The sequence below is a fragment of the Rhinichthys klamathensis genome, unplaced genomic scaffold (assembly GCF_029890125.1).
Source record: "Rhinichthys klamathensis goyatoka isolate OS25496 unplaced genomic scaffold, OSU_Roscu_1.1 h1tg000411l_1, whole genome shotgun sequence".
Lineage (NCBI taxonomy): Eukaryota > Metazoa > Chordata > Actinopteri > Cypriniformes > Leuciscidae > Rhinichthys > Rhinichthys klamathensis.
The window spans coordinates 132,501-364,423 of NW_026606911.1; the positions used below are offsets into that span (position 1 = coordinate 132,501).

The 231,923-nt window shown below is 40.2% G+C and overlaps 3 protein-coding genes and 1 long non-coding RNA gene across 4 annotated transcripts in view; 1 reads left to right on the plus strand and 3 right to left on the minus strand.

Moving 5' to 3' along the window:
- sspo (SCO-spondin) overlaps nt 1-32,906 on the minus strand; it is a 163,365-nt gene extending 130,459 nt beyond the window's left edge. Inside the window, exons 1-19 of the mRNA XM_056234974.1 lie at nt 32,868-32,906; nt 32,243-32,452; nt 31,184-31,266; nt 30,608-30,778; nt 26,834-27,042; nt 25,248-25,350; nt 24,976-25,134; nt 24,618-24,703; nt 15,807-15,932; nt 13,749-13,905; nt 12,580-12,820; nt 11,276-11,417; nt 10,983-11,106; nt 9,549-9,721; nt 8,520-8,738; nt 8,073-8,238; nt 7,357-7,609; nt 1,494-1,677; nt 347-441 (exon numbers count right to left, since the gene is read on the minus strand). Of these exons, the coding sequence (XP_056090949.1) occupies nt 347-441; nt 1,494-1,677; nt 7,357-7,609; nt 8,073-8,238; nt 8,520-8,738; nt 9,549-9,721; nt 10,983-11,106; nt 11,276-11,417; nt 12,580-12,820; nt 13,749-13,905; nt 15,807-15,932; nt 24,618-24,703; nt 24,976-25,134; nt 25,248-25,350; nt 26,834-27,042; nt 30,608-30,778; nt 31,184-31,266; nt 32,243-32,452; nt 32,868-32,872 (2,906 nt within the window). The 5' untranslated portion in view covers nt 32,873-32,906. The remainder of the gene's footprint in view (nt 1-346; nt 442-1,493; nt 1,678-7,356; nt 7,610-8,072; nt 8,239-8,519; nt 8,739-9,548; nt 9,722-10,982; nt 11,107-11,275; nt 11,418-12,579; nt 12,821-13,748; nt 13,906-15,806; nt 15,933-24,617; nt 24,704-24,975; nt 25,135-25,247; nt 25,351-26,833; nt 27,043-30,607; nt 30,779-31,183; nt 31,267-32,242; nt 32,453-32,867) is intronic.
- Nucleotides 32,907-55,212: 22,306 nt separating this feature from the next.
- Nucleotides 55,213-59,239, plus strand: aoc1 (amine oxidase copper containing 1). The gene is made up of 4 exons (XM_056234973.1): nt 55,213-56,786; nt 56,939-57,227; nt 57,326-57,458; nt 58,768-59,239. Exons 1-4 carry the CDS (start codon nt 55,250-55,252, stop codon nt 59,035-59,037), a joined length of 2,229 nt encoding a protein of 742 aa, XP_056090948.1. The 5' UTR covers nt 55,213-55,249; the 3' UTR covers nt 59,038-59,239.
- Nucleotides 59,240-63,416: 4,177 nt separating this feature from the next.
- Nucleotides 63,417-216,902, minus strand: LOC130070550 (uncharacterized; the record flags this gene model as incomplete). Its single annotated transcript, XM_056234972.1, has 5 exons — nt 63,417-63,883; nt 64,056-64,264; nt 119,085-119,548; nt 119,731-119,885; nt 216,687-216,902. Coding segments are annotated over 5 exons (1,251 nt in total), but the record flags the coding sequence as incomplete, so codon positions are not given.
- LOC130070552 (uncharacterized) lies at nt 198,984-199,760 on the minus strand. The gene is made up of 3 exons (XR_008803892.1): nt 199,554-199,760; nt 199,204-199,370; nt 198,984-199,044 (listed from the first exon to the last, which is right to left on the minus strand). It is a non-coding gene; the product is annotated as an uncharacterized LOC130070552 (long non-coding RNA).
- Nucleotides 216,903-231,923: the final 15,021 nt, after the last annotated feature.

A 231,923-nucleotide genomic window follows, 5' to 3' on the forward strand; every position in this document is an offset into this window, starting at 1 on the left:
GTTATGCATTTCAGAAATGTACATGCACAAAATAACAGTTAGTGAAAAAGGTATTAATTTAAACAATGTAATAATTGAATGCAGAGCTCATTGAAGTAATGAATACTTGTTTGTTGAGCATGAAACAGAAGATGCAATAGTCTTTTCTTCCCTGTTGTGACGTGCGTATATCCGAGAGAAAAGGCTTCTCGAACAAGAACAAAAGTACGCCGGCGCTATCGTCATCCAGATTTGATTGGGTCGATGTGTTGTGGATTGGGCTTTACATCATAAGAACTTTTTTATATGTAATGTTTTCAGTCACTAAAGCTTTCATTACAGACTCAAATGAGTTGTTTCTGCTCACCATGTGTTGCAGTCTTTAGAAATGGTGTCATTGGTGAAATAAAGTCTGCCGTTGTGATGACATGGACACTCGTCTGGCTTTACACACTGATCACCCTGAAGACACACAAAATAAAAAGATGAATCCACTGATAAAGGTTATAATGATGCAAACCTGGTTTAGAATGAGAAATGGGCAGAACTAATGTGACTATCTCAATCTCCTGACTGCTTGAATTGTGATTCAGCCAATTGAATTATGTTTATATTTAAGTTTTGTGGCTTTATATTAATGTCAGCAAATATATTTAATGTACACACAAAACAAATTAAATGCATTCGAGGAGTTTTGTGGTTGAAAAAAAAAAAATCCTTCCCTCGCTGGTCAATTTGAGCCCCATCAGTACACATAGAAAAACCTAATAATGCTCAAAATTCAATCTAAAAATGCTAAAACTTCACCAAAACATTATTTTATAACGTCTACATGTGTATCTGAATGCATACAGAAGCAACTGACTTTAGGACCCAGAGGAACAGCTCATTTACTCCATATAGAGTTATGAGGCCTTCTAGAGGCATAAAATATCATGTTATATTATTTATTTTCCACAAGAGGTCGGCAAAGACACACAATGTAAGATGTTTAGAGCTGAATTAAAAGGTTTAGGCATGAAATTGTGAGTAATTTTGTATTTAATATGAAATAATGTGAGGAATGTGCTTCTAAATTACTATTTATTTATTATTTATTGATTAAATCTAGTAATTAAAAAGGTAAATAAAATCAAAAATAACAAAAAAAATATCCAAATAAATTGCATTAAACAATAGAACAAATATTATCAATATGAAATAAAATAAGCTTTCTGGACAAAAAAAAAAAAGAAAGTATAATTTTAGGGCTTCGGGTCAGTTGGATGTCATTCTAACATAGGCCTATTTAAAATGTTGCAGAATGTTCAGAGAACATTCCAATTTCCACAACGTTTGCAAAATGGAATGTTCGTGTAACCAAGGAAAAACATTTGATCAAACTGGACGTTTTGAACATTCCGAGAACATTAAGAACCAAAGTTTACATAGCATAACGTTCTTAGAAGATATTTCTGTTGGCTAATGTGAAGCCGTGTGATGGTGTGTTTAGAAGGCGTTGTAGACACACACACCAGCAGCACAGTCCCGTCCGGACACACACAGCCGTGGACGGGCTCAGCACAGGCGTCCAGAGGAGAGATGGGACTGGAGCACGTCCTCAGACACGACCGAGGAGAGAAGACCAGAGATCCTGGACACTGATGGACCTCCGGACACGAGAGATCTGTGCAGTTCCACACGCCACGCGCACACACACTGCAAACACAGGCGGAGACGGCTCAAAATACAGATATTTACCTGAAAATAATGAGTTTTTCTACTAAATTTACTAAACTACTGGCATGCATGCGTCTGTTTAACGAGACACGTGATTTGAGGAATCATTCATGAGTGGAGCACAAAAGCTGCAGAACGTTTAATTGCGTAATGTTAAAGGCTTGATGACATCACTAACAGTCTGAGCACTAAACGTGATGCTTAGGAAAGGCCCAAAGAAATACAAATCTGCTTTCAATCTGTTTTACAACACAGCATCATAAATCTCTTTCTGCGGCCGGTTCTTTTATTATGTGCACTTGTGCTGTCAGGAGGTCAGACAGAGGACGCTCTCTCAGGGAAGAAGAGGAGGTGAGAAAGGTCAACATGTAACGAGTGTTTGACAGTTAAATACACACTCTGAGAACTGATAAACACTCAACCTTCGGCCCCACAAACATCTCTGTTCACTTATACACGTCTGAACGCCATGCATTAGATCAGGAGTCTTTCTCCAAAATGCAGGATCTTTTCTCGTCACTAAAGTCACTCTTCTTCATCAAGTCTTCATGTGTTTGAGTCAACTAGTGTTTTGCTGATTTTTAATGGCACGCATAAATAAATAAAAAATAAATACATCTAGATAGAATAAAATTAAATAAAAACAATAAATAAATCTAGATTGAACAAAATAAAATTGAATATAAAAAATAAATATAAAATATAATTTTAACAATAAACGAATAAATCTAAATCAAATTAAATATCAAATAAATAAAGATAAAATGCATAAATCTATAAATAAATAAAGATAAAATAAATACATCTAGAATAGATAGAAAAAAAATACGTACATTTTTAAATACATTTAAAAAATAAAATAAAATAAAAGGTGAAATAAATCTAGATAGAAAATAAAAAAAAATTAAATATAATAAAAAAACGAATAAATCTAGATAAAAATACATTATATAAATAAATAAATATAAAATAAATACATCTAATATATTTAAATAGAAACAAAGAAACAAATAAATCATCAAGATGAAACCCCTCTATTGTAACACCATAAGGAATTGCTGGGAAAGAATCCCGAAAACAAGTCCTAACGGGAAACAGGTGTAGAGAATCACGAAAATAAATAAATAAATACAGGTGTGTGACACAATAAAGATTTGCTCGTAAATGATCCCGCAAACACAATACTGAGTAGGCTACTTCATGTTTCCCCCAGATCTATTGATTTGAATAGTGAGCAGTGTTTCACATGCAGAAATTGAGCGTCAGCGTCAGTTCTGGCAGGCCAGGTAGTCAAGCCGCTGCTTATGCTATTTGCTATCAACACTGTCCCGTCAGCTGATCTGCTCCAGCTGAGCTGCATTAGCTGGTTAACTCCCCTCGCTGCTCAATGGCCAAAGCTCAAACAAGGCGCCCTATTTAAAGCTCATTCACCTTGCTCATACATGCTTGCTGCTCGCTCTGCTGGCTCGCTTCTGCTGGCTCGCTGCCCGCCACCTCCCCAGCTCCTCCTTATGCATAACGTGGCATTTGCTATGTCATGTTGCCTGCTCTGTTCACAGGGGGATATTCTAGCTCTCACAGTCTAAAACTGTGTGAGTGTTCCCTAATGCTGCTGCTGCTGTCCTCTGACTCTCTGCTATGTCATGGTGCTCATGAAAGGTCAGAGGACTCCCTGAACAGAGCCATACCGCCAAATTTCAATTCAGGAACATCAACCTGTTTGCAATCTATTCAATTAAATTCTAAATTATTTTGTTTGTGTGTTCTTGACTTAATGGACCTGACAGAAATGCGTTACTCATAAACACACACATGTGGATGTTTAAGTAAACGCATCATAATTGTGCAATCTCAATCTGCGTTTCATTATCGTTCCAACCCGAACTCCACATTACCACACAGAACATGAAGACCAGATGAGAAGCACGTTAGATATCGCCTTCATAAACCGTGTTCGACTGGGCTTTCCTGCTAAGACAAACGCTGAGAACAAAACACTGCAATAAAACACAGAACAGGACATGTTTATCTGCACCCCCCCTTCCTTTCCCCTCATTCAAGTCACTGAAAGTTCACTAACAATGCTTATACATCACATGATGTATCTCGTGAATCTAGTGTTTTTTGCCTTTCGTGTTTGGTATCATTTTAAATGTCTTAGTGCGATTGGTAAAATGCAGTCGCTTGTATTATGAGAAAGATTGAAAGATTTGTGGGTGGTGTGTCTTCAAGACATCTGCTATATCCTTAAAATAGTTTGAATGTAACTCGACACCCTCGCCTCATTTAGTATGCGCGGTTCTATGAATATGCAGATGAGCCCCGCCTCCACTCACTCCCTCAGCTCAGAGATCCACTGGTTGACGATCACACGTTGATCTGATTGGTTACAAGGTCGTTTGTGACGTCAGAAACACCAGCGATTTCAAACCGTGTTTTTGAGACTGTCTTTGGTTCACTGCAGTTTTAAGCAGAAAATACTCAGCAATGCTGTCGACTTATGAACTTACACATGGTGTGTCTTAAAGCGTATTAAAAACACCACATACACACATAAACAACATTAAAAGCTGGATTCTCACCACAGGGGGACTTTAGGACTTCAAGGCACTCAGGAATGATATTAGCCCATGTGGATTCTCTGCGATATCGGGTCCCTAATGAACGAATAATTGAAAGTACGGGATACCCAGAATAATCAAAGATCTAAATTAACACATAACCAATATTTATGATTAGATTCCAAAATAGAAACACAATCTAAATTTAATAATCAGTTGAAATTGGAGCCAGATTAAGTAAAATCGAAACAAAATTCTAAAAAAAGCTTCACAAGATTCGGTCGATTCTGTCGTTGGGCCGATGGCTGATCTGAGGCACAAGAGATGCAATGAAATCAACCTATCCCGAGACACAGAGCCCGTGGGTCATAGAGTGACTTCATCAGATACCTCACACCTCTCAAACACTCGCTGACCAACAAGAGGACCCTAGCAACCTCACAGAACAGCCTAACAACCTCAGAGAACACCCTAGCAACCTCACAGAACAGCCTAACAACCTCAGAGAACACCCTAGCAACCTCACAGAACAGCCTGACAACCTATCCCGAGACACAGAGCCCGTGGGTCATAGAGTGACTTCATCAGATACCTCACACCTCTCAAACACTCGCTGACCAACAAGAGGACCCTAGCAACCTCACAGAACAGCCTAACAACCTCAGAGAACACCCTAGCAACCTCACAGAACAGCCTAACAACCTCAGAGAACACCCTAGCAACCTCACAGAACAGCCTGACAACCTATCCCGAGACACAGAGCCCGTGGGTCATAGAGTGACTTCATCAGATACCTTACCCCTCTCAAACACTCGCTGACCACCAAGAGGACCCTAGCAACCTCACAGAACACCCTAGCAACCTCACAGAACAGCCTAGAAACCTCAGAGAACACACTAGCAACATCACAGAACACCCTAGCAACCTCAGAGAACACCCTAGCAACCTCAGAGAACACCCTAGAACAGTGGTTCCCAAACCTGTCCTCACGGCACCCCAACACTGCACGTTTTCTTTATCTCCCTAATCAAACACACCTGATTCAACTCATCAGCTCATTTTAATGAGCTGATGAGTTGAATCAGGTGTGTTTGATTAGGGAGATAAAGAAAACGTGCAGTGTTGGGGTGCCGTGAGGACAGGTTTGGGAACCACTGCCATAGAAACCTCAGAGAACACCTTAGCAAACTCACAGAACATCCTAGCAACCTCACAGAACAGCCTAGCAACCTCACAGAACAGCCTAGCAACCTCACAGAACAGCCTAGCAACATCCCAGAACAGCCTAGCAACCTCACAGAACAGCCTAGCAACATCACAGAACAGCCAATCAACATCACAGAACAGCCTAGCAACCTCACAAAACAGCCTAGCAACCTCACAGAACAGCCTAGCAACCTCACAGAACAGCCTAGCAATCTTACAGGACAGCCTAGCAACCTCACAGAACAGCCTAGCAACCTCACAGAACAGCCTATCAACATCACAGAACAGCCTAGCAACCTCACAGAACAGCCTATCAACATCACAGAACATCCTAGGCTACATTAAAGTGGAGAGTTTTGCACATTGCTCATATTGTCTTCAAAAAAAGTAAAAATCTAGGTAATTAACGCAATTACATTATTTCCAATATCAGATCATAGAAACATGTAAATGTTTCATTTAAGACAACTGATATATTTCATAAATAAACATGTAAGCAGGAATATAAACTAGATGTTTATCGCCCTTCACATTCGTTTCTGTTAGTCAGTGATTTTGCATTTTTTGAGCTTTCCTCTTTGGTCCACATACTGTACATGCATTAGTTTGAGTACAAAGGTGATTTTCTAATGAATATTTGCTGTGTTATCAGAGTGCATGTGATAAAAATTAGCCCCCAAAACCATAAAGAACCATAAAACAGACATGAAGCTTTTCACAACACCACCATAAAAACCCTTGATGGGGACGACAGGCAGACAGACCGATTCTGTTGCATACAGAAAAACCCCCCAGCATAAATGAAGCTAATATTACTACCATGAGGAATAAATACTGACCTTTAACCCATTCACCACCCTGACCTTTAACCCCTTCACCACCCTGACCTTTATCCCCTTCACCACCCTGACCTTTATCCCCTTCACTACCATGACCTTTAACCCCTTCACCACCCTGACCTTTAACCCCTTCACTACCCTGACCTTTAACCCCTTCACTACCCTGACTTTTAACCCCTTCACTACCCTGACCTTTAACCCCTTCACTACCCTGACTTTTAACCCCTTCACCACACTGAGCTTTAACACCTTCACCACCCTGACCTTTAACCCCTTCACCACCCTGACCTTCATCCCCTTCACTACCCTGACCTTTAACCCCTTCACCACCCTGACCTTTATCCCATTCACTACCCTGACCTTTAACCCCTTCACCACCCTGAGCTTTCTCCCCTTCACTACCCTGACCTTTAACCCCTTCACCACCCTGAGCTTTCTCCCCTTCACTACCCTGACCTTTAACCCCCTTCACCAGCCTGACCTTTAACCCCTTCACTACCCAGACTTTTAACCCCTTCACCACCCTGACCTTTATCCCCTTCACTGCCCAGACTTTTAACCCCTTCACCACCCTGACCTTCATCCCCTTCACTACCCTGACCTTTAACCCCTTCACCACCCTGACCTTTAACCCCTTCACCAGCCTGACCTTTAACCCCTTCACCACCCTGACCTTTATCCCCTTCACTACCCTGACCTTTAACCCCTTCACCACCCTGACCTTTATCCCCTTCACTACCCTGACCTTTAACCCCTTCACCACCCTGACCTTTAACCCCTTAACCACACTGACCTTTAACCCCTTCACCACCCTGACCTTTAACCCCTTAACCACCCTGAGCTTTAACCCCTTCACCACCCTGACCTTTAACCCCTTAACCACACTGACCTTTAACCCCTTCACCACCCTGACCTTTAACCCCTTCACCACACTGACCTTTAACCCCTTCACCACCCTGACCTTTAACCCCTTAACCACCCTGAGCTTTGACCCCTTCACAAGCTTCACATCGCCCCTCATGAGTGAGAATCGGCAGCTGTGTTTTTCCTACCAGGTGTTGCAGTTCTTCTGTCTGGTGCTTCCCGCGGGATAGATCTGGCCTCCGTGTGTGCAGGGACACATGTGGACGGGCACACACTGACCCTGACTGTCCTGTGCCAGTCCGGCGGGACACTGACACCCCGGCACACAGTTCCCTTCGCCCTCGTCCCCCTCGCAGCTCCAGCCGCTCCACAGATCGGCACAGGAAGACCCACACGGACGCCCGCACTCCTGATACACCTGTCCTCCAGAGCACCGCACCGCTGCAGGAGAGGAAAGCATACTTCAACTTTAATATTAATAATATTAACAATTATAACAAATAATCAGAATAATATTAAATAATATTGCAAATATCATATATAATATTTAGTGCTGGGCAGCGATTAATCGCATCCAAAATAAAAAGTTAGTTTTTACATAATACATGTGTGTGTACTGTGTATAATTATTTTGTATATATAAATACACACATGCATGTATATATTAAAGTGTTATTTATGTATAAAATATTTATATATAACATAAATTATGTATAAATATATATACAGAAAATATTCTTAAATATATACATGCATATTTGTGTGTATTTATATATACAAAATAATTATACACAGTACACACACATGTATTATGTAAACACAAACTTTTATTTTGGATGCAAATAATCACGATTAATTAATCGTTGCCCAGCACTTATAATCTTAACATTAAAGCATTTCTTACAGCAGAATGTGTGATTCCTCCAGCTGACCGGCGCCCCCTCCTGGGCACACTGGCGGGCGTAAGCGGCGAGGACGGTGCATTGGCACGACTTCTGCGGGTCGCAGCCACACACTTCACTGAGACACACACGCATGTACGGCTCTCGGTCCACCACGTCATGACACGCCTGCAAGACACACACCTTTTCCATCAGCACCTGACCAATTAATACAAGCACTTACCTTTTCTATTCTATTTGTTGTGTTTTTTCTGATAAAACAAAAAACCTTGATTTGTGTACTGTGCCCGACTAACTGAGACTTCTTACAGCACTTGTATACTGTGGCCCTCTTGCTGGTCTGATTGTTTATATTGTTCTCCTCATTTGTAAGTCGCTCTGGATAAAAGCGTAAAAGCGTCTGCTAAATTATTAAATGTAAATGTAAATGAAGCCCAAAGCACACTGACCTGAAACACTGAGCTGTGAATCACAGAGCACACTCTCTCTGCGTACTGTCTCCGCTGGGTGTACGTCCCGCAGGGGTCAGAGGTCATCGCTGAGGGCAAAGGGCAGGAGCCCGTTCTGAATTTGCCGGCAAACGAGGACACGCTGTTCTCGACGTCCCCCTCAGGTGTGGTGAAATCATCATGCTGACTCCAGGTCAGAGTGCCACACAATCCTCGAACCTGACATCACAACAAACGGTCACATGACCAACCTGTTAGTTGAGTTCGCTTCAGCTAACAAATTCTATTGTTAAGGGCCGTTCACACCAAGAACGATAACTATAACGATAACTATATTTGCGTCCACATCAAGAACGATAACTATAACGATAACTATATTTGTCAAACACTAGTGGATTTTTCTGGACCTCGGCGATTAACTTCTCCGCAATGTCGTCTGCCATTTTAAATGCGTGAGCCCTTAAATTACAATGGATTCTGATTGGCTTTCAGTGTTTTATCATTCAACAGCTGGAAAAATATCATTCCAAAAGTGATCCCAACGATATCGTTTCTCAATATCGTTATCGTTATAGCTGTGGTGTGAACTCTATTATTCTTTAAAGGGGTGGTATAATGCCCCTTTTTACAAGATGTAAAATAAGTCTCTGATGTCCCCAGAGTGTATATGTCAAGTTTTAGCTCAAAATACCACACAGATAATTTTTTATAGCATGTTAAAATTTAAATTTTTTGAGGGTGAGCAAAAATGCATTGTTTTGTGTGTGGGCCCTTTAAATGCAAATGAGCTGCTGCTCCCGGCACAGGGGGCGGAGCTACAACAGCTCGTTCTTAGCAGAGACATATAGAGCCCTTTGGCGGGGTTTATGTAAATTTTGGGGTTTGTGATGTCACTAACCCGGGAGGAAGCTCGTGTAGTCCCTATCAGTCGTTTGTTGTAGTCCTTAAAAAGTGGTTTCTGTCAAATAAAATATCTCCCTTTGCTTTGAACTTTGAGCGTCGTGCGTGTTGTGTGTGTTATTGTGGTACCTTATGAGCAAAGCCTGGCTGTAGGGTGATGAGGAGAAGAGGCCCGTCCAGATGCCACATCAGTCGAGCCCCGAACGCCTGGATCAGCAGAACACTAGAGGAAGCCTTTCGGACCATCAGATCTCCTGTGATCACCGGCAGAAGCTCTCGCTGACCGTTCACCAGCACTGAACCTGAGATTACAGATTTACAGTCTTCTTATCGAGTTTTGTTATATTGTTTTATGTTCTTGTGGCAATATCTGACTGTTTTATATTGTATGGTAAAGCTTTGTGGAAGATAAAAGGAAAAAGAGTGAAGTGAAATGCATCATTTCTAGATAAGATAAAATTAGATAAGATCTAGATAAGATCTAGATAAGATAGAATGAATGAATGAATGAATGAATGAATGAATGAATGAATGAATGAATGAATGAATGAATGAATGGACTAGATAAAATAAATAGACAAAATCATCTAGACAAAATAATAAATCAAAATAATTTAAATTAAACTAACTATGGATGGATCAAGAATGGATGGGTAGACGGATGGACAGACGGATGGACGGACGGATGGATGGATGGAGGGATGGATGGCTGGACGGGCGGATGGATGGATGGATGGATGGATGGAGGGATGGCTGGTCGGAGAGACGGATGGATGGATGGATGGTCGGACAGACGGATGGATGGCTGGACGGATGGACGGATGGATGGAGGGATGGATGGATGGACGGACGGATGGCTGATCGGACAGACGGATGGCTGGACGGATGGACGGACGGATGGCTGGACGGATGGACAGACGGATGGCTGATCAGACAGACGGATGGATGGATGGATGGATGGATGGATGGATGGACGAACAGATGGATGGACAGATGAATGGATGGATGGATAGATGGATGGACGAACGGACGGACGAACGGACGGATGGATGGCTGGATGGATGGAGGGATGGCTGGATGGATGGATGGAGGGATGGCTGGTCAGACAGACGGATGGATGGATGGATGGATGGATGGATGGATGGACGAACAGATGGATGGACAGATGAATGGATGGATGGATAGATGGATGGACGAACGGACGGACGAACGGACGGATGGATGGCTGGATGGATGGATGGATGGATGGATGGAGGGATGGCTGGATGGATGGATGGAGGGATGGCTGGTCAGACAGACGGATGGATGGACGAACGGATGGATGGAGGGATGGATGGATGGATGGAGGGATGGCTGGTCGGACAGACGGATGGATGGACGAACGGATGGATGGATGGATGGATGGTCAGACAGACGGATGGATGATTGGATGGATGAACAGATGGATGATTGGATGGATGAACAGATGGATGATTGGATGGATGGATTGGATGGATGATTGGATGGAGGGTTGGATGGATGGATGGACGTACGGATGGACAGATGAAGAGAGAGATGTATGACCTGAGTCAGTGACAGTGAGTGTAGTGGTCAGCGCAGTGACTCTCAGCTCTCTCAGACACCCAGCAGCTCCTCCTGAACACTGTCCTGCACTGATGCCCACGCTCAGCTTCTGGTCCACGAAATCCTGCAAACACACACACACAGATAATCTCAAATCACTCCAAACACACACACACACACACACACACACACAGATGATCTCAAATCACTCCAAACACACACACACACACACACACACACAGATGTCGTGCGCTCCACACACACACAGATCCCGTGAGTCCTCAGTGACTGACCTCGACGGCTGTGAACTGGCAGTCTCCGCTCTGAAGGCTGAATCTCTTCTGGTCGAATGTTGTGACGTGCATCGCTCCGATCACAGCGCACTGAGCTTCACATCTCTCTCCAGAACACTCCCACTGACCGGCTCCACACACACTACAACACACACACACACACACCAGTGAGAACTAAGCGGAGACCTTCCAGTGCCTCTCTTTAATCCAACACTGAAGAGACTTAACCTGCAGTTCATCGACTGGCCACTAGAGGCCGGCTGCAGAAGAGACTCAATCCCAGTAAAAATCATTGGTTATTAACTTATCCTGTTGTATTGACAACGACTTGTTCTGGCCGTTCATTCGCACAACAACAGTGTTTGGAGGGTCGAGAACGGAAACCTTGAAACAGGTTCCAACAAGGTGCAAGTTTTGAAAAATATTTGAAAACGTTATCATTTCCGTGTAAACTTCAAAAACGTGAATCTGTGAAACCGGTGACGGTGTGCACATTAATATCACGTGTTTAGTCTATAGATATGCGCGTTTGAATATGTACAGTCAAACCAAACTTTATTCAGACTCCTTCAACGTTTCTCACATCATCACAGTTTATTCGCTATAATTTAGAAAATGGTGATAAATATGAGCAGAACTCAGTGGATATTTGACTGGTTTTGTCCGTCCTTCTGTTAGACTCTCACACATGAATTATGTTGAATATCTGTCAGCTGTTAAATTTAACTACACAATTAGATAATACCAGTTTAGCTCAACCAGTGACCAAGCAATGCTTCATGTTGTTCAGTGTGTGTGTAAAAAGAGCATTAGCAATTACAGAAAACACACTTCAGCAAAACATCATCAGCTCAAAGTGGAGGAATCATATTTGGTCCCAAATTTGTATAAATGTTACTGGGATGAAGAATATTTGGGTATAATATGTCATAGTTTACTTTATTTTGCTCTCCTCACTCACATAAATGAATATAAATGCAGTCCATAGTGTCCTGCACACACTAGTAAAAAAATATCAAAAATCATATCTGGTGTCTGAATAATTTTTGGTTTGGCTGTGTATGTGCGCAGGAGGGTAGTCTTTCTTTACAAAGTGACATCGCCAAATAATATATAATAATACAGATTTTTGCGAACTGGAATCAGTCGTTTCTGTCTCCAGCAAACTCTGAAACAGGCTCCGAGGTGCAAGTTAAGAAATCTCCATGTAAACTTCAAAAACGTGAATCTGTGCAAACGGTGACGCGTGCACATGTGTATCCCGTGATTATAATATCAGGCGGTGTGTGTGCCGCGGGACCCACCATGTGTTGCACCTCTGTCTGATGGCGTCTCCTGCGCTGTATGTGCGGCGCCGGTGGAAACAGGGGCAGTCGGCCCGCCGCACACACTCACCCGCGTGCAGGACCAGCCCCGGGGGACACTCACACCCCCCCACACACTCGTCCCGACACTGACCCGACGCCGGGGGACCGGGAGACGAGCAGCTCGCAGGACAGGACGACACGCAGTCCGAGAACACCTGACCGCGCGGACACACACGCTCTGCACAACAACAACAGCGGGTTTATTGTGTTTTTACCTTTGCAGATAACAGGCATTATCATTGATAAACAAACACAATACATGTAGCATAGAAAGAGAGAAATATACATATATAAATATAAATGTAAAACAATTATACTAATAATAATAATAATTATATGTATATATATATATATATATATATATATATATATAAATAAAAAATAATAAACAAACCTGTCTCTAAATAAATTATATATATATATATATATAATTTATTTAGAGACAGGTTTGTTTATTAATTTTTATTCATATTTATTTTAACGTCATCTGTATTTATTTATTTTAATCATTTATTTATTTTATTCTAATTTATTTTAATGTAATTTGTATTTATTTATTTATTTGTTTCAATCTATGTATTTATTTTAAATAAATAAATAAATAAATAAATAAATAAATATGTTAAATTATTTTTCATTAATTTATTTTAAACTTTAATTATTTTTTTATTTAATCTAATTTTATTTTATTTAATATTATTTATTTATTTTAATGTAATTTTGATGTATTAATTTTTAATCATTTATTTATTTTAATCTAATTTCATTTTTATTTATTTGAGAGAGATATCGGATTTTTATCTACTTATTTTTTTATTCTTAACTATGTTTTATCCATGTATCAAAATTTAAAAAATAATAACATTAAACTGTAAACAATTTTCAAAGAATTTTTTTTAATGCAACAAAACTTGGTTCAACTTTAAGAAATTTAATTTTTTTACATTTAGGAAAATCTATATATATATAAAATAAGTATTTTTTATTAATATTTTAATGATTAGCTTTTGTTTTTATATTTTAAACTATATTCTAATGTTATCCATGAGATTTTTTTCTGGCCACCAGAAGTGAGTTTAGGAGGAAGTAGATCTTGTAACTGTTACCACAGAAGCCGGCGGCCCTCCAGCGGACGATGACGTGTTGCGTCGCACACTCGCGCACGTAGCCGGCTAGCGTATCGCACACCGCCGTCTCTCTGTCGCTCGCCCCCAGACTGCAGAACAGATACAGACACGTGTCGATGTACGGCCCGGGGTCCACCTGAGCGAAGGCCAGATGTTAGTCAGGAGCAGTGTTGTGTGGAACTCATTACAAGTAATCAGATTACTTTTTCAAGTAACTAGTAAAGTGACGCATTACTTTTAAAACTTACAACAAAATATCTGAGTTACTTTTTCAAACAAGTAACGCAAGTTTTCCCATTTATTGACTGACTGACAGCTCTCCTGTCCTCATGTTGAGACACATCGAAGTGCAGAGGCGTGTGTGTGTGTGTGTGTTTGTGTGAACATGATGGTTATTGTAGTTCTAGACTAAATGTGAGCATTTACTCATCTCACTTGCACAAAAAAAATATTCAATATTCCTCAAAATGAATAAAAATCAGTGAAATTCAGAATCAGAATACTATGCAAAACTCCAATACCAATAAATATGTTAAATAAAAAATACATTTTTATATATTTAATCTCACTTTATTGACCAATGTTCTTGCTTCTGCCCTTCGATGATTCAGTTAAACCATAAGCAAAAATGAATATAGATTTTTTGTGTTTGTCCTAAAAAAAAAGTAAGCCTACCCCGGGTGAAAAAAAGGAAACACAAAAGTAACGTAACGCATTACTTTTCAAAGTAGCTTTCCCCAACACTGGGCCGGAAGCGTTAATCGATCTAGCGTAAGTTTTCTGTAATCTTTAGGAGATTTCCCCATTCTATGTAAAGCGCTTTGAGTACCCAGAAAAGTATTATATAAATGTAACAAATTATTATTATATTATTATCAGGGATGGCCCGATACCGATACTGGCATCGGGGATCGGGTCGATACTGTCCTAATATACTCGTACTCGTACTCATAAAAATTCGCCGATACCACGCACCGATACCACGTACATTTTGCAAAACGAAACTGGCCGCCGCGAGTGCTTTGTTGAGGTGAACTGAGGCATAGGAAAGTATAATGTCGGCGGTTTGGGCTCATTTCAAGATAAGGGGTGATGACAACAGCAATGCAGACTGTGAGTTATGTTCAGCTAAGGTGTCGAGAGGAGGGAAAGAAAGTACATCGTTTAACACCAGCAATCTAATTAAACATCTGAAGACGCATCATAGATCTGATGGCCGAGCGCGCGCGCGGGCGGTAATGCACTCACTCTGTGTGTGCGGGTTACGGGAGAATAAAACGATTCGCGGGACTCCCGCAAACTAGAAATATCTATGAATAAAACATAAAAACTAAAAGATTTTTATTCATCTCTTGCAGAAAAGCAACAAGAACAACTACAACAAAATAGAAACGATTTACAGGCCAGAGTTTCTATTCATAACATGGTTACAGCGTTGAGCGATGTAGCCAATCACAGACATATGTGTTGATTTCTGGAACGCAATGGCCAATCAGAAGCATTTAAGATAGACTCCCCTCACCGCTCAAATCGGACTTTTTTGTTCAGTGCTGAATTCTGTATGCTGGCAAATCCTCGAATTATAACAAACAAAGCGTGGATATTATGAAAGATTGATTGTGCAGTCAGCTTCATTGATAATAACAGAGATGTGTGAGATCGCGATGAACTGTCAGCTTTTAGGATTTATTAAGGGAGCGCACTTTGCGCGCATTCAGTCATGCCAGACCATGCACGCAGTAGCCTGCTTGCTTTTATGTTAAATTAACAGTGGTTTGTGTGTTAATACATTTATTATTTTACTAATTTTTATTTATTTTTTAGACTTGTTAAAACAAGCAGAGAAGAAAATAAAAACAGTCTTCTAACCTGTGTTCTAAAATAGTCGTCTTCTTTTCTGGGAGCCTATTACTTTTGCGGTAGAAATATCGGTATCGGTACTCGGTATCGGCAAGTACACAAATGTAAATACTCGTACTCGTATCGGTTTGAAAAAAAATGGTATCGGGCCATCCCTAATTATTATTATAATCTGACCTGGTGATGGCAGTGTGAGAAGGGGTTTTCCTTCAGACGATGACAAGCTGTTTCTGCGTCGCGGCGTAGAGTAACATCACTCGAGAGATCACAGCTGTGGCCCAACTCTGCAGCATCACTACACACCTGTGTTACACAACACAACAACACAACTCAGCAGCATCACTACACACCTGTGTTACACAACACAACAACACAACTCAGCAGCATCACTACACACCTGTGTTACACAACACACCAACACAACTCAGCAGCATCACTACACACCTGTGTTACACAACACAACAACACAACTCAGCAGCATCACTACACACCTGTGTTACACAACACAACAACACAACTCAGCAGCATCACTACACACCTGTGTTACACAACACAACAACACAACTCAGCAGCATCACTACACACCTGTGTTACACAACACAACAACACAACTCAGCAGCATCACTACACACCTGTGTTACACAACACAACAACACAACTCAGCAGCATCACTACACACCTGTGTTACACAACACAACAACACAACTCAGCAGCATCACTACACACCTGTGTTACACAACACAACAACACAACTCAGCAGCATCACTACACACCTGTGTTACACAACACAACAACACAACTCAGCAGCATCACTACACACCTGTGTTACACAACACAACAACACAACTCAGCAGCATCACTACACACCTGTGTTACACAACACAACAACACAACTCAGCAGCAGCACTACACACCTGTGTTACACCACACAACAACACAACTCAGCAGCATCACTACACACCTGTGTTACACAACACAACAACACAACTCAGCAGCAGCACTACACACCTGTGTTACACCACACAACAACACAACTCAGCAGCATCACTACACACCTGTGTTACACACCACAACAACACAACTCAGCAGCATCACTACACACCTGTGTTACACAACACAACAACACAACTCAGCAGCATCACTACACACCTGTGTTACACAACACAACAACACAACTCAGCAGCATCACTGCACACCTGTGTTACACAACACAACAACACAACTCAGCAGCATCACTACACACCTGTGTTACACAACACAACAACACAACTCAGCAGCATCACTACACACCTGTGTTACACAACACAACAACACAACTCAGCAGCAGCACTACACACCTGTGTTACACCACACAACAACACAACTCAGCAGCATCACTACACACCTGTGTTACACAACACAACAACACAACTCAGCAGCAGCACTACACACCTGTGTTACACCACACAACAACACAACTCAGCAGCATCACTACACACCTGTGTTACACACCACAACAACACAACTCAGCAGCATCACTACACACCTGTGTTACACAACACAACAACACAACTCAGCAGCATCACTACACACCTGTGTTACACAACACAACAACACAACTCAGCAGCATCACTACACACCTGTGTTACACAACACAACAACACAACTCAGCAGCATCACTACACACCTGTGTTACACAACACAACAACACAACTCAACAACTCAACAACACAACAACACAACTCAGCAGCATCACTACACACCTGTGTTACACAACACAACAACACAACTCAGCAGCATCACTACACACCTGTGTTACACAACACAACAACACAACTCAGCAGCATCACTACACACCTGTGTTACACAACACAACAACACAACTCAGCAGCATCACTACACACCTGTGTTACACAACACAACAACACAACTCAGCAGCATCACTACACACCTGTGTTACACAACACAACAACACAACTCAGCAGCATCACTACACACCTGTGTTACACAACACAACAACACAACTCAGCAGCATCACTACACACCTGTGTTACACAACACAACAACACAACACAACTCAGCAGCATCACTACACACCTGTGTTACACAACACAACAACACAACTCAGCAGCATCACTACACACCTGTGTTACACAACACAACAACACAACTCAGCAGCATCACTACACACCTGTGTTACACAACACAACAACACAACTCAGCAGCATCACTACACACCTGTGTTACACAACACAACAACACAACTCAGCAGCATCACTACACACCTGTGTTACACAACACAACTCAGCAGCATCACTACACACCTGTGTTACACAACACAACAACACAACTCAGCAGCATCACTACACACCTGTGTTACACAACACAACAACACAACTCAGCAGCATCACTACACACCTGTGTTACACAACACAACAACACAACTCAGCAGCATCACTACACACCTGTGTTACACAACACAACAACACAACTCAGCAGCATCACTACACACCTGTGTTACACAACACAACAACACAACTCAGCAGCATCACTACACACCTGTGTTACACAACACAACAACACAACTCAGCAGCAGCACTACACACCTGTGTTACACCACACAACAACACAACTCAGCAGCATCACTACACACCTGTGTTACACAACACAACAACACAACTCAGCAGCAGCACTACACACCTGTGTTACACCACACAACAACACAACTCAGCAGCATCACTACACACCTGTGTTACACAACACAACAACACAACTCAGCAGCATCACTACACACCTGTGTTACACAACACAACAACACAACTCAGCAGCATCACTACACACCTGTGTTACACAACACAACAACACAACTCAGCAGCATCACTACACACCTGTGTTACACAACACAACAACACAACTCAGCAGCATCACTACACACCTGTGTTACACAACACAACAACACAACTCAGCAGCATCACTACACACCTGTGTTACACAACACAACAACACAACTCAGCAGCATCACTACACACCTGTGTTACACAACACAACAACACAACTCAGCAGCAGCACTACACACCTGTGTTACACAACACAACAACACAACTCAGCAGCATCACTACACACCTGTGTTACACAACACAACAACACAACTCAGCAGCAGCACTACACACCTGTGTTACACCACACAACAACACAACTCAGCAGCATCACTACACACCTGTGTTACACAACACAACAACACAACTCAGCAGCATCACTACACACCTGTGTTACACAACACAACAACACAACTCAGCAGCATCACTACACACCTGTTACACAACACAACAACACAACTCAGCAGCAGCACTACACACCTGTGTTACACCACACAACAACACAACTCAGCAGCATCACTACACACCTGTGTTACACACCACAACAACACAACTCAGCAGCATCACTACACACCTGTGTTACACAACACAACAACACAACTCAGCAGCATCACTACACACCTGTGTTACACAACACAACAACACAACTCAGCAGCAGCACTACACACCTGTGTTACACAACACAACAACACAACTCAGCAGCATCACTACACACCTGTGTTACACAACACAACAACACAACTCTGCAGCATCACTACACACCTGTGTTACACAACACAACAACACAACTCAGCAGCATCACTACACACCTGTGTTACACAACACACCAACACAACTCAGCAGCATCACTACACACCTGTGTTACACAACACAACAACACAACTCAGCAGCATCACTACACACCTGTGTTACACAACACAACAACACAACTCAGCAGCATCACTACACACCTGTGTTACACAACACAACAACACAACTCAGCAGCATCACTACACACCTGTGTTACACAACACAACAACACAACTCAGCAGCATCACTACACACCTGTGTTACACAACACAACAACACAACTCAGCAGCATCACTACACACCTGTGTTACACAACACAACAACACAACTCAGCAGCATCACTACACACCTGTGTTACACAACACAACAACACAACTCAGCAGCATCACTACACACCTGTGTTACACAACACAACAACACAACTCAGCAGCATCACTACACACCTGTGTTACACAACACAACAACACAACTCAGCAGCATCACTACACACCTGTGTTACACAACACAACAACACAACTCAGCAGCAGCACTACACACCTGTGTTACACCACACAACAACACAACTCAGCAGCATCACTACACACCTGTGTTACACAACACAACAACACAACTCAGCAGCAGCACTACACACCTGTGTTACACACCACAACAACACAACTCAGCAGCATCACTACACACCTGTGTTACACAACACAACAACACAACTCAGCAGCATCACTACACACCTGTGTTACACAACACAACAACACAACTCAGCAGCATCACTGCACACCTGTGTTACACAACACAACAACACAACTCAGCAGCATCACTACACACCTGTGTTACACAACACAACAACACAACTCAGCAGCATCACTACACACCTGTGTTACACAACACAACAACACAACTCAGCAGCAGCACTACACACCTGTGTTACACCACACAACAACACAACTCAGCAGCATCACTACACACCTGTGTTACACAACACAACAACACAACTCAGCAGCATCACTACACACCTGTGTTACACCACACAACAACACAACTCAGCAGCATCACTACACACCTGTGTTACACACCACAACAACACAACTCAGCAGCATCACTACACACCTGTGTTACACAACACAACAACACAACTCAGCAGCATCACTACACACCTGTGTTACACAACACAACAACACAACTCAGCAGCATCACTACACACCTGTGTTACACAACACAACAACACAACTCAGCAGCATCACTACACACCTGTGTTACACAACACAACAACACAACTCAACAACTCAACAACACAACAACACAACTCAGCAGCATCACTACACACCTGTGTTACACAACACAACAACACAACTCAGCAGCATCACTACACACCTGTGTTACACAACACAACAACACAACTCAGCAGCATCACTACACACCTGTGTTACACAACACAACAACACAACTCAGCAGCATCACTACACACCTGTGTTACACAACACAACAACACAACTCAGCAGCATCACTACACACCTGTGTTACACAACACAACAACACAACTCAGCAGCATCACTACACACCTGTGTTACACAACACAACAACACAACTCAGCAGCATCACTACACACCTGTGTTACACAACACAACAACACAACACAACTCAGCAGCATCACTACACACCTGTGTTACACAACACAACAACACAACTCAGCAGCATCACTACACACCTGTGTTACACAACACAACAACACAACTCAGCAGCATCACTACACACCTGTGTTACACAACACAACAACACAACTCAGCAGCATCACTACACACCTGTGTTACACAACACAACAACACAACTCAGCAGCATCACTACACACCTGTGTTACACAACACAACTCAGCAGCATCACTACACACCTGTGTTACACAACACAACAACACAACTCAGCAGCATCACTACACACCTGTGTTACACAACACAACAACACAACTCAGCAGCATCACTACACACCTGTGTTACACAACACAACAACACAACTCAGCAGCATCACTACACACCTGTGTTACACAACACAACAACACAACTCAGCAGCATCACTACACACCTGTGTTACACAACACAACAACACAACTCAGCAGCATCACTACACACCTGTGTTACACAACACAACAACACAACTCAGCAGCAGCACTACACACCTGTGTTACACCACACAACAACACAACTCAGCAGCATCACTACACACCTGTGTTACACAACACAACAACACAACTCAGCAGCAGCACTACACACCTGTGTTACACCACACAACAACACAACTCAGCAGCATCACTACACACCTGTGTTACACAACACAACAACACAACTCAGCAGCATCACTACACACCTGTGTTACACAACACAACAACACAACTCAGCAGCATCACTACACACCTGTGTTACACAACACAACAACACAACTCAGCAGCATCACTACACACCTGTGTTACACAACACAACAACACAACTCAGCAGCATCACTACACACCTGTGTTACACAACACAACAACACAACTCAGCAGCATCACTACACACCTGTGTTACACAACACAACAACACAACTCAGCAGCATCACTACACACCTGTGTTACACAACACAACAACACAACTCAGCAGCAGCACTACACACCTGTGTTACACAACACAACAACACAACTCAGCAGCATCACTACACACCTGTGTTACACAACACAACAACACAACTCAGCAGCAGCACTACACACCTGTGTTACACCACACAACAACACAACTCAGCAGCATCACTACACACCTGTGTTACACAACACAACAACACAACTCAGCAGCATCACTACACACCTGTGTTACACAACACAACAACACAACTCAGCAGCATCACTACACACCTGTTACACAACACAACAACACAACTCAGCAGCAGCACTACACACCTGTGTTACACCACACAACAACACAACTCAGCAGCATCACTACACACCTGTGTTACACACCACAACAACACAACTCAGCAGCATCACTACACACCTGTGTTACACAACACAACAACACAACTCAGCAGCATCACTACACACCTGTGTTACACAACACAACAACACAACTCAGCAGCAGCACTACACACCTGTGTTACACAACACAACAACACAACTCAGCAGCATCACTACACACCTGTGTTACACAACACAACAACACAACTCTGCAGCATCACTACACACCTGTGTTACACAACACAACAACACAACTCAGCAGCATCACTACACACCTGTGTTACACAACACAACAACACAACTCAGCAGCAGCACTACACACCTGTGTTACACAACACAACAACACAACTCAGCAGCATCACTACACACCTGTGTTACACAACACAACAACACAACTCTGCAGCATCACTACACACCTGTGTTACACAACACAACAACACAACTCAGCAGCATCACTACACACCTGTGTTACACAACACAACAACACAATTCAGCAGCATCACTACACACCTGTGTTACACAACACAACAACACAACTCAGCAGCATCACTACACACCTGTGTTACACAACACAACAACACAACTCTGCAGCATCACTACACACCTGTGTTACACAACACAACAACACAACTCAGCAGCATCACTACACACCTGTGTTACACAACACAACAACACAACTCAGCAGCATCACTACACACCTGTGTTACACAACACAACAACACAACTCAGCAGAATCACTACACACCTGTGTTACACAACACAACAACACAACTCAGCAGAATCACTACACACCTGTGTTACACAACACAACAACACAACTCACCAGCATCACCACACACCTGTGTTACACAACACAACAACACAACTCAGCAGCATCACTACACACCTGTGTTACACAACACAACAACACAACTCAGCAGCATCACTACACACCTGTGTTACACCACACAACAACACAACTCAGCAGCATCACTACACACCTGTGTTACACAACACAACAACACAACTCAGCAGCATCACTACACACCTGTGTTACACAACACAACTCAGCAGCATCACTACACACCTGTGTTACACAACACAACAACACAACTCAGCAGCAGCACTACACACCTGTGTTACACAACACAACAACACAACTCAGCAGCATCACTACACACCTGTGTTACACAACACAACAACACAACTCTGCAGCATCACTACACACCTGTGTTACACAACACAACAACACAACTCAGCAGCATCACTACACACCTGTGTTACACAACACAACAACACAACTCAGCAGCATCACTACACACCTGTGTTACACAACACAACAACACAACTCTGCAGCATCACTACACACCTGTGTTACACAACACAACAACACAACTCAGCAGCATCACTACACACCTGTGTTACACAACACAACAACACAACTCAGCAGCATCACTACACACCTGTGTTACACAACACAACAACACAACTCAGCAGAATCACTACACACCTGTGTTACACAACACAACAACACAACTCAGCAGAATCACTACACACCTGTGTTACACAACACAACAACACAACTCAGCAGCATCACCACACACCTGTGTTACACAACACAACAACACAACTCAGCAGCATCACTACACACCTGTGTTACACAACACAACAACACAACTCAGCAGCATCACTACACACCCGTGTTACACAACACAACAACACAACTCAGCAGCATCACTACACACCTGTGTTACACACCACAACAACACAACTCAGCAGCAGCACTACACACCTGTGTTACACACCACAACAACACAACTCAGCAGCATCACTACACACCTGTGTTACACAACACAACAACACAACTCAGCAGCATCACTACACACCTGTGTTACACAACACAACAACACAACTCAGCAGCATCACTACACACCTGTGTTACACAACACAACAACACAACTCAGCAGCATCACTACACACCTGTGTTACACAACACAACAACACAACTCAGCAGCATCGCTACACACCTGTGTTACACAACACAACAACACAACTCAGCACCATCACTACACACCTGTGTTACACAACACAACTCAGCAGCATCACTACACACCTGTGTTACACAACACAACTCAGCAGCATCACTACACACCTATGTTACACAATACAACAACACAACTCAGCAGCATCACTACACACCTGTGTTACACACCACAACAACACAACTCAGCAGCATCACTACACACCTATGTTACACAATACAACAACACAACTCAGCAGCATCACTACACACCTGTGTTACACACCACAACAACACAACTCAGCAGCATCACTACACACCTTTGTTACATGTTATGATCAATCAATTGTTTCTAAATACTTAAAGACGTCGTATCCCACCTGGCCTTGCTGATCTGGTACACGCCAGGAGTTTCCAAAACTGGCGGCGTACTGAGACACACTTCCACCGCTGGTAGTGAAGTCATCTGTACAAAATTAAAATGTTGCATTGCACAATGCATGAAAAACAAGCAATTTTTTTCAAAATTGTAAATATAAGATAATTTAAGTAATTTTTACATTGAAACACTATTGAATCCTTTTTACTCCAAAATATTATGTTTAACTCAATGTTACACAATTTCTGTGTAGAAATGCATGAACACACACACTAAAAATGCAGTAGAAAGGATATAATATGTCAGAATTTGGTAACTTTATATATGCAATCTTTCCAAACCAAGCCAAACGTTCTCACCATCTGGGTTGTTGTTGTAAACTCCGCAAAGCCCCCTAGTGGCAGCAAGGTGTTCTGCGGTAACGGTCAGGTAGACGGTGTTCTCCATGTCGAACTTCAGTCTGACGCCCAAACCGCTCTCCACAAACACAAAGTCACCCAGCCAGTGAACACTGACTCCTGACAACACACACACATCACCAGAAACAGTGACATACATAATACATAATACATACATAAACTGTGATACATAATGTAACATAATATAGTATCAGGAATTAAGCGACTCTTACCATTTTGGAAGAGCGGTTCACCCTGCGGAAGAGATACACCGTTCACTGTCATGTTTCCTTTGTGAATAGAGACCAAGCCAAGACCCAACATCATCCGCAGACCCTAAAGCACAGAACAAACCACATCAACAACAGCCAAGACGACCACCTGTCAATCAACAATCATAATCAATATAATAACATCCCAAACTCCCAATTACACTTTCTGTATCATTGAGGTTCAAGATTTCTCATGCAATGACCAACAGAAACCAGCTGTAGAAACAAATGTCACATCTGTTTGAGACAAATTATATCGGTCTGTTCATAATGACCTTGAACAACTTGAAACCAGATGCAAAAGATGAGTGTTGAGTTCTGAGATGAGATTATAAGATCATTTTTTTTAATTGGCCGATCTTTGAGTCACAAAGACGCAAAACAAAATTCCTGGTGCTAATCGTACAGCCTAAAACGTTAAACTAAAACTCTGCTACAGTTTCAACATGTTGAAGGTCTCAAGTAAACATGAAATGGCTTTTGCAACCAATTTTACCTTTGAATAAGATGTATTTTAGAGTAAAACAATATATATTCAACAATAAATAAAATGCAGGACTTGATTTTATCCACGAGGAATGAATTTACTAGGGACACTTTACTTAAAACCTATTTTATAAAAGTATTTTAATGCATTAATTATGCCTTGTGATGCACCTTATAATGCATTGTAATACTTATCTATTCATTGTTGCACTTTTAGAAAGTATAGTGCATAAAACACACGGGAAACAACCAATTTTTAGATGTAACAAGGAATCTGCTAATATTATGATGCATTTTAACTTTGGTTACAATTATTTATTTGCATTAAAATGATTATATGATATAATGCAGAAAAGATATAATGCATTATTCATTATAATAAATACATTTATAATGCATTATGCATTAAGGCTTTAAGTAAGGCTACCGAGAAGCCTTTGGGAAAATTTTGCATTTATACCATAAAATGATTTTTTGCAACAATATCAACATATGAACATGAAATTGCAAACAATTTTACCTTCAAATATGATTTATTTTAGAGTAAAACTGGATATATTAAACAAGAAACATAATGAAGGACTTGATTTTATCCATGAGGAATTCATTTGAATTAGGTATTTAGAAAAAGTAGCACATTTTGAGCACAATATTTTTTAAGGTAAAATATGTTTATAACATCAACCGATAAATGATGCACTAAAAGACCAGGAACAAGTGTTATATTAAGTTAAGAACACATTAAAAGTTTTCTGTTTTCTGTTTTAGTGTCAGCGGCCCCTAAGTTAATAACTAATGATCTTTGCAATGGAAGTGAATCAATCAAAACTAACTTTATCTGGACAATAACTTTATTCTAGAGCTGCTGTAAAGCCTAAACAATCTCTGTTACTGTAATCTCCTGTTATCACTGTAAAGCTGCTTTGATACAATCTGTATTGTTAAAAGCGCTGTATAAATGAAGATGACTTGACTTAAGCATATGGTCCATTTTGAGATCATGTTGACTTCTAAAGAGGCGTTTGTGGGAATCTAAACTCTCAGCGAGTGTGTGTTTGTACCTTGCGACAGTGTCCCACAGTGTCACACACTGAGCTGGTGTAAACGGCCCAGGTCCCGTCGGTGGATGAGGCCAACAGGTACGTGCAACTGCCCTGGAAGTGGAAGTGTCTCCGGTCAAAGGTACGGTAGTGTGTCCCGCCCCAACTCACACAGGTGCCGGACGCCTGCGGGTTACGGACGCCACGGAGGACCGGAGAAGACCTGACGTCTGAGGGGAGAGACACAGACACACACTCAATTAAATTAAATTCAAGTCACGTTTATTTGTATAGCGCTTTTCACAATACACATCATTTCAAAGCAGCTTTATTACAGTCCACATTACAGTTTACAGTGATCTGTTATTATCAGAGGAAACTGTCTAAGTTATGCATTTCAGAAATGTACATATACAAAGTCACAGTTAGCGAAAAATTTATTAATTTAAACAGTAATAATTTAATGCAGAAACAATGAGCTCATTGAAGTAATGAATAATTGTTTGTTAACAAAGGATTATGACATTTAGAAATGTAGCATCAGTGCATTGAGTCAGAGTTTGCGTCATCTGAAATAAACGAGTGCAAAACAATGATGTGTTTGAATTGCATATAAAATTTCAGTTACACTTTATTTTAAGGTGTCATTGTTACTGTGTAAATATATATTTAAGTATTGAGTAATAATACTTAACATGTACTATAGGGTTTGGGTAGGATTAGGGTTTGGTTGAGGGTTAGTTGCATGTAATTATGCATAATTTACTGTTATTACTATGGTAAGTACATATAACATATGACAAGGACACTGTAAAATAAAGTGTTACCAAAATATCAATACATTTGGATTACACAGTTTTAACAAACTAATAAACAAAATGTGATGCATATTTGTCAGTCATACAGAAACTAAAAAGGTAATAATTATGCATGAATATGGAAACCTGGTTATTGTTTATTTTTAAACACATTCCATTTATTAGAACTGTTACAGAAATCGGACCTGTTTCATTTATGTATGACTTGCATCACATTATGTCAATGTTAAAACTTTGTGATTGAAATGAATGGAAATTTTACATTCATAAATGTGCATATAAAATGCCCTATTAAGCTATTTTAACGGTTGCTAATGTTGTTTCTGAGTCTCCTACAAAAGATTCACATTCACCCAAGCTCAGAAACACTGTAATGTCCTCATAATCTCCACCGCAGCTTCAGCTCTTTCCTCTCAGTGTCTGAAACGCTTCTGTGCAGATTCAGTCTCTCTAAGCCCCGCCTCTCTGAGAGCTGCTCTGCTGTGATTGGTCAGAAACACTGTAATGTCCTCATAATCTCCACTGCAGCTTCAGCTCTTTCCTCTCAGTGTCTGAAACGCTTCTGTGCAGATTCAGTCTCTCTAAGCCCCGCCTCTCTGAGAGCTGCTCTGCTGTGATTGGTCAGAAACACTGTAATGTCCTCATAATCTCCACTGCAGCTTCAGCTCTTTCCTCTCAGTGTCTGAAACGCTTCTGTGCAGATTCAGTCTCTCTAAGCCCCGCCTCTCTGAGAGCTGCTCTGCTGTGATTGGTCAGAAACACTGTAATGTCCTCATGATCTCCACTGCAGCTTCAGCTCTTTCCTCTCAGTGTCTGAAACGCTTCTGTGAAGATTCAGTCTCTAAGCCCCGCCTCTCTGAGAGCTGCTCTGCTGTGATTGGCCAGAAACACTGTAATGTCCTCATAATCTCCACTGCAGCTTCAGCTCTTTCCTCTCAGTGTCTGAAACGCTTCTGTGCAGATTCAGTCTCTAAGCTCCGCCTCTCTGAGAGCTGCTCTGCTGTGATTGGTCAGAAACACTGTAATGTCCTCATAATCTCCACCGCAGCTTCAGCTCTTTCCTCTCAGTGTCTGAAACGCTTCTGTGCAGATTCAGTCTCTAAGCCCCGCCTCTCTGAGAGCTGCTCTGCTGTGATTGGTCAGAAACACTGTAATGTCCTCATAATCTCCACTGCAGCTTCAGCTCTTTCCTCTCAGTGTCTGAAACGCTTCTGTGCAGATTCAGTCTCTCTAAGCCCCGCCTCTCTGAGAGCTGCTCTGCTGTGATTGGTCAGAAACACTGTAATGTCCTCATAATCTCCACTGCAGCTTCAGCTCTTTCCTCTCAGTGTCTGAAACGCTTCTGTGCAGATTCAGTCTCTAAGCCCCGCCTCTCTGAGAGCTGCTCTGCTGTGATTGGTCAGAAACACTGTAATGTCCTCATAATCTCCACTGCAGCTTCAGCTCTTTCCTCTCAGTGTCTGAAACGCTTCTGTGCAGATTCAGTCTCTAAGCCCCGCCTCTCTGAGAGCTGCTCTGCTGTGATTGGTCAGAAACACTGTAATGTCCTCATAATCTCCACTGCAGCTTCAGCTCTTTCCTCTCAGTGTCTGAAACGCTTCTGTGCAGATTCAGTCTCTCTAAGCCCCGCCTCTCTGAGAGCTGCTCTGCTGTGATTGGTCAGAAACACTGTAATGTCCTCATAATCTCCACTGCAGCTTCAGCTCTTTCCTCTCAGTGTCTGAAACGCTTCTGTGCAGATTCAGTCTCTCTAAGCCCCGCCTCTCTGAGAGCTGCTCTGCTGTGATTGGTCAGAAACACTGTAATGTCCTCATGATCTCCACTGCAGCTTCAGCTCTTTCCTCTCAGTGTCTGAAACGCTTCTGTGCAGATTCAGTCTCTAAGCTCCGCCTCTCTGAGAGCTGCTCTGCTGTGATTGGTCAGAAACACTGTAATGTCCTCATAATCTCCACTGCAGCTTCAGCTCTTTCCTCTCAGTGTCTGAAACGCTTCTGTGCAGATTCAGTCTCTCTAAGCCCCGCCTCTCTGAGAGCTGCTCTGCTGTGATTGGTCAGAAACACTGTAATGTCCTCATAATCTCCACTGCAGCTTCAGCTCTTTCCTCTCAGTGTCTGAAACGCTTCTGTGCAGATTCAGTCTCTCTAAGCCCCGCCTCTCTGAGAGCTGCTCTGCTGTGATTGGCCAGAAACACTGTAATGTCCTCATAATCTCCACTGCAGCTTCAGCTCTTTCCTCTCAGTGTCTGAAACGCTTCTGTGAAGATTCAGTCTCTAAGCTCCGCCTCTCTGAGAGCTGCTCTGCTGTGATTGGTCAGAGAGCAAACGCTCATTATCATATCTGACTCTCAGCTCTTGATCTCAGTAATACGAACAGTAACGATGGCGTGGGTTTACCGTCTCGATCTCAGAAAACAGCGTCTTCTTGACACGAACAACACGAGCCGAACTCTTCCAGTCTCAGATACACTACAGTGTTTGAGGGCGGGGCTAAGAGACGCTGCTCAGCCAATCAACACCAGAGTCTGGCATTATGCAAATTAGTTACAAAGCTACAGATTCAGCAGGAAGTGAGACTGGAATTACTGACGACTCGCCAACTTTCTTTCGGTCACACTTTAGTTTAAGGTCCAGTTCTCACTATTAACTAGTTGCTTATTATCATGCACATTACTAAGATATTGGCTGTTTATTAGTACTTATTTTGCATGACTATATTCTACATCCCTTAATACCTAAACGTAACAACTAACTAATAATGAGTAATTAGGAGATTATTGAGGCAAAAGTCATAGTTAATAGTTATATATTTTGGGAGACAATAATTTTATTTATCTGCACTTTGAAACTTTGCAGACCTTTTACATTCACAAACTATATTAACAGCTATTATGAAGCGTACTATCCGCAAAAAGCATAACAGGTGCACTTTTAAATGAGGGTGTAAGCATCTACTGAGTGATGTGAAGAACACTACTAACCTGGCAGGAGTGTGTATGTGCACGACAGACACGTCTGATCGGATGCGTTTCTCCAGCTCAATCCCCACAGGTTACTGCAACACTGCTCGAGTGTCATGAGGGACGAGTTATGAACCCCGGGAAACTCCTCGCACGTCCAGGTGGAGAAGCACTGACCCCGGGCACCCACTCCTGCACACAGAGACACACAACATGCATATCACCATGAACAAGACGTTCTCTGCACGTACAGATATAATAACATATTCAACAACATTTAAAAAAAAAAAATCTTTATTTATTTTGATTTTCAAATAATACAGACACGTACAATAACGTCAATGAACAGACAAACCCCAAAGCGCTGAGAGGTGAACAACTACATATAAAAAAGTATATCTCCTTCTGCATATATTATTCAGAAACATGACAAAAAAGGAAAATAAATAAAGCAGAGTAAAAACCCATAGTAGGTGGTCAAAGTATCTGTAGAAACGAATGCACAGGTTTCCAAAATTCGTCCGACTTGTGATTCAGCAACATTTTTAATATGTGATAATCCAGAAAGACTAGAGGTCTGTGATCTCCTGATCTCACCGTGTGAGCAGTGCGGGCCGGCCCAGCCTTCACAACACTGTCTGAGCGTGCGGTTCAGCGTCTCCGTCTCAATGTCTGGAGGTCTGAGACACACACACACACACACACACACACACATGATGGAACATTGCAACATGCTTTAGTAACAACATGTGGATCATTTTTCTCAGTTTAATTACACATTGAAATGTAAATAACACTGTAAGTAATTAAAAACATTAATTAAACGTTCTTAACATTCTTTAACAATAATTAGAATTTTTTGGCAAAAAAAAAATCTATGAAAAAAATCTATTAAAATATTCTACGAAAAAAATTATTATTTTGATTTTGAAATGGGCATGTTTTTGAAAGACTGTGTGAATTTATTTAAACAAAATATTTAATAAATTGAAGGGGTCATGAACTGAGAGATCAAATTTTCCTTGATCTTTTGACATATAACAGCTCATTGTACTATAAAAAAGAATCCAACTGTTTGTGACTATTCGAGAAGGCTTTTACAATTATTTTAACACAGAAATATGGCAATTTCCATTCAAAAATGTTTTGGGGAGATGGACAATATATATATACACAGTATATATGTATATTTGTGCTGTCAAATCAATTAATTGCTATTAATCGCATCTGACATAAAAGTTTTTGTTTAAATAATGTGTGTATATATATGTTATATTTATATACATATATATTATATCTATATGTGTGTGGCTGTGTATGCACTGTATGTATATATATATATATATATATATATATATACAGGTTTTTTGAAGAATTAAATACGATTTGAGACTAAATTAAAAGAGAAAAATTATTTCATATAGATTTTTTTGTTGTTTTAGTTAGTTTTAAAGCTCTGTTTGTCTTATTTTAAATAATTTTGAGTCACCCTCCTGGTTGGGAACCACTGGGTTACACCAATAAAAGTAATTTTAAAATCAAATAAAAAAAACAAATGACAAACCTGATATTAATACCTATGTTTGAAATATACTGTAAATGAGGAAATGTCTCTGGCCTGACAGAACAGCTGGGATACTGGTGTTATTTCCTCACTTGAATATGTAACAGGACGCTTTGGGTCCCTGTCCCTTGTAATAAAGCGCGATGCCGTCGTCTCCTCCGTGTTCGTGCCGCATCCGGTCCACGTCGAGCCTCCAGCCCTGTGTGTTAAACTGATAGACCGAGGAACAGTCCACCTCTCGCTGCTCACGGGGGGACAGCATCCTCTCCACCGTCTCCTGCACCGTGTGTTCACACCAGTGCCTGGGGTCAGGGGTCAGGGGTCAGGGGTCAAAGAAAGCGGATCAGACTTTTACAGCTTCTGCACTACTCAGGGTTACGGCTTTTTTAAAAACATTGCAATAAAACTTGTGCTGGGCAACAATTAATCGCATCCAATAAAAATAAAAGTTTGTGTTTGCATAATATGTGTGTGTGTACTGTGTATAATTATTTTGTATATATAAATACACACACATGCATGTATTAAGAAATATTTGCATGTATATATATTGTATATATACATGCATATGTGTGTATTTATATATACAAAATAATTATACACAGCACATACATATATATTATGTAAACACAACTTTTATTTTTATTGGATGTGCTTAATCGCGATTAATCGTTGCCCATCACTGGTGTAATGTTGGGTTGCAGTAGAACATCTCACCCCATGACCACGGCCAGATGAAGCCCCAGTACACACACCAGTACACACACCAGCAGAACCTTCATTGTGTCTCTGAAGAGCTGAAGTTCTGCACCATCCAGCCTAGAAAAGAGGAATCATGTCATCCTAAACAATACAGTTCACTTCAGTACCAATCGGTTTGTTTCCCTTTGTCTTGAAATGCTTGAAAGCTTGATAATAGTTTTAAAAAAGTGTGTCTGTGTCCGTATCGTATGAGGTTATTTACATACATCTTTACATACAGCACACATTTCATTTGATCATTCCCATAATTATATTGGAGGTTTCATGACTTATTTGTCCAAATTATTGTCTGGTACTTTATATCCCAGTGAACAAAAATACATTCTAATTTTTTTTCCGCTAACGTTCCCATTAAGTTACGAAACCATTATTTTTTAATGTTCTTTAGTAGTTCAAATCATCCAGTTTTTTTAAAAACTATTTTTCTTGGTTATGCAAGCATTAAGAGAATATTCCATTTTGCAACGTTTCCTGAAACAATTTTTTGTTTAATTACAATAATTCTAAACAAGTTCTATGAAAAAAAAAACTCCTTTTGATTTTTAAAATGGGCATGTTTTTAAAAGACTGTGTGATTCATTAAACAAAATATTTAATAAATTAAATGGGCTATGAACTGAGAAATCAAATTTTCCTTGATCTTTTGACGTATAAGAGGTCACTGCACTATAAAAAATAATCCAACTGTTTCTGATTATTCGATAATCTAGATGCACGTCCAACTAAAATGTTTCAGGAAAAAACGCTCCATGAATGTTGTATAAAAAATGTTTTTGTGCAGAGAACATTATTAAAAATGTACTTTAAATGAATGTTATATAAACGTTACTGGAAGAGTGTTTGAGAACCAACAGCCTTTTAGCTACATTTAACATAAAATCTCAAAAAAAGTGAGACATGCTTTTAAAAAGACAATGATGCAGGACAACAGTTATGATATATAGTAATTAATTACATAACTGTGAGTTTTTACCTCAGTCAGAGCACAAGAGAGTCCGATGTCTTCACAAATTGATTCGTTGGTCTTTATTTACTTCCAATTTATTCCAGATCCAGAGAAGTCTCAGTGTCGGCTCTCTTCCACAGGAGTCTTTGGTCGGGTTATGTGTAAGTTGGCAGGTTTTAAATGGCGAGGAGTGGACATGGTAACATGTGGAAAGCGTGTCATTGGTGGAAAGTCTGAAGGGTCACAGCTGTAGATGCATCCATTAGTTCCTCATTTGGTGACGCCAATGCTCCTCCATCCCAGCCGGAGAAGGGGTCGAGACGGAGAGTGTGGATCCCTCTGATGGAGGGCTGTTTGTGCAGGTCTAATCCTATAAAGACTCACTTTGGTGGAAGGATTTCAGGGGCGTTTATTTAATAAAGTAAGTCAATAGGTGAGGAGCAGGGGGCATGTAAACGCCACAACATCTCTGGCCTGAGCTTAGAGAAAGAGATCTGGGGGTTTCCAGACACAAACACAGCTGCTACCATACAACTTTTCCCTGCAATCGGAGAAGATTTCCTCTTCGTTTTACCACACGTGTCTCTTTAGGAGAGTCTTAAACTATAGAAATGTGTGTGTTCAATCACACTATTGAGGAAGAACAGCAAAAAAGAGCAGAATATGTCCTCCCATCCATCAGTACACTGTGAACAAGTTATAAATAAAGTAGTGCTAGGCAACGATTAATCGATTAATTAAGAAATATTTGCATGTATACCGTAAAACTTCAAATAATAGCCGAGTCCCAAATAGACGCCTGTCTCTTTTACACCCCTGGTGTGGCTGCAGGTTTGGGTAAATAAAGGCCGGTGTTCTGACGATTTGTGCTGCCTTGTCGAAAAATGCTACCGTAACGCGAATCGATCACAGAATGTCGATTAATATTGTATGAAATACAATTATAATACAATTCTAAGTACTGAGTAGCTACTGTATACTGTAGACTACTGTTTTTATTTTTAAAACGGTGTGAAAATTAAAAATTATCATCAAATATTCATCTTTGACTTGTCAAAGCACACTTTTCCTTAGTAACTGAAAATTTCAGTTATTATTGTTCATCTGGCTGACCGTAGGCCTACACATATTCATATGCTAGTTAGCATTTTTAAAGGGAAATTACAATATAACACATGAAAATGTACCTTTTGTTAAAAAAAACTGTGCGTCTGCACATGCGCATAACCATTAAGTAGCAAATCTCGATGGGTAGCATGAATCGTCAGAACACCTGTCTCAAATAGAGGCCGGGTCTGTTTTTTAGTTTCGGGTTGTATTTAATCCTCTAAAACCGCCAGATCGCCCGCTTTTTGGCGGCCGCCAAAGCACATTTTTGTCCCTCCAAAGCCTTTTTTTGATCGGTGAGTGATGTAGAATAGAATGACTGCTGCGCTTGACAGGGCGCGTTACGAGCAGAGAGAGAGAGAGAGAGAGAGAGCGCCCCGACCGCGCGCGCGCACTCTCCCGTCTTCAAACAACGAGCGCTGTCTTGCTCTCTCTCCCTCGCGCATATTAATCAAAATCAATTGACGCGATAGTAAAAGGTCGGAAGACCGCAGTTTCACGTGGAGCATTTGGAGATTTTTAGAGATTAGAGACAGGCCTATACACTCAATGAACGACATCTCAACACTAAATTATAAAGGCCTGTCTCATATAGACGCCTGTCTCAAATACAAGCCGGTGCAGTTCGACGATTTAGGTAAATAAAAGCCCGGGCTACTATTTGAAGTTTTACGGTATGCTATATATATATATTTATACATCATTTATATTATATATAAAATAACACATTTTTCTTAAGTACATGCATGCATGTGTGTGTATTTATATATACAAAATAATTATAAACAGTACACACACTTATATTATGAAAACAAACTTTTATTTGGGATGCGATTAATCGTTGCACAGCACTAACATAAAGCAAATGTTACTTTTTAACCGGTTCGTTTTACAAGAAAATACCATTTCAGTTTAATTCAATTAGTTTTTTATATACAGGCAATTTTTCTGATTGAAGTAAATCCTACACCAATGTTTTTTCGAGTTTTGAACGAGTGACCTCTGACCTCAGAAGGGAAGATGTTAAAACACTTCCTCCGATCTCAGATTAACACGCAGAGTCAGTATAAGTCAGTTTGGCTTCTTGAAGAGTGCAAACAATGTGGTTCAGTGATGCTTTTGAAACGCTGATCTCCTTGTTTGAGCAGCTCCATATAGAGACCAGGCTCAATTATAGTTAACTAAAACTAAAGTGATAAGAAATCAAAACAACATAAAATGCTGTCTTTTTGGTAGGCGGCTCAGTATATTTGAGACCAAACAAGAACATCACAAATGAAATTGTAGAAAGTATGAGTGTCTAAGGTCGATCAAAGCGGGCATTACGGCAAATGATGTACGGGAATTTACAACAAATGAGACATTTGTAACATTATACAACCTTGGTGAATAAATGTATCAAGTTTTTAAAACTAAAATTAATTTGACTTGTGTTACATTTAAAAGCATCTGCATTAAGGTGTCCTTGGGTTAAAATAATAATATATTTAAAAAAAATATATATATAGGCTATATATATTGCAGAATATTGTGTTCCCTTTCGAGGGAACTCGCGATGCGTCATCGACGCTTTGGGAACGCCCCCAGCGTGAATGCGTCTGAGCATCAATGTCAACTAGTCCAATGGAAAGAATGAGCGTCACGGGCGGGTGACGTCATGACCAGGAAGGGATAAAAGCACATCCGGTGAAAACCGGCATTAGCTTCTGTGTCTCAGCAAGCGATCTGTGTTACTCTGTCTCTGTCTATTTATTGTTGTCTGTTCGATATTATTGTGAAGAGTTATGGCGAAACAACTTTACAAACTCTGTGCTTCTCCCTGCCCGCGTTATTTAACGGGTGGGGACACACACGAGCTTTGTGTAGTTTGTTTGGGAGTGGAGCATGCGGTGTCAGCCTTCGAGGGGGCTGATTGCAACATTGTGAGAAGCTTTCGCTCCGCATGCTCCGCTCTCGCCTGGCGCTTTTCGAGGAAAGTGGCCGGGCTCGCGATTCTCAGGGTGCAGGACCTGAGAATGCATTCCTGTGGATCGCGAATAGGATCTCTTTACGGGTTTGGAGACGGGTCCGCGGATCTTATCTCCTCCCTTTCCACGAGGGATCCAGTGCTCTCTCTCCGGTCTCGGAAGCCCGCGCTGCGGTCTCTTCCGCCCGGGGAGAGAAATCAATGCTTCAGTGCTCTACCTCCGAGGAGGTAGATGTGCTGGGCATTGAAAGTGTACACAATCATGGGGGAAGTGGATTTGCCATCTCTTTCCCCAGCGTATGAGAAATATATAAGCCTATATATATATATATGATAGTTTATATATTATATATAAAAAAAATATATATAAAAATAAGCTGGTGGAGGTGTTTAGTAAGGCTGTAGATAAATTAAATATTTAATGGCCAGCAGAAATAAGGGGGCACTCGTTCTAAAAAATAAAAAGAGTTTCCTTCCCTCTATTTGTTCACCTCCATCACGGGGCCTTCCATTTTTCCCGATCTGCACAGCGAGCTGTCTAGATCATGGAAAAAGCCTTACTCTTCTTGTTTTTTAGCCCCCACATTCATGTATATTCAGATATTAAGGGGTTAAGAGAGTATGGCTATGGGGCAATACCCCGGTTAGAACAGGTTGCGAGCTATCTGTCTCCCGGTTCCCAGTTGCGAGCTATCTGTCTCCCGGTTCAGTATCGACCCTGAAGGCGTCGGCTTCTCTCACTAAACCATTAAAGAAAACTATTTTTAATCTAGTGGGAAAAGCATGGCAGTGGGTCTAGCATGAGCCTGCTTGCACACTATAGCAGTGCTGCAAAAATATCAGGCTGACCTGCTGTGGTATTTGGACAGAAGTGAGGGAGTTTGGCCCGATGGGGTTTGAGAACTTCGTCGGGCCACAGATTTATCTCTCAGGGATGGCAGCCCTTGTGGTCACTGAGAGACACCTCTGGCTCAATTTGATGGGAATCATGGAGAAAGATACAATATAATCTCTCCCTCGCTATGTCCAACCCCCTGGGGCTGCTGGGCGTGAGCAGCTCCAGCCGTCTAGTTTCTCATACACAACACAGCAGCCAAAGCCTTCAAAGCAGAAGCCGGATCCGAGGACCGTTCTTCATGCTGAGAAAGCTTCGGCTAGAAGGAAAAGGTCTGGCGCCACCGGCGTCAGACCGGTGAGGGCAGCCCCAATCGGGGTGGAATGGTGTACACCTCATTATACGGTGCCCTTTCCATCTCGGTGCCCTCAGGGGACCGTTCTGCCAACCCGCCACCCTTGGTGCTCGGGGCGCAGCGGTCTCCAAGCGAGCTTCTGGCGCAGCGTCAACTCGACGTTGCGTCGGACTCGCGCCCTCTGAGGGGGGTTCGAAAACAGTCAGTTCGGGTGGTTCCTGCCAGTATGCTTCAGGTCCCCGAGCTGGCTGTCTTTATTACACCAGAGGCCAGCCTCGAGGGGCTGGTTCCCTTGGTAGATTTTCTGGCAGCGCATTAGCTACTGCCAAATATATCTCTATGGGTCCTGCAGTTAGTAGTAAGAGGCAGATTTGGTTCTCGTCCTCCAGGCTACAACGGGGTGTTGCTCACGTTAGTACATTCCGAGCAGACTCTGGTAATGGAGCAAGAGGTAAAGGCCCTGTTACCAAAAAAAGCTATAGAGCAGGTGTACTCACCCGACATTGCGTCGGGTCTTTACAGTCGTTATCTCATTTCTCCAAAAAAGGATGGAGAGCTGCGTCACTTACTAGATCTTCGTCTGTTGGAGTGTTTGGTGCTGGAACTCAATACCAAGATGCTGACACTCAAACAGATCGTGACTCAAATCAGATCCGAGGACTGGTTTGTCACGATAGATCTAAAAGACACATACTTCCATATCTCCATCCTCCCTCAGCATAGGAGGTTCCTGAGGTTTTCTTTGGGGCAAAGAACACCATTATCAGGCACTTCCTTTCGGTCTAGCTCTATCACCCCGCACATTCACAAAGCGCGTAGATGCAGCTCTGGCCCCGCCAGGCTGCAGTGCATACGCATTCTGAATTGCATAGATGACTGGCTGATTCTGCGGAATCAGAGCAGTTGGCGGTTCGGCACCGAGGTGTCGTTCTCGCTTATATGCAGATGTTGGGATTGAGGCTCAATGCCAAGAAGAGTGTGCTTTCTCCAGTACAGAGAACCACTTTCCTTGGTGTGGTATGGGATTCAGTGACGATGCGGGCCACTCTGTCGCCCGTTCGTGTAGCTGCTATCCTGACAGCCACAAAAGAGCTGAGGCTAGGCCAGTCACGCACTGTAAAACAGTTAGAGAGACTGTTGGGTCTTTTGGCAGCGGCGTCCAACGGGATTCCTTTTGGCCTGCTGTACATGAGACCTTTGCAGTGGTGGCTCAGGACCAGAGGGTTCTCCCCGAGGGGAAACCCACTTCGTATAATCAAGATCACGCGGCGGTGTCTCCGCGCCTTGGTTATATGGAGGAAACACTGGTTCTTAACCCAGGGTCCGGTGTTGGGAGCTCTTTGCCATCGAGTTGCTATCTCGACAGATGCTTCCCTCACCGGCTGGGGAGCGGTAATGTAAGGCCGCTCGGTTCAGGGTCTGTGGAGGAGTCATCATCTGTCTTGGCACGTGAATTGCCTAGAGATAGTGGTCGTCTTCAATGCGTTGAGACATCTCCTCCCAGACCCGAGAGGCCATCATGTGTTGCTCTGGTACAGTGGTGGCTCAGGACCAGAGGGTTCTCCCTGAGGGGAAACCCACTCCGTACGATCAAGATCACGCGGCAGTATCCCCGCGCCTTGGTTATATGGAGGAAAATCTGGTTCTTGTCCCACAGACAACACGTTGGTGGCCTCTTATTTTGGTCCCTCAGGAAATTACGTTGTCTGAGGGCAGTGTATATTCCAGGGGGCCAGAATATTGGAGCAGACACCCTGTCGAGGCAGGGGCTGAGGCCAGGGGACTCCACCCCGAGGCGGTGGAGCAAATATGGGAGTTTTACGGCCAGCCAAAGTGGATCTGTTCTCGTCTCAGCATACGACACACTGTCCACTCTGGTTATCCCTCACTCAACCAGCCCCCTCGGGGCTGGATGCTATGGTGCAGACGTATCCGAGGCGACGTCTGTACGCATTTCCCCTGTTGCTCTGCTCCCAGGAGTTCTGGAGTGAATCCGCCAGGATGGAATAAGCCTATTGCTAGTAGCACCACCCTGGCCGAGCCGATTTTGGTTTGCGGACCTAATTCTTCTCCTCGACGGCAGTCCCTTGGAGGTCCCGATCAGGAGAGACCTTCTGTCTCAGGCCAGGGGCACAATATTTCACCCCCGACCAGAGATTTGGAACCTGTGGGTTTGGCCTCTGAGGGGGCCCAACTCATAGAGAGTGGTCTCTCAACTGAGGTTGTTGAGACCATTCTAAGCTCCAGAGGTCCAGCTACTAGGAAACTATATGCGCTGAAATGGAAAGTTTTTTCTGTATGGTGTCACTTACATGAGTGGGATCCGGTTAACTGTTCTGTGAACACAGTACTCGAGTTCTTGCAGGAGCGCTTTACGTCAGGTCTATGTCCTTCCACGCTTAAGGTCTACGTGGCGGCTATTGCGGCTTACCACGCCCTGGTGGGGGGTACATCGTTGGGTCAAGACCCCCTGATTACACGTTTCCTTCGTGGCACATTGAGGCTGAGGCCTGCAACTCGCACTAGGGTGCCAGCTTGGGATTTGGTTAAGACTATCTTTCTGCTAGCTATTTCATCCCTTAAGAGTGTTGGAGACCTTCAGGCCCTTTCGGTTTCCCCCACTTGCTTTGAGTTTGCACCGGGGATGGTCAAGGCATTCTTATATCCGAAACAGGGACACGTCCCTAAGGTGCCGACCTTGATTCCGAGGCCTATTGTGCTGCAGGCTTTCTGTCCTCCTCCTTTTACATCTGCGGACCAGGAAAGGCTGAACCTCTTGTGTCCAGTGCGAGCACAGGATACTTTTGTTCATCGGACATCTTCAATGAGGAAATCCGACCAGTTATTTATTTGCTTTGGATCACCTAAGAAGGGTCTTCCTGCTTCTAAACAGACGGTTAGTAAGTGGATAGTTGAGGCTATTTCACTTGCATACGAGTACTCTGACCAGCCGTGTCCTTTGGTGGTCAGAGCTCACTCTACGAGGGGTATGGCGGCCTCTAAAGCCTTATTATTTGGAGTTTCTCTTCAAGACGTATGTGATGCGGCAGGCTGGTCCTCACCGCTCACATTCGTCAGGTTTTACATTTTGGACCTGGATGCTGCCCCAGGTTCTCAGGTGCTTAGTGCTTAGTTCCAACAGACTGACACTCAGGTACTTGGAATTCTGGCGTTTTGGGTATTCTCGTTCCCAAAGCGTCGATGATGCATCGCGAGTTCCCTCGAAAGGGAACGTCTCAGGTTACGACTGTAACCATAGTTCCCTGAGAAGGGGAACGAGACGATGCGTCACCCTGCCATACTTCCTGCATCCCTGTGATCGGCTTGCTTCGACATTTTTGAAGCTAATGCCGGCTTTCACCGGATGTGCTTTTATCCCTTCCTTGTCATGACGTCACCCGCCCGTGACGCTCATTCTTTCCATTGGACTAGTTGACATTGATGCTCAGACGCATTCACGCTGGGGGCGTTCCCAAAGCGTCGATGACGCATCGTCTCGTTCCCCTTCTCAGGGAACTATGGTTACAGTCGTAACCTGAGACATTTCTTAATGTTATGATGTAGCCATGACGCTTGGGGAAAAAACAATAAAACATTTTCAAATAATGAGCAATATCTCAGAGTTAAATAAAACTTGTTTATAAAGACTTGGATAGCATTAGGTTATTTGTCTTGCTGGCCTTTCAACCAATAGGCTTGACTTGTAACAAAGTTTAAAGTGCAGGGAAGAAGGATGTGGGAACCGGCGAACGTTAAACAAACTTTAATCCAAAAATAAACTAAACAGAAACAGTCACAAGCAAGTGAAGAAGTTAGCAAGCAGAAAAATACTTATAATCTTAACACACAAATATAAAATTGTTTTATTATTGCATTATCTTAATATTGCACACATAACAGTAAAATCACCTGCTGATTTTCCTCACCAGGCACCGTTGTCGTGAATCTATCAGCTGGACAATAACTTTATTCTAGAGCTGCTGTAAAGCCAAACCAATCTGTTACTTTAATTTCTTGTTATCACTGTAAAGCTGCTTTGACACTCTATATTGTTTAAAGCGCTGTATAAATGAAGGTGACTTGACTTGACTTGATAACAGATTACAGCAGTGTTTGCCATTAAACTCTCTGCAGGCCAGAATTATGAAAGACACAAGCTAATAATTAACCATAACAGCCTCATATTACATGATGGCCTACTTCATGTCAGATGGTTTTGACTGGTGTGAAACTAACAGTAACAGCATCAGCTGTCTTTCCAATCAGTCTCGCAATGTAATTCACTCCAGCTGTCAGAAAATGTTTGTTCCTTGTTGAAAATGTGTAAATGAGCTGTATTGATTTAACACATGTGAACTGCATTTTAAAGTTTCTACATCTGGGCTTTTGTTTAAATTCCTTTTAATGTTATTATTCTCTTCAAACTGCCACAGCTATAAAGATACAATTCACCATAAATATTGGGGTTTGATTTAAAGTCCCCCTGTAGTCAATAGTTTTATCCCTTACAACTCATCTTTGATCACCAAAATGACATATTTAAATGTTTTTTCCTTGCCTTAAAAATACCTTAATTCAAGCCTTAAAACAGCTTGAATGTAACTCGACACCCTTGCCTCATTGCGGTTTTATGAATATGCAAATGAGCCCCGCCTCCACTCACTCACTCAGCTCAGAGATCCACTGGTTGACGATCACACGTTGATCTGATTGGTTACAAGGTACACAGCAAATGTCAGAGTGTTACAATCCCAAGTTTTGGGACATGTTTTATATTCAACAATATTTTACACAAAAGACTATTGTGAAAAACAATACCACACCTTATACAAACACATGTACAGGAACCACATATTGGTAATCTCTGTCAAAACCATCCTGAGTAATTTTAATCATCTTTAACATTTGAATGCAATTCCTCTACAAGTTCCTCCATATGTTCAACAACAGTCGTTATGACATTAGTAGCCATAGCCTTGGAGTTTCGCAATAAGGGATGCACACATTTCTTGGGTATGTCGCCTGGTCTCATTACAGCTTTGAGAATTAAATTAACTATACGGGTTCATCAGATACGTCAACTATGACGGGTTCGTTCTCAAATTGATCTAACGCTATTTTTCTTATGGAGATGTTTGAAAAAGTCCAAAATCTCTGGTGGCCTCCAGTCTGGTCACACATCAATTGAAACTTCTTGCCAGGATAAAAGACAAGTAAAACTTTGAGATGACGAATCAACATTTGAATGGTAACAAAACAAGACTAGCAAACAAAGCATCTAAACATCATAACTCTTTAGTTGAGGAGCTTGGTCCTTGACTCTGGGAGCTTCGTGAGAATGACCTACAGCAATGTTAGATGGTGGTCTGCACAAATGTGTACATGCCATTTAAGGCCTGGTCATAGGAGATGCCGAACATAATGTGCTTTGAAAAGTTCATCAAAGGCTGACAGGGAAGACTTGCCCTTGGACCAGAGTGCTCCTGAAGGCTGCGACATGACTGTAGGATAACAATAAACTGAAATTTATCTGCACTGAACATCAAATTTTGACGGATAAGTCACACTCTGACACAACCCTTGAGGTTTCACTTTATTTTGATGGTCAAATTCTGTCTAGAAGTAACATTGCACCTTCATGTCTACTAACTCATTAGAGCATACCTGTCAACACTCCCGTTTTTCCCGGGTTTCTCCCGTTTTTTAGCCCTATCTCGCGGACCCCTCTCGGTTTGTTATTTCTCCCGGGAAACTCCCGTAATTTGCATGGCCCAAACTCCTTTATGAATAATCGGACCAATATGTTTGTCTAATGTTGACCAGTTGCCAGATCTTGTATTAAATGCATTTTATTCACACAATCCACACACCATAAACAATTTCAACCCGTTTGTCATCTCAACCTGGCAACCTATAACCCAGTTGCGCAGTCGCGGAAAGCTTAACCCGAAAGCGAGCACCACAACACCCACACAGATCTCCTGGATTTTGAAAACCAAATGTTAACAGCTATGAATTTGAGTATTAATAGACTGGTAGGGTTGGGGTTAGAATAAGTTGACATGTAGTTGCAAAGTTACTTATAGTCAGTAGATTGTCTGTTGGAGGACCATCACAATAAAGACTTATCAGATATTAAGGAGAAAGTACACCAATACTCTAATGAGAGTTAGTTGACATGTAGTTGCAAATATACTTATATTTCACAGAATGTTCAAAAGGGACCATCAAAATAAAGTGTTACCACCCTTGCTGGCACAGTTGGCACTTTTCCCAAGCAGGATCTATCCAGCATGTGATAAGGCAACCAAGGTTTCTGTATCACGGTCACACAAAGAGAATTAAACAGAGAGGTTTCCGTGTTGGTTACCTTATCACATGTCACTGCAAACTCCAATACGTTGGCAAGACAAACAGACGACTAACACAATTGCCTTTTGCCATTGGAGATCAGGACACACCGACCTTATGAAACTTGACTACATGGTCAACAGCTTCCGGATACTGATGTTTACAGCTCCCTTTTTTCCACATGGAGGTGGAGTCAGGAGTGGACCAGCAGTAGCAGTGAGGACAGGCCACTATCCCAACCTGAGGAGGAGGAGCACCTGCTTTAAGCATGATATACACCTGACCAAAGCCTGTGATACTACATCAACTCTTTTCAATAACAATACTAGGGTTGCAACTAACAATTGTTTTGATAATCGATTAATCAATTAGTTGTCATGTATTTGTCTCTTGTTTTGTGTGCTAACACATGGGCGGTTGTTTTTGGCTGTGTTTGCATTGTCTTATTCTGTGTACATTGCTGCAGTCTGCTTTCCGAGCAAAACATTCGACTGAAACAGCACTCACAAAGGTGTTAGATGATCTGTTACTGGCTGCTGACTCAGACTTAACATCTGTCCTTTTGTTGTTGGACCTTAGCGCAGCCTTTGATACTGTGGACCACAGTATTCTTTTGGATAGAATCGAGCAATACTTCGGCATCTCTGGCCGGGTGCTTAAAGGTGAACTAAGTAACTTTTTTACCTTAACCGAACAGCTTTGGAGTCATTGTAATGTTTATATTACTGATTTCGTGTTGAATGGTGGTCGTCTCGCACCCCCCTGGTGCCTGTGAGCCGCAAAACCACCCTTGCAACTTTGGGCCGGCGGGGCGCCGGCCTCAGTGTTAGGAAGTATTGTGTGATATCAGGTCTCGCGAGGTAACGAATTGCTTTACGGCAAAAAACAGATCTGATAAAATTCTGATAAAATGAGCATCAAACAGAAATAACCCGGCGCCGTATACATGTGGTGTTCGAGGCGCACATACAATACAGACTGCCGACAGTTAAACAGGGCGCGCGCAGCTCTTAAAGGGGCCATACCTTATTTCCACTCGTTACAGCGTCCATCCTACTGAACAGGTACCGGTGTACAGGGGGAGGGGATCCGGCCGTGAGTGCGAGCCATCTCTGCGTGAGTGCTATTCACGACAGTACAAGTACTCCACAGCGACTCTAGGGGTCGCTGTTTGACAAAAACGGAATTACTACTTAGTGCTGCTTTAAGTGGTTGAGGTCCTACCTCTCCAGATCTCAATGTGTGTTTTATAATAACACATTTTCAGACCCTTTCCCTCTTCAGCATGGGGTTCCACAGGGTTCAGTCCTTGGTCCACTGTTGTTTTCGTTATACTTAGCGCCATTGGGTCAAATCATTCGTTCTTTTGGGATTGCTTTTCATTGCTATGCTGATGATTTACAAATATATATGCCAGTTATTGCAGGAAATGCATCTGATTCGGTTAAGTTATCGACTTGCTTAGCTGCTGTGAGAAGCTGGTTATCAGCTAACTTCCTGTTACTCAATTCAGCAAAAACTGAGATGATAGCTATTGGACCAACTAGATTAGGTCATTTGTATGGCAATTTTACTCAGTCCATTGATGATTCGGTCATTCAGTGCAAGGATAGAGTAAAGAATCTTGGGGTAGTTTTTGATTGGTCACTGTCATTTGATTTGCATATTAAAGAGGTGACCAAAGTAGCCTTCTTTCATCTCCGAAAAATTGCAAAGATTAGATCAATACTGCCACGGAAAGGCCCTTATTCATGCCTTTGTTACATCTAGGCTGGATTATTGTAATGTACTGTTCTCGGGACTGCCTAAGAAAAGTTTGCGAGGTCTGCAGATGGTCCAGAATGCTGCAGCTCGTATTCTGAATGGATCATCTAAATACATGCATATAACTCCTGTGCTGGCCTCACTGCATTGGCTCCCTGTTCAGGTTAGAGCTGATTTCAAGGTTTTGTTGTTAACATACAAAATAGTGAATGGTCTCGCACCATTATATCTGTCTGATCTTTTAAATTCTTATGTGCCTACACGGTTGCTGCGCTCCCACGGGACAGGACTTCTGACTGTACCAAAGGTTAGGAAGAAAACGGTTGGTGAGCGAGCCTTTTCGTTTCGTGCCCCAACACTATGGAACAGTCTTCCGACAGATATTAGGCTGGCATGTTCGATTGAGGTTTTTAAATCTAAGCTTAAGACCTACTTATTCGCTGCTGCGTATGAGTCCTAAATGTTCAGTTATCTCTTTCTGTATAGTGGTATTACTTTTTACTGTCTCGATGTACTGCGAGGGACTGGTAACCTGTCTGGAGTGTACCTCGCCTTTTTTCGTCAATATGGGATGGGATTGGCTGTAGCCCCCTGCGGCCCTATGCACTGGGTGGGATGGATGTCTCGATTTTAAAACTTTTATTGTATTGTTTGTATTTTAACTATATTCTTTTTGTAAAGCACTTTGATTGAAAGCGCTCTATAAATAAATGTATTATTATTATGTTTTACCTCGTTTCCTTGTTAGTTAATGTTGTATTAGCGTCACCTGTGATTGGGATCATGTGTCCTTACCACGCCCCTTGTTCCCTCGTTAGTATTGATGTTCATCAATGTCACCTGTACCTTTGTAATTATGTGTTCTATGTAAGCTCCCGGTGTTTGTTCCTCAGTGCTTGTTCGTCTTGTTAACATTTGGTTCTGTGAGTATTGTGATCTGTCTGTGAATGTTTCAGTTCCGTTTTATTGTCAAGTCTAGTTATTGTTTGTTTGCCCCATCGTGGGTCTTTGTTTCTGGTTGTTAATAAACCGTGTTTTGTGAAAGTTACTGTCTGCGCTTGGGTTCTATTTAGCGTAACGTAACATTAGTTGGATTACAGTTTTTCTCAGTTGCTTTGGTGCATTTCTCAGATCAAAATTTAAATTCTTAAAACTACCTGTTCAATCTTCACATCATCAGTCACTCGTGCGTCAAAAAAGCAGTTTCTCATTTCTTTGAATAAGTTGCAAATGCTTTGGAACATTAATGCAAATGATTATGTACAAGTCTCTGCTGTTTACTACATTATCAGTTGCTTATGTCATGTTGATCAAAATATATAATAATGGGTCTCTGTTGAATAGTCCCCCCCCCCCCCCCCCCACCCCACAACATTTAGGCATTCGTTCATAGCAGAAGTCTTTACATGCAAAATGGTTGAACAAGTTGTCATAATCAAGAATATTTCTATACATTTCTATTAGACTTTTTTTCTAAATCTGTCCCATTCACATTTTTTTTCTTTGTGCGTCGCAGTGCTGTCTTTTCCTTTCTGTATTGCAATGACATGGTCTGTCAACAGATTACAGTACAAACAGTAAAAGCGTAAATGTGAGTCTCTTGCAATCAAACTCCCACATACACTAAGGTGTGTAACCTACAATTTACAATAATTGTCAACAAAACTTTATCCATAGTTTTACATATCCGTCATTTTTTTTTATACATATAAACCGTGCAAACACCTGTCAGCGTGCAGCTCTAATTCTCAATTTCACATTGAAACAGGAGTTCATTGTAATAGTCTTACCCTGAGAAATGTGCAGTGATAATGCAAGAGAGCCCATTAATCAGTAGTAGTGCCTGATGACATCTCTAATCATCGGCAGTTATCGACAATTCACAGCCTTTGCTGGTGACAGAAACCGTCAGAATCATACCATGGGTTGCAAAAGTGCGAATGCCTCTGAATAACATGAATAAAACCACCTTGAATTTGCCACAGTACCTATTGGATGAAACCACAACTTTTAAAATAGAAAAAGAATTTGTGATTGGCTGATATATTTAATGCTATTAGTCAGCCTGGGCAATTATATTATTTTGAGTAAACCCCCTCCCTTAATATTAATATTAAATAAATGTATGGTTCATATTAGTCTATGATAATTGTTAAGATATAACAATATATGTGCCATACAGACTGATATTGTATAGACTATTCATGTAACCTATATCATGGGCTACAGTACAGCATAAGGACATGAATCAACATATTAAGGAAAGAAAATAGACATTTAAGAGGGACATGTGGATAAAATGTAAGATAGCATTAAAAAACACACAAGCAAGTACAAGTTAGCCCGAGGCTACGGTCTTGGATGTCTTTTTGCCGCCTCGGGGTCGTAGGGTTGCTGTGGCTTTCTATCGGATATAAAAAATGGAGATGAATTTACAAATTAACTTGATTATTAAACACAAAAAGTAATAAAGTGTCCAGTAGGGCTGGGCGATATGGCCAAAACAATTTAGCACCATAAAGATTTTCATCAGTCTATATCGATAATGATCACGATAAATGTCAAAAAAAAAATTCCAGTTTAAGTGAAAGTTGTAGAAACCAGATTGTTAATTGTGGTTTTAAAATACTATTTATTGTCAGAACATGACAACCACTTTTTTTTCTTTTTCGCCCAGTCCTAGTGTCAGCTTTAGATTATGGCAGAAATAATGCAATAATCTGCAAACCCATAATTTAGCATGAACAGCCACAAAAAATCTTACACAAGTAAATACACAAGTCTAAACATTCAATTAGAAGATAAAACACACAGCTTATCTGTGTATTAACCTGTTGCAAGAAAACTTCGTCTTTGGCCAGACAATCACTTTTTGGATTTGACGATCTACATGAAACGTGAATTATGGATGTCCAGAGACATAAATCTCTTGCTGTAGATTTTTAGCAGAAATCTGAAAGCTGAAGAAATAAATTCAAAATATGCAAGGGGTCAATAAAGCTCAAGCCAGAGATTATTTCTCACTTTACTTGCTTACACACAAGGTACTACATTGTGTGTTTGTGTTTTAAGTCAAGTAATATATAAACTAATTTTATAAACATGTAGGGTATTATAATCAGACATTTTCATCAGCCTTTGAGGGTATAGTAGATTTCTTACTTGGCGTTCGTTGAGAAGTGTTGGCCATCGTTCTTTCATTCTTCTTACTGAAGGAACGGCTCTTCCTTCTTTGTGGAGGAATGATAGAGAAGATGATCTTGTCAGGCAAGCATGTCTATAATGTTTGAGTAAATGTCCTTGTTTGTCAGTAATGTCATTGCAACTTACATGCATATGCATTTCCACTTCGTTTAACCTGCATGAATAACAGATCCAAGTTAAAAGGGTATCAGAACAGTTAACGCTATTTTTCACAGAATTAAATATTTTCCACTATTGCATATATATCTGGTACATTTTCAGCAAATATGTGACAATCAGAATGAGACGTGCTTATTTCGCGGCCCATTTCACAGTGTTTATATTACAATTACACCATTTTTCCTTTACATATTTCAAGATTGTCGAAGTAAATAACTTACCTTCATTCCACAACACAAAACAAGGGCGCAAAAATCAGATGAAATTGCCCACGATGGAACAGTGTTTGTGTTCTCCTCTCTATAGCACATGTGGAAATGAACCACATTTTCAACCTTTTCACTGCACAAAAAAGCAACGCATAACAGAAAGTAATAAAAACTCAATAAAAATGGGTAATGTCAACAGAGCAGAAACAATTAAGTAATATAATCTTGTTTTAACTAGCCTAAGTTAAAAGTGCATTATCTTTTACAGTGTACATTCTGTATCAATCCACTATGACATAATGTTTTGTGTGTCTTCTAGTCCCACAGAATGTAAATTATTCTTGCATCCTTACTTGCCTAAGACAAATCTCAATTCAACATTCAAGCTACAATCTAAAAGTCTATAATTAAACAAAGACTGATCTTTTTATACCAGATTTTCTCTACATTGGAGTAATTAGCCAACTATTTACAGAAGTACCAACTCTCAATCAGTCCCATAGCTCATACAGTATATAGTCATTTACATATGAAAACTTCATCTAGGCCAAGGGGATGGGAAGTATTTTAGTGTCAACTACACAGCCAATTCCCTGTCCATTATTGAAGATTCAAAATTTCATCTTTTAATATTATTTCATTATTAAATATTATGTATCTGTATTATTATTCTTTATTAATATTCATAATCAGTTGTATCATCTTATGAAGTTTCAAAAGCATGAGTTTGAATGCATGAGGGGCTATAGATAGCATGGGTCCATGGGATGATCATATGTCAGACAGGGGGAAGCTATATTTTGCTTAGAGGGTGTGTACAATGTAACATGTTCTACTGATGTGAGTGTATCACAGATGTAAACAACAAGGATAGTTCTTAATATGGAAGTGAATTGTGACATGTTAAACATGACGTGTACGTATGACATATAGGTTCTAATTTTAAGAAGCTCAGAGCAACATGTTTTGTTACCTTACAAGGAAGCTGTAAGACTCTCTGTGATGTATAAAAACTCAATCTTACTGTACTACCTCAGAGAAACACGGAAACGCATTGACCTGGCATGAATACAACATCTTGAAGTTTCTCTCCTGACATATAAGAATAAAAATCTTTCTTGGCAAGATAACTGGTGTCCGGTCCCGTAAATCAAATAATAACGGGGAAACAAAAGAGGCTTTAATTCCAAGTCTACTGGTAGTGCTCAAAGACGAGAAATTTGTTCCAAAGAACAATGTGAAGTTATAGGGTTAAACCTCATAACGTCTACTAATGTGGAAATTAATTTAGTTCTGAATCGTACCCACATGCTTACAATATGGGATTCATTGACCCAAGGGTGTATTTATCCCATAGTGTTGCCATGTGAAGGGTTTCTGAGGGATGCTTCCTCAAGAACAACAAGATTTAAGGGAAATTATGTACGAGTATGGCATTCAGAAGATGAGAATGAATATTGTGAGACTGAACTGGAAACTGGGGAAATTGGAAGGTGTTTTTATCTTTCTGCGGTAAAGTCAAACAAAGCTCAAACATGCCCAAATACAACTATTGCACCAGCTCATGGTATTTTGTTGGCAAAAGAAACCAAAACCTTAATAAATGAAGCCCATATGGTGCGACAACGAATTAATTATAACTTGAACTCTCTTCTTACAGTTTTTGATCAGTCTTATTGTGGTAATTTTACACAAATAAAAAGTTGGTTGGACAAAGAAGTTAAATATTATACCTCTAAAAATCCTCTGAGTAGTAAAAATCGTAAAACTCGAAGTATATGGGGAGACATAGCGGGGGTATTTGGTTCTGTCAATTCAATTAGTAATACTGCTCAAATGAATCAACTAAGCGAGTATACTCAGTGGGTGGGGACAATGTCTGGGAAAGGACTCACTGAGGCTCTTCAGGGTTCTCTACATATTATAGCAGCGGGTCAGCATCTTAATGATGCTGCAAAGGAATTAGCAGATGCATTAACAAAATCGTCTAATTTTGAGACACATCGTGCAACGTGTTTATTTTTAGCTCAGAATTTAAAGGATCAAATGGTAGAAGATATTCAAGTTATTCGAATGGGACAAGTTCCTGAGCGAATAGCAGAATCTTTGTTAGTGGTTTTCGGTAATCAACTTAATTTGACTTCTGCTAAACATATTCCATTAGTTAAAATCGCTATTAATGAAAATTCGTTGTCAGGTTCTGGAATGTTACCTTTGATTATGATATGGCCTCAATATGGGAAGCGCAATATTATGACAGTCAGGCAATTCCAATCAATGGGTGTTAGACAAGGAAATTCAGTAATTAGATTAGGAAGGAATGGATATTGGGCTGACGGCGATACACCAATGATTTCTACTACAGACTGTTGTGTTGAGGAACATGAGTGGGTAATTTGCTCATGCTCTACAATGTTTAGTCTATCTCTTAATGGTTCTGCTGTTTGGGAAGTAGTTCCTTTAGATCAAGCCACAGGTGCATGGCAGGTGTCAGAAGCACAGTGGTGTATATTACATGATGGAATAAGTGAAAATATGATATACGGGGGAAAGTTGTGTCCAATTCCTCCTGATCCATTTTGCCTTGAGATTCTCTATCCTCTTCACTTGGGTGGAATTCATGTTCCACATGTGCAATTGTTGCAGGTAGAGCCACAATGGTGGAATAATGATCTAGTAGAAGAACGGAATTATGAACTCTTTGAAATGGTTAGAAGAGTTAAAAAGAGTGTAAAAGCAGCTCAAGAGGAGGGAATTCAAGCAATGGGTCATGTTATTGTAGCAAATGGAGTAGCTAAATTAATGTCTGAGAGGAAACTACCACGAATCCTAGGGAATTTATCATGGTCAGATTGGATAGTTTTGACTATGGTAGGAGTTTTTGTGTTCATGCTAATAATCCAAGTCCTTATATGTGTTACTAGAAGGAAAAGTACCAAACCTGTCAAATTGATTATTTCTAACCAAATGGGTAGAACTAAGAATGGGACATACAGCGTGAAATAAGAGATTTTACACATTCTACACTACCTCACAAACAATGAACATCCGTTTACTGATTTTCAACCCCAAGGGATAGGATCCTTTAACATCAACGTTTATTTTAATTTCTTGTTTTGGTTCGGAACTGGAGGATTTAATTAATTAACGAGTTAATTAATTAATGAGTTCAGGCACGGACAGAAGACTTTTTAGTTTTTCTTTTCTTAGATTATTGGGGTTCATTTTAAATGCATACACATAGATATTAAAATACACATAGTATACGGGAACATATCATGGGTTGGGGTTTTGTTCTTTGTTTTGTTTTTTTTCCTTTCCGGTTTCCATTCTTCTGTTCTTTCTATTTTCTTGGTCTGCTATTTCTTCTCCTCACTATCACTTCTATAGGTTGGCCACCTGGGAATGATGGTGTGGAACTGACGGCCGTAGTTCCAGTGGAGGGAGATGAAGATTCAAAATTTCATCTTTTAATATTATTTCATTATTAAATATTATGTATCTGTATTATTATTCTTTATTAATATTCATAATCAGTAGTATCATCTTATGAAGTTTCAAAAGCATGAGTTTGAATGCATGAGGGGCTATAGATAGCATGGGTCCATGGGATGATCATATGTCAGACAGGGGGAAGCTATATTTTGCTTAGAGGGTGTGTACAATGTAACATGTTCTACTGATGTGAGTGTATCACAGATGTAAACAACAAGGATAGTTCTTAATATGGAAGTGAATTGTGACATGTTAAACATGACGTGTACGTATGACATATAGGTTCTAATTTTAAGAAGCTCAGAGCAACATGTTTTGTTACCTTACAAGGAAGCTGTAAGACTCTTGAATTGTGGCATGTTAAACATGACGTGTACGTATGACATATAGGTTCTAATTTTAAGAAGCTCAGAGCAACATGTTTTGTTACCTTACAAGGAAGCTGTAAGACTCTCTGTGATGTATAAAAACTCAATCTTACTGTACTACCTCAGAGAAACACGGAAACGCATTGACCTGGCATGAATTCAACATCTTGAAGTTTCTCTCCTGACATATAAGAATAAAAATCTTTCTTGGCAAGATAACTGGTGTCCGGTCCCGTAAATCAAATAATAACGGGGAAACAAAAGAGGCTTTAATTCCAAGTCTACAATTATCATGCAGTTCCTGACCATTAAACCTCCACGGCTATTTACACAGTGCCGTTAACTGATTGAAATCACACCTTTAATGCAGTGTCATATCTTGCTTTTGTTCTTCTGAAGTTTTATGACCTTCTGCTGGCCAATCACCTTCCATTCAAGAGCAGTGGGTGGCTGATAAAAGCAGAAACATCAGAGCAGTACGATTCATAAGAGCACTGCACCCACTGGCTGATCAAAACAACACATTGCAGCTGTAGCAGCTTTCAGGGCATTTATCAAGCTTGCAAACTTGGAAACAGTCACTGAAGGTAAGCTCATTCATTGATTTTTAATATGTGCTGTTATCATTTGTCGCTCCTTTTTATTCTAATTACAAGGTGAGTCACTGGACCTTCATGCAATGGAGGGTTACATAATAGTGCAATTAAATCGACACTGCAGGAGAAAATGTTAGAAACAGATTGTGACTAGATGGAACCAAAGAAAAAACAAGACGACTATGAAAAATGTTACAGCTTATTGGGTGGCAGAAAATCAACGTCAGCTTCAAAACAGCCCATTTCAGTTGGAGGACGACTGTGGGGTAGTTCAATACAGCGTAATGGTTCTGTTTTTCATCTTAGTCCGAGGAAGAGAGAGGTGTTGGCTCACGCCATCCTTGTATCTTTATTATTATAATTTGGTACCCATTCTCTGAACAAAGTACGCACCGCTTCAAAGCTAAAAATGTTAAGCTCTGCTTAAAAGCACAGCTAAAATTAGACAGATAGACAGACAGACAGACAGACAGATAGATAGATAGATAGATAGATAGATAGATAGATAGATAGATAGATAGATAGATAGATAGATAGATAGATAGATAGATAGATAGATATATTTTGACAGTTGGATTTTGAAGAATCTTGGCCCATTTGAACAGACAATGTAAGTCTATGGGATATTTGGAAATTTTGATCATCCATTTTAGGATAACTGTAAGTCATATCAGTAAGAAAAGACATAGCATATCAAGTCAGAAGGTGTGCAGTGTTTGGTGGTCATAGATTTAAAGCTTAGAGTTGGAAATTTTGTTTTTAGAAGAAGATATATAATACATTTTTATGCTGATAGGCTGTTTAGTGTTGGTTTGGTGTTTGAGTAACTGGTCGAGCAGTAGCTGATGAACTAGCATGGCTGGTGTAGCTGTTTAAGGTTGATGGGGACACTAGCACACCTATTATAAACAAAAATTTCACCTGAAAACTAAAAAGATATGAGATGTTCTAAGAGTTGCTTGTTCACTTTGCAGGGGCCAAGATGTGGTTTTCCTGGATTCTGCTCCTGGCGTCTCTAGCAACATCCTCCGCTTCGTTAAGAACACGAGAATGGGCTCATCACGGAGCTTTGATGTTTGCAGATCTCACTCCCCGAGAGATGAACGCCGTGAGAGACTACCTCTACTCCTGCAGCGAGCTGGGCCTCACCTCGGCGCGAGACAAGTCCCTCAAGAAGAACAGCATTTTCCTTATGGAGCTGCACGTTCCGCGCAAACACGAGGCGCTCCGTGCGCTGGACAGAGGACAGGCGAAACCTTCCCGGCAGGCACGTGTTGTGGTCCAGTTTGGGAACCAAATGGAGCCGAACGTAACAGAGTTTATCGTTGGCCCCCTGCCTTTCCCAAAGTCCTACCATTTGAAGACGTTCAAGGGTGAGCGCCTCATCCGCTTCGAGTCGAGGCCGATCTCCTCGGTGGAGTACGAGCACCTGAGTGGGGTTTTGGAGAAAGTTGCAGCTAAAGTAAACAAAATTCTGCAGGAGAGCACCGGGTTTACTTTCGGCAACTGCACCGATCGCTGCTTGACCTTCTCGGACATCGCTCCTCGAGGTTTAGGCCCAGGAGAGAGGCGTACATGGATCATGCTGCAGAAGTTTGTGGAGGGCTACTTCATCCACCCCGTGGGCTTCGAGGTCCTTGTTAACCACAAAGACCTTGATCACAATAAGTGGACTGTGGAGAAGGTATGGTATAACGGACAGTATTTTGATAGCGTGGAGGAACTTGTGGAGAAGTACGAGAAAGGGACGATCTCTAAATTCAAGTTACCGGAGCATGACGAAGAGGATCTTTTCTCTACTTACATTCCCCGTGGACACATGAACACACGGACGAACATCCATGGAGCAAAGCTTGTCGAACCTCAAGGCCGCAGATTCCAGGTGGATCAGAACTTTGTGGAATATGCTGGATGGTCTTTTGCCTATCGGGTTCGCTCTTCGGCTGGGTTGCAGATCTTTGACCTTCGCTTCAATGGGGAGAGAATTGCTTATGAAATCAGCTTGCAGGAAGCCATCGCCTTCTACTCTGGAGACACTCCAGCCGCCATGCAGACCAAATACATTGACGCCGGGTGGGCGATGGGCACCTCGGATTATGAATTGGCACCTGGGATCGACTGTCCAGAAATTGCTCATTTTGTGGACCTTTACCATTACTATGATACGGACAAACCTGTGCGTTACAGAAATGCTCTTTGCATCTTTGAAATGACCACTGCAATTCCTCTGAGAAGACACTACAATAGCAACTTCCAAGGAGGCTTTAATTTTTATGGAGGCTTGGAAAATCACGTTCTGGTGCTCAGAACCACATCGACCGTGTACAACTACGACTACATCTGGGACTTTGTCTTCTACCAGAATGGCGTGATGGAGTCTAGAGTGAGTGCGACTGGGTATATCCATGCAACGTTCTTCACGGAAAACGGATTGAACTATGGAACCAGGGTTTACAACTATGTACTTGGGAACCTGCACACCCATCTAATTAATTACAAAGTGGACCTTGACATTGCAGGTGAGTTGTTATCGGTGTGCAATCTGAACTCTATTTCTCAATCTGATCTATTTTGTGATCTCTGTGCAAATTACAACACAATAGATGGTACATTGGAGCCGATTGCATAATGTGTTTCACTTAATAAAGACCCGCTCTGTCTCTTTTAACAGGGAGGGACAACAGCTTTGAATCCATTGATCTGAAATATGTTAACTTTACCAACCCCTGGAGCCCAGAACACACCGTCGTGCAATCGAAGCTGCATAGGACGCAGCATGAAACTGAACGTAGTGCTGCCTTCCGCTTTGGCAAGAAGTTTCCCAAATACCTGCACTTCTACAATCCCAATCAAAACAACAAGTGGGGGCATAAGAAGGGCTATCGAATCCAGTACAACTCACATGGTAACAGTGTTTTGCCCCGGGGCTGGAGGGAAGAAAATGGTATTACTTGGGCAAGGTAGGCTCTCGCAATTAATGCAAAAGTTATAAAACATTTGTCTATTTGCATTCTGTGGTGACTAGTTAAGCAAATCTTCATGATTCTGTTGATTGCAGATACCCACTGGCTGTAACCAGACACAAGGACAGCGAGGTCACCAGTACTAGCATCTACACCCAGAATGACCCGTGGGAGCCTGTTGTTTCCTTTGAGGAATACATTCGCAACAATGAAAACATTGTTAACCAGGTACACAGATTGAGACTTGAAGAATTACTTGACTTTCAGTTGCAAATAGACCTTGCGCAGCCCAAACAGGTCATCAAGTGCACTAAAAGTAAACAAAAAACAACATAGTCAGCGTTTACTGGTGAATAAATAAAATGCGATGACGATTAACTAGTACCAACTAAAAAAATATTTGAATGGCATCAATTTATTATTCTACTGAATTCAGTGTCATAAACAACATCACTGATAGCAGTGTTATAATTAATATTTACTAATATTGTTAATTAGGTTTTATTAATATATTTTCCATTTTAATTTTAGTTAATTCTTTAGTAATTTGGTTGTCAACAAAATTTATTGTCAATTTGGTTGATTTAAAAAAAAAATTTTTATGTCTACAGTTTTTTTCCAGTTTGACTTTAATTTTAGTACTTCAACTTTAATGAAACAAAAATTTTAAATGTTACCTTGGCAACTAACTAAAAATAAATTAAAGGGGTAATGACATGTATTTTTTATTTGATCACTTATAATATTAATAAAGTTTTTTGTATAAGTTTCTTTCTAAACTCTGTATTACACTTTGCCTCGCTGAAAAAACAATCTGCTCCGTACAAACATATAATCCTCCGACGTGACCCGGGGCGCCATTAAAATAAACCATCCACTTGTTTCCGACGCTGAGATCCTTCTGAAATCTTTACAGAGACGCAAACCAGCTGTTTAAACTGAATGATCAAAGCGAACATTCGTTCACTACTCCATTTGTCCTGATGTAAGCAGATGTCAGAAGCTGAACACACATCTGTATACTGTATCAGTGTAGACAGCATCAGTGATCACAATGGCTATTTGCTTTTGTCCCGAAGCTCACATCCAGTGTAGGCAAATATCAGAACAACCTAATACCAGTGGGCGTGGCCTATGGTGCGATGATGTATAACTATTCGTCAATGTCTTGCTATGGAGGCGGACATATGCGAATGTATTTGTGCGTTCACAGATCCTGCAAAATCAAAATGAGCCATTTTTGGAGCTTTATTAAATAATTGCTTTTTTTTATAATGAGAAAGTTTTAAGCTATGAAATTTGCAGCATGTTAAAATAGTACAAAGACCTCTTATATATCATAGAATCAAAGCAATTTTGATTTCTCATGCCATGAACCCTTTAAGGTGTTATATCTTATTTTATTTAGACTAACAAAAATTTGTCTTAATAGTTTTAGTTTAAGATAATATTCCTGATTGGTTATAGCTCAATTACTAGATAAAGATATACCAGAATCTAAAAATGCACAATTGAGAATTTGCATATTTCTTTGCAGGATTTGGTTGCCTGGGTGACGGTGGGATTCCTACACATTCCTCATTCTGAAGACATTCCCAACACAGCGACTCCAGGAAACTCGGTGGGATTCTTCCTACGTCCCTTCAACTTTTTTGACGAGGACCCCTCGCTAGCGTCCCGCAGCACGGTCATCGTGCGGCCCGATAAGAAGGGCCAGCCAAAGGTGCAGAGATGGACTCCAGAGGTCGTAGGTCACTGTGTCTCAGACAAGCCTTTCTTCTATAACGGCACATACTCTGGTGTCTAGGCAGAGACCGAGCTCGTTTCATGTTGCGTTGGTGTTTTTGTGCTGTATGTAAAATTTAGAAACAGCAGAGTTTATGAATTTAAATGCTAATTGTGTCAAATATTTAAAACCATCTGAACAAATGAACGTCAAATTCCTTAAATGTAAAGCTTATGAAAAACTGTATCTTTGTCTGACATTAAATATTTTCACAATTCAGAAAGGTTTGTGTTTTTCTCTGAAATTGTCACATTTCAATTCATAATACTTGATCAGGTCTCCCTGGGTGAAGAGATGGGATTGAGATATCTCAATGGGATTTACCTGGTTAAATAAAGGAAAAATAAAATAAATAAATAAAATCAAAAGAAAAATACAAAATTATATTTTGCATAAATGTAATATTGATATTTATAAATATTAGTTTAATTGCAGATGAATTGCAAGGCATCAGTTAGAATTATTTCTAAATTTAGATAACTAAGGATCTTACTAATTTTTGTAGTAATAGTGATGATAATAAACAGATTTTCTGCGTTTCAAGGTTCAATAATGTTTCATAACACTTCACGAGTTTTCGTGTGATACACTTGCTGAAGTGTTTTTGAATATGAATGTGTAATCATTTCATGTACTGAGGACACTGTGTGTTTATACTGGTTGTCATGGTAACCGCATTGTGAGATGAAGTGAGTACCCTTGAAATCCGCAAGTGAGAGGGATGTATCCATGGACGGGGCTTATCGGCAGAGAACATCCAGGATTCAGGATGCTGTATCCGCAATCGCATGGATCCAGCTGTCCTATATGGGCCGAGCATGAGCGGGAAACAGGCTTCTTATGTAAACAGCCTCTCTTCTCTCTGCAAACAGTCCACCATTCACCTGCAGGGTCTCCCATGGAAACCTACAAGAGACGGCAGGGGAAAAGAGCTTCATTCATGATCAAAATCTTACAATAATCAGACTTATTATAATTATTTGTTTAAGTAGTCACTTATTTTTATTTGCAAAACCAGCTGGCGTGAGAATTTTTTTGCTTTTGGGGGTAAAAATATAAAAATAATGAATTAAATATATATAATTCTCTATATATACAAAAAGAATTGTGTGTATTTGCAACTATACATTGTTAAACTATGAACTATATATAACTATAAATACATTCCAACACCAAATTCTATACACGTAGTGTATTTAAAGGATTTCACAAGTATATTTTATTACATAAGCGTACATTATCTTTACATTTTCTCTACAATTTTATTAGTCTAAAAGAAAACTTAATCTTGTTAGCTTGTTTCCACCACAGAATAAAAAATTTAAAAGTTAATGATGACTTTTTTTATCTCACAATTCTGACTCTTTTTTTTAATGCGAGTTAAGTAATAATTGTAAGATATAACCTCTTTTTTTCCTTAGAATTGGACTTTATAATTATTATAAAAAGTCATAATTGCGAGATGTAAACTCGAGACTTTTAGTTTGAAAGACGTACGCTAATGCTGCGGATTAAGTAAAGTACGCTGAGAAAAAACGCTATCAGATGAGATGTGGTCGGGCGATATGTCAGTGCCATTATTACCATTATTATAACGTTATTTGCGTATCTTGTTTCGAAATAAAAAGTCTCTCACCTCAGAACTTTCCTGTCCTGTCAGACGTCTCTCTTCAATTGCGCGCGCAAATGGGGAGGCGCGCTATCACGTCACTAAATGAGCAAATGAAATCACGAGCATGCAGAGTCACAGTTACGTTGTCAATTAGTAAGTTAGGAAATTGCCAAAAAGTACTAATCAATTATGTAACTGGTGGTATGTCTGTGTTACCAGGGAATTTGCATGCAAGTATGATTTTCATTCTATTCTTTAGGATTAGCATCACACTTCATCCTATTGTGTAGCCTATTTGTTAACTAGTTTCTGTAACCTAAACCCAAAATACCACTTTTCATTTCACTTTGTGCTATTTTCTATATTTTTGAGGACATATCATATTATATTGTATTATGAAAATCTAGTTTGGGACTGCTATTTAATAGCCTTACCTTATACTATTTATTTAAGAGTTAGAGATATTCTTACAATTTATGTGTATGTTAATTAAAGTGGGACAGTGTGTGTGTGTGTGTGTGTGTGTGTGTGTGTGTGTGTGTGTGTGTGTGTGTGTGTGTGTGTGTGAACCATTTTTGAGAAATAAATGTGGGTCGAGGCTTAATGAGCATGTGAAAGTGTGGGTCCCACAGCAAAACCAGTTGAGAAACCACTGGTATACATCAATATTAGTCTGATTTTCCATCAGTGGAAGCATGTGTGACTGCTGGTGACCAATAATACATTCTTTTCCTTTTAACTGTTTGTTCAGAGTTTACAGTGTTAAAGAGGTCTATATGGAACAGGACAGGGATTGAAACGCAGGGATTCCATTCTTTAAATTCACCATGGCAACAACAACTCACACGTCACATCACTAATGATCCTTACAAAACAAGTTTCTGTCTACACACACACACACACACACACACACACACACACACACACACACACACACACACACACACACACACACACACACACACACACACACACACACACACACACACTTTCGCTCACTCTCACACACACACACACACACACACACACACACACACACACACACACACACACACACACACACACACACACACACACACACACACACACACACACTCTCTCTCTCTCTCTCACACACACACACACACACACACACACACACACACACACACACAGGGTCAACTCTAATATTTTGTATTACAGACAACTCTTGAAAAGCGACACATTACACTGAACTACACATTCATCTTGGTTTGTTGAATTGAATTAGGAAACACTGACACCTAGTGAAAACTCACTGATTTACTAACAGTTTCGTCACATCTGTACTTTTGTCCTTCATGTGCTTTACTCTATGGAAAAAAGTAATAACATTAACTATCATAATAACTGTAATTTTAATTACACACACCTCTGTGTCAGCTTTATGGTTTCATCGATTCGATGGTAGGTTTATGCTAATTCAATAAATATTCATAGTCTTTTCTTCATCCTTAAAAGAATAATACAAAAACTGCCAACAGGAATAAAACATTTAAAATATTGAATAGTGCATTTTGCGCTCAGACAAAATATGACAATGGTTCAGACAACTGTAATGATCAGATGAATACATTACAATTGGCATATAGATACAAATATTTTTGATTCATTAGTAAATTATCATTTATTTTGTGTTGATAGTTAATAAAATCGCCGTAGTTAGGAAAGCAAACACTTGGCCTTGAGCAGAGTTAATTCTGTGTTAAATTTTGATTTAAAAAAACCCAATTTATTAACTGATAGGCCTATTTGCATCTGTGTACTATAGTGTGGTGCATGGAGAAAACATACACACATGTATATGTAAGGAATATTTTCTGTTGGGTTTAAAATCCAGAAACATATAACAGGCTAAATTGCTTACTTTCAAATACATTTTTTGGGTTCCGGAAGTATTTTTTCCATACTTTTTTTCTAAACCATTTATTTAAAACTTTTTTGCTCATTAATTGAGAAACTAATGATAATGATATTTCAACTCTGCAGTCAAATTCAATCCGTTATATGCCATTCAATGACATGCCTTATATATATAATATATATATAGGCTAATGATAATAATACTAATATTACCCAAAATTGGCCTAAAATAATATAACTAAAGTACAATACTGATACGTATTGCAGGACTTGTACTGGGTAATTAGACGATTTCTAATAGATTGTAAGATTGTGTAAGCCATCTTGTTGATATTTTCATGTTTCCCCTTAAACACGTATGCATCTTAAAGAGGAATACATCGACAGAGAACAGTGTGTGTTCATGTGAGCAGCAAAGATTCATTTTCATTATTACAACTGTTACAAGTACAGGCGGTTCCATACCTTAGTTACATATTAAGTACATTTTGTTAAATGTTATTACAATTTGTATTAAAATTACTCTGTAACACAAACACCATAAAATGATTACACAGCTTTTCGATCTTTATATCCAATGACTGAGAATTATTTTAAAGGCTATCAGCAAGTTTACAACCAAAACATGTTCAGTATGACACTATGCCAGCAGTGAATGAATGTTGTGATATAATAATCCATCATTGTTCTGGTAAACTGTGTTAAAATCATCCGCATAAGGGAGCGTATTCATTATGAGAATGAAACAAGAAAATATTTTGTAACCTGTATAATGTGACAATGTTTGAGCATCCAGTGACATCAAAAGTAGTTTGAGATGAAGAAATATTTGATGCAGAAACTTAAATCTATGACTTCAGACATAAAAAAAAAACATGTACAATTATTTAAAACAAAAACAAGTCAATAATGATGTTATCAAACTTTATTCATAGAAGCATTCATCCATTTTTATCCATTCAACGAGAGTCTTTTTGCAAGAGCTCATAAAGAGATGATACACACAGAGAGGAGTACATATAGAGTGTTTTAGGCATTAGTAGAAAGGATTACAGAACTCTGCGGTTTACAAGTACAGTGTTTAAAAAGGCTAAACATCATCATACCAGATTACCAGCATCATGAGGCAGAAAACTCAAAGAGGACTCGTGTGTGTCAGCGCTCTGATCATTCAAGGGCAGGAGTAACAGAGGACGTCACAGCTTCTAGCACGTCTATTTTCTCCAGTTGTTTCTTTACACGTCTGTACTGTATTTGCCACTGCTCAGCGGAGAGAGAGGAAGGACTGACCTCCAGAAACTTGTAGGCATCTCTGGTCTGGAGCTTAAAGATGGCAGATGCTCTTTGACAGCCTTCACCAAAACTGCTCCAAGCCTGTGGAATTAAAACATTTACAAGTCACATTAGACTTTTAGATGAACCTTAGTAATGGCTGGACAAAACAAGACTGACATTTAGGAGGGAACAGACAAGCCTTTTCTCAAGTACAAATAAAGTTGTTTTTTTTAATTATGATTTTTTTTTATCATGTCAACGGGAATTTTACCTCTGTGGCTGATTTGATTGAGTCAATAAATTCCTCTTTAAATGCGTAAATTTCCTCGATAAGATCTTCTCCAACAAAGGTCTTCTGTTCCAGGTTGTCCAGCATCTGACCAACACTCTCCCAGAAGTTTTTGAGCTGAATCAGAATGTCCTGAATTTTTGACAAGCTTTTCTGAACTTCATTTAGATGGATGGGGTTGGGTATGGACTCTGCAGAGGGAAAATTAATGTTTCAACAAGCCACACGTTCACTCCCTGTCTTAAACTAGACGTGAATCTTGGCACAGTCTTAAGCATGACTTGTCAGGTAAATATAGTTTAAACAAAAGATAAAACAGACTCACTCTTGTCAAAACGGGCTCTGGCAACCTTCATCTGCTGATCAATGATCTGGAGTTCAAGCTGCCACTGCTTCTGTTTCAGAGCAGTCTTCTCACCGATGAGGACATTCAGTTGAGCTTCAAGAGCCTTCAAATGTGCAGTGTGTTGCGGATTCTTTATAGCCTTATAAATGTTTTTAATAATCAGCCCGATGAATGGAACGATTGCAGCGAAGATGCCGAGGCCTTTACTTTTTTTAGTTATGGATCTGGCAAAATCTTGAATCTCTTGGCTTTTGCTGTTTATTTTTTTCTCAGTTTCAGCAAGCTCTGCTGCGGTTTTCTGGAGTTTAGATTTCATATCATTCAGGGCTTTTTCAGCCAGCTTCAACTCTTTGTCTTGTTCTGTAATATTTTTATCTGTATCTTCTTTTTCCTTGATAACATCACTGGTGGACGATGCTACATCTTTGTTGTGTAAATCATACCTATACAATGTTGAAGAAATGTTGCAGTGAAATTAGCATTTTATAACAATGGGCTGTGTAACTAGCTTAAAAGTTTCTTAAAATATGTTCATACTTTTGCCTTATTATAGCAGTTGCATGTTGAATAATAATTCAATTGCTCAAGGTATTTTGAAATATGTTTTCATGAGGAAAATATTCTTACTTTTCCACTATCTTGTCCACATCAGTGATAATGTCTCTGATCCAGACTTTTGCTTTTCCTAGGAATTTGATCGCCAGAGTAGCACTATTTTTCTCCACAACTTTTATCAAGATGGGAAACAGCATCTGAACCAGGTTTTGACTGGTCAAAATACACTGTGAGAAGGAAGAGACATAAGATCAAGTATCTTAGACCTTAGAAAATGATAGTCACACTGATGGCGATGAAACATTCAGAACTCTTATTGCCTGTATTTGTCCTGTAAATATTCCTGAAATGCTGTTCAAAATGCTGCTTGTTTTTATAATTTTAAGTTAAAAGTTATAAAAAGGTAATAAATGCATTTATAATTTATGAGAAGCATATCAAACCAACATGATGTGTATAAACTCTTATGTTAATGTTTTTTCACATATATAATTTTTCACTTTTTAATGTCACTTTTTGAAATATCTGCCTTGTTTTATTTTTGTTACATCGATTATTTTCTCATCGTTTTTTTTAGGAGACACTGCCTCCCTCGCCTCCTCGGTGGAAACGCACCACTTGTGGATTTATTTCAAAATAAAGGAGAGACTCTCATAACCAATTTAGCTCATTTTAATCTCTAGCTAAAAGACAAACTATATGACATGCTATTTACTACAGACCCTTCATGTTTGGTGAACACAAATTTCATTTTTTTTTCTTTCTTTCTAGTTGACAGAGATGAAAATACTGAAATCAAGAGAAATCTTAACCAGTACTTTCAACATAGTTGCATCAGAGGAGCCGAACAGAAGCCGGGTTTCCACCGCCCGAGCCCTGATGATTCTCTCCAGGTTGGGGAAGTTGGCCAGGCACAGGTAAGAGAGATTGTAGAGAAGCGCTGTCTTTTGGGCAGCCGGGAGAAGCTCCTGTACAAACCCCGGACTCCACTGGCACACAGCCACTGGTGAAAAAACATTGTATATTGTAGACTGAAAAGTTCACATTGATGGCTGGTATTGTTTTCAAATCTGTTTGATGAAATAAGATAATACTTGCTTTTGCTATCAGCCATCCTTAGTAGGTTTACACAAAAATGTGTGTGATGAGTTTCTCCTACGATGTACTGAAAGCAGAACAGTTTGGTTAAAAACATGTTTCCGAAAATACAAAATGTAACTCGAAGGATATCTGAAAATTGTTATAAAAATGTTAAGTGAAACTGGCTTACCTTTGTTTTAGTAAGTGATTTGGAGAACAAGATATCTGGTGCTTTTATACTAAAGGTTTGACCATCCTGCCTCCATCCTCAGGGAGAATAACTTGTTAAAAAACATGAGTGTGATGCATGAAATTGAACTTCAGTGTGTGTGTGTGATGGGTGTGGTGGGGGTTTGGCAGTTTGAGTCATGGTTTGGCACATTTTTCGAAACAGTCTAAACATTCTCTAAGCTTTAAGTGCAACTCTCACAACTGTTTCCTGGAACATCAAAACAATTGTGTGTCTGCAAAATGTAGTTACTCAACATTTAATTCACGTTTCAAACCTAGTTATTGTGTCAATAAATTGACCAATGACGCAAAAATAAAAAGTGTGTTTGTCATCGTGAGCCACACTGGTCAAAATGTTTAGTTGCTTTTTCACCATCAAAATATTTGTTATATTCAAATGTCATGTATTTTTCTACTTTTTTGTTGACTCAAACTGTACAAGAATGTCAGTGTAAATACAGATTCAGAGAGTAGGTCAAAATTGACTGGGAAAAGTCAACACTGTAGTACACAAAAATAAAATTAACATTTGTATTTATACAGTACAATTATTTTTGCAGCCATGTTACATGTAAATGGAAATTTCTTAGTTGCTTGTTCATTTTTACACACTCTATTGTCTTTCTCTGTCTGACAGAATTTGATCACTGAATGGATAATTTTGAATGTGATGGCTCACACGATGAAAGAATGTTTAGAAGTTGTGAAGAGTTTGACAATTTCACTGAGAATCAACTCATCAGTTTTGATCAACAAGCCATGTGCATTTATCATTGTAGACAACTGTACTTACTCTTTTGCACACATGCCAAAGCACATGCAATTTGCTTAAATCAATAAGAAATTAATTCAATAGAACAAAGATAAAATTGAAATTTACTTTTCATGCATTTGGCAGACACTTTTATCCAAAGCGACTTAAACTGCATTTCAAGGTAAACATCGAATCCATGACCTTGGCGTTGCAAGCGCCAACGCTGTACTGTTTGAGCTACAGGAAAGCTTTTAGATGCAGGAAAACTTTTAAATAAACTGAGCTTTAAAAATTTCAGGTACGTCTAGTATTCATGTAAGAAATATTGCAGAAATGTCATAAAATTCAAATCTAAAATAAAGCATTATCTTCACTGTATAAATTAAATGTCGATTAATCCTTATTACAGCTACAAAAGTTGTTCAGTCAAGAGCAGTGAGTGATTTTCTGTGTTTTGTTCTTTGATTATTATTAAGGACACAGACATTTTGTTTGTTCAGTTCTGTTTATTAAAGCTTATTATGAGCCGAAAGTACGATTTTTGGTGCAGCATAAAATTTGTATCAATTGTAAGACTGGAAAGACTGGAAAAACTCATTCATTATAAATTCACAACTGATTGCTCGCCGACGTTCTTGATCCATCCCTTTGATCAACTCAGAAAACTTTCTTTTAGCGCCCATGAAATTTGTTCCCTGATCACATCTTAACTGGCGCACAGGTCCTCTGATGGCTATGAACACTTGAAGTGCATTCAATAAAAGCGTCTGTGGTCAGATCGTCAAGCATCTCTATGTGTACGGCTCCAGAGCACAAGCAGGTAAACAGCAATTCATATTGTTTTAATTCCTTTCTTCCCTCCTTTACGATGAAGGGGCCGAAACAATCTATACCACTGAATGTAAAGAGATGGGATATCTCTGTTCTCTCTTCTGGTAGATCTATAGATCTGGTATACATCAGTAGCTCCTCTGTATCTTCTACATTTACACACTTGTAGATGTGTGAAGAGACTACGTTTCCACATCCCAAGATCCATACTCCGTATGCACGCAACTCATTCATGGTTATGCCTCTTCCTTGGTGGTGTACATGCTCATGATGATGTTTAACGAGCAAGGCTGACACGTAAGATTTCTTCTGAAGTATTACGGGATGCTTAACGTCATGATGCAAGGTTGATTGAGATAGCCGTCCTCCCACCCTGAGGACACCATTCTTGTCCAAGAAGGCATTTAACTGACGCAAACTGTTGTGCTTGTTCAGGGTACCTTCTTTCTGGAGCTTGATCTTTTGGATATCTTCAGAGAAGGCGTCTTCTTGCACCAGCTTGATAGTGGCTATTTCAGCTTCTTTTCTTTCTTCAAGACTAGTTGCTTCATTTGTTCTTGGCTGAACTGTCTTGAATTCTCTGATACACCTCTTGAGCCTGGCAACAGCCCTCACTGCCCTGGACCAGTCGGAAAATTTGGTAAAGCGATTCACCATTGAATTCACTACCTTAACTGTCCTGTCTTAACTATGCAAACGTGGGCTTTCCGAAGCTCCGGGTCAGTCATTTCTATTTCTCCCACCATTTTCTCTATGTGTGGGAGATTCCTCTGCCACAGAAAGTCGGGTTCCTTTAGTCAGTTAGACTCTTTCAGCTAAATGGCACTCAGCCCTCGTGAGGCATGGTCAGCAGGGTTGTTTTCAGAGCTGACATGACGCCATTGTTCAGGGTACGTACTGGATTTTATGCCTCAAACGTGTGAAATCTCTTGGCATCACTATTCACATCGCAAAGGACCACCATCGAATCAGTCCAGTAATACTCTTGCAGGTTTTCAAGTTGCCTTTATATGACATCACCGTTACGGACTGAAGTCACAGCTGACGACAGTTCAAGCCTTGGGATAGTCGTTAACTTGGTTGGGGCTATTCTCGCCTTCTCAGCCTCTTTTCGGGCTATTATGTCATTCATGAAATCGACATAATCCTTGTGAAACTGTTTGTATCTCCTCATTCGCCACTCTAATGAGATGAGTCTATGAACTGCAGATTGTTTATTATCTGGGAGACCAGGTTTATCTGTCTTGAAAGGAAGAGGAAGTTCATAGTGGCCATCTTCCTTCCTTATACCTTCTCTCGCCTTGGATAAGAAGAGCATGTTTTCCTGAGAAACTGGGTCATTATCTGCACTGTGATCTGTGAAGTCGAATTCAAGTGCCTTAATTACATCTGTTGGAATGATTTCCTTCACATGGGTTCTGCACACGAAATGCACTTTTCTCTTAAGATCAACTGATGATCTGCAGGCAAACTGCAGGCATTACAGTACTTGTCGCACTAAGGATCTGTCACTGATTCCTATCTCATTGCAGAAATCACTTGCCGGGTACGAGCAGTCGACAATACTCCAGCCGAGGTCAGTTCGTTTGGAAAACAGCATTTGCTTCTGGGGTGGTGATGGCGCAGTGGATAAGACACATGCCTTTGGAGTGAGAGACCCAGGTTCGAATCCACTGTGAGACACCAATGTGTCCCGGAGCAAGACACTTAACCCCTAGTTGCTCCAGAGGCGTGCGACCTCTGACATATATAGCAATTGTGGATAAAAGCGTCAGATAAATGTAAATGTAAATGCTTCTCTGGCTTCCATCACCTTGCAGTTCCACCTTGACACTAACCAATCTGGCAACTTCAGCAGGATTTTTTGATTCTCAGTTTTTGATTCTCACAGCTTCATTTCTTTTGACTGAGTGGATGCTAGAATGAGTTGAACCACATCTTGATTGAATAGCGCGTTTAGAGACCCTTTTCATGATATGCTAATTTTTTGAGAGAGGAATTTGGGGTTTTCATGAGCTGTATGCCAAAATCATCAGTATTAAAACAATAAAAGACCTGAAATATTTCAGTTGGTGTGCAATGAATCTAAAATATGAAAGTTAAATTTTTATCATTACATTATGGAAAATAAATGAACTTTATCACAATATGCTAATTTTTTGAGAAGGACCTGTATATCTATACACTATGACTAAACAATTGCACAAACTCTGTGTTTCTCCCTGCTCGCGTTATTTAATGAGTGGGACACACACAGGCTTTGTGTGATGTGTTTTGGATTGGATTATGTGGTATCAGCCTTCGAGGGGGCTGATTGCCGGTGTTGTGAGAAGCTTTCGCTTCGCATGCTCCGCTCCGACCTGTCATTTTTCAAGGAAAGTGGCCAGGCTCAGGTTCTCAGGGTGCAGGAATGCATTCCTGGGTATCGCAAATGGATCTCTTTACGGGGTTGGAGACAGGTCCGAGGGCCTTATCTCCTCCCTTTCCCGAGGAATCCATTGCTCTCTCTCCGGTATCGGAAGCCCGCGCTGCGGTTTCTTCTGCCCAGGGAGAAAGACCAATGCTTCAGTGCTTTACCTCCCAGGAGGTAGATGTGTTGAGCATTGAATCATGGGGGAAGAGGATTCGCCATCTCTTTCCCCAGCGTATGAGGAGCTGGTGGAGGTGATTAATAAGGCTGTAGATAAATTAAATATTGAGTGGCCAGCAGAGAAAAGGGGCGCTCGTCCTAAAAAAAAAAAAATTGAGAGCTTCCTTCCCTCTATTGTTTCACCTCCATCACAGGGCTTTACATTTTTTCCCGATCTGCACAGCGAGCTGTCTAGATTGTGGAATAAGCCTTACTCGTCTCGTCTTTTCAGCCCCCAAGTTCATGTATATTCAGATATTAGGGGGTTGAGAGAGTATAACTATGGGGCGATGCCCCGAGCAGAACAGACGCTTGCAAGCAATCTGTCTCCCGGTTCAGCATCGCCCCTGACGGTGTCGGCTCTGCCCACTAAACCATTTAAGAAAACTACTTCTAATCTAGTGGGCAAAGCATATAGGGCAGTGGGTCAAGCCGGAGCCTGCTTGCACACTATGGCAGTGCTACAAGCATATTAGGCTAACCTACTGGGGGATTTGGACAGAAGTGAGGGAGTTGGGCCCGATGGGGTTCGAGAACTCAGAACTCGTTCGAGAACTCGTCAGGCCACAGATTTACCTCTCAGGACTACTAAGGAGACCACCAGAGCAATTGGGCGGTCTATGGCAGCCCTTGTGGCTACTGAGAGACATCTCTGGCTCAATTTGGCGGAGATCAAGGAGAAAGATACAGCTTTCCTTCTTGATGCTCCTATCGGTTCTTCTGGTCTCTTCGGTGACGCGATTGATTTGGTCGTCAAGAGTTTCCGGGAGGTCAAATAACAGTCAGAGGCGGTTAAAAAATCTCTCCCTTGCTATGTCCAAACCCCTGGGGCTGCTGGGCGTGAGCAGCTCCAGCCGTTTAGTTTCTCATATGCAGCACAGCAGCCAAAGCCTTCGAAGCAGAAGCCAGATCTGAGGACCGTTCTTCACGCTGAGAAGGCTTCGGCTCAAAAGAAAAGGTCTTGGCGCCACTGGCGTCAGACCGGTGAGGGCAGTGTACAGTGTACACTGGGGTGGAGCAGTGTACACCTCATTATACGGTGCCTGTTCCATCTTGGTGCCCTCAAGGGACCATTCTGCCAACCCCGCCACCCTTGGTGCTTAGGGGCGCAGCGGTCTCCGGCGAACTTCTGGTGCAGCGTCAACTCGTTCGAAAACAGTAAATTCTGGTGGTTCCTGCCAGTATGCTTCAGGTCCCCGAACTAGCTGTCTCAATTACACCAGAGGCCAGCCTCGAGGGGCTGGTTCCCTTGGTAGATTTTCTGGCAGCGCGGAAGCTACTGCCAAATATATCTCTATGGGTCCTGCAGTTAGTAGTAAGAGGCAGATTCAAGTTTGGTTCTCGTCCTCCAGGCTACAAAGGGGAGTTGCTCACGTTAGTGCATCCCGAGCAGGCTCTGGTAATGGAGCAAGAGGTAAAGGCCCTGTTAGCAAAGAAAGATATAGAGCAGGTGTACTCACCCGACATTGTGTCGGGTCTGTACAGTCGTTATCTCATTGTTCCAAAAAAGGATGGAGAACTGCGTCATATACTAAATCTTTGTCTGTTGGAGTGTTTGGTGCTGGAGCTCAACTCCAAGATGCTGACACTCAAACAGATCGTGACTCAAATCAGATCCGAGGACTGGTTTGTCATGATAGATCTGAAAGACGCAAACTTCCATATCTCCATCCTCCCTCAGCACAGGAGGTTCCTGAGGTTTTCTTTCGGGGGTAAAGAACACCAGTATCAGGCACTTCCTTTCGGTCTAGCTCTATCACCCCGCACAATCACAAAGTGCGTAGATGCAGCTCTGGCCCCGCCAGGCTGCAGTGTATACGCATTCTGAATTGCATAGACCAGTGGTTCTCAATCTTTTTACACCAAGTACCACCTCAGAAAATGTTTGGCTCTCCAAGTACCACCATAATGACCAATATGAAAATCCAGTGGCGTAGTAGGCCAGCTAACTATTCAGCTACAGTTATGCACAGCTCAAAAACGAGGCAGTTTTATTTCTAATAAGAATATTTATTATTGTCAGCAACTTTAAACATTGTAAAAACACAGTTTGAATATTAACACTGCACTGTGCTGCTTTCATACAGGTAAAAAAACAACAACAAAAAAACAACAACACTTAAATAATGGTTACATTTAAATGTATTGCACCTAAAAGTGAAATAACTTTTTTTATTAAGTACTTTTTTTTACTTAATATTTTAAGTCCAGTACAGTTGTTAACACAGGCTGTGTATTATTGAAATTTTTACACGTACATTTAAAATATTCTGGCTGACCCCTGTGAGTTTTTCAAGGCGACCTTTACTTAACTTATCACTTTATTGTTACCATGGTGATGCGCATTGCTTGTCACGTGACACGGCAGCGCTGAGTGACTATGATCTGCTTTTATTTCCCTTTTTATTTAAAATTTTCTGAAATATGTTAGCTATGGCATGACATATCTGATATTCCTATTGTCAAATACAGTATAAGCAAGTGGAAGTGTTTTGTTGTTTAAACACCTTTATAATGATCACGTTAGTTGAGCTATATGGGCACAACCATGTTAGTTTGTGCCACTGTTCAGAGAATCAGATCTGTTGGATTTACAACACGTGAATTCATCCACTTCTCCTAAAATATATGAAAGTAAGTGGGCGGTGAACTGGTAGAAGAATAGAGTAAACTTGAAAGTTACTTACACAATGTGTATATCTGATATGAATAAAACATGTAGTCTAATTATAATGGAAATTTTTATTATTGCCGCTTCCATGGACTTCTGTGTATTTTACAAATTCTAATTGTATTGTTTTGATAGTTCTTGTGTATTTAAATTTCTGAAACCTTAAATCAGGGATGGGTACCTTCAGTCCTGGAGGGCCATTGTCCTACAGAGTTTAGCTTCAACCCTAATCAAACACACCTGAACAAGCTAATCAAGGTCTTCAGGATTACAAGAAAGTTACAGGCAGGTGATTTTTTCAGGGTTGGAGCGAAACTCTGTAGGACAGTGGCCCTCCAGGACTGAAGTTGCCCATCCCTGCCTTAAATAAACATTATGTGGTTGAAAACCTGAATAGGTGTGATATATGACATCAGGGCCGGAGTGGGGCCACTTTTCAGCCCGGGAGTTTCAGGCCCAAAACCGGCCCACTTTTTCCATGGAGGAAATTGGATAAATTAAGCAACTGTTCAGCTCTTACTATTGTGTAGTTTTTATTAATACCATGGTTCAACAATAATGTAAGGTTAAATAATAATTCACCTAAGCTGAGAAGTTAACAAAAAATATCATGGTCATTATCATTTTTCTGCAAGGGTATCAAATTGTGGTAATTTACTCCTTTACTACACCCACTTCTGAACAAACAATACATTTTGGTTTATAATGTACCGTCATATACTGCTCTTTCTTAAAATTACAGAGGGATTCATGGATATACTTTTGTTATCCTGTAAATCAGAATATACGGTCAATAGCCTTAAAAAAAAAATATTTTCACCATGTTTTTTGGAATAAATTGTTATATAAATCAGGCTACCAATAATATATTTACAAATCCCTCTGTAAATGTCTTCATAATATAACTAAGTACAAGAATGGAAAATGTGGTGTGTATAGGTGCTACTGAAGTGGAGATTTCAGACTTGGAGTGTGAGAGAAAAGTCATTTTGAGAAAATGGGCTTTAAAGATTTAGCATCAGCCAATGAGATTGCGCATTCAGAGTTAAATCCCCCCTTTTACTTTCACGATTGGTTGCTGATATAAAGGAAATGACCATATTTGGATCCGACAGCATTGTGTACACAGGAGAGAGAGAGAGCTTTCTAACGGTGTGTGTGATGACAGGGTGCAGACAGCGATCGCGGAGCAGCGGATGATTTAGAACGCCAACTTTTGATGAATTTATGAGAAATCTACAGACGCAAACAGACACAGTGTTGTAAGATAAAGACCTAAATGATCACACCAATGTGAGTGGAACGGTCAGTGCATCACGTAATCAACTGCTAAATTCAAATGTCCTACCGCGCGTTGGCTGGCGCTGAGCCAGAGACGGACGCGCTTAGTGCTGTCATACAGGCCCGGAGTGGGTAATCGGGAGAATCGCTGGTGGGCCGCTTCACTTTTGGGCCGGTCGCGGATTATTTTATTATTTTTATTTTTTTATTTTTACATTTGTCACGTTGTCTATCTTCTCTTAAAGGCTACACACGCTCCACATTCTAACACCGCAGCGCGCAGCCTCTGCATGGGTTGTACCATGTAAGGGAGTTCTCCCCTCCTCTTCCAAATAGAGTTGGTTGGGTCCATAGCCCGTCTTTTTCAAAACGTTTTCTCAGGTAGTAAAGGCTACCGATAGCTGGGCCGGCCCTACCGTTACTGTACGGGTCAGGGAGGATGGATGGGAGTAAGAGGCCAGGAGGGGCTAAAAAAGCCAGGTTGAAAAAAAGAAAGGCATTGGAGGAGGATGCTGCCAAATGTGCCAAGCTTACAGATTTATTTTCAAGAGGACAAACACAAGTGGCAACAGGTAAAGAGAGATAGGCCTAGTAATGATTAGCATGTCAACCTTTTCACAAGCAACATATTAACTATAATTAAGGCGAGACACGGCAGGCAAAAACATCATTTTTTTACTGGTCAATTTTGAGATTTTGGGGTATTTGTCTTCTTTCAGACTTGTGGTGAAAAAAAGTCTGTATTTCGGACTAAACGTTTTGAAAAAGACGGGCTATGGACCCAACCAACTCTATTTGGAAGAGGAGGGGAGAACTCCCTTACATGTTACAACCCATGCAGAGGCTGCGTGCTGCGGTGTTAGAATGTGGAGCGTGTGTAGCCTTTAAGAGAAGATAGACAACGTGACAAATGTAAAACAAAAAAAATAAATAAAAAAAAAAAATCCGCGACCGGCCCAAAAGTGAAGCGGCCCACCGGGAATTCTCCCGATTCTCCCGATTACCCACTCCGGGCCTGTATGACAGCACTAAGCGCGTCCGTCTCTGGCTCAGCGCCAGCCAACGCGCGGAAGGACATTTGAATTTAGCAGTTGATTACGTGATGCACTGACCGTTCCACTCACATTGGTGTGATCGTACGCTCCAGGGACCAGACAGCCAAGGCTGATCACACCGGTTTGATCGTACATGCGAAATTCAGTGATTCCTCTGCGTACCACTAGAGGGAGAGAACCACACTTTGAGAACCACTGGCATAGACGACTGGCTGATTCTAGCGGAATCAGAACAGCGGTTTGGCATCGAGATGTCGTCCTCGCTTATATGCGAAGGTTGGGGTTGAGGCTCAATGAGGCTCACATGAGGCTCACATGAATTGCCTAGAGATGATGGTCGTCTTCAATGCGTTTGAGACATCTCCTCCCAGACCTGAGGGGCCATCATGTGTTGCTCTGGACAGACAACACGTTGGTGGCCTCTTATTTTTAGTCCCTCAGGAAAATACGCTCTCTGCACCCCCAGCAGGGGATTTGGAAACTGTGGGTTTGACCTCTGAGGGAGCCCAACTCATAGAGAGTGGTCTCTCAACCGAGGTTGTTGAGACCATTCTAAGCTCCAGAGCTCCCGCTACGAGGAAACTACATTCACTGAAATGGAGAGTTTTCACTTCTTGGTGTCACCAGCGTCAGTGGGATCCGGTTAACTGTTCGGTCAACACAGTACTTGAGTTTCTGCAAGAACGCTTTGCATCAGGTTTATGATTCGGTCTCAGAGAAGTTTCTTACTTTTAAGACTATTTTTCTGCTAGCTATTTCGTCCCTCAAAAGAGTCGGAGACCTTCAGGCCTTTTCGGTTTCTGATTGATTGATTGATTGATTAATACTTTATTTATCCCGAGGGAAATTTAGGTATCCAGTAACATACAAAAACATACATAGAAATATACATACATTAAAACCTATAAAATACAATTAAAATACAATTACCTTATAACACCGTAGTCACAGTAAGCAGTGCAAAAACAGTAAATAGTGCTAATGGAGTGGAGATGTAGGTAAACCATACAGATACAGATGGAAGTACAGCTGGAGGTAGAAAAATTGTCCAATTATCTATTATCCTCCCTGTTGTACAGTCTGATGGCCAGTGGGACAAAAGAGTTTTTAAGTCTGTTGGTGGAGCTGGGCTGAGACAGCAGTCTGCCACTGAACACACTCCTCTGCCTGGCGAAGATGTTGTACATAGGGTGGTTGGCATTGTCCAGTATGGACAGCAGTTTGTCCAGGGTCCTTTTTTCTGCCACTATCGCCAGAGAGTCCAGCTCTGAGCCTACTACTGAGCCAGCTCTCCTTACCAGTCTGTCCAGTCGACTGACGTCTCTCTTCTTGCTGTTTCCTCCCCAACAAACTACAGCATAAAAGAGGACGCTGGCCACTACAGACTGGTAGAACATCAGCAGGAGTTTTTTGCAGATGTTGAAAGACCTCAGCCTTCTCAAGAAGTACAGACGGCTCTGCCCTTTCCTGAACAGAGTGTCCATATTTGCTGTCCAGTCCAGCTTGTCATCCATTTGCACAGGGGCGTCACTAGGATTTTCATTTTAGGGGGGCTAAGCCCCCAATATGATTTTTTTTTTTTTTAAATAAAAAAAATGTAACACTTTAGTTTAGGATTAGGATCTAAAGATCACTATTAACCATTTTCATTACGATGCAAAGGCACGGTTTTATAATAACTGTGGTCCCTAATGTGAGGTAGGGCAAACAAGGGGTTTCGGGGTCTCCCCGAGAAAATTTTGATTTCTCTGATCTACATATGTGCGTTTTAAGATGTTCTGAAGGCCAAAAAACTTGGATAGTGGGCAGCTGATTATTTTTCTCTCCTCATCAGCATCACACTCTTTTTCTCTTTGTTTTTATCTTGCCCTGTCTCTTCCCCTCCTAAAGCTGAGCTTTGACTGATATAGGCTTTTCATTTTTGTCTGTCAGTGAAGAAAGTAAACATAGGGTCAATTGATAGGTTGATTTTGCCTATGAATCATTTTCTCAGACGCGTTTATTTACTGAAAGCTACTAAAGGTAATTAAGTTTATTAAATGCATTCACAATATGTAGGCTACACATTTATTATTGATCTTATGCCTAATACAGGGCCGTAGACAGGGCTCTATAATCACAGAGGTCCTAAATTTGAGGTTGGTAGGGGGTTCAAATTTTTTATTTCTCTGATATGTGCATTTCAAGACGTTTGAAGACCAAAAAAGGATAAGAAATAGCTTTAAAACCATGTCAGTGGGCAGATTATTTGTCAATACCTGCTCTCTTCTCATCTCCATCACTCTTTCTTTTTTTCTCAGTCTCTTCATCCCTTTCTCTTCCCCTCCTAAAGCTGAGCTTTTTTAATTTACTAAAGGCTACAATTTGTATTATATCCTCAATATGTACACATTCATTATTAATCTTGTGCCTAACATGATGAAAACGGCTTTGTTAATGTTTCTTGTAAACTAATTATTACATTACATGAGTCACGTTACAGCCTATTTTCAGTTCAAAATGGCGAAATTAGACAAAACTATATTAGTTTGCCTGATTATTTTTTGTCATTCGTTTAACATTTATGACCTAAAAAAAGTAAAATATGAAATGTTAAGTTTAGCTACTTACATCTTATCTCGCACTTGACCGTACGCGTCGAGTCACACTGTTAAAATTCGCGCTCAGCAGCGTCTGTGAACATAAAGCCTGCTTACTTTGATTTGATTGGTCATCTCAAATATTCTGACATTGACGAGCAGTGACAGACCAATGAGGCTCAGATGAACACACACATGAACACATCACACACACACACACACACACACACCCTGTCCTCTGTTTCTGACGTGCTCTCTGTCGGCGCCGCTGCGGATTGAAGATGAAGAACGCGCTGAATCTGATTATAACAAGACTGAAGCGAACACGAATTTGTGTAGCCTACATTAATCTCACATTTTTAGGGGGGCTAGGCAGAAGTTTAGGGGGGCTGAAGCCCCCCTAAAAAGAGCCTAGTGACGCCCCTGCATTTGCAGCCCCAGATATTTGTAGGTCCTGACCACCTCCACATCAACCCCATCGATGGACACAGGCTGTAGATGTGGTTTCTTCCTTCTGAAGTCCACCACTATCTCCTTTGTTTTGGAGGGGTTCAAGGCACCCATCTGCCTTGAATTCGCACCGGGGATGGTCAAGGCATTCTTATAGCCTAAACATGGATAAGTTCCTAAGGTGCCTACCATTATTTCGAGGCCTATTGTGCTGCAGGCTTTCTATCCTCCTCCGTTTACTTTGTCGGACCAGGAAAGGCTGAACCTCTTGTGCCCAGTTCGAGCACTGGACACTAATGTCCATCGGACTTCTCCGTGGAGAAAATCCGACCAATTATTTGTCTGCTTGGGATCACCCAAGAAAGGTCTTCCTGCCTGTAAGCAGACAGTGAGCAAGTGGATAGTTGAGGCTATTTCTCTTGCTTATGAGTTCTCTGACCAGCCATGCCCTTTGGTGGTCAGGGCTCATTCCACTAGGAGTATGGGGTTCTCAAGCCTTGTTATCTGAAGTCTCTCTCCAAGACGTTTGTGATGCGGCGGGCTGGTCCTCTCTGCTCACATTTGTCAGGTTTTATAGCCTGGACCTGGACGCTGCCCCAAGGTCTCAGGTGCTTAGTGGTTAGTGTAGTACTGACAACAGGCTGACACTCAGGCACTTGAAAGTTTGGCGAATAGCTTGTTTTCATATGACGTCACGCCACTGCGTTGCCATGGCGCGAAATGCAAATGGAGGGCAGGAAGTGATTTGCTGTGTTTAGAAAGCACTGTAACAAACTCAAAATGCCTATGTTTTGCGTCGTTTATGGTTACTTAAATAGATCAAACCTCGAGGAGTTTTATCGTGTACCAAAAGTTGTTGTTCATAAGGGGGGAAAATGCAAGAAATTGACCGAAAAACTCCGGAAAAACGGCTTGCAAAGCTACGTCTGCGGTCGGGAGGAGCCGAATGGGAAAATGCCCGTGTGTGCAGTGATCACTTAGTCAAAGGTGAGTTAATACAACTTAAGTGGCTATGTTTGTGTAACGTTTCCGAACTTTGTAAAGTCAAAGTATGTCTGTAAGACGAGGTAGTTGCTGATCTACCGCCTCGATGGCAGGAAAATCTTTCAATTCAGTTGAAAAATCGCTCCTCTTCATAACGTGAGGATCACGTCCAACATATGTTTGATTTTTTGTTTATATCTTTCTCTTGTAATAGCGTGTAAAGTAGGGATGTCACGGTACCAAAATTCCAGTAGTCGGTACTGATACCATTAAAATGTCACGGTTCTCGGTACCAATTTCGGTACCACAGCAAAATCAGTTTGATCTATTTTATTTAACTATTTGAAAAAATATATATATTAAATTCAATTCAATCACTTTATTATTTATGATGGTAAATTTATTAAAGCATTGAAGGCTACATGCTGTTTAAACGAAAATATTGATGATAATGAGAAATATTGCTTATAAAAAAATCAAGTGAAAAATAAGCAACCTTCTACCACAGATTATTATTATTAGTAGTAGTATTTTTAATTAATGGAGATGTAGTTACATCTATTATACAGTAGGCTAAAATTATTTCTGTCAATTTCTTTAAGTTAAACCAAACTTTTATTTTGACGGGTTGCCGTGAAGACCTTGAGTTTCTGTGTGTGTATGATATGACGATAGTTTTTCTCAAATGAAACGGTAAAATGCTCATGAAGTGATTCTCGGAGATGAATGGAATCATGAATCATGTCATCATATCGAGAGGCAGCAGAGACTGAAAACAGCGCGAGCGTCACTCGTGCTTCAGTGTGTGTGTGTGTGTGTGTGAGGTAACGTTAAATGAAACCGCGCGTCTGAACCGTTTATTCACACAGAGACAAGCAGAACATGCAGGGTTCATATTATTTAAACAGTCGTTTTGCAGTTTAATATACACAGACACCACATCAGCAGCACCGTCGGTCGCCATGTCTCAGCGCTTTCATGAAGAGGATGCAACTTCACGCCCTTCGTGCATGCATGCGCGTCCAGAACCGGGTTTGACCGGGTATTCGGTACCACCGGGACTTGGTACCGTGACGTTTAAATTTTTTATTACCGACTTGGTACCGAAGTACCGAATATTTTGACAACACTAGTGTAAAGTAGTACAGTACGGACTTTCCTCCATCTCGTCCATTGCGCTCTTCACTCCCTGCCCTCCATCTGAATTTCGCGCGTCATCATAATCACGTGACTGAAACCCAGCTATTGGGTATTCTTGTTCCCAAAGCGTCATCGACGCATCGCGAGTTCCCTCGAAAGGGAACGTCTCAGGTTACGACTGTAACCATAGTTCCCTGAGATAGGGAATGAGACGATGCGTCGCCCTGCCATACTTCCTGCATCCCTGTGATCGGCTTGCTTCGGCAATTTTCAAAGGTAATGCCGGTTTCACCGGATGCGCTCTTATCTCTTCCTGGTCATGATGTCACCCGCCTGTGACGTTAATTCCATCCATTGGACTAGTTCACACGCTGGAAGCGTTCCCAAAGCGTCATCGACGCATCGTCGCGTTCCCTATCTCAGGGAACTATGGTTACAGTCGTAACCTGAGACGTTTCTATACACATGTAGCTTCCCTTTCAGCTTCACTTAAAGACCACTTAAAGCTTGATTAAATCTCACAAGCACAAAATATTGGAAAATTTTGATTTCAGTTCTAATAATATTATTTTTAAACCTTTAAATATACATCAATCAAACACCAGCATGGTAGATTTTCCCAAACATAGTTTTCAGGATAAATAGACTTGTCCTTGATGCAATCTTCAAGTTGAATCACTTCTCACAATACCTTTCCTGATCGTTTAAGTTCCTTGTCCCTAAAGATTGAAGATCATGTAAAGAGTTTAGGGGTGATCATGGACTCATCACTAAATTTTAATAGACAGATTGGTGCTGTTGTTAAAGGTAGCTTTTTTAACCTGAGATCAATTGCTAAAGTAAAGCATTTTCTATACAGTAAGGATTTGGGAATTGTGGTTCACTCTTTTATTTCATCAAAGATTGACTATTGCAATTCTTTATAAATTGGTCTCCCAAAGACTATTCAAGTCCGCCTACAGTTAGTGCAAAATGCAGCGGCAAGGCTTTTAACGGGGGTGAGAAAGAGAGACCATATTACTCCTGTACTGCAAACCTTACATTGGCTTCCGGTTAAATTCGGGATTGGGGTTAAATTCGGCAAGGCCCTATCAGGCCTTGCCCCCCAGTACATCAGTGATCTTATTATTCCCTACTCTCCTTCTAGAGTTCTTAGGTCCTCCGATCAAAGGGGTTTAAAGGTCCCTCGTTGTCATTTAAAATCAAAAGGTGATCGTGCTTTTTCTGTGGTAGGTCCCAAACTTTGGAATAGTTTACCATTCCACGTGAGGTCAGCTCCATCAATTGCCACTTTTAAGTCTTATTCAAAAACGTATTTATTTTCTTTAGCTTTTGAATAAGTTATGTTTTGTTTTGTTGTACGATTTTAATGTTATCATTTTTGTAAAGCACTTTGGGGCAACTTCTGTTGTTTGAAAATGTGCTATATAAATAAAGTTGCTTGCTTGCTTGCTCACGCCACCTATAGCTTCCTTGTAGCAGAACACTTCTTGATTATAGCTTATCTGATACGCTGGCTCTTCATCCGGTCGACGCCCATTATGGTCTCGTTATCTCTCCTACCCGCGCCGTCGAGCAGACGAGTTCTCACTGTAGCTCTCTTCACAACAACACAGACACAGGTCGGTTCCTTAAAATGGACGTTTTAATTCTTTGGCTCGTCTTGTTTACGCCGTGAGAACTCATTGGCTGCTTGTCATGAAAAGAGGTCCTTGAGTCCTTTGTTTAATTTGATGTTTCCCCATTTAAATAAAATAAATATCTGCCTGCCTCTATGGGAATTTAACATAGGGGTGTCCTTTATTTATTTACGATACATTATTCATTTACAAAGAAAATTGGTGTCCTTAAAGGTTGGATTTTTCCTCATTTTTTAAATTAAGGCATTAAGATCAATTTCCAAAAGATGATTTTTTATTCCTCTTTTTAGTCAACTTTACCATGGGTGTGTTCACTTATACTAGGCACTGTATAAAGAAGATTTTTTTTGTCCAGCTCCTGGTCTGGTTCTTTGGTAGTTTTAAAATAATCTGTTACACACGTAAAACATTACACAACATATGATAGCCATGCACTAAAAGACACATCACATATAACGGCAATATCTCAAAGTAAAAAATAATTGCATCTCTGGTTGATTTGAATGTTGTTCCAGGATCAAAAAAGATGTTGATCTAGGACTTTTGAACTTGTTAAAATCAAGTTTTGCAAAAGAAGGATGCCAAATGAAGGCTGTCTTCCAATGATCCTCTGGACTGAGAAACTCTCAACAAGTCTCAACTCACCATACAATTAGATAACACTAAAGCCTGTCGTTTTCTTTTTTTAAGAACAAAAGAACTCCTTGAAGAATTTGACAGGGATTGCACTATGGAACATTCTCACGAGCTTCTAAGAACATCTGAACCTCTTACAGTGGATAGTATAAGTTAACACGCCCATGCTAAAGATGACTAAAAAGATGAATAATGCATCATAAATATGTGGCAGTTTGTATTTTTTAGGTTAAGTCCGACTACGCCACCCGGAAATAATCCGGGAACCCACAAATCATTCAGGTACACAAAGCACACAGATACGTTGTGGCTGAGTCAGATAACAGACACCGATGATAGTATAAAACAATTTATTCAAGAAAACACCATTTAATAAAATACAACACGATCTTTAGTAATACATCCTAAAATAGATCAAACCTCCCATACACACACACATATATCCTACCACTTCAGAACCTGGGGAATTCGTCTTGCCTATCAGCTGGACACAGCAATCACTCGTGCTCTCTCACAACACTCCACCCATTGTGAACACTGCAGACTGTCAGTCAGACCACCACCACACCCAAAAGACTTCAGGAACCACGGGTACCCCAGATTCTGAAGGGAAAAGACAAGAGCAATCAATATAACAATAAACAAAAAAAACACACATATACTTTCCACATAAACTCAGTCAATGAAGCATATAAATCACACTCGGCCAAAAGGCCTATCTTTCTCTCAACAGCAACACCAGCTAACCTACTGATGCTCGTAGACCGTGATCAGCACAATAGCGGGCGATACTGGGTCATTCCCTTACTACTTGACGACCAAATGAACCCAAAATCACAAACAGAAAATCAATGTAACACAAAAGAACAGAAAATACAAAACCCAAACCAAACACTCCTAATAGCATACAAGTATCAGGGTGACACTAGGGGTGGGCGATATGGCAAAAATATCATATCACGATTTTTTTCAGGAAAATCACGATTAACGATTTTATCACGATTATTTTTCATGTTGGTTTTACTATTTTGCAAGTGACTGAGCATTACAGACAAACTAATGTCCCTATTTAAAAAAAAAAAGCCTTATAGGTAACAAAAGAAAAAAGAATGGCAGACATTTAGGCCAAAGTGGCGAAGATAAAAATCTTTATCATTATTTTCTTTGTTATTAAGAATTAGGAACAAAGATACATATTAAGCATACACAACTTAATATACAAATGAAATAAACAGTGCTTTATTTTTTCAGCTACAGTAGGGGTATTTAACAGTAGCATTGAAGAAAGTAATTAGGCTAAATGAACAAATACGAAAATAAAACACAACATAGACTTCACTGTATAAATTATACATTGATTGTTATTAAAGCTACTACTAAAGTTCTCAGTCAAGAGCAGTGAGTGATTTCCTCGTTGTGTTTTGTTGTTTTATTAACATTAAAGGGATAGTTCTCCCAAACATTTTAATTGTCATCATTTACTCTCTCAAGTTGTTTTAAACCCGAATAAGTTTCTTTCTTCTGTTGAAAATAAAAGTTATTTGGAAGAACGTGGCTAACCAAACAGTTGCTGTACTCCAGTGACTTCCCTAGTATATGTTTTCCTACTATGGAAGTCAATGGGGACCAGCAACAGTTTGGTTAGCCACATTCTTCCAAATAACTTTTATTTTCAACAGAAGAAAGAAATTAATACAGGTTTGGAACAACATTAGAGTGAGTAAATAATGACAGAATTTTTATTTTTGGGTGAACTATCTCTTTAAGGACAAGAGGCAGCTTGATTACTAACTGGCTACTGCCGCTTTAAGAACTGCACGCGACGCGTCTAATATACACGCATTTGACAAGCAGATTTTCTCTCATTTGTTTCTGTTTGCTTTCACTTTAGACATAACCAACTTTGTTTATGTAAACCTTGTGTGTATTTGACAATATTAGCGCAATAAGACTCGAAAGATAACTTATAACGTAGTCCAGTAAACAGACGCTGTTAGACAGGCTTTTATAGTGCCCGTGTGTTTCGGGTGTATGCGCTCAGAGAGCACACGTCAGCAGAACAGCGCATCAGCACGTGAATTACATGTTTAACCAGCAAGGCTTTAAGCACATGTAAATAATGAACTTCTGTGAACTGCAGTGTCCTGTTCCTCTGCGTTAACATTTGTTGTATGTTGAGACGGAGCTCGGCGCCAGAACTGGAACTGATAAAATGCACGATACTACGATATTTCTTCAAAAGCAGATCGTGGAGACATTTTAATCGTCCACGATCAAAAACCGTTATATCGCACACCCCTAGGTGACACACTCAGTCCATCAGTCGAGGAACACTGTCACAGCACCAATTTAGATGTATCCTGGCAGGCTGCACGCCCGAAGCGTGTCTTGATCCGCTTGGGTGTCATCCTCCACCAAATGGAGACCGGCACACTGTCGAGTTAGAATTCGCATACAATTTCACATAAAAATACACAGTTCGAACAAAAGACGGAAGGGTGGGCAAACACGGCGACTGGTAAGTGAGACACCATCTAATCCGTCCGGAGTCACCGTTGTCCCGCGCAGATACGGGTTACGGAAAGTAGCACGAGCCGTCCTCAAAGCCTCCCAAAAGTGTGAACCTGCTGCAACACCTACACGCCTTGTACCACTGCGTTAAAACATCACATTAGTTTTAGGAGGCAATCATCTCGTTTAGCTTAGGCACAAGAAAAGCGTCCACTCCACGTGTCTTCCGTCCTCCTCAGCCACACTGCAAGTCAAGCGAGTCCCAAATTATCCTTCTTGACCCAAACATTCAAGATGCACTTGCCATTAAAAGCCCTTACCTCCTGAACCTAAACCGGTGCCCCAACAAATGACGTCACTTCCCGAACCCAGGAATAGCACGCTTGCCTAGATGTCCGTCGGACCTATTTTAAATGTTCACGGAACACCATATTTGGGAATTAACCCTATAATGGCTGATTACATCACCACAAATATATAAAAGTTCTTCCTTAAAATACAGGTTGCATAAGTCAGGACACCCAGTGCCGTCGCAGGCGGGGTGCGAGGCCCTGTGCGAACTTGAAATGCGAGGCCCCTCCCAGGCTCTGAACGTTAGAATAATTGGCTGCGCAGCCTACTTGTTAGCCTTGTCCACTTAAATTAATTATAAATAAACATAAAAAACTAATAGGCTATTTGCAGTATATTAAATCGTTTTTGACCTAATTATTTGGTACTGAAATTACACACTCTGTCGGCGTTGCATCATGTGCACCTGCGCAATAAAGCCTATGATTTCCGAAAATAGTACTATGTCAACTAGTGATATCAGCACAAGAACTGTTGAGGAATATGCAACAATTTAGACAATTGTTTTTGTCATAATGTTATAATAACTGACAGACACTATCATTTCAGCCGCTCTGTGCATGAGCTCGCACAGAGCGAGGCTGAAGCTCAGCTTCGCGGCTAATGCCGAGATCAGACTGCACGATTTTCAAAATAATCGGGTCACTGTTGTTTTCACACTGCATGACTATCTGGGGTAACATTCAGTTGCTGCTGTGTTCACACTGCACGATGGATCGGCGACTGGAGGTTTCACACTGCATGACTTTACAAAAGAAAGAATCGCCGACAACTTCTGCCTGGTCCGCAAACTACGTTTCACAACCAAACAAACGCGAGAAGTGATAGGAAATAACGGAAGATCACGCGTGCGTGAGACCGGAGTTCTCGCGCGACACTGAATTTGTTATTAAAAATGATAGCCTACAAATTGTCTGTGCACTGATTTGTAGCGAAAATGAAAAAAAAACAAAAAAAAAAACGTTTATGCAGGAAATGGTTGGGAAGACGAGGGGAGCAAGGACTGTGTTTTGCAAAGAGAGTTGGGGGTAAATAAATAATTTTGCAAATGTCCTGCTGTTGCTGCTGGTCATGCAAATGTTTGTGCTTTGTTTCTGTTTGATATAATTGTAAATATAGGCCTATTAAAATACTGATATTCTGGTCTATAACTCCTCCTCCTCCTCCCTGTATCTTACTCTCTCATTGGCTGTCGGTCATCTCCGATGTAGTTTTCAGTCAGAACACATTCACACAGCAGGATTGTGAATCGCGACAGGTCCAGATATTTAGCATGCCAAATATCTCACGGGCGTCGGCGACTCGTCGGCGATTCTCTCAGATCGCGTCTTTGCTCATTCACACTGCATGATTGTCACTCGCGTGAACGAGCACCGATTTGCCTGTGATTTCGGGCATTTGTCGGCGATTTCTCAAAACCTGTCGGCGAGCCAAAATCGGGGCTAAAATCGTGCAGTCTGAACTCGGCATAAGACACGAATATATTTTTCAAATGTTTAAAAGGTATTACATTAAATTTAACACTCTATTCAACAGATTTCAGTTCGTGGGTAGATTAAATAATGATAAGCGGATAATCACCCGTATGGAGTTCATTAACTTAATTTTTTTTTACTGGCTCAAAACAAATACAGCACAATTACGCAATACCGTCGTTGCGTGCGGGTGCGTCTGCAGTTATAAACATGATTATTACTAATTGGCATATTTCAATGGCAATTCTTATATGTTCATTCATATAGCCTACTCAAAACAGACGGGGCAACCTAACGCAGACAAGTTAGCTCACCGTTTTAGGTGATATGCCATGTTTGTAGTCGAGCTGTGATATGCAAACTGTTGCTTGCAAACTTTGCATTCGACTTTTTTTCCGTTATCTATTTTCGTAAAATGCTCCCACACTGTCGATTTCTTTGACACGGTAAAGGAGGACTGACAGTAAATTAAACGCTTGCAATTAAATTAATATTCAGCAAACCTCCATACCAATGCCTTCTAGTACTTTCTCCAATCTGTCTCCAGTGGGTTGGGCTAATCCAAAAAAGTGAAAACAAGGGGGGTGTTCTGAAGACAGGCTGTTATCTGTGAACCAGGGGTGCTCTGAAAACACCCCCATTAGCAATTAGTGCTTTCCACCTGATGAAATTAACACATCAAAAAATCCAGAACGTATCGACCAATAAATCGACTAATCGACTGGGAGATTACAGCCCTATGAAAAACCCCCTTAATTTGTTGGGGGGAGAAAAAAAAACAGCAGGATTGCGAGGCCCCCTAGTGGCGCGAGGCCCTGTGCGGTTGCACAGTTCGCACAGCCCTTGCGACGGCTCTGAGGTCACCCCTATGTTAAATTCCCAAAGAGGCAGGCAGATTTTTATTTTTAAAGGCCAGTTGTTTCATGGATCCAGGATACTATGCATCCTGATAAAGTTCCCTTTGGAATTAAAAAAGCCCCACATCATCACATTCCCTTCACCATACTTAGAGATTGGCATGGTGTTAAAAATAAATCACTTCTAGTCAATGACTTAATAACCACATACAACCTGGATTTTATGTTTCTAAATGAAACTTGGCTTGAAGACAGCTGCAGTGCAACAGTCCTCAATGAAACATCCCCTCCTAACTTTACTTTTATGAGTGTCTGCAGAGCGGGTAAGAGAGGTGGAGGAGTAGCTGCTTTTTTTTAAAGATGTCTATCAATGTAAGCAAATATCATTTGGAAATTACCCATCTTTCGAATATCTGGGTATTGTGTTAAAAGGTGCTCCACGCATTTTACTTATCATTGTTTACAGGCCTCCAAAATACTCTCCAGCCTTTGCTGAGGACTTTACAGAACTGTTATCAACAATTTCCTCAGAGTTTGACTGTTTTGTTATTGCTGGAGATTTTAACATTTACATAGAAAATGCAGAAACCAATATGGCAAAAGAAATCAAAACTGTTTTAAAAACTTTTGATCTGACTCAGCATGTACATGGACCGACACAATCGTGGACACACTCTAGATTTACTTATCAGTAAGGGTCTAAACATCTCATCGATTGTTATTAAGGATGTAGCACTGTCTGATCATTTCTGTATTTTCTTTGATATATTGATCTCTCCTGCCATTGAAACTAGATCTGTGTCTGTCAAGAAGAGATGCTTAAATGAGAACACTAGTGTGCTATTTATGAAGGCTATATCTTTAACACCAAGCATATCTGCTGTCTCTGTTGATTTTCTTCTTGATTCTTTTAACTCAAAGGTTAAAGGTGTAATAGATTATATTGCTCCTGTGAAAGTCAGGAATAGTGGTAGACAAAAAGCACCTTGGAGAAACTCAACAGCTGTGCAAAATATGAAAAGAATATGCAGAAGAGCAGAGCGCATGTGGCGGAAGACAAAACTTGTAGTCCATTATAACATCTACAAAGACACCATCCATGCTTTCAATATTGAACTAGGCAAAGCTAGACAGACCTTCTTCTCGAATATTATAAAGAGCAACTTAAACAACACACGCACTCTTTTTGCGACTGTAGAGAGACTGACAAACCCCCCAAGCCAGATTCCCAGTGAAATGCTCTCAGACAGCAAGTGCAGTGAGTTTGTTCTTCTCTGAGAAAATCAATAATATCAGAAAGGTGATCAGCTCATCCTTGAGGTGCGCTGGGGTCAGACAGATCAGACCACAACCGGAGTTACTATGTCTGTTTTCAAAGAAATTGATGGCAAAATTTTGGAAGAAACCGTACAGCACCTTAAAACATCAACCTGCGCCCTTGACACACTTCCCACATCTTTCTTCAAAAGTGTGTTAAACTGTTTAGAAGCTGATCTCCTAAAAGTGGTAAATGCCTCACTTCTCTCTGGTAGTTTTCCAAACTCCCTGAAAACTGCAGTTGTCAAGCCCCTCCTGAAAAAGAGCAATCTGGATAAGACGATATTAGGCAACTATAGACCGATCTCAAATCTTCCTTTCATAGGCAAGATCATTGAAAAAGTTGTCTTCAATCAGCTGAACAAATTCTTAATCTCGAATGGATACTTTGACAATTTTCAATCTGGTTTCCGATCGCATCACAGCACAGAGACAGCGCTCATAAAGATAATAATAAATGATATTCGCTTAAATACTGATACAGGGAAATTATCAGTGCTGGTACTACTCGACCTCAGTGCTGCATTTGACACTGTCGATCACAACATACTTCTTGACAGGCTGGAAAACTGGGTGGGGCTTTCTGGGATAGTCCTAAAATGGTTCAGGTCATACTTAGAAGGGAGAGGTTATTATGTGAGTATAGGAGACCATAAGTCTGAGTGGACGTCCATGACATGCGGAGTCCCTCAAGGCTCAATTCTTGCACCACTCCTATTCAACCTGTACATGCTCCCAATGAGCCAAATAATGAGAAAGAACCGCATCTCTTACCACAGCTATGCAGACGACACACAGCTCTACTTAGCCCAATCGCCTAACGACTACAGCCCCATTGACTCCCTGTGCCAATGCATTGATGAAGTCAACGGTTGGATGTGCCAAAACTTTCTTCAGTTAAACAAAGACAAAACCGAAGTCATTGCGTTTGGAAACAAAGATGAAGTTCTCAAGGTGAACGCATACCTTGACGCTAGGGGTGTAACAACTAAAAATCAAGTCAGGAATCTTGGTGTGTCTCTAGAGTCAGACCTTAGTTTCAGTAGTCATATCAAATCAATAACTAAATCTGCATACTATCAACTGAAAAATATTGCAAGAATTAGAAGCTTTGTTTCCAATCAAGACTTAGAGAAACTTGTTCATGCTTTCATCACCAGCAGGGTGGATTATTGTAATGGACTCCTCACTGGCCTTCCTAAAAAGACCATAAGACAGTTGCAGCTCATACAGAACGCTGAGCAGAACCAGAAAATATGAACACATCACACCAGTCCTCAGGTCTCTACACTGGCTCCCAGTTACATTTAGGATTGATTTTAAAGTATTATTACTGGTATATAAATCTTTTAATGGCCTAGGACCTCAATATATTGCAGATATGCTCACTGAATATAAACCCAACAGATCACTCAGATCATTAGGATCACATCAGCTAGAAATACCAAGGGTTCACTCTAAACTCTAAGGGTTCACTCTGGAGAGTCTGCTTTTAGCTACTATGCCAGCCGCAGCTGGAACCAGCTTCCAGAGGAGATCAGATGTGCTCCTACAGTCACATTCAAATCCAGACTCAAAACACTTCTGTTTAGCTGTGCATTTACTGAATGAGCACTGTGCTACTGTGTCCGACAGTTTGTACTGTATTTTATTTTATTTTTTATTCTAAACTTTTTAAATTATTCTTATTTCTTTTGATTGTTTTAATTTCTTTGCTCTTAACTGTTTTAATTATTCTTATTTCTTTAGATTTTTCTATGTAAAGCACTTTGAATGACCATTGTGTATGAAATGTGCTATATAAATAAACTTGCCTTGCCTTGCCTTGCCTTGTTATTTCAGTTAGGCTAATAGTTGGTATAATTTGCATTGAGAAATGATCTTATAGAAAGTGCCCCATGCCAATCTCTAGGTATGGTGAAGGGTGTGTGATGATGTGGGGTTATTTTAATCACAAAGGCCAAGGGAACTTTATCAGGATGCATAGTATCCTGGATCCATGAAATAACTGGCCTTTAAAAATAAAAATCTGCCTGCCTCTATGGGAATTTAACATAGGGGTGTCCTTTATTTATTTACGATACATTATTAATTTACAAAGAAAATTGGTGTCCTTAAAGGTTAGCCATGCACTAAAAGACACATCACATATAATGGCAATATCTCAAAGTAAAAAATAAATGCTTTTCTTATCTTTTGAAATTGACTACTGAAATCAAATGACATTTTTAGAAGCTAGGATGTAAAAACTTAAAGAAACTTAGCACAAATCACTATTTTCTCAATATTCTTCTGACTATGTAAGACTCTAGGACACTGCAAATGCTGTAAAAAAGGCTAAGCTTTAATGATGCTGGTGCCCTCTGCTGGACATTTCATTTGTTGCACTTTAGGATATATCTATTATTTCTGAATCACCTGACTATCATTTCTGCAATTTCATTGGTTTAGCCCAGACATGTAAGTATGTTGCTAAATTCTGCAGCAGTTTTGTAGTGATCTCCGTGCTGATCTGGTTCAATTTCTAGCGGATTCTTGTTCTTACTGTGTGCGTACATCTTAAAAGTAAGTAGTTAAATACTCTTTCATGTAAATATTGGTAGATTTATTGCAATACTAAAAGTTTGTTTATTCCTTTGAAGTAGTCAATAGAGGGTTTTCACTACACGTCATCAATCTGGAAGTCGGCCATTTTGGAGGCACTGAACGTAAACAATGCCACTGAACTGAACGGACTTGCATATTTGGCTGATTATTGCTGCTGAAAAATGATCGACTTTTGTATCGCAACTGTTCAGATCCGACTTGTGTGTTCATGCAGCTCTTTGCCAATATGGCAATGACGTTATTATCAAAAATAATAATTTTCTCCTTGTCTGGCTCTTTGCAACAACACAGCCTTGTTTCGGCAGCGACTTTAAGCATGTTCCCTATAACAACGTCTGACATTTACATTTTACGTGGCGTGAGAAAGTCACATACCATGCGAAATCCGATCAGAGCGTTCAGACTGAAGCGGATTTCCTGATATGTTATATTGAATAGGAAACCACATATGGATGTAGCTTGAAACGGATTTCATGTGCTTTTTTTGGACTGACAATCTGAATGTAGCCTATGTCGGGATAAGAAGGAAGAATAGCGGTAAGGGCTAGAGAAGCTAGCTCGTCCGGATCTTTACCACATATTAACTTTAGTTCCTCAAAATTTCACACTCTTTCCTGGTTACTAAGTCCTTCTCTATATGATTTCGCAGCTTCCATGTGTTTTTTCAGTAGTTTAGACATCATAAATTAGTGCAAAAATGTGTTGAGTAGTTAACCCTCTGGGGTCTAAGGTGTTTTTGGGGTCCTTGAGATGTTTTGACATTCCCTGACATTTGTGCTTTTTTCAGTTGCTTATAAACATATTAATGGCACAGGTGAAATTACACTCTATTTAGCACAAACAGGGATACCATAATATGTGAGCAACATGTATGTACATTTTTGTATTTTTGAGAGAATATTGTTTATGCATGGTTATTGAAAAAAAAAAAAAAAAAGTTTCTGAAATAAGGCCATCACATTCAGGTTTCTGAATGTGATGTGACCTATGTGCCAGAAGATGAATGTGATGAGGAAGAGGATGAGGATGGTGGTGATGATGATGTTAGAAGCAGCATTAATTTTCAAGAGGCATCTTTGGCTGACAACCAAAAGGCCCCACAGATTAGAAAGCCTTGTGGCCTAATGTGCAGAAAAAAATGCACAAGTAAAATAACAGAGAGCCAGAGGAGAGTAATTTGTGATGCAAATTACTGGAAGATGACCTACTCCGATAGGAAAAGCTTTATTTTCCACATGCTATCACAAGAGCAGACTAAGCGACACACCACAGGGGGCCCAAGCAGGCGCAAGCGGTCACACAAATATCACCTTCATGATGACCAGGGCCAGCGACATGAGGTCTGCAAATTTATGTTTTTATCCACCTTAGGATACCACCCAAAGAATGATCGGCTGATCACTACTATTTTTGGTAGTACTGACTCCTCAGGTCTAGCCCCACCACAAGAGCGGAGGGGAAGGCATGCCCCCAGCAATAAGATGGACTTGACTCCCATGTTCAAACACATAGAGTCATTCCATCCATCAATAAGCCATTATAGGCGGGAGCATGCCCCAAACAGGAGGTATCTGCCCAGTGACCTTAACATACGGTCAATGTTTGAAGATTACAGGCTGAGGAGGAGTGAAAAGGAGTGAAAAATATATTCTCACTTACAACAGCCCCCCCCCCTTTAGGAGCCCCCCCCCCCCAATGTATTCATCCTGTATATCTATTAGACATGTGCCGGTATTCGGTAATGCGATAAATCGCGGTAATGAATATGCACGATATTGTTATCGCGAATTTAGACTTTTAGAACGTGCATTAGCTTATTTTCCATCAACCGCTTAAACACTGCATATGCTGCGCAAAACACGTGCGCACTCTGATGTAAACAATCCCCACATGTATAAGCACTGTGTGCATGCGGCAGCAGTGCGCACTCTAGTCTAATGTAAACAATCCTCACATGGAGTAGAAGCATGGCGGAAGGAGGAACGCTGCCGACGATTTATCCCCCGCAGGGCTGCCAACTCTCACGCATTCAGCTTTCAGACAGGACACGGAATATGCGCGGGGACGTTTTGTTGCTGCGCCGACCAAAGCACGCCGGGGTCAAAGTTCAAAATAGTTAAACTTTTTATTTGCAAAATAGCAAATCGCGTTGTATCTGAAGGGCAACGTTGAACCCAGCGGCCAGCGCCGCGCATTCCGCGACCTGTCTGAAAGGCGCTTTACGCAATTGACACTTTTCACACGCTCTGACACAGAGAAAAATCGCGGAGCAAAGAGGACACTGACACCGACAGACTAGAAAGCGCAGGTTACTTTTGATATGAAAAAAAAAAAAAAAAATCAGCTCTTAGGTTCTGTCCATTGTGACAGATCGCTGCGCCTCAGTTCAAGTAAACCGATCATCTGTTACTTTTTATTTAAAGATACAGTACAACTTACCGAAATGTATGTGCCTCATACATAATATCGATCAATCAGTGTTTTCCAAACACGGAAAGAGGTCAATAAAACTGCAGGAGAACAGTTATGTCACAGAACGTTACATTTACCTCAGGAAAGCCATTTAATGACCAGCACATTAGTTGACTAGAAAAAAATAGCGAGGAGTATTTTGCTAAATATGTGCACTATATTACATATTTATTATATGTTTACTTGTCATTACATAATTGTTATTATAATGAAAACCCCATTATATTTAATTTCTCTCTGTATGTTTACAGCATTATGTGAGATATATTTTTTTCTTGAGAACAATTTACATGTAGACTGTAGCCTACCTAATATTTATCCAAATGAGTCAATATTGAATTAAGATTGAAATCAAATCCAAGAATTGAATTGAATAATACAAAACAGCCTACCAGTCATTGTAACATGTTGTCACTAAACTTAATAAAATTCTGTTATATGTTTTGAAAATCACAATTACACATTGTGATGCAAGTTGTTGTTTTTTTTAGATACCCACTATCCATCTGTTTCTCTTGTGCAATTAAAATACCGTGATAATACCGTATACCGTGATAAAAGCTCAATCAATTAACCGCAGCATGAAAATTTGATACCGGCACATGCCTAATATCTATGTGCATAAGTAGATAGAATTCTAATTCCCTAGAATTAGATATTAAGATATTACACACACACACACACACACAGCCCCTGCCTCAGTTTCTCTCTAAATGCTTGTTGTTCTGCTTGTTGTTCTTTTTGACTTATTTAAATTGTTTATATTTTTAAGTGCTGTTTTGGTATTTCATGAATTAATTTGCTATTAAAATGAAAATCGACAAACCAAAATACCATTGATTGTGAGCAAAATGTTAAGGATGTTTGACCCTGAGAGCACTGAGCCTGCCTCAGTTTCTCTCTAAATGCTTGTTGTTCTGTTTATTGTTCTGTTTTGGTATTTAATGAATGAATTTTCTATTAAAATGAAAATCCACAAACCAAAATACCATTGATTGTGTGTAAAATGTTAAGGATGTTTGGAAAAATGACAATGTTGATGACAAAAAAATGTTTAGGACTGCGATGTGACAGGGACATTAGGACAAAAAATTATTATTGAAGGTTACAAGCAATTTCAATACTCTCAACCTATTATAAACATCTATAAACAAACCACAAAACAGATTAAAAGACATAAGGAATACAAAAATGTGGAAGTCTGAACACATCTAAATTGTAGATACTGCACTTTGCTTTTGTAATAGTGCTCTAGTTGATCAAGGTAATTCAAAGGCAGAGTGCAGTATCTACATTTTTGGAGTCAAAGGTCATATCATTGGTCTTTTTTTATATATATATAATTTTCCTTCCTAAAAAGGTATTAATTGAAAGTATCAACACTATTGGACCTGCTACATGTCGGACTGGCCAGTATGAAAACTTTAGAGGCATTTTTCTCAGTTTCAATGGTGGCGTAGTTACTGCACTTAGCCTTTGTAGGGCAGTATTGATTAGTTTATTTTTGACAAAACATTCTATATATTTAACATATGAGCAGAAACTGTCTAACAAAAGCTTATTTGATGTCTATTTTAGAGTAAAAACTTTATAATCTATCCAAAACTAGTCAACGAAATGTTGTCATTACAGACACCAGGGAACTACACTAACATTTTCCACTGGTGGCACTTGCGCTACTAACTTTTTCAGTTACTAGCGCAAAACATGATTTGGTCGCAAAAATTATTTATATAGTAAGCCGCTCTGGATAATAATGACCAATAGTGAAACTGTATTGCATACAGATGTGCTTTTTATTTGACTCTCCATCTTTTAAAACACATGCCTTCTTGTTTTCTTTAAAAATGGTTGGGATAGATTTACTGCAATAGAAAATACAGTAGCCTACACAATAAAGTGCTAAATTAATTTCTTTTGGATTTCACCATGCTATGGTTGGCACAGATGGGCAGACTTCTGAACTCTTAAGGAAAAGTAAAATAAATATAATATGTCATTGTGAAGCTTCAATGATTCGTGTTTGAATTGTTTTGACGCAGTTACAAATTTGGACAGTCCTGCAATTGAAGGCCCACAGAATTTACAGTAGGGCTGCACGATATTGGTAAAAAAATGACATTGCGATATTTGATTTTTCTGCGATATATATTGCGATATAAAAACAATTTCACCAGATGACTTGAATAGCTCTACTTGGAAAGAATGAATCATTCTAGAATGACTCTTGAGTTCAGTGTTGGACAGATCAGTTGTTATTTTAACCATTCATTAAAGTGAATCGGTTCAAAGGAGTCAGTTCGCGAATCGGACGTGTCATTAACGGACCACGGCACACGTTGTGTGATTATCCAGGCAGTTTAGGACATCGCACAAGATTTGTCTCAACACAGAAAACATTTCATCACCAGATAGATTTTTTGTTTTGTTTATTGAAAGAGTGGTTTATGCCATCTGAATGTGTGGAAAGCTTTTCAGAGAAGATGAGGCAACGTTATTTTAGCACAATTCACAACCAGTGGTAGTTCAGAAAAAAAAAACTTTTTACCATCGTGTATTCTCAAAGATATTCAGTCAACTCAATTCATTATTATGAGCGAGGGAGGGAGAGAGAGCGCGCGCGCGACTGGGGCTTTCACTCTCTCTGCTCGTTCTCTCAGTTAAACAAGCGCGAATCCGCGAAGCCAACTTGATGTGTTGAATGCTCAGAGCGCGTTATAAAACGTATTCTTAAAATACACATTTCTGTTTTAATAAATGCTCATAGTAAATCATAGCATATTGCCTAAAACATTAGGTAGGTACAAAAATAATCAAACGGTGATACATTTGCGACCCATTAAAAATTAGGGTCGCAATGGCATTTCAAAAGGTCGCATATGCGACCATTTTGGTCGCAGTGTAGTTCCCTGAGACACTATTCTATATCGCGATTAGAACAAATCTCAGTAGGCTATAGCAATATAGTTTGGATGTGTTCATATAAAAATAACGTTTACTAATGTAGGAGTGAGAGTGAATGAACGGCACAGATGCGATGGACCGCTGTAGTAAACAACATCGCGCGCATGTCTGTGCCATTCATTTGTTCACACACAGACACGCAATTCATATTTAAACAGTCTTTGTGCAGTTTACAGACACTATTCAATAACGCCATTAGAACAAAGCACTTAAGAATAAATAACTTACTGCATCAGCTGAATCCGTTGCTCCTCGAAATGAAACTACCAGCACTTCTGAGGTAACTTTTCCAGGATTATTACAATAGTATTATTCCTCACAGCGCAGCAAGACGAAGTGAAGTACAAGATTCTTATTAAACTGGATGTTTTATCCAGCTGATGTGGGCGTTGGCATGGCTTGCCTCAACATTTGCGTTTGAATAGCGCTTGCTCTCAGTGGGCGTGGTCACATTAACACGTCATACGCTATAACTAGCTGAAAGGAAAAAGACTGACATCTCTCTCTTTTCATACAGATTACATAAACTGAGAATATTTGTTTTTTATATAAATTACTTAATTTTAAAGAAGAGAATTTCAGCTTCATAACGAAAAATCTTTCGTGCCTGTGTGACAAGTATTTACTTAGTTACAGTTCATTTTCGGACGCGTTTCAGAATGAACTTCACTGACAGAGAGAAGGTAAAATTCGTATCATGTTTATTTTTCTTTATTTGACAAAAAGCAGAACACTTTGTTTTTATTGTGAGTATCCACAAAAATTAGACACTTAACAGGATCTAATGATGTACAACATAGGGATGTGCACGAATATTCAAATTTTCGAATATTCGATCTGTAATTATTATTCGAAAAATAAAATGCTATTCAAATTTTACTACGTTGCTTTGCTGGCCGTAAATGCAGTGAATCCATGATAAATCCCAAGCACTAGCTCGCAGTTATAATTAAATGCACTGGGTGGCGCTGTGGAGTGTGTTAACAAGTTGTGTGTATTTGATCACATAATGTTGTCGTCTGCCTCGCGAAGTTTGGAATTACTTGAAAATTATCTTACTAAATGGAATTACTTTTGATCAAATTGATTAATTAATCTGAGTTATAATATCATCAACACAATGAGAAATCACATGAAATCCAAACAGTCGAATGAGGAAAGGCAGCTGTCCAACACTGCATCACGACTGCAGGTAAGCGCAGCTGGACCCCGCGTGATCCGAAATGATAACTTATCTTATAGCAAAATGATTTTGAGACATATACTTCCTTTAAGTTTCGTTGAGGGAGACCGGTTTAAGAACAGAAAAAGCAAAGTGCTGTTAGAAACTTAGAACGCCATTATCTTTGTGTCTCTGAAGCGTCTGTCAGCGCAGCCTTCTCCAATAGCATCTGGCTGCAGACAAGTGACGTCACTTGCACTCTCGGACTTGCACGCTCAGACACGAGCGCTTCCTCTGCAAGTGACGTCACTTGCAATCGACGCCTGCTCTCTACGGAACGCGATAAACGAAACGCGTGAAATTTGACCGCGTCAACACGCAGTGTTTGTCCGCGGCAATTTTTTACGTGTTTCTTTTGAACGCGTAGACACGCTCATTTTGGTCGTGTTAAGGTGTCATTTGTCATTTTGTTGACAGTTTTTTTTTCAAATTGCTAAAACACTACAAGTGGAATTTGAGGCTCACTCAGTGAAACCATTCACTCATGTACCCAATCTTTAGACCAAGCCTGCAAAAATACAAGGACATTATATGCTTTGCACTCAGTTTGCATTTGAAAAACAAACTATTTGCAAAACTCTAAACACATTTCTCTACATTACACACATCATTCAAAACTAACAGCTCTTGTGTTTCATCTGGGAAACACTGGCATTTAAATGCCACATTACCAAATTACCACATTTACTGATGACCTACAGCCAATAATCATGTGGGAAAACACTTGTACATAAATTGATCACTTAGAAATCAAAACTCAGTTATGAGAAAGAAAGAAATTATTTTTACTATTATAATATATTTAATTATTTTTAATTATTTTCAAGACATTTTGGACAATTTCATGCTCCCAACTTTGTGGGAACAGTTTGTAGATGAAAAACATCAAGATGATGCATTTTTTTTTTCTTTTTATTGTAAATGTCAATTTACAGTACACAGTTAATGTGCAAAACAGACAAATACAAGGTACAAATAGACAATATACAACATATATAAAAACACATTAGCACATTATTCACTTTGCTCTAGTGTAGTTCGACAGTTTACCTTTAATTTCATGACATCGACTACATGTTCAAGAAACATTTGCATGTCATAGCCTTCTCTAATCTCTCAATGGCTTCCGCAACGTCTTGTTCCTCCATACACACTACTTTGGGCAAATGAACAGAAGCATGCAGTGCACTAGATTAATCCCAACACCACTTGCTGGCTATCTTCAAATCTGGCATCAATCGACTCTGTGAAATAACACGGAGAACAAGGGATTGCAAGTGACGCCACAGCCGGTAGCGGAGAGCAGGTGTCGACGAAGCGCTCGTGTCTGAGAGTGCAAGTCTGCAGCCAGACCCTTCTCGCCTTTTCTCACTCGAGCATAAATTGCTGGCGGCGCCCCTGGGTCCGTGTATCTTTTGGTCATTTGATTTCCTGTTTGGAATGGAATAACGAGAAATGAAATCCAGCTCGTTTATTCGTTTTTTTGTTTAGTTTAAAAAACGAAAAATTAGATTTTGGCTCGATTTTTCATTTTTCGTTTGTGGTTTACAAATCGGTTTATGGGTTCGATATTTCATTTGCACACGTGGGCGGCGCTGAAACGCCCCTTTCATCTGATTGGTCAAACCGCTCCGCCTTCAGTACAAGCTTTTCTTTCTGTCGGGCAGAATAAGAGTATTAATAAATGCACTTTAATAAAACAATGTCTGAAACCACCACTCACTGTTAACTACGCACAATAATAGTGCTCAAGTTCGCGCTCAACCTCAACTTTTCAGAATGCCGCGAGCGCACGGCAGGTCATGTGACAAGATCCAACCAATCAGCTTCACCCTTTCAGTAACAACATTGAAAGGTCAGTCAACATGAATTTTTACTATTAATAAAAGATAAGCTAATGTGCATTGTAAATGTCCGTAATTTATCTTTTTTTACTCATTCTTTTTATAAAAATGATTTAAAGGGTGAAATATGTGAGGTTTATCTTTTTATAAAACCTTTTTTGTCAAAACTTTATTTGAACTTGTACATGTTAGTAGATAACATGTTGCAAGACACTCCTTTAAAATCTGGCCATCATTTTTAATGTTATTATTTTAATGTTTATTTAAACCAAAAGAGCATATTGATGCTATTTTTTTTTTGTTATTAGCTGGTTTTCGACATATAACTTGGTGAATTGATTTTATTTAGTAGTATTTTTTTAACCGGATTCTGTGATAACCGTGAGCATTTTGGTCACTATAATCATAAAAGGAAATTCATGCCATTTCATCTCTAGTTATGATGCACTATAAAATCAACTATAATTATGTGTTTACAGTATAATATGCAAAGTACAATTTTCTATAAAAAAACTAATCTCTGATTCTGTTCTTTTCACTGACATTTAAGGGTAACATATATAGGCCTAAAAAAACCTTTTAGGTCTAAAACAGTTTGGATAGCTGTTAATATGAGATATGAGACATTATCTAGGAGATTTAAGTATTGTATTACATGAGTAGCTCTCGGCCACTTTCATTTTTAAAAAGTAGCTCTCAAATGAAAAAAGGTTGGAGACCCCTGAAAGCCTTGTTTAAACTCGACGCGTCCGCATGAGCCCAAAGGTGCGCGCGGCAAAGATGACGTGATTGTAACAGCGCGCGCGCCTCCGCATCCCCTAGACACTAGTGATGGGCCGATCGAGGCTTCGTGAAGCAATGAAACAGTTGAACCAAATGGTCCATATTGTTTCGAGGCTTCGAATCAATCCGACACCCGTCTCCACGGTGACACCTAGTGGTCACTTGCAGGTGTTGATCTGAAACAACCTTGACGAGCCATGAATTTTTATTTTATTTTATTATTGTACTTTTCTAATATGTAAATCTCGCAACCTATAGGCTCCTCACCGTGCATAATGTTATTTTGGTCCTGCAAAATGAATATTAATAAAATAAATCAAGCCACAATGTCTCACTTTTTTACATATTTTTATTCAAAAATATTAATTTCTCTGCTGTGGAAGGACTTAGCCTACTTCTTTTTTTACAGATAATTTCTCCAGCCTTTGAAAAAATCCTCTCACAAGGGACACTTGTTGCTGGCAGGCAAAGATATTTTTTTAGCTAATACATACAAATGAGGAAAGATTACTGCTCTCTCTTTCCAGTAAGTTAGTGGATCATGAGTTGTGGGCAAATACGCATCGTTGATGTATTTTTTCACTTCGACTGTGGAATCAGCTGTAGCATTGTGTATCATCTGGGTTTGATGGATACGAGTATCAAAAATTTCCCATGAATTGTCCTGTGTTTCTACTGGAGGATGTATTGTTGCAGGAGGCGAGCTGCCGATCACAATACACACATCTCACTTTATTTGGGGTTTCTAAATAGAAATGCTCCCACACCACAGATGTACGGCATCTCTTCTGGGGAGCCTCCATTTTATCTATCTATCCAAATCTATCTAGATATGTATCTCTAATTTGTCAATGTAATTAGATATATGTATCTATAATCTGTGTATTTAGATATGTATCTATAATCTATCTAGATATGTATCTAAATGTATCTATAATCTATGTATTTAGATATGTATCTATAAATGTATCTATAATCTATGTATTTAGATATGTATCTATAAATGTATCTATAATCTATCTATGTATTTATATATGTAGCCTATCTTTAATCTATCTATATATGTATCTATCTATCTAGTAATATAGCTTTCTATATATATTTATATCTATGTATCTATTAATGTGTCACTATATGTATACTCTGTGTCTCTAGCCTATCAGTCAATGTGTTGTGTAAATTTAAATGTAAGCCTAAATATAACTAAACAAATCGCACTATATCACCAAAAATCCGCTATCTCAAAATCAAACTCCTCTCACAAAAACCCACGAGGTCAATATGCGTTGATTTCACTTTTATACAGATGTGCGATTGTGTGGTCTGTTTCCGACCGTGTCAATCAAACGCTGATTCGGCGGATCACACCTGATTTTTTTTTTTTTTTTTTTTTTTTTTTTTTCTTTCTTATGAGCCGGTTCTTTTTATTGAATCAAAAACATTTTTTTTTTTTTTTTTTTTTTTTTACATTACAAACCATTAAAGCAATACATACAAACATGGAAAAAATAAAACAAAAATGACAACAATATACACAGACACAAATAAGTTGCCAGGGTAACATAAAAACAAGAATGCAGTGCATTCACCTTAAGAGGACATAAAGGATGAATATAGAGATACAGTTTTCATTGCTTTGGGATTAACAGAGCTTTGGATAGTTTCCATGTATCTGTCTAGATCATCTTTGAATAGAGAAAAGAGAGGTTTAGATCCAGTAAATTTTTGCTTATGTATGTGAAATTTAGCTAGAAGGAAACACAAATTAATTATGTAATATTGTCCTGTTTTCTCTTTTGAGTAGTCAAACAAACCAAAGAAAACATCTTTAAAACAGAAAGAAAAGTCACTTACAAAATAGGTTTGGATAAAAATTAACAAATCTGACCAAAATTTCTCTGTGTGGGGACATTGCCAAAACAAGTGAATGACGTCTTCCTCAGGAGAGAGACAGAAACAGCAGTCCACTTCAATGTCGGACTTATATCTCCTAAGAAAGGCTTTGGTTGGGTAACATTTGTGAATTAATTTAAAAGTTATTTCTTTAACTTTATTGGTAAGCAGATACTTATGAGACAAAGACCATACTTTTTCCCAAGGTAAATTCTCAACAATATTATTCCAGTATGGTATTACATAAGGAATTGTTATTATCTCTTTCTGGAAGAGAGCTCTGATTTTATAATTATTTTTTTGTTGCTCTAAAGAAAAGCACACATTTCCGATCATTGTGTCAGTTGGGTTCAGAGAGTAAGTACATGGCCATGGAAATGTAGAAGCTTGCAACAGAGAAGACACTCCAGAGGGAATTGCATTGAAAACAATAGCATATTCATTAGCAGTTATAGGGATGTTATATTTCTGTAAAAAATCTAAATAGTTGTAAAGTCTGCCCTGTGAATTAAAAAGCTGCCCAACTAAAAGAAAGTCGTTTTTGAACCAGTTGTCAAAAAAAAGTGATTTATTCTTGTAGAGAATATCCTCATTGTTCCATAAGTAATATCTGTGTGGGGAAAAGTTGTGTTTGTATATTAGGGCCCATGCCAAGAGCATCTGCTTATGAAAGTTAGAGAGTTTGATAGGGATCTTTGTGACATTATAGTTACAAAGTAAGAGAAAATTCAGGCCGAAAAAATATAATTGGGGATAATGTTCCAAAGTGAAGAGGGATTATTGAGGAAATTTTTAAGCCAATTAATTTTAAAAGTGTTGTTTAAGGTAGTAAAATCTAAAAAATCCAATCCCCCCTTTTTTAAAGAATTCATCAGTACTGATTTTCTAACGAAGTGGGTTTTATTTTTCCAAACAAAATTATTTAACATGCTATCAACCTTTTTTAATGTTCCTTTATCAACATCCAGCGAGAGAGCGGCATACGTTAGTCTGGACAATCCTTCAGCTTTAGAGAGCAGAACTCTTCCTCGCTTCGACAAGTCTCTCTGCAGCCAGGAGTTCAGTTTCCTTTGGGTGTTCATTATTAGAGGATCGAAATTTAGTTTACATCTTGTTTTTTGGTCTTTATTAATTACAATTCCTAAGTATGTAACTTGATCTTTCACAGGGATATTGCATATAGAGGGAACATTACAGCTTTTTATTGACATTAACTCGCATTTGTTAATATTTAGACACAGACCCGAAGCTCTGGAAAAGGAATCGATCAATCTTAAAGCTAAAGGGATTTGAGAGGCATCATTCAAAAACACAGTGGTGTCATCAGCCAGCTGGCTAATGATAATTTGTCTATCGTCAATTGTTATACCTTGTAAATTACTATTGGAAATATGCAGAGCTAAAAATTGTGAGGCAAGCAAGAATAAATATGGAGATATAGGACAGCCTTGTCTTACTCCACGGGACAAATCAAATCTTGGTGAGGTTCCGAATTTTAATTTAATAACACTATTATTATTTCTGTACAAAGTCCTGATTGCTCTACAAAACGAATCTCCAAACCCAAATTTGGTAAGGGCTTGAAATATGAAATTATGCTCAAGCGAGTCAAAGGCTTTGTAGAAGTCTAGGAAAAGCAAATAACTTTCATTAGGGATGAGATCCTCGTAATCTAAAATATCTAGGACTAATCTTATATTATTTGTTATGTGACGTTTTTCCATAAAGCCTGATTGTGATTCATCGATGATACAATTAAGGACATCTTTAATTCTTTTTGCTAAAATTAAAGCTAGAATTTTATAATCATTATTCAAGAGGGTAATCGGTCTCCAATTTTCTAAACATTCTTTGTCTTTATTGGGTTTGGGTATTAAAGTGATGACCCCTTGAGTCATGCTTGCTGGAAGTGCTTCCGATTCCAGACTTTCCTCAAACACTTTCAGTAAGAAAGGGGATAAGCTCTCTGCAAACATCTTATATAACTCCGAAGTTAAACCATCAGAGCCGGGACTTTTATTATTTTTTAAACTCTTAATAGCCAGTAGAATTTCTGATTGGGATATGTCATTATCACAAGCTTCTTTATCTTCTAAAGGAATAACTTTATTATGATTGATAGATTCAAAAAAAGATTTGGCTGAATTATCACAATATCTTGATGTATACAAGTTGTTATAGAAGTTGGAGCAAAAGGAAGCTATTTCCCTAGGATTCTCCAGATCTCCATCATCTGTACGGAGACGGTCAACAGAAACATTCACAGCATTGGATCTTTCCAACCTAAAAAAATAGGCTGAATTTTGCTCTCCTTCTTCCAGCCATTTTTTCCTGGATCTAACATAGGCTCCTTTAGCTTTGGACCTATACAGGTCGTCTAATTTACTTTGTAGTTTGGAATATTCAATGCTTTGAATATCTGTCAATGGTTCCTTAAAAGATATAGCAGATAGTTGTGAAAGAATTTCATCCTCTTTTAATCTATTTTCCTTTGCTATATTACTTCCAAATTTTCTTAAGAATTTCCCTAATTCATATTTTAAAAGCTCCCAGTTACGTCCATAAGCTTTTTGTGATTTAGCCCTTTCCCAGTAAATTTGGATTAGTTCAATAATCTGTTGTTTGGCCTTTTCATATTTCAGGAGTGAGCTATTTAATTTCCAGAGCGACGGTTTGCAAGCAATAATTGCAATATTTTGCGATAAATTAATTAAAATGTAAATGGCATTATGGTCAGTTAGTGGGCTCTTATTAATATTAATAGAGATATTGTTGCTACTTAATGTTTTAGAAATCAACCAATAATCAATTCTGGACTGCCTTGAACGATCTTTGTTACTCCAGGTGTACTGTAATACATCCGGATACATTTCTCTCCAGATGTCAACTAAGTCAAACTTATCCATAAATGCTATAAGATTTGAGTTTGGGGAAACTGCTTTTCTTGGAGGGAGCCATCTAACATGTTATTCATTGCTATGTTAAAATCTCCACCTAAAATCAGAAAAGCAGACGGATATTTGCCTAAAGCATATGAAAGTTTTTGATCAAGAGTGTTAAAGAAAGCACAGTTTTCTGTAACAGAGTTGTAACCATAGATGTTGACAATAATCAATATAAAATGATTGACAACAACAACCATTAGCAAGAAGTGTCCTAAAGGATCAATACTGGTTTCCAAAATGTTACCATTAAAATTATACCTCATAATCCCTACTCCTGCAGAGTGTTCTGACCCATGTGACAACCAGATGTCATTACCCCACTGTGACCTCCAAAATTTAGCATCTTTAGATGTAGAGTGACTTTCCTGGAAAAAACAGAAATCTACTTTGTGCCTCTTAGAAAACAAAAATAAAGCCTTCCTTTTGATATTGTTTTTCAAACCCCTGGCATTTAAAGAAAATAAAGACAAAGACATAAAAAAAATTAAACGACTATATAATACCTAAAGAACTAGGTATGAAACACGATATCAATTAGAACATAAGAAACTAGAATAACACAAAATGCAGTAGTTCGCCTGACTCTGCAACATTATATAGAACCTGGAGTAACGAGTACAAGGGCATGAGTAGAAGTCGTATTCGTTTTGTTTCTTTTAGTCCTTTTGTCTATTCTATCTCACTTTCATTCCGTTTTCAGTCATCAAGTTTTTTGCGTCTTCAGAACGAGCACACTCACTGACAGAAATGTATGGTTTCAAAAATAATAATTCCGTATGAGCGTTGTCATAAAATAATAATTTTCCAAATAAAATAAAACAGTTGCGTTAAAGATCAAGCGTGTGCAACAAGATCAAATGGGCAACGCTAAGAAAAACTAAAAGTCTATCCATTCTGTCTGGAGAAGAAAAAAGAAAAGAAAAAGTGCAGCAGTTCGTGCCTACCCAAGAGTACCGGAGAGTGTGTGCTGGGACTTCGACGAGGATGCCGCCGCATCATTCAGCCTTGCTGATCATTTGCAGAAATCTTCTTACCGTCGACATAAGCAAAGGGCCCTCTGAAGCCTGCTCTCTTCCCCTCCTTTCTCGCTCGTTCCACAAGTGGCCAAAGTTTGTTCCTGGCGTCTTTGGCGCTTTGCGTTAGGTCTTCAAAAATTCTGATTTTCCTTTCTTTGAGAATGTCCGCGGTTCTGGCATCCCTCCAGATTTTATCTCGAACATTGCGTGACAGAAACTGCACGATGACGCGCCGGCATGCGCGAGCTCCCTCCGAGCGCGGGCCCAGTCTGTGGGCGATGTCGAGCGTGTACACGAGCTGGTCTGCGATCTCCGGAGAAACTTTGCTGAATAAGTCGATCAGAATTTCCCGTACATCTTCTCCTCGTTGCTCCTGAATACCGGACACTCGCAGATTCCACCTCCTTTTATATGCATCCAGCTCCTCGCATTTGTCACGTAGCACGCAGTTTTCCTTTTCCAGTGATTCCACCCTGTTCTGTAACGAGCTCACCTTGCTTGATACCTCTTCACTTTGATTGCTCATAAACTCAAGCGCCTCGGTCACACTGTTTAGCGAGGCCGTATTTACTTGCACGTTCGCCTCAAAGGAATTGCATTCGATTCATAAATTCCAGTTGCATTTTTTCAACTCTCTCCAAAACTTCCATAAGCTTCGAATTTGAGATCATCTGAATATCCGACGCCACTCTTTCACCCAATTGTGACTTTTTGGCAGGCTGTCTAGGAGTTTCAGGCAGGGGAACTTTACATCCTGGTGTATTCTTGGCGTCATTACCTTTGAACGAGCCATCCAGAGATTTATTTGCGTATGAATGCATGGCACCTCGAGTAGGCTTATCTTCTTCCATCGCGCTCGTTGAGAAGTTAAAAAAACGTAAGATCGAACAAAGACTTTCTCAGGTCAGTAAAGAAATTATTACTTTGTGCCCTTTTACATATTAAATCTTTTGTCAATTATATAATGAGTGCAGAGCTTCGGCACAGGGATGTTACTCAGTCGCCATCTTGGCCAACCCCACACCTGATGAAACACTTGTGAAACACTTCGAGGCTTCGTTTGGCCATTAGTCACGTGACATGGGTGTTTTGAATCACGCTTCGAATCAGTAGGCTTGTTTGAGATGCGCCTTGCCTCGCCTGAAATGTAGTCGAGAGTAGGCGGCTGCAGTGAGAGGAGGAGTGAAAAAAGCGCAGGCAAGCCGGACAGATCGCTCTTCTCGCAGTGGATCTGACACCTGTGAGATCAAAGGCGGATATCGCGGGATTCACACTCGTGCACGGTGTTGCTAATAAACTGGATGTAATTTAAGTTTTGTTGCTTGAATATGAAAATAAATATAATGAACAAGACACCCAAAGTACTAATTCCATTTAAAATAGGCCTACATGTTTATGAATACTTTTTTCTTTAATACAGATAAGTTTTTTTTTATTTTATTTTTTTATTACATCACATAGATCGCACTGTCAGAGAGTTTGGGGATATACACACATAATTTATAGACATAAAACATGATATCAGAGTTTTAAAATCAAACATTTTAAAAGAGCCAATGAGCATTAAGCTGTGCCGTCAGCAAGTCGTTTCCCATCATGCTTTTGATCAGCGCAGTCGGTGGAGAGCAACTGCGCGCGACTGCAGAATCCGACACGTGCGCCTTGCGGTCGCGAGAGTTTTTTGACACACGTCAGCATGACATCAGAGCAAGGCGGACCGCACTCGGACACATTTCTAACCGGCATGCATCTCGCGCTGATCACCGGTGATCGGTCCTGCGCAGATTTTGCTCATCTCAAACAAGCCTAGTGTTTCGAAACATCTGCGCTTCCGGATCTCGCAAAGCTTCGGAACGACTGTTTCGCGGCAGCCATGGACAAGATGGATTACCACTATAATCAAAAATTATATAAGAAACATGACAAATGTTAAAATATAAAAGAAAAAAGAAACACCGTTATATCTTTCGAGCGGCAAGGGCGCCGCCATTGTGCAGTATTATAACTGGTGACGTCACGGGGTTGGTTCTGGTTGGCTCTGTGCTGAGTTCAGTAAAATACAGTGAAAGATGCATGTAAGCTGGTCGATCCAGCGAACAACTAACGTTAGGTACAGTCATTGTTGGCTAACAGCTGTAAGCATGAACTAGCTAATGATAACTTAGTGTTTAGCTAGTGAACTTTATTAGTACCAGACAAAAAGACGATCGACGTCTAACGTTAACAAACTGCACATGGAAACATTGTTCGTGATGTCTGCTATCATATTCCTGTCTCTTGTCAACACCATGGTCAAGATCAGCGTCTTGACAGCAGATGCATCGTGCTATCGTGGCGTAATAAGCTGTTTGGTTGTAAAATGTATTACCTGAATGAAATGAAATCGAATGTGTCGTCCTGTGGGATCATTCATTCACAGACAGCATACGAAGATGTTCAACTAATAAAGATCTTCATCGCTGGCAAACAATTTGATAGATTTGCTTTCACTAGACTGTACTGTAGGTCCACGGCCACTTCATCCACTTTATTGTCACTACAGCATATACACAAGTATCAAAGTGAAAGTCTTGGATGCGATTATGTTGTGACAGGAAAGACCAGAAGCCACAAAACATTAACTGCATACTATACATGTAATGCACAGTATTCTCATAATATACATACAAAATGCATAATTACAAAGATTTTTAAGGAAATAATCCATCTCTGTGAGTCCATAAGACAAGTGGATTGTAACCCATGTATGACAGTTGGTCGGAAGTGATTTTTAATAGTTAAGACAGATTACATTATTAGTATTTTTCTTATCCTATTGTTTCACTCCAGAAGGCATTGATTCATCCACTGAGGTCGCATGGACATCACGGTCACTGTGTGTGGTTTTTAAAGCATCTTTAGGACTCGCAGAGATGGATTACTTTCCTTAAAATCTTAATTCGTATTTATCTGTAGAAAGAAAGTAAAATGCATCTGGGACAGCATGAGGGTGAGTAAAATAAGTGAGAATTTTATTTTTGGGTGAACTATCCCATTCATATGCTGTTGGTATGCTAATCCATGATCAGCATAGACTAATAAGGATAAACTGCAACCTCTTGTGTACTTGTAAACTGTGTTTGTTTTAATCTAGAGCTCCAAAGAAATTAAAATATTTGCTATTTTATAATATTAAAATAAAATACATCAGGTGTCTGAAGATCAGGATCCCAGTCATTCAAAGGTGATATGTCTGAACAAAGTAACATTATTGTCTGATGGAGACAGTTGATCTCTGGTATTATCACTCCATCCTCTGTGTCAGCATCAGAATTGTGTTTATGGAAAAGTTGCTCAACTCCCTGGAAAATGAGAAAGGAAATGTATTATAATCTAACAATACAAACTGCTTCGAACTCCCACATGCAGTAACAAGTTGCAGACTTAAAATAATTATTTCAAACAAATTATATAAATGTTCTAAGGGATTTTACAGTACTAAATATTTACCTCTGAGTCATGCACCATTTATCATCTGTAATACTGTTGTGTAACCAGTAGATGGCTGTATAGCCCTATAAACATGTATCCATGGCTGTGTATTCCCTAGTTGCTGGATGTTTTCAGTCCTAATTACTTGCATGTATTAGGTTTTGCATTTGGACATATATGTAAGCAATAAGGTACGAGAGGCTGTGCTGTATCGTGAATAAGTAACGGCTGGAGGGCGTTGTTAGGCACGACGCGAAGCGGAGTGCCTGCAACCCCTTCAGCCGTTACTTATTCACGATACAGCACTTGCCTCGAGTACCTTATTGCTTTTATAAAACGGTTGCCACACAATAAAAATATTAAAGCCGAAAAATATGTATCTATGCAACTTTCATGAAGTAAAATCACTAAAAGCCTGCCTTCCGCTGGAAAAAATAGTCCCGGAACGTGAACAGCAACAGAAGTTACATATATTATTTCGCCAATAGATGGCGGCAAAGACTGTCTTTATGAGTGAGTGAGTGAGTGAGTCTGTAGAGAAGGCTTTTGAAAGGACTCGAACTTGTGATCACGGAGAAGACAGACGCAACTGACAGATGACTAACGTTATGCACGGAAAACCCCATGACTGTTAAAAGGACAAAATATGCAGCGGACATTCAAACGCATTTTTTTATTATGAATATAGGACTGACCTGAAGGAAAATGCTACGTCTACTGTAAATGCAGGTACACTCGCTTACTCGATCTCTCACAATGCTCTGCTCTAGCTTTAAATGAACAATATCAATGAGATGAAACATCTGTTTAAGTTGCTAAGAGTGGTTGCTAGGGGTGTTGTGTAGTGATACATAGAACCGTTGGGTGAAGCGGTCATAGCCGTGTTTTATCGTGAATAAAGCACAGCTATTGACCAATCAGAATCAAGGATTGGAACTAACCGTTTTATAATTATTATTAAAGACTATTAAAAATTCAACATTTTTCTCCGAAATGTTTTTTTTTTTTTGCATTATTATTGCTCAAATATGGACACAGAAAAAGCATTTTGTTGCATTTTGCAGAATAAATATTGCGCCCAGGGTGATACTTCAAAATAATTGAGTGTTTACATATTATGAATAGAGACGTGAAATGTGGTCAAGTCCTGTCTCTCCTCTTTTAAAAACTCTGCATCGCAAATTAATCAGCAATTGGCTTTACATTGCCAAAGTTGAATCGGGCAGTGATTGACAGCGCTCTGGTCCAATGGCATCGGTCATTGTCTGATACAGTACTTTTTGTAGTGTAGGCTACAGTACAGATGCTGTACAGTACTCTAGCCCAATGTTGTTTGGGGTGGCAGGGGGGAAATATGATCTAATCGAAGACTAATGTAACCATAACGTTAGATAAACAAGTCATGTAATGATTGGGCTAATACTTACCAATTAAATCAAGACGACACTGCTGTATAATGTTATGGGCTTTCACTGAGCTCTAATATGCCTCTCCACCTGAAAAAGCAAGTACTGTATTATAAATAGTATTAGTTTAGTATTAATTCATAATTTTTTTTTAAAAAAAATCTGACTTACCACGAGTAATTGTTAGGCTATCCAGTATTCTGATATTGACGATGACAAATTATATCATTCGTCTGTACTAACGTTATTCCTTCTATAAGAAATCATCTCAACAATATAGTGTAGCAGTAAATAAATACAGATTTAAACTTAATATCACCTAAATGAAATAGAAAGCTGCGCTTACAGACGCTCACATCCACACAAGTAAACGCAGCACTGACGTCTTCACTTCCAGGTCAAGAAGCTGTCAATCAAAAACTCAGTAGCCAATGAGAACACACTGCTACTAGCCCCGCCCCCACGAGAGAATTGTGTCAGAACAGCGAACGAACACTTCAGAAGCGTAAATGAAAACTCTTGAAGCGCATTTGTAAGTTTAGATCAGTAAAAGAAATATGAGGAATAGTTAGCAAAACATGCAGTGTATTAAAAACAAAGTCAAAAAAATTGCCTGCGATTCATTCTTTTTCAGTTTCAAAGATATTTTATTCAGTTTCAATTTATATTTTCATTAATTTCTTGAAAAGTTACGTTCATTTTTATCGGCACAAAAATAATTCCATACTTCACGCGGTGTCAACTCACACCGGGAGCATTTCCACGTGATTTGCCGATTTGTAGGCGCGATCAGCTCCGGTAGCCGTGTCGCAGCTGTAAACCCGCCGCAGACGTGTGCAGTGTAAATAAGGGGTAAATAAGAGGTGAAACAGGTGTACATTAACCCATACAATTTGTATTATGCATTTCCTGGACATGTTCTTGCTAACTAATCAAATACTTGAACAGACTACTGATCTATCTGTAAAACACAATCAAAAAGAGCTCAATTTTAAGTTCACAATTCACATATACTTAATTTTTAGTAAGCAGGAATAATTTCCGACTTTAAACAAATACCCATTTAAATGCTTAGGATGTTTGCGTTGTAAGACTGTTCAGGGAGACTTTAGATTTAAAGACGGTGTCTCGTTATGCAATGTTTTCTCAGTCAAATCATACAATTTCCTATTGATTCAATAGAACGCGTGAGCTCACTAGGGAATCACAATATGGCGGCGCGGTGGCTTCACTGTTTATGACGTCATGAGCTATCCAGTCATTCTATATAGATCAGTGGGGGTAACACGAGTCTGTGAGCAAACTGGCCGGTTGGCTCGATAGCTAACTCAACACCCGCAGGCGCTTATGGAACTCACTCCCGAAAACGTTTGAGCACATTTTCGATTCGCCATAAATTTTCGTAAAAGTGCCCATTTTTGAAATCTACACAGTTGATTTCTCGGATCAAATGTTCTCAGAAGTGAATTTAGTGATGAAATAGCGTACGTAATTGTAGAAAAACGAATTACTGTATTGACCTGCCTCTCCTTCCTCGAATGCCGAATTGAATGGATATTTCTGCCGTCAAGTTCACACAAGTTACCAACCGATGCATCCTCGGTAAAATGGGCGTGTCAAGAACACATCCGGGATTTTTATCCGTTCTTGCCAAAATGCAAACTTGTGTATTGGGACAGTACTTGGGCCACAAAAGATGACGTTTCACAAGAACAAAAGGACACAAGTACAGACAAGAACACAGATTGAGAAAGGCCATTAGTGAAACACTTCGAGGCTTCGTTTGGCCATAGTCACGTGACATGGGTGTTTTGAATCACGCTTCGAATCAGTGTTTCGAAACATCTGCGCTTCGGGATCTCGCAAAGCTTCGGAACGACTGTTTCGCGGCAGCCATCCCTAAAAATCAGCATCCATTACACTTCATGCTAGCATTGTGTATTTGGTAACTAGTTTCTGTAACCTAAACCCAAAATACCACTTTTCATTTCACTTTGTGCTATTTTTTTTTTTTTTTTAAAGGACTGTGGTGACTCATCAACTTAATAATATACTTTATTTTGTATCATGAAAAACTAGTTTTGGACAGCTATTTAGCCTTACCTTATACTGTTTATTCATCAGTGTTAGTGATATTCTTACAATTTATGTGCATGATAATTAAGGTGTGTGTGTGTTTGTGTCATATAAATTTGGGTCGAGGTTAAATGACCATGTGAAAATGTGGGTCCCACAGCCAAACCAGTTGAGAAACCACTGGTATACATTAATATTAGTCTGATTTGTCATCAGTGGAAGCATGTGTGACTGCTGGTGACCAATAATACATTCTTTTCTGTTTAACTGTTTGTTCAGAGTTTAAAGTGTATGTTAAAGAGGTCTATATGGAACAGGACAGGGATTGAGCGGGAAAGCGCCTTATATAAGGATTCCATTCTTAAATTCACCATGGCAACAATAACTCACACAAGTTTCTGTCCACACACACACACACACACACACACACACACACACACATTCATCTTAGTTTGTACCTTAGGAAACACTGACACCTAGTGAAAATTCTTACTGATTTACTAACAGTTTCGTCACATCTGTACTTTTATCCTTCATATGATATACTTTATGGAAAAAAAGTAATAACATTAACAATCATAACAACTGTAATTTTAATTATACACACCTCTGTGTCAGCTTTATGGTTTCATCGATTCAATGGTAGGTTTATGCTAATTCAATACATATTAATTGTCTTTTCTTCATCCTTAAAAGAATAATACAAAAACTGCCAACAGGAATAAAACATTTAAAATATTGAATAGCAGCGTTTTGCGCTCAGACAAAATATGACAATGGTTCAGGCAACTGTAATGATCAGATGAATACATTACAACTGGCATATAGATGATATACAAATATTTTTTGATTCATTCACTAAATAATCAATTATTTTGTGTATAGTCTTGATAGTTAATAAAACCGCAGTAGTTAGAAAAGCAAACACTTGACCTTGAGAGTTAATATTGAGTGAAATGTTGATTAAAAAAAAAAAAAAATTATTAACTGATAGGCCTATTTACATCTGTGTACTATAGTGTGATGCATGGAGAAAACAAACAAACAAACATGTATATCTAAGGAATATATTTTCCCTTGGGTTAAAAATCCAGAAACATCAAATACATTTTTTGGTTCCGGAAGTATTTTTTCCATTCATTTTTTTCCATAGGGATTTTTTTTCTAAATCATTTATTTAACACTTTTTTGCTCCTTAATGAGAAACTAATGATAAAAATATTTAAACTCTACAGTCAAATTCAATCCGTTATGTGGCATTCAATGACATGCTTTATATATATATATAAAATATATATAGGCTAATAATAATACTAATATTACCCAAAATTGGCCTAAAATAATATAACTAAAGTACAATACTAATACGTATTGCAAGACTGGGTGGGTTCTGGGTAATTAGACAATTTCTAATAGATTGTAAGATTGTGTAAGCCATCTTGTTGATATTTTCATGTTTCCCCCTAAACACGTATGCATCTAGCCTAGAAATCTAGACGCACCCTAGCGACAGCAAAAATTATTTTGCAGCAAAGTGTGGTGTAGCAACTCTCCATAGACTTTTGAGCTGGAAAAACCAAAAACTAGTCAGGCCAATCACATCGTGTATAGAGTCGACGGGCGGGCTTAACATAATGACGACAGAGTTGCAACGGTTCATTGCTACATGAAAACAAAGAATGGCTGCTGCTGGCGAACAGCTGTCTTTCGATTCGGCTTTGGCCAGTACACCGGCAAGTCATGTTCAAGTCTTGATAAAAGGGTGAGACACCGCTGACAAATCCTGTCCGACTTTCCCGATGTTTTAACTGCCGCCAGTCCAACATGCAGTAATCTCTCGGCAATACTTAACGTTGGTCGTTTCTCTCGAAGATGCTTGATGAATGTACAAGCACACCCTCAATTCTTATTTATTTTTCGCAAAAACGGCAACAGTCATTGTGCTCCATTACCATAACTTTGGTAGTTTACAGGAATCTCTCCATCAAACTTTTTCACAACACACCATAAGCGAAACACTCGCTCTGACTACGTCACCTTCTTCGTTGCTCTGGTTGGTTGTAGCGCTATCCAATTGCGTGTAGACAGAATTTGAAAGACAACCGTTTATGCCAATTGTGAGTTCCCAGACCTAACATCTGATGTAGGTCTGGCTTGTATGCATCTTAAAGAGGAATAAAGCGACAGAAAACAGTGTGTGTTCATGTGAGCAGCAAAGATTAAATTTCGTTATTACAACTGGTAAGTACAGGCGGTCACATACCTTAGTTACATATTAAGTACATTTTGTTGTCATGTTATTACATATTGTATTAAAGTACTTAAGTAATTACTCTGTAACACAGACACCATAAAATGATTACACAACTTTTCTATCTTTATATCCAATGACTGAGAATTATTTTAAAGGCTATACCAGCGAGTTTACACCCAAACATGTTCAGGATGACACTATGCCACCAGGGAATGAATGTTGTGATATAGTAATCCATCATTGTCCTGATAAATTGTGTTAAAATCATCTGCATAAGGGAGCTTATTCATTATCAGAATGAAACAAGAACATATTTTGTAACCTGTATAATGTGACAATGTTTGTGCATCCAGTGACATCAAAAGTAGTTTGAGATGAAGAAATATGTGCCCAAGAAACTTAAATCTATGACTTTAAACATAAAATAAAAATAGACATGTAAAATGATTTAAAACAAAAACAAACATCAATAATGATGTTATCAAACTTTATTCGGGGGAACCACCATTTAGGTCTGTTCAACAAGAGTGTTTGCAAGAGCTCATAAAGAGATGATACATATGGAGAGGAGAGTATATAGAGTGTTTTAGGCATTATAAGTAGAAAGGATTACAGAACTCTGCGGTTTACAAGTACAGTGTTTAAAAAGGCTAAACATCATCACACCAGATTACCAGCATCATGAGGCAGAAAACTCAAAGAGGACTCGTGTGTGTCAGCGCTCTGATCATTCAAGGGCAGGAGTAACAGAGGATTTCACAGCTTTTGGCGCGCCTATTTTCTCCAGTTGTTTCTTTACACTTTCGTACTGTATTTGCCACTGATCCTTGGAGAGAGAGGAAGGACTGACCTCCAGAAACTTGTAGGCATCTCTGGTCTGGAGCTTAAAGATGACAGATGCTCTTTGACAACCAGCACCAAAACTGCTCCAAGCCTGTGGAAGTAAAACATTTACAAGTTATATTAGACTTTTAGATGAAACCGTAGTAATGGCTGGACAATATATATATATATATATATATATATATATACACTCACCGGCCACTTTATTAGGTACACCTGTCCAACTGCTCGTTAACACTTAATTTCTAAGCAGCCAATCACATGGCGGCAACTCAGTGCATTTAGGCATGTAGACATGGTCAAGACAATCTCCTGCAGTTCAAACCGAGCATCAGTATGGGGAAGAAAGGTGATTTGAGTGACTTTGAACGTGGCATGATTGTTGGTGCCAGAAGGGCTGGTCTGAGTATTTCAGAAACTGCTAATCTACTGGGATTTTCACGCACAACCATCTCTAGGGTTTACAGAGAATGGTCCGAAAAAGAAAAAACATCCAGTGAGCGGCAGTTCTGTGGGCGGAAATGCCTTGTTGATGCCAGAGGTCAGAGGAGAATGGCCAGACTGGTTCGAGCTGATAGAAGGGCAACAGTGACTGAAATAACCACTCGTTACAACCGAGGTATGCAGCAAAGCATTTGTGAAGCCACAACACGCACAACCTTGAGGCGGATGGGCTACAACAGCAGAAGACTCCACCGGGTACCACTCATCTCCACTACAAATAGGAAAAAGAGGCTACAATTTGCAAGAGCTCACCAAAATTGAACAGTTGAAGACTGGAAAAATGTTGCCTGGTCTGATGAGTCTCGATTTCTGTTGAGACATTCAGATGTTAGAGTCAGAATTTGGCGTAAACAGAATGAGAACATGGAACCATCATGCCTTGTTACCACTGTGCAGGCTGGTGGTGGTGGTGTAATGGTGTGGGGGATGTTTTCCTGGCACACTTTAGGCCCCTTAGTGCCAATTGGGCATCGTTTAAATGCCACGGCCTACCTGAGCATTGTTTCTGACCATGTCCATCCCTTTATGGCCACCATGTACCCATCCTCTGATGGCTACTTCCACCATGTCACAAAGCTCTAATCATTTCAAATTGGTTTCTTGAACATGACAATGAGTTCACTGTACTAAAATGGCCTCCACAGTCACCAGATCTCAACCCAATAGAGCATCTTTGGGATGTGGTGGAACGGGAGATTCGCATCATGGATGTGCAGCCGACAAATCTGCGGCAACTGTGTGATGCCATCATGTCAATATGGACCAAACTCCCTGAGGAATGCTTCCAGCACCTTGTTGAATCTATGCCACGAAGAATTGAGGCAGTTCTGAAGGCAAAAGGGGGTCCAACCCGTTACTAGCATGGGGTACCTAATAAAGTGGCCGGTGAGTGTGTATATATATATATATATATATATATATATATATATATATATATATATATATTTTAGAATATCTTACTGGAAATGTTCTTGTAATCATGTGAACATGAATTTTACCTTTGTGGCTGTTTTGATTGAATCAACAAATTCATCTTTTAGTTCGCAAAGGTCTTCAATAAGACCTTCTCCAACAAAGGTCTTCTGTTCCAGGTAGTCCAGCATTTGAGCAACCTTCTCCCAGAAGTTTTTGAGCTGAATCAGAATTGCCTGAATTTTTGACAAGCTTTCCTGAACATCCTTTAGATGGATGGGGCTGGGTATGGAGCCTGCAGAGGAGAGATAAAGGTTTCAATAAGCCACACGTTCACTCCCTGTCTTAAACTAGAGTTGAATCATGGCACAGTCTTAAGCATGACATGTCAGGTATACTTAAAACAAAAAGATAAAACAGACTCACTCCGGTCAAAACTGGCTCTGGCAGCCTTCATCTGCCAATCAATGATCTGGAGTTCGATTTGCCAGTGCTGCTGTTTCTGATCAGTCTTCTCAGCGATGAGGACATTCAGTTGAGCTTCAAGAGCCTTTATATGTGCAGTGTGTTGAGGATCCTTTACAGCATCATAAATGCCTTTAACAAGTGGCCCGATGAATGGAACGACTGCAGCGAAGATGCCGAGGCCTTTACTTGTTTGAGTTATGCATCTGGCAAATTCTTGAATTTCTTGGGTTTTGCTGTTTATCTTTTTCTCAGTTTCAGCAAGCTCTGCTGTGGTTTTCTGGAGTTTAGATTTCATCTCATTCAGGGCTTTATTAATCACCTTCAACTCTTGGTCTTGTTCTGTAATCTTTTTATCTGTATCTTGTTTTTCCTGGATAACATCACTGGTGGATGATGCTACATCTTTGTTGTGTAAATCATACCTATACAATGTTGAAGAAATGTTGCAGTGAAATTAGCATTTTATAACAATGGGCTGTGTAACTAGCTTAAAAATCATAAAATATGTTCATACTTTTGTCTGATTATAGCAGTTGCATGTAGAAGAATAATTAAATTGCTCAAGCTATTTTGAAATATGTTTTCATGAGGAAAATATTCATACTTCTCCACAATCTTGTCCACATCAGTGATAATGTCTTTGATCCAACCTCGTGCTTTTTCTAGGAATTTGACCGCCAAAGTCGGCTTATTCTTCTCCACAGCTGTCACCAACATGGGAAACAGTGACTTTACCAGGTTTTCACTGGTCAAAATACACTAGAATTAAGAGACAAGTATCTTAGAATTTAAAAATCTACAGTCACACTGATGGAGATGAAACATTCAGAACTCGTATTGCCTGTATTTGTCCAGTAAACCTTTGTGAAATGCTGATCATAATGCTACTGCATTAACTGTTGTTATTATAATTTTAATTTAAAGTTCCCCTATTATGCTATTTTAAAGACTCCTGATTTTGTCTTGATGGTCTCCTACAACAGGTTTACATGCATCAAAAGTCAAAAAACAGTTTCATTTTCTCATAATATACATTTGCACATCACCACATTTTTCAATGTTTCTCAAACGACTCGATGGATGAATCAGTCTCTCTAAATCCCTCCTTTCAGAGAGCTCTGCTCTGCTCTGATTGGCCATAGCCCAGTCTTTTGTGATTGGTCTACTCTGCTACTCACATTATGATATTATGACACGTTGGGCTCTATTTTAACGATCTGAAACGCAAGTATCAAGCGCGAAGCGCAAGTAACTTTGTGGGCGGGTCTTGGGCGCTGTTGCTATTTTACCGGCGGGATAAATGACTCTCCGACGCAAGTTTAAAAGGGGTTGGTCTGAAATATCTTCATTATTCATAGGTGTGGTTTGGCGGTAACGTGAAATAAACCAATCAGAGCGTCATCCAACATACCCTTTAAGAGCATGGGTATGTCCTTAAAGGGTATGTTGGGTATGTCAAAGGGTATGTCAAACAGGTCTGATCCGTCATTACTACAATTTGCCTGAAAAAATTGAGTAAATGTGTAAGCTAGATTTATGCCTATTTTTACACATGGACACCACAATGATTTCCCTCGTGTGGTAATATATTTCCTTGTTATAATGTTAGATTTGCAAAAATAAAAACTGCTGCTTCTGTGTTAAAGAGAGAAGCAACGTGTATGCGCGTTGTGCACCCGCTACATTATGGCCAAGCATGCGCGCTTAAAATAGCATTATGAATAACGCGCAACGCGCCACTGACTTTAGACTAGGCTTTTTCTGGTCAGTGGCGGAATTGTTTTCTGGAACTGCAAAATAGCATGAGGGAAAGTTTGCGCCGAAACACGCCTCCTTTTTTGCGCTGAACCATCCAGGGAGCGCAAGTTCATTTCCTAGTTTACCGACGTGCGTCTGTGGAGGGAAAAGTCTGCTTTGTACAGGTGCAAAATACGAATGATACATGCGTCAGTGTACAAAGTCATTTGCGCCGGGTGCAAGAGAGGGCCCATTATTTATTTATTTCCAGTTAAGGGAGAGACTCTCATAACCAGTTTAGCTCAATCTAATCTCTAGCTAAAAGACTATACATGCTATTTACTACAGACCCTTCATGTTTGGTGAGTTGACACATGCACACACAAAAAAAAATTCTAGTTGACAGAGATGAAAATACTGAAATCAAGAGAAATCTGAAACAGTACTTTCAACATAATTGCATCAGAGGAGCCGAACAGAAGCTGGGTTTCCACCGCCCGACTCCTGATTATTCTCTCCAGGCTGGGGAAGTTGGCCAGGCACAGGTAAGACAGATGGTAGAGAAGCGCTGTCTTTCGGGCCGCAGGGAGAAGCTCTTGTACAAACCCTGGGCGCCACTGGCACACAGCCACTGGTGAAAAAACATGGCATATTTTAAAAGACTGAAAATATCACTTTGATGGCTGGTATTGTTTTCAGATTGTTTGATGAAATAAGATAATACTTGCCTTTGCTATCAGCCATCCTTAGTATGTTTACACAAAAATGTGTGCAATGAATTTCTCCTACAATGTACTGAAGCAGAAGAGTTTTGGTTGATTAAAAACATGAAAATAATTATAAAAATGTTAAGTAAAACTGACTTACCTTTGTTTTAGCAAGTGATGTGGAGAACAAGATATCTGGTGCTTTTATACTAAAGCTATGACCTTCGCCTTTTTTTTTGTAGTTTCCTACAAAGCCTCCGCCCTCAGAGAGAATAACTTTCAAAGAAACTGAAATTTAACTTCCTTTTTTGGGGGCCGCTTGAGTTATGGAGGTGTATATGGTTTCTGGTTCATATGTTCATTAAGTGTTTTTGTTTTGTTAAATGGTAATGCACGATTGCTTACAATTGCTTGCTTACAGGCGACCTAATTACCATATAATACCATATCAATCTGTACCACAGTTTGAATTAACTCACTAGTTACACAGGTTAAATATGTAGGTACTTCCAAATAACATTAACATTATAGACTGTTACTCAGTGATATGCTTTGTAAAATAAAGCCTTATGAATATGTAGGCTACCCCAGTTTGAATTAACTCACTAGTACAGGCCTGAATTGAATATCAATTGAATATCAAATTAAGCCCCGGACACCTGATCTTGTCAAAAGATATCCATTTGTCTGGTGTGTGCAACCCAGAAAACCTGTCAACAGAAAGTCTTGTCTTTTACCTCAAGACTCTATTAACAGCCTTCTATCAGCCTGAGATTTTGACTGAGAAAGCCAGAGAAGAGCAGAAGCAGGAGACGAAGTCGAAGTGATAATAGTAAAGAGCAGAGTGTAATCCCAGCTAACAAAAATAAGTTGTCAGAACGTTTTGCTAACATTCCCATTAGGTTAGGAAAACGTTATTTTGGAATGTTTTTTAAACGTTGAAAACGTCCAGTTTTTTTAATGTATCAAGAACGTTTTTTTCTTGGTTATTGTGAACGTTAAAGGAACATTCAATTCACTCATTTTGGAATGTTTTTTGGATGTTCACATCACCCTGATGGTTGGCCCATCCATCACCAGGCTTACACACAGATACTCGAGTATCACTAATTCACCTTTGCTGCATGGGTTTGAACTGTGTTGGAAACTGTTGTAGCTTACCTGAAGGCAATGACAGAGAACCTGCTAACTCCTGGTTCAGCCGGGACTCGAACCGGGGACCTTCTTGCTGCGAGGTGATAGTGCTACCCACTGAGCTGCTGTGCTGCACTATTTCAAGTTTTATTTCTATGAGTTCATAAAATGTAAGCAAAGAAATTTCTTACAGCTACAGGTCTGGATTTCAAAGTGACAGGATTTTTAAGTACCAAAACCTGTTGACACATTTGTCCAGAGTGTTTACATTTTTCCAGAGTATAACGTTTCTAAGTGAATTAAATATTTGAATTACAAAAATAACAGAAAAAACTTTACTTCAAGATTCACATTTTTCTGTGTAGTACACAACATTTTGTACGAGTCTCTGGGTAGTACACAGTCCAAACAATGGAATCATAAAGAGGAAAAATTACATTTTCTAAACCAAAAACACAACCCCACCACAAGGGAAAAAAGAACACAAACCCAGACATACAACTAGACAAGTCAAATCTAACAAGACATGTGGAAAACAACACAATAGAAACCCAGCAGGGAGCGTTCCCATAACTTTCACTAATGTTATGTAAATGTTAGTAAAAAACCTTCCTGAAATAATGTTTTTAGAACATTCTTATAATGTATATAGAGTTAAAACACATTCTCGTAACGTTGAGAGAAAAATGTTCTTAAAACAAAGTTTTCAGTACGTGCTTGTAATGTTATTTGTTCTTGACTGATGGTCTCATAATGTTCTAATGAAAACGTTCTTATAACAATGTTCACTGAACGTTCTTGTGATGTTCTCATACTATTGAGAGAAAACGTTCATAGAACAACATTCTCAGATACAAAAATATGTTCTTAGAATGTTTTCTAACATTCCCATTAAAGGCACACCGCGGAACTTTTGGCCACTAGTGGCGCTCGACCTGTAATTTTCACGTCTAGCGTCCCTAGAGGCCACAAGCTCCGCAGCACTGTCGCAAAAGTCTACAAACAGTCAACCGGTCAGCCGGTCAGCCTCCCGTGTCTTTAGATTGTGTGTGCAGACAGTAGTTGACTTGTTGGTTGGAGAGAGATAATCGACTCACTATTGTAGGCTTCAGTTTGTTTGTCCTTTTACACACACACATATGAGCTGAAGCCTAAAAATAACGGCAGTATGTTGTGACTTATATCAGTTTTGTTACACGATTTCCCGACTTCGCAGTAAATATTACATTATATATAGTTTTATGCCGATGTTTATGTTTTATTTTCAGTCATCATTTTCTTCGCCGTTTGAAGAATCTTCAGAGTCCCCTCCCGAAACGGGGAGAGGACGAGGAGGGAGAGCCAGGGATAAATGGAGGACCAGATAGATTCCGTAACATGGCCAGGCAGACAACAAATTAAAAAAAATAGAGATTGAGTGCAAGCAATATATTTAACTTAGTCCAAAAGCATGACGGCCAGGTCAGCATCGTTCGGGCACCCCTTCCTCCTGTAGCTCACGCCAGCGGGCGAACGCTGGACCAACGGTGATCCTCGTCCTGGCTTTTAATTTGTCACTCTCCCTTTTTCTTTTTTTAGTGTCCTCTGACAAAACCTTTGCTTTCTTCCTTGTAGCTGTTGGTTCGGCCATGACGAAAACATACAGACGGCAATCAAACGCGAGTTGAGCACTCACGTCAGAATCTGAGGAAGTTGTGGGTGGTGGGGGAAGTGGCGTATGCCGTAAAGCGGTCGAATTTTGTAGTTCTTTTTGTGCTCGGGTTCCTACCCGAACCCCGAAGTTACATAGTGCCAGTAAAAGCGATACCGACACTGTCAGGCTATGGCAAACGTGTCATTCAACCTATTGTAAGTCGATGTACCATCTCAAGGGTTTTGGGTTGAAAAAAATACATAGTGTGCCTTTAAAGGCCATGGTGCAGGTTAAACACCACTGTCGATTAATGGGTACATAAAGCAGTTAGGATATGTATATAAAGTTAGAAATGTCTCCAAAATGGTGTTAAAGTCCAGTTTTTGAAGTTTTTGGTTAGTAACGGTTATTTTTTTACGCGACTCGGCGATGACGTCACATGAGGTAGACGCAGGCAGCGGCGCACTTGGTTTAGTTACAGTTCTGATGGTTCACAGCCGAGGAGATCGATGTTCTCGTCAGGGCCGTAAAATAAAGAGAAGTGACATTGGGGATGGGACAAACAAACCCACCCAAATTAGCTTCGGTTAAACATGCACATAATAATTTGGGTAAATGTGTACGCTTTATGCCTATTTTTCCTATCGTCATATTATGGCCAAGCATGCGCGCTTAAAATAGCATCTGAATGTACGCGCAACGACCCAGACTTTAGACTAGGTTAGGGTGACCAACAGTCCTGTTTTCACGTCCTGTCCTGGCTGTTTTTTTTTTTTTATTATTATGAAAATGTCCTGGTTTTCAAAACTTCTGGGAAAGATCAGCTCTAAAGCAAAACATAGATGGGCAAACAAGGAGGATGAGGAAGAAAAACAGGATAAAGAGGAAGACTAAAGATACATTTTGTTAGTTTGTTTTTGTAAGTTTGTGAGAGCTATTTTTGTTAAATTTGGTGGTATTTCTTTTAGTTATTTCTTATTTTGTATATTTATTTTTCTAATACAGAAGAGACATTATTTCATTCATTCAAACCTGTAATAATTATATATTTATTTTTCTAATACAGAAGACACATTTCATTCATTCAAACCTGTAATTAAACAGGCTCTGAGAAGCCTATCTGAATTTGTGTCTTGTAATATAACCATTTTCTATCCATACAGAGGAGGCATAGGCTACTTTAAATATACTGAAATTAATAAGGCATCATTGAGTAAATTTCGAGTATAATTTGAGTATCTGTTTGCCGGGCCGAGTGTCCTTCTTTTACCTCTATCTCCGGTGAAAATGTTGTTTGCAAACGTAGCTGACGACGAGTATAGGGTGGTCATGTCTTCAGTCAGTGTGATTATTGTTGATAGACTAGTTTTCCTCATGACTGTCATTGACACCGTCAGGCTTACCAGGAGAGGGAGTGAGTAGTAAGCATCTGTGTCGCTGTGTTTGACAGGTGTCTGTGTGGGCGGTGTCGTCCCATGGAAACTGTGGTGGAGAGCTTGTGTTGTAGGGAGGTGAGCGCGTTTTGGTCGCTGGTCGAGGACCTCACCCCGCGGCCAGCAGTTGTAACGTGCCTAACGCAGCATCCTGGATATGAGGCATAATGCCTGAATCCGTTTGTGCTACACATAGCATACTCACACTTCATGCAGGATAATGCTCCCCTTCAAGCCAGCACGCACGAGTATGTTCATGGTTTATGTTTACTTTACCTTTTTATTTTTTACACGGAGTCCTTTGAACAACAGCTATAGGTGACAGGAGATGTGTTGCATACACAATAAACATGCATCAGAGACGTTTCCAACCTACTTTGAGTTTAAAACTTAAGAATCTTTCCTACTTATCCCTAGGTACAAGCAGGCTATACGCTGGGCTTATGGAGTAGGCAGGAGTATAAGAAGCCTCTCGTGTGGTTTCAACCATCAGACAACAATTCCAAAGTCGTGACCAGACCTATCAGGGCTTTCAATCGCCTCGTTTGGATGAAAATGAATAAAAATAATAATTGCTTATTCTGTTGTGATCGCCCAATTTGCCCTCCAAATGTTATAAAGTACACAGAACACATTAATTTCTATAAGAAAAAAAACAGTTTATTGGCATTGCTTGTAATGGTTACTAAACATTTACTGAACAAGGACAAAGATTACTGAACAAAGACACAGGTTGCAAGTAAACAAATCCATATAAAAAAAAAGCCCACTGATGAAGGGCTAGACCTGAAACGTTTGCACATTGTTTCTTTTGCCTGCAATAGTGTGGTCCAGAGCCATAGAGAGAGAGAGAGTTGCGACACTCCCATAGACCGCCATAGGAACTTAAAAATGCAGAAGTAATGCGTGTCGTGGAGCAGCCAACGGTTCCAAACACTGATAGTTTCAGCATTGAACCCTATTCATTTTCAGTGCTTCCGAAGTACGCTCGCTGGTAAAATAATGAAATTACTGTATTTTTTTACTTTTACTCACATTAGCCGACCTCTCGTGAATCTAGTCAGTATATTTTATGTAGCCAGTTTTAGTTAATGCTTATTGGAAGATAATGGGTTAATTGCAGCTAGCTATAGCTTACATGACCAACTCTTCATTAAAGTTAGCTAACTTATGGTAACCTGAAGTATATATTATATTATTTATAATATATTTGCATATGCATGTATGTACGCCTATGCATATATACACACATACCCCTAACCCATTTAAATAAATGAATTGTGTGTGTGTGTGTGTGTGCGTGTGTGCATATATATAGTTTATATTTACCGAACATTACTGCACATTTGTACATGCATGCACACTTATATTTTATGTTGGTAGTAATTCTGAACGGACCGCCTCTCCAGACCTCTTTGCGTGATCCCGAAGGTAGGCTAATGGCTGAATCGGAATTTATAAGCAAGATCACATCAATAGCCTAAGAAAAAAAGTAATGATTTTGTGCAAAGTAAAACCAAAGCAACAGCACACAAAGAAAAAAACAAAACATGCAGAATGCAGGAAACCACCACTAAATGAGATGACAGGGACAGAAGGAAAGAAGATAACTTACAACTAAAATAAATAATTACTTACAACTAAATCATTGGACTTGTCTGTGGAAAGAAAATAATGTGAATTTAGGTTCTCTTGTAGCGTGACTGCCGGGCTAGGTAGAGGGTTGCCGCGGTGAGGAAAATTTCCCACCGGTTAATCGACGTTTGACAACACCGGTAATCCCGGTGTCACCGTGGTGGGCGGGGCGGGGCGGGGCGGGGCGGGGGGGTTAAAAAGCTTTTACAGAGCTGCCAACTCTCACGCATTGGCCGCGAGACACACGCATTTGATTGCTTTCACACGCTCTCACGCCACACTCCCGATTTCTCACGCATGAAGTGTCAACCTGGGGTGCGTTTCCCGAAATCATCGTTAGCCAACTATGGTCGCAAGTTGGTCGCAAATCCCATTGAACTCTATTGGTAACGACGGAACTTGCGACCATAGTTGGCTAACGATGCTTTCGGGAAACGCACCCCTGGTCGGTCAAATGCCTGGAAGATGAGTTTATCTATATATTTACTAGGGATGCACGATATAGGATTTTGGCCGATATTCGATATGCCGATATTTTCAGACTAATTTTGCCCGATGCCGATACCGATACCGATATATTTGTGTGTTTTTTTTAAGTGCAAAAAAAGCTTATTAAAGCTTCTATTAAAGTTCTCAGTCAAGAGCAGTGAGTGATTTCCTCTTTGTGTTTTGTTGTTTTATTAACATTAACGAGATAGTTCTCCCCAAAATTTAAATTGTCATCATTTACTCTCTCAAGTTTCTTTCTTCTGTTGAAATTATAAAAGTTATTTGGAAGAATGTGGCTAACCAAACAGTTGCTGTACTTTAGTGACTTCCATAGTATATTTAAGCACAAGAAAGAAATGAATACAGGTTTGGAACAACATTAGAGTGAGTAAATAATGACAGAATTTGTATTTCTGGGTGCAGTATCTCTTTAAAGACCAGCGGCAGCATATTATACTGTCTCTTTAAGAACTGCACGCGACGCGTCTAATATACACGCATTTGACAAGCAGATTTTCTCTGTTTGCTTTCACTTTAGACATAACCAACTTTGTTTATGTAAACCTTGTGTGTATTTGACAGTATCAGCGCAATAAGATTTGAAAGATTAGTCCAGTATGCAGACTCTGTGACGGCTTTTAGTTCCTGTGAGCGTCGGGTGTAACGCGCTCAGAAAAGCGGATGTTAGAACAGCGCATCAGCACGTGAATGACATGTTTACCTAGCAAGACTTTGACGCACATGCAAGTAATGAACTTTTGTGAATTGCGGTGTCCCGTGAGTGTAACTCTACCTCTGCGTTTACATGTGATGTGATGTGAATGTACGTCGCGTTGTACAGTATGTTGAGATGAAGGCGCCAGAATTGAACTGATAGAAAGCACGATACTATGATTTTTCTTCAAAAGCAGATCGTGGAGACATATTAATCGTCCACGATCAAAAACCGTGAGACGCACGGCACACCCCTAGTTGGAAGTTTAAGTTGCTGGCGCTCATGCTTCGTTCGTGTCACGTGCGCATAGGAAACACGCCACCCTATCGGCAAGGCTCATCGGCAGAAATATTCATATCGGCCGATGCCGATGATGGTAATTTTAAGCTTTTATCGGCCGATACCGATGTTGTCCCGTTATCATCGTGCATCCCTAATATTTACCTGTTGAGCCACTCGTGATCGACTAATTATACCGCAAAATAGTTAAAATCTCCTGGAATCTAGAGCGAGCGCGCACGCGAGACAGAGATTGTGCTTCAAACCGCGTAGCGCGCGTGTACGGGAGAGAGGGAAAGCCAGCGAGAGACCTTGCATGTGTAAGTGCCCCCCGCCCCCACGGCCGGAAAAGTCTCGCTCCAAGCTAAGCTCAAAAGTTGGCAGCTCTGGCTTTTAAATGCGTGCGCGTTATACTTTCACTTTTGAAATAAGCTTTTCTGTTATTTGACTCGTTCTCATCTCCACACGTGCTAAATGGAATCCTGATGCTTGCTGATCTGTGACGTGACTGGCTCTTGGCACGCACTGCGCAGTTCAGTTTTTAATTATAATGTATGCTCTCTTCTGAACTACATAATTGATAATTATTATTTTTAATTAATTCAAATAAATATTTTTAGCAAAAACGAATACTTTAAAAAAGTCAAGACATCGCGGTGTCACGGTGGGAAAGTGATGTCACCGGTGATGGGGCTTAAAACCGGTAACACCGTCAACACCGTCTATCGCGGCAAGCCTAGCTAGGTAGAGGCTGACGGCCTCCTCAGGAACCTGTTTGAAGGATGTGGCGATGGTTGCGGGTGCATCAGGACAAACTGGCGCTAACCTCTCGAAGAGCTGCAGGTGGATTGGTGTAGCTTTCCCGAAGGGCCTTCATTAATGATGTTGCATAACCTGCAGACATAATAATAATACTGTATAAAGATCATTGCCACTAATGGAAACACATGAAATTGTCCTGCATATGAATTATAGCAAACATAAACAGTTAACAGAATGTTACGAGATTGCCAGGGAGATTACAGTACAGTGGACCCTGATATGCGCTACTAAATGTTTTAAAAAAATACATAAAAGAAATTCAGAACATATTTGATGATTTGAATGTTACTATTAAATGTTTACACCAATACTAGTGGTAATACATGTGGTAAAGTTACATAAACTCTATGAGGTAGTGAATTTACTGAGAGGTAGCTAAACTCTGACGTGAGAAGTGGATAAACTGTTTCTGACATAATTTCAGCGGTGGGTAAACTGCGTTTAGCCTCCACTACAGCCCTGACGACACGGTCACGGTCAAATGTGAAAGAGAACCGTAGCAGTCTAACACAAAACGCAAACACACGATTGCGAAAGCCGCTTGATGATCATCACCACTGATCTAAACACTAGCCATGAAGCTTTCATGACGATATGGACATTTACTTCAGGGCAATTTTGTTTAGGCTCAAATTCGTGAATCACGAAAAATGCTCTTCTAATGTCAGAGTGATCGTGCTTGTAGTGGAGGCTGTGTCAAAGGGAACACGGTAGCTATACAAAATACACACAGAGCTAGCTAACACGCAGCTTGCAAACATTAACGTTAGAATGAACTTACCGTGGCAATATCTCGCTTGCGGCAGACGGTGTCTCTCGACCTCGGGACAGGGCAGGCAGAGAGGTTTGCATTCACAGACGGCACGGCGGTAGGAAGTAACTTAGCCATCCTCTCACTCTGTGAGACCATCTTGGCATCCCTGAGAGGTAATCCTCCTCTTTGAAATGCGCGCTGCATATTCTCGAGTAGGCGGCGACAGAGCTAACTTAGCTGAAAAATCTGCTCGCCTAATCTTGACAAATTGCACCCAGCTTCGGAAGATCCCTTTGTCCTTGGGGAAACAATGGACCCTATGTCCAGTTTTGATAAAGTTTTTGCACCCGCCACAAACACAGTAATAAACCATTTGTCTACTTATTATCTAACTTACTCTTCTCTATCTCTAAGCTGTTATGCTATGCTATCTCTCACTATCTATCTATGTTATGCTTATGATATCTATCTATCTATCTCGATATATTTTGCTTATATATCTGACACTGTCACTCTTTCACTAGCTACCGTTAGCTGCTACTCGCGGGCTTTCGTCTGTTGTCCAACAGTCAGCGAGTACCTCATGTGACGTCATGCAATGCATTGTGGGAGAAATTAGAATCCTCGCTAGGCTATTGGTAAATGCTAACATATCACCTACTTTTCCATATTATATTTCTTTTTTGTAATCCCCTACAACATCAAATACAATGGATAACTGTTTAAATGTTTATTACCAACTAGAAAACGGGCAAAAAAAACAAAAAAAAAAACCTGCACCATGGCCTTTAACCCTCTGGGGTCCAAGGTGTTTTGGGCTCCTTGAGATGTTTTGACATGCTCTGACATTTGTGTTTTTTTTCAGTTGCTTATAAACATATTAATGGCACAGGTGAAATTACACTCTATTTAGCACACACAGGACTACCATAATATGTGAGCAACATGCATGTACAAGTTTGTATTTTTGAGAGAATATTGTTTATGCGTGGTTATTGAAAAAACTAAAAAATAAAGTTTTTGAAATAAGGACACAAAAAACATACTAAATATGTGTCCACAAGATTTTTGACTAATGGACGTTGTCGCCTAGAGTTTTTGCTTCAAAATGATCTGAAAATCACCCTTACTAATCATTCACATAAAACAATAGATTGTTTTAAATTGTGAAAAACATTTTTTTGTTTGCCAAGGCAATATGCGGATGGGCGGAACGGCCCAACCCCTATCATGAATAATTAAGTGGTTCTCAGACAGTGACCCTGCATAATAATGAGCCTTTCATTCAGGGGTGTCACACAAGAAAGAATGCAAGGACAATATATATATATATATATATATATATATATTGTTTATATGCAATTGTCATATAAACAATATTATATATATATATATATATATATATATTTTTTATATGCAATTGTCATTGCATTCTTTCTTGTATATATATATATACACACACACACATACATTATATATATATATATATATATATATATTAGGGCTGTCAGTTAAACGTGTTATTAACGGCGTTAACGCAAACCCGTTTTAACGGCGTTAATTTTTTTATCGCGCGATTAACGGTCTTTTTGGCCTAGCAAACTTTGTAGTTTTTTTTTCACATGCTTTTGCAACAGGACGGCATGCGGGCCGCTGCGCTATGAAACCCATTCATTTCAATGGCTTGCGGCGCGCGAGGACGTTTTGAAAGCGCAAGCGGATCTAGCTAGACCGGAAACAAAACAACAGGCACGCCGCACACACTTGTTTGGGCTTGCGAGCCGGATGCGCGAGCGCGAATCTCTCTGCTCGCGCGCGGAATATAATGTGCCGAGCACGAATCTCTCTGCTCGAGTCGCGCGCGCTCTCAGTTACACGCTGCTCCTGTAAGAATTTTCTCTGGGCTCACTCAGAGAATATGCCTGCACTTAAAACGTGTTCAGTGCAATCGCGAATCTCTCCTCTTCCCCAGCTAACAATTTTAGGTTATAAGAATGTTTTCATAACGTTCCCATTAAGTTATAAAAACGTTATTTCTGAATGTTATAGGAACGTTCAAAACGTCCAGTTTTGAGTGGATGACGAGCGTGAGACGCCGAAATGGATGCCAATAAGATTCTGAATGGAAAGTTTACTTTTAAAAAGTTGCCAAATGGTTCCATTGACATGACCAAAGTGATTGTGTGTTTTGTCGTTGTGAACTGAGCTATCATCATCGCAGCACGTCCAGTCTGAATACCACTTGATGATGGCCAGCACACACACACACACACACAGCTGATGCGAATTCTCCGCCCCCTCGTCAATATCAGGACCTCTATTTATTTCACCCTTTTATTGATGGACAGTGTTATATTGTGTGAGAGATTATTTGCTCCAAGTGATAATGTTTGAGTGTGAAATTGAACAGTATATGCCAATATTGTTTTCAATAAAAAACTTTTGCACAAAGCAAGCCGATCCACTTTTCCATGTTGATAAGAGCATTAAAATGAGAAAAAAAATAATGGGACAAAAAGAAATCAAGAGACATTTAGAATAGATAAAAATGTGCGATTAAATGCGATTAATCGCGAGTTATGACATTAATGCGATTAATCGCAATTAAATATTTTAATATTTAATATATAATATATATATATATATATATATATATATATATACAAACAATCAAAATATAAATGAAAGCCAAAAGCACATTTTTGTCATACCTGGAAACAAATCCTGGTCAAATGCTATATGGGCCAGTCTACAGAATTGGTTCAAAGTTACAGTTGGAAACATCTTGAAAAGAAAATAGTCTTTTTCCATAAATGTCTTATAAAGTTTTATTTTTTAAAGTAGACCAATACAATAAAAATAAACCAGTCGCATTTCAAAGTCGTTCGCGAAATGACCAGGTGGCGCAAAGGGACATTTATCAAAACGTAAGTGGGGCTAATGTCAATTAACAGTAAGGATGAAATTCTACAAGTTATGGTAATTTGCAAATAAGCCTACAACAAACATTTATTTTTAAACAAATATTTTTAAATATGCAACATGCACGTTTAAACAACAAACAATACAATCTGAACCAGCGCTTCTGCTCCTGTATTGAGACATGCAGCGCGTTTCAGTTACGATCCTGGTTCCAGTGGCCTTAATACATTCACGGCTTTTTAAAATGTCAAAAAGCGTTTTGAGATGGTTTTGAATGAAATATTGAAGTTTATAATTAGGGTATTTTGGCACACCACGCCGAGTGGCTATGCATTATTCTAAAATCTGGCTTTATTCTGGCATGTTGAATTAGAGTTTGACAAACGCGGCGGCGCGTTCATTTGAATTTATTTTTCTCATAACAGCTAAAAGAACTTACTGCGTAATTGTTGGTCATACAGATAAGATATCATCTTTTAAAACTGTAAAAGGTCTACTTTTATTCATGTAGGCTAAAGTAGGCCTACACTCTCTGGCTAACGAGAAAACGTTTTCTCGCTCATGCGAGAAACAAACGTTTGGGCATTTCTCAGTGAGAAAATTAATAGCCGAGCGGTAGAACTTACGATTCAATCATCAAGATGACACGGGTTCAAATCCCGATCAAACATGGTCTACTGTAAATTTTATATTTATTAATGCAGAGAGATTTGTCTAGCTCTAAAACTCTGTTACACCATAGGCTACAGTTTTTGCTTATATTTATAAAATAAAATTACCATGCATTTCCATTTTACACTAAGGAACAATAGTATCCAACAGAACGACTTTGCATCTGAATAATAATAGGCTACCAATCGTAATTTCAAAAGCAGTTCTGTTCTGTAAAAAAGTAATTTTATATATATAGCTAGCCTATATATATATTTTTTATTTTTTTTATTTTTTATTAGGCCTATTATTATTATTTTTTGATTCCCTATAGAGTTTTTAAAAACATGGTTTTAAGTAAAGTGTGATTTGCCAGGGGGGACGGGGATTTCCTTCTGGTCTAAACATCCCTGCTTCTGCTGAATTATTTGAATCCCCACACCCCTCCCTCCACAGTAATCAATGCTATAGGCTACTTCACCAATAGACCATATCAAATATAAAATAGAGATATGCAACAAGCACGTTTAAACGACAAACAATAAAATCAAAACCAGCGTTTCAGTTGTTCATTAGTTCCAGTGGCCTTAATGCATGCACGGCTTTTAAAATTTCACAAAGCGTTTTGAGATTATTTTGAATGAAATATTGAAGTTTATAATTAAGTGTTTTGGCACGCCGAGTGGCCCTATGCATTTTTCTAAAGTCGGGTTTTATTCTGGCATGGTGAGTTAGTGTTCGACAAACGCGGCGGCGCGTTCATTTAGATTAATTTATTTTTCTCATTATTACAGCTAAAATAACTTAATAGGCGACTCCGTAATTTTTTGGTCATACAGATAAGAGTAGAGTAGCTTACATCGTTCAAAACTGTAAACTTGTATTCATATTAGGCTAACGACAAAAACAGTTTATCTGTCGTCTCTGTCTCCGGGAACTGCGCGTCACAAAAATGAACTTCAGCTCAGTCACTATAAGAAATCGGCTATGTCTAAAGCCTTTTAATGTCTAAATATTCAGGCTAATAAATGTTATCTGATTATGTAATCCATATTGAAACAAGAGGTACAGAGGATCTACTCAAACATGTATGTAAGCGCTTCCCAATGAGAAAATGACAAGACAAGGGTGAAAATCTCGCTCTAATTAAATGTAGCAGGCTAAATCGCCCTGAATTAAAATGTAAAAACAGATCAAATAATGTATTTGTCGCAATGTTGCGATATTGTTTCATTTAAGTTCATAATTATTCTATACATGTTATTTAATTTAGCAGCATTACCACGAAGCACCGTGTTTCGATATTTATTTGAATAATAAAAAATAAATAAAAAAACTTAATTCACAAATTGCATGCCTGGTTGTAAGGATCCAAAGATCCCTCTAGAATTTAATATTGAGTTGAACATTTTGTTCATGACAACAAATTAACATGCGTTTTTTCAGATTATATTTAGTTTTGCTTGGAAAAAGCTGGCCCAAACCAGTTTTATTTCATCAATTATTGAAATAATGAAATATTTAGTAATAAACTTTTATGACAGAAATATCACTAGGCTACATGTAACTTAAATCATTTAATTCCTTCATTATCAACACTGTCTAGAATAGCGATTTAAGTGTGAATTGCGACTTCTCTTTGTGTTAAGTCAGCCTCATGGCGCTTTTCCATTACCAGTACCAGCTCGACTCGACTCGACTCGCCTTGGCTCGCCTCGACTCGGCTCGCTTTTCGCTCCGTTTTCCATTGCAGAAAGTACCGCCACAAATAGTACCCGGTCGTCATAGCGACGCATTTCGTTCCTCGTTGCCCCATCAAGCTCTCGCTGGATCCTCTCTTCGGCAACCAAACAAAGGAATGTCTGCACATCCTCGTTTGACCACGGCGTATTCTTCCGAGTTGCCATAATAATTGTTCGGTTTTTTGGGTCACTAGAAAAAAATATATTGGTAAAATGCATGGTTATAGCTTAAAATATTGAGAACAGTAGGGTTTATTTTAAGCGAATTATATTTATTTCATAATGAGTATTTGTTGCGTGATGGTTTGAGCATGCGCAGTTGTGCCGTAAGCTTCAGAAAAACGTAGAGTAGCGTCTATTGTTGATTCACAAACGGAATGCCCTGAGCACACAACCCATCATCAGGAGCACACAGCCCGTTGGTATGTAGCGAATTTAGAACCTTTTGAAATGTTTATCAGGAGGTACGGTCTGCTGTACTTTAATTGAGGAATGTTTAAAGTTTCGTGCGTGTGTAATTGTTGACATTTGCCGCGCTTAGTCCGTGCTGAGAGACTTAATTGTAGTTAAGTTAGTGCGTGTACTGTTCAGTTCTCTCGGTTTGCGATATGTTCGAACTCTGGATAATAAACAAATTACCAGGTAAACTAATGTAGCAGATGGTTGTGGTAGGCGACGGAGTTGCATTCATTTTGGTAAAACATTGTAATGATTGATGCACTTTGCCTGGTTACTCATGTGATAGCTATACTCTGCGCAGGAGCGATGCTATGCATTATGGGAAATGTAGTTTCTGCGATGTTCTGATACAGCTGTGTAAAACTGTATAGGGGATTATATGATAGTGTATTCTTATTTACAAAAGAAATAAATCTAGTTATTTTATTGTAACTATTTCATGTTTGTTTATCTTGCATTATATATTCAATGGATATATTTGTAACACTGGTTTATTTCTTATTTCAGGTTTATGACCTGTGGTCAATTGTATAAATAAACAAAAATACAAGACTAATGACAAACACGAGTCGTGCCATGTGTGCTGCCTATTACTAGCCTATTCGGATGGCTGAAAATCTAAAAAGATCCGAACAGTCATAAACCACCATAGGCCTGCCATTCAAACATTGTGGCCCTGTTCTGAAGCCAAGACAAAGCCTGAAGACCAGAAAATAAATCAGTGACTGGTTACCTTATCTAGTTAAGTAAAAAAAAAAAGCCCATCTATACTGGCTATTCACTTGCTAGTCTGCAAACCTAAGAAAAAAAAAGCAAATTAACAAGATGGCAGAAAAGGAGAAAATAGAGAGGTTACGGCAGAAGCGTTCAGCAGCCCAGACTGCGTTCACTAAAAGAGCCAACCATCTTACCTCCAGGGCCAATGCGCTAGAAGAAAGGGATCTAAAGGCTGAGTGGAGAGAGTTCAAAGCAGATCATACCAGAGTGGAAGATGCAGGATTTGAGTATGCTATGGCCTTACGAGAATTAGAAGACGAGGAGGCCACAAAGAAGGCAGATCAGGTTGACGAGAAAACATTGGAATGCGATCGCAAGTTTGATGCAGTTAAACATCTCATCCAAAACAGCTTCTGGACCAGATTTGCTGAGGAGCAAATCTCCACCCTCATAAAAGAGGCTAACTCAGCCCTGGATCAGGCCGAAGCAACCGATCATCTGCAGCTGTCTAGGAAGGAGTGTGAACTGATAAATAGAAACTTAGAACGAGAGGTCTGTGAAGTCAGCAATGTAGTAACTGCGTGGACGGAAATGATCCCTCAAGCCGTACTAACGGAATCTAGAGACCGTAGCAGGATGGCGAGAAAGCGACAAGAGAAACTGTGGGATAAATGGGCATGGAGACGCAGCACTTGGTCTGATGACGAAGAGGAGCAGAAAGATCTGGTGAAACTTAAAGTTACTGGGAAGAAAGACGAGGACGAGGAAAGCCAGACCGGTGAGCAGGCCGCATCTATAAGTTCTTCTCCAAACCGGAAACTGTCCTGTCCAGTAGACAGTCGCATCCCTATAAGCGAAATTCGGCATAACCCGCCCATCACTCCCACCTATCTCAGTCATGGTGGTCTTCCAAATGCTACAAGTACGCAATTGCAAGTCCAAGGTGCTCCCAACATGTACCCAGGGCCTTTCCAGTTCAAGCCCCAAATCATGCTGGAACGTGCACGCCTACCTACATTCTCTGGTAACATGAGAGATTACTACCGTTGGAAGGCTGAATGGGAGGACCTTCAGCAGCTGGGGAACCCTCATGGTTTGGAAAATATAAGAAAGTTCCATCTTATAGGAAGTTTAGACGACAAAGTCAAAAGAGACCTCGTCTTGTCCAGCTGTGGTTCTGCCACTGACGTGTTCAGGCTCCTGGACAACAAATATGGAAATAAGCCGAAAATAGTGCTACTTATCTCGAAAGAAGTACATGACCTACCACCTGTAAGGGGAAACAGCCCTAGAAAGACGATCGAACTAATTCAAGCTGTGGAAAGAGCTCTTCGTGACCTCCAAGTCCTGGGGGAGGAAGATGCTGTGAAAAATCGGTTAGTAGCACAGTCAATTGAGAGCAAGTTACCAGACTCCCTGAAAGAAAAGTGGCTAACTCATAAGAATGACCCTGCAAGCGGCTTTTCACCCAGAAATCACTTCGATTGTCTACTGGAGTACCTGAAAAAGCAGGAGGACATTCTTGAAGAGTTAGATCAACTGCAGCCTAGCTCAAAAGACTATACGGAGAGGTCACAGGAAAGGAGTAGAGAAAAGAAGGCATTTACCAAGGCTACATCTATTCAAAAGGGCTCTCAACCTAGGTCATGCATAACCTGTGGGGACGAAAGGCATGCAGGTAGATTGTTTGCTTGCAAAGCCTTCAAGAAGCTCAACCTGTCAAGCAAGAAAGCTCAGTTAAAGAAGTCAGGAGTATGCCTCAAATGTTTGCGGATCCATTTTGAGGATGGCTACTGCACTAAAAGGTTTCTATGCTCTAAAGAAGACTGTCAGAAAGGAGGGTCCTCAGACCACAACTACTTACTCTGCCCGTTGCCACAGACGGAAAAGAACGAGAAAAAGAATGAGGAGCAATGCAAAGTGAGAGTAGAGAAGAAGAGACTTGGATTGACAGACAAACAAGAGGAGGTTCTTGCCAAACTCTCTCCAGAGCTAAAAGCTGAGGTCAGAGAAGCTTTCTCAAATAAAATTTCAACAACAGTGTGCACTATTTCAGACAGTGAGCCAATAGAGTACCCAGTAGTAATGATGCTACTCTCCGTGACGACTAACTCGGGCCAGTTAATTGGTACACTAATTGATCTTGCTTCAGATACCAATTATATCTCAAATGAAGCCGCTGAGCGTCTTAAGCTGAAAGGCGAAAATATCAAGCTGATTGTGCAAGGAGTTGGAGGAATGGAGAAGATAGTTGCTACTAAAACGTTTACTCTGAGACTAAGAGTAAAAACTCAGAAGGGTACAGTGGCGGAGCACAAGCTCCTGTGTTACGGCCTGGAGAACATTGCAAAAGTGAACCAAGCAGTCACGCCACAGCAACTACTGAAATTCTTTCCTAACATCGCCGCTCACGACTTGGTCCGTCCAGAGAAGATTGACCTACTTATAAGTCACAGGGAAGGTCGCCTGGTCCCACAGCCAATCAAAGTGGAAGGAGACCTCGTCCTCTGGGACGGTCCTCTGGGAATAACGGTCGGTGGAGCTCATCCTGATCTCTTCGAGAAAGTAGATTTAGAAGTGCACAGGTCCGAAACTCATTTTGCACGTTCAATGAGATCAGCTTCGAAGGCTTATAAAGAAGTCCTTGTTGACCCAACTGAACTTGCTAAAACTAAAGTGGTTAGTGGAGAAACAATTCTCAGGAGTACTGTGGTCACCAACAAAGAAATTTTTGATTGGTTCAAGTGGGACAGCGTCGGCGCTGCCTGCGACCCTCAATGTGGTGGCTGCAAATGCGGTAGATGTCCCCCTGGTGGTAAAGAAATGACACTAGGAGAGGAAAGAGAAATAGAAAAGATCAGAGAATGCCTCACCTATGTGCAAGCAGACAAGCACAGCAAGTCTCCTCACTGGGATGCAACTTATCCGTGGAAAGGAGACCCTGCGACACTGCCAGACAACCGACGAGTAGTGGAGGCGACTTTCCTCAACACTGAAAAACGCCTCGAGAGGGAGCCGGAATGGAAGGCTGCGTACAGGGAGCAAATCCACGAGATGATCTCAAGGGGAGCTGCCACCAAACTAACTCAAGAAGAACTTGATAGCTGGAAGGGACCGAAGTGGTACATCAGCCATTTAGTTGCACCAAATCCACACTCATCCTCTACCCCTGTAAGAATTGTATGGAACAGCAGCCAAGAGTTCCGCGGAGTGAGTTTGAATGACCTTTTGTACAAGGGCCCAGACGTCCTCAATCAGATCAGAGGAGTCCTCCTAAGATTCAGGACTGGATTGTACGCCGCCTTAGGCGACGTGAAAAAAATGTATAATTCTGTCTGGCTTAAAGACAAAGAAGTTCATCTCCATCGATTCCTCTGGAGAGACAACCCAGAGGATGAGATTCAAACCTTCGCTGTCGTCAGAGTTAACATCGGGGATAAACCTGCTGGCTGCATTGCCCAGGTCGCTATGAGGGAGACTGCTAATCTTCCACAGTTTGCAGCCATGGTTGAAGAACGCCGTGTTCTGGTAGAAGACAGCTATGTCGATGACATATTAACATCCCACAATGACAGCAAAACACTGGAAAAGATCACCAATGGAGTTGAAAAGATCTTAGAGGCTGGAGGCTTCTCCCTAAAACCGTGGGTTTTGACAGGCCGAAGTGGGAGGTTGGAAACTGCAGCCAACTCCAGTAACAGTGAGACAACTTTGTCTGCGCCTAAGACTCTGGTGTTGCCTAATCAGGTGCGAGACGATGAAAGTAAAGCGCTGGGTGTCGGCTACGAACCAGAGACCGACAAACTTCGGGTGATGACGTCCATCAATTTCTCAAAGAAGCGAGGCAAGATGAGGACAGGAATTGATTTGAAGGAAGATGAAGTAAGAAGTGGAACCCCAAACCCCTTGACTCGTCGAGTGCTTCTAAGTCAGGTCGCTGGGTTCTACGACCCTATCGGTCTTGGCACTCCAGCAAAGCAGAAAGGAGTAATGCTCGTAAGGGAATCTTACCAAGAAGCAAGTATAGGTAATCCAACTAAAGATACTTGGGATGACCCACTGTCGCCAAAAATCCGGGAGGCTGCTATTAGACTCTTTGAAGAGTATGTGAGACTTGGCAAGATAACGTTTGAAAGAAGTCTCACACCTTTTGGAGCCATGGGCCGCCCTATGGGTGTCACGTTCTCGGATGGGAGTGAGGCTTCCTACGGCGCCGTGCTTTATCTCCGCTGGGAAACGCAAGGAGGAGTTGTTGTGAGGTTTGTTGAATCGAAAGCCAAACTTACTCCTCTCAACCAGAAAGGGGACGTGATCAAGGCAGAGTTATGTGGCGCTGTTTTCGCAACCAGGTTGAAAAGGTACTTTGAGAAGCACTGCCGCCTTGAGGTCGGACGCTGGGTCCACTTTGTGGATAGCCTAACTATCCTAGGGGCGATCCAGAAGGATAGTTATGGCTACCAAACATTCTTCTCCAACCGAATCGGTGAAATACAGATGGCTGGGCCAGTGGTTGACTGGAGGTGGGTTGACGGCAACCTCAACATTTCTGACATCGTCACTAGGGGAGCAATTCCTGAAGAGCTCAATGAAGAGTCGGAATGGCAACAAGGCCCCGAATTCTTAAAAAGGCCTGAAGCTGAATGGCCTGTGAAGATGGCCAGCGAAATTGTGATCAAGGTTGCTGATAAGGTGAAAAAGTTACAAAGAAAAGCATTCTCAGCTGTAACTACCAGAGCTCAATCGCAAAAGATTGGAAGACCCTGCAGCACTGATAATGGCGCTAACGTGGGAGTTAATATACTACAACCACTGCCAAAAGACCAAGGTCCAACTCAAGCGGTAGAAAGGCAGAGAAAGAAACTTGGGGGCGTGGCTCTTGTGCGCCTGGTGGAGCCCAAACGGTTCAGTAGCTTGTCAAAACTATGTGGAACTGTCGCTTGGGTTCGACGAGCTGCAGAATCTTGGCTAAGTGTGAGGTACAAAGCCTTGAATTCAGCAAAGTGGGAGGCAAAGAACTCTAGGCTGTCTGTAGAAGAGAGAAAAGTTGCTTTTCAAGACTTAGCCCTTGCTGCCCAGGACGGCTTGAACTTTAAGACTACAGCCTTGAACCGCCTAGTTGTAACCAAAGATGAACACACAGGACTCTTGCTTTGTGGCGGTAGAGTACAATCTTGGAGTGAAGATGGTAGAGCGGTACCGTTGGTTGATTTCCAGTCATGGTTGGGAACTTTGCTGGCTAGAGAAGCTCACAAGGCCAATCATGAAGGTGTTGCTGCTACACTGCTACGTACGAGAAGAAAAGCTTGGGTCATAGAAGGCCGAAGGATAGTCAAGAAGATTATTAACGAGTGCGTGACTTGCAAGAAGCAAAGAGCAAAGCTATGCCGACAAGTAATGAGCGACCTTCCTCATGAGCGTACTAGCAGAGCAAACCCTTTTGAGTATACCACATTGGACCTCTTCGGTCCCTTTGAGGTCAGAGATGCAGTAAAGAAACGGACCAAGAAAAAGGTTTGGGGAGTTGTATATTGTTGCATGGCTTCCAGAGCCATCCACGCGGACCTCGTTGACGACTTGTCTACCGAGAGCTTTCTTCAAGCCTACTCCAGATTCACTGCCCTGAGGGGGCACCCTCGGAAGTTATGGTCTGACAAAGGCACAAATTTCGTGGGTGCCAAGTCTGCTCTGAGAGATCTACACAACCACTTAGCATGCTTACAGAAGGTGGCTGTCGAGAACATAGCAGCAAAAAATGGAACTGAATGGCAGTGGGATTTCCATCCTGCGGACGCGCCCCACAGAAATGGAGCGGCCGAGGCAGCTGTCAAACTTGTCAAAAGAGCTCTCAATAGCCTCGGCGGAACAACCGGCAGCTACACCTGGGGGGAGTTCCAAACTCTTCTTTACTCAGCAGCCAACCTAACTAACGAACGACCCATCGACGCCAAGGCGCAAGAGCAAGAGGATACAGTAGAGTACTTGACTCCTAACTCCCTCATCCTAGGACGCACTGAACAAAGAGGAGATATGCACAGTATTGACTTGGAAACCCACTCTTGGCGTAGGCTGAGGGCCGTTCAAGCGGGAGTGGACAAATTCTGGTCAAAGTGGAGTGAATTAGCGGGACCGAACTTGTTTATCCGGCATAAGTGGCACAGAGTGGAAAGAAATGTCCAGGTTGGAGATCTTGTTTGGATCGCAGACCAGAATGCCCTGAGAGGACAGTTCCGGCTTGGTCGAATCGTCGTCACCTATCCGGACAAGTCTGGAGTGGTCCGAGATGCCGACGTGGCAACCTGTATAGGCCTTCCTACCTCCCTTGTTGCCAGGACCCAGGCAAAAGATTCTACCTTACCTTCTACTATCGTCCTTCGCAGGGATGTGCGGAGACTGGTCGTGTTGATTCCTGTTGAAGACCAGAACAAAGTATAAAGTCCTTACCATTGGGTACCCAAGAGATGTTTAGTTAGTGGGTAACCCTGGGAGGCGGCTGAGTGGTTCAAGGGCAAACCTACACTCAGTAGGAGGTAAGGTGGTGGGGCCTACCTCCTTAGTGAGTCCTTTTGAGAAAATGACAACATTGAAAAGCATTTGTTAATTCTGTGTATGCTACAAAATTTGACTTTAAGTTGTTGTTTACAGAAGAAAAAAAAAAAAAAAAAAAAAAAAAAAAAAAAAAAAAAACTCAAGTTACTTTGTGGTGGCCTCCTTGAATTTGCATCAGTCGGCCAAGTGGGAGGTGTTCGGTTTTTTGGGTCACTAGAAAAAAATATATTGGTAAAATGCATGGTTATAGCTTAAAATATTGAGAACAGTAGGGTTTATTTTAAGCGAATTATATTTATTTCATAATGAGTATTTGTTGCGTGATGGTTTGAGCATGCGCAGTTGTGCCGTAAGCTTCAGAAAAACGTAGAGTAGCGTCTATTGTTGATTCACAAACGGAATGCCCTGAGCACACAACCCATCATCAGGAGCACACAGCCCGTTGGTATGTAGCGAATTTAGAACCTTTTGAAATGTTTATCAGGAGGTACGGTCTGCTGTACTTTAATTGAGGAATGTTTAAAGTTTCGTGCGTGTGTAATTGTTGACATTTGCCGCGCTTAGTCCGTGCTGAGAGACTTAATTGTAGTTAAGTTAGTGCGTGTACTGTTCAGTTCTCTCGGTTTGCGATATGTTCGAACTCTGGATAATAAACAAATTACCAGGTAAACTAATGTAGCAGATGGTTGTGGTAGGCGACGGAGTTGCATTCATTTTGGTAAAACATTGTAATGATTGATGCACTTTGCCTGGTTACTCATGTGATAGCTATACTCTGCGCAGGAGCGATGCTATGCATTATGGGAAATGTAGTTTCTGCGATGTTCTGATACAGCTGTGTAAAACTGTATAGGGGATTATATGATAGTGTATTCTTATTTACAAAAGAAATAAATCTAGTTATTTTATTGTAACTATTTCATGTTTGTTTATCTTGCATTATATATTCAATGGATATATTTGTAACACTGGTTTATTTCTTATTTCAGGTTTATGACCTGTGGTCAATTGTATAAATAAACAAAAATACAAGACTAATGACAAACACGAGTCGTGCCATGTGTGCTGCCTGTTACTAGCCTATTCGGATGGCTGAAAATCTAAAAAGATCCGAACAATAATAGTAGTAAGTTTAGTAACTATCTCTGGCCAAACTATTTTAAAAATGGCGGGGTTATTCTGGATACTCCATCTGGCGCGTGCAATGATGACGCAGATTCTCTGTGACCAATCAGCAGTCGGCATTGTTTTCACGTCACATTTTAGTATCGGCTTAGCTCGCCTCAGCTCGCTTAGAACCTCGCCGGAGGTGGTACGAAAAAAAGTACCCGAAAGCAGGTACAGGTACAACTTTTACACAGTGGAAAACCAAACAAAGGCGAGTCGAGTCGAGCCGAGCCGAGCCGAGGCGAGCTGGTACTGTGTAGTGGAAAAGCGCCATCAGACTCAGATAGCCGGTGGGGGGTTGGAGGGACAGTTCAGTGTATCGTGCGCGCAGGACAATAGGCCTGTTAATGTTCCTCTTTCATATGGAGAGTGTCGGATAACGCAGCGACATATACAGTTTTATCAGCTGATGTGTTTTTACCCTGTCCCTGAAATGCGTAATTTAGAGAGAGACCCGGCGCGCGCAGCGAGGGAGACTAAATAGACTTGTTAAAAAGAAATTCAGCGCGAGAGAGGCAAAGAAAAACGCATGTTTTTAATTTAATTATGTTTCTTTGGACAATTTTCGTTTTGTACTGTTTTAATTGTTTAATATAGCTGTCATTTCTTTGGCAATACAAATTTAAAATGTGCAAGAATAAGATTAGCCTAGTGTTTCTTATTTTGCATCGCAAAAGAAATAAACTCTAAACCCGATGCAACCCTTTTTTAAATAAAAAAAAACTGTCCCGACACACTTTATTTAAACCTTGAAATGTTCGAACTTGGTTTCAAACTTAAGTAATTTTAGTGTTCTTTTACATTACACAATAATTTAGCAGACTAAAGACGAGCTTCTTCATTTTCATTTTCTGATGCAATCGGCTGACAATCTTCCTTCATCAGTTTTTGTCGTTTGTGCAGCGGCTGCGGTTCTACAGGAATGTAGCAAATTTATGTTGTAATGATAATCAAACAAAACTCTTGACTTTAAATAAGTAAACAGTTAGCTATTTAAGCATCAAGGTGGTCAAATATAAACGCTGTCGGCCAACATCGGTTAACAACATGTATGCTACATTGAGATTCGATCTCGGGTCGCTTGAAGCTCCTTGAAGCTCGTGTTATTGCGTTGATCACTGAGCTATCGTCTGTACGCTGGTAAAACAAATGTCTTATGCTCTTGTAAAGCCTCATTGATGTAGCCTAAATGTTTTTATTGCAATATTTTGTTTTCATTATTTATTCAATTTCATTTCAGTAGCCTAATTTCAGTATTGTGATTATGAATTATTTTAACTACGTTTCACTTGTTGAATTCTTCTGCTACCAAATTTCAATCGCTCTGAATGAGCCGCAGATTACGCATTAGAGAGAATAAACGAACACTTTTCAGAGTCTATGATTGTAGAAAAGAAGAGAATTCAAGCTTCATAAAGAAAAATCTCTCGTGCCTGTATGACAAGTATTTGCAGAGTTATAGTTAATCTTAGGACGCGTTTCAGAATGGACTGCACTGACAGAGAGAACACAGAACGCGCATCATGTTTATTTTTCTTTATTTGGCGAAAAGCACAACACTTTGTTTTTATTGTGAGGTTCCACAAAAAAAATACAAACTTAACAGGATCGAATGATGTATAACACTTAGGCCTATATGTAAGATCAAAATCAACAAAGTAATTTGAGTCTCTTTTGCACTGACAAGGAAAAAAGTGAGCTGGTATCGCCGGCGAGACCGCCGACCCCAGAGAGTTAAGTTATGAAAATGTTATTTCTGAATGTTTTATGAACGTTCCAACAATTTTTTTTAAAGTATTACATTTTTCTCATTTTGGAAATGTTATAAAAACATACTTGATGTTTTCTAATCATTCAAAAAATCAAATTTTTAAAAAATGTTTTAAGAACGTTTTGTCTAAACATTTACACATAACTTTTAAAGAACTTTAGTGAAAGTTATGGGAACGCTCTCTTTTGGTTATAAAAAAAACTATAACTTGCAGGGAACATTCTGGAAAGCTCTCTTTAAAATATACTGTAAAATAAAACCTAAAAATAGCCCGCAGGGAACGTTCTGAGAAGGTTTTCTTTGGATTATAAAATAAAACCTAAAAATAACCCGTAGGGAACGTTCTCAATTTAAAAAACTGGACGTTTTATTTTACAGTATATTTTAAAGAGAGCTTTCCAGAACGTTCCCTGCTAGTTTTTTATAACCTTAAGAGAGCGTTCCCATAATGTTCACTAACGTTCTTTAAAAGGTATGTATAAATGTTTAGACAAAACGTTCTTAAAACATTTTTTAAAAACTGGATGTTTAGAAAACATTAAAAGAACTACATTTTCAAAACATTTCCAAAATTATAGAATGGAATGTTCTTCTAAAGTTCACATAAACAAAGAAAACAACGTTCTTAATGTTTTTGGATACTCTACCCACCTCTGCCCCCGATTGCCTCATAGACAGTAAAAGATTGCATGCGAGCTTCTCCTCCTGTCTATTAGGGGTGGGCGCTATACCGGTATGAACGTGAATACCGGTATTATGTTGTGCCATGATATGGATTTTGCGATTGAAGGCGAAGCACTGCTACTCGGGCGGAGTGATAACCGCAGCACCTGAGACGCGCTCTCTGCTCCTCACCATGGCGCGTCTCAGGTGCTGCGGTTATCACTCCGCCCGAGTAGCAATGCTTCGCCTTCAGAGAATATAGTTCCCAGTATTTATACGGTTAAAATATGTCTGTGTCTCATGTGACTTTGTTTTTTGTACACTCTGTTACTATACAAATCACAACATGTAAATAGGAAAATGTTTGCGTTATTTTGTAACTTATTTGGATTAGTATGCTAGCTGCAACCATTTACATCCAGTCTTTGTGCTAAGCTAGGCTAGCGGTGGGTGCATCAAACAGACTTACAGCACGCACGGAGATGAAAAAGGTATGTATGGACTTATCTAACTCTGGGGGATAAGATGAATAGGCTAAAGTCCCAAAAAGTCGGAGTGTTCCTTTAATGAATAACTACAATGAATAACTACAACAAATGAGTAACACAATATTAAGAATCTACTATTAACTAACAAGAAACTCTGATTAACGAATTAGTAAGTAATAGCACAGACATGAAAGTGGTAGTCCACTATTAACTAATCAATAACTACTATTTATTGATGGTTCCCAGATAACTACTGAAAAAGTTTCATAATTGTTGTACACACTTGTTGTAGTCCTTAAAAAATGATTTCTGTAAAAGCAAATCTTTCCCTTTGCTTTGAACTGAGCATTGTAACTTTGCAGATGTTTTTTATCTGCCCCTTTAATCATTTAATTAATCCGCCCCCCCCTTTAATCATTCTATCAGCCTCAGTCAGTTTGGGGGTAGTGTATTTAAAAAATGTAATAAAAAAAAAACATTTGTATTTTCTTGGTTTACGTTCTACAGAATTAAACTATAACCAATTATAACAAGGTTATGACATCATTGACAGGTGTCAGTGTACGCAGTTTTTGCAAACCTACATATTTGTGCCTAAATATATATAAGTATCAGATTCAGCTTGTTGCATTAAACCCTCCAGCTATATTAATGACATGTGTTGCTTACTTCTGTGTGAACTGGAATTTTCCACCAAAATTACTCCGTATTGTGACGTATTTCCAATGAAAAGGATAATTGAACAGTGTTGTAAAGTTGACAAGACGGGGAAGGTGGATGGAAGAAGAACACAGGGTTGGCAGTTTGGAAACTCGTGGTTTTTATTTAACTCTTCTCAAAATGAAACAAAAGCTTGCGCACACAGCGCCTTCACCGTATCTCAATACAGCATAAAATAAAGTTGCTTAAATCAGCAATTCTCCTTGTCTCCGTCCGTGTGCACGAGTTCCCAGGTCTCTCTCTCTCAAACATTCTCCGTGGATCCTCTTTATCCTGTCTCTCCACACCAATCACTGCAATTAGACACAGGTGTTCATCATTTGCACTTAACCCACTTACAAGCCACTCGTTTCCTACCTCTCTCTCTCACTGCAGTACCAGCTGGACCACGCCCCCCTTGCCACATACCCCCACCACCCGACTCAGGCCGGGGAGCCATCCGGCCTGCAGTCCCCCCCCCCACCTCCATTTCTGGAGAGGAAGTCGGCTACCACCATTTGGGCCCCCGGCCTGTGGATCACCTTAAACTTAAAGATTTGTAATGCCAGATACCAACGGGTGATCCGCGCGTTGGTATCCTTCATGCGGTGGAGCCATTGGAGAGGGGCGTGGTCCGAGCAGAGGGTGAATTCCCGCCCCAGGAGATACTATCGGAGGGTGAGGACGGCCCATCTGATCGCCAGACACTCCTTCTCAATGGTGCTGTACATGGTCTCTCTCTTTGAGAGCTTACGACTGATGTACAGCACCGGCCGCTCTTCACCCCCTACCTCCTGTGACAGGACCGCACCCAGCCCTCTGTCTGAGGCATCCGTCTGCAAAATAAATGGGAGAGAGAAGTCAGGAGAATGTAAGAGCGGCCCGCCACATAGAGCAGCCTTTACCTGGGTGAAAGCCTGCTGGCACTGCTCCGTCCACTGGACCGGATCTGGTGCCTCCTTTTTAGTGAGGTCAGTCAGCGGGCTGGTGAGGTCCGAATAATTAGGCACAAACCTTCTATAATATCCCGCCAGCCCCAGGAACTGCCTCACCTCCTTTTTGGTCTTGGGGCTCGGACAGGTCGCAACTGCCGCTGTCTTGTCAATTTGGGGACGCACCTGCCCGTGTCCCAAGTGGAAGCCCAGATACCTGACCTCCACCCGCCCAACCGCACACTTCTTCGGGTTGGCCGTCAGCCCCGCCCCTCTCAGCGACCTCAGGACCGCCCGCAGATGCTGCATATGGCGCTGCCAGTGATTACTATAGATGATAATGTCATCCAAGTAAGCAGCGGCATATGCAGCATGGGGCCGGAGGATCCGGTCCATGAGCCGCTGAAAAGTGGCCGGAGCCCCGAACAACCCGAAAGGAAGAGTGACAAATTGGTGTAATCCAAACGGCGTGGTGAAAGCGTTTTTTTCTTTGGATAGAGGAGATAAGGGGATCTGCCAATATCCTTTAGTTAAATCCAGTGTCGAATAAAATCGAGCAGTACCCAGCCGATCAAGTAATTCGTCAATACGTGGCATTGGATAGGCGTCGAATTTCGACACAGCATTCACCTTGCGGTAATCCACACAGAATCGGACGGAGCCGTCCGTTTTGGGTACCAAAACTATCGGGCTCGCCCAATCACTGTTGGATTCCTCTATCACCCCCATTTCTAGCATTGCCTCTAATTCAGACTGAACAACCTTTTTTTTGTGCTCAGGTAATCTATATGGCCGGCTGCGCACTACGACACCTGGCTCTGTCTCAATGTGGTGTTGAATGAGGTCCGTTCGACCAGGCAGGGGCGAGAACACATCCGCAAATTCTGCTTGCAACTTGGCTACATCAGTGAGCTGGGACGACGAGAGGTGATCTCCTCCTGAAACCAGAGCCAAAGATTGAGGTTTTGTGTTTGCTTCTGGCCCGAGATCTTCCTCTCCGCTCACCGCCGTCGCCAGCATCACTGACTCCGCCTCATTCCATTTTTTAAGGAGGTTGAGATGGTAAATTTGATGTGCCCCGCCCCGGTCTGTGCGAACCACCTCATAATTGAGATTTCCGACTTGCCGTGTGACCTCAAACGGTCCTTGCCACTTTGCGAGTAATTTCGAGCTAGAAGTGGGAAGTAATACGAGAACTTTCTCTCCCGGTGCGAATTCGCGTAATCTAGTTCCCCTGTTGTATAGCCGGCTTTGTTTGTCCTGAGCCTGTAACAAATTCTCCATGGAGAGCCGCCCCAAAGTGTGGAGTTTTGTTCTCAGTTCCAGGACATACTGAATTTCATTTTTACTGTTCAAAGGTCCGTCCTCCCAAGCTTCTCGCAGGACATCCAGCACCCCGCGGGGCTGGCGTCCATAGAGAAGCTCGAATGGGGAAAACCCAGTGGAGGCTTGCGGGACCTCGCGCACAGCAAACAAGAGGGGTTCTAGCCATTTATCCCAATTTTTGGCGTCTTCGTGAACGAACTTACGAATCATGGTTTTCAAAGTGCGATTAAATCGTTCCACCAGTCCGTCTGTTTGTGGGTGGTAGACGCTGGTGCGAATCGATTTAATGCCCAATAACTCGTACAGCTCGCGGAGAGTCCGTGACATAAACGCCGTGCCTTGGTCGGTGAGAATCTCCTTTGGGATTCCCACCCGGGAGATAAAATGAAACAGGGCGTCCGCCACACTCTTCGCAGAGATGCTGCGGAGTGCCACTGCCTCCGGGTATCGTGTTGCATAGTCCACTAGAACTAATGCAAAGCGATGCCCACGTGCAGACCGTTCTAATGGCCCGATGAGGTCCATACCAATTCTCTCGAAGGGGACCTGCATCAAAGGGAGAGGGCACAAAGGTGCTTTTGGAGCGACCGGTGGGTTAACCAACTGTCATTCACGACACGACGCACACCACCGGCGTACGTGCTCATGAATGCCCGGCCAGAAAAATCGAGTCATTAGACGGTTTAGTGTCGCCGCTTGTCCTAAATGACCAGCCATTGGATTACAGTGAGCCGCCTGGAAAAGCATTTCCCGACGGCTTTTTGGTACCAACAATTGGGTTGTATCCTGTTTGAGCTGAGTGTCTTGGGTCACTCGATACAACCGATCCTTTATCAGAGCAAAATAAGGATAGACGAGCGGTCGATCCGGTTGGAGCAGCTGACCATCGATAGAACGGACCTGTTCAAAAGCGTTTTTGAGCGTTTCATCCTGGGACTGTTCCAGGGGAAAATCATCGTGCTGTGTAAGAATGGTTCTCTCGATAGCACTCCGTTCCCCTGAATCAGTAACCAGTGGTCCTGGTTCAGCCTCTCCCACCTGAGCGACCGCCCCCCTTCCCCGCTCTCTATTTTCCCAAGAGACATCCGCACCTAAATATCCCAATAATACCCTAAAACCCAGCCAATTGGTTCCCAAAATGAGCGGATGTCGGAGGTGTGGATTAACCGCCACCTCCACCCTATGTTTTTGTCCCCGAAATTGAATATCCACTGGTACTATAGGATAACTCACCACATCCCCGTGCACACACCGTACTTTAACCATGCGGCTCGTATCCAATGCCCCCGATTGAATCAGGCTTTGATGTATTGAGGTTTGGTTACAGCCCGAATCCAACAAAGCCTGATAAGTACCCCCCTTAATACTCACAGGTACTTGGTACAGGCCAGCTTGATCGGGGGCAGCCTGTGGAGTGTCTGGGACCCGGACTAATGTCCCCACCTCCATCTCCGGACACCGGTCAATAAAATGCCCTGGGTCCCCACACCGCCAACAGGCCGGCCCAGACCTACCCGCCGCCCTAGTGGTAGAAAGTGGGTTAAGGGATTGATGTGGAGAGAGAGGAGGTGGAGAGCCAGACATAGAAAACCCGCCGGGTGGTCCCGAGCCCCTCGGCGGTGCGCGCTGGCCAGCCGACAGTCCTGCTGGTGGTCCACTTTTCCAGCGGGGCATCGGACGCGGCGGGGCACCTGGCCGGGACCTGGGTAAAGGGATAGGTTTAAAGGAGGAGAGAGAAACAGATGGGAGGGGTCCACCAACCCCTGGGCACGCCACCATTTGATCCTCTGCCAGGTGGATGGCCTGGTCCAGCGACGTCGGTCGGTGGCACTGGACCCATTGTGCAGTTTCCCTTGGCAGACGGGCGACGAACTGCTCCAGTACCCAGGTCCCAGTACTGCTCCAGGTCGAGGATGTGATCGACGTCGCTCCCCTCGGCCATCAGCCATCTGCGGCAGGCGTCCCGGAGCTGTTGCGCCATCACAAAGGGTCGGCCGTTTTCCCCCAGCTCCACAGATCGGAAGCGTTGTCGATGTTCCTCGGGGGTGCGGCCGACCCGCTGAAGGATGGCGCGTCGAAGATCTCCATAGACCAGGAGGTTGGCGACTGGTAGCTGCTGTGCGGCGATCTGGGATTCCCCTGACAGCAAGGGAATGAGCCGCACTGGCCAGTCCGTTTGGTGCCACCCACATGCCTCTGCGGACTTCTCAAACAAATCCAAAAATGCCTCAGGATCGTCCTGAGGGCCCATCTTCTGCAGAGGCATATGCTGGGCCGGGGTCGATGGTGGTCCCGCGGCCCGAACCTCCTGGTCCATCCAGCCCCGGAACAACTCCCGGTCCTCCTGCTGGGCTTGGACAATCACCCGGAAACATCTTTCCTGATCGTCCCTGAGGCCCAGCAGAGCTTGGTGTTGTTCCTGGTGCAGCCCCGCGAGAGATTGAATTACCTCCGCAAACGGCGATCCTGGCACGGACATGTTGGTGGCGGGCCTCGTTCTTCTTCACTCCCGGGTTTCGGCACCAGTGTTGTAAAGTTGACAAGACGGGGGTGGTGGATGGAAGAAGAACACAGGGTTGGCAGTTTGGAAACTCGTGGTTTTTATTTAACTCTTCTCAAAATGAAACAAAAGCTTGCGCACACAGCGCCTTCACCGTATCTCAATACAGCATAAAATAAAGTTGCTTAAATCAGCAATTCTCCTTGTCTCCGTCCGTGTGCACAAGTTCCCAGGTCTCTCTCTCTCAAACATTCTCCGTGGATCCTCTTTATCCTGTCTCTCCACACCAATCACTGCAATTAGACACAGGTGCACAGGTATGGGCAATTATTAAGTATTAAGGCTTTCCTGTATTGTTGGTAACATGCTGTTGCTCAAGCTTTTCAGGTATTGGCAACATGCTTGTTGCCTTCGCTCAATCAAGTAACTGCAAAAGCATCCAGAATTGCGCTGTCATTTGGGTTTGGGGGATATTGGCATATGGTTTTTGTTTTGGGGGGTTATTGCTGCTCTCCCTGCTCTTATCCATGCTAGGCTGCATGGATGCACAGGAAGTTCTCGCCCAGAACGGAACCGTACCGCCAATCCAAACTGTATGCTAATTGTCAATCATATTTGACGATAATGGTCCTGATTGAAATCAAGCTTAGCATCAGTTCTGGCAGGTCATGTTAGTCTAGCTCGCATCAGCTGATTCTTTAAGCTGATGCACGTCTATCTATAGGAATATGATGCCTATCACTGTATACATATATAAGCTCCTTCAGTATTATCAGCAGCTATCGCGTTTTTCAGAAGCTAATTACCCTCCTCCCTCCCCAGCTTCTCCTCTCGCCCAGTCAGGATTTGGCATTCAGATTTGAATCAGAATGAATTCTTGAATTGGCATTGGATGATAGCCTTACGGCAGTCACGTGTCTCACGAAACAAATCAACACTCTTATGGTAATGTACAAGTAAGATGAGAAACACTCCTGAAATTGTAACTAATAAAGGTGCTTTCAAATGATTCCAAAGTGGCCCTAATATTGATCCAAACCATGTATCCCTCTCAGAGGAGAAAAGACCCGGATCCTCATTAAGTTTAGCTGCTTGTTCGTGCAGAACTTTAGCTAAATTGTACGCTGTCAAACTGTACGTCTGAGTATCACAGGTTGCTATTGAAAATCTTCAGATCCTTCAATGCCTTCATTATACCCTCAAAACGAATAAAACTCTCCAGACATGAATACAAAAGATGACGACTTTTACTGCTGGAGATGATTTTAAGAATCTTCTGAAATTTTGGCACTTCTGAAAGGTAGGTTTATGTATGTGTGTATATGTATCCCCGGGCCACGGACTTGAGATTTTCTCACTCAAACCACTGCCTGCTGCTTCTTCTGATTTCTTTTTATGGGGAAAAGGTGCCCATAACTGCTGGTCTAGGATCAGTTTTCTCTCAGTTTTCAAGGAGAGCTTACCAGGTTGTGGACGGCACCTTTCACTGCCAGAAATTGCCTAAGTAGCTCCACCCCCTTCACTACCCTTCACGGAGGATAGGTGAAGGGTTACGAGGCTATCCCTCCATCTCTGGCTCAACCTGGCCAATATGGGGGATCCTGGACTCCCCTATTTCTCAGGTTGGGCAGTTGGGCGACGCGGTAGAGAACTGCGCCCAACAGTTGTCTCTCATCCCCCTCTTGTTTCACCAGCCGGCAGCTGGGTGCGGTTCGAGGACCCAACAACACCTTCTCACGCACCCCCTGCCGACCCGTGGAGACAAGTGAGTGTTGCATCGCACACTCAGACCCCGCTTCGGGTCGCCCCTCGGGCCTTCCGAGCTAGGTCCCTTCCCTCCACCTCACTGCCCCACCCCGGGTACGTTTGTGGTACCTCTGGTCCCCCTGGCCCGGTTTGTGGAAGCCTTGAGAGTGCTTCCCAACAGGTCCAGCTCCTCCGTACCATCAGACTCAGCTATACGGTTCAGTTCGCCCGGTGTCCGCCCAAGTTCAGCACACTTCGTTACACGTCAGTGTTGAGCGAACATGCCTGTCCTCCGTGAGGGGCTGCTGGCTTATACTTTCATTTTATTGTTGATTTATTTTATTATTAAAGGTTCTTCTGCAAACTTGCCTCCAGTGGATTAATACAGCTGAAAGTATATTTTAAAAATACATTATTTAAAGCTGCAGTCTGTAGCTTTTCCTCTTTGTCGCCATCTCTGTTCGAAATCTGTAATTGCAGTTTTTCGCAGAATTATAAACTTTACGTGAGTTGTACATCGACATGAAACAGCGTGGATGAACACAATGTTTTAAGGAGACTGCGCGTCTGTCAGTCGCCGCGCCGGTGTGGATATTCGCATTCAGATTCACACATTCTACTTTTTGGAAGTACAGTATGACCAACATAAGAATTTTCACCGGAAAGTGTCATCTGAACAAGTACAGTAAGTAGCATCCACTTTTGTTCTGATAAACTAAGGAGGGAAAAAGCATAACATCTTACAACAGGAACATTTTCTTATTACCGATCTGATTCAGCTCCAATGCTTGACAACGGAGAAGGCGTGTTTGGTTTTCTTGGAGTAACGTTAGAAGTGAATTGCTCCCTCTCATAGCTAGCACAAAATAATTAATATTTACCATAATAGCAAAACGAAAAAAGCCACAACAAAGGAAACTCCGTAACTGTGTGAATTCAGCAAACAAGTGTGCTACTGTTACACGATTGAACTATTGAAAATTCTTACCTGTCCAACAGAAAAAAAGCCGTCTCTGCGTCCGTTTTGAACCCCTTCAAATCACGGTTGCATTCTCTTTTTACCACTCCGAAGTCCGAATTCTTTTGGGTTTTACAACTGGTGAAGTTGTCACTGGTGATTGTCGTTTGAACCTTTCTGAATCCGCCATAAGTTTAATTATTTAAAGTGCTGTGAGAAAAGGCTAAAAATGTCCACCTCCAACATCCTCACACGCAATATAACTTACTAACCGAAACACCTTCTTTATGTGTACAGATGTGATGTAATGACGCAAAGACATGCTTGAATTTCCCGCAGAAATCCACCAGTACCACTGGAATTAAAATCATTATTACAAGCTAACCGTTTTGAATCGAGCTAAGGCAAGAAGATATTTTTTAACACCGGCTGGTTATGTTTTTTATTATTATTATTATTATTTTGGATCATTTTCTACCCAAAAAAGTTACGGACTGCAGCTTTAATATCTTTAAGTTGTAATATATTTAAGGGTTGTGGAAGAAATTTTATCTTAAAGATGTCTGTGACCATCATATGACAGTAAAAGAGCACACACACATCTCATTCTAATATGGAATTGTATTGGAATGGTAAAAAGTGTTGGTACGTGACAGGAGGGCCTCCACTCAAGTATACAATATGATGAACAAGTCTAAGAATGTTCCACCTATGGTTGAAATACCATCATTGGCCTAGAAAAATAACATTCTGGGAGTCAAAACTATAGAGGAGGAAGGATGCCCTCCCTTCACTGTCACACTCTGCAGCCACTCTGTGTGACTTTGACCTTTTCTTGCAAGAAAATAAACCTCATCAAAGACAATTGGAAATTTTTGTCTCTTATTCAGTGATAGAATTTTGTTTGCCACCACAGGGTACATTTGAGTATATATTTTAAGTTGACTTATTCATGCTTGGAATTCACTTCATTACTTGGACATTTCTTTCAGAAAGTGTTAAAATGTATGACTAATGTGTTAAGCCAATTTCGAAAATGTTTAAATATATAGTGTATAATTGGCTATTGTAATTGTGACTCAAGTCTAAACAATATGTTTAATAAGTTTACATGTGCAGAGAAGAAGCATGTTACATAATAGATTTGTAAACCGTACCTTCGGTTTCTCAATCCGTAGCCACAAATTCATAATTTGAGCACACTTTCGCAATCTGTTGTTGTGTAATATTCAGTTCCTATAAAAAAATGTGCAAAAAACTTGTGCAAAAATTGTGTTCCTTTTTCATAGGAACTGAATTTTACACATCAACGTATTGCGAAAGCATCTGGGCCAATTTAGTCCCAAGTAGTATTGAAATAGTACACTTAAAAGTATACTTCTAGAACATTGATATTAGTATACTTTATTCATTAAGTATACTTAAAAATATACTTGAACTCTACTTGAGTACAAATAATGAATTTATCTTAAAGTAAGGGTATGGGTAAACTACAGTTAGTGTAGTAAAACCATAGTTAATTTGTGGTTAATTTTCATAAGGGAATTAGCAATTAAAATACTTATTTATTAAAGACCCTACAAGGTATAGCCATTCATTTCAATTGTGTTATTTACAAAACAACATTTTTCAACTGAGTGAACCCCAGTGAAAAAAAAAAAAAAAACTAAGTATACTTGCAGCCAGACTAATTATCAGTATACTTCAAGTGAGTTAAATGATTAGTTAACTTGAAGTATGCTATTTTGGAACAACTCATTTTGTACGAAGTATATTTTAGTTTTAATTTAATTGTAGTAAAGCATAATTTTAAGTGTATTTTGTGCTTAATTGGAACAACTTCAAATATACTTAGTATACTCTAAGTGCACGTCTGTTTAGGGACTAATTACCTGCTTGATTAGTGATATTAAAAGGTGTACTTTATTTGTGTTATAAGTACTTTACAAATGTATTATGAGTGTCTTAAAAACACAAAATACATAGGATACTGTATAGTACCTTTGGCTTATTCCAGATTAAAAATGCACACTTTGTATTCAATAACAATATACATTATTAATTAGCTATACTTTGTACAATATACTTTGAACATTACATAGCCTACTCTCACACAATACAGTATTTTAAATGTGCTATCATTTAACTACATTTTAATGAATTACTTAGAAGACATTTTCCCAATGTTGAATGCATTTGTTTTCAAGGCCATTTAAATAAATCCAACAACAACATCAAACATTCAACTTTTATTTCCATACTCAAGGTCCATTAAAAAAGAAACATACAACAGACACCATAAAGTTACATACAAAACAAGACATTTAAAAGAGACAATTATACCAATATTTTCTCATTATGTGATTGAAATCGCACCACACTTTGCCCAGGGTTTGACAACAGAATAATGATAGTATTTTGTGAATTATCCAGCTGACAAATAAATGTATACATCAAATTTCTCATTAAAGCCGTAAAAGTGTTTACTCTTGACAGAACAATTGTACCCTGCATAATTTTTTTAATGGGCTTTTAATGCATTAGTCATACATTTTAACACTTTCTGAAAGAAATGCCCAAGTTATGAAGTCAATTCCAAGCATGAATAAGTTAACTTACAAATGTTACTCAAATACCTTTAAATATAGCCTAGTTCAACTTAAAGATAGGCTATTGAATAATGCATTTTTAAAATATACCCTCAGTTACAATGACAATTTTGAGCATACAGATTGTACAGATGGTAACATTTTTTGTTAGTATATTTACATTGTACAGGGCTATTGAAAAGGGAATATATTTGAAATATAATAAAGTATACTATATCTGTTGTGGGCTCTAGCTTTTTTTTTTTATCTTCGCTCTCTCTCTAAAATTAAAACCTTTCTTTCTAACGCCTCTTTAGAGGTTGCTATCCATGCCTTTGTTACATCTCGGCTGGAATACTGCAACTCTGTATTATGGTGTTTCAAAGACTCAAATTTCTCGTTTACAAGTCGTTCAGAATGCAGCAGATTCCTGAAGGGATATAAAAAATTTGATCATGTTACACCCCTTCTGAGATCTCTACATTGGTTACCTGTTCAGTATAGAACTGAATATAAAATTCTACTACTGGTCTACAAATCTTTGAATAATCTTGCACCATCTTATCTGACGGACTTACTTCACCCGTGCACTCCAAAGCGAGGACTCAGATCGGGAAACAAACTTCTCCTTCACATTCCCAGAACCCGCTTGAAAAAAAGGGGAAATAGAGCCTTTGCAGTGGCTGGCCCCACTCTGTGGAATAATCTCCCGATCCAAATTAAAATAGCTTCCACTTTATCTGAGTTTAAAGCTGCTCTTAAAACTTATCTGTTTGCCTCGGCTTTTAACATGTAATGTATCCTGTTTTTAATGGTTATAAGTGATTATTGATTGTGCTGTATTATGTATCTATTTATTGTACAGCACTTTGGTTGGCTGGCAGCCGGTAGTAAATGTGGTTTAGAAATAAACGGAACTTGAATACTTTTTTCACTAGGGCAGAGGTTTACATGTTGACTTTTGAGGAACCGATGTTCTTTTCTTAATCTTTCTTAAGTAATGAGTCATTCACCACATCATGACGTGATGTCTGATTTGAGTCATAAATACAGCTACTCTCTGTAAGTGTGAGACAGCTGAAGTCTTTCAGGAGAACAAAGAATACATATACTGTAAGTGTATTATAACTTCTATTCACAATTTACTTTAAATAAACTTTGTAGTGGCTCTCCAAAGTAGGCTACACCAGCTAGCATTATGAAAATTAACCATGGTTTTATTATAGTTAAAATGTAGTAACCATGTTGTTGCGGATTGATTACCATTTGTATAATCACAGTTTTACTACACATACCATGATTACCCTTAACAAAAATAAGTTTATTCAAGTGCGCTATTTATTGTGGTCCTCAAATACAAAGTTGCACTTTTCTAAAGTGCTTTTGCATTTTTTTGATTCCTCTTAGGGAAAATATAAATGGAGTGGTTTCGAATGCATTTTCCACTTGACCTCTGTTTCATGCCGTGTCATGCTAATGTGAATTAATTCATTAATTTCCTGTGACGTAATTGTGTTTTTGTGAGTTCTTAATTGATTAAAACAAATTTCACTGTGGTTGCAGGCAGTGCTTTAAGTGGCCCAAAAGAGGTGGCGGTACTCTATTATTATTTATTTATTTATTATTTTTTTGCTGACTCCCCTCCTCCCCTGAGGTAACAACAACTATATTGAAGGGGTTTTATATAAACAGCAGTCAACAGACGACTTTATAAAAAATAATAAATCCTTTTATTAGTTTGTAGATTTGCATTTAGCTAGAAAGAGCTACTGAACATAAATAAAATGTACAAAATGTGGATATGAATCCAACTGGAAAAACTTGTGAAAAGATATATTTTGATTAGTCAAATAGCAAATAGCATATAGTGAAGCTCTATAGCCATCTAGTGGTTAAAGTGATTTTTATTTTATTTTAAAACTGCATTTTCAAAAAAATGGCCAAAAATCTTACATTAAACCATGTAAAATTATCCATGTTATCTCCATGAATGAAAGTTAGAAATCTGGGTCTTTTATAAAGTGAATTTGACATAAAATGCTGTTTTTTTTTTTGTTGTAAAAAGCCTATTTAAAAAAAATATTTATTTATTTATAGAAATTTAAAATATACCATAAATCCTCCAAAAACTGCACAAATGTTGAGTAAAAAGATTATTAAACAGAGTAAAATTACATTTGTAAAGAAAAACTTTTATTCTGTTATAGAGCATCAGTCCCGCCCATAGCCCGAGAGAGCTTCAGTGCCGGAAGTAAATTTCCCATTCATTTCTCCCATAGACAGTAAAAGGGGGGATTTCTCCCATTGACGTTTTGGAAAATCCGTATCTAAAGAGTTTTAGAGCATGTCTGAGGATAACCAGCTACGGCTGAACTCATAAGCATACAACATATCATTTCGAGTGAAAAAACGAAGAGAAAATCCAAATAAAGTCAAAGGTACAAGACTGTGTACATATTTTCATTTTCCGAGCGAAGGAACTACTCATCCCATAAACCACCGCGCCTCACTGAAGTCGACTGAAGCCACAACCGCGAAAGAGCCTTTTGAGCGACTTCCAAATCGGACGACGGCCACGCGAACTTTTTCCTCCAGTGAATTTTGTATAGTGAATGTGCAGGGAAATTCCTTTTCTGATTTAATGAAGCTTATATGTAAAACACATTGAGCATCTGGCCCGCTCATAGGCTGTACTGCGGCAACTGCACATCCAATGGCGCGGGCGCCTCTGACGTGCGACCAATGAGCTAGCCCAACGTCATTACACGATCTTCAGTCTTCACGGACCTTCGCGGGGTTTAACCAGACATGCGCGGTTGGCGGTTACAGCTGCGGACTCCGCGGATAAACCGCGGATCGGGCGGATGACGTGACGAAATTTTTTTTTTAAAAATATTTTATATTTTGGTTGAACCAATCAAATGAAAAATAAATGCATACATTGTTAATTAAATATTGTTATCTGACTATACCTACAACCAAAATAAATTTCTGGTAAAGGATTCCACCAAGTGGCCCAGACGTTGATTGACATTGGAGCTAAGTTCGGTGCGGTTGACGCTGGACGAGCCTGTTCTGAAGACTCCCGTTAATTTTGAATGCACGGGAAGAGAGCGGAGAGCGCCTCTTTTTCAGGAACAGTGCAATTCATTTTATACCATCAACAGGCCTAACAATCATATAATAAACTATAGAGCCTCGATATTAAAGAAACGCCGAAGTCAGTGCTTGTTTGTTGGTGCGCCATCAGCTATGCCTACAAAAGACAGATGAAATCTAATATTAATAATTGATCCATGTCGGTATACACAGCCTAATATTTTATAATGAAAAATAGCCTAGGCTACACAATCAAGATAGACTATTTACTTTTTATTTATTAAATCCAGGAAATTGGTTAATGAAACATGGATTAAAATTAAGATACAATTAATACAAAACGAAATTTGCTTTAAAGAAAGGCTTTGTGCTTCTGTTTGAGGTCTCTGAAAGCGGCACTAATAGACTTTCAAACTTTCACAGAGAGGTCGCGTCCGTAATGGAGAACTGTCACGTAACATTGTTGGCGCCCCATAATAGCAGCATGTTGAAATTATGTGCCAAAATGCGTTTTCTATTAGGCTACAATGAAAATATTGTACAGTAGCCTATCAGGTCAGGTTTGCCGAAGTGCGTTTAATTTTGGCTATTTATTTATTTGTGTCCCTGCGCGCCGATCGGAGACAGAGTTCACTGCTGATATTCTGAGAGCTTTCGAGTCTCATGGCTGTCATCAGCAGAGCCTAGTATCGCCCAAACAGCGGATGGCGGGCGGGCGCGGTTTTGAAAATTGGTCAAAAACGTTGGTGCGGATGGATGGTGGACGGATGATGAGTTTTGAGATGCGTTTGCGGATGAAATAATAGCCCATCCGCGCATCTCTATTACACGGCACGCACTGTGATGCTCTATTTGTATTTTAACCGAGCAGCTAACACCACAGTCTATGGCTAACACTGACAGCGGCAAAAGCGACGCATGCGCTTTTCACTTGTAAAACTCAAGGGTGTATGGGGAATGTAGTCTCTGCTCTCGGTGGGACGAATTAGGAGGCGTGTATTGTGAAGGGAGCTCTGAAAAGCGGCAGCGCAGCCAAAGGATTAAAACAGATGTGCAAATGAGCGTATCGGTACACTAAAAGCACGTTCTGGGCGCACGGAGAGGTGGCGGTACGCTCAAGAGCTATATTTGGAAGTGGCGGTACTGAGTACCGGTGCGTACCGGCCCACTTAAAGCACTGGTTGCAGGTTGTGCATAACTTGTTGGGCTCTGGTTTCCCCCACAGTCCAAATACATGCAAGTTAGGTGTGAATGTGAGTGTGTCCCAGAATTTGTCCCAAATCAAATGTGTGTGTAAAGCAGACCCTGCAAATAAACGAGAATGAACATTGGCAATGTGTCAGTGGAAGATCATTATCTTAAATGCTGCTGAACGCTTGTGGTGTGTACTGGACTGCAAAGAACTCATGTGTTGTGACCTTTTTACAGTCTATGGCTGTGACCACTACATTTATTCATTTATATAGATCAGTGGGCGTGACCCATACAACAGTCTTATCATGTGATCTGTCCATCTTCTACTGTCTGATGCCATAACCATCTTCTCTTGTTGATTAGCTTTCACTCTTTGTATTTCTTTTGTGCCTCTAGAGACTTTACTTCTGGAGGCTTCACCAGATACACTCTGTCAAAAAATGGCTGATAGCAAAGGTAAGATTTTCTATTTCAAACTGAAATTTTGCTTAAAATAATCATTTTTAGGGACTGTTCGTTATTTATTTAAGGAGCCACCGGAGGAGTTTTGAGATCTGTAGTGAAAAAAGACTTGACCCTCCCTTCGCCAGTAATACATTTTTCTATGACCCTGCAAAATGATTGTGAAAAAAGGCATGACCCTCCCCTGGAAAAAGGCATGACATCTTTGCGCTTGGCAAAGATGTTGAGATAGCCATTGTTTTTTTTACAACCATGACAAACAACTAAACTCCTGCTTTCTCATCTTACTAAGGCTGTAACGATAGACCAAACCTACAATTCGGTTCGTATCATAATTCGTATCATGTAACAAGGGTGACGCTCCCAAAAAAGTATCTTAAAGGTGCCACAAAGAACCGGCAAAAGTAATGATTATGAATATGTCAAATATAGCAAGGAGAGATTTTAATTGTTTATTAATGAACAAGTTTTTTCTGTGTCAGTGTGTCGGCTTCAAGATGAAGTTGAGATGCTGACTCGCGATCTTCACAGTAACGCGCCAGAGAGAAATGCAGATTTCATACGGATTACATAAGCAGAGAGCAGTCTGTTTTTCGTTTTTAAATGTTCTGTTTAAAAGTAGACATCAAGCTTTCTATATATTTCTCAAGTCTGTGAGGCAAGTACATTTTACGCTGAGTTTTGGTTCATTTATGAGACGAGAGTCCAGTTCACACGCCGGCGACTCCGTGTCATGATGATCTATTTTCTACTATATTTACTTCTTATTTATTAAATCCAGGCAATTGGTTGATGAAACATTAATTAAAATTAAGATCCAATTAATAAAAAACGAAATTTACTTTAAAGAAAGGCTTTGTGCTTTCTGAAGTCGCTTTCAGAGCGGTCATGTCCGTAACGGAGAACTGTCACGCCCGTAACATAGTTTTTTTCCTCATAAATGCGAACACGAAATTTTTTTTTTATATATATATTTTATGTTCTGTGGAGGCCGACCCTTCTTCATCCGGTTATTAGCCTACTTTTGTTTTGCGCAGTGTAGCCTAATTCGTAGAATTATTAAAAAATATTTTGCCACCTAAAAGTTAAAGATTTGGGTTGTCACGTCACGTGTATTTCGCTCATATTAAATATAAAACGCATGTGTAGACTGATATTTTTCTAATGTCTTGACTCCTTCATTAAGGGATATGGATATATAAACCGATTCAGTATTAAATGCATTTTCTGATAATTTATATTTCAAGTTTTGACTGCAAATGTCACGTCCATAACGCTGGAATTGCCCAATTTTAAAGAATTTATCCTCAACATTTTTTTTTTTGGTGTAGGTCTGCGTATTTTATTATGTTAACTTAAAATAATTCTAATTGTAATTTAAAAATGTGGTAGCCCTACGTCTAACACATCACACTCCACTGTTATGGTGGCAATTTCAGTAGATTTACTCACTAACATTGTTGTGGAAACACAATAAGAATGGAAACTAAAATATGGTAGTATCGCACATTCTATCAGCTGCAGTTCTGGCGCCTCAGTCCCAATACACTCAACGTACATTCACATCACATGTTAATGCTGTGGTAGAGTTACACTCACAGGACACTGCACTTATTAGCAATCACAAAAGTTCATTATTTGCTCGTGCTTTAAAGCTGTGCCGGGTAAACATTTCATTGGCGTTCTGTACATGATACACTTTTTCTGAGCGCGTACTGAAGTGCGCGCGCACTGTCAGACAGCGCCAAACTGGATTTTTGTTGGGTCAGACCCATCTGATTGGGGGACCGAGACCGAGAGAGCTACATAAAGCTACATAGAAAAAATATTCACCAAAATCCAGTGACAATACATTCAAGACATGTGGGGCAAAATTCATAAAGTGTGCAGGACATCACATTATAAACAGTCATATGCATCATTTTGGAATAACCCTGAAGGTAAAGCGGGGGTGTTTTGGAAACAATGGCAGCTTAAAGGGGTAACTGTAATTGGTGATCTGTATGAGAACGGACTTTTTATGTCATGCTCTGAATTGGTGAAAAAATACAATATTGGAGGTCAAGGAAACTTTTGGAAGTATCTGCAGATTAGACACTGTGTCAAGAACAAATTTAAAGGAGAACTCCGGCGCAAAATGAACCTTTGGTCTAATTACACATTGTTACCTAGTCAACCGTTATCTGAGATTTGTTTTCATGATTATCGAATGTAAATAGTTTTATCTCTAAAAACAGTTTAGCCTATAAAGCTAGTATAACGCTAGTATATTGGGCATAGTGTAATGACAAATAAAAATCGCTTGTTAATACCACTAACAAGGCTGAAAATAGACCCACACTAACACGGTAGCATAATGAGGGTTCCTACCTTCAAACCGAAGCATTGAGAACTTTGTAAGTGTCCAGACAGTTTAATAAGAAGATATTTTAAACATACAGTCAACTTCGCGTATACAGGCAGGAGCCATCTTTGAAATACAGCCTTTACCAGTCGATCTACGAACGCCGATCCAAGTGCGCTGGTGAGAATGTGAACGAACGAGCTATAAGTTGTGATAAGGTGAGCGCGAACAGCAGGCTTGGATCGGCGTTCGTAGATCGACTGGTAAAGGCTGTATTTCAAAGATGGATTCTGCCTGTATACGCGAAGTTGACTGTATGTTTAAAATATCTTCTTTTTACAGTCTATGGCTGTGACCACTAATCTATATACATTTATTCATTTATATAGATCAGTGGGCGTGACCCATACAACAGTCTTATCATGTGATCTGTCCATCTTCTACTGTCTGATGCCATAAGCATCTTCTCTTGTTGATTAGCTTTCACTCTTTGTATTTCTTTTGTGCCTCTAGAGACTTTACTTCTGGAGGCTTCACCAGATACACTCTGTCAAAAAATGGCTGATAGCAAAGGTAAGATTTTCTATTTCAAACTGAAATTTTGCTTAAAGTAATCATAGTGGATATTTTCATTGCAAGTGCCGAGCATGACGGAGTAAAAATTACACTGTTAACAATTTTCTAAATGTTTAGCTGCTGTTTCCTCGCGCCCTTTGACTCTTAAAGTCAGCAAGGAATTACATTTTTATCCTATTTATTTTCTAAACGCATGTTATAGATTCTAATGTGAGCCTATTCCTCCATGCACCCCCCATTTTTGTATTTTTTTATGTTGACATTCATAAAGTTGAATCAAAACATCACTGGATTTTCCGGTGAAGCATCAGACTTCTCTCTGGTGGTGCAGGACTTCATCCAATAATTTATTCTTCTTAAACTCCGCCCCTGCGAGCTCAGCTCATCTGCATACACTAGAGTGCCACACCCACATCTTAACATCCAATCAATAACCGATGCATAGAACCAAGTCAGGATTATTGCATGTAATCCATTTCATCTGTGATAATGTATACAACTTGTAAGTGTCACTATAGTGCCTACTAATATTTGTACAGGCTTCTACATCACTGTCATCACAAATAATACCATATTACAGTACAATACGTGCATCATCAGCCACAGGAAGGCCACATTTACATATAATTTTGTTTTATTTCTTGGCACTTATATTGATGTAATATATTTTTTAAATGACAACATTTCTGAAGATATACATTACTGTGAATGTACAATATCAAATATGCATCATTAATTGCATGCATTTTCAACGAAATTGTACAACTCAAAGCATAATTGTAACAGTATTCTTCCTGAAGTAAATACTAAAAACCAACTTTAACTTGTTTAGTGTTGCTAACCTAAAAAATAACCAAACGACTCACTATGTTTGGATGTGTCTCAGAACTTGTTTCCAGTGACTCCACAAGCAGTCCTGAGTTCATCCAGGAGCTTCTCCCGGCTGCACAGAGAACAGCTCTCCTCTATAATCTGTCTTACCTGTGTCTGGGAGGCTTCCCAAAGCTGGAGCGCCTGCTCAGAGAACGAGCTCTCGAAACACAACTGCTGTTCGGATCCTCTGAGGCTCTTCTGCTGAAGGTATTCCAGTGTTCAATTTCCAACAGCTTCATTAAATCCAGACTTTGGTTCATGATACAAACACTGAAATGTCCCTTCTTTACAGTGTGTAGGAACCAGCGAAAACCTTGTCAAATCGCTGCTGCCCAGTCTGAAGGTGGCTGTGGAGAAAAACAAACCACAATTAGCACTGACATTCCTAGAAAAGGCAAAAGAGTGGATCAGTGCGATCATAATAGATGTTAAAGATATTGTGAAGAGGTAAGAAAATGAATCGGAAAACATTACCAAATAAAATACTTGTGTAATGTAAAAAAACCAGCTGATGATTTAAATAAACTCATACTAAATATCTGATGTTTATCCAGGTATGATAAACATAACAGAGATGTAGCCTCATCAACCAGTGACATCATCACTGAAAAGAAAGAGACCGAGGAGAAGCAGCAGCAACAAACCAGTGAGATGGAGGCACTTCAGAAGATTATTGATGGTCTGGAAGCAAACCTTCTTAACATCAGTAAAGAGATAGAAGTCTATGAGAAAAAGATTGAGGTGAAAAACACAGAGATAAAAAAATTTATCAGCAGCATCACCGGCACCAAGGAAGAAAAGGCGATACAGATGCCTGGTGTGACGCCCATGATGGGATCAGGTGTTGCTATATTTTCAATGATCGTGCCATTTGTGGAAAATGTTATAAGTTACATTTGCAAAATGGTGACGGCCACTTCACAGGAATCTATGATCAAAACTCTTTGTGCTGGTTTATCTGAGCTCACCGCTGCACAGCGACGTCTGAAAGAGAGAGAGTGGGAGATCCAGAACCAGCTGATGGACAATCAGCTGAAGATGGCCAAATTAAAAATTGAAAACGGTGAGACACTACCGTGTTTTCTTGTTAATATTTAAAAATCGTGTGTATTTTAGGTTTGCTCATCTGTTTACTTCTGTAACGGACATCACAGGTCAGTTGCCCAGCGTCACACACCTTGATGAAGTCCAGACGTGCCTGTCCCGAATCCAGCAAATTCTGGTTCAGCTTCAGAAGTTCTGGGAGAAAGTGTGTTCTTTGCTGGACATGCTGAAGGAAAGGACCTTCGCTGGGGATGTTTGGATTGATGATCTTGAAGATATGAAGGAACAGTTCCTGGAGTCCATCGATGCAGCTAAAGAGGTAAATGATGATGATAATGATGTTTCTAAAGTTCTGCTGTTGTTCAAACCTCTGATGCTACATTTCATTTGAACAGGGATGGACAAAGTTTGGCATCAGCTGCTCGAAAGCCGACAAAATCTTCAGCGTTCAGGCGATTGAAGCCTACAGGTTTCTGGAGATCAATCCTTCATCTCTGTCTAAAGAAGAGTGGCAGAAAGAGTATGAGAGCGTGAAAGACAAACTACAGAAAATAAGACCAAATACTGTCAATCCTGCAGCCATTACGCCATGAGATCTACAAAGATGAATTACCAGGAAATATAAGTGAAATTTCTGCATCAATGCTTCTGCTTTCTTTCATATCAACTCTGACCTGTCTTCCTTCACGTTTCACGCTGCTAATAATTTACTCAGGGTAAACAATTAAAGTGTGCACATGATGGACAGGAGGAGGCGTCCCATATTCGATTAAGTCATTCAACTGTTATCTAAGAGTTAGTTATAGGCATATTTTTAAAGACCTGTAGACTTGAAAATGAACAAAGACATTTGCTTTTATTGTGTAGGTGCTGATAGTGATCAAGGCAGAAATGTGTGTACATCGGGGGTCTATGAACTGTCACATCTTTAGTACAGTGGGGGAACTTGTAATTATCTGATTGGTCAGTTTGAATGTCTCACAGTCCACATGGTCAGGGAAGGGATAAAATAATATTGCATGTGTTGCTCTGGCTCTTTTATTATCTGCTCTTCTTTTCCTCTGGGTCCTTTTCTTGTGTTACTCTTTCTTTGCCTCCTGTTTTCTTTGTTTCTCACTCTCTACACTCTCTCTCTCTTTCTATCCCTCAGGTAACATTTTACTGCTGGGTATGGTTAATGGAATAAGTTTTTATCATCTCATATATCTATTTTGTAACAATTTTAAATGTAACCATAATCAGATATTGTCATTAAACCCTTTCAATTACAAATGATGTGCTAATAGTTTTTGTTTGGTATTAAGATTCATGTGCTACCTATTGCAATACAATATCATCACACTATAGCAATGCTCTCCCACATATTTTGTTATTATAACTGTGCTTATTTTTGTCGTTGGTATAAGTAGCAGTGGGTGGTAATAGACGAGATGTACAGTTTTCTATGATCTTGCTGATAACGTTTCTTTAGTCATCCAGCAGTCCTGCAGCCTGACCGACTGTAGGAAAGCCACCTTTACAGAGTCTTTAAGTAATCTCCCACCACACAAGTGTAATCCAGTTTTGAGAGTTGGGTAACTCTCCCACTCTTTACTCTAGATACAACTTACTGAATATTTTTGCCACTTTGGCGTAGCAATCACTTGAACATAAAGCTACAAGTTATCGCACTAAAAAACCCGTCACACATGAATGATCACGTCTGCCTGCTGATCGCTGATTGACTAAAAGTGTGCCAGCCGACTGCGTGAGTGGCAAGTTAGACCCTACATTATGGGGACAAAATGATGGCAATATCCAAGATTTGTCACACACTTTTTGTGTTACTTTGGTGTTTAGAGTGCGATACGAGCGTTTATCACTGGATTAGAAACGAGTTGTTTCTCATTATGTCGGGAATGGTAACCCCGTGCAGCGAATATATTTTAGAACATGAACAGTGGCATATATAGGTCCCCCACAAAACAATGTTTTTTCACTTAAAATTTGTGAGGAGTTGTTTCCGTCACTATATGTTTACTTTCCTCTCCTCTTTTTGCCTAATTTTTGTTTAAACACGGCAGCATCGCGAATCAAAGATGCTGCGTCTCTTCGGCAAGTCCACTCTCCCTCACAGCCAATTAGTGTTTTGCAATGCTGCTAGACAACCAATCAATTAATGCAAAATAGGTGCACGAAATAGCGCAGACGTAGTGCATGGGCACAATTGTAAAATAATAATAATAATTTCAGGATCTTCGAGGGCCCCTCATACTTCAGGTCCCTATGAACTCTTGTCAACCTTTCCCTCCACTTATGGCTCCCTCTACAAGTGTTCAATGATTTTTTGATGACAGTGGATTCTAGTGATTCAGCAGTGTTAGTTTTATTAGATTTAACCGCAGCCTTTGATACAATTGATCACACGGTGCTGCCATCGCGGCTAGAGGAATATGTAGGCATTCAGGGGAAGGCCCTAAATTGGTCATTCCTGACTGCTAGAAGCATGGCAGTGAGATTCGGCCAGTATACATCAAGATCTACATCACTTATATGTGGTGTGCCACAAGGCTCTATCCTGGCCCCAACACTTTTTTCGCTTTATATGCTCCCGTTGGGAGATATTTTTAGGAGGTACGACATTGCATTTCATTGCTATGCAGATGACTTGCAAATATATTTACCATTAATAAACGGAAGTAACCTGGAGCCTCTAATGTCCTGCCTGTCTGATCTTAAATCACGGCTGGCTTCTAATTTTTTATATCTTAATGAAAGTAAGACTGAGGTTGTAGTGTTCGGCCCCAGAGGAACCAGCGGCGCAGCAGAGTTAAATTTCGGCCCACTTTCAATATATGTTAAAGAACGGGTTAAAAACTTGGGTGTTTATATTGATAGCTCCCTGAAGCTGAATGCACAGATAAATCATGTGGTAAAGACAAGTTTCTTTCATTTGAGAAACTTGGCTAAGATGAAATCATGTCTGACGTATAAGAGCCTTGAAATTGCAATTCATGTTTTTATATCATCAAGACTTGATTATTGTAACTCTCTATATAAGGGTATTAGTCAAGCATCCATTCTACGGCTGCAAAAGGTTCAAAACGCGGCAGCGAGATTATTATTGAATATTAAAAAACGTGAACACATCACTCCATCTTTGATCTCTCTACATTGGCTTCCTGTACAATATAGGATTGATTTTAAACTTCTTTTATTGGTGTATAAATCACTCCATGACCTTACACCGACTTATTTATCAGCTCTGTTAATGGAGTATCAGTCAGGAAGAACTTTGAGATCATCAACTCAAAAGTTGATGAAAAAACCAAGGACCAAGTTAAGCCAGAAAGGGGATTGTGCTTTTTTTCAGTAGTAGCGCCAAGACTTTGGAATAGCTTTGGAATGCTGACTCTGTACATGTTGTTAAAGTACAACTTAAGACATATTTGTTTGCCATGGCCTAATCGTCCTTTTGATGGAATTTTTTTTAAATGATTTAATTTTGTTTTATTCTATTACTATTTATTTTTATTTATTTTTTTAAACATTGAGAACAATACAATAGCCAGATTTACATTACCTCATGGTTACAGTTCCAGTCTGTGATCTAGACCAAAGTTCTCCATTCCCAACATTCCCAGTTTTGTAAATATAATAAGAACACATTAGAACACAAAACAAGGGGTGCATTACTATAAGACATATCTCGAATACATATAGAAACAAAAGACCACAATATAATTATTTTGTTAATAAAACAACATTTTTCATGGCTCACATTATGATATTATGACACATTATTTATTTATTTCCAGTTAAGAACGAGACTCTCATAACCAGTTTAGCTCAATTTAATCTCTAGCTGAAAGATAGACTATATGACATGCTATTACATGACATGCTTAATGTTTGGTGAGTTGACAAAAAAATAAAAATTGTAGGTGACAGATGAAAATAAAGAGAAATCTGAAACTGTACTTTCAACATAGTTGCGTCAGAGGAGCCGAACAGAAGCCGGGTTTCCACCGCCCGACTCCTGATGATTCTCTCCAGGCTGGTGAAGTTGGCCAGGCACAGGTAAGAGAGATGGTAGAGAAGCGCTGTCTTTTGGGCAGCCGGGAGAAGCTCTTGTGTAAACTCTGGGCTCCACAGGCACACAGCCACTGGTGGAAAAACATTGTATATTTTCAAACACTGAAAATATCACACCGATGGCTGGTATTGTTTTCAAATCTGTTTGATGAAATAAGATAATACTTGCTTTTGCTATCAGCCATCCTTAGTAGGTTTACACAAATTTGTGCAACGAGTTTCTCCTGAAGCAGAACAGTTTTGTTTGGTAAAACTGACTTACCTTTGCTTTAGCAAGTGATATGGAGAACAAGATATCTGGTGCTTTTATACTAAAGCTTTGACGACCCTGCCTCCACCCTCAGGGAGAATAACTCCCTAAGAAACTGAATTTGAACTTCCGCTTTTGGGGCCGCTTGAGTCATTTATGTGGTTCATATGTTCAATAGGTGGTTTTGTTAACGGTAAGCACGATTGCATACAATCTACTGGCAATCTAATAACCATATCAATCTTGACCACAGTTTGAATTAACTCACTAGTACACAGCTTAAATATGCGACCCTGGATCACAAAACCAGTCACGAGTCGCACGTGTATATTTGTGGCAATAGCCAACATTGTATGGATCAAAATTTCAACAAATATTTTATGCCAAAAATCATTAGGATATTTGGTAAAGATAATGTTCCTTGAAGATATTTGGAAATTTCCTACCATAAATTAAAAAAACAAACATTTTTTTTTGTGTGTGTGAGTGAATGAATGCAGCAAAATCATGAACATAAATGCACAACTCTAAAGGTGATTTTCTCAATGTTTAGATTTTTTGCATCCTCAGATTCCAGAGTTTCAAATAGTTGTATATCAGCCAAATATTGTCCTATTATAATAAACCATACATCAATGGAAAGCTTATTTGTTCAGCTTCCATACGATGTATAAATCTCAATTAAAGAAAATTACCCATGTGACTGGTTTAACTGGTTTCAGTCTCACAAAACACTATTATGGTAATGTACAAGTAAGATGAGAAACACTCCTGAAACTTTAACTAATAAAGGTCCTTTCAAATGATTCCAAAGTGGCCCTAATATATAATATCCAAACCATGTGTCCCACTCAGAGGAGAAAAGACCCGGATCCTCATTAAGTTTAGCTGACCGTTCGTTCAGAACTTTAGCTGAATTGTACACTGCTCTTCCAGTGTTGTCTGGGATATGTGACCCTGGACCACAAAACCAGTCACGTGTAAATTTTTTCGGAAATTGAGCTGAATATATCAATGAAAAGCCTATTTGTTCAGCTTTCAGTTGATGTATGGTTTGTTAAGATATGACAATATTTGGCCGGGATACAACTATGAAAATCTGGAATCTGAGGGTGCAAAAAAAAAAAAAAAAATCGAAACATTGAGAAAATCTCCTTTAAAGTTGTGAATTTATGTTCACGATTGTGCTGCATTCACTCACAAAAATAAATGTTTTATATATAGTTATGGTAGAAAATGTACAAAATATCTTCATGGAACATGATCTTTACTTAATATCCTAATGATTTTTGGCATAAAAGAAAAATCGATAATTTTGACCCATACAATGTATTGTCGGCTATTGCCACAGATTCACCCGTGCGACTCGAGAAGTGATTCAGGGTCACATATAAACAACACTCAGTTGCAATCACTTTCCACGTTCCTCCTGAGGCTAACAGTTGATCAAGAGTCATTCGATTTTGTAAAACAACTTTCCTCATTTCATGCACTTCCTCTGAAAAGAAACTTCTTTAGAAGTAAGTGTAGTTTTAGCTGTGGCCTCAAACGCCTCATGTAGTGCCGGTTCTTCATTCTGTAAATCGCTTACTCCTAAAAATTGTAAAAATCGTCCCAACCATTTTTCAGTTTCAGAGATTGAACGCTTTGTATGTGTCTTGATTAAATTGTTTCACATAATCCTCTGATATACTATAACTATACTATACAATAAATAATCATCCAGAATTATAGCCACGTTAATAACGTTTGTAAGAAACCAAACCGTTTGTAAATCCGTCAAGATTTCAATGAGATAAGAGTATTTGTGTTTGTGCTGATCACTCATCTTACATCAGGCACCACAGAGCCCGCCAGAAAGCTTGCCTGTGACAAGATGGCCGCCGGTGATGACGATAGAGACTCCGCCGTAAGACATCTAGCCTTTATTATGGATATTGGTTGTTACCATAAACAAGATGTGTGCCATTAGGAGCAATGAGTGTTTCGTTTGTCATTGTTAGAATAGTTTTGTCACATTTGGAAAATTTGAAATGCTTTTCATGCAATTTCTTTCAATACATCAGGAAGAATTCCCTTCAGATTTAACATTAAGAGCAAACTGAGAGTTAGAATCACTGTTGAATGCTGGTAAATGCCATGAAGTATAATGTGGATGAGAACCATTTCTGTCGTGGCATACACTGCTTGTAAACAGCAGAAATCAACTACCTTAAACACACATCTGTAAGGATTTGATGTCACCAACGTTTTAAAAATTTATTTTTGGCACCAGCGTGACCCTGTGATCCGGTATTAATCAGTGCGGAAACCAACCAGGTAAGAAAAGCCTCATGTTAATTTGGTACATATATCCTTCAGTGTGATAGTTGAGAATTGTCCACAGGCCTTGCTTTAATTTAGATACAGGCTAAAATCCTGTATGACATAAATGAATAATAAAATGATAAATGATTATAAAACTGTACATATGATTGATCACAGGTTGCTATTATACCCACAAGAGCGGCATTTCGGTCCAGATGAAAAACACCCTGATGTACATTCAAAAATGTTGTTGTAAGGGGTGTACAGTCAAAGACCCAGAACCAGATATGAAGAATGAAGACCCGGAGTCAGAATTATAAAAAATTTAAAGAAAAGTTTTACTGAAGATAGTTTGCATTTTCATCAGCAGAAGTCAGCTTCAAGACTCACACAGGAGTTCGTAGGCCGCCCCCCTTACAGTTACAAAGATCACAGCAGTTATACCATTTCCAAGGTCTAAGCTACGTCATTGCTTACAGGTTGAATGATTCTCATTGACTAAGAAACATTAAAGCCTAAACAATTTAACACATGTGAGGAGATAGGGGTGCCTATCGCCATTAGTAAAGATAGTTGTCGTCCACTCATTGGATTTAGGTCTGTGGTGGCCTCGCAGGTTAGAGAAGGGCGCCGGGGTGTCTGGTCCGACCGTCCAGAACCTACATAGAATGTCATACGCACACACACACAAATAACAGACACTAGCAAATAACAGCTCCCATCAAGGCTGAAGAGAGTCTGAGCTCCTTATTATCAGTTAAGTATACCAAAACATACTGCTAAAACATTCACTCATTTGGGAGAAAAACAGATCACTGGTATTTACTCCCAAGGAAGGAAATATACTGGAAAGAATACATTTTAATACAACAATTAAAGTTTGATAGTAACGCTCAATATAGCTTGACCATATGTCCAACGAAGGATCATATGTGTCCACGCTGCCTTTAGGACCCTCTAACCTTTCTACTGATCCCAGAGAAAGAGACAAACGGCCTTGTGGGTTACGTGGCCTTCGTGTCCTGCGTGTACTACGTGCAATCTCAAAGTAAGATTGGGAGGCACCTAAAAGAAACTGGTTACTTGCATCCATGCATTTAAGAAAATATAATTTCACAGGCACAAGAATATAAAAATTATTATGTGATAATGAATATATTTGATTATTGATTTTTATAAAGGAAGTATATAACCATTCAAAATGACATATGATTATATATGTATTTGAAGAGGCAAGGGATTTTGACCAACCCTTCAGTCCCCCGTTTTAGACCAATGTGGGGTCCAATACCGCCACGTCTGGTCTAACCAGTGAGGTCACTACGGAAGGGAGGAGTGGTGACGCATGCTCCCCTGACGGGTCACACTTGTCTCTTCACCTCGTCATGGACATGCTGGATACTAAAAATTCCAGTCCCCATTAAGAGGCTCTCCCACCTTCCACTCACAACAGGACATCAATGTCATTCTTCCTCAGTTTATCAGTCAGGTTAAAAATTTTATAAAACACATAACTGATTACGAAACAAGTACATATTGGAAGCCAGGCTAAATAAGCAAGCACTATTGCTGTATTCCTACTAGCATGGGCTAGATCCACAGTCACTACTCAGATCCTAAATAAAGACATTGTCTATAATCATGAATACCAGAATATATGCACTAGTTTTAAAAAAAAAAATAATATTATGATTTCCAAATCCTTTTATTATAAACAAAGTTGGATGGTTAATCCATTATTTTCACTACCCCTTTTATAGACCCTTTAGGTTTAAAACACAATGGTTGTCTAACTAAAAATAAACAACAAACAATAAAATATTAATAATTAAGACCCATAATAATCGATGTAAGCACTTTAAGTCTTTACTGAAATCATCCTTCAGTTTACAGTCACATAGCATGTACCATTTTAATTGTATAACATCTTGTACCATTTTTGGTTTGTTTCAAAAATAGAAATAAAATAAAACAAATTCACATCATCATTTCAGTCATTATTTTACCACTAAAATATAGGATCGTTCCCCATTCTGCTTAATAAAGCTTTTGTTCATTCCTTATCCTTATATCACTTGAATCCCTGTCAATCATACAATGTCTAACCCTAACCTTTTTCATACCATTTAAACTTAATTTGACTTCCATAAATCCTATCAGAAATTGTATTTTCATAACATACATTTTCTTCTACTATATTTCTTCCATCTTGCCCTACATGCCAGTTCCTTCTGCATCCGAGTCTCTCACCACTGTCAGCCTAGTGACACTTAAAGTTCCCTCGTTAGGGGAATCATGGTATTTTATTAATTCTTCAATACTCTTGTTTTCTTATCATTAACTTCAACTTTATTTTTCATTATAACTACTTCTCACAGTATTTGTCTCAGTTCCACTTATCTTTACAGTTTTACAGAAACCAAAATATTATGTTACTCAGATCCCAGCCAGCCATATAGCTGCTTTCTCTTTTTACCTTTATTAAATTGTCGTTTTCTTAGACATCTAATGTCATACATACATTTAATGGATTGAGAAATAAAACCTTTTCTTTTTAGAAGTTATATTCACTCCTTCTTTGTTCGCCCTCCGGCCTTTCAATAAAAATGAGGGAGCTCACTCTGGATAATTTGGATAGTGACTTAGCCAATGTGTCACTTTGTCTCTCTGCCGTCAAGTCTATATATATATATATATTTTCCTACGTTTATCCTTATGATCCCACCTAGTTGTCTATTTAAATTTAGACCCTCAGTTGAATTTAGACAAGAGTTTTACCCCATAATGGACGGCAATCTTCTTTACAATTCCAATTTATATAAAGTACTAATCCAGAGAGTAATTCAGTTCAATATCATAAATGACAAAAGCATTCATAATTACCAATAGCAGACAGAGCTGGAAAACCACTCCAATTAAAGCTCGTCCCATGTTCTGCATTGTCTTTTCATCAGATTGACTTAGAATTATCAACTTTTCTAAAGTTGGTCATTTCACTTAACCCATCTGTAATGATAAAACACTAATTCCAGAGGTTAATGACACAATATCCTCAAAATCAGGAAATAATAGTACCCCAAACTAATACATACAAGACATAAAGTGCTGTCACCATCACACGCACTCATACTAGACACGCATATGTTAACTGTTCATTTTCAATATTAATTTTTCTTTATGTTATTGCTAAAAAGATTTAAATTTTAAATAAGATTTTAAACTTCCCATTTTCCGGTAGCTTCTACCTAATTTTACATGGTCTCCCAACCAGTTTCAAAGCATGTCTTGTTCATTATTCATTAGAATTTAACAAGGTCAGCTGGGTTGTTTTGTTTCATTATCATTATTTTGCTTCAGCTTGCTCTAGCAGGCCAATAATGGAAAGACAGACACAGTTACCATCCCTTCCTCTGCTCAAGCAGTCTCTCTCACTATAAATAAATAATCTTTTCAACAGCCTTCTAAGGCTGTAACTTAGACATAATGTAATATTAAATTAATTACAATAACCTTTGACCATTCACCTTGTTATCCAGACTTTTCTCAAATCTACAAAAGCTGTCTTCATCTTTAGCCACCACCATGTCTAACGACCTTCAGGAGTTAAAACTATGTCATAGACCTATTAGTTCAAAATCAACACTATGATTTTCCTTGCCCATAAGGCAAACCAGTACATAAAAAGTTTTGCTACTGTCTCCACAACAACTAATGGGAATCACTTCATGGCCTCAGCTGGTTCTTGAAAGCCCACTCCTGTTAGCCCTTTATCTATAATCTCCATCAGGGTGTTTTCCCCTGGCATATTTGCAGACGCTTGTCACAATAAAAAAACAAGCCATACAATGAATGCGGTTTCTGGTGATTGGTATTAGAGGAACACTCACGTTTCGGGGTCAGACTGTCTGTAACTCCTCACAGCGCATCCGCCCTAACGATAAAGGATGCTGCTGGCCTCACAGTCATCCGCTCCACTCTCATACCTTTCTCACATAAACACCTCCATCTTGAGATGCCCAGTGACTTTACGTGATCCACTCTGGCTTGGGTTGCCCCCTGTCTGGCCAATAGAAGGTCTTACCCGTCATTGAGTAGCCACTCGTGCCCACTGGTGACCGCTCTTTCCCATCACAGGCTGTTTGCTTCAACAGAACTCAGCTGTTTTCTAGAGCTTAGGAAAGGCACGTTCAAGAGTCACCAGAGCCATTCCGATTGCCTAATAGTGTTCACATAGGGAGACAGGTCAAAAACAACAGTATTTAATCACTTAAATCCATTAACTATCTTAAAAGCAGCAACCTAGCTACTTGGATTATACTCAGTGAATTTAGATCACAACTGTACATTCAGTGTACATTTCCGTCGGCCCCTCCCCCGTTTCATGGTGGGGACTAAGATCAGACAAAGAAGTTACTGGTCCTAAATTAACCTAATCAAAATGTCATCTCTATCTGTATTATTATTTTAAATACTTCTTTAAAGTCATTCAGTTTTATTTTTAAAACATCTCTGTGTCTATGATCCTTCAACTGAAACACTGTGCTTTACACATTATCACAGATACCAGCTTTTAGCTGACTCATTGAATGAGAGAGACTCTGAGACTCTATTGGATGGTACACTGCTCTCTCATATACTTCTAACATCAAACATTTATCTATCATCTTTTAACTCTATCCCAGCTTAAGGCATCTTTGCCAGAAATTACATACGGTTTCAAATAAACATATTATTTATATTTGTCTTTTGCCCACACATCAGGAAATTTAGGCATTACAAATTTCCACTCAGATTGAGTCTCTGTCGCACTGGCAGTTTCAGGCACAGCACACATCAGATTCAGATAAGCAAACTGTTTCCTTACAGCCAATAACAAACTTATCTTTTGAAAGCAAAACATCAGCTTCTAGTTCTTTCATGGTCAACTTTTCAAGCTGTTTGTTTAATCAGCATTTAGCAACTGTTAATCCAGTACTGCTTCTGCTTATTTGTTCTTACATAAAAATAATTATTCTAGTTCTCAATCATAGTTTAATATTTGACTTAAGATTTCTCTTGGAGTTTATCAATCTCCGATTAGGATTCACACACTAAGTTTGACGAGGCAAGCACTCTCTGCTTGTGATACTTTTGCAGTTATTGTAAATCATCTGTGAGATTAGTCTCTCTATATCATCTAAAATCTTTTTTAAAAATTTTAATTGCGACACAATCATCCTTTTAGTTACTTTGATATATTCTGCAACTCACATTTGTTGGAGTCATTAATTTTACATCAACTTATAAAAATTACTATTATAGATCTTTTCTTCAAAAGGATTCACTTTAAGACTTCAATCTTTTGACCTTGTTTTATCTCTTGTTCTTTCTCAGACGACAACTTTAATATCGTCATTTAAACACTGATCTACTTTCAAACTCACATTATTACCAGAAATGTGTTGTCATTTTATCACATTTTTAAACACCTTCTCGGTGGGAATTTAGAGTTACGTATTACGTATTACCATTAAAACACTCTCTGTCATCTGGTGGGTTCATGTGTCAGCCTCAACAATCATCCTTTCACTTGCTTCTTGTAATCATCGTAAGCAATACGAGGCTAAACATTTTAATTTTTCTGTTTCTTTGTTTGTTTGTAGCCAGTCAAGTTTTTTTTTTTTTTTTTTAAATTTCCAATCAGAATAAAAATCCTGACTACCATTTACTTAATCATTTCTGCAAATTTATTTAAAGTGAGGGCTTTAGAGCACAGCTGCTTACAGCGTTTGCTTTTCCTGTCTCACTATTTGTTTCAGGACTCTTCAGGTTACTGATTAAGTTATTAAATTTTTCTGCCATATCTTAATCATGGTTCATACTCACCTGAAGTTATTGCAGAAATGGAGGAGGCGATCTTTGAACAACACAGCTTGGCTTCTGCGTGATGAAACTGCAAAGTATACTCCAAAATCACAGTTACATATACTGGTCCATGCCAATTTGGGTCACAACTTTTTTAATTTTTCTCTCGGAATCGTTCCTGATGCATCCCTGGCAAACAACCCTGTTATTGTTAGTATCCCTAACTGCCTGATTCACTTCACTAAGTTCGGGGATCCCCTATCTGAGATGGAAGAGATTGAGCAGGTTTACGGTGCCACTGGACCTCTAGCCCAGGGACGTGCTCTGCTGGGGTGGTGCTACACCAGTAATGCCCAGCGGGGCCCCCACAGAGCACGCTTCGCTTGCGCTGTCTGCTGCCGTTACCCTTAACGACGCTCTCAGCGACTTCTTATACTGTCAGCAGTATAATTAACTTACTCCTTCACTCGCCTCATCGGAGTGAAGCTTCACTCGCCTCATCGGAGTGAAGCTCTCCCGCTCTCCTTCAAAATCTCTTCCAGTCAGACAGCCCTAACAATTAACAAAAGCTTACTACCTTGTTTGTTGATTTGCCAGGGGTGTCACCGAGAATAATTGCCAGCGCATCCTCCACCATAACTGTAAGGGGTGTACAGTCAAAGACCCAGAACCAGATATGAAGAATGAAGACCCGGAGTCAGAATTATAAAAAAATTAAAGAAAAGTTTTACTGAAGATAGTTTGCATTTTCATCAGCAGAAGTCAGCTTCAAGACTCACACAGGAGTTCGTAGGCCGCCCCCCTTACAGTTACAAAGATCACAGCAGTTATACCATTTCCAAGGTCTAAGCTACGTCATTGCTTACAGGTTGAATGATTCTCATTGGCTAAGAAACATTAAAGCCTAAACAATTTAACACATGTGAGGAGATAGGGGTGCCTATCGCCATTAGTAAAGATAGTTGTCGTCCACTCATTGGATTTAGGTCTGTGGTGGCCTCGCAGGTTAGAGAAGGGCGCCGGGGTGTCTGGTCCGACCGTCCAGAACCTACATAGAATGTCATACGCACACACACACAAATAACAGACACTAGCAAATAACAGCTCCCATCAAGGCTGAAGAGAGTCTGAGCTCCTTATTATCAGTTAAGTATACCAAAACATACTGCTAAAACATTCACTCGTTTGGGAGAAAAACAGATCACTGGTATTTACTCCCAAGGAAGGAAATATACTGGAAAGAATACATTTTAATACAACAATTAAAGTTTGATAGTAACGCTCAATATAGCTTGACCATATGTCCAACGAAGGATCATATGTGTCCACGCTGCCTTTAGGACCCTCTAACCTTTCTACTGATCCCAGAGAAAGAGACAAACGGCCTTGTGGGTTACGTGGCCTTCGTGTCCTGCGTGTACTACGTGCAATCTCAAAGTAAGATTGGGAGGCACCTAAAAGAAACTGGTTACTTGCATCCATGCATTTAAGAAAATATAATTTCACAGGCACAAGAATATAAAAATTATTATGTGATAATGAATATATTTGATTATTGATTTTTATAAAGGAAGTATATAACCATTCAAAATGACATATGATTATATATGTATTTGAAGAGGCAAGGGATTTTGACCAACCCTTCATTGTCAAAACGAATGAAACTAACCGTACATGAATACAAAAGATGATGACTTTTACTGCTGGAGATAACTATGATTTTTAAGAATCTTCTGAAATTTGGGTACGATTGTAACTGTCATGGGTAGTTTTGTTTTTTGTATTCATGTTCCTGGTTGTCTTGTTCTGATTGGTTAGTTGTCTTGTTTTTGCACAGGTGTCCCTTGTCTAGTGATTAGTCCTTGTGTGTATTTAAGCCCTCATGTTTGCCATGTTCCCTTGTCTAGTATTGTCCCTGTACCACTGTTGGTGAGGTTATGTCCTGTGTTTTTACGCTACGCTAAGCAATGTCAAGCCAAGTCTTTGTTTTTGTGTTTAGTCCATGCTTATGTTAATAAACTGCACTTGGGTTCTTCTGCAAACTTGCCTCCAGTGGATTATTACAGCTGAAAGTATATTTTAAAAATACATTATTTAAAATCTTTAAGTTGTAGTATATTTAAGGGGATATTTGAGTATATATTATAAGCTTACTTACTCATGCTACTTCATTACTTTGACATTTCTTTCAGAAAGTGTTAAAATGTATAATGTGTTAAGCCAATTTTGAACATTTTTAAATGTATGCAGTGTACAATTGGCTATTGTGATTCAAGTCTAAATAATGTTTAATAAGTTTATACGTGCAGAGAAGAATCATGTAACATAATAGATTTCTAAACCGTACCGTACGGTTTTTCAATCCGTAGCCACATATTTCATAATCCGTGCACACTTTTACAATCTGTTGTTTTGTAATATTCAGTTCCTGTGAAAATTTGTGAAAAACTGTTCCAGTAGGTGAAGTTTTCACAAGACCTGATTACACAACAATAGTGCTATTAGATTATGAATGTGTGGTTACGCATTAATATTTGGATGTAATATTCAGTTCCTGTGAAAAACTGTTCCAGGTAATGGAGTATAATCAGGTGATGCCTAATAATCAGTGCCAGTGAACTCGACCCACTGGAACAGTTTCTACAGGAACTGAATATTACACAACATGTTCAGTTTTGCAAACTGTACTTTAGGAAACTGTAACTGTTCATTTTAGAAATCTAGTCAAGAACAAGAACAAGATCCCAGTTCTGTTAACAAATCTTTCTGTGTATTGTTTTATTTGTGTATTGTTAAGATGAATACAGCTGTCTCTACTGAATTTTGGGGTGAAAGACAATGATTTATTAAGAGTTGTGTGCATCATAATATTGTCCATGTATTTATCTGTGATATTCTAACCGCTCTCACTTTTCATAGACAGGGGTTGGTGTGGGCTACTTTCAATACAAAATACATTTTGCCAGCACTTTTACAAGCCAAACGCACTTTTACTTTTACATATGCCTCAGAATCAATCGTCGACCGGCAAAACTCTGTTATTTTAGATTTTTTTTTTGTTGAAAACCTAGTTTTGAGAACTAGTTCATAGTTTTTGTCCAGATTGGAACCAAACCAGTGCAGCAAGATTCCCTGGCGTCTGATTGTCAATTAACAAATGTGTTTTTTTCTAAGGGCCACCAATAATGTTCAAAGTGGGAGGAGCTACTTTTACTAAAATGGATATAACTTGTGAACGGAATGAGATATTTTCCCCAAACTTGGCACACATAAGCAAGAGCTCATTCTGTGGTCGTGTGAAAAAGCACGCGGTGACTGGCCACTTGGTGGCGCTATTACATGGAAAAAAGAAATGGCTATACAGTAGCTACACAATTCTAAGTCTTATTGACTTGAAAATTGGTAAGCAGTGTCTTCGTCAAAGGTGCCAAGACTGCCTTTGAGGACATTCGCGTATCTTGAAAAACACGCCAATGAAGTTTTAGCAGCTCTCAGACACGGTTAACAGAGGCCGATCGGAATGAACTCGCTGGGCCTGTGAGAAATACATGCGTAAAGGATTGTATACCACGCAGTATTTGGCACACACCTACAACGTACTGCATGGTAGAACTCCTCACTCTGAGCAACTTTGCCTAATCGTTCATTAAATATTGGAGATTATTATTATTTCAAATAACTTTTTTGGCTCAAAAGTCCTATTTTGGCTCAACCTCTATATAAAACCACTGCGGCACAATTCTAAGGACTCTTTATGTCAATTACCCCCCGCCCCCCCAAATTTTTTTTTACTTTGGCCTTTGGATAGCTATAGCTGGGTCATATAGAAAATACTTTGCATCATTAGGGGAGCAAATGCATCACATGATTCTAAAGGAGCAAGGAAACTTTCATGGACATCGGGTGGTCATCGATTGTTTTTTTATTTCTTATGCATATCAGTCTCTGATGCAGAAAAGTTAGTTCATGCATTCATGACCTCGAGACTAGATTACTGTAATGCTTTATTAGCTGGTTGTCCTGCATCTTCAATAAACAAGCTACAGTTAGTCCAAAATGCAGCCGCTAGAGTCAGGGCCGCATTAAGAGCTCACTGGGCCCCGGGGCTATGAGTTACTGCAGGGCCCCCCACCACTACAGGTCACCAACTACATGAGCTAAATGTTCTATCATTATACGAGTCATTTTATCAATCTATGATATACTTCACAGTTAAGTTATATTAGTTTTAAAACGATTTTTTATCATATCAAAATTTAATGGCACTAACATTTCATAATACTTGTGACCAATTTCAATATCACAAAAAATAATAGTAACTTAAGAAAAGAATCTCAAGCTTACCGATGACAAGAGTAACAACAATTAACAATAGAACAAAGGCATATAAGAAATCGACCTTGAAAAACTTAAAGCACTGAATAATATTATATTGTATAAAGTAATCAAATATACAATACATAGTTTTCACTATAAATTCAACATTCATTCTTATTAATTTTACAAAAGTGATTCATTCAAGGGCAGTAAATTACTTTCTTTTTTGATGTTTGATTAACATTATGGACACAAATGGCGACAGCAGCTTTATTAGCAGCTACTGTCACTTTAAGACCTCAGGGTCGGAACTCAAGTGCGCTGTGCAAAACCGCCTCAAGTTCACCATCATTTAAAATAATTTGTATCCAAACCACAATGATTAAAAACGCGTTTAATTTATAAACTTACATCATGATGTCTTAGCAAAATTTACATATTTCTACCGGATACAGGCCTATTATCGCCAGCCCTTTAGGCGAATATAGAGTTTGATCAAACACAAAAAGCAAGATCAAACATCCATCAAGTTAATAATCAAACTTACCGAAAATTTGTGGGGTCGACGATGACGCTGTGTTTTAAAAAATAGTCTAGACTCTAGAATGAAGTGAAGGGTGGAGGCGATTTATTGGTTGATGCGTAGCTATATTCTAATAAGGCGCAGGCACTCCAGGCAGCCATCTATAGGCCTATGTGCAGCAGCAGGTCGATCGTTCACAAGTTAAATATAGAATAAATGTATTATGTTAAATTAAAACGTGACGTTTCATTTCACCATGCCCTGTCCTGCTGCCCACGGGGGTTTGATTGACAGGCGACCTGGCCAATCATAACGCCGAATATGCAATTTTGTCCGACAACAAAGCTGTCAGTAGATGAACGTCGGTGGACTTGAACTTGAAAACGGTATTGTTTAAATTATTTAAATTACAATATTTGAAAGTTGAGACTTTGTTTCATATCAACAGTAAGCTGCTCTGAACTCTCTCTCGTAGTCAATTGTGTAACGTTAGTCTTTGCCCCGCGATGTATTTTTCAGTGCGTGAGTGAGAACATGATGTGCGTGACTCGTGAGAGCCGCCTGGCTTGTCACACAGTAACTAAAAAAGGCGGGTCTTTGCGAATGGTCACTATAATATTAATGATAATGATTCCATGATAATGCATGGAATATTCGGCAAAGCGCTACTAAATAACAGGGCTAATTTGTGGGGGGCGTTGCGTGGTAAGGCTTTGACAATCAGATGGCTAGTAGTATCTGCTCCACAGCCAATCAAGGGCCCCCTCCTTGCTCGGGCCCCGGGGCTTTAGCCCCGCCTAGCCCTATTGTTAATGCGGCCGTGGCTAGAGTTCTTACTAGATCAAGAAAATATGATCATATAACACCGATTCTATCATCACTTCAGTGGTTACCTATAAAGTTCCGTATTAATTACAAGGTCTTGCTTTTGACTTATAAAGCTCTGAATGGTTTAGCTCCAGTCTATTTAACGGATCTTCTATCGCCCTATAATCCATCGCGCTCTTTAAGATCACTAAATCCGAGGCTTCTGGTCATTCCTAGGATATCCAGATCCACCAAAGGAGCATTTTCACATTTAGCTCCGAAGCTCTGGAATAGCCTTCCTGATATTGTTCGTTGCTCAGACCCGTTCGTTTAAAACCAGACTAAAGACGCTATTTTATTATCTATTTTATTCATATAAAAATTTTAATCTTACAGTTACTGTAAATTCGGCCTCTACTTCATAAACGCCAGCAGCCCAGTCTCACACCCAAGGCGTCATCTAACTGACGCTTTTGACCATGTTTGGCCATGCGTCAATATGCCGACGCACAGGGTACCCCTTGAGCGTCAATATGAGACGCGCCTCCTAGTGGTCTAACCCTAACCCTACCCCAGACCTAAACCTACCCATAACGGAAGCGTCATCTAACTGACGCTAAAGGGTGCGCGGCATTTGATGACGCCCGAGGATGAGCGTCTCATGTTGACGTTTGGGGGGTGTTGTGTGCGTCGGCATGTTGACGCATGGTCAGAAGCGTCAGTTAGATGACGCCTTGGGATGAGACTGTGTTGCAGCCAGAGGAGAACTGGCCCCGACTGAGCCTGGGTTCTCCCAAGGTTTTTTTTTCTCCATTGGGTCATCTGATGGAGTTTTAGGACACCATCGGGTCACTTGATGGAGTTTTAGGACACCATCGGGTCACTTGATGGAGTTTTAGGACACCATCGGGTCACTTGATGGAGTTTTTCGGTTCCTTGCCACTGTTGCCTTTGGCTTGCTCAGTTGAGGATATTCAAATTAAATGACCCATCATACCACTGATCAGCTCTACCAAACTTGGATGTCTTTTCCAGTAATAAACAAACACTGTTAATTTGTTTTGATTGATACTGTGAAGCAGTTTTGATACAATCTGTATTGTGAAAAGCGCTATATTTGACTTGACTTGACTTGACCTGTTGGGATCATTTTAATTTCCTTTTGTTTGTAAATCAATTTGAATCATCATAGTGTATGAAATGTGCTATATAAATAAACTTGCCTACTGTCACGGGTCTGGTTGCAGCAGAGATGAAACAGGATCTATGTGTAGAAATCTTTATTTCAAACAAAATCAAACTAACAGAAATATTAAGGATTCTTCAGAAATTCAAAGATACAAACAAAACAACCAAGCATATAGCGCTGTCGACAGACAACTACAGGACTGAACTTTTTACCAGGGTAGGCTAAATATTTTTTGGCTGTTTGAATTGCTTTTCAGATTTTATATTTTCCTTTAAATAAGAATTTACTATCAGAAAGAAAAACTGATAATCAAAACAATCATGACAACACCTTTTTTTGTTACTTTGCAGCATTTTCGTTTTCTGCTCTTTTTTTTTAAATGTGGCTCTTCACGCGTTTAGATATGGTGTCACGCGTGAAGGTGGCCGTGGTCAGTCGTACAGGGACACAGGCATGTATAGGTGAAGGGGAAAATAAAAACAACATGTTCTGTTGGTAACCTCAATCTGCGTTGTGTCAGTTATTGAGACAAATCTACATAGGCTATCCGATCAGTAAACATGCATGATTGGCAGGTGTAAACAGGACCATTGGAAATCTGTTCTTCAAAATCGGATTTAAACCTGAAAACAAACAAATTAAATAATTTTAACAAATGTAAAACTAATCAATTTTGTAAAACGTCCTGCTCAATTTTGTTCATTTAATGGTAATAAGTTAGATCAAAAGGTAAAAAAAAAAAAAAAAAAAAAAAATTCAAGTATATCCAAACTTTTACCAATGCCAGAGAAAAATGTTTGTGAAAGAATAGTTTTAACACTAAAATGTGTTTTGTGAAACGCTGCAGCAGCTGCTCCTGAAGTTTGGGTCCACTGGACTTCTCAGACCACTGCATGTGCTGGGACACATAACACATTTACATCATGTGATGTCATCATAAACAATATGTTGTCTTTCTTTAGTGCTTCTAGAGACTCTAGCAGGCTTCATCAGTGGACACTCTGTAAAACCGCGACTGATGGCAAATGTGAGAGAGTTTAAATTTAAACCCCTTATAAAATGTATTAATTCCAGCTTTTGCTTGAAATAACAATTCTTATATGAGTTTTAATTGCAAGTGCTGAACACAACAAAGTTCTACAGGTAGGCTACTGTAACCCTATTAATAAATGCTAGGAAGTAGGCCTACATTTACATATCGTTGGTCTATGTGTCATACTAGCACTTATGATATAATATATTTGAATTGACAGCATTTCTGAAGCTATACATTAATGTGAACGTACAATATCAAATATGCATCATTAATTGAATGCATTTCCAATTTGAGCATAATTGTTACATTATTATTGTTAGCTTCTTGAAGTAAATATATATATATATATAAACTTTTACTTGTTAATTGCTAACCTAAAAACCATCAGAACAAAAAAACTCTGATCAGAGAACGAGCTCTCGAAACACAACAGTTGTTCGGATCCTCGGAGTCTGATGAAGGTATTCCAGTGTTCATTATCCAACAGCTTCATTAAATCCAGACTTTGGTTGATGATACAAACATTGAAATGTCCCATCTTCTCTCTTATTTCTGTCTTTACAGTGTGTAGGAACCAGCGAACACCTTGTCACATCACTACTTCCCAATCTGAAGGTGGCTGCAGAGAAAAACAAACCACAATTAGCACTGAAATTCTTAGAAAAGGCAAAAGATTTGATTGGTGACAAAATAGATGTTAAAGACATTGTGGAGAGGTAAGAATATGAATTGGAAGATATTATCAAATGAAATACTTGCACAATTTTCAAAAACCATAACTGATTATTAAAATAAAATATTTTGAAATATCTGATGGACATCCAGGTATGATAAACATAACAGTGATGTAGAACAAACAGTAGATAGAAGACTATGAGAAGAAGATTAACAAGAAAAACTCAGAGATACATGAATTTATCATCCGTCTCACCAAGGAAAAGACGACGGGTTTTACTGCATATTTTATGATGGTGCCATTTATGGGAAGTATTGTTAGTTTCATTTCTGAAATGGCCTCCACTTCAGATTAAGATCAGATCATGGCTCTTTATGCTGAACTATCCCATTAACAGAAAGAAACTGTTGGAATATTTGTTTTTACATCAATACTGTCCAGTTTGTCCCATGTCATGTTTTCAGTGTCCTAAGAGCACTGACACTTCTTTCATCCTCAGCTGATGATGACTGGGACTCAACTGGGATGACAAGGGTTTCAACTTGATCAAACAGGCCTCTCATTTCAACAAGACCAAGCCTTCAACAGACCAAGCAATGTTGTGTTTTCATGTTTTATGGGTACTTTCATATACTTAATGTTTTTATACTGTACAAACTGTATATTCTATCCCCTTACAATAACCCTATCACAGAAAACTTTCTGCATTTTTACATTTAAAAAAAAACATCACTTAGTATGAATTGTAAGCTGTTTTCTAAACAATTGGACCTTTAGTCCCTACATTACACACACACACACACACTCACACACACACACACACACACACACACACACACACTCTCTCTCTCTCTCTCTCTCTCTCTCTCTCTCTCTCTCTCTCTATTTTGTATTACAGACAACTCTTGAAAGCAATACATTTCACTGAACTACACATTAATCTTAGTTTCTTGAACTGAATTAGGAAACACTGACACCTAGTGAGAATAATATTGCTGTCTGAAAACACTCACTGATTTACTAACAGTTTAGATACATGTACTTTTATCCTTCATATGCTATACTTTATGGAAAAAAGTAATGACTAACTATTATAATAACTTTACCAGTAAGAATACTTTACGGATGTGCGCCTGCATAATGCATTCAATGTGCATGCCTATAGACTAAACATGTAATATGTATGTGCACGACGTCACCATTTTCACGGATATGCGTTTTTGATGTTTACACAGGGATGATAACGGTATAATTTTCAAAAACGTGCACTTAGAAACCTGTTTTAAACCTGCATTAAAGGTTTTCTGTTTTCAGTGGAAAACGGTGTTGTGTAAAGACCCCTAAATTATTAACTAATGATTTTTACAACGGAAAAATAAAAACATGTTGTGAGCAGTAATTGCAAAACGACAGTGCAATTTATACACCCACAGACATCAACAATCAGCATATGAAACACAACAACGGTTGCATGCTTCATGCCAGCATAAAATCCTTAGTTGCTCATAGCATGCATTGCGCCATGAATAAATTATGCAGCTGAATTCTTTTACTATTTATATTAGTTTTTTTTATTATCACCATTGATGAGCTTTTTTTGATGTGTTGATGTCTAAGTGTCTCTCAACTATTACACAAGAGGTTATAACAACGGCTGAGTTTATTACTTTGTCATTAAAGGGATAGTTCACCCAAAAATGAAAATTAGCCTATGATTGACTCACCCGAAGCCATCCTAGATGTATGTCATTCTTCCTTCAGACGAATACAATCAGAGTTATATTAAAAAATGTCCTGGCTCTTCCAAGCTTTATAATGGCAGTGAATGGCCAGTTTCTGTTTTGAAGTCCATAAAAGTGCATCTATCCATGATAAAAGTGCATCTATCCATGGTAAAAGTGCATCTATCCATCATAAAAGTGCATCTATCCATCATAAAAGTGCATCTATCCATCATAAAAGTGCATCTATCCATGATAAAAGTGCATCTATCCATGGTAAAAGTGCATCTATCCATGATAAAAGTGCATCTATCCATCATAAAAGTGAATCTATCCATCATAAAAGTGCATCTATCCATCATAAAAGTGCATCTGTCCATCATAAAAGTGCATCTGTCCATCATAAAAGTGCATCTATCCATCATAAAAGTGCATCTATCCATCATATAAGTGCATCTATCCATCATAAAAGTGCATCTATCCATCATAAAAGTGCATCTATCCATCATATAAGTGCATCTATCCATCATAAAAGTGCATCTGTCCATCATAAAAGTGCATCTATCCATCATTAAAGTGCATCTATCCATCATTAACGTGCATCTATCCATCATAAAAGTGCATCTGTCCATCATAAGAGTGCATCTATCCATCATAAAAGTGCATCTATCCATCATAAAAGTGCATCTATCCATCATAAAAGTGCATCTGTCCATCATAAAAGTGCATCTATCCATCATAAAAGTGCATCTGTCCATCATAAAAGTGCATCTATCCATCATAAAAGTGCATCTATCCATCATTAAAGTGCATCTATCCATCATAAAAGTGCATCTATCCATCATAAAAGTGCATCTATCCATGATAAAAGTGCATCTATCCATCATAAAAGTGCATCTATCCATCATAAAAGTGCATCTATCCATCATAAAAGTGCATCTGTCCATCATAAAAGTGCATCTATCCATCATAAAAGTGCATCTATCCATCATTAAAGTGCATCTATCCATCATAAAAGTGCATCTATCCATGATAAAAGTGCATCTATCATCATAAAAGTGCATCTATCCATCATAAAAGTGCATCTATCCATGATAAAAGTGCATCTATCCATCATAAAAGTGCATCTATCCATCATAAAAGTGCATCTATCCATCATAAAAGTGCATCTATCCATCATAAAAGTGCATCTGTCCATCATAAAAGTGCATCTATCCATCATAAAAGTGCATCTATCCATCATAAAAGTGCATCTATCCATCATAAAAGTGCATCTATCCATGATAAAAGTGCATCTATCCATCATAAAAGTGCATCTATCCATCATAAAAGTGCATCTATCCATCATAAAAGTGCATCTATCCATCATAAAAGTGCATCTATCCATGATAAAAGTGCATCTATCCATCATAAAAGTGCATCTGTCCATCATAAAAGTGCATCTATCCATCATAAAAGTGCATCTGTCCATCATAAAAGTGCATCTATCCATCATAAAAGTGTATCTATCCATCATAAAAGTGCATCTATCCATCATAAAAGTGCATCTATCCATGATAAAAGTGCATCTATCCATCATAAAAGTGCATCTATCCATCATAAAAGTGCATCTATCCATTATAAAAGTGCATCTATCCATCATAAAAGTGCATTAGCACAACTAAAGGAAACTCTGATCATCATGATGGTGAAACTAAACATTTTCAACCAAACATCAACATTTAAATCTCTGTTAATCTCAATAAGACCTTCTGTAGACATATGACAGAAATAAAGCCAAACTGGTTTGTAATAAGTGAAGATGTAATGCTGTGATGTTGTTAAATAATCCTTTGCTGAGATCTTGAGAGATTTAATGTCTTTTATTATCTTCAGTTGATTTTATCTAAACCACACATTTTTATATTCTTAGAAAGTTATGAATTAATTTTCCTAGAATGTTGTAAATAAAAATTAAGTTGAAAGACTCTTTCAGGCACATCATACTAACCTTTTAAAAACATTCCTCTAACATTAAGAAAACTGGACATTTTAATGTTTCCATAACATAAAATAATTTTTGAAAAATGTTAGGACAAAATTTTGTTAGCTGGGGTTATTGATCAATGCGACATGGCGCTAAAACTTAAAACTACTTACCTCAAGCTCCATTTGCAAAACTGGCATGCCAAGTTGGCCTCTGTTCCCTAGCCATGACCGTGTCCATATTCTCCATTTTTGCTTCCTCCTCATTTTTTCTAAAAAATGTACTACTTGAATTAAAATAGTAAAGTACTAGTATACTTATAAGTTTACTTGTTGTACAGATGTATTACAAATGAGAAACCTAGTTGTGTACTTAAAGTTTACTACTGTTACACTTATAGTACACTTAAACATATAATTTTATAAACTAAAAGTGGGCTAATTTAGTCCTAAGCAGTATTGGAATAGTACACTTACAAGTTTACTACAAGTACACATTAATATTAGTATACATACTACATAAAGGATACTTAAAATATACTTGAACATTATTTAATAAAATTAACTGTACACTTCTTTTTCGTAAGGGGAGTTCAGAGTTTAATGTTACTCAGTTACACACAATTTCTTGTGTATTAGTGCATTTGTCTTGTTAAAAATGTTCAATATTTGGTGTGATATCGCTAGTAAACGTACAGTAGGACTGCACTGTTTGTGGAATGTGCTTTACGAAAATAAAAAAACAGGGCAAATTGCTCAATTGACTGCAGATTACTGGTAACTACAGTTCGCATAAAACAACATTTAATTAGATTTGAATTTGTTAATTAAAAAACAGCTTTATTGGGTATACATAGCAGTGATAGTAGTCACTAAAATGTAATTGTAATTTAATTGTTGAAATCTGGAAGCCAGAGAAAAAATACATTTATTTATTAATATCTTTATATTTTGTTTAACTTTATTCATTAAAAAGCATTACATCATTATTTATTAGGCATACACAGCAGTCATAAATCATTACAATTCAAGTCTAATTTATTTGTTGAAACCAAGAAGCCATAGAGAGAACACATCTTTTTTACATAAAGCAATATTTATAATTAAATTATTAATTTTCTCTTAATTCATAAAGATGCATTATATCAGCATGTGCATGGCAGTCATCATTCAAGTCTTTTTATAATTGGTAAAACCTGAAAGCCAAAAAAAAAATAGCCATTTTTTATTTTCTTTAGACAATTTAAAAATTCACTCAATAGGACACATATACAGTTATTAAATATTGCTACACATTTGCTGGTGGTAATTCAGTAAATGAGTGTCTGTCAGTTCAGTTCAGTATCTGTCGCGAGATTCTACATCTAAATCTACATACAGTTACCAACAAAAGTATTGTTTAGCGTAAAACATGTTGAAGATTAGCGGCTGTCGATTCATTAAGTGACAAGTATTGTATTGCATGACAAGTTGGGCTCAAGCAGGAAAGACAAGCTTGAGACCACTTGAATCATTATATAAAACAGCCCTTAAGATCCATGATAAAAAGACTCGTCAATATCACCACTGCAAAATAATGACTAAGTATAATATTTTAAATTTTGGAAATTTGATAATGCATTCGAATGTCTGTTTACTTTTTAAAATCATTCATAATGCTGTCGCTCCTCCTCTAAAAAACATTTATTGAGCTCAACTCTGAAAAAAAAAAGAGCTACTCGGTCCGCCACTAGAGGAGAATGCAATATTCCAAATCGCAAAACCTCATTTGGCAAATCAGCCTTTTCTTTTGTGGCTGTAACTCAGTGGAATACTCTCCCCACACACCTTATTACATGTACAAATCCTCAAACCTTCTCGAGTTTGACAAAAGCATGGTTATTGTCACAACAAAACTGTACACATCTATGAAATGTGTGTGTGTGTGTGCGTGTGTGTGTGTGTGTGTGTGTTTTGTACTGGGAGAGGTAGGGATCTTGATTGTTTAGTTTTGTCGATGTGGGGTGGGGTGGGGTTGGTTTTAGGAAAGGGGAAAAATTGAGCATATGTTAGTTTTAATTGTAAATTAATTTTATGGTTAGAAAATTTTATATTTTAATGTTTTGTATTCTACTCTGCCAAGGGACTACGGGCGGAAAATAGCACTTGTGCTACAACCTGGCACAATGCATCTCTCTTTGTTTTTAAACAAGGTTAATGTTAACTTGTGCATTGTCCCTATTTAAATAAAATGAATCTGAATCTGACAAGCTATTTCCTCAGAAAAGCTGAATATTTTGCATAGTGAAGCATTCCCTTCACTTGGCTTTGTATGCACTCATTGGCGCCCCCCTCCAGCGAACGCCTAGTGCACTTATGCCTAGAAACGGCCCTGAGTATTATGCTAGTATGCTATTCCGAATTTAGCTCAGCACTCTACCTCTTTCGCTTTCTCGCCTGGTTGAGATAGGTTGTATTGATTGAGTGATTATTCACGCTGTCAAGTGCAGCTTACAAGAGCAGCGAGATTCGTCCTCACAAGCTGTGACAGCGCATGTCTACGCCATTCAAGGATTTAGAATACATTTTGGTGAGTTTATATTGCTTCGTCGGTGACACTCTGTGCCTCCCGGTGCTATCCGGTGGCTTGTGTTTTCCGCGCCTATGGCTTAACGGTCTCCCGTTACTCTAAATATATGTATTTTTTCTCCAATCCATTTTTCACTTTTTGTCCCTCGGTTCAATCCGCCGGCCATTTTAGACACTTTTTATCTTTTTCCTGAGATATTTGTTGGTAATACAGACAATTAATACCAACAAATCGGTTCACCAGAGGTAATCGTTTTATTTTATTTTAATTATTTTCATCCTGCTTAACTTAACCTTACGGTCCTATCCGAGGGTGTTATTAGCGAGTAACTATGGCTCACGGCTCGATCGCCACTGGTTTTCCACTGACTTGTAAGCTGTGCCCTAATAATCTTCTCCCTGACGACGGTCATGACATCTGCCCGTCGTGTTTGGGTATTCAACATCTGCGAGAGGCTCTCACGGACCCGTGCGTGCACTGCAGCCTTTTGCCTATGTCGGAATGACGGCTCCATCTTGCCGAGTAAGACCCTAATTCAACAGTGAAACTTGGGCAGTTAGATGTACCCCCTTCGCGCACTCGGAAGCGCAGGGCGTCGGCGGCAGCTGGTGCTCCTCTCCCAGCTAAGAAGGCCAAATCGCGAGGTGATGAACATTCACATGTTGAGAAAGGTTCACTTTCTATGACGGTGTCGATGCTTTCTTCAGAAATGGCAGAGCTGAAACGCCTGCTTCACTCGTTTCAGCCTGTCACATCTACTACACCTGTGAGGATGACACAGGAGGATGAGAATGTTCAGAATCAAGGAGCTGGGGAAGAGTCTCTTGATTCCCCTTGTTTTTCTCATCGTTCAGAGTTTGATGTGCTTTCTACAAGTGCTTCAGATTCCTTTTTTCATTATCATGGGGATACTATGGATGTTGCTGCTCAACCGTCACCTCAGGCTGTTTTCACTGGTTACCCAGCAGCGGAGGGGTCTAGTGGGGAGTCAGTTCAGTCGTCTGGACAAGCCCAGTCCTCCTCCGATGACACTTTGGCTGTGCTTCGAATGGCAGCTGATCGTCTAGGACTTGATGAGTCACCTGTCCAATCTGCCCAAACGAATGTGTTTTTCAGACAGACCACAGCCTGCAACTTCTTTTGCCATGCCACCATGTAAGGATTTTGTGGCTGAAATCTCAAATGCTCTCACTGGTTCTGGTCCGCCGAAGTGGCGCTCTAAGGTTGCTCGAAACGCTAGCATCTATGGCTAAAGCAGATTCTATCGGGGTGGGTCGTGCTCCGGAAATAGAGCAGCCTGTGGCAGCTTTGGTGGTGTCTCCTGATGAGGCTCTACGAGGGAATGTGCGATGTCCCAGTGCGCAATGCGGTCGTACGGATTCCTTGCTAAAAAAGGCATATGAGTCTGTTGCCTACATTACTCGAGCAGAAAACACCATCTGCCAGTTACTTCTTGCTGCCACCAGTACGCTGGAACCTACAAATGCGGATCCATCTATTTCACAATTCCTGCAAACTGCTCTGTTGGCAACAGGCCATGTGACCCGCGAGCTGGGTAGTCTTACAGCCACGCTTCTGGCAGCCCGCCGCCAAGTGTGGCTTGCCCAAGCACGACTGCCGGAGGACTGTAAGAAAACCTTGAGAGATCTTCCATTTGTTCCCGGGCATCTTTTTGGTCCGAATGTTCCGGAACTGTTGGAAAAGAGGGTAAAGCTGTCTGAAGCCACTCGTCAACTGACACAGGTGCAGCGCAACCCTACCTTTAGGATGCCAGCGGTTCAGACCCGACATCACTATGCCACATCGGAGCAACGTTTCCGCCGGCACGCTGCACCTCAGTCACAGCCCCCACAAAGACCTCGTGTTCCTGAAGATGCGAGAGTTTTTCGCCCACCTGATCGTCAGTTCCCGGGAGGACCCCGTCAGCGCCCCCCCGCGACCACTAAAAATCGTACACATAATGCCTGAGACAGTCAGGCCGGAGGTCGATCGTTTTTCTATAGATCAACTGGAGTACTGGAGATACAACACAACAGACCCCTGGGTGTTGGCGACTCTGAGCAGGGGATATACTCTACAATTTCGACGCCGGCCTCCCAGATTTTCAAGAATCGTTTCTACGATTGTCAGAGACGCGGTTCGCGCAGTGGCTCACACTCTGGAAATTTGTTCACTGCTAGAGAAGGGAGCCATAGAAAAAGTTCATCCCCTCGTTCAGGGAGACGGGTTCTATTCAACATATTTTCTTGTTCCAAAGAAGGACGGTGGTTTCCGCCCAATTCTCAATTTGAGGCTTCTGAATTTGTACCTGAAGGTCCTTCCTTTTCGAATGCTGCGCACAGCCGATGTTCTCCGGTCTGTGACGGCAGACGATTGGTTTGTAAGTGTCGACCTGAAGGATGCATACTTTCACGTCCCAATTGCTGTGCATCACAGAAAGTTTCTGCGTTTCAGTTTCCTGAATCAAGCTTACCAGTTCAAAGTGCTACCCTTCGGCCTTTCCCTTGCTCCTCGCGTCTTCACAAGGTGTGTGAGTGCAGCTCTGTCCCCTCTTTGGATGAGAGGACTGCGTATTCTTCCTTATTTGGATGACTGGCTTCTCTGTGCCCCCACAGAGCAGCAGGCTGTACAAGACTCCAGAATTCTTTTGAGACATGTGCAGAAGCTGGGTTTTTCTGTGAAGGAGAAAAAGAGCCGTCTGATTCCATCACAGACCCCTACGTTCATAGGAATGACCATGAATTCCTGCCTAATGTCTGCCTCCCTGTCTCAGGAACTTGTGACGAACATTCTGCAACTTTTGGCTCGCTTTCGCCGGGTGTGTCTTTGCAGTACGAGGTGGTCCTACGACTGATAGGGATGTTAACAGTGGCTACAGTGGTGATCCCCCTGGGTTTACTCCACCTCAGACCACTCCAGTTATGGAAGAACAGTTTGCGGCTAGATCCCACCAGACATCGCCATCGACTGGGTATGATTTCTCACCGTTGCATATGTGCGTTGAGGCGGTGGAGACAGTTAGAGTTCCTAAAGGCAGGAGTGCCCCTGGGTATTGTTCCCTCTCGCCGGGAGTTGGTCACAACAGACGCTTCCCTCACAGGATGGGGGGCAACCTGGAATCGGAGGGGTATTTGCGGGCGCTGGACACCAATCCAGGCCACAGAACATATCAACCTGCTAGAACTAAGGGCAGTGTTCTTGGCCCTAAAGTACTTCATGGCGGTTCTGGCAGGCCGCCATGTTCTCGTTCGGTCACACAATACCTCAACAGTGTTCCATCTGAACCACCAGAGCGGCACGAGATCCCCCTCGGGTCTCTACTGCTGACTCACGAGATTCTGACATGGTGTCAGCCACAACTCGCTTCACTGAGGGCAGCTCATATTCCAGGAGCGTGCAATCAGACAGCAGATGCTCTTTCCAGGGATCAAGTACATCCAGGAGAATGGAGGGTTCATCCAGATGTATAAACGACTTCAGGAAGTAGCATTCTGGCCTGGCATGTGGACAGCCGTAAAACAGCATGTGAGAACCTGTGTAAAATGTCAGACTCTGAAAAGTGATAACCGAAAACCTGCTGGAAAGTTACAGCAATTCACTACCAGCCGCCCAAACCAAATGCTGGGAGTCGACCTCATGGGACCATTACCCCGTAGCACAAATCAAAATGAATACCTGTTGGTTTTTGTCGATTACTATTCCCCATGGGTTGAGTTGTTTCCCATTCGCAATGCCACAGCCAAGAATATCGCCACCATCTTCAGGAAAGACATCCTAACACGGTGGGGCGTACCGGATTTCATTCTCTCAGATAGAGGCGCTCAGTTTGTTTCATCTGTTTTTAGAGAACTATGTGAGAACTGGAGTGTTACTCCTAAATTAACTACAGCCTATCACCCACAGACCAACATGACCGAAAGAGTAAATCGAACTCTCAAGAGCATGATGGCAGCCTATGTGGATGACAATCACCAGAAATGGGACCAATTCTTACCAGAATTCAGATTCGCCCTTAATTCAGCTGTTCAAGAGACCACTGGACTAACCCCAGCAGAACTCCAGCTTGGTAGAAAACTCCAAAGTCCAATGGACAAAATACTCTGTGGGCCTAATCTAACTCCAGACGCTGCCTCCTATGATGTAGTTCATCATCTCCATCACCTGCAAGCTCAAGCCAAAGAGAATAGCAAGAAAGCCAAAATGAGACAATTGCGAAATTATAACAAGAATAGAAGAGATGAACTATTCAAAAACAAAGACCGAGTGTGGTTGCGCAACTTTCCTCAGTCTAATGCACAGCGTAAATTTAGTGCAAAACTAGCACAAAAATGGAAAGGTCCTTACCGTATTCTCCAGCAGCTGGGTCCTGTGAACTACCAAATAGCCCTTGAAGACACAGGAGAAGATGTACGCACAGCTCACGTTTGCAATTTGAAAATGTGTTATCCAACGGCTGCGGAAATTGAATTACAGGAAAAAGCGAAACTCCTGGATCTATTCCAAGAAACCTCAGATGACGAAGATTTTCTAGGATTTTAATTGTTGGTTTCTCTCTCTTTTAAACAACCATGGGTTGTTTTCTTCTAGGGGGGGAGAGTGTGGCAATGAAGAAAATCTGTGCCGCGAGTCACATAATTGATTGTTTACTTTCACTGTCACGTTACGCAAAATGGGAGGAGTATGTCAAACAAATTAACGTTAATCACGGAAGGAAATTGAATATAAGGAAGTGTGTCGTACCTGGGAAAGGCGTCACCCGTTTGTGCATTGAGAAGTTTAGTGAAATCGTGACGGATCGTTGGGGAGAGACGGCCGCTTGTCGATCTGTTTCCTGTGGTTGAAGTCTGGTGCGTCGCGAAAGTCGGTGCATTCCCAGACAAACAATGATGGAGCTGTTTTAAAGACAAGCCGAAGCTGCTGTATCCGCCTATCCTAGTGTCGAAGAGGACACTCGATACTCACTACACCTGTTTCTTGCCTGCAAATGTGTGACGCGTTGTGACGCGATGGGACGCGTGGATGTTGCGTTGATGTTGCGTTGAAGTGAAGACGTGGGAAGTTTTGCACGGATTTAAAGAAACGTCAGAGATGAGATATACCGTGGAACTTTTTGTGTGTTATTAGTATTATTATGAATAAATATCCTTTGTGAAATGATTTTTCCTTTTTGATTATTACTATAATTTTTTTTGTGTGTAACAGGTGGTTATTTTTTGGCTATCCTGGGTTCATTTAAATTTTGACAGGTTTTATCCTGTCTGGCGCCCGAACTTTTCTTTAAAGTCATTTATTTGTATTAGGGCGGCCACCACCGTTACATCCTCATTCTGAAGACATTCCCAACACAGCGACTTCGGGAAACTCGGTGGGATTCTTCCTACGTCCCTTCAACTTTTTTGATGAGGACCCGCAGCGTCCCGCAGCACGGTCATCGTGCGGCCCGATGAGAAGGGCCAGCCGAAGGTGCAGAGGTGGACTCCAGAGGTCGTAGGTCACTGTGTCTCAGACAAGCCTTTCTTCTATAACGGCACATACGCTGGTGTCTAAACAGAGACCGAGCTCGTTTCATGTTGCATTGGTGTTTTTGTGCTGTATGTACAATTTAGAAACAGCAGAGTTTATGAATTTAAATGCTAATTATGTCAAATATTTAAAACCATCTGAACAAATGAACCTCAAATTCCTTAAATGTAAAGCTTATGAAAAACGTCTCGGTTACGGATGTAACCCTCGTTCCCTGAGTAGGGAACGGAGACGTTACGTCGGATGACGGAGAATGGGGGTTTCGCTAGAAAGCCAGTCCTCTTCGAGTATTAAAAAACGAGCCAATGGCAAAAAAATGCCATGGGTCTGCGGAATTTGCATAATGTATCTCCGCCCCACCGCGTGGGTATTTAAGGAGAGACACCTGCAACAGCAGATCATGTCTTCGCTGAGGAGCCGAGACTGAACTCAGGCGTCTACCCAGCGGTACAGCGGAAGTGGCAGGGAGACGTAACGTCTCCGTTCCCTACTCAGGGAACGAGGGTTACATCCGTAACCGAGACGTTCCCTTTCGTAGTCACTCCGAGTTACGTCGGATGACGGAGAATGGGGGTCCCCGTGTAATCACGCCACCTTCACAGCTGTCTTCCAGTGCCCTGCGAAGTCTGACCTCCCTGTCGTGATATAGGCACGGACGAAGGAGTCCAACTTAACAGAGAAATACCAAGGTACACTGGGAAGCATATCTCAGGGGAGACATGGCGCAGCATGCCTACCCGTAGGGAGGACTTAGAATACACATATGGCCCGAGGGGGCTACATATGGAGGAACACTGGAGTAACCAGCCCGTGGGGTGGCAACTTTCAACTCCAGGAGTGGCAAGGTGGTTTGCCGAGGGAAAGACACATGCTCAAAGAGGCTTACAGTGGAAATACACATGTGGGGGTTACTCAGAGGAGGAACCATGCACACGGAGGCACCTAGCCGACGCACAGGCAATAGACACTGGCGCCAGCGTCAACAGTGCTGGAGGAACTCAGGGCTTCAGAGAGGAAGGCTCACCTGAGGAAATATCGCACGTATCCAGTCCGTGGAGTGGAGTGGCGAGCAAGCGAAGACACCTAACGGTTCCCGTGTTAGCTTGAAAAAGACAGTACACGGGAGGAGACTGGCTCCACTCGGAGATTGTAAAATCTGGCGAATGTGTTAGGTGTCGCCCAGCCTGCAGCTCTGCAGTTGTCTGTTAGCGAGGCGCCACGCGCTAAAGCCCAAGAGGACGCCACACTCCGGGTGGAGTGGGCGGTCACACCAAGGGGGCATGGTCGACCTTGCTGCTGGTATGCCAAAGCAATGGCGTCCACTATCCAGTGAGACAACCTTTGTTTGGAGAGAGCCTTTCCCTTCAGCTTCCCACCATAACAGACAAAGAGCTGGTCTGAGGTCCTGAAACACTGCGTCCTGTCTACGTAAGCACGGAGTGCGCGTACTGGATAGAGCAGTGCCAAGGCTGGGTCTGCCTCCTCCCGGGGCAGCGCTTGCAGGTTCACCACCTGGTCCCGGAAGGGAGTGGTGGGAACCTTGGGCACATATCCAGGCCGGGGTCTCAGGATCACGTGAGAGTGACCGGGCCCGAACTCCAGGCACGCTTCGTCAACGGAGAATGCGTGCAGGTCCCCTACCCTCTTGATGGAGGCCAACGCAACCAGGAGCGCTGTCTTCATTGACAGGATCTTAAGCTCAGCTGATTGCAGAGGCTCAAAGGGAGCCCTCTGCAGGGCATTTAACACCACCGAGAGGTCCCAAGAGGGAACGAGAGGAGGGTGAGGAGGATTCAGTCTCCTCGCTCCTCTCAGGAACCTGATGATCAGGTCGTGCTTTCCAAGAGACTTACCTTCAACTGCTTTGTGATAAGCGGCGATAGCGGCCACATACACCTTCAGGGTGGAGGGAGACAGCCTACGCTCCAACCCATCTTGCAGGAAGGAAAGCACGACACTGATCGAGCATCTCCTGGGGTCTTCTCGGTGAGAAGAGCACCAGTTGACGAAGATGTTCCACTTCAACGCATAGACGTGTCTCGTGGACAATGCTCTAGCGGAAGTGATGGTAGCCGCCACCGCTGGTGGTAGGGTACTCAAACCTGCCTCGTCCCGTCCAGGAGCCACACGTGGAGGTTCCAAAGATCGGGACGAGGGTGCCATAGGATGCCCCGTCTCTGAGAAAGGAGGTCCTTCCTCAGAGGAATTGGCCAAGGAGGTGCTGTTGCGAGGAGTATCAGTTCGGAGAACCAGGTCCGGGTGGGCCAGTACGGCGCCACCAGAATGAACTGCTCCTCGTCCTCCTTGATCTTGCACAGGGTCCGTGCGAGAAGGCTCACTGGGGGAAACGCATATAAGCGGAGGCCCCGCGGCCAGCTGTGCGCCAGTGCATCCGTGCCGAGTCTGCCCTCGGTCAGGGAGTAATACAGGGCGCAGTGGGATGAGTCGTGGTAGGCAAACAGGTCTACCTGTGCGTCCCCGAACTGGTCCCAAATCAGCTGGACCGTCTGGGGATGGAGTCGCCATTCGCCGGAGATGGGCCGAAACCGTGACAGCTCGTCGGCTGCAAAGTTCCGATCTCCCAGAATGTAAATAGCACGAAGGGACCTCAGGTGCTTCTGACTCCATAAGAGGAGGTGGCGTGCGAGTTGCGACATACGGCGGGAGCGTAGACCACCTTGACGGTTGATTACGCTACTGTCGCGGTATTGTCTGAACGGACTAGTACGTGTTGACCCCTGAGCAACGTTCGAAAACGGTGCAGGGCAAGGCATACTGCCAGCAACTCGAGGCAATTGACATGCAGAAGGCGCTGGGGTCCTGTCCAGGAGCCCGCGGCAGCATGTCCGTTGCACATGGCGCCCCAGCCCGTGGACGAGGCATCTGTGGAGACAACAACATGCCTGGAAACTCGTTCTAGGGGAACTCCGGCCCGTAGAAAACTGAGGTTCCTCCACGGGGTGAAGGTCTGACGGCAGGTCGGAGTCACTGGGACTCGGAGCGTGCCATGATGCCATGCCCACCTCGGGACTCGATCGCGAAGCCACAGCTGAAGCGGTCTCATATGAAGCAATCCGAGTGGCGTTGCCGCGGCTGCAGATGCCATATGCCCCAGGAGCCTCTGAAACAATTTCAGTGGGATCGCACTCGCCATCGAACTGTCGAAGACAAGTCAGCAGTGAGTGTGCGCACTCGCTCGTAAGCTGCGTGGACATGGCGACCGAGTCGATCTCCATACCGAGAAAAGAGATCCTCTGCACGGGGCAGAGTTTGCTCTTCTCCCAGTTGACCCGAAGGCCCAGACGGGCTAGGTGCCGGAGCACAAGGTCTCTGTGTTCGCAAACCTGATCTCGAGAGTGAGCTAATATTAGCCAGTCGTCGAGATAATTCAGGATGCGAACCCCGTGTTCGCTTAGGGGAACAAGGGCTGCCTCGACGACCTTCGTAAAGACGCGAGGAGACAGGGCCAGCCCGAATGGGAGAACCGCGTACTGGTATGCCTGCCCCTCGAAAGCAAACCGAAGAAACGGTCTGTGTCGAGGTAAAATGGAGACATGAAAGTAGGCGTCCTTCAGGTCTATCGCTGCAAACCAATCCTGTGGCCGCACGCATTCGAAAATGCGTTTGGCCGTGAGCATCTTGAACGGCAGCCTGTGAAGGGAGCGGTTCAAGATGCGCAGATCCAGGATTGGCCGTAACCCACCGGTCTTCTTGGGGACAATGAAGTGCGGGCTGTAAAACCCTGACCTCATTTCGGCTGGAGGGACAGTCTCGATTGCACCCTTCGCCAGCAGGGTGGCAACCTCAGCTCTCATGATCGGGGCATTGCCACCGACCATAGTAAAGCGGACTCCCCTGAAGCGGGGAGGAGACCGTGCGAATTGGATCGCATAGCCGAGCCTGATAGTTCGGGCAACCCAGCGGGACAGGTTGGGAAGCTCTAACCAAGCTCCCAAGAACTGAACCAGCGGAATCATCCGAACCACAGACGTCCCCCCGGAGGGGCAGCGAAGCGGAGTGACCGGCCCAGGCGTGGGTGGCATAGCGGCCCGGTGCGGGGGCGCGGTCATGCTCCGCGTCCTGACAGAGGAGACCAGGAAAGGACCAGCGTTCCACGGGGGTCTGCTCTGCCAGGGGTCTGGCGACAGAGGGGGACGAGAGTGGTGTGGTCCGGAGACGGCACACACTGTCATCCGCGCCCTCAGAGACAGAGGGGGACGAGAGCGGCGAGGCCCGGGGGCGTCGCGCACTTTCATCCGGCTCTGTGTGCTCAGTGATGGACATTTCGGTTCTTTCTTTAACCACATTAGGGTGCTGCCCACCCGTGGGTGAGCAGCGGGGAGTGGAGAACAAAAGATTCTCCCCCGGCCCTCCACCGGGGGAAGGAGGGGGCCTGCAACCGCCTCCTGGGAAAAAGACGATTCCATCACTGAGCAGCCCGTCTCAGGAGCGCCGCTTAGCCTGACGTTTTGCGGGGCGCGGGGCTGGAGAGGGCTGTGGCGCCTTCCTCCACGACGCGGCCCGGGTGAAGGCTGCTGCTGGGGCCGTGCGGGAGGGGCGGGAGCCACAGGAGGGCGCCCTCGGCGGCGAGCAGGCTGAGGCGTCTGTACCGACGGCTAGGTGGAGGCAGCAGCGGGCCGTCGGGGCAGAATGTGTTTTATCGCCTCAGACTGCTTCTGTGCGGTTGAGAACTGCTGGGCGAAGTCCTCAACCGCTCCGCCGAAGAGGCCGGCCTGGGATATGGGGGCGTCGAGCAGACGAGTCCGCTCAACGTCCCGCATATTGGCCAGGTTCAGCCACAGATGACGCTCCTGGACCACAGAGGTGGCCATCACCTGACCCAAGGAACGTGAGGCCACTTTCGTCGCTCGGAGAGCGAGGTCAGTGGCGGCACGCAGCTCATTGAAGAGCTCGGGGTCAGTCCCGCCCTCGTGCATATCTCTGAGCAGCCTGGCCTGGTAGACCTGCAGGGTGCTCATCGCATGCAGGGCGGCGGCCGCCTGTCCTGCAGCTCTGTGAGATCTCGCCACCAGGGTAGACGAGAATCTACAGGCCTTGGACGGGTGCTTAGGAGTACCACGAGAAGAAGCACTCTGAGGACACAGTTGCATCGCAACAGAGCGTTCAACCGGGGGAATCCCAGTGTACCCATGGGCGACCGCGCCATCGAGGGGAGGAAAGGCGGAGAAAGCTGTCGAACGCTCACGGGAGGTCAAAGGAACCTTCCATGACTTCGACAGCTCCTCATGCACTTCCGGGAAGAATGGAATTGGGGTTGGCTGTGGCCGTGAAGCGGCAGCCGCACCCAAAAACCAATCATCCAACCGCGAGCGCTCGGGGCAGGGCGGAGGATTCCACTCTAGCCCGATGCTCGCGGCGGCCCGGGAAAGCATGGCCGTCATCTCGGGATCTGACACGGGCAACGCTGGCACTCCTGAGGGAGGCAACGCAGCCGCATCATCACTTCCCGATGACTCATGCCCGCCTTGTGATGCCGCGATCGACATTGAATCCTCCTCTGGAGCGCCGAATGAAACACGCAGGGCATCCGTAGACGGACCCGCCTGAATCACTGCAGCACTCGCGGGTTGCAACACTGTAGAGGGGGGCGTGGTCCGAGGACGCATCGTCGGATTGTTCCACACCGTCACCCTCAAGTCACCCTGTCCACCAGCCGAAGTACCACCTCTCGTGGAGGGGGTAGATCGGGGTGTGGATGAGGGGACTCTCTCTCGAACGAGATCATTGAGTCTCGACCTCAGTGTTGCGATGGTCATGTTCCCACAGAAGGAACATGAGTCATCCACAAGCGCTGCTTTAGCGTGCTCTAAGCCCAGACACGCAAAGCAGCGATTGTGCCCATCAAAGGAAGACAAATATCGACCGCACCCAGAAGAACAAGGGGCGAGACATCTTTAAAAAGACGTGCCACGTGCAGCTCTTTTAGAGAGGAAAAACTCTGCGATGCTGAGGCGACCAGGGAGAACACACAGACCGGCAGACCACTGCTCAGATCGCAGGCAATGTGAAGCTCGCTGGATGCCGCCGTCACACCAACACCGGAGAGTTCGCTCGTCTCGAAGAGATGAAGTCACTGATACACAGGATTTGGCTTGTGGAGTGAAGAGATGCTCTTGGCTCCGAAGCGAAAACATGATCTGCTTTTGCCGGTGTCTCTCCTTAAATACCCACGCGGTGGGGCGGAGATACGCTATGCAAATTCCGCAGACCCATGGCATTTCATTGCCATAGGCTCGTTTTTTAATACTCGAAGATGATAGGCTTTCTGGCGAAACCCCCATTCTCCGTCATCCGACGGAACTCGGAGTGACTACGAAAGGGAACCATAGTTAATTTGTGGTTAATTTTCATAAGGGAATTAGCAATTAAAATACTTATTTATTAAAGACCCTACAAGGTAGCCATTAATTTAAATTGTGTTATTTACAAAACAACATTTTTCAACCGAGTGAACCCCAGTGAAAAAAAAAAAGAGCTAAGTATACTTGCAGCCAGACTAATTATCAGTATACTTCAAGTGAGTTAAATGATTAGTTAACTTTTGGAACAACTCCTTTTGTACTAAGTATATTTTAGTTTTAATTTAATTGTAGTAAAGCATAATTTTAAGTGTATTTTGTGTATTTTGTGCTTAATTGGAACAACTTCAAATATACTTAGTATACTCTAAGTGCATGTCTGTTTAGGGACTAATTACATGCTTGATTAAAAAAGGGGAAATAGAGCCTTTGCAGTGGCTGGCCCCACTCTGTGGAATAATCTCCCGATCCAAATTAAAATAGCTTCCACTTTATCTGAGTTTAAAGCTGCTCTTAAAACTGATCTGTTTGCCTCGGCTTTTAACATGTAATGTATCCTGTTTTTAATGGTTATGAGTGATTATTGATTGTCCTGTATTATGTATCTATTTATTTTACAGCACTTTGGTTGGCTGGCAGCCGGTAGTAAATGTGGTTTAGAAATAAATGGAACTTGAACTTGAATACTTTTTTCACTAGGGCAGAGGTTTAGATGTTGACTTTTGAGGAACCGATGTTCTTTTCTTAATCTTTCTTAAGAAATGAGTCATTCACCACATCATGACGTGATGTCTGATTTGAGTCATAAATACAGCTACTCTCTGTAAGTGTGAGACAGCTGAAGTCTTTCAGGAGAGAATACATATACTGTAAGTGTATTATAACTTCTATTCACAATTTACTTTAAATATACTTTGTAGTGGCTCTCCAAAGTAGGCTACACCAGCTAGCATTATGAAAATTAACCATGGTTTTATTATAGTTAAAATGTAGTAACCATGTTGTTGTTGCGGATTGATTACCATTTGTATAATCACAGTTTTACTACACATACCATGATTACCCTTAACAAAAATAAGTTTATTCAAGTGCGCTATTTATTGTGGTCCTCAAATACAAAGTTGCACTTTTCTAAAGTGCTTTTGCATTTTTTGATTCCTCTTAGGGAAAATATAAATGGAGTGGTTTTGAATGCATTTTCCACTTGACCTCTGTTTCATGCCGTGTCATGCTAATGTGAATTAATTCATTAATTTCCTGAGACGTAATTGTGTTTTTGAGTTCTTAATTGATTAAAACAAATTTCACTGTGGTTGCAGGTTGTGCATAACTTGTTGGGCTCTGGTTTCCCCCACAGTCCAAATACATGCAAGTTAGGTGTGAATGTGAGTGTGTCCCAGAATTTGTCCCAAATCAAATGTGTGTGTAAAGCAGACCCTGCAAATGAGCGGGAATGAACATTGGCAATGTGTCAGTGGAAGATCATTATCTTAAATGCTGCTGAACGCTTGTGGTGTGTACTGGACTTCAAAGAACTCATGTGTTGTGACCTTTTTACAGTCTATGGCTGTGACCACTAATCTATATACATTTATTCATTTATATAGATCAGTGGGCGTGACCCATACAACAGTCTTATCATGTGATCTGTCCATCTTCTACTGTCTGATGCCATAAGCATCTTCTCTTGATGATTAGCTTTCACTCTTTGTATTTCTTTTGTGCCTCTAGAGACTTTACTTCTGGAGGCTTCACCAGATACACTCTGTCAAAAAATGGCTGATAGCAAAGGTAAGATTTTCTATTTCAAACTGAAATTTTGCTTAAAATAATCATTTTTAGGGACTGTTCGTTATTTATTTAAGGGGCCACCGGAGGAGTTTTGAGATCTGTAGTCAAAAAAGACTTGACCCTCCCTTCGCCAGTAATACATTTTTCTATGACCCTCCAAAATGATTGTGAAAAAAGGCATGACCCTCCCCTGGAAAAAGGCATGACATCTTTGCGCTTGGCAAAGATGTTCAAGATGTTCATTGTTTTTTTTACAACCATGACAAACAACTAAACTCCTGCTTTCTCATCTTACTAAGGCTGTAACGATAGACCAAACCTACAATTCGGTTCGTATCATAATTTTTTATTTTAGATTTAGATTTTAGATTTTTAGATTTTCGGTGCTGATGCAGTGGTGACGCGTTCATGTAACAAGGGTGGCGCTCCCAAAAAAGTATCTTAAAGGTGCCACAAAGAACCGGCAAAAGTAATGATTATGAATATGTCAAATATAGCAAGGAGAGATTTTAATTGTTTATTAATGAACAAGTTTTTTCTGTGTCAGTGTGTCGGCTTCAAGATGAAGTTGAGATGCTGACTCGCGATCTTCACAGTAACGCGCCAGAGAGAAATGCAGATTTCATACGGATTACATAAGCAGAGAGCAGTCTGTTTTTAGTTTTTAAATGTTCTGTTTAAAAGTAGACATCAAGCTTTCTATATATTTCTCAAGTCTGTGAGGCAAGTACATTATACGCTGAGTTTCGGTTCATTTATGAGACGAGAGTCCAGTTCACACGCCGGCGCCTCCGTGTCATGATGATCTGTTTTCTACTATATTTACTTCTTATTTATTAAATCCAGGCAATTGGTTGATGAAACATTAATTAAAATTAAAATACAATTAATAAAAAACGAAATTTACTTTAAAGAAAGGCTTTTTGTGCTTTCTGAAGTCGCTTTCAGAGCAGTCATGTCCGTAACGGAGAACTGTCACGCCCGTAACATTGTTTTTTTCCTCATAAATGCGAACACGAAAAATAAAATAAAAAATAATATTTTATGTTCTGTGGAGGCCGACCCTTCTTCATCCGGTTATTAGCCTACTTTTGTTTTGCGCAGTGTAGCCTAATTCGTAGAATTATTAAAAAATATTTTGCCACCTAAAAGTTAAAGATTTGTTGTGTCACGTCACGTGTATTTCGCTCATATTAAATATAAAACGCATGTGTAGACTGATATTTTTCTAATGTCTTGACTCCTTCATTAAGGGATATGGATATATAAACAGATTCAGTATTAAATGCATTTTCTGATCATTTATATTTCAAGTTTTGACTGCAAATGTCACGTCCATAACGCTGGAATTGCCCAATTTTAAAGAATTTATCCTCAACAATTTTTTTTGGTGTAGGTCTGCGTATTTTATTATGTTAACTTAAAATAATTCTAATAGTAATTTAAAAATGTGGTAGCTCTACGTCTAACACATCACACTCCACTGTTATGGTGGCAATTTCAGTAGATTTACTCACTAACATTGTTGTGGAAACACAATAAGAATGGAAACTAAAATATGGTAGTATCGCACATTCTATCAGCTGCAGTTCTGGCGCCTCAGTCCCAATACACTCAACGTACATTCACATCACATGTTAATGCCGCGGTACAGTTACACTCACAGGACACTGCACTTATTCGCAATCACAAAAGTTCATTATTTGCTCGTGCTTTAAAGCTATGCCGGGTAAACATTTCATTGGCGTTCTGTACATGATACACTTTTTCTGAGCGCGTACTGAAGTGCGCGCGCACTGTCAGACAGCGCCAAACTGGATTTTTGTTGGGTCAGACCCATCTGATAGGGGGACCGAGACCGAGAGAGCTACATAGAAAAAATATGCACCAAACAAGCCACTTTGAAATTTTGCTGTTTTCATGAATACAAAAGTAGGTTGGTCCTCCCCCTAGACTAAAAAAAGTTGAATGACCCTCCCCTCAACAAAGAATAAAAAGACATGACCCTCCCCTATTTTCCTCCGGTGGACCTTTCCATAAATACCGAACGGTCCCTTAGTGGATATTTTCATTGCAAGTGCCGAGCATGACGGAGTAAAAATTACACTGTTAATCATTTTTGTAATTTTCTAAATGTTTAGCTGCTGTTTTCTCGCACCCTTTGACTCTTAAAGTCAGCAAGGAATTACATTTTTATCCTATTTATTTTCTAAACGCATGTTATAGATTCTAATGTGAGCCTATTCCTCCATGCACCCCCCATTTTTTTATTTTTTTTATGTTGACATTCATAAAGTTTAATCAAAACATCACTGGATTTCCCGGTGAAGCATCAGACTTCTCTCTGGTGGTGCAGGACTTCATCCAATCATTTATTCTTCTTAAACTCCGCCCCTACAAGCTCAGCTCATCTGCATACACTAGAGTGCCACACCCACATCTCAACATCCAATCAATAACCGATGCATAGAACCAAGTCAGGATTATTGCATGTAATCCATTTCATCTGTGATAATGTAAACAACTTGTAAGTGTCACTATAGTGCCTACTAATATTTGTACAGGCTTCTACATCACTGTCATCACAAATAATACCATATTACAGTACAATACGTGCATCATCAGCCACAGGAAGTACATTTACATATAATTTTGGTTTATTTCATGGCACTTATATTGATGTAATATATTTTTAAATGACAACATTTCTGAAGATATACATTACTGTGAATGTACAATATCAAATATGCATCATTAATTGCATGCATTTCCAACGTAATTGTACAACTCAAAGCATAATTGTAACAGTATTCTTCCTGAAGTAAATACTAAAAACCAACTTTAACTTGTTTAGTGTTGCTAACCTAAAAAATAACCAAATGACTCACTATGTTTGGATGTGTCTCAGAACTTGTTTCCAGTGACTCCACAAGCAGTCCAGAGTTCATCCAGGAGCTTCTCCCGTCGGCACAACGAACGGCTCTCCTCTATCATCTGTCTTATCTGTGTCTGGGTAAATTCCCAAAGCTGGAGCGCCTGCTCAGAGAACGAGCTCTCGAAACACAACTGCTGTTCGGATCCTCTGAGGCTGTTCTGCTGAAGGTATTCCAGTGTTCAATTTCCAACAGCTTTATCAAATCCAGACTTTGGTTCATGATACGAACACTGAAATGTCCCATCTTTACAGTGTGTAGGAACCAGCGAAAACCTTGTCAAATCGCTGCTGCCCAGTCTGAAGGTGGCTGCAGAGAAAAACAAACCAAAATTAGCACTGAAATTCCTAGAAAAAGCCAAAGAGTGGATCAGTGACATCATAATGGATGTTAAAGAAATTGTGAAGAGGTAAGAAAATGAAATCGGAAAACAATACCAAATAAAATACTTAAAAGCTGATGATTAAAATTAAATATTTTGAAATATCTGATACCTGATGCACATCCAGGTATGATGAACATAACAGAGATGTAGCCTCATCAACCAGTGACATCATCACTGAAAAGAAAGAGACCGAGGAGAAGCAGCAGCAACAAACCAGTGAGATGGAGGCACTTCAGAAGATTATTGATGGTCTGGAAGCAAACCTTCTTAACATCAGTAAAGAGATAGAAGACTATGAGAAAAAGATTGAGGAGAAAAATGAAGAGATACACAAATTTATCAGCAGCATCACCGGCACCAAGGAAGAAAAGGCGATACAGATGCCTGGTGTGACGCCCATGATGGGATCAGGTGTTGCTATATTTTCAATGATCGTGCCATTTGTGGAAAATGTTATAAGTTACATTTGCAAAATGGTGACAGCCACTTCACAGGAATCTATGATCAAAACTCTTTGTGCTGGTTTATCTGAGCTCACCGCTGCACAGCAACGTCTGAAAGAGAGAGAGTGGGAAATCCAGAACCAGCTGATGGACAATCAGCTGAAGATGGCCAAATTAAAAATTGAAAACGGTGAGACACTACCGTGTTTTCTTGTTAATATTTAAAAATCGTGTGTATTTTAGGTTTGCTCATCTGTTTACTTCTGTAACGGACATCACAGGTCAGTTGCCCAGCGTCACACACCTTGATGAAGTCCAGACGTGCCTGTCCCGAATCCAGCAAATTCTGGTTCAGCTTCAGAAGTTCTGGGAGAAAGTGTGTTCTTTGCTGGACATGCTGAAGGATAGGACCTTCGCTGGGGATGTTTGGATTGATGATCTTGAAGATCTGAAGGAACAGTTCCTGGAGTCCATCGATGCAGCTCAAGAGGTAAACCATGATGATAATGATGTTTCTAAAGTTCTGCTGTTGTTCAAACCTCTGATGCTACATTTCATTTGAACAGGGATGGACAAAGTTTGGCATCAGCTGCTCGAAAGCCGACAAAATCTTCAGCGTTCAGGCGATTGAAGCCTACAGGTTTCTGGAGATCAGTCCTTCATCTCTGTCTAAAGAAGAGTGGCAGAAAGAGTATGAGAGCGTGAAAGACAAACTACAGAAAATAAGACCAAATGCTGTCAATCCTCCAGCCATTATGCAGTGAGATCTACAAAGATGAATTACCAGGAAATATAAGTGAAATTTCTGCAGTAATGCTTCTGCTTTCTTTCATATCAACTCTGACCTGTCTTCCTTCACGTTTCACGCTGCTAATAATTTACTCAATTATTAAAATAAAAGTTTAATTAAGTGTGCACATGATGATGGACAGGAGTAGTCCCATATTCAATTAAGTCATTCAACTGTTATCTTTGAGTTAGTTATAGGCATATTTTTAAAGACCTGTAGACTTGAAAATGAACAAAGACATTTGCTTTTATTGTGTTACAATAAGGCCTAGGCAGAAATGTGTGTACATCGGGGGTCTATGAATTGTCACATTTTTAGTACAGTGGGGAAGTTGTAATTATCTGATTGGTCAGTTTGAATGTCTCACAGTCACATGGTCAAGGAAGGGATAAAATAATATTGCAACTGTTGCTCTGGCTCTTGTATTATCTGCTCTTCTTTTCCTCTGGGTCCCTTTCTTGTGTTACTCTTTCTTTGCCTCCTCTTTTCTTTGTTTCTCACTCTCTACATTCTCTCTCTTTCTATCCCTCAGGTAACATTTTACTGCTGGGTACGATTAATGGAATACGTTTTTTTATCATCTCATATATCTATTTTGTAACTAAGTGTAACCATAATCAGATATTGCCATTAAACCCTTTCAATTACAAATGATGTGCTAACTAGTTTTTGTTTGGCATTAAGATTAATGTGCTACCTATTGCAATACAATATCATCACACTATAGCAATGCTCTCCCACATATTTTGCTGTTTATTTTTGTCATTGGTGTAAGTAGCAGTGGGTGGTAATAGGCAAGGCATGTACAGTTTTCTATGATCTATGATTTCTTCTGATAACGTTTCTTTAGTCATCCGGCAGTCCTACAGAGTCTTTAAGTAATCTCCCACCACACAAGTGTAATCCAGTTTTGAGAGTTGGGTAACTCTCCCACTCTTTACTGTAGATACAACTTACTGTATATTTTTGCCACTTTGGCGTAGCAATCACTTGAACATAAAGCTACAAGTTATCGCACTAAAAAACCGTCACACATGAATGATCACGTCTGCCTGCTGATCGCTGATTGGCTAAAAGTGTGCCAGCCGACTCTGCGTGAGTGGCAAGTTAAACCCTACATTATGGGGACAAAATGATGGCAATATCCAAGATTTGTCACACACTTTTTTGGTGTTTAGAGTGCGATAAGAGCGTTTATCACTGGCTTAGAAACGAGTTGTTTCTCATTATGTCGGGAATGCTAACCCCATGCAGCGAATATATTTCAGAACATGAACAGTGGCATATATAGGTCGCCCCCCCCCCCCCCCCCCCCCCCCCCTCACTTAAAATTTGTAAGGAGTTGTCTCCGTCACTATATGTTTACTTTCCTCTTTTTGCCTGATTTTTGTTTAAACATTGTACACTGCAGCATCGCGATTCAAAGATGCTGCGTCTCGTCGGCGAATCCACTCTCCCTCACAGCCAATTAGTGTTTTGCAATGCTACTAGACAACCAATCAATTAATGCAAAATAGGTGCACGAAATAGCGCAGACGTAGTGCATGGGCACAATTGTAAAATAATAATAATAATTTCAGGATCTTCGAGGGCCCCTCGTACTTCAGGTCCCTATGAACTCTTGTCACCCTTTCCCTCCACTTATGGCTCCCTCTACAAGTGTTCAATGATTTATTGATGACAGTGGATTCTGGTGATTCAGCAGTGTTAGTTTTGTTAGATTTAACCGCGGCCTTTGATACAATTGATCACACGGTGCTGCCATCGCGGCTATAGGAATATGTAGGGATTCAGGGGAAGGCCCTAAATTGGTCATACCTGACTGCTAGAAGCATGGCAGTGAGATTCGGCCAGTATACATCAAGATCTACATCACTTATATGTGGTGTGCCACAAGGCTCTATCCTGGCCCCAACACTTTTTTCGCTTTATATGCTCCCGTTGGGAGATATTTTTAGGAGGTACGACATTGCATTTCATTGCTATGCAGATGACTTGCAAATATATTTACCATTAATAAACGGAAGTAACCTGGAGCCTCTAATGTCCTGCCTGTCTGATCTTAAATCACGGCTGGCTTCTAATTTTTTATATCTTAATGAAAGTAAGACTGAGGTTGTAGTGTTCGGCCCCAGAGGAACCAGCGGCGCAGCAGAGTTAAATTTCGGCCCACTTTCAATATATGTTAAAGACCGGGTTAAAAACTTGGGTGTTTATATTGATAGCTCCCTGAAGCTGAATGCACAGATAAATCATGTGGTAAAGACAAGTTTCTTTCATTTGAGAAACTTGGCTAAGATGAAATCATGTCTGACGTATAAGAGCCTTGAAATTGCAATTCATGTTTTTATATCATCAAGACTTGATTATTGTAACTCTCTATATAAGGGTATTAGTCAAGCATCCATTCTACGTCTGCAAAAGGTTCAAAACGCGGCAGCGAGATTATTATTGAATATTAAAAAACGTGAACACATCACTCCATCTTTGATCTCTCTACATTGGCTTCCTGTACAATATAGGATTGATTTTAAACTTCTTTTATTGGTGTATAAATCACTCCATGACCTTACACCGACTTATTTATCAGCTCTGTTAATGGAGTATCAGTCAGGAAGAACTTTGAGATCATCAACTCAAAAGTTGATGAAAAAACCAAGGACCAAGTTAAGCCAGAAAGGGGATTGTGCTTTTTTCAGTAGTAGCGCCAAGACTTTGGAATAGCTTTGGAATGCTGACTCTGTACATGTTGTTAAAGTACAACTTAAGACATATTTGTTTGCCATGGCCTAATCGTCCTTTTGATGGAATTTTTTTTTAATGATTTAATTTTGTTTTATTCTATTACTATTTTTTTTTTTATTTTTTTTTAAACATTGAGAACAATACAATAGCCAGATTTACATTACCTCATGGTTACAGTTCCAGTCTGTGATCTAGACCAAAGTTCTCCATTCCCAACATTCCCAGTTTTGTAAATATAATAAGAACACATTAGAACACAAAACAAGGGGTGCATTACTATAAGACATATCTCGAATACATATAGAAACAAAAGACCACAATATAATTATTTTGTTAATAAAACAACATTTTTCATGGCTCACATTATGATATTATGACACATTATTTATTTATTTCCAGTTAAGAACGAGACTCTCATAACCAGTTTAGCTCAATTTAATCTCTAGCTGAAAGATAGACTATATGACATGCTTAATGTTTGGTGAGTTGACAAAAAAATAAAAATTGTAGGTGACAGATGAAAATAAAGAGAAATCTGAAACAGTACTTTCAACATAGTTGCATCAGAGGAGCCGAACAGAAGCTGTGTTTCCACCGCCCGACTCCTGATGATTCTCTCCAGGTTGGTGAACTTGCCCAGGCACAGGTAAGAGAGATGGTAGAGAAGCGCTGTCTTTTGGGCAGCCGGGAGAAGCTCTTGTGTAAACTCCGGGCTCCACAGGCACACAGCCACTGGTGGAAAAACATTGTATATTTTCAAACACTGAAAATATCACACCGATGGCTGGTATTGTTTTCAAATCTGTTTGATGAAATAAGATAATACTTGCTTTTGCTATCAGCCATTCTTAGTAGGTTTACACAAATTTGTGCGACGAGTTTCTCCTGAAGCAGAACAGTTTTGTTTGGTAAAACTGGCTTACCTTTGCTTTAGCAAGTGATATGGAGAACAAGATATCTGGTGCTTTTATACTAAAGCTTTGACGACCCTGCCTCCACCCTCAGGGAGAATAACTCCCTAAGAAACTGAATTTGAACTTCCGCTTTTGGGGCCGCTTGAGTCATTTATGTGGTTCATATGTTCAATAAGTGGTTTTGTTAACGGTAAGCACGATTGCATACAATCTACTGGCAATCTAATAACCATATCAATCTTGACCACAGTTTGAATTAACTCACTAGTACACAGCTTAAATATGCGACCCTGGATCACAAAACCAGTCACGAGTCGCACGTGTATATTTGTGGCAATAGCCAACATTGTATGGATCAAAATTTCAAAAAATATTTTATGCCAAAAATCATTAGGATATTTGGTAAAGATAATGTTCCTTGAAGATATTTGGAAATTTCCTACCATAAATTAAAAAAACAAACATTTTTTTTTGTGTGTGTGAGTGAATGAATGCAGCAAAATCATGAACATAAATGCACAACTCTAAAGGTGATTTTCTCAATGTTTAGATTTTTTGCATCCTCAGATTCCAGAGTTTCAAATAGTTGTATATCAGCCAAATATTGTCCTATTATAATAAACCATACATCAATGGAAAGCTTATTTGTTCAGCTTCCATACGATGTATAAATCTCAATTAAAGAAAATTACCCATGTGACTGGTTTAACTGGTTTCAGTCTCACAAAACACTATTATGGTAATGTACAAGTAAGATGAGAAACACTCCTGAAACTTTAACTAATAAAGGTCCTTTCAAATGATTCCAAAGTGGCCCTAATATATAATATCCAAACCATGTGTCCCACTCAGAGGAGAAAAGACCCGGATCCTCATTAAGTTTAGCTGACCGTTCGTTCAGAACTTTAGCTGAATTGTACACTGCTCTTCCAGTGTTGTCTGGGATATGTGACCCTGGACCACAAAACCAGTCACGTGTAAATTTTTTCGGAAATTGAGCTGAATATATCAATGAAAAGCCTATTTGTTCAGCTTTCAGTTGATGTATGGTTTGTTAAGATATGACAATATTTGGCCGGGATACAACTATGAAAATCTGGAATCTGAGGGTGCAAAAAAAAAAAAAAAAATCGAAACATTGAGAAAATCTCCTTTAAAGTTGTGAATTTATGTTCACGATTGTGCTGCATTCACTCACAAAAATAAATGTTTTATATATAGTTATGGTAGAAAATGTACAAAATATCTTCATGGAACATGATCTTTACTTAATATCCTAATGATTTTTGGCATAAAAGAAAAATCGATAATTTTGACCCATACAATGTATTGTCGGCTATTGCCACAGATTCACCCGTGCGACTCGAGAAGTGATTCAGGGTCACATATGAACAACACTCAGTTGCAATCACTTTCCACGTTCCTCCTGAGGCTAACAGTTGATCAAGAGTCATTCGATTTTGTAAAACAACTTTCCTCATTTCATGCACTTCCTCTGAAAAGAAACTTCTTTAGAAGTAAGTGTAGTTTTAGCTGTGGCCTCAAACGCCTCATGTAGTGCCGGTTCTTCATTCTGTAAATCGCTTACTCCTAAAAATTGTAAAAATCGTCCCAACCATTTTTCAGTTTCAGAGATTGAACGCTTTGTATGTGTCTTGATTAAATTGTTTCACATAATCCTCTGATATACTATAACTATACTATACAATAAATAATCATCCAGAATTATAGCCACGTTAATAACGTTTGTAAGAAACCAAACCGTTTGTAAATCCGTCAAGATTTCAATGAGATAAGAGTATTTGTGTTTGTGCTGATCACTCATCTTACATCAGGCACCACAGAGCCCGCCAGAAAGCTTGCCTGTGACAAGATGGCCGCCGGTGATGACGATAGAGACTCCGCCTTTATTATGGATATTGGTTGTTACCATAAACAAGATGTGTGCCATTAGGAGCAATGAGTGTTTCGTTTGTCATTGTTAGAATAGTTTTGTCACATTTGGAAAATTTGAAATGCTTTTCATGCAATTTCTTTCAATACATCAGGAAGAATTCCCTTCAGATTTAACATTAAGAGCAAACTGAGAGTTAGAATCACTGTTGAATGCTGGTAAATGCCATGAAGTATAATGTGGATGAGAACCATTTCTGTCGTGGCATACACTGCTTGTAAACAGCAGAAATCAACTACCTTAAACACACATCTGTAAGGATTTGATGTCACCAACGTTTTAAAAATTTATTTTTGGCACCAGCGTGACCCTGTGATCCGGTATTAATCAGTGCGGAAACCAACCAGGTAAGAAAAGCCTCATGTTAATTTGGTACATATATCCTTCAGTGTGATAGTTGAGAATTGTCCACAGGCCTTGCTTTAATTTAGATACAGGCTAAAATCCTGTATGACATAAATGAATAATAAAATGATAAATGATTATAAAACTGTACATATGATTGATCACAGGTTGCTATTATACCCACAAGAGCGGCATTTCGGTCCAGATGAAAAACACCCTGATGTACATTCAAAAATGTTGTCAAAACGAATGAAACTAACCGTACATGAATACAAAAGATGATGACTTTTACTGCTGGAGATAACTATGATTTTTAAGAATCTTCTGAAATTTGGGTACGATTGTAACTGTCATGGGTAGTTTTGTTTTTTGTATTCATGTTCCTGGTTGTCTTGTTCTGATTGGTTAGTTGTCTTGTTTTTGCACAGGTGTCCCTTGTCTAGTGATTAGTCCTTGTGTGTATTTAAGCCCTCATGTTTGCCATGTTCCCTTGTCTAGTATTGTCCCTGTACCACTGTTGGTGAGGTTATGTCCTGTGTTTTTACGCTACGCTAAGCAATGTCAAGCCAAGTCTTTGTTTTTGTGTTTAGTCCATGCTTATGTTAATAAACTGCACTTGGGTTCTTCTGCAAACTTGCCTCCAGTGGATTATTACAGCTGAAAGTATATTTTAAAAATACATTATTTAAAATCTTTAAGTTGTAGTATATTTAAGGGGATATTTGAGTATATATTATAAGCTTACTTACTCATGCTACTTCATTACTTTGACATTTCTTTCAGAAAGTGTTAAAATGTATAATGTGTTAAGCCAATTTTGAACATTTTTAAATGTATGCAGTGTACAATTGGCTATTGTGATTCAAGTCTAAATAATGTTTAATAAGTTTATACGTGCAGAGAAGAATCATGTAACATAATAGATTTCTAAACCGTACCGTACGGTTTTTCAATCCGTAGCCACATATTTCATAATCCGTGCACACTTTTACAATCTGTTGTTTTGTAATATTCAGTTCCTGTGAAAATTTGTGAAAAACTGTTCCAGTAGGTGAAATTTTCACAAGACCTGATTACACAACAATAGTGCTATTAGATTATGAATGTGTGGTTACGCATTAATATTTGGATGTAATATTCAGTTCCTGTGAAAAACTGTTCCAGGTAATGGAGTATAATCAGGTGATGCCTAATAATCAGTGCCAGTGAACTCGACCCACTGGAACAGTTTCTACAGGAACTGAATATTACACAACATGTTCAGTTTTCCAAACTGTACTTTAGGAAACTGTAACTGTTCATTTTAGAAATCTAGTCAAGAACAAGAACAAGATCCCAGTTCTGTTAACAAATCTTTCTGTGTATTGTTTTATTTGTGTATTGTTAAGATGAATACAGCTGTCTCTACTGAATTTTGGGGTGAAAGACAATGATTTATTAAGAGTTGTGTGCATCATAATATTGTCCATGTATTTATCTGTGATATTCTAACCGCTCTCACTTTTCATAGACAGGGGTTGGTGTGGGCTACTGTAAATACAAAATACATTTTGCCAGCACTTTTACAAGCCAAACGCACTTTTACTTTTACATATGCCTCAGAATCAATCGTCGACCGGCAAAACTCTGTTATTTTAGATTTTTTTTTTGTTGAAAACCTAGTTTTGAGAACTAGTTCATAGTTTTTGTCCAGATTGGAACCAAACCAGTGCAGCAAGATTCCCTGGCGTCTGATTGTCAATTAACAAATGTGTTTTTTTCTAAGGGCCACCAATAATGTTCAAAGTGGGAGGAGCTACTTTTACTAAAATGGATATAACTTGTGAACGGAATGAGATATTTTCCCCAAACTTGGCACACATAAGCAAGAGCTCATTCTGTGGTCGTGTGAAAAAGCACGCGGTGACTGGCCACTTGGTGGCGCTATTACATGGAAAAAAGAAATGGCTATACAGTAGCTACACAATTCTAAGTCTTATTGACTTGAAAATTGGTAAGCAGTGTCTTCGTCAAAGGTGCCAAGACTGCCTTTGAGGACATTCGCGTATCTTGAAAAACACGCCAATGAAGTTTTAGCAGCTCTCAGACACGGTTAACAGAGGCCGATCGGAATGAACTCGCTGGGCCTGTGAGAAATACATGCGTAAAGGATTGTATACCACGCAGTATTTGGCACACACCTACAACGTACTGCATGGTAGAACTCCTCACTCTGAGCAACTTTGCCTAATCGTTCATTAAATATTGGAGATTATTATTATTTCAAATAACTTTTTTGGCTCAAAAGTCCTATTTTGGCTCAACCTCTATATAAAACCACTGCGGCACAATTCTAAGGACTCTTTATGTCAATTACCCCCCGCCCCCCCCAATTTTTTTTTACTTTGGCCTTTGGATAGCTATAGCTGGGTCATATAGAAAATACTTTGCATCATTAGGGGAGCAAATGCATCACATGATTCTAAAGGAGCAAGGAAACTTTCATGGACATCGGGTGGTCATCGATTGTTTTTTTATTTCTTATGCATATCAGTCTCTGATGCAGAAAAGTTAGTTCATGCATTCATGACCTCGAGACTAGATTACTGTAATGCTTTATTAGCTGGTTGTCCTGCATCTTCAATAAACAAGCTACAGTTAGTCCAAAATGCAGCCGCTAGAGTTCTTACTAGATCAAGAAAATATGATCATATAACACCGATTCTATCATCACTTCAGTGGTTACCTATAAAGTTCCGTATTAATTACAAGGTCTTGCTTTTGACTTATAAAGCTCTGAATGGTTTAGCTCCAGTCTATTTAACGGATCTTCTATCGCCCTATAATCCATCGCGCTCTTTAAGATCACTAAATCCGAGGCTTCTGGTCATTCCTAGGATATCCAGATCCACCAAAGGAGCATTTTCACATTTAGCTCCGAAGCTCTGGAATAGCCTTCCTGATATTGTTCGTTGCTCAGACCCGTTCGTTTAAAACCAGACTAAAGACGCTATTTTATTATCTATTTTATTCATATAAAAATTTTAATCTTACAGTTACTGTAAATTCGGCCTCTACTTCATAAACGCCAGCAGCCCAGTCTCACACCCAAGGCGTCATCTAACTGACGCTTTTGACCATGTTTGGCCATGCGTCAATATGCCGACGCACAGGGTACCCCTTGAGCGTCAATATGAGACGCGCCTCCTAGTGGTCTAACCCTAACCCTACCCCAGACCTAAACCTACCCATAACGGAAGCGTCATCTAACTGACGCTAAAGGGTGCGCGGCATTTGATGACGCCCGAGGATGAGCGTCTCATGTTGACGTTTGGGGGGTGTTGTGTGCGTCGGCATGTTGACGCATGGTCAGAAGCGTCAGTTAGATGACGCCTTGGGATGAGACTGTGTTGCAGCCAGAGGAGAACTGGCCCCGACTGAGCCTGGGTTCTCCCAAGGTTTTTTTTTCTCCATTGGGTCATCTGATGGAGTTTTAGGACACCATCGGGTCACTTGATGGAGTTTTAGGACACCATCGGGTCACTTGATGGAGTTTTAGGACACCATCGGGTCACTTGATGGAGTTTTAGGACACCATCGGGTCACTTGATGGAGTTTTAGGACACCATCGGGTCACTTGATGGAGTTTTTCGGTTCCTTGCCACTGTTGCCTTTGGCTTGCTCAGTTGAGGATATTCAAATTAAATGACCCATCATACCACTGATCAGCTCTACCAAACTTGGATGTCTTTTCCAGTAATAAACAAACACTGTTAATTTGTTTTGATTGATACTGTGAAGCAGCTTTGATACAATCTGTATTGTGAAAAGCGCTATATTTGACTTGACTTGACTTGACCTGTTGGGATCATTTTAATTTCCTTTTGTTTGTAAATCAATTTGAATCATCATAGTGTATGAAATGTGCTATATAAATAAACTTGCCTACTGTCACGGGTCTGGTTGCAGCAGAGATGAAACAGGATCTATGTGTAGAAATCTTTATTTCAAACAAAATCAAACTAACAGAAATATTAAGGATTCTTCAGAAATTCAAAGATACAAACAAAACAACCAAGCATATAGCGCTGTCGACAGACAACTACAGGACTGAACTTTTTACCAGGGTAGGCTAAATATTTTTTGGCTGTTTGAATTGCTTTTCAGATTTTATATTTTCCTTTAAATAAGAATTTACTATCAGAAAGAAAAACTGATAATCAAAACAATCATGACAACACCTTTTTTTGTTACTTTGCAGCATTTTCGTTTTCTGCTCTTTTTTTTTAAATGTGGCTCTTCACGCGTTTAGATATGGTGTCACGCGTGAAGGTGGCCGTGGTCAGTCGTACAGGGACACAGGCATGTATAGGTGAAGGGGAAAATAAAAACAACATGTTCTGTTGGTAACCTCAATCTGCGTTGTGTCAGTTATTGAGACAAATCTACATAGGCTATCCGATCAGTAAACATGCATGATTGGCAGGTGTAAACAGGACCATTGGAAATCTGTTCTTCAAAATCGGATTTAAACCTGAAAACAAACAAATTAAATAATTTTAACAAATGTAAAACTAATCAATTTTGTAAAACGTCCTGCTCAATTTTGTTCATTTAATGGTAATAAGTTAGATCAAAAGGTAAAAAAAAAAAAAAAAAAAAAAAATTCAAGTATATCCAAACTTTTACCAATGCCAGAGAAAAATGTTTGTGAAAGAATAGTTTTAACACTAAAATGTGTTTTGTGAAACGCTGCAGCAGCTGCTCCTGAAGTTTGGGTCCACTGGACTTCTCAGACCACTGCATGTGCTGGGACACATAACACATTTACATCATGTGATGTCATCATAAACAATATGTTGTCTTTCTTTAGTGCTTCTAGAGACTCTAGCAGGCTTCATCAGTGGACACTCTGTAAAACCGCGACTGATGGCAAATGTGAGAGAGTTTAAATTTAAACCCCTTATAAAATGTATTAATTCCAGCTTTTGCTTGAAATAACAATTCTTATATGAGTTTTAATTGCAAGTGCTGAACACAACAAACACTGTAAAAAAATTGCTGTAATTATGCAGCTGTTTGCCAGTAACTTACTGTAGATTTAAATTGATGTATATTTACTGGCAACAGTTTGTTCAAAGTTAAATGAACATTAAACATTAACAAGTCTTTGTCTTTACAGAATAAAATTATAAAATAACAATCTAATGCAAAGCATTCTGGGAACCAGAAATCTTCATCAACCTTTTTCTGTTTTTTTCCTTCAGATTTTGGTTCCCATAATGCTTTGCATGAGGCTGTTATTTTAGTTTTATTCTGTAAAGATAAAGACTTGTTAATGTTTAATGTTCATTTAACTTTGAACAAACTGTTGCCAGTAAATAACATCAATTTAAAACTACAGTAAGTTACTGGCAACCAGCTGCCAGTAATACTGTAATTTCTACAGATTTATTTTACAGTGAAGTTCTACAGGTAGGCTACTGTAACCCTATTAATAAATGCTAGGAAGTAGGCCTACATTTACATATCGTTGGTCTATGTGTCATACTAGCACTTATGATATAATATATTTGAATTGACAGCATTTCTGAAGCTATACATTAATGTGAACGTACAATATCAAATATGCATCATTAATTGAATGCATTTCCAATTTGAGCATAATTGTTACATTATTATTGTTAGCTTCTTGAAGTAAATATATATATATATATAAACTTTTACTTGTTAATTGCTAACCTAAAAACCATCAGAACAAAAAAACTCTGATCAGAGAACGAGCTCTCGAAACACAACAGTTGTTCGGATCCTCGGAGTCTGATGAAGGTATTCCAGTGTTCATTATCCAACAGCTTCATTAAATCCAGACTTTGGTTGATGATACAAACATTGAAATGTCCCATCTTCTCTCTTATTTCTGTCTTTACAGTGTGTAGGAACCAGCGAACACCTTGTCACATCACTACTTCCCAATCTGAAGGTGGCTGCAGAGAAAAACAAACCACAATTAGCACTGAAATTCTTAGAAAAGGCAAAAGATTTGATTGGTGACAAAATAGATGTTAAAGACATTGTGGAGAGGTAAGAATATGAATTGGAAGATATTATCAAATGAAATACTTGCACAATTTTCAAAAACCATAACTGATTATTAAAATAAAATATTTTGAAATATCTGATGGACATCCAGGTATGATAAACATAACAGTGATGTAGAACAAACAGTAGATAGAAGACTATGAGAAGAAGATTAACAAGAAAAACTCAGAGATACATGAATTTATCATCCGTCTCACCAAGGAAAAGACGACGGGTTTTACTGCATATTTTATGATGGTGCCATTTATGGGAAGTATTGTTAGTTTCATTTCTGAAATGGCCTCCACTTCAGATTAAGATCAGATCATGGCTCTTTATGCTGAACTATCCCATTAACAGAAAGAAACTGTTGGAATATTTGTTTTTACATCAATACTGTCCAGTTTGTCCCATGTCATGTTTTCAGTGTCCTAAGAGCACTGACACTTCTTTCATCCTCAGCTGATGATGACTGGGACTCAACTGGGATGACAAGGGTTTCAACTTGATCAAACAGGCCTCTCATTTCAACAAGACCAAGCCTTCAACAGACCAAGCAATGTTGTGTTTTCATGTTTTATGGGTACTTTCATATACTTAATGTTTTTATACTGTACAAACTGTATATTCTATCCCCTTACAATAACCCTATCACAGAAAACTTTCTGCATTTTTACATTTAAAAAAAAACATCACTTAGTATGAATTGTAAGCTGTTTTCTAAACAATTGGACCTTTAGTCCCTACATTACACACACACACACACACTCACACACACACACACACACACACACACACACACACTCTCTCTCTCTCTCTCTCTCTCTCTCTCTCTCTCTCTCTCTATTTTGTATTACAGACAACTCTTGAAAGCAATACATTTCACTGAACTACACATTAATCTTAGTTTCTTGAACTGAATTAGGAAACACTGACACCTAGTGAGAATAATATTGCTGTCTGAAAACACTCACTGATTTACTAACAGTTTAGATACATGTACTTTTATCCTTCATATGCTATACTTTATGGAAAAAAGTAATGACTAACTATTATAATAACTTTACCAGTAAGAATACTTTACGGATGTGCGCCTGCATAATGCATTCAATGTGCATGCCTATAGACTAAACATGTAATATGTATGTGCACGACGTCACCATTTTCACGGATATGCGTTTTTGATGTTTACACAGGGATGATAACGGTATAATTTTCAAAAACGTGCACTTAGAAACCTGTTTTAAACCTGCATTAAAGGTTTTCTGTTTTCAGTGGAAAACGGTGTTGTGTAAAGACCCCTAAATTATTAACTAATGATTTTTACAACGGAAAAATAAAAACATGTTGTGAGCAGTAATTGCAAAACGACAGTGCAATTTATACACCCACAGACATCAACAATCAGCATATGAAACACAACAACGGTTGCATGCTTCATGCCAGCATAAAATCCTTAGTTGCTCATAGCATGCATTGCGCCATGAATAAATTATGCAGCTGAATTCTTTTACTATTTATATTAGTTTTTTTTATTATCACCATTGATGAGCTTTTTTTGATGTGTTGATGTCTAAGTGTCTCTCAACTATTACACAAGAGGTTATAACAACGGCTGAGTTTATTACTTTGTCATTAAAGGGATAGTTCACCCAAAAATGAAAATTAGCCTATGATTGACTCACCCGAAGCCATCCTAGATGTATGTCATTCTTCCTTCAGACGAATACAATCAGAGTTATATTAAAAAATGTCCTGGCTCTTCCAAGCTTTATAATGGCAGTGAATGGCCAGTTTCTGTTTTGAAGTCCATAAAAGTGCATCTATCCATGATAAAAGTGCATCTATCCATGGTAAAAGTGCATCTATCCATCATAAAAGTGCATCTATCCATCATAAAAGTGCATCTATCCATCATAAAAGTGCATCTATCCATGATAAAAGTGCATCTATCCATGGTAAAAGTGCATCTATCCATGATAAAAGTGCATCTATCCATCATAAAAGTGAATCTATCCATCAGAAAAGTGCATCTATCCATCATAAAAGTGCATCTGTCCATCATAAAAGTGCATCTGTCCATCATAAAAGTGCATCTATCCATCATAAAAGTGCATCTATCCATCATATAAGTGCATCTATCCATCATAAAAGTGCATCTATCCATCATAAAAGTGCATCTATCCATCATATAAGTGCATCTATCCATCATAAAAGTGCATCTGTCCATCATAAAAGTGCATCTATCCATCATTAAAGTGCATCTATCCATCATTAAAGTGCATCTATCCATCATAAAAGTGCATCTGTCCATCATAAGAGTGCATCTATCCATCATAAAAGTGCATCTATCCATCATAAAAGTGCATCTATCCATCATAAAAGTGCATCTGTCCATCATAAAAGTGCATCTATCCATCATAAAAGTGCATCTGTCCATCATAAAAGTGCATCTATCCATCATAAAAGTGCATCTATCCATCATTAAAGTGCATCTATCCATCATAAAAGTGCATCTATCCATCATAAAAGTGCATCTATCCATGATAAAAGTGCATCTATCCATCATAAAAGTGCATCTATCCATCATAAAAGTGCATCTATCCATCATAAAAGTGCATCTATCCATCATAAAAGTGCATCTGTCCATCATAAAAGTGCATCTATCCATCATAAAGTGCATCTATCCATCATAAAAGTGCATCTATCCATCATTAAAGTGCATCTATCCATCATAAAAGTGCATCTATCCATGATAAAAGTGCATCTATCATCATAAAAGTGCATCTATCCATCATAAAAGTGCATCTATCCATGATAAAAGTGCATCTATCCATCATAAAAGTGCATCTATCCATCATAAAAGTGCATCTATCCATCATAAAAGTGCATCTATCCATCATAAAAGTGCATCTATCCATCATAAAAGTGCATCTATCCATCATAAAAGTGCATCTATCCATCATAAAAGTGCATCTATCCATCATAAAAGTGCATCTATCCATGATAAAAGTGCATCTATCCATCATAAAAGTGCATCTGTCCATCATAAAAGTGCATCTATCCATCATAAAAGTGCATCTGTCCATCATAAAAGTGCATCTATCCATCATAAAAGTGTATCTATCCATCATAAAAGTGTATCTATCCATCATAAAAGTGCATCTATCCATCATAAAAGTGCATCTATCCATGATAAAAGTGCATCTATCCATCATAAAAGTGCATCTATCCATCATAAAAGTGCATCTATCCATTATAAAAGTGCATCTATCCATGATAAAAGTGCATTAGCACAACTAAAGGAAACTCTGATCATCATGATGGTGAAACTAAACATTTTCAACCAAACATCAACATTTAAATCTCTGTTAATCTCAATAAGACCTTCTGTAGACATATGACAGAAATAAAGCCAAACTGGTTTGTAATAAGTGAAGATGTAATGCTGTGATGTTGTTAAATAATCCTTTGCTGAGATCTTGAGAGATTTAATGTCTTTTATTATCTTCAGTTGATTTTATCTAAACCACACATTTTTATATTCTTAGAAAGTTATGAATTAATTTTCCTAGAATGTTGTAAATAAAAATTAAGTTGAAAGACTCTTTCAGGCACATCATACTAACCTTTTAAAAACATTCCTCTAACATTAAGAAAACTGGACATTTTAATGTTTCCATAACATAAAATAATTTTTGAAAAATGTTAGGACAAAATTTTGTTAGCTGGGGTTATTGATCAATGCGACATGGCGCTAAAACTTAAAACTACTTACCTCAAGCTCCATTTGCAAAACTGGCATGCCAAGTTGGCCTCTGTTCCCTAGCCATGACCGTGTCCATATTCTCCATTTTTGCTTCCTCCTCATTTTTTCTAAAAAATGTACTACTTGAATTAAAATAGTAAAGTACTAGTATACTTATAAGTTTACTTGTTGTACAGATGTATTACAAATGAGAAACCTAGTTGTGTACTTAAAGTTTACTACTGTTACACTTATAGTACACTTAAACATATAATTTTATAAACTAAAAGTGGGCTAATTTAGTCCTAAGCAGTATTGGAATAGTACACTTACAAGTTTACTACAAGTACACATTAATATTAGTATACATACTACATAAAGGATACTTAAAATATACTTGAACATTATTTAATAAAATTAACTGTACACTTCTTTTTCGTAAGGGGAGTTCAGAGTTTAATGTTACTCAGTTACACACAATTTCTTGTGTATTAGTGCATTTGTCTTGTTAAAAATGTTCAATATTTGGTGTGATATCGCTAGTAAACGTACAGTAGGACTGCACTGTTTGTGGAATGTGCTTTACGAAAATAAAAAAACAGGGCAAATTGCTCAATTGACTGCAGATTACTGGTAACTACAGTTCGCATAAAACAACATTTAATTAGATTTGAATTTGTTAATTAAAAAACAGCTTTATTGGGTATACATAGCAGTGATAGTAGTCACTAAAATGTAATTGTAATTTAATTGTTGAAATCTGGAAGCCATAGAAAAAATACATTTATTTATTAAAATCTTTATATTTTGTTTAACTTTATTCATTAAAAAGCATTACATCATTATTTATTAGGCATACACAGCAGTCATAAATCATTACAATTCAAGTCTAATTTATTTGTTGAAACCAAGAAGCCATAGAGAGAACACATCTTTTTTACATAAAGCAATATTTATAATTAAATTATTAATTTTCTCTTAATTCATAAAGATGCATTATATCAGCATGTGCATGGCAGTCATCATTCAAGTCTTTTTATAATTGGTAAAACCTGAAAGCCAAAAAAAAATAGCCATTTTTTATTTTCTTTAGACAATTTAAAAATTCACTCAATAGGACACATATACAGTTATTAAATATTGCTACACATTTGCTGGTGGTAATTCAGTAAATGAGTGTCTGTCAGTTCAGTTCAGTATCTGTCGCGAGATTCTACATCTAAATCTACATACAGTTACCAACAAAAGTATTGTTTAGCGTAAAACATGTTGAAGATTAGCGGCTGTCGATTCATTAAGTGACAAGTATTGTATTGCATGACAAGTTGGGCTCAAGCAGGAAAGACAAGCTTGAGACCACTTGAATCATTATATAAAACAGCCCTTAAGATCCATGATAAAAAGACTCGTCAATATCACCACTGCAAAATAATGACTAAGTATAATATTTTAAATTTTGGAAATTTGATAATGCATTCGAATGTCTGTTTACTTTTTAAAATCATTCATAATGCTGTCGCTCCTCCTCTAAAAAACATTTATTGAGCTCAACTCTGAAAAAAAAAAGAGCTACTCGGTCCGCCACTAGAGGAGAATGCAATATTCCAAATCGCAAAACCTCATTTGGCAAATCAGCCTTTTCTTTTGTGGCTGTAACTCAGTGGAATACTCTCCCCACACACCTTATTACATGTACAAATCCTCAAACCTTCTCGAGTTTGACAAAAGCATGGTTATTGTCACAACAAAACTGTACACATCTATGAAATGTGTGTGTGTGTGTGCGTGTGTGTGTGTGTGTGTGTTTTGTACTGGGAGAGGTAGGGATCTTGATTGTTTAGTTTTGTCGATGTGGGGTGGGGTGGGGTTGGTTTTAGGAAAGGGGAAAAATTGAGCATATGTTAGTTTTAATTGTAAATTAATTTTATGGTTAGAAAATTGTATATTTTAATGTTTTGTATTCTACTCTGCCAAGGGACTACGGGCGGAAAATAGCACTTGTGCTACAACCTGGCACAATGCATCTCTCTTTGTTTTTAAACAAGGTTAATGTTAACTTGTGCATTGTCCCTATTTAAATAAAATGAATCTGAATCTGACAAGCTATTTCCTCAGAAAAGCTGAATATTTTGCATAGTGAAGCATTCCCTTCACTTGGCTTTGTATGCACTCATTGGCGCCCCCCTCCAGCGAACGCCTAGTGCACTTATGCCTAGAAACGGCCCTGAGTATTATGCTAGTATGCTATTCCGAATTTAGCTCAGCACTCTACCTCTTTCGCTTTCTCGCCTGGTTGAGATAGGTTGTATTGATTGAGTGATTATTCACGCTGTCAAGTGCAGCTTACAAGAGCAGCGAGATTCGTCCTCACAAGCTGTGACAGCGCATGTCTACGCCATTCAAGGATTTAGAATACATTTTGGTGAGTTTATATTGCTTCGTCGGTGACACTCTGTGCCTCCCGGTGCTATCCGGTGGCTTGTGTTTTCCGCGCCTATGGCTTAACGGTCTCCCGTTACTCTAAATATATGTATTTTTTCTCCAATCCATTTTTCACTTTTTGTCCCTCGGTTCAATCCGCCGGCCATTTTAGACACTTTTTATCTTTTTCCTGAGATATTTGTTGGTAATACAGACAATTAATACCAACAAATCGGTTCACCAGAGGTAATCGTTTTATTTTATTTTAATTATTTTCATCCTGCTTAACTTAACCTTACGGTCCTATCCGAGGGTGTTATTAGCGAGTAACTATGGCTCACG

Bases quoted from the DNA above. Each gene is read 5' to 3' on its own strand.
- aoc1 (XM_056234973.1), top strand. From the start codon at position 55,250: ATGTGGTTTTCCTGGATTCTGCTCCTGGCGTCTCTAGCAACATCCTCC. The intron at 56,787-56,938 runs GTGAGTTGTTAT...CTCTTTTAACAG, and splicing joins AGTGGACCTTGACATTGCAG to GGAGGGACAACAGCTTTGAA. The intron at 57,459-58,767 runs GTACACAGATTG...ATTTCTTTGCAG, and splicing joins ATGAAAACATTGTTAACCAG to GATTTGGTTGCCTGGGTGAC.